Here is a 230,702-nt window from a genome sequence, read left to right as displayed (position 1 = left end):
ATAATAAATTTATGAAAGGATGGAGGATCAGATACAAAGAGTGGGGATAAATGGCGACTAGCGTGGCTAAAGAAAGCCCAGGATGATTTTGATCTGGAAATTGCAATATTTTGACTTCACAATCATGAAGTTCTACTCAGTCTTCGAAACCTTTAATCTTTCTGAGGGAACTTCGTATTGCGAAGGTCATTGTTGGCAGGTGTTACCTTGTGCTTCTAATTTATTATGTATTTTCTCAGTCAGCTGATAAATAATTCTGTGTTGGGAAATTAAGTGCAGGTGTCGGGGAGAGTGGCTTTTCAGATGCAATGAGAAGTCAAACAAAAGACATTAGATTTTTCTGTCACTTATCTACTTCATTCATTCATTCATTCATTCATTCATTCATTCGAGAAATCTTACTGAAGACTCGGGTTCTAGGGTCTGAATGTGGGCCCTAGGAACATTGGAGGCATGTTCTGCATCCTCTAGGAACGCTGGAGGCGTGTCCTGCATCCTCTAGGAACGCTGGAGGCGTGTCCTGCATCTAGGAATGCTGGAGGCGTGTCCCTGCATCCTCTAGGAACACTGGAGGCGTGTCCTGCATCATCTAGGAACGCTGGAGGCGTGTCCTGCATCCTCTAGAAACACTGGAGTCCTGTCCTGCATCCTCTGTCTCACCCTTCAAAGCTCACCTGTAGGCCTGTCTCCTAGAAGTCTTTACTCCAGGGATCCGGTATTACAGAATCACGTGGCTGGGCACGTTGGCTCAAGCCTGTATTCCAGGAAGCTGAGGTTGAGTGGGATGTTTGCCATGAATTTAGAGGCCAGCAGGGGTTACCAGCAAGAGCAAAAGAGAAAGTAGAAGTGTCAAGTGCTGTAAAGCCCTGCCTGGCTCAAGAATGCGGACCCCACACAATAATCATTGTTTTACTTTGTTGCATTATTCTAGTAATTTCCATTGAACTATATTCTTTTCGCCTCTTATCTAAAGAAGACACAGGGGTGACTATGGAATTTATTTTTTGTTTTGTCTTCTTTAGTTTGGGGGGGTTGTTTTGTTTTTTGTTTGTTTTCTTTTGGTTTTGTTTTGGTTTGGTTTTTGGATCTTTTCAAAACAGGGTTTCTCTGTAGTTTTGGAGCCTGTCCTGGAACTCACTCTGTAGACCAGGTTGGCCTCAAACTCCTTCCTCTGCCTCCTGGGGATTAAAGACAAGGGCCACCACCACCTGGTTAATGATCTTTATTTTAAGGTCATCAGGTTTGGTGTAATATTCCAGATTTACTAGATTTTTATCTGGCATCAAACTCTTTTTCCAGATGTTTGTACTCATTTATTTCATTTTATATTTTGCAAATTTATACATTTCTGATCACAAATTATCTATTCTCTGGCCAACAGACCTTCTAAGTGCGACCGGGAACAGAGCTATAGCCCAAGGGCTGCCTAGGCATTTTCTTTCAGAGACCTCAACTTAGTGGAAAGCTCAGATTTTTAGAACACAGAAAAGAATTTGGGGATAAATCAGTGCAAAACAGAGTTGGAGTTTATTTATAATTTTTAGAGTAAAGTTCTTTGTCATATAAGGGTCAGCACCTGAGCCAAAGCACAGTGGCTTGTGCTTGTAATCTTATAGCAGTGAAACTATTATTATTGCTGGGAAGCTGAAGCAGGCAGATCCCTGGTGAGTCAGCCTGGTCTGTGTGGCTGGTTCCCAGTCAAGTGAGGGACGGTCTCAAAAAACAAAGAAGGGTGGATCCTAAAGCACAGCACCCAAACTTGACCTCTGACCTCTGCAGGCCCCTGTACACACATGTACACGTGAATACAAATGCACACACATACACACAGGAAAAAGGCTTTAACATAGGTAAGCACAGGCATTGAGAGAAGAGAGACATATAATAGAAATTCAGCAATATATACTCCAAAGCACCTGTCCAGAGGGGGTTGTATTTAAGTGTCTTAACCATCAACACACAGGATTTTGGCAGCTTTAAAATTTCCATTGTTCAAAATGTTTAAAATATTAGGCAGTTATATTAGTAATTTTGGAATACTTATTTTGAACTATAGAGGTTTTTTAAGCTGTTGTTTTCGGTTATTTCAGGTTTTGAAATTTTATTTTTATGTGTATAAATGTTTTGCCTGCATACATCACATGCATACCTGATGCCCCAAGAGGTCGAAAGAAAGCATTGGATGAAGGCATTGGATCTCCCTGGAACTGGAGTTTGAGACAGTTGTGAGCTGTTGTGAGCTGTGAACCCCAACAGCTGTGATCCCGAATTTCTGGTAAACAACTTGTAATGCTTTCTGCTCTGAGCACGAGACACTCAGGACTTCCTGATGGCAGGGGAGTGGTTTCTGGTGCGTTTGGCTGGGGCATGGCTATCAGTTAAGGATCCCTATGTAAGTTGCCCCTGGACACAATAAAGGGAGCATTCTGGTATGAAGGATGGCCCATGCCTCTGTCTATGTGTCTTTGTGTGTTTCAATCTCCAGCCCCTTGCCCGGTTCACGAACTGTGTGGTAGCTCATAGAGTGCGGGTGAGCATGATGTGCTACAGTGCTCTAAACACTCCGGCCCCTGTTGTCATTGGTTTGGTGGTGGTGGTGGTGGTTTAGATAAGTTCTCATGTAGCCCAGGCAAGCCTCAAAATTGCTGTGAAGCCGAAGATCAACTCCTGACCCCCCTGCTCCTTCTCCACACCACATACTGGGATTGCAGGCAGGCCACCACCATGTTGCCAGAATTCAAATCTTAATCGGCTAAAATTGAAAAGAACGTGGAGATAACTAACCGAAAGGAAGCTTTAAAACTTCAAATGTGGGGTTAGTGAGGTAACTCAGCCACTAAAGAGCCTGGCTGCCAACCCTGACAACTGATTTTGATCCCCTTTCTGCCCCCATAAAACCCATGTGGTAGAAGGAGAGAAGCAACTGCTGTTAAGTTGTCCTCTGACCTCCATACACACCGGCATCGTGACTCGGGTGCACCCACACACATATACACACTAAACAAATACATTAAAGTCCCATGTAAAACAATTCCACAAGGTGCACGGCGCGACTATTTCCTGCTGCATCAGACTCTGAGGAGTTTTACGGCCTCTTAGAAAAGCAATAAAGTAATTAACATGTGTACAGTTGCCGAGTAGTCTATCCTACAGCTATAGTCTCTGGACACTTGGGGGAATTTGTCTTGATTACAAAGAAGTTGCTTGTACTGAATACACCTTCGTTGAGACATCATTCTTCCTGGGGTGGCCTCCGAGTCTGGAGGTGTTGGAGATTCATGCCGAGGTGACGTAAGCCACACTGCTGCCAGGGCTTCTGTTCATGCAAGCTTTGCTTTCTGTGGTCAGAAAGTGGAAGCGCAGGCTGCTGCTTGCTGGGAGCGTCTGACCACGCAGCCAGCAAAATAAGGACTCGCTCGGGAAAGAACTTGGCTAAATCGTCTCCCTTTTTTTTTCCTTCCAGAACTTGACAACTTTTTTTCCTTTGCCTTTCATACTGTGTGACTCTCTCTGTGTATTTCATGCCCTATGTCCTTTGCTTCCTTGGGTTAAATATTAAACCCATTTCTGGAACTCTGCCATGCTTGGGTCCACAAAGACCAGTTCCTAACAAAGGCTTCGCGAAGGTGGAGAGGGACACCTTGCGGTCCAGTCAGAAGGGGCAGAGCCTCTGACGGCCAGGGCTCTGTCTGGATTGCTGTTACTGTAACACTGGCGGTGTCTGGGTAGGGCTGGCGAGACAGAGCAAGGGCAGATTATATAAGATCGGTATGTTTCTGCGGCTGTGCAGGCTGAAGAATCAGACAAGTGGTCCTTAAGCCCAACCCCGCTAGTCCAGGACCGGGTCTGACACAGGAACATCAAGGCTAGTTAAATAGTAAGCAGGGAAACTCCCAGATGGGAGAGGTAACAGCACAGAGAGAAGAAAACAACGAGCAGAGCAGGCTCTAAGGGACGTGGCAGCCCAGGATGCCTGTCAGCTGCGGAATACAAAGAAGACTTGTTTTTGCAGATTTTTCTTTCACGGCCGGCATGAGCCACATCTGCTAAGAAAACGCTAGTGCTTTCTATGTTCCACGTGGCAGAAGGTTCTTGAAGCAGGGCCCATCCTACTTCATTAATGTTTGGTTTCTTCTTATCATAGTATAGAATAATACATTTCCCATTCCCCTACTCACTGAGTGGCTTCTTGCCTGTTTCTTGTCTGGCACACTTTTCTAACTGAATCTGAAAGGGAAAACAGCATAACATAATAGAATATTTAAAAAAAAAAACAAATAGACTAACTTCTGAGATACCTTATAAATTTCTTGGTTCAAGTAGGCATTTTGAGGACGAGACACGTTCTTTTTTTTTTTTAACTTTATTTTATGTGAATTGGTATGAAGGTACCAGATCCCTAGAAACTGGAGTTACAGACAGTTGTTAGCTGTCATGTGGGTGCTGGGAACTGGACCAGGGTCCTCTGGAAGAACAGCAAGTGCTCTGAACCACTGAGCCATCTCTCTAGCCCCCAAAACATTCTTACAAATAGCCAAGAGAAACCAATTATGGTCATACCTCTAGGAAGTTGAGGCAGGAGAATCAGGAACTTAAGAGCAGCAGGGGATACATAGCCAGACTTTTGTCAATAAAATGAAAGAGAGAAAAAATGAGCAGTAATAGGTAACTGCATTAGCATCAGGATGAACCTGGCTCCGCCCTTGAGGACCCGACAGAGTGCATCACACCCTGCATCCCAGGCAGGCAGTATCCTGTCTCTTTAAAAGGCAAAACTCAGCCTACTTCTCTCTTTTCTTCCTCTTCCCCTGTCTCTCTCTCTCTCTGCATATCTCTCTCCCTCCCTCCTTTTCTTCCCCCATTCCCTTTATCTCATTAACACTCCCCACTTAAATTCTGCATGTATGGCTTATTTGTCTCTCGCCCACCGCCAGGGTCCCTCCTGCACAGAATTGTTACAGTTAGGGCAGCGGACGTAGTTTAGTGGTAGGAAACTCGTTCATCTTGCAGAAGGCCTCAAGGTTAACCTCCAGCACCACACTGGCACATAAACCAAGAGTTGACATTTATTGCATTCTAAATATATGCCCCCTGCTTTGCTAGATGTGGAAGATTTATAACAATTTCCTGATAGGTACTCATAAAAATCCCCATTTTATTGTCAAGGACCAAGAGCACAAGGTCATGGCACGCACTTAATGGGGAAGAAAAATTTAGAACAAAAATGTTCCTTTGAGAACAAACCACTTCTTAAACTTTTAAACTTACTTTTTAGAGATAGTCTTACTCTGTACCCTACACTGACCTTGAAGTCTAATCCTCCTGCCTCAGCCTCCCAAGTGCTGGTGTAGCAAGAGGTGCCTCTTTACCTCCTGACTCTGTTCTCTGATTTGTGTTCCCGTTTCTGCTCCCCTTCCCCATCTCTTCCTCCTGCTGATTGCACGCTAGGCAGATGCTCAACTACTTAGCTACATCCCAACACTTTCTGTTCTTTTACAGTTGAGGACCACACCCATTCCCCTCCCTTGAGGTGAGTAGCTGGGGCTGGGTTCTCTAACCTGGTAGATGCTCTTTATAGCCATGCTTTATGCTGCACAAAGCCATGATTCCTTCTATTTCTCTCTTTTTCCTCTATACTGAGCTCATTCTGTTCATTTCTAGGATTTCCTTTGCCCCTAAACTAGAAATATATTACCTTTGATAAGCTTCCTTTGTAGTTCCTGTTCTGAGAGCGCCCAATCCACTTATTTCTCGTCCATGCATTTCATCTGATCCTACATAAAAACTGACACTCTTGCTAGCTGGGTACCGTGCCTCTGTTGACTATTAAATGCTTATCACGATGGGTGGGAAGCGAAAAAGCAATCTGGTGAGTCCTGGCCTCTGACATCAGACTTGGAGTCACAGCCTCTTCAGCCATGGTCCTCAATAAGCCAACTGAAAGAGCCAAGTCCATAGAAAGCAGAAAAGTTTTCTACAAAAAGATTCATTCAATGTGTCCTCATGGGAAAGTCAAGGCGATCTAGCGAACCTCCCAAGTCTTCAGGCCCTGAAGAGAGATAAGATTGGAGTTTAGATAGAGAGCCAAGGTTATGCACCGTCTAGAAGTCACAGTCTAGGCAAGGTCCTGCCCACCACAGACCCACTATTATCCGGGCTTCAATGCTATCCTATGAAGTGTCTGAGGAAATCATTTTGAGAGACAAGTTCCCCGTCTGGCTGGGCATTTTCCCTTTCCCAGCGTGAAATTTCCTGGGGAAATTTCCATTTCTTTGGGGTCTATTGTTTCAACAGGCTAACAGACACCCTGGGAGACCTAAGTGTCTCTTTAGAATATATTTATTTTTTGCTAGTCTCACTGCCAAACTCCGAAGTTTAGGAACTGAATTAATGAAATTCTTATATTCCACCTCACAGTGGCTATGTGGTGGATGTTTATAAAGAAATTCTCCAAACTTGTAGTGGTCCCTAGCCTTTCCAGAAACGGAAGTCATGCTGATGCTGTTTCCAGTTCCCCTCTTTGGGACTCCACTCCCCTCTTGTTCATTTCTTGAGGCAGGCTTGTGTGTCTTTAATTTCCCTAGAGCCTCCTGAAGGCGCCAGCAAGGTCAGGCTGACATCTGGTGGCACAACAGGGACCTTGGTGGGCAGAGAAAATCAAGTGAGCTCACAGCAAAAAACGCAGAGCTAAAGGGCACAGTGATTTGCTGAAACAGACCCTTAATCCTCACATCGAAATAGGAGCCGAGGCAAATGCTTGGGCTGCTGGGTTCTTAGAGCTTTTTCCTGGAAAAGGGCAGCAGCCACACTTGCTGCGGGCTTGATGAATGTCAGTGCTGTTTGGCCCAAAATGACCATCTTCTTTTTGTTTGTTTCTTTTTGTTTCTCGAGACAAGGTTTCTCTGTTGCTTTGGAGCCTGTCCTGGAACTTGCTCTGTGGACCAGGAGACCAGGCTGGCCTTAGACTCACAGAGATCCGTCTGTCTCTGCCTCCGGAGTGCTGGGATTAAAGACATGCGCCCCCGCTGCCTGGCTCAAAGTGACCACTTCTAAAGTCTCTCTCGGTGCGTCTTCGACTCAACCTTGCCTCAGCCTTTCACCTACCTGCTTTCTGGCTTCCAACCGGTACACTTATTCTAGTAAAAAACAAATGTCTGAGGTAAGAGCAATGTTCAAACATGACAAAGTGGTTGGCAACATTAAGTAAAGTGAACTAAAGGGCTCGTAGCTGGGCAGGAGTTAGTCAAGGTGACTGGTGAAGAGAAAGGATAGGGCCGATCAAAGTGATACTATAATTCAAGCTGTTTTGACCCTGAACGGTAGACCTTGATCCTGTTGTGTGTGGCAGAGCTGAGGGCCAGACTTCCACCCAGAGTTCTTTACTTGGGGTCTAAAGATTCTGGATGCTTTTAACATTCACCTCATAAATATTCATAAAAATTATTTAAAATCTACCATGCAGAGTCCATGAGTCTGCTTCCTACTTAGGGACAGCCCAATTCAATCCATCTTTGGAGTGTTCTGCTTAGCTTTGTTTTTTGTTTGTTTGTTTGTTTGTTTTGTTTTGAGGCAGGGTCCCTCTACATAGCCCTGGTTTTGCTGAACTCACTTTGTAGACCAGGCTGGCCTCGAACTCAAAGAGAGCCACTGGTTTCTGACAAGTGCTGGGATTAAAGGCGTATGCTACCTTAGCTCTGCTTAGCTTTACTAATTAAACTAATTAAACTGCTGCTTTGTTAATAAACAGCTGGTTAAAAGGTCTGTCTCTTAGCTGAATTCATCTGTTCAAGACAAAAACCGAGGAGGAGAGGCAGATGGATTTTTGTGAATTCAAGACCAGCTTGGTCTACATAGGACAGCCAGGGCTACATAGAGAGATTCTGTCTTAACATAGGACAGCCAGGGCTACATAGAGAGAGACTGTCTTAGAAAGAGAGAGAGGGAGAGAGCGGAGGCCGGAGGGAGAAAAGAAAAGAAAGAAATTGGCTATAAAAGAAGCCTTTGATTGTTAAAAAAATCTCAATGTCTCTGTACACTTATGAGCTCAAGAGAAAGCACCCAGTTGGTAGAGGACTCCCCGACCCCAGCCCTGACTACATGACAGGGTCACAGAATGTACACATTGTCTGTCAGTTTCAACCACAAGCTAAGTGTTCTTCCCCTTCTTTGGAAATGTCTCTGTTCACACCAACTCCACCATGAGTGACTTGCAATGACGTAAACGTCTTAAAATGAAAGCAAGCTAGTCCAGAAACAAAGGCCGCATTGGTTTGTCCAGCAAGCCTTCTGGGGTCAGACAATGGGAGGGCTCTGTGAGGGACCCATACCACAGCGTGCAGGAACAGAGCCAGTCTCTCATATGCCTGCTGGAGTCTTTTCTCCTGACCCCAAAGCCCAGAGGACTTTTTCATCAACTGCAAGATGACAAGAGTCTCCTGTAGCCTCTCCTTCAAAAAGCACCCTTTTGGTGGGACATTTCTTTCTATTCTTTTCTGTAAAGGTTTTTGTGTTTTGATTGAACCGGATGAAAAGCAGAACCAGATTCCAAATTCCCATGCCTTACTGCACAGACAGGGTCAACCTCCCCAGCCCGTTAAGGTGGACCCATTGCCCATGAATGAAAACCATCATGTCACGGTGTGGGAATCTTACATGGTTTCTCCTAAGGTACCTTCCCTTGAAGTCTCATTTGTTTACACCCAAACCCTCCAGGGAATAAGGATCATTGTTCCATTTCTTGGTCAGGAGTCACTAGATACTGAAAGTCTTGCAGAAGACACGGTGACAAGCTGGTGACAAGCTGGATCAAGCATCCCTACCACAATGGTGGAGAAAACTTGGTGGGGACATTTCTCTCCACGAGAGTGTCTACTCAAGATCAGTTCAAGTCAAGCATGTGGTTTTAAAAAAAAAAATAGATAGATAGATAATGCAGGCTGGAAATTAAAATGCAAGGCTATTTCCTTTCCAGTCCCCTTGCCTTCTGCTGCCCTTGACCACCAACTGACTCTACCCCTTTCTTACCCTTTCCTTCCCCATTTTCAGTCAAAATCTGTTAGGCTTCCTTATCAGCTTCTAGCAGTATCTTCAGCATTCATCCTCTGGGTGGCTGGGAGGAACCGACGAGCATAAATATGGGGGTAGGACTGAAAATGTGTATTGGAAGCTTCGCAGCGGAGTCCCTGTACAGAGGCTGTTTGAGCCCCTGGAGGAAGGCAGACAGGAAATAGAGCAAAGGTCAGCCAGCACCTAGACAACAGAAGCTGTGCAGAGGCAAGCCCCCCACCCCCACCCCACATGCTGGTGATCAACCAGAACTTGACGTGGAGCTGAACTCTGCAGTCCAGACCAGTGGAAAATGCTAAGCCTGTAGGAAAGAAAAGATAGAAAAGAGCACAACACCAAAAAACAAAAACCGAGAGAGAGAGAGAGAGAGAAAGAGAGAGAGAGAGAGAATGCACCCAAATTTTCTTTCTATTGCATATTAGGTAAATGATATCAAACTGGTAAGTCACGGATGTTAAGTAACACCTCTAGTTACACTTTCCAATAGGCTGTTGCCTGGTTGTTTGGTCTTATAATTAATTAAAGAGCCCGGCAAACTCATCTTGATGTGCTGTTATGGTATGGTTCTTTTTTTAAAAAAAAAAAAAAAACATAATTTCTAAAATGCCTCCAAGAACGTTAAAGAATGGTTTGCTGGTTGCCAGAACTTTATGGAATTGATTAGATCCTAAGGACTCTGATGCCATCAATAGTTAAACTGTCTGATGGAATGATAATGTAATGGCATTATTGGTAGGTGGGAGACAGGAGGTAGAGTCTGGTTACAGAAAGCTGACCATTTTGTGTCTTTGAAGGATATATCTTGCCCCACCCTGTTCTTGTCTGCTTTTATTACTGTCTTGTTATGAGGCAGGGTTTCATGTTGCCCAAAGTGGCCTCAAATTTTCAGGCAATCTTGAACTCCTGATCCACCCGCCTCTGTCTCTCACCCGCTAAGGTCACAGGAGTACACCACCACTCAGGACTGTTTTTCTTTGCTTTCTGTTGAAACAGGGTCTTGGTAGAGAGGAGGCTGACCTTGAACTTACTGTGTGGTGCAAGCTGGCCTCAAACTTGTGATCCTTCTGTTTCAGCCTCCCTAGGGCTGGGACTGTAGGCATGAGCTACCTCTGGCTCTCTCTCCTTCCTGGCCACATTAGCTAAATAACTGCTCTGTGAAATCCTCTACCTGGTGCAGCACCTTACCATAGGTCCAGAGTCAGTGGAGCCTGAGGGCCATGAACTGTAAAGTCTGAAACCATGAACCAAAATACATCCTTCCTTCTCTTTTCTTCAGCTATTTGACACTGTGATGGAGAAAAAAAAATACGCATATATACTATAATCTCTAGCATATAACTCCGCAACAAGTTATTCATCTTGTATGAGTTAAATATGAATTAAAGGCAGCATCCAAATGCTCTTTTTGTTGTTTTTTTTTTGTGTTTGCTGTTGTTGTTTTACTTTGCTTTTGTTGTTGTTGTTTTTCAAGAAAGAGTTTCTCTGAAGCTTTTGAGCCCGTAGTAGAACAAGCTCTTGTAGACCAGGCTGGCCTTGAGCTCACAGAGATCTGCCTGCCTCTGCCTATTGAGTGCTGGGATTAAAGGATTGCATCACCACTGCCCGGCCCAAATGCTCTTTTAATATCCTAACTTTGGCAATTTCTCCATGGACTATGAAATATAGAAAAAAGTAATGGAATGAGTTATTGGTACCAGCCACTTTCAGATTTTGCCTTGCTTAATCCTTACCAAATTTCACAGAACTGTTGTAAAATTAAATCAGATGAGGTGATCCATGCAAGAGACTTAGAGCACGTTTGGCATATACATCTTACTGGTTCAGGTAAGTTTAAAGACTGGACAGAGCGGCAGATGTTTGTAATTCTGACACAGGAAGTAGATAGAGGCAGACCCTGAGTTTTAGACCAAAATTGGCTACATAGTAGAAACCTATATTTTTTATAAAAATGAAATAGAGGAAAAGCATTGCGCAGTTTCATTCTCAGTGCCCACTGACTGTGAAACTGTGTCAACTGTGATTGACGGGCCAGACATCTGCTCATCAATACCGTTTCCTCTTTCTGGCGGCGTAGGAAGCATCCATTGCTCTGCTTTCTTTCCATATAGGCGAGACAAGTGAGATCAGTTCTGGAGAATGGTGTATGTGTACAAATTGCATATGCAAAGTCAGTTCTAAGAATATTCTGTAAAGGCTTAGATGGCTCAGTTGGTTGAGTTCTTGCCACACAAGCCTGAGGACCTGAGTTTGACTCCAACTGTTATCCCACCCAGTGCTGGGGAGATAGAGACAGAAGGACCCCAGGAAGGGCTCCTGGCCAGACAGATTAGCCTAATCGATGGGACCCAGACTCCAGTGAGAAACACCAGATAGATAGACAGTTCCTGAGGAGTGACATCAGAGGTTGATCTTTGACCCCCACACAGACCTGCATACATGTGCATTTGGACACACATAAACCTGCAAGCATATGAACACACACACGTGCACACATATACACACACTATTCTGTGAGATCTCGTCCTCCCCTTCTCTGCTTCCGTGGGGCTGGGCAAGTGGAAGGATTCTGTGCAGAAGAGCCACATGGTGGGTGGAGTTTGAGTCCCTGCTTGAGTCATCAGTGGAAGAGAGTACCTGACTTACACTAGGCTATGCTGTGGGCAGACGACAAGTTTTTATGTATCAAGGCACTGAGAGTTGGGAAATTATTTGTTATTGAAGCGAACATTAGCATATCCTGATTAACACAATGGCGCTCTCTCTCTCTTTCTTTCTCTCTCTCTTTCTTTCTCTCTCTCTCTCTCTCTCTCTCTCTCTATATATATATATATATATATATATATGTACACACACATACACACATATATTTGGTAAATCTCTACATATATATATATATATATATATATATATATATATACACACACACACTATGTACTAGTATATATATATGTACTAGAATTTGCTTCTAGCACTTTCTACCACTGAGCCACAACCCCAGTGTGGCAGAAGACTCACACGAGAAACCAATATCTGCAGAGCTGTGTGGAATTGAAATTTTTGGAACTCTCTAGAGTATCCTGCTGAGAGGTGAAGCCAGGCTTACACAGTGACCATCGCAGAGCTGACACACAGATCAGGAGTGCCCCACTGCAGGCACTGTGTTTTCCATCAGTTCTGCTAAGTCACAAGGTCCCAGGGGCCAAGGCAGGCTGAATCATATTAACTGAGGATGTTTGGGGGAAGGACGATCCAGTGCTCGGAGGCGCCGAGAGAGCCATGGTGAACTACACAGAACTACAAAACAAATCACGCACTCAGAAACCAAAACAGGGAAACAAAGTGGATTATAGAGCCATGAAATCCACACCAAGACAGGGGTCTCAAAGGTGGCATCGAGGTTAGGAAATGACCTGAAAGTGGATGCAGGCTGCTTGGGAAGTGGTGGGGATTGGTGGGAGGGAGAGGGAAAAAAGAGAAGGCAATGGGGGTGAAGATGACCTACGTAAGGTCATGTACACACATGTAAGAGAATGTTAAGAGAGGATTCATTCCTTTGGAGCCAGGGAGATGACATAGTCAGTGAAAGTGCTCATCATGAAATGGGAAGGCCTGAGTTCAGATCTCCAGTACACATGTAATTAAAAAAAAAAAAAAAAACAAGATCTGGGCACAGCGACACTCAATGTAACCCCAGTAGTGGTAAGGCAGAAACAGACAGATCCTTAATACTCACTGACCAAAACCTTAGGTAAACCAGTGAGCCCCAGGTTCAGTGGGGGATTGTGGCAAAAAGTAAGGTGGAAGGTAACAGGATAATTCCCAGTGACAACCTCTGGTTTCCACATGGACACACACACACACACGGACGCACACACATGCACACATATACACATGCACAGAGAGAGCAACCATTATTTTGAATAATTAATATACATTCATTTTGAAAGGAAATGGGGAAAAAAAAGGATCCAAGCTGGAGAATGAGTCACCAAGCTAGATACTGAGTCATGGAAGGATTTTGGAATCTGATTTTACTGTGACATTGCTAAGAAGCAACACTGATGGATAGAAGCCAGGCAAGAGTAAAAGCATCTTAAAACCCCAGAGTATTCTAGCTCTACCCTCACAGGTTGTATTACTCAGTACAAGTACTCGATCTATAAAGACTAACCCTATTATCACTCTAAGAGGTTGGATGGGGAGACCACTGATCTCTCTCTAGGGAGATCAGTTACTTCACCTTCAGTCCTGAGCGTTCAGTTCATACGTGTGCTCATAGATGCTAAGAGCTTGTTTTGCCTTCCTTGGTAGACATGTGAGTAGCTAGTTACATAACTGCTTTAGGAAATGTACTTCATTGAATATGATTTTAGTCTCCTATCCTGAACATGGCACACACATACAAAACTTTAAACATAAATTAAAAAAAAAACTAAAAAAAAAAACCAATAAATACAAAAGAAAATAAAATAATGAAAAAACAGACAGGATTTTATTGTCTTTTATTAGTCACATGGCAATACAAGCAATCAAGAAATAACATCAACTGTTGGGGGCTGTGGACCCTGAATTTCTTGTAACAACTTGTTATGCTTACAGCTGCTCTGAGCAAAACAACAACTTGTTTTCTTGTGTTTGCAGCTGCTTTGAGCACGAGACACTCATGAGTTCCTGATGGTAGGGGAGTAAATTCTGGTGGGTTTTACAGCTGGGAATCCCAAGAGCTGGGGCGTGGCTATCAGTTAAGGATCCCTACATAAGCGGCCCTGGAACACAATAAAGGGGGCACTCTTGTATCAAGGATGACCCTTGTCCCCGTGTCTTTCTCTGTGTTTTTAAATCTCCAGCCTAGTTCCCGGCTCACTTACCGTCTCCTAGTGCAGGCGCTGAAATCATTCACCTGGGATATTTCTGAGAACGGAAGAGGCAACTGTTACTGATTAGGCTGGGGCTGCCTCTGCAAGCTGGGAGGTCTGTTCATCGTGTGTTAGGGAACAAGGGTGGCCCCATAGGAAAGCATCCAGTGGGGCTGAAGCTTAGTAAAGCATAACCCCAGAACCATGGATCTCGAACCACGGATCTCATCACTGGCATTGCAAAGTAAGTAAATAGTCACTTTTAACACTTAGTCAAAGAGAAAAGTCAAGAAACAAAAACTGAGACTCAGGTGATTCTCTCTGAAAGTGCTTGCCATTCCAGCAAGAAGACCCACATGCGTAAAGAGCTGGGTGTGGCTGTGACTTGTACCAAGCTCCGGTGCAGTGAGGACCAGGGACAGACAAGCTGACCCTTAGAGTTTGCTAGTCTAGCTGACTCAGTGGGAGTCAGTCCCACTCAGTTCCACGTTCAGTGGGAGACCCTGTCTTGGGGAAAAAAAAAGATGCTGGACAACTGAGAGAAGAACCTGATGTCAACCCCCGGCATCCACACTCATATGCATGCGCTACACACACAAACATGTATGTACACCTACACCTGAAACACACAAAATAGATTTATATATCTTTTATGAATGTTTGTTTCCATATGTGTCTGTATACCATGTGCATGCCTGGTACCTGTAGAGGTCAATAGAGCGAGCAGACCAGATTCCCAGGAGCTACAGTTGTAGTGAGGGGATGTGAACCCAGGTCCTTCCGAAAGAGCAGTGCTCTTATCTCCGCAGCTCCCACAATACCCTCTAAAAAAAATCTTTTTTTTCCTCTCTCTCTCCTCTCCCTATATGTATCTTGAGGAGGTTTTACTTAGATAAGGTATAACAACCCATCTACCAAAAGGTTTAGGTTCTTCCAGCTTACTCATTATAAAGGAAAAATACTGTTCCGTTAGCTTTGACGGGAAATACCTTGTCCGCGAATGTCTAGTAGTCTGGCCGACACCACCGAGCATTGCTGGAACCATATCTGTGATGACAGGGTGGATTCCTACCACTGGCTCATCTTAGGCCATTCATATGTTCTTCCTGTGATGAAGGAGCGTGAATAGTGCGAATCGTTAGTGCCAATAGTTCGAAACGGTGTTTCCCCAAAGAGAAAGAGTTCTGGGAAGCCAAACCACAGTTGTCCACTGCAACAAGCTGTTTTTAGAGCATGCTTGCAGCCAAATCCACAGGCAGCGTGGGAACTGGGAACTGTTCCACGGAACACGGTGGGACTATGCGGGAAAGGGGCAAATCCATGCTGTGGGTCTGGGTGCCTTTTGCAATCCTCTTGTCTTTGGATGGGGAGCTACTAGGTATGGAACCTAGGGCCTCACTCATGTGGCCTTCCCTCGAGTGACACCACAGTCCTTGAGCAGATTCCCCAGGCTTCTGTATCCTTTCATCACCTAGATGAATGCTCTTCTGGGGACCCTCAAGGCCCCAAGACTGCTTCTGTAAGCGACAAGCACCTCTCAGAGGAATGCATGACAGTGATAACGTCAGGGCCAGCAGATCCAGTTCTACCGTTCTTGCCTCACTTAGCTTAGTCCTTATCTACCCCTAGGGCTGTGAAGACACGGGACACCTTCTCTGCTTTAAACGGAGGTTGGGGAACAGGGAGGAGAGAGAGGAATCCACAGAAAAGTATTTGAGAGAGCGGGTTGCCAGAAGCAATCTGGTCACTTCTGCCCCGATTGGCCAAGGTCCTGATTCTGCCTTTGCTGCCTCTTATTCCAGCATCACTGTTGGAATGCACAAGAATTTACCACGGAACCTGAACCGGAAAGAGATGGTACCCTCCTCCCTGAGCCACCTTCTTCTTTCTGAGCAGTTTCTTTTCTCCTGAACAGCCCCCCCTTCCGAGACAAAAGGAAAGAATAAGAAAAACTGAGAACTGAGTGAGGGTGAAACCTCTGCCTTTCCAAGAGGCAGTTCATCCCAGGGACACAGGGGAAAGGAAGATCTGAGGACTGTGTTGGGAGCTGTGAACCCCCAGATCCTGAATTTCTTGTAAACAATGTGTTACGCACACAGCTGCTCTGAGCATGAGACCCTCAGGTGTTCCTGATGGCAGGTTTCTGGTGGCTTTGGCTGGGGCGTGGCTATCAGTTAAGGATCCATATATAAGCTGCCCCTGGACACAATAAGGGGGCATTCCTGTTTCAAGAATGACCCGTGTCTCTGTGTGTCTTTGTGTGTTTAAATCTCCAGGCCCTTGCCCGGCTCGCGAACGGTCCTGTAGTGCAGGCACCGCAATACAGGAGTAGTACCGTACCATCACGTAGTACAGTGGGCGGTACAGGCTTGTGATATTTGTAATAGACCCCTTGCTGCTACTGACCGTGCTGTTTGCCACAGAGAGCCGCTCAACCTCCTTACAGCTGTGCATCCCAGAAAACGGCAGCCTTAACTCCAATAAACAACTAACTGCCTCCGCCCAAGCCTTGTTGGAGAAGATACGCCATATCCCTCCACAGTGCTGAGCAAGAAAACTGTCCATGGCAGGCCCCACTGTTTGGAAATATCAAAACTAAAAGCATTAACCATTCTTTGAGTTTCCAGAGTGTGTGTGAGAGATTCCATAATGGGCTTCTAATAGGTAAAGTTTATCAGCTTGGGCTGAGCCAACCGCAGAAGTGTTTCCAGGAACTAAGAATGAACACAAGTTCACGTTTGATTTGGGCTAAGCTGTTAACAGAATGCAGCAATGGGCTTCAGCCTAGCATTAGGAAAACAAGAGAGGCTCCTAGCAGTAGAGAGGCTCACGCCGTGGCAGAGTGTGGCGGCGTGCATACTGCACACCCTCTATCTTGTCCCTTGGTTCTTTCTCATGCTTCTTCCTTCTTTCAAGGGGATCTTTGATTCAAGTCAGAATCTTTGTTCTTATACTTCCCGTTGAAGCAGAGATCCTTTTTCTGTGGTACCTGTGGCTCCAGGCTGGGTCCCTTTCTGGTACACGTACTATGCTGAAGAGAAACACCACATCCAAGTCAGATTTCCTCCCCCCACAGCAACCCACACTTAAAACAATGGACTGATGGATTTGACAGAAATTGCAAAGAATCAGACTGTCTTGCTTAAAAGAGAATATGAAGTCAGGCACACACCTTTAATCCGAGCACTCCAGAGGCAGAAGCAGACAGATCTCTGAAAGTTTGAGCCCAGTCTGGTCTACAGAGAGTTCCAGGACAGCCAGGGCTACATAGAGAATCCCTGTCTCGAAAAACCAGAGAGAAAAAGGGAGGTAGAACAGAGAGACAGAAAGACAGAGAATATGCAAATCCCAAATTTAGGGTGACCCTATAGAGCCACCCTACTTGAAGTCCTCCCGGGGCGATGGTCTGGGGCTTTGTCATATAGCTCTCTTGCCTTCTCTACTCAAGGCTTCCTTCCTCCTCTCTGGAGAGAACGCTCAAGAGCACCTGTTCCCATAAACATGCTCACAGATGGCCATCTTAGGCTGCTTCCAGGCAACCTGACCGCTGAGCCACAGAACACAAACACTGAAAAGTGCATTGTTTGTAATTGCACAACTTAGTGAGTTTTTTACAAAATGAACCCACTTGCATAGCAACCAGAACCCACATCAAGAACCCACATCATCATCACCAAGGAGAACCAGTATTCTTCTAACGTGGCTTAGCATTTTATTTGTGAGATTTGCTCATGCTGTTACCAGAGGTTCCGTACAACCCACTCCCACTGAGATGGGGTTCCCCCCTGAGAATCTAAGTCAATTTGTTTTGTTTGAGACAGGGTCTCTCTATGTAGCTCTAGCTGTCCTGGAACTCTCTGTATAAACCAGGCCAGTCTCAAACTCAAAGAGATCAGCCTGCTTCTGCCTCCTAAGTGCTGGGATTAAAGGAACGTGCCACTATGGCCAGTTCAGTTTCTTGTTTTATGTTTTTGCTGACAAATATTTGAGTAAGTGCTGTTTGAAGCAATGATAAATGACACCACAATGAATATTCTAGGAAATATCCTTGGATGGTCAATAGCTTCCCTTGCTACATGGCACACATATATTTTAGTTCTATTAGGTACAGCACTACTAGTTTTCGCAAAGTGATTGTGTTCATTTGTATTGTAGTATGAGCATTAAGACTGCCATTTGGGTTTTATCCATTTTCTTTTCATCTCAGCCACTGTGGCAAATGTGTAGTAGTTCTATATTGTGGCTTTAATTTGCATTTTCCTGGCATCCTTGACACAAAGCACATTTTTGTATGTTTACTGGACATGTGGAGAGTTTGAATCTTTGTTCTTTGTCTTTGTTTGTTTTACATAGGGTCTCTCTGTGCCTTCTTGGAACTCACCACATGAGCCAGGCCGACTTTACACCTGCCATGATCCTCTTGCCTCTGGGTCCTGAGCGCTGGAGTGATAGACACGAGCTGCTGTCAGGAACTCTTACAAAGACCACCTTCAGTTAAGAGGAGAAAAGGGGCAAAGAAATGGACTTGCTTATAATAAAGAACTTTCAGGGGAGCACGCAGATGACGGACACATGCATCAAGGTTGCTGGACAAGCGACATAAAATGAGACTTGTTGCAAGCAACATAGCCATGGACTCATGAGTCCCAGGTTTTTCTCTTAGGTCTCTAACCAGCTCCCAATCATGACACCAAGACAAATTATTAGTTTTGAATGCTCGGCCTAGCTCAGGCTCATTTCTGGCTCTTTTGACTTAAATTGACTGTTTCGCTTTATTATCCTTTAGCCCCAGGGATTTTTTTTTACTTTTCTTTCCTTCTGTATATCTTTCTTTCACTGTTTCTCGTGTCTGCTGACTGGCTGCTGCCTGGCTTCCAGCCCTGGGTGTCTCCCTTCTTCTCTCCTCTTCCTTCATTTTTTGGTTTTTTTTCTCTTCTCTCTCGCCTAGATTTCTCCTATTTTCTCTCTCTGCCAGCCTTGCCCTTCTTTTCTCCTGCCTAGTTATCGCCTTTCAGCTTTTTAATTAGACCTATCAGGTACCTTAAGCAGGCAAGGGGAAACAGATGCAACACATCCTCCGTAGTTAAACAAAGACAGCATAAACAAAAGTAACACACCTTCCCACAGTGAAAGTAAGAGTCTGCAGCATAAACAAATGTAACACATCTTTACTCAGTTCAAATATTATTCCACAGCGCTCAGGTGGAGGAAGGGAAGCTGGGGCAGGGATGAGAAAGCGAAGAGGACAGATAGGGTTCAGCTGTTGCACTGAGAAGCGGCAAGTGGTGGTTCTGGGTGGGTGCCAGCACGAATCCCAAGAGTCCACTCAGCTGATGACACGCCATGTACAGAAGATGTTTTCCTGATTGCCGGCACTGTTAGAAAAGGTCATGTTTCCTGGCTAGCGTCCAAAACAGAGACGAAAAGGAAACAGAACAGAGGCTGCTGGTACGCAGGCCTGGGTCGCTCGCTGAGAAAACGAACAACACCGGGTACAGACTTTCCTCACACCCGTGGAATCCACAGCCCATTTGAGAAATGGCAAGGGCAAAGTGACCTGGGACACAAAGACATCCTTATCCAGGCAGCTGTGTTCCTGAGGAGCAGCCCACAAGCCTGAGCCACAGGAGGGGCCCAAGTTCCCCTGCACAGGCTCGGCTGTCTGGCCACCTGTCTATGTACTGCCTCCCCACATCCCCAGCTCCAGCGCTGGACCTGTCCTTAGCTGTCCCAATGAATCGTGAAGCTATCGAGGTCTGCTTTTCCACCAGTTTGATCTCAAAGGGGTCTTCACGTTGGCTCTCAGGCCGCCATGGCTGACCTGAGAAGTGGGGACCTCACATTATTCTTTCACACCTCCCTCTGAGGACTCGCCCAGAGGTGACACCCTCCTTGCTTTGCAGCAACAGGGCCACTGAGAGAACATTTTTATCTTAGAGATGGAGTGAAAAGGATATGCCTATTAGTTGGAGACAGAGACTGTAGGAAATTATTAGCGCAATGGCTAACCTACCTACACTGTCAGTTTAGCGGTATTTAGACTTGCCTAAAAGACAAATCTCCTGATGCATCTGTTTGTTTCCACAATAGATTAAACGAGGAAGGAAGGCTCAGTCTAAACGGGGTGACACTATTTTGTGGGTTGGTATTCAAGCCCGAATAAAAAGAAAACCGTAAGCAGAGTACAACATTCATCTCTCAGCTTCCTTGACCACGGACATAACATGAATGGCCACTTTGTGCTCTCCTTGCCGTGTCTTCCCTGCTGTGACGGACTAGATTCCCTCAAACCAGAAACAAAAGCAAGCCCTCCAGTAAGGTATGTATTGGCTGGGCGCTGGTGGTGCATGCCTTTAAAATCCTAGCACTTGGGAGGCAGAGGCAGGTGGATCTCTGAGTTCAAGGCTAGCCTGGTCTACCGAGTGAGTTCCAAGTCAGCTGTCCTGAAAAATATATAAACATGTGTGTGTGTGTGTGTGTGCGTGTGTGTGTGTGTGCGTGTGTGCGTGTGCGTGTGCGTGAGGGTGAGGCAGAGGCAGAGGCAGGTGGATCTCTGTGAGTTCAAGGCCAGCCTGGTCTACAGAGTGAGTTCCAAGTCAGCTGTCCTGAAAAATATATAAATATATATGTGTGTGTGTGTGTGTGTGTGTGTGTGTGTGTGTTTCTCCCAAGCCTGCGGAACTTTGTCAAGTGAATGAGAAGACACCTTAAGAGCTTAATGCCATGTGCCGCCACACAGTTTATTTAGGACAAGTCTAATCCCATTTCAGAACTTTGAAAAAAGCAAGTAATTTATCACACTGTTTGATGACTGGCAAGCAAGGAAAAGGCAAAGATTAATGGAACCACAACCCATGGCTGGGTTCAACCTGCACACTCCCTGGGGTGCAGAAAGTGAACCGGGCAGGTTTGGGAAACAGTCAGTCTGTTCCCTGTGACTTCTATGTGCAAGAGAACAAGTGTCTGTAGAGGACAGTGATTTAAGAAATTCCAGTGACCTCAGGCACGTCATGCTTAGAAGACTGGAAAATTCAAGAGTTGAAGGGGGCAGGGACTCAGCCATAGTGAGGGTTGAGGCCGGGGTTAGCCGAGTGTGCCGCTATACACTAAATATTTCTTTAAAATGCAACAATTTCACTGCCCTTGTGAAACAGAACACTTCTGCAGGCCCCGCCCTCCCCTCAGTTCACTTGCTAATCCCTGATTGACAGACTGGCGAAACCTGCCTTTCCACCTCTGAAGGTCAGGGATCGCCCTTCCCTTGCCTGGCTGTCCTGGGTGATGCTTACCAAAGCTTGCTGTGACAAGTCTTTCTGCAGAAGGCAGGGATGAACTGCACTAAGGCCAGCTATGCCACAGAACAGACACCAGTAAACATACAGTATCATGTATGTTTTCTCATCAATTCTATCAAGTATGAAAACACATTTACTTCTAGAGATACTCAAGGAGAACACATGTTTAGCACAGGAATTTAAACTTTCCTCTTTAAGGAAGCTAACATCATGAAGCCAGTGATAACGGTTAGCACTTACTATTCCTTGCCAGGTACCCTATACCCGGAGCATCTCTTTCTGTTTCGTTTAATCCTTGTGGCAGCCCTTGGAGGCCGGTGATGTTCTTATCTTCAGATGTAGCAGGGTTCAGAGAATCTCCCACGTGGCTCAGTGAGTAGCAGAGATGAAGTCAGGGAATATGGCCAAGTTGCCATCTTTAAGTCTAAGTAGCTAGCTGACTCTATTTCCTTTTTAATTGCTGTGATGAGCGACTTGGCCCAAAGCAACTTATAGGAGGAAGGGTTTACTTTGGTTCCCAGCTGCAGGAGGCAGACTAGCTTGCTGGGAGAGCATGGCAGAGGGTTCAATCCATATCAGCAATGGTGCCTGGGGAGCTGCTGGCTGCATGGTACTGACCCAGAAGTAGAGAACTCCAGCTTCAAGAAGGGCAAGGCTATAAGGCACAGGGCCCACTCACGCTCCTCAGTTACCCATTTTTGTTGGCTGGAGTCTACATTCTAAAAATACCCAAACCTCCAGAAATGGCCATAAGTTTAGGACCAAGTGTTCAAACACACGAGACTGTGGGGGAGATTTCACATTCAAAACATCCCCAACATCAAATTTCTCATTCTTCCCCATGAGACTGCACTCCTGAGTTCTTTCCCAGGCCAATGGAGGGAGTTACCAGAGCCTGAGACCTTTAGGTATTCCTAGTCCCACTGTGTGGCGGCAGGAAGAGGGCAGGGATGGGAGTCTCGGTTATCTCATGGACGCTCTTTTGTGCGCTTTCCTCCTTTACTTTTCCCCAGCAGGCGGATGGAAGGGACAATGTTAAGACCCCAGTCTCATCAGGTAGCCAGGATGGACCTCAAACTTAAGTCTGCCTGACTCTGCCTCCCAGGTATTGAGGTTTGTAGCTCCAAATATTCTTCATCCTTTGGTCCCCCTGGACTGACTTTTTTCTGTCAGCCTGTTCCCAAAACCGCTTATAAAATAACCACCCTGAGGCTTAATGTTAATTACATACTCTTTGGCCTATTAATTCAAACTTTTTAATTAACTAACTCTTACATCTTAAATTAACCCATTTCTATTATTTTTTTATTTTACCATGAGGCTCTTGCTTCTTGGGTGGCTACATGGCGGCTCCCTGACTCCGCCTTCTTTCTCCCTGCATTCAGTTTAGTTTTCCCACCTCTCTTTATTCTGCCCTGCCATAGGCCAAAGCAGCTTCTTTATTTGCCAATGGTAATAAAACATATCCATAATGTACAGAGGGGCCTCCCCCATCAGTTACACGTTAATTATTGGCATCATTACTATCAACATCATTGTTTTCCCTGAAGTTCTGTAGAACAAAACAGTTGGAGGTTCAGAGTCAAGGTCTAACTGCCTGTTACGGACTCAGTCTCACTGGACATGTGGAGCAAGGCTGGGGTAATGCGTGGGTAGCAGACATGAGCGAGTCCTGTTACCGCACCAGGGCCTATGAGTGAAGATCTCTGACTCCGTCCTGTGGCTGAGTTCCCAAATGGTGTGTGGACTAGTGGCTTCCTTTTGACTGTCCAGGAGGCATGACAGATGTCCGGTGCGTGTTGAAGAATGAAGATATTCGTGGGTGCAAAAATTTGGGATACCATCTGGCAGGTAACCAAGGAAAGGTTTTAGTGTGTGGCTATTCCTAGTATGTTGTTTTCTTTTGCCAAGGGGGGCTTGATATCAAGTCCCGTTTCTCTAGGGAAACAGACAGAAGGAGAGTTGTAGTGAATTCGGCAGGAAAGAGACGATAGACTAATAGGCACCCTTGGGAAGGGGAGGCAGCAACGCTGTCCAGCCTGTGATTTTAATGAAAGAGTTTTGGTCCAAGTGGGAGGACGTTTCTACATCTTCAGCCTTTAAATAGGCTATCGTGATTATTGGCTGTGATCTGTATTCGCTTTGCCTGGCCAGGGCCCGGATGCCTCCTCGGCTGTCTTCTTGTCACGCTGGCTATTTCCAGCCACATAAGTCCCCTGATTTCCCCTCCATCTTCCACCTCACCTCCTGGCTCTGTCTTCCATGCACAGGGTCTGTCCTGGAGCAACCATGCCTTGCTGAAACGGCGTGTGGAATGTCTGAAGGAGTTTCCTGTCCATCACCTGCAGCCTCAGGAATGACTGGGTCCCCAATGGAAACCCCAATGGCTGAGGACCTCAATGTCAGTTACTCACTATTCAATGGAACGGACTTCTAGGTTTCTGTTGTTCTGTCCATTGCCAAGGTGGGCAGACTGAGGGGTGACTATCGCTTTCAGAGCCCTACCTGGGTGGGAAATACTTTCCTGCCATTGGCCTCTTTTCTAGGTTGCAAGATTTACCCCAGGGAGAGAAGAATTTCCCTGGCCATATGTCCATCCACTTAACACAATCCTTTTTGGACAGTAGTAATTAGGCAGACAACTTTAAGGAAAAAAGCCCTCTAATTAATGCTTTAAAGGTATCCCTTCTCTCTCAAAAAAAAGTTCTTATTGGGTGTGTGTGAGTTAACATTTCCTTGCTGTGATAAAACACAATGTCAAAGGCGCTATGTAAAAGGAAGGGTTTATTGGCTTTACAATTGCAGAGGGTTAGAGGCTATAATACTGGTAGCATGGAGGCCTAGTGGGTGGCTGGAACAAAAAGATGATGCTCACAACTTGAACAAGCATGGAGCAGAGTGGACTAGAAATGGTGCGAGTCTTTAAACTCTCAAATTCCACCTCCAGGGACATCCTCCAACAAGGTCACACCTCTGAAGACTTCCCAAACAGTGCCACCAATGGGAACAAAGCTTTCCAATTCCCCAGGATTCTGAGTGTTGTTAAACGGTGTGAGTGGGATCCTAGCTGGTCCAGTGGCAGGCGAGGGCCGCAGGAGGCAAATACACCAAGCAGACAGAGCTTGAGTGTGGAGTTTATTTGAGATAAAGGCAAAGGGAAGGGAAGAGAGAACAGGAGAGAGAGACGGAGGGGAGAGAGTGACAAAAAATCTGCCTCCTCAGAGAAAATGGCAGAAAGAAAGGAAGAGAGAAGGGAGCGGACAGAATTTGTCTCTTTTTTTTTCTTTTTTTTTTAAAAATATTTTTTATGGTCTATTTAACTTTATTTTATGTGTGAAGGTGTCAGATCCCCTGCAACTGGATCTTCAGACAGTTGTGAGCTGCCATGTGGGTGTTGGGAATTGAACCCGGGTCCTCTGGAGGAGCAGTCAGTGCTCTTAACCACTGAGCCATTTCTCCAGCCCCCAGAATTTGTCTCTTAAAGGGACCTTTGCACCTGCATACAGACTAGGACCCTGGGCTGGCCAGGTACATCCTGAGTACATCCTGCCAGATGACTGGACAGGCCTGCATAATGCCTGAATCCTAACAATGGGGGCATCTCATTCAGTGTATGTGTATGTATGTGTGTGTGTTTGAGTCCATGGCGTGTCATGGCTGATGTGTGGAGGTCAGAGAATAACTTTACAAAGGCTGTTATTCTTTTATTCTACCGTGATGTGGGTCCCAGGAATCAAACTTGTGCCACCAGGCATGTGCTTTCCCCCACAGAGCCAGCCCCGGTGCGCTCTTATTTGGAGAATATTACTTTGGAAGTAAATCCCGTGCTCTACTCACCACAGGCGATTCATCTTTCTTCCCTCTTATTTCTTAACTGTGCTTGTTTCCGATCTTTACTCACCAAGACATGAACTCATTGCATCTCCGTGCGATTTTAAAAAGATTTTATTCTTTAAATATTGTTATCTATGAATTTATTGGTGTGTGTGTGTGTGTGTGTGTGTGTGTGTGAGAGAGAGAGAGAGAGAGAGAGAGAGAGAGAGAGAGAGAGAGAGAGAGAGAGAGAGAGAGAGAGAGAATGAATTCAGGAGCAGACACGCTTCTTGTGCGGAGGTCAGAGGACAACTTTCAGGAGTTGGGTTCTCTCCTTCTACCTGGCTGAGGCAGGGTCTGGCTGGTTCTTTCCTGCTATGTGGTATACTCCAAGCTGACTTGTCCAAGACATTCTGGTCAATGACTTACCTCCACTTTCCATCTCTTTGTAGGAGTGCTGGGATTACAGATGCCCCCCCCTCACCAGCCTTTTACATAGGCTAAGAATTAAACTTGTCTCTTCAGGCTTGCACAGCAAATAGGCTTACCTGTTGAACCTTCTTGCTGGTCCTCGCTTAGTATTTTTGTTTATTCCTCCAACTTCAATACAGCCTTGAAGCATGGAGCAGCAAGCCTTGCTGAGTGGATTTCACGGATGAAAGGGAAGTTCCCACAAGGAACTCTGCCAGCCAGTCCATCAGGCCTACCTTTGATGTCACAACAGGCTCGGGAGATGAAACACTGTAACGAATCCTCCCTTTTTCTTCCCAGAGGGTCTAGTTTTACTGTCTTCCTAGGGAGAGTAAGCCCACCATGTCTAACACACCAGACCTACGGAATGGATCTTCTTCAAAGCGATGATTAATAAAATCACAATAAAATGTGATTCAGAGGGAAAAATTAAAACATGCAGCTTTAACGTTTGCAGACATGGTTAGAGCTGGCATAGCCTGCCTGTTCTTCCAATCCTTTGGTATGTGGGGGACTGGCACATAGCTGCACTAAATCACCCTTGGTTCTGCTCTGGAGGTCACGTCATATTTTACTCTAACTGAGCAATTCACCTCCAAGAGCAAGATGGCAGGCGCTTCTGCCTGGAATCTGTGTCTACAGGTAATGGAGCCCTTCCCATCGAGTTTTCCGTGAGAAGTCAATTATTTTCTGTACGTAGCATGCAACTCAGGAAGACTTTATGAGCAAACACAGGGTTCAAAGAAAATCAACAGCCGTGTGTGTGTGTGTGTGAGACTAGCTATGCCTGGCTGTTCTCGAGCCTTAGGACTTAAGGTTACTCAGGATGACTCACAGAGACTCTCCTCTCAGACTGAAGTGTCTTTTTTTAGGTAAAATACTCTCTGTAAAAATCTCTTCTCAATAGATTCACTTTACAAAAGGAAATTATGCTTGCTCAGCGCTCATCTGTAATGTTGTGAAATGCTGCCCCCTGGTGGTTTGCTAGGGTTGGTTTTGCTTTACAGTTAACAGGAATTTTAAATTTTGAATGTATTGGCAGCCAAAACATTTATAATTTGTTTTATTGCTTGTTATTTTGTTTTGTTTTGTTTTTTGTTAAAATCAGGATCTCTCTACTATGTAGTTATGGCTGTTCTAGAACTTGCTATATAGACCAGACTGGCCTGAAACTCACAGGAGATCTTCCTGCCCCAGAGTGCTGGCATTAATGGTGTGAGCTACCATTAATCCAAATTGTGATGGTTTTTTTGAGGCAGGGTCTTCTGTAGCTCACGCTGGTCTTGAATGCCAGCTGCATTGGGTGACCTTGAACTACTGATATTTCTGCCTGCACCTTCCTAGTGCTAGGATTTACAAGTATGTCCCCCTGATGAACTAAAACACTGCTCTGATAATTTTTAGCAGCATTACTTATAGATACTACTGTTCATGACTCTGAAAGATCTTTGTTAAAAATAACATCCCCTGGAAAAAACGCAACGGTTTCCTGTGTAATGACAAAGGCGACAGTCCCAATGGACACTCCTGAGGGAAAGCCCTCTGTCCCTCCAATATGGGCTTGAACAAGATCAGCTCCCATTGTTTAGAAAAGAACAATATGGACGTGAGGAAGGTAGCAAGGAAAATGCAGTGTCAAAGAGACAACTTGAGCTGGTTTTACTAGTTACTGTATGCTAGGCCCTTTATAAATGCCCTGCCATTGAACCCTCCTAGCTACTCTACATGGCAAAATACTTTATTTAATCTGCTGAGAAATGAGCAACCTGGGGGAGGCTAAACAATTTAAGGTAGCCAGCTAAGTGTCATTTGCCTATGATTATACAGACTTTACATTACATATGCACTATGCCTCTGTGTTCCTCCAACATAAGGAGAGTAACAACATAACAAAAATAAGAGATAACTGGTGTGTGAACTGTGTCGTTACTGTAAATAACCGTGGAACTCAGTTTATGTACGCTGTCTTAACAGCCCTATATTTAGGCTTCTTTTTTACTTTACTAATTTTTCTTTTCTTGAAAATAGATTTTTTCCCATATGTTCTGATTAGGGGTCTCCTCCCCCAATTCATTCCAGATCCTCCCTACCTCACCTCCTAACTAAATTCATATCCTATCTCTCTTTAGAAAACAAACAGGCATCTAAGGAATAATAGTAAAATAAAATGTGATAAAACAATAACAAATTGAAATGGGGCAAAACAAACTGAAGAAAAAACGGAAGAAGCACAAACAGATTCAGAGACACACGTGTTCGCTAACACAGGAATCCCATGTAAACACAAAACTTGGAAGCCATAACATATACAAAAGGACCTGCAAGGCAAAATAAGTAATGAAAAACAAGACAGAAATTAGAAATAAATAATTAAGTAAATGCCCTGACGAAATGTTATGCAACAAAGGACCGCCAGAAGATGCTATTGGAGGAACCTAGTTTTTCCATTGTGAGTGGCTATCCATTGGAGATAACCTCTGGGCTAGGGTGGGGGCTTGTGTCCACTTCTCTGAGTGCTGGGACCCCATCTGGCGCAGACCTGTGTAGGTCCTGTGCAAGCTGCAACAGTCTTTGTGAGCTCATCTTTGTGTAGGTCTTGCTACTTTTAGAGGCCTTGTTTCCTTGGTGTCCTCCATCCCTTCTGGCTCTTACAATCTTTCTGTCTCCTATCCCACAAGGCATTCTGAGCCCTGAGGGGAGGGATTTGATGGAGATATCCCATTTAGGACCTATTTGATCATGGGGGATGATCTTTCTGATGTGTCCTTGGATTCATTGTTTAAAGTATTTTATTGAGAACTTTTGCATCTGTGTTCATCAGTGAAATTGGTCTGTAATTCTCTTTTCTTTTGTTGGGTTGTTATTTGGTTTGGATATCAGGGTAACTCTGGTCTGATGAAATTAATCAGACAATGTTCCTTCTGCTTTTATTTTGTGTAATAATTTGGGAAGTATTGGTGTTTGCCTTGGTCAGTGTTCCATTGCTGTGAAGAAACACCATGGGCTCAATAACTCTTACAAGGAAGACATTTAACTGGGGCGTGACTATAGTTTCAGAGGTTTAGTCTATCAGCTTCATCATGGGGAACTTGGTAGCAGGCAGGCAAACATGGTAACTGAGAATTTTACATCTGGATCTGAAGGCAGCAGAAAGAGAGAGACACTGGGCCTGCTTTGAGCATTTGAAATCATAAAGCCTACCTCCAGTGATACACTTACTCCAATAAGGCCACAACTCTTTGTATGTGTTCTTTTTCTCTAGTTGGTTTTTTTAAAATTTATTTTATTGAGCTATACATGTTTCTCTGCTCCACTTCCTGCCTCCCCCTTCCTCTTCAGCCCTCTCACATGGTCCCCATGCTCCCAATTTACTCAGGAGATCTTGTCTTTTTCTGCTTCCCTTGTAGATTAGATCCATGTAGGTCTCTCTTAGGGTCCTCATTGTTGTCTAAGTTCTCTGGGATTGTGAATTGTAGGCTGGCTTCCTTTGCTTTATGTCTAAGAGCCATTTATGAGTGAGTACATATGATATTTGTCTTTCTGGGTCTGGGTTGCCTCACTCAATATGATATTTTCTAGCTCCATCCATTTGCCTGCAAATTTCAAGATGTCATTTTTTTTCTGCTGTGTAGTACTCCATTGTGTAAATGTACCACATTTTCCTTACCCATTCTTCCGTCGAGGGGCATTTAGGTTGTTTCTAGGTTCTGGCTACGACAAACAATGCTGCTATGAACATAGCTGAGCACATGTCCTTGTGGCACGATTGAGCATTCTTTGGATATATACCCAAAAGTAGTATTACTGGGTCTTGAGGAAGGTTGTTTCCTAATTTTTTGAGACAATACCATACTGATATCCAAAGGGGCTGTACCAGATTGCATTCCCACCAGCAATGTAGGAGTGGTCCCTTTACCCCACAACCTCCCCAGCATAAATTGTCATCAGTAATTTTGATCTTGGCCATTCTTACAGGTGTAAGATGGAATCTCAGAGTTGTTTTAATTTGCATTTCTCTGATGACTAAGGATTTTGAGCATTTTCTTAAGTGTCTTTTAGCCATTTTAGTTTCCTCTGTTGAGAATTCTCTATTTAGGTCTGTACTGCATTTTTTTAAATTGGATTATTTGTTCTCTTGATGACCAATTTCTTGAGTTCTTTGTATATTCTGGAGATCAGTCTTCTGTCTGATGTGCAGTTGGTGATGATCTCTTCCCATTCTGTAGGCTGTTGTCTTGTTGACCATGTCCTTTGCTCTACAGAAGCAAAGTTTCAGGAAGTCCCATTTATTAATTGTTTCTCTCAGTGTCTGCGCTACTGGCTTATATTTAGCAAGTGGTCTCCTGTGCCCTAATTTGTCATAAATCCTCTGAAGGCTTAGGTCCTACAAGGCCAGATGCCTGCAATTTCATAAGCAAAATCTATGAAAGTTCTGTTTGTAATCTGTCCAGAGGACGCATATCTGACCAACTTGCTCTGTCAGTAAGGCTGACGATAGAGAACAGGCTTGTAAGTTTCTTACTGTAATGTGGAGAACATAATATAGAGAGAAGTCATCTTCCTAAGCATCCACAAATATGTGTGTGCGCCTATAAGATTGAGATGTGATCATGAATGTACACATTACATGAAAATGCACGGTAATGGGGAGACATCATAGCTGTTACTGCACAAGTGAAATTACAGATGAAAGCAGCAGTTATGAGAGTCAGTGGCCCTGCTGGCCTTGGTGGATAGGGTTCCTTCATCTGAGAATAATTTCCAAGGTAGGTTGACATCTGTATTATCAAATGCTATAAGTTGCAATTGCATCATGGCCCACAGTTGCTCATGATAAATCCATCACCATAAAAAGATTAACTCTAGAAGTATGCTGAGCAGAGGGACGCGTAGGCTCCAGCCAATGGATTTAGTAGCCACTAAAATACTCTTAAATAAGTCTCATTGTTATACCTGTTCTAATCAAAATTTCCACGCTTTAAAGGCCCTTCTGGTTGCTGACAATCATACTGCATATTGCATGGGCAGACAATGAGTATCATCTTAGGTGAATCTTTGGTCTGATCTTGAGCTGTGTTTTTTTTTTCTTCAGAATAAAACCACTTTAATTTTCATCAACTCACAAAACACAATACAATTGGTCCAAGAAGGCCAAACACTTGCCCAGACCCCAACCCTAGAACTCTCGGTAAACATCAGTTCAGTTAGAATTCTATTCCATGGTCATTCTGAAGAAATGGAGCTAATAAGAGGTTTACTCGGGGACCACACTAGCACTGGGTTATGTAGAGCTGACTTCCATTTCTTCAGTTTGAATTTCTTGACCAAACCATTCTCAATTTGGCACTGCCACAGCACCTCGTTAAAGTCGTTGTAAGGTTTCATGTCTCTTTGGTTCTGTGCACACTCCAAAACAGCTTGCTCTCAAGAGAGCAAGGCCCACAAGACTGCTGGTCCAGCAGCTGGGCTCCCTGAGGCTTCCGGTAAGTGATGCCAGGCTTTGTGGACTCACCATTACCACCTCCACTGGAGCCCCAGTGATGGTGTGACTCAGGGTGTGCCCACTATAGAGCCCACAGCCACACTGGATACAGCGGTTGCCATCTGAGCCATCAGGCCTGGCTGCTTGGGTGCAGCAACAGATGGTGCAGTTGTTGCTGAGGCTGAGTAGGGAGCCTGACTGGAGGGGCCACCCAGGAAGAGCAGCTTCTGTTTCCACGCAGCGTCCTAGGTACTCCTACACTCAGAGTCCAGGGACGACAAACTGCATAACTCGAGGGATTTGTTTTAATGACTTAGAAACCACTCATAATGCACCGGCATTTTGGTTTTGTTATTATACTAAAAGCTAAGCTAAAGTAAACAAGTACATTACCAAATAGCCTGCACCCCCAGTCTGAGCTGAATATTCCTGAACTGTACAATATTGACTACTGTAGTCTTGACACTACTATTTCCTAGAGAAAATTAACAACAATTAAAACTTACTGATCGTAAATACATTTCAGTCTTACATTTGAATGCTTATATGTCAAGGAAAATCAGAATACAACATGTGTAGATCTGAGTGAATTCTTACATGATTAAATTTAAAATTCATAATAACTGAAACTAAATGTATGAGGTGTATGATTACATAAGCATCCATGTTCATAGATACATATTCAAAATTTATTAACATTGACTTTGTTATAGAGATTTGCATTGGTATAAATCTTGGTTTATTGGTACAAATTTAAGGTATGTGTAATTTTACTATGTTAAAGTTAAAACCTTTTCATTAAAACAGAAAAGGGGAAATGATGTGGGGTTCCCCTCTGTATGCTGTGAATGCCACTGGTTAATAAAGAATTTATCTCGGGCCTGACAGGGCATAATAGAGGTAGGCAGGGAAAACTAAACTGAATGCTGGAAGGAAGAAGGTAGAGTCAGAGAGAAGCCACATAGCCCTAACGGTGACAGACTCCAGAACTTTACTGGGTAAGCCACAACCTTGTGGCAATACACAGATTAGTAGAAATGGGTTAAACTAAGATGTAAGAGCTAGCCAGTAAGAAGCTAGAGCTAATAGGCCAAACAGTGATTTAATTAATATAGTTTCTATGTGGTTATTTTGGGTCTGGGAAGCCAGGAACAAATGGCCTCCTACAACATGACATAATTACCCTTCTAGTGCTATGAGGAGACACCATGACCAAGAAAGCATTTAATTGGGACCTGGCTTACAGGTGTAGAGGGTTAGTCCATGATCATCATGGTGGGAAGCAGACAGGCACGCTACTGGAGTAGGAGCGGAGAGTTTTATATACAGATGGGCAGACAACAGGCAGGGAGAGACGTGAATCCTTTCAAGCACAGTCCCAGTGACACATTCCTTCAATAAGACCACAATTACTCCAACAAGGCCACATCTCATTAATTAAGGCATGGAGATACTCTCCCACAGGTATGTCCACAGGCCAACTTAATCTTGGCACTCTCTAACGGAGGCTCTTTCCCAGGTGATTCTACCTTGTGTCAAGCTGACAAGGAAATAAGCCATCACAAATGTCATTTTATTTCATCATACTAAAGACATGGGCATGTATAGGATAATGATGGTGTGGCATGAACTAAGAGTTAAGAGGAAAGCAGTAAGATTACTTCAGGCATGGTGAGCACCAGGCCTTCCATGCCTTCTCATATATCACGGCTCATTGCCTCTGCTTTCCTGTCTACCTCACCTGAGTCAGCTGGTCTTTCATTTGGCTCAGATATCAAGACACTAACAAATGACGAAAGTCCTGACTTCCTCACTGGCTGCCAAGGCTTAGATAACCACAGTCAGGAAGCTTGGAGCAATTAGCCTGTTACTGACCTCAATTCTTCCCGGAGCGACAGATGCTAATGACTTAGATGTAATAGCTGTAATGAGCTTAGATGTAATGAGCATTCTATATAAGCAGTGAAAGACCAAATTTCATTATAAAACATTGAAAAGGGCTTGCTGTAGACCCCAGGGGGCCAACCAGTCTTAAACCGGGATTAATGCAGCTTTCAGACCCCATCAGGGAAATTTCTTCATACAGTGGATGGTTAACAGAAACTCACAGCTGGTTTTGATGATGACTATCTGTTGATTGCTTAACCACAAATGGGGCATCTATGACAAACCACTTTCCCAAGGCTCAGGGACCATTGAGGAATATGGGAGTGGAATATTCTAAGAGTCAGAGGTTCAGGACAACTGGAGCAAAGCAGTGTCTTCTGGATGTTACTGCTGCACACATGAACTCCTAGTCTCTGTGGTTGCCTGCACAAGAGCTGTATACGATAAAGCCGGTCAATAATTTAGCATGGAGTGAGAAGGTATTCATGAGCCCCTAACTAAGTAGCTGTGAACACTTGATGCCTTCTGGGGCAGGAAGAGCCAGTTTTCTTTAAGGGTGTGACTCCTGCTGGGTCGACCAGGCTCCAACAGATGGTTCCATGCCCAGTAGAAAAACTGGAGTTGATGGAATATTGAACATAAACACAGCAAAACAAAGACATGAAGTTGGGAGGAGTAAGGATGTGGGAGTGGTTCTGACAGAAGCTAGGGACTAACACGGGGGTAAATATGATCAAAATACCCTGTAAGAAATTCATGAAAAATAAAAGAATAAAAAAGTTTAAATAATTAAATTCAGTCTTTAAAAAACTTAAGTAGGTTTTGTGTGAATGAAGCACTTATTAACTATGCACATAAATAGAGAAAACCCTCTGGCCTTTTTTCCTGTGATAAGAAATTAGTAAAAATAAATAAATAGATAGATAGATAGATAAAATAACTGTGTAACGACACATTCGTGGAGAATTCAAACTTAATTGCAGAAAAAAATTGCCTGAAGCCTCTTATGCAAATGGCAGTAGGTTTTGATCTATTATTGGGTTGTGAAAACACAGAGGGCTCAAAACAGCATGATAAAAAGCAGAAGGAGATTAGGTTAGCAAGCATCTGTGTGCACAGAAGATGTCTTAGGGTTTGTATTACTGTGATAAAACACCATGGCCAAGGCAGTCCCTAAAATCAGGAGTTTAATTTGGCTTCTCACTCCAGAGGTTTTGAGTCTAGGTCAACAGAGCTTTAACACATAAAGCTTGCCTGAAGATCACAGTGCAGAGCTAAGCCACTAGAGGATTTGGGAGACAGAGGCAGAGGGATTTCTGTTAGTTCAAGGCTACCCTGGGCTGTGCAAGATTGAATCTGTCTAAATGAGCAACATAGCTCACACAAAGGTGATCCCAGCACTTGCAATCCCATGCCTTTATCCCAGCACTAGGAAGGTGCAGGCAGGAAGGGATATGGCTGGACAGAGAGAGAAATATAAGGCGAGAGGAGACAAAGAGTTCAGTGCAGTCTGAGGCTCACCCCTGCCATCTGAGAACGCAGTCTGAGGATGCAGTCTGAGGACAGGATCACCCCTTCAGTCTGAGCATCAGTAGAGGTAAAAGGTCTCATTAATGGCTGGCTGCACTGCTTCTTTGATCTCTCAGCTTTCATCCCCCTGATTTCTGACCCTTGGTTTCATTTATTAGAACCAATTAGATTTCATGTTACAGGCAGGCAACTGGAACAGAAGTTTGCAGTTCACATTTTGACCCACCAGCAAAGAGACACGGAGCACACTAGGAATGGCATATGACTTTCGAAACCTCATGCCCACTCCCAGTGACACACCTCCTCCAACAAGGCCACACCTCTTCATCCTTGCCAAACAGTTCCAACAACCAAGGACCAAGTTTTCAAATATATGAAGCCATGGGGGGCTATTCTCTTTCAAATCACCAAGAGGAAAAGTGTGACTTGTTTGGGGAAGGTTTTCTTAAATGTGTCTTAGGGTTTATGTGAGAGTTGATGAAGTAATGCCATAAATTGTGTGTGTGTGTGTGTTTATGTGTGTGTGGGTGTTTTACAAAAGCTGTAAAGCTCTGATACATTTGGTGACAATAGCACATTTTTTAAACATAAGCAAAGAAAGACACTATTTTTGGAGACGGAGACAGCTAAGTTACTTGCCAAACTGAGATTCTTATGTGAGTTCCGAACATGTTGGCTTGCTCATCCGCTGCTCTCTAGTGGGAAGGAAGACCTGAGGAAGTTTTCTGTCTTGGCTAACCCTTAGAAATGTGCATCTTCCACATGCTCCAGGGGGAGTGGGCTTGGCTGACCTGCTCAGCCAGTTCTCACACACCACCATCTTTGGTGCCTTTCTGATCTTTCTGTACCTGGGGAATGGGAGAACTGTTCTGGAAGTAGACCTGACGCTTGACTTGGAGCATGCAGAAGATGCCATTTCTTTTTAGATGGTTCATACTTGACATGTGACAAGGGTCCCAAGTGTCAGGGAGGCTCTCGTGAAGTAGACAAAGGTGTCATCTTGTCACTGTGAAATGGAAAAAGTTTAAACCCCCAAAAGAAGATTAATTCTTTTCTGGCAAGAACCTACCATTTTTCCAGGCTTGTTGCCCGAACATAGAAGGAGCCTGCCTCTTTCAGGTGTCTGTGGAGCACAGAGGGAGTCATCTCATGGCAGGGGAACAAGCTGATGCAGTGTCAGAACAGAGAGCGGGAGGATGGGTTGTTTCTCCAACCCTCTCTTTTGGAACTAGAGGCTTTGTTTCCTGGAACTTAAACTTCTGCTTGTGGAGCAGAGAAAATTTGAAACTGCTTTCAAAGTCAGAAACGACACAAATATAAATGAGAAGTTGTAAAAACAGTTTGGCTGATGGGATGGCCCAGTGGGTAAAGGCAAGAGCGGCGAAGCCTGAATAACTGAGTTCAATTCCTAGAACCACATGGTGAGAACATGTCGGCACAGGCTTTGCAGCCAGGGACTCTCCACAACGGTTCCAAGTAGTCCAGCTTCCAGTAGTCTGGCAGAGAGGATGTGTGTGTGTGTGTGTGTGTTTATGTGTGTGTGTGTTTATGTGTGTGTGTGTTTGTGTGTGTGTGTGTGTGGTTAGATTCTACCATCATTTTGCCTTGCTTTAGTAATTTTTTGTTTGTTTGGTATGGGGTAGTACTATACATGTCTGTTCATAAATAGTTCATTAATGTGTATTTTTAAAGAGTTATAAAGGTCCTTGCTGTCCTGGAGCTCACTAGTAGACCAGGCTGAGTTTGAACTCAGAGACTGGCCTGCCTCTGCCTCCAGAGTAGTGGGATTAAAGGTTACTACCACCCAGCTTTATATGATTTTTATTATTGTCTTATTTTAAGGTGGAAATTAGGTGAGGATGTGCCAAGCAGTGTTTAAATGAATATAGTTTGTGTGTAATTATTTCGGGTAAAGCTAGCCGTGGGGGCGGCCGGGTGCCGGGGACGCAGCCCCGCCGCTCCTATTACTACAACGATGAACTGACATCCTTCTGTGCAGCAAGGATGTCAGTTTAAGTCCACAAGTTAAATTCTCTAGGATTATTTTTAATATTTCCTTCATGCAAGTTTAAGAGTTTCATGTGGTTTATTTCTAAGAATCGGATCTTTTTGTTTGTTTCTACAGTGAAATGACACTTTCTCTTCCATAAATGTGTGCACATGAAGGATATTGATTTTTATATGCTAATTTGCTCTCCTACTATATTTTTGTATTGAACAACTTTATACTATTGTGACAAGATACCCAAGATACATTACATATAAAGAGGAAAAAGCTGATTTAGTTAAGGTTTCGGAGGTTCGAGTTTGGGGAAATACAGCCTCCTGGATTTTGGCCTCTGGTGACAACAGCCTATCATGATGGGAGTGTGTTTGCAATGAACACTCACACCCGTGCCAAGGTAGTGGCGGGGTGTGGGGCCAGAGAGAGACCCAGAGAGCCAGAGACCCAGGTTGGGTGTTACAGTTCCCTTTGAGCCACACCCACAAAACCCTGTGGCTTTCCCAGGAGTCCTCACTTCTGAAAGGTCGATGGCAATTTCTAGTACCCCCATCTGAGTCCAAGCCTTTTCATATGGACCCTCGAGGGCCATTCATCCAAGCTATACCATTTTATAACTATAAAGATAGTCTATATATGCATTATAATTCATTTTGTTTCTTCTAGAAGTCCATTTTTTAAAAAGCAGGCTGAGGAAATTTTATTTAAAGTAAAGCAATATGAAAGATCAGAAGACACTGCAAGGGAGCAGAGGGTCACAGGAGTGAAGATACTCAAGGGCTCTCAGTCTTTGCCTCGGGCTTTTTAAATTAAAATGGTTTTTATTGAGCTATATATTTTTCTACACTCTTCTCCCTTCCACCCCACTACCCTTCAACCCTCTCCCATGATCCCCATGCTCCCAATTTACTCAGGAGATCTTGTCTTTTTCTATGTCCCATGTACATTAGATCCATGTATATCTCTCTTAGGGGCCTCATTGTTGTGTAGGTTCTCTAGGGTTGTGAATTATAGGCTGGTTTTTCTTTGCTTTATGTTTAAAAGCCACTTATGCGAGAGTACATATTATATTTGTCTTTCTCTGTCTGGGTTACCTCACTCAATATAATGTTTCTTAGATTCATTCATAAAAATCCATTTCTAATGAAGAATTTTTTTCTCATTTCTTTAAAGGAAAGAAATGAATCTGTTTTATGAATATGGGTGTTCCGTCTAAGTGTGTGCACCACTGGCCTGGTGCCTCTGGAGGTCAGAATGGAGCATCAGATTCTCCAGAACTGGCATTATAAATGGTTGTGAACCACCTGAGGATGCTGGGAATTGAACTAGGTCTTCTTTGAGAGCAGCCATCTCCCCAGCCTCCTTGCATCAAGGTTTTTCTCCATAGCCCAGGTTGGGTATAAACGCCAGCCTTCCCGCTGCCAACTTCCCAGTGCTGGGCTGCAGGTCTGTAGTACTACACTGGGAAGGTTAACTTTAAAAACAATAATTAATTAATTTATCTTTTATTTTATATGCCTGCATGTATGTCTGTGTGAGGGTTTCAGATCTTGGAGTTACAGACAGTTGTTAGCTCCTGTGTGGGTTCCGGGAATTGAACCCAGCTCCTCTGGAAGAGTAGTCAGTGCTCTTTTCTGAACCATCTCTCCAGCCCCCAAAGATTAACTTTTTCAAAGCATCAGGTTTTTCTTTTCTGGAAGCTCCATTTTTTTTCTTCCAAAGTTACTTCTATATTTTTATTATTGCTTGTACTTGCTCACGTTTTATTACATTTTATTTCTGTTTGTCTGCTCATTAATCTTACTATGCAAAGTCTTTGCAGTTGGAATGCTATTGTCACCTTGCTTTATTTCTGCTGGCTTCCTCTCCTTCTTTTTTCCATATGGAGACTGAACTCAGACTTGAGCATGCCAGACAAGCTTGCTACTATTGAGCTGCAGCCCCAGCCCTCTGCTGGCTATAGTTCATGTTCTCTTGTCTCCTTATATGGCCCCAGGCGTCGTCCTATCTTCCTCTGTTCAGTGTTGAGACTGCAGACACCCTTATGGGGCTGGGGCCAGCTTCTTCTTCATGTGGACCTAAAGACTCAACTCAGGCCTCATGCTTGCCCTTTATTGACTGAGCCGTCCCAACAACCTCTAATGGTTGTACATTTCATGGGAGAAATCTCTCATCACCCTTTCAGTCCTTGTGTGCTCAGAGCAGCCCTGTGAGGATCTCTTTTATCGGTGGAGCCTCTCAGGTCATCAGTACTCTGCCACAGTCTCCTAGAATTCTTTTATGCGGGTCCCTAGGTCTCCTAGAATTCTTTTGTGGGGGTCCCTAGCCTTGAACTTGAATGGCTGTCAAACAAAGACCAATCTCCAGGGTCTGGTAGGTGGCTTGAGATCAAAGTGTGCTTAAATATTGATGTCTCTTTTATGATTCCTGATTTTTATTAACTTTTACTCCTAAGGAATTTTTTCTTACCAGCTAAAAAAATGTTGAGGTCTTTTTTGTAGACTCTATTTGTAGATTTTGGTTATTTTCAATGGGCAAGTTGCTAACACTAATGCTGTCCTACCTTGGTTACTTCAAAGCTTAACATTTAAAAACTGGGTTTGGTAGCACATGCCCAGGACAAGACTTGTAGATCAGGAGTTCAAGGCCAGCCTCAGTTATGTAGTCAGATTAACAAGGCCAGCCAGGTCTAAACAAGAATCTCTCATTTCTTCATTTCATCTCCATTCCTTTTTTCTCTCCTTCTTTCCTTCCTTCCTTCCTTCCTTCCTTCCTTCCTTCCTTCCTTCCTCCCTCCCTCCCTCCCTCCCTCCCTTCCTTCCTCCCTCCCTCTCTCTTCCTCCCTCCCTCCTTTCTTCCTCTTCTACTCCTTCTTTCCCCCTCTTTTTCTTTTTAATTTTTTTTTGTGTTGGTATTAAATCCAGAACCATGTGCTGGCTAGGCAAGTGTTCTGCCATCATATTCCCAGACTCTGATGACCTGTTTCAAAAAACAAAACAGCAAAATTAGTTAAATTATATTATAAATTATTTATTTTTATTTCATGTGCATTGATGTTTTTGCTGTGGGTGTTGCATCCCTGGACCTGAAATTACAGACAATTGTGAGCCACCATGTGGGAGCTGGGAACTGAACTCAGGTCCTCTGGAAGATCAGTCAGCGCTCTTAACCACTGAGTCATCTCTCCATCCCCTAAAATATAAAATATATTTTAGGCTAGAAAAAAAATAGAAAGTATGAAGATGTCATAATGAAACCGTTATTTTGTACAATTAATATATGTTCAACTTAAATTATTATATAGACATTTATTAAACAGATAAAACTATGTGATAATAGTCACTGGTAATAAAGTCATAAAACGAAGTGTGAGCTCAGCACTATAAAATATTTCGAGTTCCTTAGATGCAGAGGAAATAGCTTTATGTCAGTCTACGAGTGTCTGCTTAGGGAGTTGAATTCTGTGTGATTCTTTTATTCCTCCTTTTACAATTTCCCATAATCAACATATATTATTGGCTAAAACGTTAATATCTATTGAAATGTGCATTTGAAATGAAGCGTTTTAATACTTCACAGAAATGCTGAGTCTCAATACTGTTTTTTTCTTTTTTTTTTATGATTTACCAGCTTTGACATAAAACCCACCTTGTGTGCGTAGAAAAGCATTAGCTTGTTTGTATGTTTGTTTTGGTCTTTGAGAAAATTCAGTTCGGTAGAGACTTAGTGTTCTGTGGAGCTATTTGATTTCTGGAAATGAAAAGTTCTCACCAGTAAGGAGGCTGCGAGTGTGAAGAAAAGCTGTGCTGGCTCTCCAGGGATCCTTTAGTCTGAGGAGTTAAAATGGTTTAGGTGAGGCAAGAAACAGAGCGGATAATCTCCCCAGGGCTTTGCAGAGAATGGACCCCCATCCTGTGGATGTGTCCCTTGGCTGAACTACCTGTCGGCTCGCTTGCTTCCTTATAGGAAATTTAATTCCAGATGAAAAATAATTTGACAGCTTTTTCAAAATTTATCTTGTCAATGGATGTTTTGGGAATCGTTCAGGAAACTAAAATTCAGTGTGGAAGTATAAACAAATGATGACATTGATCGTTTTGACTCCCGAAAGTCCGGTTCCCAGTGCGGAGTCATGACCTTGCCTGAGCTGACAGAAGAAGAAGAGGACATTTATGAAGTCCTACATATAGATCTGAGGACACACAGATGCTTCGCTGTGTAGATATGGGGACGGGGGTGGGGAATATTCTAGACAGATCGACTGTGTGTAAAAACAGCTGCTGTAGGACAACCAAGTTTGAAAAAGCAGAACACGACTGAGACTCCAGGGAAATTCCATTTGTACACCTCATCAATTTGTATTTAGAAAGCAAAAAGTTGAAAGAATGTGTAAGGTCATCCAAGACAATCACTTTTGTTCAGATAACCTACAGTGGTGATACTGGCAGTCGTTTTAATTGTGCAGTTCAATCCTGTGGAGAGGCAAACCATCTTTCTTCAGATTAAGGTTTGGTAAAATTCACAACCATGGCAACAGAATTATTTACTTTTTTCTCAGATTTGGGTGGGGCTTGATTCTGAATAAAACAGTTCCTGCGATGTTACTAGTGGATGTTAATTGCACCCAGTAGCTGCAGGGCTCTGCTGCGTGTGCCCCTTTCAATCACAGACTTGAACTCTCTTGGTTAAAAATGTATTTTTTTTTTGATCTGTGTAGAAGGAAAAGATTTTCCAGTCTTGTTCAATTCCATCACGACAGGCTGCCATAAATTACTTCATTATCTCAAGCGCTGATGGACCAGACTTGGCACGGTGCTTCCTGGGAGGTTTGGAATGTGCTAGATGTTTGTAAGCATTTCTTCCTTAGTTTAGGGCTGGGTCCCTGGACAAGATGCTTCTGGGCAAGGAATGTATCTAACCCTTAAAGGACTAGGGTCCTCCTCTGAGTTCTAAATGAAGTGTTTGTCTTGTTTGAGGACTCAATCAGATCAATTATCTTAAATATACTCACACAAAGGACCTGGTGCAGACCCACGAAAGCCCTGTACATGCTGCTTCAGCTTCTGAGTTCAAATGAGCTTTGCTCATGTTGGTTTTGAGGGCCTTGCGTTCTTGGTGTCTTCTATCTATTCTGACTCTTTCATTCTTTCCACCTTCTTTTGTGCAGTGTTCCCTGAGCTCTGAGGAGAGGAGTTTGATGGAGACCTCCCATTTAGGGCTCCAAGATCACTCCAAGATATCTCTCTCTCTCTCTCTCTCTCTCTCTCTCTCTCTCTCTCTCTCTCTCTCTGCATAGTGTCTGGCTGTGGGTCTCTGAATTTGTTCCCATTTCCTGCAGGAGGGCACTTCTCTGATGATGACTGAACCGATCATACTTGTCTTTCAAGGTCTGAGATGCCTCACTCAGGATGACTTTTTTCTAGTTCCATCCATTTGCTTGCAGGAGCCGTTACTTGTCTTGTTGATCTTACCCATTCTGACAGGTGTAAGATGAAATCTCAAAGTAGTTTTGACTTGCATTTCTTAGATGCTAAGGATGCTGAACATTTCGTTAAGTGTTTCTTAGCCATTTGAGTTTCTTCTATTGAGAATTCACTGTTTAAATCTGCACTGCATTTTTAAATTGTGTTGTATGTTTTCTTGATATCTACTTTCCTGAGTTCTTTCTGTACTATGGATAGTAACCCTCTATTGGATGTGTACGTGCTAAAAATCTTTTCCCATTCTCTAATTAATCTGCTTTCTTACCCAACACTAGACCACCAGCCATGGGTGGAACTGCCTCCTGTGGAATGGGGCCACCCACACCAATCATTAATCAAGAACATGCCCCATATGCTTGCCCATAGGCCAGTCTGGTGGGGACATTTCTCAGTGTCCTCTCAAAGAGGTCCCCTCTTCCAAGATGACCAGGGCTTGTGTCAAGTTGGCAAAAAACTAGTCAGCACAAGCATGTTATTTAGAAATACAGAGATCCAAAAATGTCAGATGAAATGGAGGAGTAAAAGATGTTATTTCAGAAGAGCAAGATAATATTATTTATATTTTACACATTGTCAGTGTTACTGACTTTACAATTTGAACACATGGATTGAACACTTGGAGACAGGGTCACTTGCTATGTAGCCAAGTGTAGTATTAGGAGCATCTGGGCTGCATCCCTGGCACCCCGGCCGCCTGCTAGCTTATGCCCGAAATAACAACACACAAACTGTATTCATTTAAACACTGCTTGGCCCATTTCTTTCTTTTTATTTATTTATTTATTTATTTATTTATTTATTTGTTATGTATACAATATTCTATCTGTGTATATGCCTGCAGGCCAGAAGTGGGCACCAGATCTCATTACAGATGGTTGTGAGCCACCATGTGGTTGCTGGGAATTGAACTCAGGACCTTTGGAAGAGTAAGCAACGCTCTCAACCTCTGAGCCATCTCTCCAGCCCCCTGCTTGGCCCATTTCTAATCATCTGTGTTGCACCCCAAGGTGCGCTTACCGGGAAGATTCTAGCCTACGTCCATCCTGGGTCGGAGCTTCATCGCTTGTCTCTGCCCAGGAGCCGGGAGCATGGTGTCTCTTCTGAGGCGTCTGCTCCCGAGAGGAGAGCTGTTGAGTCTGAGCTCACTTCCTCTTCCTCCCAGCATTCTGTTCTGTTTACTCCACCCACCTATGTTCTAAGCTATGAGCCCAAGCAGTTTGTTTATTACTTAACCAATGAAATCAACAGATTGATATATGACACTCCCACATCAGCCAAGCATGGTTTTGAACCGATCTTCTTATTTCTTTCTCCCAAAGGCTGGAATTGCAGATGTGTGCTTGCCCAAGTTATTTGATGTTAAGGAATGGACCCAGGTCTGTGGACATGCTATGGAAGTAATCTACCAACTGAATGACATGCCCAGACCTGAATTATTTTAATAAAATAATGACAAAATAAGCAAAAGTAAGCCACATGAGTTCTTCTAGCATGACTAAAGTTAAAGGCTCTAAGTAGGGCTCCTTCTTATAATATTATTACAATTGCAAAGAGCCTTGCTTTTTGTTATATGGCATTGATCTAGCAATATCTGCTGCTGGCTTTTTGGGAAATTTGGACAGGGTCACCAATCCACTGTAAAGTGGAGTGGGTGGGGGTTGGCCTACACATAATTGCAGGCCTGGTCTAGCACAGTTGTGCTATGAATAGAACCTTTTATGTAACATGCACACCCTGACAGCTTGCTGTCACACATGAAAAGCTTGGCAGCTATTAACGTCATGACTTTGATCTGGGCCACGGGGTTGAAAAGATGAGGAATGTCTAAGTCACGTGCTCAAGAGTATGAATGGCGATTGTAAGCCGAGGACTGTAGTACCACAGGGCAGAATGAGTCAGCATCAGTTGACCCTCTGGAGTGACTTTAATCTTGCCATGTTAATGTATTCAACTTGGCTAATGAACTTGAACTTGAATGCACGGTGTAAAGCAAAAGCCAGTGAAAACACAAAGGGATTCACTCGTTATTTGGAAGGGGTCAGCACATCACAATAATACAAGCTCAGCCTTAGGAGTTTAGACAGTTAAAATCTGGTGTTGACCTTCCGTTGACACTCCAGGTGAATCTGGGCAAGCTTTCTTATACCCTTAGTGCTTCTCAGGACTGCTTAACTACAAGCAGCCTTTTTTGAAGTTCTTCTATTAGCAGGGAAAGAAACCCAATCTGGCACACTGAAGGTTGTTCCTAGCAGAGACAGAATCTCCAGGAAGGGAGGGACAGGCGCATGGGAGAGCTGGGCAAGGCTGCTACGCAAGACATTGAACAACCAGCATGCCACAGAGGCAATTTAATCAGAACGAATGCCAGAAGCTCAACTTGAGTAGGGATCTGGAGGATCCCAGCACAGTTGCTGGGTCAAGGGGAGGTCATGATCATGATTCCAGGAAGATGGTAGAGAGAGCCATTGCAGGCTGTGGAGCAGCAGTTAGTACTTGGCCACCACATGGAAACATTATACTTTCTCAACACGCAGGAAGCTGCATTGGCAAACTCCTGATGGAAGTTGGAGGTCCATCTGGGTACAAATTTATTGTTCCTTCAGGCCGCAACGTTTGGATTCAATGAGACAAAAACCGAACAAACAGTATAGCACTCACCAACAGGCACATGGATAAGGAACATGTGGTACATGCACACGGTAGAAGTCTATTCAGCTGTAAAGGAAAGTAACATTGCCAGGAAAAGAGATAGAACTGGAGGTCATAGTGTTAAGTGAAATAAGCCTGGCTCAGTGGAAATAGAGCAGGTTTTCTCTCCTATGAAGAATGTAGATTTACACACACACACACACACACACACGTAAAAAGGGCAATGTAAGAAGGGGGAGAAGAGTTCCAAAGGGAAGGCCACTAGTGATGGACTATGGAGGAAGATTATGAAAGCAGAAGGAGGAGCTATTTGAGGAGGGGGGGCAAGAGAGGGCATTGTGCGAATAGAAACAAAGTACAATTAATGATAAACACACACGAAAATGTCACATTTCTTTCTATGCTACTCAAATAATTAATATAAAATATGGGCATTTTCTTTTCGTTTTTGGACCCCATCATAAATGTTTTTATGTAGCATGCAGGAGATGTCGAGGTATTATTGGCCTTCATAATGACTGGGAGATGTAGCAGTTCTCTCTTTGTACTGTGTTGCTGTGAAATACTGACATGGAGACCTCTTATTATGAAAGCTTAGTTTGTCCCCAGCTAGCGCTTATAACTTAACCTGTCTATATTAATCTGCATTCTGCCATGTGACTCGTTACCTCTCCTCAGTACTAAGCATCCCACTTCCTCTGTGTCTGCCTAGTGAATTCCCTGCCTCTTCTATCCACCCCCGCCCCCCAGTTCCACTCTGTTCCTAGAAGTCAGGCCTGTGCTCTCCTGCCTAGCTTTTGGCTGGTCAGCTCTTTATTAAACCAGTCAGCATGTGCCTTGGCTGAGATACATCTTCACAGTGCACAAAAAGATTAACCTACAACAAGGAAATGGGGTGGTTGATGCTGGAATTTTTGGCTTATAACAGTCTGTCCTGCCCCAAATGCCAATAACATCTCCATGGAGTGGCCCTAAAATGACAATCCCTGGGGCTGGAGAAATGGCTCAGCAGTTAAGAGCACTGGCTGCTTTCCCAGAGGACTAGGGTTTGATTCCCAGCACCCATGTAGTGGCTTGCAAGGGTCTATCACTCAGTTCCAGGGGATCTGGTGCTCTTTCCTGGCCTCCATAGGCACAGACATACTCTAAGCAAAGTACCAATACTCAGAAGAACAAAAGTAAATCTTAAAAAAGAAAATGACAATCCCAGTGTAAAATATAACTTCCATACGTGATAGGTTAGATCCATAGGCACCTGTCACTTAGTTTACACAATATCCTAAAACATATTTAATTCACACGACAATATTCTAAAACATATAAAGACTCTTTTCTTACACAGGAGTAAAAAAAAAAAAAACAGCTCAGAAGTAAAAGAGATTTTCCAAGGCAGTAGGGACAAAACTTTTAAATTCAGGTTTAAAATCAAAGCTTTTTTGCAAAGTGCAAGGCTTCAGGAGGCTTTAGCAGGAGGGTCACTCTGTGTGTGTTGGGACCATTTGGGGTCCTGGCCTCCAGCTGCTCTTCCCTGCTAGAGATCTTTACTTTTCTTCTGATTTGAGTTACTAAAGGCTGTGTCAAAGTTGTTTACCAGCTCTGCTTCACGAGCACGTGTTGCCTTGGCCTTGAGGATCAGAGGATGAGGTTTTCACCTGTTGGCCCACCTGACTGTTGGGTACACAAGCCTCCATGGTGCTATTGAATAGAGGGCTTCTTACCAGTGATTAGAGGTCCATGTCTCTGTCTCTCTGTCTGTGTGTCTTTGTGTGTTTCAACCTCCAGCCCCTTGCCCGAAGCTTGGGAACTGTATGCGCATAGAGCACAGACAGGCATTGTGTGCTGCAGTGTTTGCGTGTGTGTCCCAAATATTCCTATATAGTATTTTCTAGAGTGAAGGAGAAGACTTGAAATGGGGTCTTCTTGACTTATTCCCATGATTCAGCTCTCTGATTGCTTAAGATACACATTGAGTGAATTCTCTCGAAAGAGCTGGAAATTCACTCCCAAGTGTAACACAGATTGACCCCAGCCTTTCTGTTTCAGCATTAACTGACGTTTATCTCAATTGAAAGTAATATGCAATAATTCAAGTGCTAAAGCCCGGCCTATTGAAACGATTCCATAATTCCAGCCCTCAGAGGCCAAAGGATTGTAGCAGGTTTGTTGCCAGCACGGGCTGCTGAGTGAGGTCCTGTCTCAAAAAGTAGAAAATGACAAAAACCCCAATGAACAAACAGAACTCAAAAGTTAAAGAGATGAAGGAAAGTTCAGTTGGAATTAAAAAAATAGAACATTTCACATGGGATGTTAAATGATTACAAACCACGTAAGTGTGTATGTGTGTGCCAGTGTCTGTGTTCTCTGTGTGTGCGTGTGTGTGTGACTGTGTCTGTTCTCTCCCTCTGTCTCTGTGTGTGTCTGTGTTCTTTCTGTCTCTGTGTGTGTGTGTGTGTGTCACTGTGTCTGTGTTCTTTCTCTGTCTCTCTGTGTGTGTGTGTCACTGTCTGTTTTTTCTTTCTCTGTCTCTCTCTGTGTGTGCGTGTGTGTGTGACTGTGTCTGTTCTCTCCCTCTGTCTCTGTGTGTGTCTGTGTTCTTTCTGTCTCTCTGTGTGTGTGTGTGTTCTTTCTCTGTCTCTCTCTGTGTGTGTGTCACTGTGTCTGTGTTCTTTCTCTGTCTCTCTCTGTGTGTGTGTATTTTATCACGGTGTCTGTGTTCTTTCTGTCTCTGTGTGTGTGTGTGTGTCACTGTGTCTGTGTTCTTTCTCTGTCTCTCTCTGTGTGTGTGTATTGTATCACGGTGTCTGTGTTCTTTCTGTCTCTGTGTGTGTGTGTGTGTCACTGTGTCTGTGTTCTTTCTCTGTCTCTCTCTGTGTGTGTGTATTGTATCACGGTGTCTGTGTTCTTTCTGTCTCTGTGTGTGTATGTGTGTCACTGTGTCTGTGTTCTTTCTCTGTCTCTCTGTGTGTGTAGGCCAGAGATTAATGTCTGCTGTCTTCCTTACTCAGTTCTCCTCCTTATTTATTGAGACAGTCTCACTGAACCTGGAGCTCATGATTAGGCCAGACTGGCTGGTCAGGAACCCTCCCAGAGGTCAACTTGTTCTTAACAGCTCACCTCTTTACTAATGGGATTCTATGTCTGAACTAACCACTTTGCTTGGTTTATGTGGACTCCGGAGATCCTAATGATCAGTATGACCTCCCTGGCTGCTCATATTAAAGTTTAGTAAAAAACTGTTGTGTACGCTTCTTTTGTATTGATATTTATACACATGTTTTATCTCTTATGACCTTCAGAGAGTCTTCCACCCTCAATGGTTCATAGTTATATAACCCATAACCTCTCTGGTCTCTTACCTATAAGCCCGTGCCAGCACTCAGCTACCTCCCCCAAGGGTACAGAGGTCAGGTTTACAGCGGCCATCGGCACCCTGATACATTATTAAAATGGGACCATAATGGACATTTGGGGAGTAAGGCTGAAGAAAGGAGATATAACCAAGGAACAAATCTTGAATTCAGGCACCTACTTTTCAGTCTAAGGTCTGTTTCCAGGTCTTAAACCCGTGGCAGACACCAGGTGGCGCTCTCACCCCAGTAGTCCCGCGTGCAGGTCCATAGCGTTGGCACCGGTATACTGAAAGCTGTGGCCACCTGAAGACCCAGGAGAAATAAGCTCCTCAGTGAAAAGCACTAGCAACTTCACGCAGCCGCCGCCTAGCTCTGAGGCCAAGGCTGATCCCGACTCAGGGTCTCAGGGAGGAGGCTATAGCCGCCCTTAGTACCCCAAGGTGAAGTTCAGAAACTAGGCAGAGAGGCCAAGAGCACGCGAGTTTGAAGGAAGCATAGGTGCAGGCTGGAATGTCTCAGAAACTACCTTGAAAGGTGTCAAGCATCCCCGCGTGTGCTCCCAGCACGGCAAGTTGGAAGCAGTCCGGGAACTTGAGTGCTTCTTACTTTTCTCTACCCCCTGCGCTGGGAACTGATGAAATCATAGTCATTTTGGTCTTTTCTCGCAAAGTAAAACCTTGCTAAATAGTCGGCGTGTATGCAGCTCCTCCCAGGCAGGGACCTCCTCCCCCCGTTTAGGCCAACAACAACTTCTAGTATGATGGTGAATGTTTGGGCTTTTTCTAGCCTGACATAAAAATGGAAAGACGGTTTTTCAAAGAGCACCCAGAAGGCGAGAACTCAGGCCTAGTTCTCTAGACACCCAGGGCTCTAGAGTGCCTCTTCTTGTTGTCCCGGGGCAGGACTTCTCAAAGGGCGTGGCCTGCACGGACCAGGGCCCCAGGGTTTTGATAGACGCTGAGTCCCTGGGATCCCAACTCTACTGACTATAATCTCTATGCATGGGGGAAAGGGAAATCTATCTGAAAGTCCAACCGCACGAAATAAACTGTTCATATGTAGTTTTTACGACGAAGAAAACCCTCCTATTTAACATTCCTGCAGTAGATTCCCCTGCACATCAAAGTCTACTCGTGGGGGCCTTGCTGTGCTGGTCCCTTGGACTTGAGGGGAAAGGGAGAGATCCCTGCAGGACGACCAGGCTCATCTTTGGGGATGGGATCTTTTGGAGTCTGGACTGAAATCAGGAGTGCCGGAGCTCTCTCAAAGTGGCCTGGGGCTCTGGTTTAGGATCTGGGGACACAGGTCACTTGCAGGCTAATCATTTCTGCTCTGCACCAGGCTGCCACGCGCACCTGGGTCGGCTGCCAGGCACGGGGGGGGGGGGGGGCTTAGTAGGCGTGGGGGCGGGCTCCTCTGCAACTCCAGCGGGGCGGAGATGCTGGAGAGAAGGAGGAGGAGAGAAGGTGGGGGGTCTGTCTCCCCCCACCTCCCGCCCCTGAGGCCACCTTCGGCTTTATAATTGGCTCGCGCTGCTGTTCCATTCCTCTTATCTGATCCCGGGCAAGCGAGGAGGGGATAGCTCTGTAGGGGAGGAGGCGGCGGGGAGAGGGACAAGGAGAGGACAGAGTGAGCGACAGGAAAGAGAAGCTAATTAAGAAAGGGTACTCCGAGGGAAGCGAGACAGGGCAGTGGTCCGCTAAGAACCAACCGGCGGCAAACCCTCCCTAGGCGCCAAGAGGTCCCCAACTTGGGCTGGAAAGTTGCCCTGCACAGGTCAGTCCGCCTTTCTCTACTGTTCTGTGTTTCGGCTTTGCAAAGTCTATAGGTGAAGAAAGAAAGTCAGAGAAAGTGAGCCACCTGTAAACGAATGCGGTTTCCAGAACCGCCCGCCGCAGGTGTGCCCATGGGACGGCCTGGGAATCTTAGGGGTGAGATAGGAGAATGCACACAGATAGATGATGCCTCTCTGGGACCACGGGGCAAAGAGATTGCAAGGCGTTGAGTGACTGGTGTGCGGCGAGCAAAGGAATCTTCTGTTTCTCTCTGGGGATTTCCCCATGAAGTCTGGGTGCGGTGGGCGCTGGGCAGGAACTAGCTGCATTTGGCTGCTCCATTACAGCGGAGGCTCCGGAGTGATCTTTTGACAGGGGTTTAGGGATTTGGTTGGAAGCCCTGTGTGTGTAAAGCGCACTTCGCTGTTTAGGAGACTTGTCAGTGGAGACAACTTACCCAGGTATTCCTTGTACTATTGCACATGATAGCAGCTTTGGGCCAGGCGCTGAACGGAAAAAGGAACAGCCAGGCAGAGCTCATAGAGGGTACAGGGCTACCACGCTCCTTGGGTTGCTGCTAAGATGCTTCGCGAACCTTCTTCACTTAATTTTCCTTTTATTTTTGCGAACTCCTCTCTACGTCTCCTTGCGCTCAGCCTCTGGGCATCCGAGGCATCTGCAGAAGCTGGGCTTTGCCATCCAGTGTGCACAGGCAGGGGGGCAGGGCGAGGTTATGTCATTTGGGTAGCCTTAGTGACTGGCCAAAGTTTGGAGTTATGCAGACTTGGTGCTGAGATCCTGTGGGCTCGGAGGGAAGCTAGTCTTGTTGCTGGAGAGCTCATGGTTGCTTAGTTTAGGTCCAGGAGAGCTTTCAGCTCGCCACGAAGAGCGCCCCTGAAGAAGCTTGCATGCAGTTCCCACAGGACTCTGCATCCCCACCCTCATCGCCCTCCATCCCCCACCCCTACCCTGCCTCCGCCCAAAAATGACTTCTAGAACTGTCTCTAGTCCTAAGAAAGATGTATTTATTTTTAGGTGGTGTCATATGTAGTTCAGGCTGGTCTAAAATTTTCTCCCTAACTGAGAAAGGCCTTGAGCTCCCATTTCTTCTGTCTCCACCTCTCAAGAGCTAGGATCACAGGTGTGAGCCAACACCTGGCTTTAGACTGGGCTGCAGATTTGGAGAGTTCCTGACTGGTAGCAGCAGTAGAGATGGGGTGGGGACAGGAGGGAGGGACATACAAGTCAGCCTTCTGTTACCTGATAGTAAAGAGAGATGAAAATGGAGTTTTCTCCACCCTCATTTGTTGGAGGCCCTGGAATGCAGCTTCCATCAAGGGCCAAGAGGGCCCTTCTTTATAGGATGAAGGAGCAAGCAGACTCGGGGTGGCTGTAATGAAGAGCCTGGGTGTTCTGTTGCTGATGAGGGATTCCAATTCTGCATGTAGCCTTACTGTTACATTAGTGACAGGTAGGTGGGTGGATGGGTGGATGGGTGGATGGATGGATGGATGGATGGATGGGTGGATGGATGGATGGGTGGATGGATGGATGGATGGATGGATGGATGGATGGACGGACGGACGGACGGACGGATGGGTGGATGGATGGATGGATGGATGGGTGATGGATGGGATTTAGATTTGAGGTTAAGACAATAACTCAGATGGGCTTTAGTTGAACCCGGGCTCAATGCCTCAATGCCATTTTCTGGAGTAACTTTCTCTGGTGGGTTTTTGTTTGTTTTGTTATTTGTTTTCTTGGAACAGGTTGTTACTCTGTAGCTTTGGCTGGCCTGAAACTCATCATGTACCCCAGATTGGTTAGGACCATCTTGCATTAGTCCCCTCAGTGCTGGTATTACAGGCTTATACCACCCTGTCTGTTTCTTTGTGTTTTAAACAGTTTTCTCGACGATCATTCCACACAGGATACAGCCCACACATTCAGAATGTATAATGCAAAGGCTTTTAGTATATTTAGAGAGGGCAGTCAACATCTCAAATTAAGAATGATTTTAGGTGCCTGGAGACATGGCTTAGTGGCTAAGAACACCCGTTGCTCTTATAGAAGGTCTGAGTTTGCCTCCCAGCAAGGATATCTGGTGCCTTACAGCCACCTGTAACTCCAACTCCGGGGATCTGATAGTCTCTTCTGGTCTCTATGGGCACTTCACACTCACCCCCCCACACACACAACACACACCCCACATACACACTCATACCCACACCCATTCGCACACACATATACATCCCCAACACATCACATTTACACTCACACATATGCACACATACACATTCCCTACAAACTCACACACCAATACACACCCACACCCATCACCCCATATCCACACACACACATTCCCAGCACACCACATACACACATATGCACACACACAACATATCCCCCTACATATCCACACCTCCACACACCTTCCTACACATCCCATCCCCGCACACTGTGTCCCCCCATGCACACATGTATCTCCAAACACTATATACACATATTTTAAAAAATTCTCAAAAGAGGTGGAATGTTTTTAGAATTTCCAAAAGAAAACTTATACCTTTGGTCAGTAACTCCCAAATCTTTCTGGCCTGTCACCGCACCTCTGGGCATTTCATATAAATGGAGCTTTTATATGGTCCTTTGTGATTGATTTTTTTCACCCACTGAGATATCTTTAGGTTTTATCCATGGTGCATAGGGTATCTCCTTAGCCTTTTAATAGACACTGGGCACACTCTCCTGCTTGAGGAATTCTGAACCAGAACAACCCTGAACCTCCACTGCAGCCCTGACCTCCTCCAGGTCCCTGGAAAGGACAGGAGCCACCCTTGTGAGGCCTCTGAATAATTAATTCTCTGGGCAGGGTTCCTTGGAACCTGTCAGTGTTCCTGGAGTAGTTTGGATGGCTCCCAGGCTTCAGGATGGATGGGAGGAGCTCTTTGGCCCGGATCCTGGTGCTCTAACAGTCCAGCTGAAGTTTGCAGAGAAGTCTCTGGTCTTCCATGATTTCCAGAACCATTGGGGGCTGCACAAATGAGAGGATTAGCATGCAAGTCTGGGAAGCCCCTAACTCACTAGAAAGACCCCACAGGGCACCCTCCCTTCAGATCTTACTTCCCACTGTCCCCTACTAAGGCGCACAGAGATCGCCTCTCTTTGTTTTGCCTTCTTTTCCTTTCTTCTGGCCTGGTTGCAGTGGACATCTCTGCAGAGATGTGACTTCAGCTCCTTTGGAGCCACTTTCAGTCAAATTCAGCCAAATGACCTCTGCTTCCCCGGAACGCAGAGCAAAAGCGACTGTTTCTTTAAGTCTGCTTGAATCCTGCGCACTGGGGCTGTGCTCTGAGCACCACTGAGCTAACACACTGCCATTACAGCATCAGCGCAGGACACTCTAGATGATCACCCAAGGGACAGGCGGCTGGGGCGGGGATGTCAGGAAGCAAGTTTAAAGGGAAGCGATAAAAGTTTACGTTTGCTGTAGAAAATGTGCGCCCGATAGTTCTGGATGTCAAGGAAGCAATCATTCTCTTTTACTCCATATAAGTAAATAAACAGCGGCAGGGGGCCAGTCACTGTTTTATACATTGAACTCCCACTGTAGGCTGCTGCTTGTTCTCACGGGGATAATGATCTGTGTGCGTTGTTTATCTGTCTGTTTTAGAAGCTGTGCTACTCAGCTTTTAGTCACCAAAACAAAATAATTGAGATAATTATAATGAGGAAAGATGTGCTTTGGCTCATGGCTGAGGAGGTCTTGTCCATGATGAGTTGCCTCTGATGCTCTGGGCCCGCGGCCCGCAGTACTTTAAGTTGTAGCACACAGCAGAGCAAGATCATTTCCATTGTGAACCAGGGAGTGAAAGGAGAGAAGGGGAAAGGGGCTTTCTGAGAAGCCTTTCTGTTGACTCCTCTTATAATTTCTATGGCCTCCCAAAGGGTCAAGCCCTTAATACATTGGTCCTTTGGGTGACATTTATAACCCAGACTATAGCAGAGATATTGGCACATTCCGGTATCTCTTCCTTTCTCTGTAAAAAGGACACTATCTTCTCATTATATTGGGACATAAATGCGATTTCCCTTTTTGGGACAAAGCCCCTGAGCTCCAGGGAAATATGGCCTCCTCTGGGGTCACAAGTCTAGCAAGTGACAGGGAAACAATTAGAGAAAAGGCCAGAGGAGTCTGCAGTGTCCGTATCACTCTGGGTACTTTTTCTTCCAGTTTCTCTGCTGGGGGAGGCACTAGGATGTGTGTCTGGAACTGGGGTGGATGGTGTAAGCTGAGGTCACGTGCTCTGGCGCTGAAGCAGACAGAGGACGAGGGACAGAGGGATCTAGGGGCCGCTTAGGACCGAGCTTACTTCAAAGAGTCTGGTTGACAAAAGTGGTTTCTTTCTTTTCCTACTTCATTCTCTTCTCTTATTTTCCTCTTGAAAAGGTCTACAGTTTTATTTTTTTTTGGGGGGGGGCTCCTTTTTTGTGGGAATCGTGACGAGGAAGGCATGTCTGTGGGGTGTAATGAGAGCCAAGAGTACAAGCTGGAGTACGGAGCTTAGAGACCCAAATTCCACCAAGGTTGGAAGCACCCTGCAACCCTTCCCCTCTTTCCTTCCCATCTTCCCCTTATGTGTTGTGTATGAACGTGTATGTTCAGGTGTGTGCGTGTACATCTGCCATGCACCCATGTGGAGGTCAGAAGACAACTTTCTGGAGTTAGTCCCCTCCTTTTACTGTCGGACTTAGGGCTTGAACTCAGGTCACCAGGTTTACATGACACATACATTCACCTGTTGAGCAATCTTGCTTCCACTCTCCTGCCTCCACAGAATCTCACTGTGTAACTCAGCTGCTACTGCCTATGTAGTTATTGCTGGCCTCAAACTCACAGCAGCCCTCTTGTCTCAGCCTCCTGTGTGCTGGGAACACAGGCATCAGCCACCACGCCTGGCTCTGGACCAGTTCTCTCTCATCTTGCATTTTTCTGTTAGTGGCTGCTCAAAACATTTAGGGAGCTGTATTCAGATTCTTCTCCCAGATTTTCCTTGAGCGGCTTGTAAAAATTATTGCAGAAGGAGGCTAGCCTTTGCTAAGTCCATCAGAATGAGTTAGGCAGGTCTGGGTGGGCAGTCAGGAGACACAGTTGTGGAAAGATATGCTTCTGGGTGGCTTTCTGCCTCTGCTTTTGTGGCGAGGAGCACACTGAACTGAGGTTAAAAAAAAAAATAGCCTGGCGGTGGTGGCACACACCTTAAATCCCAGCACTCGGGAGACAGAGGCAGGTGAATCTCTGTGAGTTTGAGGCCAGCCTGGTCTACAAGAGCTAGTTTCAGGACAGCTAGTACTGTTACACAGGGAAACCCTGTCTCGAAAAACCAAAAAAAAAAAATTGTTTTTATCTCCAGCCCAGCATCCTGTGCTAAATATTCAAAGTGCGGTATTGCAAATGCATTTCTGAAAGCAGAAATGCAGTTAATAACTACAGTCCAGTGATGAGCATATAGAGTGGAGAACAGAGGTTAGCATCGGATGCGCCAGGGGAAAGCCTTGTGGCTCTCAGTGGGGAGACCAGGGAAGCCTCCTGAATGGAAGGTGAGAAGTGGAGCTGGCCCCCTACTGAGGATGGCCATAGGCTGTGAGGAAGGTAAACTCCCATCTCTTTGGTGGAGAAGCTCTGCAGTTCTTAAAAAGCAAGCTGAGAGGGAAGACGGAAGCCAGATGACGGGACAGTCTTGTGTCAAGTAGCTGTCACTAACTTGCTGTGCTTCGGGAATGGCTCTGGCTTCTATCTCACAATTTACATGTCTAGTTTAAGAGTGTCAAGGCACCCCCACCGTATATGTGTGTATACACATGCTTGTATGAGTCAGGATGTGCTCAGGAGTGAATGAGCATGGAGGTCAGAGGTCAACCTTAGAAGGCATTCCTCAAGAGCAGTCTACATTTATTTTTATTTGGGATGAGGTCTCTCATTGGCCCAGAGCACACCAATCACATCAGTTTGGCTGGCTAGACATCCTCCAGTCTCTGCCTCCCCAGAACTGAGATTACAAGCACATGCTATCGTGTTTGAGTTTCGTATGTGGGTTCCGGAGGTGGAACTGAGACCCTTCTGCTTGTGTGGCAAGTACATTGGCTACATGACTATTTCTCCAACTCATAGAATGGCTGGGCTTCTGAGACTGGTTTGTACCGGCTCTTGTGCAGCTGACTGACTCACAAGGCTGCTGCTAACCTCAGAGGATGAATTAGTGAAAAGTGAACCCCTCTGGGAAACCCTCTGCTACGGGAGAAGAAAACTGCACTTTCCTCTGGGTCATCTGGCCCTGCGGCTCACAACCGGCAGGTGACCGCTAATTTCAAGCCCTGGTTACCTGAAGCCAACTGTAATCCATATTCACCTTCAAACTGCACATCATTATCCCTAGACACTCAATGATAATTAATCGGTATTTATCGATTGCTTATTAAGCGTATTGAATTTGCTAAGCTATGCTTTTAAATGTCATCCAGATGTCCTCTGGTGCCAATATCCAGAAAGGCAAAGAATTCTGAAGGCCACTGATCTAGCTGAGGAGCTGCTGTTCCTCGGAGGCCTGGTTGATGGTGCCACCCATAAAACTGTTCTCAGCCCCAGGTGAGACTAATGTTTTTTTCAGTAAAGCATCCCTCATGAAGGAATCAGGGCAGTTCTTTTGACATTTTAGAAGCAGCACTGTGAAGGTTAGTTTCACAGGTCCACTCAACACAGGCTAGAGTCAGAGGAACTTACTGAGGGATTCCTAGATCAGGTTGGCCTGTACGTATGCGAGGATTTGTCTTTTCTTGAGGTGTATAATTGTATAATATACATGTTTATGTGTGTATCCATGTTTGCATGTATGTGGGAACCTGTGTGTGTGTGTGTGTGTGTATTCACATGCATGTATGCATATGCGTATATAGGTCTAAAGTAGACTGTAGGCATTTTCTTTGATCATTCTCTAGCTTGGATATTGAAGTAGGATCTCTAACTTGAACACAGATCTTGTGGCCTTAGCTTACTCCGAGGTTCCACTGTCTCTCCTTCTCCCCAAGATGGGATTAAAGGCCACTGTCATACCCTCTTACCCCGTTTGGGGGTGCTGGAACTCTTGTCCTTAAAGTCGCCAACTGCTTTACCCCACAAGCTTGAAGTCCATGTCTTAAACAAACAAGCAAACAAACAAGGAACTGCTACAACAAATAAACAAAGAACCATGAACAAACAATATTGCAAAGATAGACCTGAGGCGGACATCCTAAAAACCATTTTATCCTGATCCCCCAAGTTGGAAAACTCACTCGGATTGTGATCCCACTCTTTACAGAGGAAGGTGAACTATTCTCAATGTTGGACTTTTAAATTTGCATCAGTTCAAACCTTCTCTTTTCAGAAGGTGCGCCAAAGGACCCAGTTTTAGCTTCTGCATGAAGGCTCTTTAAATATAACACAGAAAGACATCTGTTACACACACCTCTTATTCTTCGTTCTCTTGGGTCTAAAACATACTCAGATATCCCCAATCTTTCAAAGCTGCTCTCTACAGACTTGTCCACAACTGCAAAGCCTTCCCGCCCCCCTCAAAAGCCTGTGAATGGTTCTCGAGTCAGGTGGCCACATCAACAGAGAGCTGATCATTTCAACCTGCACGGAGTTCTTTCTCAGATTAAAAACTGGATAGGGATGTGTTCGGAACTGTCTCCAGTAGTTCACACAAGCGAGTCCCGGCCGCCTTTTAATTATCTGGACCTTCAGTGTTGGCTTCAACCTTTCTGCCAAGTTGGCCGTACACCCTTCATATGGGGGAGACAGAAGGTTCTTTGTTTGCCTTCTTCCTTTAGCATCTGCCCACGTAGCAGAATCACTGCTTATCACCGTTTCCGTTTCCTCTCCATTAACCTGGTGCCCATGGGCCCAAATCAGAACTCTCTGAGTCTATCTGTGTATTATGGTGATCATCTTTCTTTTTACATTAGTTTTTTAAAAAGTAGTGTAAAAGGCAATGGTTTTCAGCCTGGCATCTCCATATTGTTTTGTAATGCCATCCCCATACTCTTGCTGGTCCCCTTCCTTCCCCCCACCCTCCTGCCTTCATGTCGCATATATTCTATTACCCTCTCTTCTCTCCTACTTATTCTCTTTAGTTTAGAGTTATTTTATTCATATGAGTGTTTTGCCTCCATCTATGTCTTTTGGGTGCTGGGAATCGAATTTAATCCTTCACAAGAACAATTGAGCTAACTCTCCAGCCTGAAAGTTCGTTTCTTTTTCTTTTTTCCTTTCCTTTCCTTTCCTTTCCTTTCCTTTCCTTTCCTTTCCTTACTTTTCTTACTTTTCTTACTTTTCTTTTCTTTTCTTTTCTTTTCTTTTCTTTTCTTTTCTTTTCTTTTCTGAGACAGGGTGTCTCTATGTAGCCTTTGTTATTGTGGAACTCACTTTGTTGACCAGACTGACTCCAAACTCAAAGATCCACCTGCCTCTTCCTCCTGAGTGCTGGGATTAAAGGCGTGAGCCCCTACTTCCCAGCTCTTACTTACCATTCTTAAGACATCATTTCCCACTTCATGGTTGCCTCTCTGGGTTTATGATCCATACTCCATCCTCCACACACATATATGAAAATTAAAATTTAGTCTTTGTATATAATTATGCAGCATCTGTCTTTCGGGGTCTAAGGTGCTTGTTTAATGGAGTATTTTCTAGCTCCTTTGATTTTTCTGCAAATGTCATGACTTCATTTTTCAAAGACAGACATTACCGTACATATATCATTGATGAAGAATGTAGAATGTCTGGCATGCCACCCGGCTTGTGCTAATGTTCCATGCCACTTCATACTTCTGTTAGCTTTGCATTTAGCTTGCAATCTTGCTCTATAATGGAATTGTAAGGGAGCTCCCTAAGGGGAACACACAGTGTGATGTTGTCTACCTTCTTTAGCGCCAAGGACTCCACTTTGGTTATATAGCAAGGACTCTCAATGAGTGTTAGAATGATAGTTCCAGTGCCATAAATAGCTATCTCTCTCATCCCCTGGGTCACCAGCATCTGTATACCAAGTTGCTAAGAACAATTCTGTGTAAGTTTGTAAGGTTTATAAACAATGATTGGTGGGAATACTCTTCAAGATTTGGTTGTGTATATGTGTAAGTTTTGGCAAGAGATATAACTGTTGAATAAACATTTGAAGGCCTTTTGATAAAACCAGCTGTGTGCCGAGCTGAGAATTCTTTGAATAACTGTAAGCATTGGTTAATGGCTTCCCTTGAGTTTTTGCTCTTTATTAAACCTAACTGCACAAATGAAATTTGATAAAAAAAAATACACAAGCTAGAAGCAGGCTGAATTAGCACTGATAGGACTGGTTTAAAGCTATTTGTCAGGTTATGTTTGTCAGGACAGTGCTTTGACCACACTTATGCAATGCAATATCATCTCTCCTCAGATTTGATTTGTGCCTTCTGCTTTCAGAATTAAGTAGCCATCTCTGCCATGGCATATTTGAGAAGAAGGAAAAGAAGAAAAGAAATATCAAAGCAGAGTTATTTGTTTATTCAGACTCTCAGGCAAAGTTTCAACAAAAGAAACTTTGACATTTTTGGGGTAAATGTTAAAATATTTCATGGCACTTAAATAGAAATTGAGACTTTTCTTGTCTCCACTTCTCTGTCCAGAAGTTTGGTGACTTGGCAGAAAAGCGTGGGAAAATTAAGATCCTACTTCTCCCGACATGCTGCTGCTAATCCTAATTTAAAGCAAACAACAAAAAGAATTTAAAGACAGGCTCTGTATACTGCTTTATCTCCAGTCTAGTAACTTAGACTGTTTATGCCCAGACTGACGAAGGGGTGCAGTAGGTACTTAATTAGTTACAGCGTTGGAAATATATTCACTCCCAATGCCACATGCTAGTTGTTGTCATGCAACACCAGGGCACAGGAATTGCACTGCAATTGCAATTGGTAAAAAATATACAAAAAGGCTCTTGCCCTGATATGACTGGGGAAGGGATCTTTTCTTCCTGTGTTACAATAGACTCACACGATCCGATGCACACAGTCTGGTATTAAAGAGCCTATGGGACAGATGTGGTCTGTTTCCTTGACTTGTTTCCTTGAAGCCTAGGTTTAGCATGTTTGGGAAGGAATTCTTAGAATGAGTATTTCATTTGGGAAAGATTTTGTTGCTATATTTTTCTTTGTGTGTGATGGGCAGATCCATGGATGATTAGCTGATTGAGGGATATATTAATCTGAAGAGAATGAGGCTGTCTCTTGGAATCTTCTCAAACCCTTGTACACAAAAACTGCTCAATCCCTTTGGATTCTTTAACTAACCTGTAATCAATTAATTCAACTTCAATTGCTATGCAGATAATACCACTGAACATTCTGCCTCTCCTATGATTTCTTTACGAGTCAATTACACGAAGAAAAGAGTTATATGTTATTATATATTCTTCCAGATATACTTTATCATTCTGCTATAAAATCAGAATAGTGAGGTTGAAGTGTGGATGAGTTATATTACTTTAACAGCGTATAGCATTATGGCTTATTATTAAGTCTGAAGACAAAGCTGCCTATAGCTCAGACTACTCTCAAACAGTAGCAGTGCTCAGCCTTGAACACCTGATTCTCCAGCCTGTGTGTCCCAAGTGCTGGCATCACAGGCTGGCACTGCCACACCAAGGAAGATTCGTTTTACTGCCTTCACTGTAGTAACTTAGGCTAAAAGGGAAACGAAAGCTTATGTGATGCCGTCAAAACGTGTTCAGTGGCAAAGAAAGGATGACGTTGTACTGATGAAGGATTAGACAAAACAACGGTGAACAACAAAGAAAGACGTTTGCTATCCAACGACAGTTAAAACAGAAAGCAGCCACTAATGACAAACATAGAAATAAGATGGGAAAAAAGCAACAGAATTGACAATTTTTTCAAAACTTCAAATTGGGCAAATCCTCAGCCTGTGTATTTTGTGTTGGAAACACAAAATTTAGCTCTTATAAATGGAAAAGAAACAGGTTGGAACTGAGATAATGTGACAGAGTGCGAGTAAAATAAAAATATACGAAAATCCAGATATGCGGAGAAAAAATTATAGGGAGATATCCCAGCCAGAGCCAAGAGGTATAAAATTCAACTAGATCTAAAGCAAGCGAAAAGGAGAGCAGGGAAAAGTGCGTGAATCGGCATCAAGGAGGGAAAGATCACTGGACAGGACAAAGGTGACAAAGGGCACTTTCTAGTTTTCTTTAACAAGCTAGAAAAATCTTGACACCAAGATTTCTCAAGCAAACCCTAAGTCAACCTTGGTTGTTGACGTAGCTTGAAAATTTATCTGCGTACATTGGAATTAGTGTAAAAACAACACCAAACTAGTGCAAGAAGATACACGAGCCTGGATGGAAGCTCCTCAGAGGAGACTTTGCACTGGGGGTGCCTGATTGGCAGCCGTTGAAAGAGGTTCTGTGGTAAGCCAGTGCACCAATGGGAGGCACGAATTCAGTCCAGGATGAGATTCTGGCACCAGAACTCTGCAGGAGGCTCACACAGATGGACAGAATCTTGGGATCCTTGAGATGAAGCATTGCCCAAGTCTTGCATCATGGGGACCTGGTTTAGTCTTCAAAACCTTGGATGCAAAGTCACTGTTATAGGAATTTGGATAAAGCAATTAGTAGCAAAGGGCTAGTTCCCCAGGGGCGGTGCAAGCTGAGACTGTCTCCTGGATCTCCTTTTGTGTGTTGTGCAATCCTAGGAGAAGCCACTCTGGCAGCACGCGACACTGCTTCAGGAGAGCAGAGGGCACTCGGGATGCAACCAAATGATCCCGTTTGTGTGATCACCAAAGTATTAATTCATCGTGGGAAGCATGCGAGAAGCAGTTACCCCCTGTCCCCTACAGTATTTTCAGTGAGGGTAAGGGCCCCAATATTAGCATCGCATCCCATCTCTCCCCTGGAACTGGAGGAGCTGACGTCCACTCTAAAGCTCTTCTGAGACAGTGATGCAAGCAGAAAGATTCCTCCTTTATCTTCAGGCCCCTGATGAAAAGGCCTCCATCTGTAAGGCTCCAGAATAGATCACAAAGAAGAACGACCCTGGAGGGTCTGGAAGAAGCCAGAAAAGCAAGATGAGATCTATGCCTCTGAGATGGGAAGAAAATCCCTAGGTTAGTCCTGACTCAGATCCAAGTGAGCCTGATGTTCCTCATCCAGCAAAACTTAGCAGACCATTTGTGGCTGCCACTAACAAGGCCGTGTCCCAGGTGTTCCCATGAATGAGGCTAGAGTCTATCCTTAGGAAGCTCCTTTAAGGATGTCATGGGGCCTTAGTGTCATAGTCACTAACTAATGACTGTCCTGATCGCTTACCTATCTATGGTATTCATAGACTTGGAGGGGACTAAGTCTCCTAGGGACCTTATCTCTCACTCAATGAAGTTTTTCCAGTGCTGATGAAAAATGATCTCTCATCCCTGCCTCTAGCCTAAAGCTTGGTTGTTATGTGTTTTGATAGATTAGATCTGTTCCAAAGACTGAGCTAGCATCATGGAGAAGCAGAGTATTCAGGCCTGGAAGAAGGTTCAAGAGATCAATTTAAGACATTTGGGATTGAGTAAGCAGCCTGTGTTCTATTAAACACTTACGAGCCAGAGTCTCTGGCCCAGCTTTGTAAACCAGGGGACATAAAGGGTAACTCCTAGTGTATTCCTGCTACACCAGGGATTTGATCCAGATGTCCCGCTATCAAAGGCCTCTAAGTAGAAATGGTGGAGACATTTATATAAACCTGGCATGGTGGCTCGCACCTGTATCACTGGCACTTGGGAGGATTAGGAAAGAGAATCAAAGTCAGCCTGGGCTTCACGGGGAGAATCTAGAAAAGAATTTAAAATCTTTTATGTTAATAAAAACAAAAACTAGCTGAACTTTTGCTCTGCATTTGAAGACAAACGACACAAGGTGGGCTAGAGATTTGGGTCAGAGGTTAAGTATGCTTACTGTTCTTGGGGACGTTGGACCCCCGCCCCAAACCCACTGGCAGCCTCTCCCAAGAACCTGTAACTTCAGCTCTGGGGAATCCAATCTTCTAGCCTTCGAGGGCAACGGCCAATGACACATGTTGTTTGTCCCTACGTGTGCGCGCATACACACACACACACACACACACACACACACACACACACACACACACACATAAAGTTAAAGTCTTAGACAATAGCAGTTTTGCTCTTCAAGAAAAGTTATGGCAACTGTTATTAATGAGTCATCTAATCTATATGTTGCAATCAGGTGACTTTGATGTTATTTTGCCTTTTTAAGAAATCTACAATAGAGAATATGCAAGCATTTTAAAGCTTAAGACATTTAGCAGTTTGTTGGCAGGTGATTACATTTAACTAGTCTCCTAGGAGATGTAAGAATGGAAATTTTAGCTGCTCTTGTTTTCAAGGACAGAAATTACTAAGAGATTAAATGTAGAGTCACTAAGTATAAGTTAGTGAAGTCTTTTTTAACGATGTGGCAGGATCTGTCATTTCTACTTCAAAATGGCCTGATCTGGTGTGGGACATCCTTCTGTATATGTGTTGTTTTTATTGGTTAATGAATAAAGCTGTTTCAGTCAGTGGCTTAGTAGAATAGAGCTAGGCGGAAAAACTAAACTGAATGCTGGGAGAAAAAAGGCGGAGTCAGTGAGACGACTTGTAGCCTCTAGAGCAGACAGAGGCCAGGACTTTTCCCAGTAAGCCACAACCTTGTGGTGATATACAGATTAATGAAAATGGGTTAGTTTAGGATATAAGAGCCAGCTAGAAATACACTTAAACTATTGACCAAACAGTATTTCAAGTAATAAAGTTTCTGAGTGATTATTTTGGGTCTAAGTGGCAAGAAATGAACAAACAAGCCCCCAATAATACTGATCCAAAAGTCGGGGCTACTACAGTTATGTAGATATTTAAATAACAATAATTGCCTTTTGTAAGTCTCTACTGCAGTGATAAACTAGTACCTGGGGGAAGTAAAGACCTACCAGGTTAAAAGGCACTCAGGAAACACCACTTGGTCACTCCTTATTGGCCAGGCATGGTCAGAACCTCTGATAGCACCAGACAGACTCCAGGTTGGCTCCTTTTGGCTTGGTAGCTTTAACTTTCTACAAGTAATGTCAAAAGAATTCATTACAGTGAAAGACCAAGAAGAAAAGTATAATGAAATGCCATAAAGGGGTTTAGCACTGATCTCTTTTTAAACTATATTAAGGCATAATTTGCATACAACATTATTGATTTATTTTAATTGTAGAATATGTCTAATTTTAGTAGGGCCATGTAGTTATGAAGTCATCACCACAAATGCATTTTAAAATAGTGTTCATTTTTTTAACTAAGATTTTTAGTTAGTATATAGAATTATTGGCTTTCTTGTATACTTTCATTCATAAATATCACGCACCCTGCTCACATTTGTACCCCTACTCCCATGTTTTTATCACCTTTTCATGATGATCTTCCCTGCTCCCACACCCTGGGTTGGTTTGTTTTTGATGGAGGATCTCACATAACCTCTCCTCCTGATCTCTCTCTATTTCCACTCCCTACATGCTAGGATCACAGCCCCGTGCCCGCCCTACTGTCTAAGAACTTCAACAACAGCACGTGAAAGCGAACTGTACCTTACCCCAACTAGTTACCAGAGATATATATAAGGTGAAATTTTGAAGTTTTGCTGGTAAAAATACAAATTTAGTCTATGCAATGTGAAAAAAAAGAAGCATTAATTACAAGTGTATTAAACACATGAAATGAGGTTGGAAAAGATGTAAAGGTGTAGTATTAATCTAGACTGTTGGATCATTATACAGCAATGTAGTGTGTGTGTGTGTGTTATGAGTTGCAAATTAGCAAAACAGTCCCTTCTTATCTAAAACTAAAAAGTTAACTAGAAATAAAATTTGGATTGAGAGAGGTCATTTTCCCTGCGACATTGGACAGCATGATGAAAAACATTTGGTCAGATGATTTAACTGAACCATCAAACAAACCCTAAACCCTGTAAATAAAATTTAAAGGTAAAAAAATAACCTAGAAAAATGGTGCAAGTGATATCAGTTAAAATAAATAGTAAGTAAAAGTTTCTCACAATTCAGAAAAAAGTGTAAGACATGGATTTTGTTTAAAAAAATTAAATAGCAAAAGAATGCCAAATACTACATTAAAATGATTGTCAAGCTTTAAACTTTTTTTGGATTTCCTTATTTTGTTTTATGGGTATGAGTGTTTGCCTGCATGCATACACGTGCACCATGTGCCCCAAGAGGTCAGAAGAGGGTATCCAAAGCCTTGGAACTGGAGTGACTTATAGACGTTTGTGAGCCACTGTGTGGGTTCTGGGATTGCACCCAGATCCTCTACAAGATCAACAAGGTCTCTAAACCACTGAATCATCTCCCCTGCCCCTAAGATCTTAATTGTTAGATGTTAATCTGAACTGTATTGAGACAATATCCTGGAGACAATAAAACAACCTGTGGGTGTGTCTGTATGTTTCCAGACATAATTAGGTCATGTGGACCCTGAGTTAATCAGCGGTTTAATACATTGGAGCATTTAAAACTTAAACAGATGGCTGGGTGATGGTGGGAGTTCCTGCTTGGTGGGAGGAAGTGGGTCCCTGGGGTGTGTGTTTAGGTGCTGTGTCTTTCTCTCCGATTTTCCATTCCTTATTGGGGCTTTGTTGTTGTGATCAAGCTCCTCTGATTCGTCCTCCTCTCTCCGTACTGGTTGACCGACACCTCTGAAACTCAGCAGAAATAATTTCTTTCTCTAAGTTATTCTGTCTCATGTTTTGTTTATAGCTGTGCAAGAGTGACTAAGCCACTGGCTATGGAAATCACATGAGAACAAGACTCGTAATCACACTTACTCTCAAATCAGATGATACACAGCCCCTGGGATGGAAGAGCGAAACAGCATAGTCCTTTGGTGCCGGTGGGAGTGGGAAATCAGCGTAACTGTCCTCACAACATTGTGTAATTAGCTTTAAAATCCCTTATCTTAGGGCGGGGTGGTGGCACAGGCCTTCAGTCCCACCCTTTTGGAGCCTGAAGCAGGAAGATTATTAGTTCAAAGCCAACCTGGACTGAAGATTATTAATTCAAAACCAGCCTATTGGGACCCTGTCTCAAAAGACAAAATAACACTTATATCTTGTCTTAACAAGCAGTTCCATATTCTGTGTCCAGCTGAAGCACACCAATTTCAGAAAGGATGTGGAGTGGAGTATTTATATATGTTTGAGAATTTTGGAAATAACCTAAAATTTTCAAATATTGACAAATAAATTGTGATTCTGTCACAAATGTATTAAAGAAGGACTTTTATTATCACCAGTAAATGTTTATACATCACTAAAGAAAGAAGAGCAAAAGTTTATAGTCTTATGTTTTCTTACAGTAAAAACATTATTTTTGGTATCTGTGATGCCTATTTTTATTTTTTTGCACTTAAAATCCTGATTTTTATTTACTGACTTTTTACTGAAAACATATTTTCATTTAATAACTTTTGATGTTTTCTCCTACCCCAGTTCCTCCCAGACCATCTCCATTTCCCTTCCTGCCAGAGTCTATGTTCTTCTTTTCTCTCTTTTAAAACAAACAAAAATGAAAGAAATACATGTACACTCCCTTCCTCAAGAGGAAAATGCAAACAAAAGACCAATAAGATAAAAAAAATATGCCCCCAGCAAAATGAGACAAGAAGTCCAGAAAAATAACAATGAGTTTGTTCTGCGTTGGCCTATTACTCTCGGACTTGAGGGCCTGTCCTAAAAGTGTGATCCATATACCCAGGGAGACCCCATTGGAGAAAACAGATTTTCCTTTGCCAATGGTATCATATCAGTTGCAGATAGCTTCTTCGCTGGGGCAGGGGAAGTCTGTGTCTACACCCTAAAGAGCTGAGAAGAGAGCTTCAGTGGAGGAATTAGCTAGGTCAGGACCATCTGCTGGGAAATGTCTTGAGATTGTGAATGAATATTATTGAAAGATTAGCCTGTTGTGGGCACTGGTGCTCTCTAGGCCGAGGGCCTGAACTAGACAGGGGATAGTGATATTTCATTTGTATTTTAATAAAAAAAGGCTGCCTGAAGATCAGAGAGTAAAACAGCTGCCCTGGTCAGCCTTACAGACCAGGCAGTGGTGACACACACCTTTAATCCCAGCACAAGAGAGGAATATAAGATGAGAGGAGACAACTCTCAGACACAGTCTCATTCTGAGAATTCCTGGAGGCAGGATCGCCATTTCAGGCTGAGGTAGCGGTAAGAGCCAGTGGCTGGCTGTTTTGTTTTGACCTTGAGGTTGAACCCCAGTATCTGTGAGTTTTTATTCATTGTGCTACAACAGGGCAGGTAAAGTTGGATGAGAGTCAGCAGGCAGGCAGGCTCTTGGGTGAGGAAATGGTGTGATGTAACTGTTTGGGTTCCTGATGAGACCTTCCTCCCAGTGATGGACTGTAACCCGGAACTGTAAACTTATACACCCTTTCTTCCTAAGCCGCCTTTGGTCAGGATATATTATCACCAAATCAGAAATGACATGTACTGAGTTGAGTTTTGATGTAACTGCCTTTCCTTGTTTACCGGGCATTGTATTACACCAGAACGCTTTTTTTCCAAATTATATTGTGTTTAAATATACTAGCAATACACTGCCTGGCGTCAGACTCCCTGAAGCTTGATCAAGATTGAGAAAGTGAATCTAAACTAGGTTTTCTAAAACTCTCTATGGTTCCTTTCCCTTCTTACACCTTCAGGTGCCCCTCAGTATGTCAAAAATATTTCACAGAGCATACTCACACCACAAATTACTTACTATTTATCTGAAATTGAAGTGGAACCAGAGCCCTGTGTTTTGTGCCTGTGTGGTTTAAACCTTATACACTGTATTTATATGTATCTTTTTTGGAGGGAGTGGTGGTTTCAAGATAAGCAGAAATCCTTAATAAATAAATAAATTTAAAAAAAATAGCATACTTGACATACTCGTTGACATAGAAACACAATGTGATGTTAAAATAAAGGTGTACTGTGCTACTAAAAAAAAAAAAAAGATAAGGTTTCTCTATGTGGCTTTGGAGCCTGTCCTGTTGACTAGGCTGGCCTCGAACTCACAGAGATCCACCTGCCACTGCCTCCCAAGTGCTGGGATTAAAGGCATGCACCACCACTGCCTGTATTTATATTTATCTTATACTCTTTGCATTGTTAAGTTGCCTTTGCTCTCCTGAGGAGCAATTTTATATAATAAATGGAGGAGGGAGTAAGTGAATGGATAGATGATTGAAGATGCCCTAGTAAAAGAAGGCTTTTGAGACATCTTTTTACAGTTTTTAAAAGCACATTTAAATTGTATATAAAGAGATTTTTATTGTGATGTTTTCATAACCATACCCATTTCAATCACATTTATATCCCATTACACACCCCACTCCACTCCACACACACCCCTTCCCACTCCATTACACACCCCTTCCCCACTCCAACTGATCTCCTTCTACTCAATTAGTCCCCTTTTGCAATTATGTCTTGTGAATAATTAACCAATTATTTTAATTATGACTACTTACAAGAGCACACGTGGGGGGGTTATTTATAGGCGCACAGACACCTTGCCAGGGGCTACACGAATGTTGCCTTAATCTCTAAGAATTTCCCCAGTGTAATAATTCAAAAATAGAATTGTGGTCAATAGACTGGTCTTTTACATTAATACCAAGTAGAGTTCCTTTCTCCCCTCCCTCCATCTTTTCTCTCCATCTTTCTGCCCCCCTTTTCCTCTGCCTTCTTCCCTTTTCTACATTCCTCCTTCTCACTCTATTTTTGTACCTTGTCTTTCACTAATATTAAAAAAAAAAGGAGATCTGGAAGAGTTTCAGATTCGTATATATTAGAAAATGAAATGCTGCGAGAAAAGATCAAAGGGCTGGAGAATATTCAACCCACGAAGGGAAAATGGAGCCGTGATTTCATATTAGCAAGCTCTCTTTGATCACCGGTAGAAAGGTAGAACTCATTTGTGCTCTGTAGGTGATGGAAGGCGACAGGCGAGGTTTGCTCTTAGTGTGAGAGGTACAGGAGGGACACGCGATTGGAAAAGACCCTGTTTCAGGCAGACGAGCCAATTCACATAATACTTACTGAAGAGACCCGCAGTACAGCCACGCAGCTCACCCCATTCTAATGCCCCACCTCTCTTTCTTTTTCTTTAAGTTTTCCTTTAGTGAAAAAAACGCTTTTTGTTCATAAAATATATTTTAATCATGTTTTTTCCCTCTCCCAATTCATCCTACATACTCCCCACCTCTTTCTCCACCAAAATGTATGTTCTTTTCCTCTTTCTCTGCAAAAGCCAACACATACACGCACACAAACACACACCTCCATAAAAACAAATCAAAATAAACAAGCAAAAGACTGATAAAAGAAAAGTACCCAAAGCAATATGAAGCAAGAAAGTCTACAAAATTAACAGTTTGAGGTCTTTCTTGTGTTGGCCAACCACTCCTGGGCAGGCAAGCGATCTGCCCTGAAACTCCATCAGAGAAAATTGATTTTTCTTTGTCAGCAGGTATTGATTACAGATAGCTTCTTGGTTATGGGTAGAACTCTGTGACCATTGGCTGCTCCCTCCCACCCCTCCTCCTCCTTCTTCCTCTTCCTCCTCTTCCTCCTCCTTTTTTTCTGAGGCAGGGTCTCATTTTGTAGCCCTGCCTGGTCTGAAACTCGCTATGTAGACAGGCAATCCTTGAGCCTGTAGAGATATGCCTGCCTTTGCCTCTTGAGTCCTGGAATTAAAGGTATACACCACCACACCCTGCTCTTCCTATTACCTACAATATAGAATTTTCCAGAGGAAAAGAGCATTCTTCTGTCAGTTTGTATTTGAGAATGAGATACTCAGCATTGTAGGGAATTAATTACTTCCTGACGGTTCTAAGCCACAGTGGTCCTCTTGCCTCTTCTGGGTGACAACACAGACTTATTTTCCATCCTCTCTCTGTTTCCAGGCAGCTGCTTCACCTCATGTAAAAGGCAGAAAATACGATGAAGATTTTTCAGCGTGAGATGCGGTACTGGCTGCTTCTGGCTTTTTTGGCAGTTGGTTATTTCTGCACCATCGTCCGGAGTCAAGGTAATTGAAAGACCCAGGAACCAGTCTCTTGGGTTCTCCATCCTCACCATCTTTTTGTTTGTTCACCTGTCTTCCCAGGCAGGACATCTGTCGGCTTTTATTCTTTTTTACCAACTAGTTACAATGTAGCAATGGAACACACCACTTACAGGGTTACCATATCACCGGAAACTGGACATAGCCATTATGGAGAAGTTGATTAAAGAGAGGGTGCTGAAAAGCCATCAGAGTTGAATCTGTGAAAATCAAATCTGCATGTTGCCAGATCAGCTAGGTTAATAAATGGCAATAGATTATATATATATATATATATATATATATATATATATATATATATGTATATATATATATACACATATGTATGTATTTCCCATATAGTCTATAATATATTTTATTTTTTGGAGACCTAGACTCCTGTGTAGCCTTGGCTTGCCTGGAACTCTCTATATATACCATACTGGCATATAATTTACAGAGACTCAGCCCCCTCTGTCTCCTGAGTTCTGGGCTTAAATCTGTATGTTGTCATACCTGGGACCTATAGTATATTTATATCACTTTAAATATGATTCTTTTTTTTAGTTCTTTCCTTAAAACTGAGTATAGTTTAAGATTGTTAAGGGTCTAGTAGAGGTTTCCACTAATATGTGACTTTATTTTGGCCTTTTGGAAAAAAGAGTTTGTGAAATCCACTCTTTATATTAGCAAGATATGTACTGTTGCAAAGCCCCTTTCTTCTAAGTCAGTAGTTGACAAACTGCCATCCATGGGCTCAATCTGGCCCACTGTCTGTTTAGATAAACTTGTATCATATGCACACTTGTTTACATATTGCGTATGGCTGCTTTTACATTAGGGTGGCAGAAGATACTACTGTCTGGCCTTTTACACAGAATTGTGCTATTCATGAAGCCAGTGCACATCACACACAGTTTGAATGCCTCTTTAACTAGACAAACACACACTTCTGCAGAAACTTAACTGCCACCTCTGAAATATCCATCACTAGAGCAAAACACATGAATGCAATGAGGTAGTTTTAGGAATGTTAATGTCTCATATCTGGAATTGGCTGCAAAAATCAAATGCATGAACCACCACACCCCGCTTCTTCAAAGCAAGGCACACCTGTTTGAAAAGGAATGGAACTCGACCCTCGGCAAGTTCACATAGCTGTCATGCACCTGGGACTGACGGCTGTATTTTCATCTACTTCATTGAACACATAGTGAGCAGCTAGGGAGACAGATTCTGCTTGTCCTATGTACACCGGGAAAAGAAGGTTTTTGGAGGCAATTTACTCCCTGAACTCCACGATGCAAGACCCAGGTCCGTAGGAATGAAGCAAGTCGCAAAAATGTTCAGCCATGCAATCCCAATCTTGGTTTATTTAGAACCTTCATTTGTGGATTGTGGATTACATCTCTATGCAATCTCTTCAAGGATGAACTGCCAGATCCACCTTGTCAGCCAGATTCTGCTTCAGATGAATGGTTAAGGGGCACATTTTGTGTGCCTGTGATTCACGAGCTCTGCTGAGGAAGAGAAGTTTTTTCCTCATCAAGACGTTTCCTGGCCGCCAGATGGAAGTACTAGCGGATAATCAACAGTGCATGTCCCACGGGACTGTGACGAAAAGCAAAGGCTGGAAACCAAATGGACATTTAACTGCTGCTAATTTCCAAACAATTTTATTTTGTACAGATAATATTGGTAACAACACTACCTGTGCTTGTGACTCATATGAATTTCAGGCATAGGCATAATTAAGATCGTCTAGCTGCTAAAATATCCAGTTGTTCCTAAACTTGGCATTGATGTCTGAAGCAGACGATGTGGCGGAAGGGAAACGTGTGGATATAGGAACCAGTGGTAGAGAGGGTTTGCTGAGTAAGTGAGCAGGCGGGCAGAAGAGAGGGAATGCACGAGGTGACGCGGAAACTCCTTGGCTGAGACCTGAGTGGATGGGACATTTGGCTCTGTTCCTTGTGTTGCTACTGCTTCTGTATGTTTGGTTACAAGAGAAGGTTTGAATTTTAGAAGGCATTTATGTTAAATAGATTAATAGACAAAGGGGGAATTTTAAGTTCAAGATACTGAGTTCAGCCTTAGACAAATATGTGGGGTTTTAGGTTTTGGGGAGACATACAGGTGGGCCTGGTAGGTGTGCAGTTGATGGAGTTTATAGGAAAAGTTTTAAGACCAGGAGAGTTTTTACTTGAGTTGTATTGTATTTTATGGTTAGGTCTAGAGACCTTTCAGACCCTTGTGGTGTTACTAGAGCGGGGTAGCTCCACGGAAACATGGCGATGAAGCCTGCAGAACACTCTCAGTCAAGAGTTCAGTGGGAGAAAAATGGCTGATCAAAAGTATCCAATGAAGAAGAAAGAAGAGGAAGAGGAGGAAGAGGAGGAAATCAAGGAAACTGTAAGAAGAGTCCGGGAACTACAGTATCTGGAAGTGAAGGATGGAAGATTGTGGCTGCGTGCTAAGACAGCCAAGCTAGAAAAAACTTCAGATGTCACGTGGACTCTGGTGTCTGAAAATCCATGAGAACTTCCAGAAAGTTTATCTTATTTCTACCATGACCACTCAGTTACATGTTTTGAGCAAGGAAAAGACATGCAAATTGATTTACTGTATTGATTTTATATTCTATGAGCTCCTATGAGTTGGCCACTTTTTTTTTTTTTTTTTTGGTTTTTCGAGACAGGGTTTCTCTGTGGCTTTGGTGCCTGTCCTGGAACTAGCTCTTGTAGACCAGGGTGGTCTCGAACTCACAGAGATCCACCTGCCTCTGCCTCCTGAGTGCTGGGATTAAAGGCATTCGCCACCACCGCCCAGCAAGTTGGCCACTTTTGACATGACCCTTAAAAGTCATAAAGACACTGTGAACCTAGCTTTGAACAAAATTGAAAATATACAGACAAATAGATAGATGATAGACAGACATACAGAAAGATGATAGATAGATAGATAGATCGCTAGATAGATAGATAGATAGATGATAGACAGACATACAGAAAGATGATAGATAGATAGATAGATAGATAGATAGATAGATAGGTAGGTAGATAGATAGATAGATAGATAGATAGATAGATAGAAGAGTCCTGAGAAGGGAGAGAGGAAACAGCAGAAAATTATTCATTGGATAAGCAGGTAGATTATAGAATAACATAAAATTGCCTTTCCTCCCATGGATTCCTATGGAAAGTTTGCCAAACTGTGTTCAAACAAAGCACAGTGCAACACAGTAAGACAAAGCCCTCTGAGCTTTTGGTAACAAGTCTCAGTAAGAAGAAGATATAAGTGGATAGCCTTGTTCATTCCCCTTTGGGGTGAAATTCATGTATACACAAGTATTTTCTGTTGAGCCTAATCTCATGTCACTATGGAAGAGCTTGTTGACTTCCTCTGGGCTCCCTGTGTGTGTGCTCCAAACAAAACTTTACACTTGAGTTTGTCTATTTGAAAAGATTAGTATTTGAGCTGACACAGATTAACTTTTTAATGAAGCTCACTCAAGCATTTGCGGGAAGTTAAGAACAGCGTATATGAAACAGAAAGCACGCCCTTTGTGCCTGTAGAGGGAAAAAAGACCCACATAGATTCTTGTTGTGTGAGATAAGAGCAATTATTTTCCTGTGACTCTTTACAGTGTTTCTGTCAATTCCACTTGCCCTTGCTTTGGCTCAAGTCCCAGTGCCTTCCGAAGGCGGGGCGTGGGGAGAGGAGGGAGCTGACTTTGAAATCTAGAACTGTCTCTTAAGTCGTATTTATTCTTTGCACTGTATTTCTCCCCAAAGGCAAAACTGTGTGCTTCATGTCTATCCAAGGATTTCTTATTTTCGTGATTGTCAGAATATTTTATGCTTTTGTTGGCGCTAGATGTGATCTGACTTCTGACTGTCACGATGGGATGGGTGTCGTGTGATCTATTTGTAAATTAAATTCAAGAGCTGACCTTTGCTGGACTTCGTTGTGCCATTTGCCTCTCATTTTGTTTCCTTGAGAAGGTCAATGGAAGCCATGTCACTTTGGGTTCTAGATGACCATCTGCGTTTCATAAACAGCACAGCCCATGCTCTCCCCACTGTTTTCCCCTGGCAGCTTAGAAAGTTCGCTGTTGTCTAAAGAGATGCTGAGGACTAGATGCTCACACAGTATTCAAAGGATAGCGGCCTAGGCAGGAAATCTACAGATGTCTACTGTCTAGTCTAGCAATCCCGAATGCTGTTAGCTTCTTTGCTCTCCTTGAGACGTCAGCACACCTGACATGCTATCAGAGTCCACGGAACCGCCTAGGGATTGGCTTAGATCAAAGCCCCCAGCTGCTTGCTGTCCTTTCGCCCTTCCTGGGTCCCAGGTAGCTTTTCTCACCGGTGCAGTCATGTGAAAGCTTTTGAGTGATAAATGAAACCCACTGACTTGACTGAACTCAGGAATGCTATTTCAAACTTTTAATTCATATTTGTAAGGTTTCCCACAGGTGATAAGAATGCAGCTACACATAGATTTTTGCTTCTGAGTTGAAGACTTAGAAAAAGACTTTCTTTGTACCTTAAAATGCTGGGCACCAAGAGAGCCGTTCTTGTGGTAAAATCGTGTTTTCCCATTAGCCAGGAAACTTTTTTCCATTGTCTCAAGTTGAAACTGTGAAACCAATGCTTTTGTTGCACTGTAAATGGTGCTCTCTACTTATAGGTGGTTAAGGATAAGTAAAGATGTTTTATTCTTGAGACGTGTCCTTCAGGGCTCACTGATTCCACCTGCCTGGATAGTTGTAGGATGGTTCCTCAGCTTGGGTTTCTATTTCTGTGATAAACACCACAGACAAAAGCAACATTTCAGTTTGGATCTCTCAGGTCATTCCCCCATCACCGAAGGAAGGCAGGGCAGGTACCCAGGGCAGGAGCCTGGAGGGAGGAGCTGATGCAGAAGTCTTGGAGGTGTGCTGCTTACTGGTTTGCTCCTCATGACTTGCTCAGTTTCTTTATTATAGAACTCAGGACCACCAGCCCAAAGGTGGTACCACCCACTGTAAGTTGGGCCCTCTCACATCAATCATTGATCAAAAAAAATGCCTGATAGACCTTCCCATAGGCCAGTCTTATGGAGGCATGTTCTCAAAAAGTCCACCTTTCCCAAGTGACTGTCATTTGTGTCAAGTTGACAAAAAAGTAACCAGAATGCGAATTAAATTTTTTGTTCATCAAGCTCAGTAAAGGGTGATTTGTTAATGTGTGTGTGTGTGTGTGTGTGTTTGTGTGTGTATGAAGCAGTGCATAGATTTCACTGGGGCTGTCCTTTCCCCAGTGTGTGAACTTGAACAAGGTTTTCAGCAGCTATTCCTTGGTTCCTTTATTCTAAAGTCAGATTGGTGACAAATGTTTGTGAGGATTTAAATGAGTTTTTAAACTCTATCATTAGCTAAAGGAAAAGGAAGGGGAAGACATTTTTTTGACCATCATAATGAATCAATTAATCTGTTTGAAGTTATGGTCCAGGCTTTGTAGAAAGTATCACGTTTTCTAAAAGTAAGGAAACTGGCTTTGTAGGAACTGATCACCTAATTCAGGCTGCTTAACTGATCAATGACAGAACTGGGAATCAAATTTATGTCTGAGCTCCTGTTATGCCTCATGCTTGCCTTCTTCCCCAACCCTGGGTCCCAAAGAAAGGAAAAAGGAAAAAAGGCTGGGCACAAGGCGGATGATGAGTCCTGACATTCTACTATGAAAAACTTTATTTGGATATTATACAGTACATATCCCCATGCCAAAAGACTTCTTTCGGAACCCTGGGGCATTTACAGAGGATTCTGAAAGCTATTATGAAGTTTTAATGATTTACAGGAAAGTAAAGAGATCTAAACACCTCTGTGAGGCCACTAAAGATCAAATATTGTCACCTGAATCATCGTATGCAACCTACCTGATCTGCATAAATCAGCTTGTCCAGAAGAGTAGATCAGAGCTTACAAAACACGGATCTTGCATTTGAACCATTTCCTTATGATCACTACCTCTAATGTTTTATTTATTATATTAAAATAAATTAATAAATTAACTAGGTGTGTGTGTGTGCGTGTGCGTGTGTATAAAGACAAGTTCAAGTTCCTGTCAAAGTCAGACAATGCCTTCAGATCCCATGGGGTTGGAGTTACAGGTGGTTGTGAGCCGCCTGACACAGGTGCTGGGAACTGACCTTGGGTGGCGTGCGTGGTTTTACGTTGAATATTTTATTACCATAACATGCCTGAAATAGTTTCTTCAAATATTGCATCATTAAAACCATTTGATGCCCATAGCAGAAAACATAAAGTCATACTTTCAATGGTCCCAGTAAGGCAGAGAAGTTTTCATGTTCCAAGTAGGGAAATACATCCTTGAAACAAAATGAAATCAGTTTGGAGCACTGGCTTTTTTTTTGTTTGTTTGTTTGTTTGTATTTTTTCGAGACAGGGTTTCTCCGTAGCTTTTTGGTTCCTGTCCTGGAACTAGCTCTTTTAGACCAGGCTGGCCTCGAACTCACAGAGATCCGCCTGCCTCTGCCTCCCGAGTGCTGGGATTAAAGGCGTTCTTTTGATTTTAAAGGAGACGAGATATTCAGTTCTAACCCTATGTCTCAGGTCGGTGCTGTCTGACAAACGGGTGTCCCTTGGGAGAAAGCACACACTCTCCCCGCTGTCTTATTTCCCATGCTGAGTGATTCATTGCTGGGGTTGTAGAAAGAACGCCTTTGGAGGCTGATGAACTCTTAGGTCCTTTGCTCATGCTGCTTTGAGTTTTCAATTTAAACTTAAATGTTTCCACCTCTAAGCCATTTTGTTTTTCCTTTTCAGTGGCTCCTCCCACGAGGTTAAGATACAATGTAATATCGCAGGACAGCATACAGATTTCATGGAAAGCTCCCAGGGGGAAATTTGGTGGCTACAAACTGCTGGTGGCTCCGGCTTCAGGTAAAAAAATCCACTATGTTATCTGGGGCTTGTTGCGCTTTTTATACATGGATGGTTAAAAATGTGTAGTGCTGAATGTTGCTTTTGGAGTGTGTGAAAGACTTGGTTTAATTTAGTTTTTGAACTAGGCAAATTCTCCTCTCATCAAGGAAATAATATAAGGGCTGTCTCTTGGACTCGGCTGTGATTGAGTCTCCTTAGGTCAGAATTTCCAGAACATCAAAAATCCTCCTACCCATATTTCAACATATAATAAATACTTTTGATTCACGGATGCTGTAAAGATACAATACAACTGAGTGTACAATTGTTGAACCTGTTTGAATAGGTTATAACTAATGAACTTTTTTGAATGATACTCAGCAATTACACATCAAAATTATAAAGGTCAACTAGACATTGTGAAAACATACTGCAACAGGAGAAGCACAAACTGAATAGATTTATTGGTCATTTCATAAAGGTGTGCTATAAAATTGTGATTAAATTATGGGTAAAGCTTTCATTTTCATGTTTTATAGTTCTATTATAAAGATAAAGTCAGTCAAGGCAGGGCATGTAGGGGAACTGAATGGGTGTCACGGAGACTCAGAGAATTCACATTGGCTTTCTTGAGCTCTAATTATACTTCTGTTAGAAATAGGGAGGTCTGGGCAGGTTATTTAGGCCCGAGAGCCTCAGTTTCTTTTTCTGTAGGATGTATGAAACAACATTGGAGCTTCGTGGGCGTGCACACAGCATCTTTCAGAAGCTTATTTCAAATACAAAATATGAGGTCCTAGCCCCAAACTTCTGACTCAATCTGAACTGTAAAAACATCCCCTAAAGGATTCCTATAAAATTGGAGTTTGGGGAGTCCTGATTGTGAAGGCCAAAGGAACTAAACAGCACATGTACTGAAGTACTGCCATAGAGTGATTGCTCAGGGACCGTCACTGCAGGGGTGCTCCTCAGGAAGTCCCTCAGCTGTCATCCTTACATACAAGTACACGAGAACTCTCCAGAAACCTCATGACCTCCACGCATCGGTTACTTGCTGCTGTGGTAGAATGTCCCGCACAAGCGATTCAAGGGAGAAAAGGTTTATTTTGTCTTCTGGTTTCAGAGGGTGAGTCCCTGGTTACTCCGCCCATCATGGCAGTTGGCATGGGCTGCCGAGAGAAACAGCTTGATTCCCAGCTGCCCTAGTGGCAGAGTGGGAGAGAGAGAGGCATTGTTGCACTTAGCTGCTTTCTCTTTTTTCTCCTTTTTCTTCTGACCTGGATCCCCAGCTCGTAGAATGCTCCTGCCCATATTTAAAGTCCTCCCCGCCCCCTCAGTTAGTTGTCTACAGATACATCTGCACATGCATATTGTTCCCATGAATGCCAGAAGGGACTCTGGTTCCTCCTGGACTGGAGTTCCAGCCAGGTGTGAGCTGCTATGTGGGTGCTGGGAATCAAACTCTGGTTCTCTGGAAGAACGGCCAGTTCTTTCAACCATTGAACTACTTCACTAGCCCCAACAGATAAGTTCCAAATGATGAGGGTTTATGAGACAAAACTTAACACCTTGAACACTTAAGGAAATGGGCTTTAATAAGAGAAAACTCAGTTTTGTTCTTTGGCAGCAGGACGCATGAATAACAGCAAGAAACATTTCTGATCTAGATATAGATTTGATTGGAATTTAATTAAAATTTATGATAATATATGCTACATTTGATTAATTTATACCTCTCCAAGGGCTGTTAGAGGGACAGGAATTTTGGATTAACTTTCCCTTTATTTCGAGTTGTTAATTACTGCCAGAAATTCTAGGGGGGAAAAAGGTGTTTTTGAAGTTTTGCTTAGAAATTCAGGATTTAACCAAAAGCATTTTCAAGAAAGCCTTAGTTGTCAGTATAGTTTGATGGGGATTTTTGCAGTTTTTTTTTTTTAAGGAAGCAAGCTGTCTTTTAAGAAGCCAGTCAATGAGTACTTCCTTCTGCATCTTGAAGCAGATCAGACCAGATTTCAGATAACTAAGTTTATGATTATGATTGGTGATTCAAGGATGCTTTGTATCTCTCCGGGGAGCAGAGGAAAACAACACCAGCATGACTAATTACATTCAGTCAGCTCCTGTGTGTCCCCCCCACACACACACACTTTCAAGGGGCACTCACTCCTCTTCCCTTTGAAGACTATCTGGTGTTGAGAATCTGCTTTCCAATCCTGTGCTACCTTTTCCCTTAGATAGTCAATGGGATAGAGTGCTATGATGAACGTCTTTTGTGACCGGGTTTTATCTAGCGTGGGCAACCATTTGTTATCTAAAGCAGACAGGATATGCTGGACACAAGGATGAAAACTATATTGCTCTGTGCACACATGCATTAGGTATGTGTGTTTCAAGCGGTGTTACCGTCTGATATCTATCAAAGCGTACTGTGCCTGGTAAATACATACAACCGAAATTAAAAATATTAATGTCTTTGCCTTTCAACAGTCTCGCATTGTGGTTAATAAAAGCTCTCAGAGCATGTAGTTACTTGCGGCCTCAAACGAACTCACCTTTCTGTTTCCTTCCAGGGGGGAAAACCAACCAATTGAATCTGCAGAACGCTGCAACAAAAGCGATTATCCAAGGCCTTCTGCCAGAGCAGAATTACACGGTTCAGCTTATCGCCTACAATAAAGACAAAGAAAGCAAACCGGCTCAAGGCCAGTTCAGAAGTGGGTATTGACTTTCTTTCTTTCTTTCTTTCTTTCTTTCTTTCTTTCTTTCTTTCTTTCTTTCTTTCTTTCTTTCTTTCTTAAAAATTTCCACCTCTCCCCTCCTTCCATTTCCCTTCCCCTCCCCTCTGCCCCTCCCCTCCTTCTCCAGTCCTAAGAGAAGTCAGGGTACCCTGCCCTGTGGAAAGTCCAAGGTCCTCCCCCATCCATCCAGGTCTAGGAAGGTGAGCATCCAAATAGACTAGGCTCCCAAAAAGCCAGTACATGTAGTAGAATCAAAACCCAGTGCCATTATCATTTGCTTCTCGGTCAGCCCTCATTGTCAGCCACATTCAGAGATTCTGGTCTGATCACATGCTAAGATCGCCAGGCAAAAGCTGACAGTCTTTAAGTAGCTCCAGAGGCTCTGGGCTTAAAATACTGGATGCATGAGGGAGGCTTTTGAGATAGTTTGCTTTTTTGACTTCTGAATGAAGATATTCAGTGAGTCTACCTGTCCTCAGGTCCAGATGATATGTTATACTGTTTGAGATTTCCCCCATCATCGAAAAAGTTTCTAGGTTTTTAGGTTTTCGGTTTAAAGTCAGTCCCTCCACCCCTCCACCCCTTGTTGGTACTCCAGACACCAGCATCCTAAATTGTTCCTGAAGTACCGGAAATGATATCTCTTAAGGCCGATGAGAAACAGGAAATGGGAGAAAGAGAAGCAGCACATTTCTTTTGGAAAAAACAACAAACAAACAACTAGAGACTCATAAGTTCCAGGACAGCCTAGGCTACATAGTGAGTTCCAGGGTAGCCTAGTCTACAAAGCAAAAACCTGTCTCAAAAAAAGAAAAAAAACAGAGGGAAGGAATAAGAGGGAGATGGAGGAGAGAGAAGGAGTGAGGGAAAGGTGGATGCAGCGGAGATAATCTCATGACATCATTTCAGATACTTCTGTAACAGTTTAGGAGGCAGGAGACTGGAGCACTACACCTGACAGAACAATTTGTTTCTGATTCTCTTCCTACTTGAAGGTAGCAACATTCATTACACTTTCTATGTGACCTTGTGGCTCAACCTCCACAGAGACCTAATTTTCAAAATTCAAATATAAGTTGGCACTGTGGTCTGTTTGGAGCGCTTCCAAGCCCCAACTTTTCTCCTTGGAGCTCCAAGGAGAAAAATTGGCCTCTGCTCGAATCAGCCCACCCATCTAAACAGTGGCACGGTAGTGTTCCCCTTCCAGGAACAGAGCTGCAGATCCCCATGTTTGGAATTAGTCTCGCTCTTTCCCGGATTCCTGTACACCCTCTAGCCTTTCTTAATGCAGTTTTCCCTCACATTAAACCGACAGATGCATCTTATTTCAAAAAATGTAAGTGGCCTGGGTCATAGCCCAAGTGTGGGTGGGGTGAAAGATGTAGATTTGGAAATAGCCTGGAAAAGATGAGATTTTAAGTTGTTGAACAATAAATTATAGGCAGAGATGCAAAGCCACTTTAGTATAAGGTCATGTTTTAGGAATGAAAGGAGAAAAAGCATCCAAAGACGAGAATATAAAAGATAGGGTAGTGAAATAGGAAAAAAAATGCAATTATGTCTTTGCAAAAACTGAGAACAAAGATTTTTTAAAGAGGCAGTACACTTGATTAAGAATCCAGAGAATGGGGTCTAAAGATGGGTATAAAATTCTATTAATGCACCCAGTAAGATTAAAGTATCTTAAAATTTGAATTATTGTTCCTAGGTTGAAATTAAATTTCTTGGTGTCAGGAAGACAAGGAGGGTTTTAAAGACAGGATTACTAGGACTGAGGCGGTAAGCCCAGAGCAGATGAAAGAGGGACCCTTTCAGCAAAGGCAAAGAAGCCAGGGGAAAGGCAGGGGAGGGGTGTTACAGAGTGAGGACCAGTGGGACCATCTCCTGGGGAGATTGACAAGGATGGTTGGTGAAATTATATCCCCCATGCACCTGACCCTGCCAACACATCTGCTCACTTCCTTCAAGCAGATGAAACAACTAAATGACAGATCTTGTCGTTGTCATTGCTTCTCGTGCAGAAATTTGACGTTTGGTGGTGGTCTTGGAATCTTTGGAAGAGCAAAGAACCAAGGAATGGCAAGCAGGTTGCTGCGGAGTGTCCAGCATAGAGAGCAGTGGGGAATTAAACTAACGTTGAAGGTGGCCAGGAATGGGGGCCATTTCAGCCCCTGGATACTGCCTCCTTAAAGTGACAAGCTCACCATCTAACTATCAAGACTATTTTTTTGTCATTATCAGTAAAGATTAATTATAAAAACTGATTTCATTATGACATTTTCATACATGTTCATAATTTTTATCATATCAGCATTTCATTACCTTTTAATGTCCCACCCCACTGCCACTGATTCCTTTACTCATCCCTACCAGACTCCTTCTGCTTTGACGTTTTATTTTTCTTCTTAATTTGACAACCCAGTGGGTTTCATTAGGCTTACTCACGTTATCATGGGTGAGAGGCTGCTTACAGGAGCATGGACACCTGGCCAGTGGGTTACAGCTATGAAGAAAATGCTAGAGAAACTTTTTTTTTTAAGCTTCGGAGGAAGATATCAGTTGTACAGCTGTTTGAAGTGTTAAAGTGATAAACTGATACATTTATCTATGGTACACCCTTGGCCTAAGCCCTAAGGACTTTTCATACCATGTGACTAGGCTGAAGAATATATCAGGCCCGACATTTGGAAAGGACTTTGTGCCATGGTACTAGTGTCTAACCATACCTTTTGGTTTCGCAGGGTTTCAGTTAAACACGTTGGATATTTTATTTATTTATTTATTTGTTTTTGCATTCTCAACCAAAGTTTTCCCTCCCTCCTCTCTTCCCAGTTCCCCCTCAAGTCCCCCCTCCCCCCATTCACTCCTCCTTTTCTGTTTCTCTTCAGGAAAGGGCAGGCCTCCCATGGATATCAAGGGCTAGCCATGGTATATCAAGTCGCGGTGAGATGAGGTCCCTTCTTCTGTTAAGGCTGGGTGAGGCAATCTAGTTGGAGGAAAGGGTCCTGAAGGCAGGCAACAGAGTTAGAGATAGCTCCTTCTCTCACTGTTTGGAGTCTCACAAGAGGACCAAGTTACACAATTGTGACAGTAATGCATAGGTCCTAGGCCAGTGCCCTGCAGGCTCTCTGGTTTTCAGTTCAGTCTCTGGGAGCCCTTATGACCCTAGATTAGTTGATTCTATGGGTTTTCTTGTGGTGGCCATGACCCCACTGGCTCCTACAATATCTTCCTCACCCTCTTCTGCAGTATTTCCCAAGCTCTGTCAAATGTTTGACTATGGGTCTCTGCTTCTGTTTCCATCAGTTGCTGGATGAAGCCTCTCTAATGACTGTTGGGCTAGGCACCAATATATGGGTACAGCAGAATGTCATTAGGAATTATTTCATTTGACATTTTATTTAATTTTTTCCAGTCGTGTTTGGTTCTATCCTAGGGCTCTGGGGTATCCCACATCTGGGTCCTGGTCCTCAAGGGTGAGCTCCTTCTCATGGTATGGGTCTGGGCCAGTCATTGATTGGTCATGCCCATGATTTCTTTCCCGTCTTTTACCCCAAGTACATCCTTATAGTCAGGACAAATTGTAGATCTAAGGGGTTGTGTCTAGGTTGGTGGCCCAATCCCTCGAGTGGAAATCCTGCCTGAGTACAAAAGATTCAGGCTTTGTATCCCCCATCACTAGGAGTCTTAGGTAGGCTCACTTATACAGATTCCTGGGAGTTACCTTTGCTCCAGGCTTCTAGCTTATTCCAAAGATGCCCCCAGGTTCCAGTTGAGTCTCTGAGTACTCTCCCTCTGCCTTTCCCCCACCTGATCCCCCCATTCATCCACTCCCATCCACACCCCTCCTCCAGTCCAACTGGGATGCCTATTCTGTCTCCCTTATTTCCCCTTCCCTGGTAGATCCATGTGTTACCCCTTGAGCCCTCCTTGTTATTTGGCTCCTCCGGGTCTGTGGGTTGTAGTATGGTTATCCTTTCTTTACGGCTAATATTCACCTATGAGCGAGTATATTTGTCGTTCTGGGTCTGGGTCACCTCACTCAGGATGATCTTTTCTAGTTCCATCCATTTGCCAGCAAATTTCATGGTCTCATTGTTTTTGACAGCTGAGTAATACTCCATTGTCTAAATGTACCACATTAAAAAAAACATTAATACCACACGTTCCTATATTTCTTTTTTCTTTCAGTTAAAGATTTAGAGAAAAGAAAAGATCTGACAAAGCCCAGAGTCAAGGTTGTGGACAAAGGAAATGGAAGTAAACCAACTTCACCAGAAGGTTGGACATTTATGTATTTAATTAATTTGATAATCAGCGTGGTTGACTTAATTGTGCAGATGAAACATCCATAGTTGTTTTGTGAAATCTGTTACAAAGTTTGACACTGGCTCTTTTCTCTCCACCTTCCCAATGGCTGTCAGCATTTGGTTGGGGGTTCTTCCATTCACCTGTCTACGACTAAACAAGCATCCACATGGAAGCTCTCCTGACATATTCCTTGTGTCTGCTGCTCCTTCACTTTCGGGATTTCCCTTGTGGATACTTCCGGGGGGCAGGAGTCCGTGGTAAACTGTCTCTTCCGCTCTGTTCTCATTTGTGCCCCTCCTCCATCATGCTATGTATTTTTAAAACTAACCAAATTCTGCTGACATCCTATCCCATGTTTTGACATATAGCATTAATATTTTATAATTTCTACTAGCTCATCTTCTTTAATTCATGACTTAATTCAAATAAGTTATTAACTTCAAACATGTGGTGATCTTAAACATATTCATCTGTTATTAGTGTCCGACTCTATTGCACTATGCTCAGAGAATGTGGTATGCAGAGATATTTTTAAGTTTGTTGAGGTATTTTATTACTTAAAAATGGCCAGTGGTTAGATTCAATCCACATGTCCTTGAGAAAAATGTATTTTAATTTCCCTCACTAATGTTGGTCCACTTCTATTTGAAACTGGCTATTGTAAATACTTGTAATGCTGGTGACATATAATGAGAGTTTTCTTTTCTAGGGAAAATTCACTTTTGTTATTTCAAATGATCCCTTTTGTTACTAGTCATTCAATATTTGTCTCAAAGCTGCAGTGTCTAAAATAAGTGTCGTCATGCCCTCATTTACTGGGTGTAGTCACAAAACAATCCATTGTTTTTAACTGTCACTATATTTGTGTTCCCAGGTTTATCCTGGGGAATCTTATGGAGAGATTGCATGGCATTTGAATATTCTATTTCACAATCATTATGTTTATTATAACTGTGCTGCTTAAATTTGCTGAAATTACTGATAATTTTGGATGTATAATTTATTTCTTTTCTTTATATATGTTACATTATATATGTATATATTTATATTATGCTATATAACATATATCCACAGTTTTCATGTTATTATTCCTTTATGATTTCTGTTCTCTTTATATGTGTTTTACCCTCCTACCAACCTGGGGAATGTTCATTCTTTTGAATTTCTTTGATATGATTATATTAAGATTTAAGAGGCATATGAAACTGAACAAAGTCTACAAGTCACTGATAGCTGTAGCACATGCCAACAATCCTTCCAATGCTTTCAGGGTATCACACTGTTTTCTGTCTACCAGTTATGTCTCCTACTTTATTTTGTGACATCTTGTATTTTATCTCATGCCCATTTCACACAGTTCATTTAAGCCTGCTTTTTTAAATGTTTAGAACCTCAAAGTGAGAAACATGAGTCTCAGTATCCTAAATTTTTCCATTTATATGTGCAACCATAGAAACCATTTTAGAGTTGTTCATCTGTACGTATTACAAAATAGGCAAAGTAGACAGACACACAATCCGCTAATTACAGTTTGATATTTGCTTGTAGCATATGCTATAGAAATGAGATTCAAAAAGATCTGGGAACCAGGCCTGATTTCACAGATTGGTAATTCCAGATCCTTTGGAAGCTGAGGCAGGAGGATTGCAAACTCAAGACTTGTCTGGGTTGCATCATGAGTAAAAGGCAAACCTGGGCAATGTAGTAAGACACTGTCTCAAAATAAAAAGCTGTAACACGAAGGAGCGGGGTTGGGATGTAGCTCAGGGAGAGAGAGCATGCTTGGGATGAGGAAAGCTGTGTTAGTGCTTGTATTCACTATTCAGTGTGTTTTGTCATTCATTTTAACATAGGTTAACTTGAGAATGCAAAATATTAGCGTGCTTCAATATGAAATGAGAAATAAAGGGCGTTGAAAAAGTACCCTTCCTTCCAACATTAGTTGGCCAAAGGAACCAAAGGGTTTTTTTTTTTTTTTGAGCCTGTCCTAGAACTAGCTCTTGTAGACCAGGCTGTTCTCTAACTCACAGAGATCCGCCTCCCAAGTGCTGGGATTAAAGGCATGCACCACCACCACCCAGTTCATTTTTTTTTTTTTTTTGCGGTGGGTTGGGGACAGTGGGAATTGAACCTACCCAGGACCTTGACCGTGCCTGGCATATATTTTACTACTAAGTGACATTCTGTACTCCCAATCTATAAGTTTTTGACTTGCATGTTTCTGTTTCTTTTTGTTAAAGTACATCCATTAATATTTTAATGTGGTGGTTTTTTTTTTTAAGTTCCCAGGTAAGATTTGGATTAGCATTCTTTGCCTGCTTATGCTTAGAGAGTATTTGAGATAAAAATCTGTGCATTCATTTAGCTTCAGAATTTATTAACTTTAGCTGCACATTACTAAATAGTCCTACTTTTTCTATTCTCTGCCTTAAGCACCTTCCTCTTGTCCTTTCAAAGCCCAGGACTGAGCAACATGAATGAAAGACAAGAAGACAAGAATGAAAGACTGAGGGTGATCTGGGCACATGTTCTGAGAAATAGAGCATTTGAGGATTGTACAGTCCACAGTCCTTGTATCTCTTGGAGATACATTCATGAGTGACTTTCCTGAACCCATAGTCAGGCAGGTGTATGGTAGCAATCAGGACCCATGTAGGGGCCAGAACTCTTAGGAGACTTGGGAGGAAGACAGGTGGGATTATTCTCAAGTGAGGTGTGCAGGCCTATGAGAACTCTAGGAAGGCTCAGACTGTGGGAGAGAATTGTCTTATGGTCTCCGGCTCGGTGTGGAATGGAGGCCAGAAACCCTCGAAGTCCCAGTGCTTCAGGGAGGTGGAGGCAGAAGGAGCCGAAAGTCTGAGACCACCTTGGGTTACATAATGAGTTCCCGGTCAGCGTGAGCTATGGGGTGAGAAAAATAAAAGTGGGGCTCAGGAAGAAGGAAAGAAAGTAGGTTATTAACAATACAGGCCAGCTTTAGGGTTCCTAGGGGGAGAAATGGGAGCGGGGGCCACTAACCACTCATGGTTCCTCTCAAAACTGAGCATATGACCCTCTCAGGATGAGATAGTCCCATGACTCACATTGAACTATGTCATTCCTTGTTTTCCCATCAATCTATACTCTTCCCACGTGAGCATTTATGCTGAGAGCAGCTCAGAAGCAGTTCTCTCTCGTATATTTCAAAATTTTAGATTAAATGCAAGGAGCTCGGATGTTTAGCTGAAACTTCTGTGCTATGAAGTAGTCACTTAATTTTAATACACTGCACACATCTCCTTAATGCTCCAAAGCCAGCTTGCAAACAGAGTGGTATTTGCCTTTGAGCACAGCGCTGGCTCGTTGACATGAATGGTTCTTTCCCCATGGCTGTCCAGCTTTCTCTAGTTATTTTTGGCATTTTGCATAAGAAAGCAGAACCAGATTGGAAAAGATTATGGGCCAGATAGAAAAAGAAACTTAAGGTTTCTTTCTTTTCTGTTCATTTTTTTTTTCAATTAAGCCCATCTAGCCTCTGTTCTCCTACCCTTGTACTGAAGGACAGGATCTGCTTAGCTTCTGGAATCACATGAGATCAGGTGCTTTACCACACTACTGCCTTAGACAGTAAGGCTTAGGAAAAGCCCTCCTTTTTCTCCTTATGTCCTCTGCTCTCACGAGAGAACTGGAGACTAGAGGCTAGAATTCTCATTTTCTTTTCTTCTCTATTTTTTATTAATTTTCCTCCATACATTAGAGCTCTGATTTTCTAAGGAAAAAGCCTGAATAGCATGAGATGGGTTTGTTCTTCTTTCCACAATAACAATACTTGGTGGGCCAGCCCAGTTGTCTACTAGTTTTTAAATAATGTTTTATCGGGGCACAGTTTTGTTCATTCCTGATTATTGTCTATGGCTGCTCTCCCATAATGTCAGCACTGAAGTGTTCCAAGAAGAGATCACATGGCCGGCAAAGACTCAAGTATTCCCTATCTTGACCTCTTCAGAACATGGCTGTTGATTCTTGCCTTAGAGTGTTTAAAGCTTTCAGATGTGTTGGGACTGAATCCCTCACTAAATTTGGTTTTTTTCCTGAGGACATTTGATCTGTTCTGCGATTCCCAATCAGAACCGCTTAGGATGTAATCTCTTTATGAATCTGCAAAAGATTCCATTTCTTCTATGTCCACATTTGTCTTTTTTTTTAGAACTGGAAACATGAGAATTTCTGAGTTAGTTGTGAAGGTTGAGTGAATTAGTGTAAGTCAGCTAAATACTTAGAACACAGTGAGTACTATTATATTATTATTAATATTAGAATGCTTGAAACTGAGCATAGTAGTGCAAACCTGTAATCCCAACACACAGGAAGGATGAGTTTGAGGCCATGTGGTCTACATAGTGAGCTCCAGGGCAACCCTGACTGCATGTTGAGTATCTGGGTTTTTAAAAACAAACAAACACAATAATAAAATAAACAAGACCCTCCAAATACTAGGAAGTATACTTATAGGTCTATCTATCTATCTATCTATCTATCTATCTATCTATCTATCTATCTATCTATCTATCTATCTATCTATCTACTTACCTACCTACCTACCTACCTACCTACCTATCTACCTACCTATCTATCACTGGAGGCTAGTCTCAAACTTGCTGAGGCTGTTCTTGAACTCCTGACCTTCCTACTTCTGACTCCCAGTGCTGGGTTTATAAGTGTTTTATACTTGACTAAGAGTCCTGTCTTTTATATTCATTTGACAGCGACCGCACAGATGAGATTTGTTATTCATCCCCTAGTGGGGGAAGCACTGAGTTACCTACTGGGATTAAATGATGAACGTGGTTGGTAGATGTCTACACTCATGAAGCCTGTGTAGTTTGGTGCAGCTCGAGACAGGTATCAAATGGTTTCCCCCAATGAGGAGTCAGCTCTGAATTGTGTATATTAATTATGTTTGCATGTAGCTAGGTCTTATGATGGTGCTCAGAGCATATTTTCTCTTCTTCTTTGTCTTCCTCCTCCTTCTTCATTTATTTTTTTTTCCTGAGACAAGGTTTCCATGTGGTCCTGGCTGTCTTGGAACTTGCTTTGTAGACCAGGCTGGCCCGGAAGTCTTCCGAGTGCTAGGATTTAAGGCATGCACCACTAACATCCTGCCATATTTCCACTTCTTAACATCACTTTGACACCTTCATGGTTCTTAACTCATAGCTAAGAGGCTGATTTAAAATATTATCACCTCCCCCACTAGTTTTCTAGGACTTACACACGCCAAATTCAAGATTGTGGATTCATCTTGGAAATAGTGGGTCTATTTGGGATTTAAACTTCAGTTAGATAGGGGTCATAAGATCAGTTAAAACACAGGGATATAGGTGTGTTTCTAGGCAAATTCTGGCTAACTCCTGACTCCATACCTATAAACGAGGGGAAAAGTTTGGCGTTGTCAGAAGTGTGGTATTGGGGTTTAAATATGGACTAGACCATCACACCCAGAAGCAGCAAACAGCCTCAGAAATTCGTCAGTGGGCAATTTCATTGCTTTTGGAACATCCTAAAGTATACTCACCCAGGTCTTAAATATCTTTGGATGGGTATATATTTGTATGGTATGTGTGTGATGTATGTGTGTATATGGTGTGATGTATGTGTGTATGTGTGTGTATGCACATATATGTGTGAACATCTCCACAGCTCTCATGTGGAGGTTAGAGGACAGCCCGTGTGCCACTTTTCACCTTGTTTGGGACAGGATTTCTTGTTCATGTCTGTGCATGCCAGGTTAGGTGGCCGGTGAGCATCCGTGGATTATTCTGTCTCTGTCTCTTATCTTGGTATACGAGAACTGGGATAACAGATGCATGCTGTCTACCATGGTGGTTTTACCTGGGTTCTAGGGATTCCAACTCAGGTTCTCTTGCTTGGGTGGCAATGCTTGACCCCTTGGGCTGTTTCCCCACTGCTACTTGTACAAATATTGGAGGCGTAGGTCTGTTACTCACCCTGGTTCCTGATGGGTACAGTTAGCAAGAGACCCAGAAGGCTGGGCTAGCAAGACACTGCAAACTGTTTTATGGTCAACGTATGTGACCAGGAAGAATACACTGTTAGTTACTGATAAACTTCATAGCAAACACAAACCACTAACCTCGTCATTTTCAAATAGCATGATCAGTACTTAATGTATGTGCTGTATTTTGTAAGACTGGGCACACAGTCGGTTTGTATCTGCCAGCATTGTCATAAACAGATGGTCAATGCATCACACTCACATTCCGATGGCTGTGCTCTCACCAGGGGGCCAGAGCATTTCGGCACCATTGTAGATATGGGGCCATTGTTGCATATATGGCCAGCTATAGACTAAAGTGTCACTGTTCATTGCAGGCCTTGTCACACCTAGGGTCTCAGTTGCTCTCTCTTGCTTGCTGACTTTGTTTTTTTTTTTTCTGGGATGGCTTTATTCACAAGCAAACTTCCCCATACAATAACAAAGGGCCTGGGGGTGCTTGTCAAAGAGTTATACGGTAGCAAGGCATTCCAGTATGATATGGGAGAAGGCCTGCATAATGTGTCATTAATTAACTAATTAATTAATTCATTCATTTTATCACTGAGGATCAGATCCAGGGACTCATGCACACTAGACAAGCACTCTGTTACTGAACTGCATCTTTAGCCCTGGTTACTTCAGAAGCTTCCTGGAGAGCAGTTGTAATGGTCTATACGATTGCTTCTGAATCTAGCGCCATGAGCAGGGAGATGCAAGAATCTGACTGGCCCCATCAGGACCGACTCACAAAGACTGACTTAGGATGAACTGAAAAGGAGATGCAGATGTAGCTTATGGGTAGACTGCTTGCCTAGAAGGCAGAAAGCTCTGGGTTCAGTCCTTAGCACCTCATAAAACTAGGTATGAGAATTATGTCTGTAATCCCGGTACTCCAAAATGAGGGTGACTAGATATTCAAGGCTATCCTTATCTATATAAGGAGTTCAAGGCCAGGCAGTGTTACACAAGACTCTAGCTAAGCAAATAAAAACCAAACCAACTAACTGAAACAAATGGACTTGGGAACACACACACACACACACACACACACGCACGCATGCACGCACGCACACACACACACACACACACACACACACGTTCACTACAGAAAGTTGCATTCGCCTGGATTTTCTCATAAATGTGCCTTCTTACAGAAATCGCTTCTTTCACTGTGTGTTAGTTACTTTTCCTGGCTGTGACTAAATACTCGACAAGAAGAAACTTGAGGGAGAAGGACTTTGTTGTGACTCATTGTCTGAGGGGATCCAGGCCGTCACCATGGGGATGACATGGTGGCAAGCGGCTTTATGGCGGTGGGAATGTGCAATGGTCTGTTTCTCACACTGTAGCGAATCTGGAAACCGAGAGAGGTCAGGAATCAAGACCCAGCTATAATCCTCCAAACTCACTCCCAGCGACTCACTTTCTCCATTGCAACTCTGCCTCCTAATGTTCCTGAAACTTTCCCAAACTGCCTAGTCAGCTGGGGACCAAGTCAAAGTCAAACGAGCCTTTGGCAGGCAATTCCCATGCAAATCTTAACAGTCACCTCATGAAAGAGTTGAAGGTTAAAACAACAACAATAACAACAACAACAACAACAAAAACAACAAAGTAAACTCCTACAAGGTGTAAGTTGCCCACTAGAGCTGCTTCTGCCTTCGATGCTCTTGACTTCAGGAGAGTGATGTGTTCTTTGCAAAACAGTGGTTTAATGCATCCTCAGTGGGAGCGTGGCAATCTTCAAAGGGGCAAAATTGGTTCTTGGGGTAGAGGTGGAAAACATTTTTCATTCCTTTTATGTTCATAGTTTAGATATACATAAGCACATAGGCAGATACCCAGCACATGACATCCACACTTCGTGAGGGGGCAATCAGACCAAAGTGTGTCTGGAGGGTCTTCTTATGGGAAGAAAGATTTAAAAGGCTAGGGGATGACATGGGGATTGTACTTCTAGTGTTAGACCTCCAATTTTCTCTTCCTCCTTTGTGGCCCTTGATAATTTAACAAATTGTGGACACCTGTTTTTCCTTCTTGGCCTCCACTAAAAGTTATCATCTTCAGCCTGTGACTTCTATAGTAGTAAGAATTCTTAATGCATTCAAAGTAAAGTTTCAAATTTTCACATTTGAAAAATGACTTGCAATATTTAAATAAATCAGCTACTTCTCTCTCTTTTATTTTTTTTTTTTGCATTTTCCAGACAGGGTTTCTCCATAGCTTTTGGTTCCTGTCCTGGAACTAGCTCTGTAGACCAGGCTGGCCTCGAACTCGCAGAGATCCGCCTGCCTCTGCCTCCCGAGTGCTGGGATTAAAGGCGTGTGCCACCACCGCCCGGCTAATTAGCTACTTCTTAAATCAATGCATACTGTAGTGACTTGGCAGAGTCCATCTCTTTCCAGAATGGTGAAGCCCTTCTGGTCAGTTCTTAAGTTCTTGCCAAAGAATATTCTAGAATTCCTTGTCTCTGTCCCTGCAGAGCTAACTGTTGGTATCAAAAGGAACAGGTGTTTGGGACTTAAAGTTGCTGGGGACTACTTGTCATTAGTCACTGAGATGGCTGAGCTGTTGAGTTCATAGACATTTACCTAGGACAACTAAAGTAAGCACACAGCCAGATATTCAGCAAAAACATCTGTACAATTGCATACTTCAGGAAGAGCTGACAGCAAATAGGGCTGTTCCGCACTGGCTTTAGAGTTTGCAAAACTTTTATCTGAAAGCAGAACTGATTAGACTTCTTTGAGTCGCTGTTGAGAAAACTGGGAAGTAACCAGGCATCTATTCAAACAAATTTTAAAACTGGCTTCATACAAATGTTATTAGGCAGCACCATGTGTTTTCAAAGAAATTCCAATCGATTTTCGATATCTTTATTATGGCGGATAAGGGGTGTGTGTGTGTGTGTGTGTGTGTGAAAAGTGAATGGGTAAAATGGGAGTCATGTGGGCAAGAATAATAACTGTGTTGGCATGAAGTGAGGTCTACATATGGACGAGTCAAGAGCAGTAGAGTTAATAAAGCTTTGAAAAGCAAAATGAACGGTTTAGCTTTGTTTTGTGGGCCGGGGAAAGAGCAGTAATCTTGGGATTTCAGCTGACGGGAAGACTCCTGCCTCAATTTCTCAGGTTCTGTGGTTGTGGGTGTGCACCACCACCGCTAGCCCGTCTACGTCTGTTAAACAGAGATGCCGCGGCTCCCCTGAGCAGACATCCTGTCTATGATTGAGTTGAAGTCTGTCAGCCATAGACTCCTGTGGGCATACAGAAGCTTCTGATCCCCCTTCCAAGTTGACAGCCCTTTAACTATGGAAGCAGCTGCCTTCTCCCAGGCCCTCGGAGCGGGGAGACATGTGATGACTGTGCTGTTTCTAGGACTGTCGGTTTTTGTTATGATCCGAGCTCTGAGTGCAGCTGCAGTGTTCTCCTGGCTGTGGCGCAGCGCCGGGGCTGCACATTCTGCCAAGTTGTGCTGTGTGCACTGCAGGTCGACTACAGGACAAATGCTGATAGATTTGATTTCATGCTCTGCGTAACTCCACAGCTTGTCGGCTTTGCCTCTTTCCCTCTCTCCATCTCTCTCGTCTCTTTCTGTTTATTTCTTTTGTGATAGTATTTGAAGTGTATTTGGCTAAGGAGTCCAGTCTTTATAGTCAGGCCTATCTTTGAATTTAGACCTTCCATTTTCTCAGTGTATGGGGGAGTGGGCAGAGCTCCTACCTTCTCTAGTACTTAATCTCTTTTCTATGAAGTGGAAGAACACTTATCATGTAGGATGGATATTGTTTTTTAATTGAAAAGACATTTGTAAGGAAGGAGATTTATAAAGAATGGGCTTACACAATCATGGAGGCAGTCAGCAAGCTGGGGACTCAGGAGACAAGAACGATGTAGATTTAGTTCAATTTGGAAGGTTGGAGCTTGTGGCACCAATTCCAGACCAACACCCAGCAATCTCAAGGCAAGAAACACAGCTGTCCCAGGGTGTCTAGTCAGCTGGCAGGAATTCCCTCTTCCATTGTCTTTGGCTCTATTTGGGTACTGATGTTCAGTTGATTAAGTGAGGCTCAAGCTCAGTAGACAAAGCAATCTGCTTTTCTGTCTCACCAAGAAACATGTCCATAAACACATCTAGATTAACGTTTGGTCAAATGTATAGGTACACATAATATAGCTCAGTCAGAATTAATGACATAAAACACAATAGACATTAAACAATCACTGCTCATTTCAGCACAGTTTTTCTAAGAAGTAAGACATTCCAGAAAGAGCTAAGAGCAGGCTAGGAAGAGGATATTGGGGAGTGTTGTGCTAGATCACCTATCAAGGATGCTGTGGCGGCTGACTGAATTTTGTATTGATTAGACGGAGAAGCACCCAAGAGCTTACTGTAGCACTCTATTGGGAATGTCCACTATGGTGATTTCAGAGGTGATCAAATAAGGAGAGGACTCTGACCTAATCAATAGATAACTTCCATGATGGGTTCACAATATGATGGCACGGTTGGGAGGAGCCCAAACGTAGACAGTAGAGACAGGGCTGCCTTAAAGGAGGTAGGTCACTGGGGCAGTCTTGTTCTGGGCTCTATCATGTTGATTCTTTCCTGGATGCCTATCCTGACCTGCACGACATGAATTGCTCTGCCCTGCTATTCTTTTCCCACAAAGACAACAAAGTCAACTTGGCATACCTGGGAAGAGGGAATCTCAACAGAGAAATTGCTTTGATAGGATTGGTATACAGGCTTTTTTTTTTTGTGGGCCATTTTTGCCTTTGGTTTGCTTTCTTGATTGCTGATTGATGTGGGAGGGGCAACTTCACTGTTGGCAGGTGGACCTGGGTTATAGAAAAGAGTTAGTTCAGCAAGCCAAGGTAGAGAGTGAGTAAACAGTGTTTTCCCATGGTCTCCGCTTCAGGTTTCTGCCCTGAATTCATGCCTTGTCTTCCCTCAATGATGGGTTGGAACCAGTATTCTGGAATAAATCCTTTTCCCCCCAAATTGGTTCTGGTCAGTGTTTTATCATGAAAAGCAAACCAGAGTGTGTATTAATGGGATTTTCCTGGGAATAAAATTAAATCTGCAGATCAATTCAGAAGAATTGAATCATTATTATGTTGACTCTTCCAATTTATGAACACAGGGAGTCTCTACATGTATGTAAGTGGCAGCTTTCCTTTGCTGTTTTCTAACTTCACCAGTGTTTGCATGCATGTTTTGGCAAATACATATGTCAGTATATTTTCATCTTTAGGGCAATCGTAAGTGGCAATACATCTATTGATTTTTGCCAGTTGAATGAACACATTATATTTCGCTATGATCTTGTTTGGACCACTAAGATAATTAAACATTTATTGTTTACTCATTGGTCATTATTTCCTGTCCTCTAAAGAGTCTGTTCCTGATTCTTTACTCTTGAAAGTAATGTTTTTCCATTTCCCCAATGTATAATGTTTCTTCTTGGTTGTAATCTATCATTTATCTTCTCTTTCTGTTTGTTTGAGATAGTCTCCCCTTATAGCTCCTGGTGATCCTCTGCCTCAGACTTCCTAATGATGTGGTTTTAAGTGTCAACCACCACGCATGGCTTTTGAATTTCTCTTTAAAGTGGTTTTGTTTATGTGAGCAACTATTCAAGATTTAGTATCATTAAAGTTATCAATATTTTGACTTACAGTCAATCAATTTTATATTATTCTTTGGGCTTAGGTTTAACTTATTTATGGTTGAGCTTAATCGAGAGGATTTTTTTATTGGAAATAATTTTGAAATATAAAAGTTAAGCTTCCCCACTCTTTGGGATAAGAAGGGATTTTCAGCCTATAATCTTTTCTGAGCCTGGGAAGATAGCTCAGTGAGAGAGTGCTTGCTTCAGATGGGTGTGGCCCCTGGGCCACCCTCTAGCACTAAAAAAGAAAGCAGCCAGGAAACCTAAGAAAATGTAAGTAAGAGGAAAAATTCTAGAAAAATCTTTTGTACATTTTGTACATCCTCAATTATTGAACAATATTTCTAGAAGTTTCGAAAGAAACAAAACCACATCATTTGGGAGCTAGGGGTTCTTCATTTAACAGCTAATAAAAATGAGTTCTCAAAGCATAATAAGATAACGATTTCCCCAGATTATGACCAAAACTTAAGGAATTTCTGTCCCATGGATTGTGGTAGTATCTAGTTTAGATATTTTAAAGTTCCAGTAAGGCATGAGTCTTAAGTGCAGAGCTGGTATCTTTCTTCTATTAAATGAGGGGAATTTAGGGCCAACAATGTAAAAGATAGCTCTGGATTGAGTTGTCCTATTGAGCTTCCACAATGAAGGCTGGAGTATTCCCTTGGCAAGCACATTTTCCCCCATCTGGTAAAAGAATCTCAGTCTTTCATGCATATTTATGTCTGGAAAAAAAATCCAGCTCCTTTAAGCAAATGTGGTGTGGTAGATGCAAAGACAAATTTATTCAACTGCCTGTCTCTTTTGTCATCCACAGTAGTTCAGCTGTCTTGATGATAAAAGCATTTTGTTTCCTCCGGTTTTGAAAATTTCGTACCCATGTATAATGGTGTATCTTGGTCATATCCCCCTTCCCTCCCTCTTCAGCCACCACCTTCCTCAATACGTCTCTCTCCCGAATTCATTTCTTTTGTCACAACCCACTGAATCCAATTAGTGCTGCCTCTCTGCACGTGGGAGTAGTGCCAACCACTGGGGTATGGGCAACCTACCAGTGGCCACCCACCCAAAGTGACCCTTCCTTCCTCAGCAGCCATTAACCAGCTGTCAGGAATTCCTCAGCGAGGAGTGGAACATGGGAGCCCCTCCCCACTTAACGCTGGAATTTGTACTGGCTTTATCATGTGCAGGCGATCGTAACTGCTATTAGATCCATGATATTCCGTGAGCCTTGGAGAGGGTGGTTGATAGAGATGCTCCATCTGTGGCTGAGCACGCATCCTCAGTTATTACCTGTACTTTGAACTGGTAAGAGTTTCTGCATTAGCCATTCCCCAACCAAGGATGAGAGAGCAGAAATCTATGGCCAGAAACATGAATATTTAGAAGGCAGTTTGATACCATGACTGCGCAGTAAAACAACACCAATAGGTTCTCCCCCAGGGCTGATGACTTTCCTAACCATGGGTTTTGACCATGCTTACAGTATTACATGTGAATTCCCTCCTATGCGGCAGACCTAAAATTCAATCAAGATAGCATTCTCCCCTCCGCCTGCACCATAGTCTTGCCAGTGTTGTGCCAGTGAGCACATCTTACCCATGGCTCATGTTCTTTCTGATTGTGATTTTCTGTATTTTTGGTTTTCAATATGCAAATTATATTTAAAATATTGTTATGTTGGCATTTTAATGTTAAAACATAAACCAAGTTGGTATTTTTCTGGTCTGACAAAAATTAAAATTAGTAAGAATGTCCATATGTGCATGTGTGTGTGCGCGTGCGTGCGCCCACACACGCAGATACACACACACACACACACACACACACACACACACACACACACAATTACTTCTATTTTAGTATGAAGATCCTATTCTATTTAGTATGAAGGGTAAACTGTAGTAAGAAGCAAAACCAGTTAAGACCCTAAAAATGCCATAATATTTTTTCAAGGATTTATAAACCACTTTAAGATTACCCCACCATTTTGGCTCTGTGTCAGCGGAGGGGCTTTCACGTGATCACCCACAGACCTGTGCTTCATCAGGCAACCATCAGTGATTGTGAAGACAGGTTTCTCTTTTTTCTCAGCATTTCTGCAGCAGGTGGGCACCATCCCTGATGGTCAGGCACTGGTGGGACCATGCCAAAAACCTGGTTCCCTTTTGGATCACTATGTGCAGTACTAACTGAACTGCTGAGAACGCCAGTTACCTAGCTCCTCTTTAGGAGTGAAATCTTTTTGTCACATAGAAGCAATATGAGAATCAACAACACTAACAACAAAGCACAAAACAGACTTGGGGAAGCCCTTGAACCCTTCCTCAATTTTCTTTTTCCAAATGAACACTATACTTAATCAAAGGTCTCTGCGCCATTTTTATATACCTAGCCTTGGCTTATCCAGCAAAGGGCAAGAAAGTAGGCTTTGCACTTCCTGGCCATCCGCCCATCCTGGGAGGATGGCCCTAACTGACACTGTTGAGACCTTTGCTGGAAAGACTCTGCAGGCCAAAGCCCAAGGCTGGAAGATTCTGTACAGACACCTCCTTCTAAAGCACACAGCAGCTGAGTTGCCAGGTTGGCCTGAACCTGACAGCCCTTTGCTAACTATTTCCAGAGCCCTCGGGTCTGCCGCCAAACATTACTACATTTTTTTTCCTTGGAAGAATGCATTTAAGGCAAGAGTTATAAAAAAGATAGCAGCTCTGATGGGAACTTTATTGTATTCTTAGCACTAAATTGTCTGAACGGCGCTGAAACCGACTCGTGCTTTGAAAGGTTCTGACAGTAACGTGTGTGCTTTTGTGGTTTGCGCTTTTTGCAGAGATAAAATTCTTCTGTGAGACTCCAGCCATTGCTGACATTGTCATCCTGGTGGATGGGTCGTGGAGTATCGGGAGATTCAACTTCAGGCTGGTGCGGAATTTCTTGGAAAACCTGGTCACAGCGTTCAACGTGGGCTCAGAGAAGACCCGGATTGGTATACCTTATGGGCCATAGAAGCTAGTTGCTACTGCAAAATGTCTGGGAAGATTCTTTCGAAATTCAGAAACCCTTTACAAAGCTGCTTTCAAAGTTATCGAAGGATCAACTACACCATTGTTCCTGAAAGCACATGTTCACATCAATAAATATTTTTCCCTAGCAATTTTATATTATCCCTACTAAATTTTCCCATTCATGATGCCGTTCACTTGACTATTGAATACACTAATTCTCTTTTTAGCCTCCCTTTTACTATTGATATTAATGAAGCTTTAGAATATCACTTGCATAAGAATTCATCAACAGCCACCTGTGTTTAAAAGAAGCAGCCAAGTCCAGGGAAATGTTGAATTAAAAAGCTGGAAATAATATTTTGACATTATAATCCTTGTCAAATTAATTCTAGTTATAATTAAAAGAGAAAAAACCTCCTGTAAATCTTTGTGTCATAGTCTAAGCAATAAAATAGTATATTTTCTATAAAAAGTACTAACTTTTAAGTAATCATTAAGAACATTCCTTTGAGAATAAAATGACAGCAAATAAATTTAGACCTTTTATCTATACACAACCGGCCTTTTTGCTTTTAAATACTAAATACCTTGGTATTCGATAACGTCCAAAGAACTAGAAAATATGTAAACTCCCTCCACTCCTAGACACATCCAACTAGACTCCTTTCTCTGACGTCAGGGCTTTTCTTTGGAAGCACAGCACCAGGCAAAGAGAAGAATGTTAGGCAGATTACACCATCGGTCATCCTGCTTTCTCCAGTGGTCATGTGATCCTGCATAGCAAGTAACTTCCGGTTCTCTCTTCCTTCTTTCCAGGCTTGGCACAATACAGTGGGGACCCCAGAATAGAGTGGCACTTGAACGCCTTTAACACAAAAGATGAAGTGATCGATGCGGTCCGAAGCCTTCCCTACAAAGGAGGAAACACCCTAACAGGTCTGTTTTCTTCAATGCGCATTCTTAGCGAACTATTTTACTGAAGAACAATTATCATATTACCTTATTTTGCTCCTTTTTAAGAGGTGGCATAGTGGTTCTTTTTCTTTTTACCATGTAACATCAAAAGTTCTTAGATGACTTATTTTTTTAATCAAGCAGCATTAAGACTTACTCCACTTCAATTCAAAGGCATACTGATTTTATACTTAGATTCTGAGGATGATGATAGAAAAGCATGAAAAAACTCTTTGTTTCCCACAGTTACACAGCTACATTTTCTATACAAGTAGAGAGCTTGCTATGTTTAGTAAAACAGTGCAGTTCCTAGCACACGATAGGCCTGAATCTGAACGCAGGTGTTGGCAACATTCATGGGCATTGTGGGGCATGGTGGTACATGCAGCGCAGTGTGCATTTTATGCATCCAAAAGTAAGGCTGCAGTGATGCCCTGCATGATGCAGCATGGGCGAGTGCCAGCAGCATGTCGGATTCCTTACATATTATTTATTTATTCATCTACTTATGCATCTATTTATTTATATTTACTTGAGACAGTATCTCACTGTGTGGCCCTGGCTGGCCGGGGACTCTTTGTATAGACCAGGCTGGCCTCAACCTCACAGAGATCATCCTGCCTCTGCCTCCCCAGGGCTGGGATTTAAGGTGTGTGCCATTGTTCCCTCCATATTTCACATTTGATTTTGAATTAATTTGTGGTCCACTTTATTTAGTAACCTTTAACTGTGGATAGATTTTTTTTTGCCAACCTCCTGACCCCAGATATACTGGGATTATGTGGCTCACAGTTTAATAAACTTAGAAGGAAATGAAGCCATCATGGAAGCCAATGGCTATCAGCCACTGCAGAGGGTTTGCAATCTCTGTAGCCTTCTTTTCCCTTTTCTGAGACAGTTTAGCTATGGAGAATAGGCAGGGTTGGAGCTCAGCAGTCCCCTGCCTCCACCTCCTGAGTGCTGGGATTCTGAGTGTGAGTTATCACACTCAGTGTTATTGTCTTTTTAATTAATGGTTTGTAGTCTTCACCCTATTTGAAACTTCAATTACTAGTTGTTGACTTTTGAAGACTTTTGACCCACTAGTATTATAAGTGGTTATTATAACAATATTTACATTAAAAATATCTGTGGCACGAACATGCATGGGTTTATGTAGATGTGGTTCATTTTGTATTATTTTATTTTCAGTGCACTAATGAGTTCAATGGATAAAGTAGACAATATGCAGTAACAAAGTGGCCATACAAGGGGGAAGATGGAAATTCAATTAAAGAATCCAAAAGAAATACTAGCCGTAGGAGGGGAACAAAAACCAAATAAACACTCACTATAAAACAAATGAAGAACATGTTTGATGGGCTTAGTAGACTGGCCATGACTCATGAAGAATCTCTAAGCCTGATGAACTCTGTAACAGAAAAAAGGGGGAAAAAACCTTCCAAACTAGAAATTCAAGTACTATAGAATTGCTGTGTAGACACACACGATAACAGGAATTCCAAAAGACAAGCAAGAAGGAGGGAGACATAATGCTTGAAATAATAATAATAATAATAATGAGAATTTTCTCCAAATTAATGTAAGCACCTAATTCTAGATTCAAGGTCTTTTTTTTTTTTGATCCTGGGGATTGAACCCAGGACCTTCTACAGGTTAGACAAGGCCTCTACCATTGAGCCACATCTCCAGCACTATTTGAACAGATTTTAAACTTAGAGCGGCCATTGCCTTCCTCTAGCATATGGCTTGGATGCTCAGCTTTAGCCATGAAGATCTTATTATGGATTTCTAGGGAAACTGTTGGCAACTTGATAATTAATTACCTTGCCAATTGGAAGCATGCTCTAGTGGAATTGTTAACACTTGTGAAAAATTATTAAACACAGATGCAATATTGCACGTTTTCTTACTCCTTTCCAGGTAAAATCCCCCTCAAAAGCCAAGAGCATGAGTTTAGACCTCAGTTGAGCATGTGGATTTGTGGTTAGTTCAGGGAAGCATGGATGGGGCTCTAGAGTCAATCTTTAGTCCTGGCCCCCAAATAAAGACAATGAATGAATAAGATGAATGAGAGAGAGAAAGGGAGAGTTTTTATCATCTAACCTAATTCTTGATGCTTAACGAGATGACAGTAAATATTTGTTGAATGATTTGGCGGTCTCAATGTTTTCTTGTAATAAAGAAGGTTGTTGTTTTGTATATTAATTTTAAAAGAAAAAAGATTTCTTAAGTAGTGTTGTGAGAGACAAAATTGCTTATTAAAGATTCATCCAAGAGCAGTGTATTTATTATTAAGATGAATGATATGCACTATCCTGTAGTAATTCTGCTATTAATGCTGTGTTTCCCATTCTCTGAAGAAAAGAAGTCTAAGGAAGAATCTAGAATGTGTTACCATCTACATTATATTCCCTGATGCAACAGCGGGTTCTTTTGTTTTATGACCTCTATTCTAGTGGACTTGGGTCTTTCATCAGCTGCTATCAGGTTGTTGTGAGAATGAAGGCCTAGACCTAATAAAAACCCTCTTAACTCTACTCGTCATAGGGATATGATCTCCAAACTGAAGATTTTAATTAGAAATGTTTGGTTTGTGTTTCTTTCCCCCAGGCCTTGCTCTGAACTTCATTTTTGAGAACAGCTTTAAGCCTGAAGCAGGATCAAGGAGTGGAGTTCCCAAGATCGGCATTTTAATCACAGATGGCAAATCCCAAGATGACATTATCCCGCCATCCAGAAACCTCCGGGAGTCTGGTGTAGAGCTATTTGCCATAGGTATGCTGTCTTCTTAAATTTTTGCTTATTTATTTATTGTTTATATATTTAATGTGTGTGTTTATAGAAGTGTGTATGTGTGTGTGTTCAGAGGATAGCTCGTGAGGGTCAGTTCTCTGCTTCCTCCATGTGAGTCCCAAGAATGGAATGCACTGGGCGTGGCAGGAAGTGCCCTTCTTCCTTCAGCCATCTAACCAATCCTGTTTGTTTTTAAGACAGGTCTGGCTACTAGCGGACACTGGTCTTGAACTTGTGATCCTGTCTCAGTTTGAGTGCTGGGCTTACAGGTGCCAACGTACGGCAGCACGTGTCTCTAATGGTTCCGCTTCCATTGTGGACGTGGGTACCCACCACTACATGCAACACATACAGCTTTGGAAGCCAGAGGCCAGAGCACTCTCTCTACCAGGCTTGCCAGCTGAGTCCGGCTCTCTTGCACTGAAAATAAGAGTGATTTTCTGACGTACACCACAGTGTTTGGAACTTTGACACAGATACTGAGCGCAAAACTTTTTGAAAAGGCATAGTGACGTGCTAAAGTTAGGGTCACATTTGCTTCCATTTCATCAGTCGTGGGTTGCTCTTCAGGGTCAGTTTGTAGCTGTCTCCTTGCTAGTTGTACGAGAAGAAATCACGCCCCACATATTCAGGGAATTAAGGGCCCTGCAGCTATTAAAGACGTGTGGTGTCGCTGACTTGAATCAAGCGCTCTGAAAGCTATCATTTATGAAAAAGGATATATACAACAGATCCAGCATAATTACAAAATATTTACACAATAAGCTTTGCCTTCAATTAAAATGTTTACAGTTTCCCTGGCAAGAGGAAGGTCTTCTGCTTAGTAGAGACCAATAAACTTTGGCAGAAAGCAAAACAACAGCCTGATTCCCAAGACACAGAAACATTAGTCAAAATGGGGTAGCAAATCTCTCAACAGGGCTCTGAAGACACTTAAAGTCTCTTGTTATGAGTGACCCACTTAGTTACAGTTTACATGGTGAATTATTCCATTGTCCATCTTTAGTCTCATATAGATATGCTTATCAAGAACATACTTGAGTCTTTTTATGACCTTTCTGTAGTCTTCATCAGAAGAGAGTACTTTCAGGTTCTACAGAGGTCAGAACAGATAACGGTGGACCCAGTACTGAAATGGACTCCCAGCTTCTGTTTTCATCCTATTGACTTAGGGTTTCTGTTGCTGTGAAGAGAAACAGTGACCAAGCAACTCTGATAGAGGAAAACATTTAGTTGTAGCTGGCTTGCAGTTAAGAGGTTTAGTCTCTTAGTCATGGTAGGAAGCATGGCAGCGTGCAGACAGACATAGTGCTGGAGAGGTTGCTGAGAGTTCTGCTTCTGGATCCTCAGGCAGCAGGAAGGAAGAGTGATCCACTGGGCCTCAGCTGAAATTCTGAAACCTCAAAGTCCATCTCTAGTGAGACATTTCCTCCAGCAATGCCACACCTACTCCTACAAGGCTACTCCTAATAGCGCTACTCCCTATGGGCATATGGCTGCCATTTTATCCAAACTACAGTACCTACTAAATCAAAATAGCTAGGGTGAAGGTGTCTAACAATGTATACTTTAGAAACTTGCTCAAATATAGCGATGTATGCCCTTGACTGCGGCACTTGAGGAGTAAAGACAGGCAGATCACTGTATGTTCCATGCCAGCCTAGTCCATATTGAGAGTTCTACACCAGCCAGGGCTACCTGTACAAAGTACCTCTGAACTTTGAAAACGTTCTTCAGTGTTGGGAACTACTGACAGACCCATTATGGACAGAACCTCTTTTTGAGTGCTGATACATTTTTTTTTCCTTAGAGAAAGACCTCAAAAGATTTCTGTTTACACCTTTTTATTCTTATTTTATATAGTAGAGTAGGTTGCTGATTGATCATTTTTTTAAAAGAACTTCTTTCCTTAGAAAGAAAACCATTTAATACAGACTAGATTACAGGTTTAGAGGTTTAGTCCATTTTCATCATGACGGGGAGCATGGCAGCGTGCAGGCAGACATGATGCTGGAGAAGGAGCTGAGTGTTCAACATCTGAGTCCGCAGGAGGAGAGTTTTTTTTTTTTTTTTTTTTTTTTTTGAGACAGGGCTTCTCTGTGTCCATCTGGAACTCATTCCGTAGACCAGGCTGTCCTTGAACTCAGAGATCTGCCTGCCTCTAAAAAGACTGGGGTTATAGGTGTGAGCCACCACTGCCAGCTTAGAACTGATTGCTTGTTAGCATTTGATGCCTCTGACATTAGCCGCAGAAACTGCTGACTGTCTTCTTCTCTTCTTTCCTTACTCCCTGCAACCTCTCTAAACAGTGAGTCACTGGAGGGTGAGACTGTACCATCACCTCTCCTTCCCACAGCCCTGCCCAGTGTTGACATTTGCCAAGTCCTCTGTCAACGACCTGGGGATCTAAACCATTTCAAAGATGGCGCTATCAGCCTTAGCATGGAAAGCCAAGATGCTCATAAATGGTGCATCTAGGAGAAGTAGATTTTGTTCAGGTCCCCAGGGGATATTGTTTTTGAGCCATACAACTGTTATGCTCAAAACATAACTGCATTTTTCCATCCGTAGAAGAGAGGATAAAAGAGGCTCTAGGGAAAAATTAAGAACGCATCATATTCAAACTTTGCTTTAGTATTTTTATAGTCTTGTTATTTTGTATGTCTGTGAGTATTGTATTATAGTGGCTTGAAGGAAGCATCTCATACCAGTTTTCAAGAGCCATCTGTACACATTGCATCCCTCATCTGAATCTTTGGACCTCACATAGGTGTTTCCCACAAGTCATAGGTACCCATACAGTAGGAAATGGTAAATATTGGAATTGAGAGCAGAAGTATGACTGTTAAGTATTATACTCCTGGATCATAGAAGGGCAATAAGCTATGTGATCATTTTGATCCTAGGAACTGATTCAGTTGCTTGTGCTAGGCATTAACATTTATTACGCTGAAGTTGAACAGTGCATTTTCAGAGCGGCCAATGAGAGGGAAAATGCCGATAATCCATTCTTAGACGAACTGCTGAGATTGTGGGCTATAGAATGCGTTATTCAGGACTGACTCACTTCACTGTGTGCCAGGCATTGTGGTGAACTCTGGGACGCAAAGCAGACTGGAACAGAACCCCTGACTGCACAAATTCCTTCCAAGTCATTGCCGCCACGGCCTTTATTTTCCATGCATTTTAAACAGTCCAACTATTTTATTCATGAAGACGGGGAAGCAAAGATATGGGAGGGGAGAGACAGAATCTTTGCTTGCATATTTTATCAAGTGTAGACTTGCATGGCATGAGAAAGCAGTCTCTCCACGAAGCTCTTGCTTCAGCACGCAATCAATGTGATACTGACACGGTTGTTTGTTCTAGAAGTCCTTTGGGCAAGAAACTTCAGATACACAATTCTTTAAGTCTCTCATCCAGTAAAGAGAGTCTATGCAGAAGAATTAAGCTAGTGGAGGATTATCTAGGGTATCACCTTCCAGACACTCAGCATTCTGCTTGACCTGTGGTGATGGAATAGAGACAGTGGAAGGAACAGAACTTCCTTATTTGATCCATTAAAATCTGCAGAGTCACTGGGCAGTAAATTGTGTTTGAGTCCATTAGAAAATCTCTTCACCCATGTTTCCCTCTGGTTTAGCTCTGTATTAAGTGGTTATGTAGATAAAGTTTGAATTCTAGCAGTATTTTCTCAATTTTATTTTTTTGAGGTATGGTATCTCACATTCTAGATCAGGCTAGCCTAGAACTCACTATGTAGCCCAAGATAGCCTTGAACTCATGATAGTTCTCCTGCCTCCTGAGTGCTGAGATCAGAAGCATGATTCTGAATGTAAATAAACTTACTTTGTAGAAGTTTAAACCTAAAGATTGATAGTTTTTGTTTTTGTTTGGGTTTTTCAAGACAGGGTTTTCTGTAGCTTTGGAGTCTGTCCTGGAACTAGCTGTTGTAGGCCAGGCTGGCCTCAAACTCACAGAGATCCTCCTGCCTCTGCCTCCTGAGTCCTGTGATTAAAGGCATGTGCCACCACTGCCCGGCTTTTTTTTTAAATTTCAGTACTAGTTTAGTTATTCTTGATTCTGTAATATTTGTGCAATACGGAAGTTATATCCAGTTTATCCAGTTCCCTTCCTGTTGGAGTGCTCAGGAAACAACTCTCACACTCTTCTTTGGGGTTTGAGATGGAGTCCCACCATGTAGCACTATTTGGTCTAGAACTTACTCTGTAGATGATGCTGGCCTTGGATTCACAGAGATCTGCCTGCCTTTGCCTCCCAAGTACGGGGATTAAAGGTGTGTGCCATCATACTCCACCATGGTTTTTCTTTTTTGATTAAAACAAGAACACTCAAATGAATAAATACCGTGCATTCTGTATAACCCCTAATCCTACTGCTCTGCCTTTTCCATCCCCTTCTCCTTTTATGAGTCTCCTTTCTTCCCTTAAAAAGTTTGGTTTGTGCTTTCATGTCATGTTTATGAATAAGATTTTATATATGTTCCTAAAAGCTGGGACAATAAATGAGAAAAAACTACAGCATTTGCCTTTCAGAGACTGACTTAACTAATATGATTATCTGCATTTACATCAACTTTCTTGTAAATGACATAATTCTCCTCCGTGGCTGAAAACCTATTCTGTTGTGTACCTATGCCCCATTTTCTTGATTCATTTCAATGCTATTGGACACACAATGCAGGCCAGCCATCTGAGTGGAGGATGTTCTGGCTGTGGTGAAGACTGATCAACTCCACTAGAGTGGCTCTTCCTAGTGTGGCATCAAGATCACCATCCTCCCTGTTACTCTCAATGGCAGGGGTTAAAAATGCTGACCTGAATGAGCTGCAGGAGATCGCCTCTGAGCCAGACAGCACGCACGTCTACAATGTTGCTGAATTCGACCTGATGCACACAGTAGTGGAGAGTCTGACCAGGACTGTGTGCTCCAGAGTGGAAGAGCAGGACAGGGAGATTAAAGGTGAGTGAGGACAGGGAGGGCCGGTGGGTGTGGGCGGAGATTAAAGGTGAGGAGCACAGGAAGGGTCAGTGGATGTGTGCAGCACAATATGCCCAGGTCTGTCATCATCTTCACATGTCTCTAACCACACACACACACACACACACACACACACACAGTGCTATCACTGTGGACACTGAACCGTAAATGAGAGAAAGCATGTTCACAGGTTCATCACGCTCACAGGTCTGTTACCATGCACATAGGTCTATCACCACGCTCACACGTCAGTCAAGGTGGGTACATAAACTATAAAAATCTCTATATTTTTTTTCAAGTTGACTTTCTTAATACTTCGTTTTCTTTCTGGTGCCCAAGTCTCCAGTCAAACAGAGACAAACACATTGGCAGCCTCATGAGGGTAAGGGACATCTTCTTTGACCAGTAGGGGATTTTCTCTGAAGTGTTAACATTTAAAACATCGTTTTTCCAAACAAATGCTCAGTTTCAAGATAATTATGCAATCACATAAGTTGTAAGGCACAGTACACGCAGAGCTAGCTTCTTCTTTTCCAGCTCTGCCCTAATGGCAGCACCTTGTAGAGCCAGCCTTAACACCAGTATGCGATGAGCGATGATTGAATGGATATAAAAGACATTTCTATCTCAGGAATGCTCCTGCCGCTGTTCACAGTCTTCCATCCTTTCATCGCCCTCTTGCTAATCCTGACAGCCACTAGAGTGGTCTCCATTTCCATTCTTTTTCATTTCAAGACTATTATACAAATAAAATGATCAAATATTCAGCCTTTGGGGATTGGAATTTTTCATGCAGAATAATTTCCTGTAGATTTATCCATATTATATGTGTATCAACAGCTCTTCTGGGTTATCTTATGTGGTTTGGATGGCCCAGTGTTTGTTTAAGCATTTTCAGATTCTGGATTCTTTCCAGCTTGAGGATACTATGATAAGCTGCTGTGAATATTTGTTTATTGATTTTTTTGTGTGTAAATATATGCTTTAATTTCTCTGGAATAATGCCCAGGAATGCAACGACTGCACAGTATCTCGAGTGCATGTTTAGTTCAGCTTGGTTTTCATTAAGAAACTGCCAGACTGTTTCTCGAGTCTAGAATTTTATGTTCTGAGTGGCAACATGTGACTGTACCAGTGTCTTTGCATTTGGCTCCAATATTGATGTGCTTTTTCATTTTGTTTTCATTTAAGCCATTCTGAAAGGTTTATAGTCATTACATGTTGTGGGTTTTGGTTTTCATTTCTGTGCTGTGAATGGTAATGTTGAGCCTTTTTTTCTGTTTGCTCTCTAAAGACACATCTATTACAAAGACGTGAGGCATTTTCTAGTTGAACATTGTGTGCCACCATCTCTTAGGTATAATTCTGTAGTTTTATTTCAGGCTCTTTGGCCTATTCCCTTAGGTCACCTTGTCTAATTTTCTTCCAATAATAACTTTTAACTTGCTCTAGCTATATAGTAAGTCTTTAAATTGTGTAAACTTGAGTTCTATCATCATCATCATCACTATTATTGCAAATTCATGACTTCTATCTAGACATCAGACTACAGCCTTTGGGAGTTGATCCTCTCCTCTTCTTCCACTTTATTGAGACCATGTTTCTCTTGTCTCTGCTGCTGTGCTATTTGAAGCTGGCTAAGCAAGACCTTCCAGTCCCTGCTGCTGTCTCCACCTCTATCCTCTTGCAGGAATGCTGGGGTTGCAGGCGCATACTGCCCCATCCTTGGATTCTGGGGCTCCAACCTAGCATGTGGCTTGGGAGGCCATTGCTTTATCCATTGCACCTTCTTCACAGCCCTTGCTTATTCTTTTTAAGTTTTTAAAAACTCTTTCCATTTTTTATTACCCCATTAAATATTAGGGTATCTTTATTCCATAAAGGTGTTACTTGGATTTTGATAGGAAGTGCATCATATAAAAATTATCAGTAATCAAATATCCATTTGGTGAAAGAATTATTTTTGCTTTGTTGGGGTATCCAGTCCATGAATATAGTATACCTGTCCATGTAATTAGATATGATTTCATTTCTTTCATTAGCATTTTATAGTTTTCAGGAATTATGTCTTCTGTCTGTTCATTTACTATAAAGGCTTTGTTAGAATTGTACAAATTATTCAACTTTGTATGAATGAACTCAATTGAATTTTTTAATTTCAGTGTCCACATGTTTATTTCTTGCAAATAGAAATACATTTGACTTTTGCATATTTACCATATATACCATAACATGACTTGAAATTACTAATTAGTCTAGGGGTTTACTTCTGAATTTAAATTTTTATATAGAAAATAATATAATTTACAAATAGAAATAATTTGTTTCTTTTTTTTATTTCTGTGACTTCTATTTCATTTTCTTGCCTTACTGAATTTGCTATACTTTTCCATACCAAAATGCTTGTAACTATTGCATAGGTATATTGCTATCTTATTCCATACTTCAAAAAGAGCACTTTAATTTTCAAGGAATCAGTCCATTTCGTAAATGTTGGAGAATTGTGTAGAGTTCTTCCCACTCTGCCATTATTCTTTTGATGTCTGTAGGGTCTATAATAATGGCTTCAATTTCCTTCCTGATAATGGTCAGTAACATGTACAAAATTCTCTTGCCTTTGGCCATTTTCCTTCCTAATGACTGTGTATCATAAAGTGCGTTATTTCCTATTCTCTGTGTAGGATAGAGTCACATTAGAGATTTCATAAGTCTCGTTTCAGTTATCTAACAGTTTCCTGAGACAATTATCTCCTATAGCTTGAGGTGCTTTTTGTACTCGTTACGTGTCTGAGAATGACCTTGGGCTTCTGACCCTTCTGCTTCCACATTCCCAGTGTGCAAATACTGGTGTGTGCCAGAATACCCAGGTTATGTGGTTCTGGAGATTAGACCCAGGGTCTCATGCATGATAGACAGCGTTCTTGTCAGCTGAGCTGCATCCCCAGCTCCCCCCCACTCCCCAAACCTTTATAAAACTGTTTTCTTCAACATGCATAAGACACATGTCTGACACAGAGTGGGTGTTCAGAATATGGCAGTTTCTTTTCCACTTTTATGTTTAGATATTGATCCCTGTTGACTGGTCATCTTCGATGTAGATGCTATGTCTTTATATCCGTGAGAAGGGCTCAGCCCTGAGAGCTACTACTTGTCTTTTTGATACTTTCCCTGTGCCTTGATTTTCTCGTCTGCAGCACATGGGCAGTAGTAGCAACAGCTGAGAATTAAACGGCACCTCTAAATGCCTCAGAGGAGCATCTTTGGATATGGGCACATTCACTTACATGTTTGCTTTCAGTGTTTATTAACAGTTCTCATCAAAGTTTCTGAGAACTGAAAGCTATGCTCAATTTCAGTCTGTGTCCTAAGAATCTGCCCCAGTGGACAGTTTCTAATGAACACTAAATGCTTGATTGAATGAATGCAAGACTCAGCCATGGCACCTGCTTACCCACTGAGGAGACTCTGAAGGGCACCGTGACTGGTGGCATTTCTTAGGGTCCTAGGAACGGCTTGGGTTTATCTGGTGTATTTCTTTCTTTTAGCCTCAGCCCTTGCCACCATTGGGCCACCTACAGAGCTGATGACTTCTGAAGTCACCGCCAGGAGCTTTATGGTTAACTGGACTCACACCCCAGGAAAAGTGGAAAAGTACAGAGTGGTGTATTATCCCACCCGAGGTGGGAAACCGGAAGAGGTAATGTCACAGCCTGTATGACTTCTCCATCCCTGAAGTCCTCATAGTGGGCACAAAACGCAAATGTGTGTATAGGACATTACCTGCTTCAAGACTGTAAGTGATTTGAAATGGATCTCTACATGACTGTGTTGTTCCCCCATCTCCCCAAATTGTGGTACCCACACCTCTCATCCCATTGTACAGTCATCCTCAGAATGGATCAACTCTGCACTTACAACCTAGTCTACTTTTCTTCTCGAAATTAGCAAGTTCTAAATTGACTAAGGTTTAAATCCATCTGTTTCTATTTGGGAGTGGCCAGGTATTTCTACCATAGTGAAGACCGTATGTTCCAAATTTTGTGGTAATATGAGGAGCTAGTCTTCTGGTACTCGGAATTTCCTGAGCGTTTCTAGAGGTCAGGACAAGGGAAAGCCACCACTCTGGCAGCTGTGGCCAGCAGTTTCCATCATGGCGAAGACAGAAGAGAACATCTATTACCAGCGACTGTGCTCTTTGCCTTTAATGCTTGGATGCAGAGAGTCACTGAGTTCAGACCTGATGAAACCTCCATTTCCTTTTGTTCTTCTAACCTCTGGTTGACATCAGAATGTTTCACAATGTTTGTCTGTACCAAGGCAGGGTTGGTAGGCTCCTTTTTACTTTCGAGTGTTATAGAAATTGATCATGGATTTTCAAATCCTTTGGTCCAAAGAGAAAACTAAACCCAAGTCCTTCCAGTGGCTCCATTTTCTCTCGTGACTAACAAGCCCTTTAAATACTTTCTGAAGCTCCACGGGGGAAATTATATCCATTGTTAGCATGTGGATGCAACCGGGACAATAATTAGCCCAGGGATGAAATAAGAAATGACTTTGGACACATGCCATAAAAGTGCATTCATTTATGTGCAAAGACAAGGGGAATTGGTCTCTACAGTGGAAATAAAGACACAGCACAAATAATAAAATATTTAATGAGATGTTCTTTCTGGAAATATTTTTTTGCTGTTTGGTCTCAATTCTGCACATGAGCTAGTTCATCTTTTTTTTTTCTCACGTGATTCTTTCAACAGGTGGTGGTGGACGGAAGTGTGTCTTCTGTAGTGTTGAAAAACTTGATGTCATCGACCGAGTACCAGATAGCAGTGTTTGCAGTATCTGCCCACACAGCCAGTGAAGGCCTGCGGGGAACGGAAACCACACGTGTGTATTTGATTCCCCTCTATCAACACGCACAGCCATGCTTAGGGGGCTTATCCCTAAACTGGGCTGCTGCTCAGGATAGACGCCCTGACTAAAGTTCACAGGAAGGGGCTGTCATGATGTCTATGGGAAAGGAAGGTGCTGTGGCTTTCACTTTGCAGCTGTGCGTACGGAATGGATTTGACAAATCTCTTGCATATTTTAGGGAGGACAGCCGGGTGGAGGAGGCAGACCCAGTCATTCATTCACCAAACATCTTTTTAGCAAATGTCTACTGTGAGCCAAGAGCTGGGCCACAGTCTGTTTGTTGGAAACGAGAAGAAGTTCAGGACTTGCTTTCTTCAGGGCAGTATTGAGGGAATGACAGCCTATATCCTTCTTCATTCATCTCGTCATGGTTAAAAGGATCTTTTGGGTAGCGATAGTCCCTTCATTGGGCACGATCGCAATGACACATACGCCTACTACATGCACACACATACATGCATACATACAGGCACATACTCAGAGAATCACAAAAAGATAATCTTAAAACAATCATCTTTTAGTCATTTTAAAGATTGTGTTCTTAATACCGGCTGGGCACTGTCCCAAGCTGGCCTAAATGATTTGCATTTTATAGAAGAATAGCTATCTAAACAACACTAAATGTATAACGTCCCAGGACAATGGTGCTATCCCCCTGTGCAGGGATGGCTTTTGAATGACAGTGATCCGCAAGGCCAGTATTGATGCTTCTGCTTCGCGGAAATGGGTTTTCTCTTCTTTAACTTAGCTTTCAGTTAGCATGCGAAGCAGTGGTTTCCACTGCAGCATCTCCTGACATCTGCATCACTTTTTGTCCCAAATCACCCCCTTCTCCCATGACTTTCCTTACCCCGCCTTTCCCAGCTGCTTCCCTTCCACATCCCCGAGTTGTCCCTCGAGTTGTCTGCCTTTGCAGAGGTAGTCTAATGGCCGTCTTTCCTCTCGGAGATGCTTCGGTCTGGGACAAGCTGAGTCTGCAAACCAGGGACTTTGAACATGTTCAAGTCATGAAGTGCTGGAGGGACTGCAAACGACACATATGCAAAGAGTTAAACGCGCAAGAAAAGCCCTGGAGTGGACAGCATAATTAGAGAAGCATGAGACTTCATCATACAGCAGGGAGGGAACCTGCCAGAACACTTGAAAGAACAGCCATGCTTTCACCAGTGTTGTTCAAGCCGTGAACTAGAGGCTTATCCTAGTTCCTTTCTCCCAAGTCTGGAAACATGGCTGGAATTATTGTTTTGCTTTCTTTTTTCTTGAGAAAATGTGTCACTCAGTAGCCCAAGGCTGGTCTTGAACCTGAAGCGGTTTTCTGTCCTTCTTCAGAGTGCAGGGACTAAGAACTAGGCCCAGCAGGCCTGGCCTCTTCTTTCTTATTACTCCATTTTTAGTTTTGGTTGTGAGCCTAGCCTTTAAAGGCGGAGCCATCTTTCCACCCTTGTGACTCCATCTTTTTTTCTCAAGGACAGTTGTAAATGGATGTGACAAAGAGCCTTTTCTTGCAGTGGCCTTACCCATGGCTTCTGACCTGGAGCTGTACGATGTGACCGAGAGCAGCATGCGTGTCAAGTGGGATGCGGTGCCTGGTGCCACGGGCTATCTGATCCTCTATGCTCCTCTCACAGAAGGGCTGGCGGGGGATGAGAAAGAGGTAACTCTCTTCTTCCAATTACAGCCCTAGAATCTTTGACTTCTGGATAAAATTGTTACTATAAAAATTGACGGGAGAAAATTCAGAAAATCCAAGCTGTCAACATGGAAACATAGGTGGAAATCTTGCTACCTCTACATAGCCATATTCTTCCAAGCAGCTATTCATTGTTGTCTAGTGCTAAGGTCGAAACTCAGGATCTCACACATCTTAGCCAAGTTTCTCTGCTGAGACACAGCCTCATCCCTTTTGATGAAAATTTATCTATAATCTTTTTAATGTATTCTGTTTTCTTTGATTTCACATCCATTCTCTTTGCCTCCCTTTCCTTCCTTCTTTTATAAGTCTGGGAATCAAACCCAGAACTTTACACATAAGTGCCTTACCACTGAGCTACATCCCCATCCTTTAGTATATTTTTTAAAGATTGTTTTAGACAATCTTTATATATATATATATATATATATATATATATATATATATATATATATAATTATGTTCTGGAACTAACTTTTGTAGACCAGGCTGCTTTTAAACTCACAGAGATCTGCCTGCGTCTGCTTCCCGAGTGCTGGGATTAAAGGTGTGCCACTACCGCCTGGCTGTTTTATGTTTGTAATTATGTATTTGTATGTGTATATGTATGTATGTACATGTGTGTGTGTGTGTGTATGACCAAGGAGGCCAGAAGAGGGCATCAGATCCCCTGGAGCTGGAGTTCGAGGTAGTTGTGAATCACTCTATGCGGCACTGGGAACCAACCAGGTCCTCTGTAAGAACAGGATATACTAGTGACCTCTGAGTCATCTCTCCAGACTCCCTTCCATGCATTTTGATGTGTGCTCAGATGGCTCAGCATTTAGCCACTCAACTTGGGTTGTGTGACTGGAGGTTATAGAGATGTTTTTTTTTCCTTTCTTCTAAAATTTAAAACTGCCTTGTCATAAATTTGATGTCTATTTGTCATCCATGCGAGCCACTTGTCATACGACTAGTCTGACAAACTCCAAAAGTCAGAAAAGTTACCCCGAATTGAGAGAGAAGTTGACAAGTTGGAAGAAGAGATAGAGAAGTCTATCTCTTCTGGGTACCTGAAGGGACTTGGCAATTCTTCCAAATGGCCTCCTTGTTAAATGGGGTGACAAAGCTGGCCCAGTATAGTCGAGCTTGGAGCAGAACCCAGGCATCCGGCCAGAGGGCTGGGTAGAATTAGCAAGCAGTGACAAGTGCCCACTTGGGCTTGCCTCCAGCACGCTGCTCTGAGGCACACATCTAGAGAATACATCTAATTCATTTCCAACCCCACTTTCCCGGGGACCAGACATCATCGTTGTTCTGGCTGCCGTTGCCATTTGCCCAGCTGAAAAGCATTATCCCAACACAGCATGTGGGGGGACGCTCAATTTTATGTGGGTCTATGTTATCAGCTTCTAACACAAAACAACTTGAGGCAAACCCACAGTTCCAGCTGAGGCCTGTTAGATGTAGGTGCCGTGCGAGGTCACACAGCCTCATTCCGGGCAATATCACCTTGGTTCGGTTCCACTCTGCTGAGCAGAGATACCACCCGTTGGAGAGCTGTCTTAATCGCATGTGTTCTTTTCAGATGAAAATCGGAGAGACCCACACAGACATTGAGCTGAGCGGCTTGTTCCCCAACACAGAATATACAGTCACTGTGTACGCCATGTTTGGAGAAGAGGCCAGCGACCCTGCTACAGGGCAAGCGACAACCCGTGAGTGGACAGAGCATACATATGAAATACTATCACAAAAGCCCAGATACATGTTTGAGATTCTGAACCCAGAATACCAGTTTTGGTTAAAACCTCTCAAGAGGCCATCGGGGCTTAGGAAAAATGTATATTTTACTTGGGGAGAGAATTGTATTCCTTTGATCTTTCAAAAGTTTGAATTTTAGCTCTGAACTTTAGCATCCTTCCCGTAAGTCCACCCGTGCCTCTCTCTGAATCTAAATGTGCCTGGTACCAGATCAGATTAGAAAGGGAGGAGCTCCAGAAAGTTCCGGAATTATAGCAGCTGAGGCAGGGAGCTCACCTCAGGTGACCCGGATGATAATGGCAATGTTGTCAGTTCTGTCCATAAAGGAAGGAACAGTTTCTTGTCTGTCATGTGGTTGCTATAAGATTAAATCCATGTGAAAATATATAATTACTCAATATATGTTTTATGTTAATTAAAATAATGTTTTTCTAAAAGTGTTTTCTGTCCTTCTTACATGAGCCCTCAATTATTGGGTTTTTATTAAAAATAAAATAGTAATGAAAATTTTAATAAGAAGACTAATTTTGCCTTTTCTGGGGTACTGTCTCACATCTGCTAAACAGGTTACCACTGAGAGACACCCCTAACTATGAGGCTAATTTTGATAGAATTACTCCTAATGTTTTAAGAAAATGTATAAATTTAACTGTTTTGAAAATACATAATAGATTAATGTAGCATGATTAATAAAAACCCAGAGACAGAAAACGGGGTTCAACCTGAAGGTCAGTAAAGCAAAACAGCCAGCCTCTGGCTCTTACCTCTACCTCAGTCTGAAATGGCGATCCTGCCTCCTGGAATCTCAGAATGAGACTGACTGTGAGCTGTCTCCTCCTGTTTTATATTCCTCTCTAGCGTTAGAATTAAAAGCATACACCACCACCACCCGATTTCTATGGCAAAGTAACATGGCTACTGGGATTAAAGGCACGTGTCACCACTGCCTCGTCTGTAAGGCTCATCAGTGTGGCTGTTTTACTCTCTGAACTTCAGACCAGCTATGTTTATTAAAACACAAATGAAATATCACTACAGAGTCTGATGTGTGCTAACAGGGTTTGCCACAGGCCATCATAAACATGGCTGTGCTCATGACCCTTTGAAGCTCATGGAAGTGCAGGAAGCCTCACTCTGCTCCTTGGAGAGAGATGAGTAGCACAGTACAAATGGTTCTTTGTCTTTATGATTCGACTTGAGATGAAAACATAATAGAAGTTTAATGATAAAGATGTTTTTCCCACATCCATTCTTAGTTCAGGCCGTACTGTTCCTGTTCTGCAGAGTAGTTAATTAAAACATCAAACCTGGAGAAGAAGGAAAAACTAAATCCCTTCAGAAAGTATCTCTATACCACTAGAGGGGTTTGAGGAAACTATCTGTAAAGAAAAAGAAAACAAACCCAACTGTCGGCCATGAAGAATGTCCGTCATGAAGAATGCTCGTTTATCGATGTGCTTAAAGTAGATCTAGCTCCTTCCTGAGACTGGTAGCTGCAGGATGGAAGGAAGGAGATAGGACCCATTCAAAAATGTTCCTAAGTGGTGTTTCAATGTCCTAAGGAAAATAGATGCTTTCCTGCCATGTCACCAAAATACAATTGGATTCTGGAATGGTGTCAACTCAAGCATGCATAAAGCCTGCTTATATATCACTTTATTTTACTTCTCACACTTGGTTTTTAGCCCCTAAAGTATCAAAATGATCACTATCTCCTGGAGCTCTGTAATGTCAAATATCAGTATGCACAGAGGTAATGAAAACCTTACCTTTGAAAGCATTATCCCTTGTGGCCGAGGAAAGTGGCATACTTTATCCCCAAGGCTTTTATTCTGTTGATTCCCACAGAGCCATAACTGAGACTGTGTGTGTGTACGCGCACACGCACACATGTGGGCGCACATAAGTTGAATCCTGGTTAATGCTGCTGTTTCTGCCGTCAGTTGATCGTCTTGAGTTACACTCCCAGAGCTCTTCTGTCGCACTGTGCCAGTGTAACAGTGACTTTGGCTAAGTTACTTCAGTTTTGTCACCAGTACTATAAGGATCACTGCCGCTAATGCAGTCTAACATCGCGGTTTAATGAGATAATATGGTACTTGTTAAGCTCATACAGGTCACCTAATCAAAGGCAGTTATTACTTCTATGTGTTGGTGGACACTCGAGAAAGTCTCAAAGTCTATGGCCACATGCAGATAGATGAGAGCACCTTCCTCCTTTTACACCCGGGGACTTCCAGAGTCACATGACAGCTGATGGACTGGCTCAGAGTTGGTGTTAGGTGTCCTGTTTATACGTCACCATTTTCTAGTGTACAAAAAAGCACAGGGAGTTATCCCAATCCCTCTTCTTTCTGAGCATGTGTAACTTTCTGCCTCTATTCGGTCTCGCCAAGGAAGAGAGTTTCATTGTTAGTTAGGCAACTTTATTGATCTTTATGAGACAATTTACTATTTCAGGATTATCTAAATGACTTTTTTTTCCCCAATAAGAAGTCTTTGAAAGTCAAGGGTGCTGTTTAAGTTTTTATTTTATTTTAAGCAATTTTAGTTCTTTAAAATTTTAATTACGCTCTCTTTTCTTAGTGCCCTTAACCCCACCAAGAAATCTGAGAATCTCCAACGTTGGCTCTAATAGTGCCCGGTTAACCTGGGACCCCACATCGGCAAAGATCAATGGTTACAGGATTGTGTATACCAGTGCAGATGGGACAGAAATCAACGAGGTGAGTAGTGGGACCTGGTATTTTTCGGGTTGTTGTGTAGTTGTTGATCAGGGCATCGGCATCAAAGCCTTGTGGATTGAGACCATGTAATGTTCCTTTCTCTAGTGCGGTCCTCACAAGCTGAGCAGTCTCGAGGGGCAGCTAGGTCTTCCTCTTTTCTGACTCTGGAAGGCCTTTTCCTTGACCTTCTCTGTCTCTTCTTTTGGATAATGGCCAGGATGTATGCTTTTGTCTGCTCTGGTGGGTTCTCTCACTCTTTCTCTAACACTCCACTCCCTGCCTGTTATCCTGTGGTTGACTTCCATGGTGGTAGCCCAGATGGTGTGGCTTGTTGTTTTGTTTTTAAATCTCCTCTCCTCCCCTCTCTTCCTCCGAACAGATGCTGAGAGGTACAGCTTGTCTGCCTTGGAGGTTTTTCTTCTGAACTAATAAAACTGTCCTTGAACTTCAGCAAAGAGACAAACCATATATATATACATATATATACATATATTTATATAATATCATTCATAGTTCCTTTCATAGTTCGTGGGGCTCAGGAGGTGGGGATTGTATATACTTCTGTCCTGACAGGTAAATGGCCTGAGATGGCATGACCTAGGTGACTTTTTCCGTGTCCCAGTGCATGGTCTAGGGAGGTTGGTGCAGTTGACAGCTAACACTGACATCTCCATCTCCGAGTTTACCCTTCATGTGAAGTTTCCAGCACACAGCTTCAGAGTGTTGGCTCAACACATTCTCCACAGAAGCCAGAATGTACTAAATGGAATTGTATCACCTTAGTGGTCTAGACTCAGAAGTCATTTAAAGTCAGGCATGGTCACACACGTGTAACCACTGCATCAGGAAATGGAGGCAGGAGATAGAGTGTGGACTCCATATCTTAACATTTTTTAGAAAAGACGTTTGATACCATTGCTGACATATTTCATTAATAGAAACTTCAGAATTTCCTGCCTAAATTCAGTTCATTAAACACCATGGGAAGCTTGGTGGTCATCCTAGAGGAGCCTGTGGATGGGAGATATACCGCAGTGTGGCTATTTCTGAAGAACACCATACGCCCAGGTGACTGGGAGGGTGTGTCTTCATGTGTTAACAAACTGACCCAAAGTCTGGCTTATTTCTCTGTTCTGGAACAGGTGGGCACTGCAAAGACTCCAGGAAGGTGATTTCATAATTGTAGAAAGATACTCAGAAAGGATGGAACTTGCTAAAACTCAAGAAAATGTAGTGTCTTGTGTGTGGTGACTAATATATTTAGGAATTCTTTTCTTAGAAACATGATAGCAAGGTTATTTTTGCTTGATTTTCCCTTATCTTGGTCCAGGAAGCAAAGAAAGAGAGAGAAATATGTTGGATTACATCATTTCTATTTTCTGAGAAAATATAATAAGTATTTTCATATGTTGGGACAAACTTTTTCCTACAATTGAACTCAATATTTTGCAGCGTGTGCTCTCAGAGTTACTGTCTAATGGAATGTCAACAAGGGCACATTTCCTAGCCTGGATAAAATTGTTCAGTCCCTCTCATCAACATTCATAGATCTGAAGAGTAAATAATTCCAATGAGGCTGGGGTCATTGGGTAAAAGTTGCTTTGGTTTTGAAGATAATAACCCCGAGGAGTTAAGCAATCAAAATAAAAATCCCTGAGCTATAGGTGTTTTGTTATTGTTAGCAATAAGTGTTATTCTGACAAGAGTGCTCCACCACTGAGATTTCTTTTTTCTTTCATTATTTTCCCTTTCTTCTTCTTTTCCCTTCTCTACTCTACCTACCCTTCCCTTCATTTCCTCCTCCCTCTCCTTTTCTTCCTCCTCTTCCTCTCTCTCTCTCCACTGAAATGTATTATGTTTTGTATCTATGTTTGATGGTTATTGGGAGGCATGGAGTAATGTATTTCTTTGTCTGGAGTGGGGTACATCTGCAGCTCGTTGCAGGTGTGAACGTCTGAGGTTCCTAGGTACATTGTTAGAAGAGGGCTGTGTGGACAGCTCAAGCCAAGCAGAGTTCCAGGTTGCTATTCCCTACAATTCCCTACCTCAGAGTACACTTCCATTATTCAACTGAGCCATCAGGTTACTCAGACATTCAGAACAAGAGTAAAACATGACCATTGTTTTCCTTTCTTTGGATTTGTGTGTGGATGTAAAACTCATGATGGAAGAAAGGCATGAAGCACATGTGGTGGTTTCATGAAAAAGGAGATCGTACGTCTCCTCTCTGGTCCTGAGACTTGAGTACTCAACTATATTGTGAGAGCTTTGCTAGAATACAGAGCAAGATGGTTGAGTTTATGTTTCGGCTGCTTTATCTCCAGGATTGAGTCTTCGTCCTAGCCCTCTATGGGCCTTAACGATTGTGGAAGATGGTGATGGTGCTAAGGGAGCAAATGCCCTACTGCAAGCCAGGCACCATTCTGAGTTTTCTCCAGAGAAAGTTTCATACAGTTTTCACACCACCAAATGCTAGCAAAGCATGGGTTGTCAATCCAAGGACGGGCGCCATCTCAGCATCTACTGTGAAAGCAGTTAATGCGAGGACGATTAAATTCTGGAAATTCTGCCCTTGAGTTTTATAGAAGTAAAGCCACCATTTTTAGACTGAGATGTCAGTTTCCAACAGCCACGATTCAGCGGCACAGCCCACACCTGTCAGTCCTCAGTAGTGTTCTTTCTTCTTAACCCCCAAATAAGGTGGAAGGGAGATGATTGGCGAGACTGTTCATAAAGTTCTTCTCAAAATAGTTGCAAAAACAATGGTCATTGTTGTCATTTCCTAAGTCTTATATCCTATGGTGCTACTGGTAGAATCAGTTTTGAAGTTAATACTTAAAAAATGTATGACTGTACAGGCTGGTGTGGGAGGTAGTTCAGTTGGCAAAGTGCTTACGTAGCGTGCAGGCAACCTTTCAGTCCAGTTCCAGCACAGCATAAACCACGCGTGACGGCACATACCTGTAATCCAAGAGGCAGAAAGATCTCCAGGTGATCCTCAGCTACATAACCACACCCAACGAAAGCAACACAAGAAAAGAAGCTAATGAAAAATGACAACGCAGCTTTTTGTTTGTTGGAAATAGTTAATCAACTCATCAGTTACATAAAGTTTCGTCTGTTAAACTGAAAAATAAAACACTTTAGCAATGAGCAGGGTCGTTTTTAACGAACACATATACTACACATACAATAGGTGGCTCTATGCTCTTATTCTTTTTTTTCCCCTTTAGACTCTCAGTGAACCTAACAAATTGGATTTTGTTTTTGTGTAGGTTTGATATCCATACCAGATTCTCATTTGTCACAGATCTGAGATTTAAAAACAAAGTCAAGGTGACAATGCCAACCTAACATTTGAAAGTTTTATGGCTCAGAACACATTAGTTACACTCCTCAGCCTCAGGCTGGTCTTGGGACAGCCATTTTTATAAGTTCCTAGAGTGTGGTGAGGGAAGTCAGGGAAGGGGCTCTGAATGAAACGGATTGATAGCCAGATTTGCTTACAACAGTTCACAACACCAGGAAGCCATTCATAGACACCGCCTTGGGAAATTTGTATTGAATTAATATTTTAAATATGAATTTGTGGGTTAAATAACAAAACATATGGTAAAATGCATATAAGACAAGGGTTTAGATCCTGCACATCTGGGTCTAAGTCATAGGTCCTAGTTTGTATGCTCTTGGGTATGATTTTTTCATCTTCAAATTGAGCATAGAAATTCACATCCCTAGGGATTTGGGGAGGATCAAGTGATTACTTAATACAGTAGATGTAGTCAAGGCCCAGGCAACATTAAATGCTAAGTTCTAAGAACCATCTAGAATATTTCTGACCCTTTGGCAGGGGATAGTTCTTATTTCCAGTGACTCTTGCCATGCAACAAAGCAGCCCGTGGTTTTCAGTGCGGCTGGTCCTCTGCCACGTGGTGTCAGCACACAGGACTTGCATGCCTCCAGGAGCTTGGCTCGGCTAGAGCTGCCAAAATGACCTCACTGCTTCTGGGTATCTTACTTAGCAGCTGTAAGACTCCAGTTGGCTGTCCCCCTCCTGCAGAGTGTCTCAGGGTTGCAGGATGGTGAAATAGAAGCCTCCAGTCTGGCTCTTTCTCTTGGTCCACAGTTGATTCCTCGGAGAAAGATCTGGTTTCTGAACTGGTTTGGAGGAGTCCTCCTTTGAAAGAGTTTCTGAGGTGCTTCCATCTTATTTTCCGCCTACTCAGCTCATTTAATTTAATAAAAGGAAAAAGGGAACCAAGTCCCAGGCCATCTCACAATTAGACAGAGTGGTGAGGGGACCAAAGTGAAGGTTCTGCCCCCAGGGGCTCACACCGAATGCAGGAGACAGACAGAATAATACACATAGAGTAAGTTCAGGTGTGGCTAATGCCAGGAAGGACACGGAAAAAGCAGTGTTAGAGAACAAGTCTACTGAGAAATGCGGAAAGGGAAAAACTGTCGTGGAGGCACAGTTAGCATTTTTGAAAGAGATACAGGAGGCTGAATTTTGAAAAGAAGTGAGTAGTAAAAACATAGACAAAATGGGTCACATGTGCAAAGACCCTAGGTAGAAAAGATGAGAGCGTGACTAAGGCTAGAGACCAAGGGACTATTGCCGAGTACAGAGTAGAGTCCCAGAATACACCAAGTCAGGGTGATGTCTTGGACATCTGGTTTTGGTCTGAAGGCCAGCTGACAGCTCATGAACAGGCAAGTGGTGAAGGGGCAGGTTCTACTTTGGTAAAGGCCACATTGGCTATCGTGAGCAGATATGGAGTTATTAACCTTTGCTTAACATTAGACATCACAATTACTTATTGACAATACTTAAAATAAGAGATTGTGTTGTATTGCTTTAAAATACCTTTTGAGGCTTTAAGTGGCCTGTAATTTGAAAATGCCTGCTCTCAGGTAACTATGGTTATTTCTTCAGTTTCCTGGAATACCAGAACTAAGGCATCTTACTTTATGACACTCTGCATTGTCATGAGGATGACTTAAGACATATGTTAAGCTCACGACAAGTGGGAACCATAGCCAAGATCTACAATTTGATCTCCAGACTTTTTAGCTTGGCAGCACCAACCTCTCAATGCTAAAGCCATGTCCATTCTTTCTCTTATCTTCAGGGTGATCTGGGTGGAGATTTGTGATCAAGATCCTGGCCTCATCCCCTCTTTGTATTTTCTTTCTTCAAAGCCTTTAATATAGTATGCCCTTGTTCTCTTTCTTCAGGACTTAATCATATTAACACATATATGTATATATACATAATACATACATGTATATGCACACACACATGTATATTTTCCCACAATTATGTCTTTCTGTGAAATATAAAGGAACATTTGAATGCTTACTGTTTCCTTTGGTGTTACTATTTCTCTGCACGATGGTTACTGTGCAATTATAATAGAGTTGTTATGTGTGACCCAGCTCTGGAGTTAGTCAGAAGAGCCCAGGCAATGAAGTCAAAGCTGTCTGCTCCTAGTGGACTTAGCTACAAACCTGGTATAGTGTTTCCTCAGCCTCATAAGTGGCACACACTTCACATTCCTCCTGAGAATCATCCTGAGAACGAGCTGATAAGTCATCCAAGTACAGCTAGCCTGTATGCACTCCGATACTCTCTGGTTCCATGATTCAGTGTTGTGCTTTGTAGCAGTGATGGTCCTTCAGCCAGCCAAACAGTAGGCAATGACAAGATGATTTGTGTAGTTTGAGAGTATTGGGTACTCTGTTTTGCAGGTTGAAGTTGATCCCATCACTACGTTCCCCCTGAAAGGCTTGACCCCCCTCACGGAGTACTCTGTTGCCATTTTCTCCATCTATGAAGAGGGGCAGTCCCTGCCTCTGGTTGGAGACTTTACGACAGGTAAGCCTTGCTCTGGATCGAAAGGGTTTCAGATGCAACTAGTTAGCCAACCTGCAGCCACCTCCACAACCGTGATTGTTTTTTAAAAGATATTACTAACAGACAACCAATGAAATAGCAAACATGCACGCTAATTCGTTTCTATCAGAATAAGGAAAAGAGAGAAAAATGCCATCTCATTTTAACAGGTTAAGTTCCCTCCACCTGAGCCCATACCAGAAGCACTAATCAGACTCAATGGGTTAAAAGAAGACATCTTTTAGAAGGATATAGTGGTGGAGTCCAGAAGGAGTTGGGGTGAGGAATGGATATGATAAAATAGAATTATGTTCATAGATAAAAGTTTCAAAAATTACAAAACTGCACAAAACACAGAAAAGGGCACATTGTTTTTTTTCTTAACCCTCAGCCCCATTTTTCTTATTTCTCAAACCAAAGGTTTTTATGTTTTTCCTCCATTCATGTGTCTGTGGGTGATTTGGCTGAACTCCAAAATTACTAGCATCAGACAGTTTTCTGCCAATGAAGATGACATTTTAATACAGTTTCCACTCAGCGTGTTGTGATGTAGCTGGATTGTAATGGAGCCTAGAACTCTTAACACAGCAAGGAATGATTGAAATACTGAAATAGAAGAGAAGACACAGATACAGTATTTTCCAGTGCAGTCTGTAGTTCCTCTGCAGACAGAGAACCTTTCTCTGCCTTATAGAAGCAACAATTTGGTCGTTATATTTCTGAATTTGTTGATCACACTTGGAAAGAAATATAGTTCGTTCTAAACTGAGGAAATAAGGTAAAGGAGAGAAAAATGAAAATTAGCCAAAATCCCCTTATGGGGACTCTGCTTGGATTTCTCGTGGTGTCCTAACAGAGTTCTAAAACCACTGATTTCAAAAAAACCTTGATAACTTGAGTCATTATTTTGGCAACCTTTGGATAACATACTTTCTGAGGTAAGTCCCAAAAGTGTGTATGGTGTGAGGTGGTGGAATAAATAGTAAATGCTATTGTCTCTGGTGCTGCCCACACCTTCATATTATAAAGGTGAAGGTCCTTCCTCTAGGACTTAATTCATTACTGTGGAGTGATTTGATACAAAACTGTAGAGATCGTCTCTCTAGGCTTCAAGGTGCTCTTTCCTCAAAATACTTGGAGTATAATGCCTTTCCAAAATAATAAGACATTTTTACTTTAAAATTGTGTTTATGTGTGTCCATGTGTGTGCACATCCCGAGAGAGAGAGAGAGAGAGAGAGAGAGAGAGAGAGAGAGAGAGAGAGAGAGAGAGTATATAGACCAGAGGACAGTCCTGCATGCCATCCTCAAGAGGATCATCCACTTTCTTTGAGACCGTGGCTCTCAATGGCTGGAGCTCACCTACTAGGTAGACCAGCGGACTGACAAGCTTCAGGCCCTTCCGTTTCTGCCTCTGCAGAGCTGCTGTTAACAATCTCCCACCGCTGCACACAGCGTTTTTACAAGGGTTCTGGGTGGGGGTGGGGTGCGAACTCAGATCCCCCTGCTTTCTGAGGCAAGCACTTTATGAGTAAGCTATCTTCAAATTCCATTTTTATTTTATATTTTAATACTTTATGAAAAAGGCCCAATATAAACAGTGTAAGAGTTCTGGAGTTACTGGAAACATTTTAAGGAACGTTATTTCTGTGGTTACCCTAATGTATGCTATTGGAAGGTGCTAGAAACAGACATTAAAGACACACCGGATGGATGGAGGCTTCCAATGGCTTTCCAAAACTAAAAACTTCCTCAGTGGTTCCATCCTCTGGTCCCTGGGAGCTGCTTGAGTTTTTGTTTCTTGCCTCCTCATTTCTCGAACTCAATCTCCTCCATGGCTCACAGAGGAAGTTCCCGCCCAGCAATACTTGGAAATTGACGAGGTGAAGACAGACAGTTTCCGGGTGACCTGGCATCCACTCTCGGCTGAGGAAGGGCAACACAAACTCATGTGGATTCCAGTCTATGGCGGGAAGACTCAGGAGGTGAGTTGACTGAAACACAGCAAAAACTGATCCCAAACATGTTCCCTGGAAGTGGGGTGCCTTACTGCTCCACCCAGTTTGAACTCCATTTTAAAATGGACTTGAGAACTTTTGTCCTGTAGGACGTGGCATGGTATTTGGCATTTCATAAGCATCAAATATTACCGTAGTTCAAAGATTAAATTTATATCATTACCAGGGCTTTAATTATGTATCTTAGATTCCTCGACCCTCACAAATACCATCTAATAAAACTTTGCAATGCTCCTTTTGCAGTATTGATCATATATTTGTTGAGGGAGGTGAAGGCAATAAGGTCTGGGGTTTGCTTTTGAAAATTATTTCAGCATTTCAGTATTTTATTTAGCTAGTTAGATCTTGCACACATAAGGATTTTTCCTTTATATTTTTCTTTTAACTTTCATTCTCTCTTTTCTTTTTAAAAATTCTTTTGTCTATTTTTGAGTTCATAATGTAATGATATAATTTCCCCTTCTTTTTTCCCTTTCCAAACCCTCACAAACCCCTCATTGCTATCTTTCAAACTCATGGCCTCTCTTTATTAATTATTGTTACATAAATGTATGCATGTATGCATATATGTTGTACCTAAGGCTCAGGGATCATTGCAGGAGATGAAATGAAAAGATCTTAGGAAGCAGGACCAGGGAGTTTGCTGTAAGATCGTGTCTCCTAGTGATGTTAGAAGCTACACCCATAAAGCCGGGCGGTGGTGGCGCACGCCTTTAATCCCAGCACTCGGGAGGCAGAGGCAGGCGGATCTCTGTGAGTTCGAGACCAGCCTGGTCTACAAGAGCTAGTTCCAGGACAGGAACCAAAAAGCTACGGAGAAACCCTGTCTCGAAAAATCAAAAAAAAAAAAAAAAAAAGCTACACCCATAAGGTCTCACCAGCGTGATTGCCTAAACATGAGCTGAACGAGGAAGACAATAGTAGGCATTCAAAAGTGGACAGGGGAAGATCTGTGAGTCGTCAACCCTATGCAAGGAACTACAGGCAACTAAGGATTGCTGGGTTTGGGAGAGATAGTCTTCCCCAGGGAAGCAGACACCCGTTTGTTCAGCATCAAGTGGTCAATCTCCCCTTTTCTTTTAGTAACCCAGTTACTAAGCATCAAGTGCTTTGCAGGTTGCCCTCAAGGAAGAGCAGGACTCCTATGTTATTGAAGGTCTGGACCCTGGAACTGAGTATGAAGTCTCACTGTTAGCTGTGCTCGATGATGGCAGCGAGAGCGAGGTGGTGACTGCTGTTGGGACGACACGTAAGTCCACGCCGAGCTTCAGTGTCCAGCATCCACACGAACAGTCTGTCTTCCCCCATTGGGCTTCAACTGTTCTTGATCCTCCAGAATGGGTCTTGTGTCTTAGAGTCAATGATGACACCCATGTGTGAATCATGATTTCTCAGACACATCACACAGTGAAACATCATCACAATGAAGGCACAAAGCATTTCTGTCTTGTCCATTATTTTATTTTCCAGCACTGAATGCCATCTTTGGCATATCTTAATTGTACCATAAGCAATTGTACTTAATTGTAGTGAATGGAATGGAAAAATAGATGAATAGATGGATATAATCATAAATGATCAAATTGGAAAATAAGCCAGATAGTAATGTAGCCAAGAGTTTCTGAAATTTCCAAGTTGGTCTTGGTTACAGGAACCTTTTGTGGAATTTGCTCACTGATTAACATTCCCTTTTTTCTTTTTGAAATCATATATTAACCACATCCGACTTTTTAAAAAATGAGGTATAACTATGCATTACATTTTCTTACATGGCATTCAGAAGATGTATTGGCGAGTGCATTTGGGAGACCCTGATGTTATAAACTGAAGAGAGCATGGTTCTGCACAGGGGGGATTGAGCCCTGTTAGTCCAACAGAGCTATACCAGTCTTCTGAATTGTATCAAAGTGAGACAAAGAGGCTAGGCCCAGTACCCCTCTATCTTCAGTTGCTGAGGAAAGACTGTCCATAACAAGCTGTACCTCAGAGGAGGCGATTCCCAGAGCTAGTATTTGATGACCTCTTAGATGGATGTGTTGATGGGCAAGTGAATACAGCACAGCACACAGCCCCTCCATTCCAGCATTTACTCATGGTAGATTCAGGGCCCCGAAGGTAGCTACACAGCCAGCCTGAGCAAGTTGCCCTCTTGGGTGGTCTTTTTCTTGGGTAGCTCTGTTTTACAACTTGGTCTGCAACTTAATTGTCTTTAATTATTATGGGTATGCCCCTATTTTAAAATAATTGCAAGGTTTCATAATTTTGTAGATGCAATTCAAGCACTTATCTGAAGTCTCTCATGAGACACTAATGATGTTCCAGTTCCTTGTCCTTGTCTGTTGAAACAGCAGGTATGATTGCTGTACGGGTCACCTTTTCTTCCTTGCAAGTCACAGGTTTGTCGTGGGAAGAAATTGGATAACATTGGTGCAACTTCCTTCGAAAGTTCTACAGCAGTTTATACAAACATATAGAACATGGTCTTTACATAATTTTTAAGTAATGGATTTTCTTTCAGTTGATGACTTTTGGACACAAGCACCCACAACTGTAGAACCTACCAGCCCTGTGACTTCAGGTGAGGACACATAGGGGTGGGTTTATCCTCAATAACCATGATTTAAACAGAAGTTGTATTTCCTAGTTGTATTTAGGTTTTGTTATTAATTAGAAGAGAGATGTTCATGCCTCGTTTTCTTGCAAACAACTCACCAAGCTTTGAGCTTTATATCTTCCCTTCCACTGAGCACCATTCAGTCTCCTGCTCACCATCATGAAATCACTCTGCCTTTTCTACCTTCATCCTCAATTCTCATTCACTTTTCTGAGGCTTCTAACAAAGCATTCCCCTCAGGGGTCTTTTCCTCCTGTGCTTCTGTTGCTCTCTTTAGAGAATTAATTATTCAAAAGAAACTCACAGAGGTCTACATGAATTATAAACTGGTTGACCTATTAGCTCAGGCTTCTTATTTACTAACTCTTTCATCTTACATTAATTCTTGTCTGTGTTAGCCATGTGAATTGGTACCTTTTATCAGTGAAATATTTTCATCTTATTTCCTCTGTGTCTGGGTGGTGACTGCAGACTGAGCCTTTCCTCTTCCCAGAATTCTTCTGTTCTGGTCACCCTACCTATCCTTCATGCCTGGCTACTGGCCAATCAGCATTTTATTAAACTACTATAAGTAACAAATCTTTACAGGGTAGAAGACCAGTGTCTCACAGCACTTCCCACCCTTTTTTTTCAAAACAAGAACTCTAAATGTAATCTCTTTTGTTTAGCTTTTTTCTTGGCCACTATCCATAACAACTTGTAACCAACACTCTAAACAAAGACAAACATCCATAATCAAATTTGGGGGAATATGGATGTAATTTTCTAGGCTACTTCCTGCTGATTGGGGGTGCTGATAATCTTATGGGGACCTAAAGAAAATTTAGGATTATGGTCAAGTCCTGACTCGAGTATTCTGTGAATCTTGATCATCTCAGCCAGCAGTCTTGAGGCTGTTCTGGATGTAGAACCGAGAGGAAACTCCAATAGAGGTCCTCTGAAATGTTGGATCATTTGGGCCATCTGCTCCTAATGGAGATTTTTCAGGGGTCTTTCTTGATCAAACTTGATTTTTCTTAACCCAGAATGAATCCACAGCCTCTCCTTTCCTGTAGAAACAAAAGCAAAGCCTCTTATCCAAAGTAACATTTTTTTGACTTCAATTTTGAAGTCAAGGCATTTTCAAAATAATATAGATTGGATTGCTCCAGCAGCACTTATAATCAAATGTCTTTTGTTTATACAGCTGCTGTTCCTTTCTCAACCATCAAACAATTCAAAGACAACACAATAACATACAGTATCCCAGTGTCTCTGTGTATTTTCCATCTTTACGTGGCTTTATTTTACACTCTATTTCTTTTCTTTTTATTTTTTGATTATTTTGAGACAGGGTTTTTCTGTGTACCTTTGGACATCCTGGAACCCATTCTGTAGACCAGGCTGTCCTTGAACTCGCAGAGATCCACCTGCCTCTGCCTTCCAAGTACTGGGATTAAGGGTGTGTGTCAACATACCCAACTACTCTCTTTAAAGGACTTTTATCCTTTTTCTTTTCTTTCCCAAGCCTACATATAGTCTTAAACACACTATAATCCATTTAGAGGTTTTTTTCTTCCTTCATCTAAATCTATCTTCACTGTTTATCTCTCTTTTTCAGACCATATGAGTCTTTAATTTGATAAGCCATGGCTTTGATGGCTGGATTTATTCTATTTCTTAGCTTGGTGGGAGCCATGTTTATTGCTACAACTTTATGGAGTTTAAGGGCCCACCACCAAGAATCATGTTGTTGGCTATTCATAAACACCATTTAAGTGTTTGGTAGCAGGACCCCTTAAAAGAGCTGCAAGGTTTTTGCAGCTAACATCAGGAAGCCTCTCTTAAATAAGATGCACTTGCCTCTAGCAAACAGAGCTCACCTGAGAAAATGCTGCTACTAAGAAGCCCTGCTTAACTCTGTTCTTTTGAGTCCAGAATTACTTCCCAAGCTCTCTCAGGTTTTATGTGAATGTAGCTGTCCACATTGGTGCCATTTGTGGGGACCTGAGACTTGACTTTTATTCTGTATCAGCTAAGCTTTTCTCTCTACTGCAGTGACCTCCCAACTATCTGTCTGAGTTAAATAAGTGAGACACTCCTTTATCTCTACATCTGAAACACTTCAGGAGATCTTCATTTCCCATTCACCCACTCTTTCTTTATTTATTCTCCAGCTAATCTTTATTTGGGCCTTAAGCTCTCTCTATTGGAACATACAAGTTCTCTCTTGGTAGTTCCTGTTTTCCTTCTTGGCACCCAAGTTCTGGAACTCTGCCTTGATCTGAGGATTTCCCACAATTCCCCTGTCAGGTAGTATACCATAGGTATACCAATTAAGTCTCCTGGCAACTCTGTGTCATTTTTATCTTTTTTTCTCAAGACTTAATCATGCATGTGTCAAAGATCTACATGATATGATTGAAGACAGGTTCTGTGAGTGTTTTTATGAGTGAATGAAAGAGGGGATGGACAGGAGGAGGAGAGGAAGTCAGTGTAGAAGGGAAAACTTTGAAAAAAAGGAGCATATGAGGGAAGGGACACCTTGGTACATGAAGATGCATGTTCCAGTGGACATAGGTGAAGAAATTTGGGCAAATATCCCAGGAAAAAATGTGTATGGGAAAAGATAACTTGTGTGGGCTGAAAAGATAAAGACAGTCTGTGTTGAGGAACTATGCTTGCATGGGTACAGTTAAAATAGGCATGGGGTGGTGAGTGGATGTGCGTTGGATGCTGCACCCCACCCTAGAGAGGTGAGATCTGGTACCCCAAAGCCACTTCTCCAAGAAGTAACTAGGATGAGGCCCTCAGGACCGTGCCCCGTCTTGAGTTTAGTCTAGTGGCTCTCCTTCGGTTCTGTCAGAGACGAACATGGAGCTCTTGGTTCACATGGGTATCCCTCATAAGGCTGCCCTGAATGATGCTTGGTGCTACCCCACAGATGGTATCCGTGTCTCATTTTGGGTTATGACGGGCTACAAGGTCTTTAATCCCTGGTTGTATTTATTCCAGTTCTCCAGACGGGAATCAGAAATCTGGTTGTAGATGATGAAACTGCTACTAGCCTGCGGGTCACATGGGACATTTCTGACAGCAATGTGGAGCAGTTTCGGGTGACCTACCTGACAGCTCAAGGGGACCCCATGGAAGAAGTGGTAGGAACGGTCTGTATAACCACAGCTGACCGGGAGTCCTACAGCCATTGTTGGTGGAGCTGCTTTCTTGCTCATTGCTTGCTGACTCCATGTCTGCAGAAACTGATGCTCTTGCTCAGTCCAAACTTCTCTCTTGGTTTCATCTTGTCTTGTCTAATTCTAAAACCCGCCCCATGCAGTCTGCTTCAAGCTAATCAAGCCTCTGCTGCTTTCTTCTGATATTGCACTTACTGCCTTGTCCATTTATAACCTAAATTGGGTTATAAAATAGCCATTAGGTCAGACATAGAGGCATGGGTCTGTAGTTCCTAGGGAGGCTGATGCAAGAGGATCACCCAAACCCAGGAGTTGAAGACCAGCCGGCAACACAGCTAGACCCTCTCTATTTCAAAAGCAAACTAAATCAAGATTAGACCAAGGACCATTGCACACTTGTGTTTGTATACATATAAATAGATGCCTGTGTAAAATGTTCAAGGCAGGGATTAAACTTTCTGTTGCTGTTCTTGGGAGTTTACTGCAAAGCCTTTAAGCAAAGCACTGAAGGGCATTCTAACAGTTTACCAATTTGTCGCTGACATCAACTCATTTTGAGCATATTTTTAACTATTTTCTATTTATTCTCAACCATGGGCATCTCCTCTAGGGATTTGTGATGCCTTTCCTTTAAATTGCTGGGTGGCAAACCTGGTATACTCTCAATGATGGCCCCCCAGGTTTTCTTAGTTTATATCACATTGTCCCCTTAGAGATTATTTCTTATACACGTATCCAGACACAGGAGAGGGCTCCGGTTTTTAGCAGAAAGTGTTTGACTTCTTACAGCACATGCTCTGTTTATCACTGTATCGTTACTAGCGCTTTTTTCTTTTGCTGTGTCATTTTCAATGCTCCAGGGAGGAGTCTCCAAAACTCATCGTTGCTCAAGAATTGCCCTGTCCCTTTTTAACTTATGAAGACTTTGATGGGAAAAAAAATTGTCTGAGCCCAATGTTATTTATTTCCAGGTGATGGAAGAATCATTACAGGGCAGAGTGAGGGCCTGCAGGGCCTTGTGCATGGTGGATAGCCTGCAGGCTCATGCTATTGGTCTGAGGGCTTTCTCCGAGCACAGCAGGTTCATGCCATGGGTCTCAGAGTGCTTCTGGAAAGTTACTGGACACTTAATTCAGATGGCACTGTAATTTCACTCTGACAATAATTGCATTCCACATGATTCATGATTGGCAAAGTGAAAAGCTTACGTGTGCCAATTAAATATAATATTTGGGCATTTTATTTTCCCTGTTATTATCCCACTACTATAATTCCATTCCTAAAAATAAAGACCCACAGAGACCTCTCAGCATGAGATGCTTTCCTTTTAGTTTTCAAGAAGCACATTTAGCTTCTTGGTGCTAATTCCTGCTGATTTGGAAAAGGTAGAAATTTAATCTCACACGTGCCCTTGCAAACTCTGCAAACTGAAATAATAATAATAATAACAACATTGACGTTGGGTGACTTCTAGACTGTGGTCCCTTCGAGATTTTCTTTTATTTAGCCTTATTTATATTTGAAACACTTGGACACCCAAGTGAAGGGAAAAAGATAAAGAGTCCTAGTCTGTCCCAGTTAAACAAAGCTGTAAAGAAAGTGAAAAGATATTGACAAGTTTACTGCGCAGCAGAGTGTTTGTTTTATACCATGGAAGAGGAGTTCCGCAAATTCCAAGCTCCTTTAGTGAATTCTAATTAATTAGACGAGCGCATGTAACTTATAGGCACTTTAGGAATTAATAGACTGACCAGAGCATTGAGAATTTATAGATGTATTTTACCAAATGCTACTGCTACACAAATGTGATGATGTGTTCTTTTAATTATCCAGCTAATTAGATAATTATGGGGGTGGGGGAGGGAGAGACAGAGAGAGCGGCCCAGGCACTTTTCCTGTGGAGGCCAGGGGCTAACTCTGGTTGTCATTCACCCTGTTTTTGGGACAGGGTCTCTCGTTGAATCTGCTGCTTGACATTTTACTGGACCGGATAACATGCAAACCTCCAGGATCTGCCAGTCCCCACTCCCCTAGAGCTGGGATTACAGATATGTGCTGCCACGCCCAGATGTTTGTAGGGTTCTGAAGTCATACCCTCATGTTTGGGTGGTGTGTGCTTTCCCCACCAAGACCCCACCCCATCCTGCATCATTAGTGTGTAACACGATTAATAAAACCCAGAGACAGAAATTGGGGTTCAATCTGAAGGTCAGAAAAGCAAAACAGCCAGCCACTGGCTCTTACCTCGACCTCGGTCTGAAATGGCGATCCTGCCTTCAGGAATCTCAGAAGGAGACTGTGTGTGAGAGCTGTCTCCTCCCATTTTATATTCCTCTCTAGGACTGGGATTAAAGGCATGCACTGCCCTTTTTCTATGGCAAATTTGTGTGGCTACTGGGATTAAAGGTGTGTGTCAACACTGCCTGGTCTGTAAAACTGACCAGTGGGGCTCTTTTACTCTCTGATCTTCAGGCAGGCTTTATTTATTAAAATGCAAATGGAATATCACTACATTAGTGAGGTAAGAAGTCAGATGCATCTGAGTTTAGGATATGAAAGTAAAGTAGGAGAGGGAGATGCAGGCCAAGGACAAAGTCCAAAGGCCATGATGAATTCATGTGGACCAAACGATATCTTACAATAATGATGTCTGGACTGAAGAGATAGTTTAGGCATAAAAGCACTTGCCTTGTAAGGATGAGGAATGAGTTGCATTTCCCAAAGCCATGTTTGAAAGATCAACCCTGGGTGTGGTGATGCTCCTGTCATTCCAGCCTTGGGGAGGCAGAGATAGGTGGATATCTGGGCTTGCGACTGGCTACCCTAATCTACTCCATAAGTAACAGGCTAATGAGAGACCCTGACTCAAAAACAAAACAGTGGATTTCCTGAGGAATGATACTCAGGTACTCTGGTCTCAACATACACACATACATACAATGTGCATCCATGCATATATATATCTACACATGTATGATCTTGCATAAAACCATACACCACACACACACACACACTCTCTCTCTCACACACACACACACGGTGCTTGCTCAGGAAAGATGGATTACTAAGATATACTATGAAATCAAAGAAGAAGAAAATGTGCCCTGGTAACAGACATATTTTTCTCTTACCATCTTTCTAAGTTTTCCTTGACTGTTAAAGTTGATTGTACTTGCACGGGCAAAGGATGAGACAATCTTCAGGATGGAGAACTGTAAACACATAGAGTATTGTAAACCAAATGAAAACCAGAGGAGCTAAATTTACCAGTTAGGGTAGGTGTGACCTCAGTTTTGTTGTCAGAGTAGAGGTGCCTCTCCTGTAAACGGCTGGTTGGGATTCCAGCATCCTACGGCCTGTGTGTCATGTTAACCACAAACTGAATTCTGATTGGTGGACAGTGTCTAAAGAGGGGCTACTTAGGGCTGGAGAGATGGCTCAGTGTACTTCCAGAGGTCCTGAGTTCAATTCCCAGCAACCAAATGGTGGCTCACAACCACCTGCAATAAGATCTGATGCCCTCTTCTGGCCTGCAAGGTCACATGTAGGCAGAATACTGTATACATAATTAATAAATAAATCTTAAAAAAGGGGGGGGGGCTACTTAAAGTGTGTCTTACAGGCTGAGTCCAGATATTAAGATTAAGGTTTTCTGGACCTTGACAGCCATTTAACATTGCTGCAACAATCCAAGAGTGTCATTACGTATCTATTAACTCAGCTTTATTGTGTTTGATACACACATCCAGCAGCGGAGTGGAATCACAGCAATGCCATCAACGCATCCTTCATTACCATATGAAGACCGTGATCTAAAATAGAGTTTTGTAAGCAGGAAACACAACAAAATGCAGGGACTCTAGTTTCTTCTGCAGGTCACAGCTTGTTGCATGTGATCCAGACATCTCTGGTAGAACCAGACAAAAGAGTTCCATGCCAGAAAAAATTAAGAACATGAAGCTAACTCCCTAGTGGTGGTTGCGTCCCATTTAATCACGAACATCTTTCATAGATTTGTCTTAAAAATAAAAAGAGCCATCTGCTATGACTGAAGCTTTTGTTGTTTAGTAGGAGCTTCTGTTAATATACATAATCTTACTCTCCTTTACTTAAACAAGCAGAGCTTGAACAGAATGAAATTTGCATACCCTAGAGGGAATTTCCGTTTTACTTTTGGGAATGAATAGCAGGGTGAAAGGGGTTTGTTCTTTGTACTTGTATGGCATAAGCCCCAAGCGTTAAGCAAGACCTAGATCAGATCTCTGAGGTTTCAATATAGCCCCTTTGCTGGGCCATGCGGGTCTGTTTCCACAATGAGTGTGATGTCTCTATTTTAAAAAGTTACTGCCATGATGAAATAACGTAATGGGTTCAGATTCTTCTAGTAGCACCTGGCACAAAATATTTGGTGCTTAATGAGGGCTGCTGTTATAAACTACAGCAGCTACTTCCTGGCAAGCAGTGGGGAATCCTCCAGAGGGATTGCGCTGCTTTATAGTATTCTACAGGCTGCATTTGACCGGCAACAATGCCATACACTTCTCAGTGTGAGACCTGACCTTATTTAAAGAGGCTCTACATGGGTGGTTTGCTAGACAGCTTGGAATGAAAGTCTGGGCTCTGCTCCAGCACTGTGTTGAAGAGAGGCACCCCTCCGGAAGCCACCCTGATGGGGCAATACATGTCAGGGCACCCACGGCTGTCTTTCAGCTCCTTCATGCCAGGGTCGACTAAGTCATTCTGGGTTAAAACAGGGCTGCTATTTTTATAACTGCTTCCCAAGATCCCACACGATGCAACCTGTGCACTCGAGTGTCTTACTCTAGATGAGCAGAACCATGGTCACCAAAGGCCGACTTCCTTTCTCATACACAACACTGTGGTATGCCGAAACTTAGCCGTATCATAGCAATAGGTGCTTCTGGACTCACCACAAGGTTTTCTCGGACTTACTTCAAGATGGATGGGTTCCTTCCTTCAACTCAGAAGGAGGCAGTATGGCCTCAGCTTGTTGGCATCTCACCCAGCCGTGGAATGGAAAACCTCTCTGGCTGTCCTGGTCTTGTGACTCTTTTAAGCCCCCTTGGGTCAGTTCCTACATCCTCACATTTTTTCCCAGTGATTATTAAGTTCCCAACAGTCCATAGAAGTGCCAGAATTTGACTGCTGGAACACAAGCACAGGATTTTGTAGTGAGGACGTGGTCCAGAGCAGTTTCTTAGAAACAGCAAAATTATACTAGGTGCCACGTGGACCAACTGGGTGCTGGGTCCCCCTTGCCTTTGGGTTTCTTTTTCTGGCATCTTTAGTGACAGAAGGTTAGTGGATCCAGATGGAGGAAGGACATTGCCTTTCAGATGTAAGAAAGCTACAGCAGTTTTTAGTGTTGGGTTAAATATGTTTCAACTCAACAAAACTTGGCCCCCAGTGCTTGGCTCTGTTGCTCTTGGCTGCCATCCATCCCTTCTAATTGAAAGAATAAAATGTTGGGGTCAGGTTATCACTGAGGAAGGAAAATAGGGGAGGCTGGTTTCACCAGAGGCTGCTCAAGTCATTTCAGAGCCGATAAGCACCAGTCTGTGTTGCAGAGTGAACGTTTTAACCATAAGCACCTGCTGACTATGCAGATGGTCATTCCGTCTTCCCCACGAATGTTGAGAAGACATTGAGCAGAGTTAATCCTCCTGTAGTAGAGATTACAGGCTGATGTTTTGTGAGGGACATGGCAGGGGGGAATGCTTTTGCATGGAGGCCTTTCATTTTCTTATCACTTTCAAAGCTTGTCTCACTCCTAATGCTTTCAAAATGTCTACCGTAACACTTCCTTAGTAGGGCAGTGGGAATAGGAGGTCTTACAAGGTCATGGTACTTTACTTCCTGCTCAGGTTCTGGTGCCTGGAATGCAGAACAATATCCTTCTGAAGACTCTAACTCCAGACACCGAATACAAAGTCACGGTGACTCCCATTTATACAACCGGAGAAGGCGTCAGCGTCTCCGCCCCTGGGAGAACTTGTAAGTGAATGTTTGGCTCCTTGGACACCGTATTGCCTATCACTTGTGATGGGTAACGTATAGGGCAATAGAAGTTCCAAAGATTAGGGGTCAGAAAATCTGTCAGAATCCTGACGCCACACCCATGAACAGTGCGATTCGAGCAAGCCGTTTAGCGCCAGTGGGCTGCAGCTTTGTTTTCTATGAAAGCTGACTTGACATGCACTACAGAAGTGATCTTTCAGCTTTGCTCACGGCTCATCACAAGTCCTGATGATTCACCAAGGCAGAGTCCTCAGGCCCTTGAACTTTGTCCTCCTTTCGTGGGACCACGACAACCCCAGTCTCTCCGTGGCGCCCTTCTGTTCTTTTCCCCACTCTTTTCCTTTTATTGGAATAATTTTATTTTTTTAAATAAGCACATGGCAAATGTGCCTTCTTTTTACTACAGTTCTGAGTTTTAATACATGCATGGGTTAGTGTAACCATCACCACTACAGTAGAAAATAGAAAGCAGTTATTTCTCTCCTTGGTTTCTTATGCTGTGATACCCGTTGTAGTACTGGCTTGCTCATATACCCACCCCATAGCAACCTCTGTTGTTTCAAATTAGTCAGACTTTTGTTGTTGTAACCCACTACTGAGAAACCAACTAAAAAGAGAGAAGGTTTAGTTCCTTCCACAGTTTCAGAGGTTCCAGTGTTGGGGAGCCAATCTATACAGTTCACTTTTGTATGCCAACTTCCAGCAGTACCACATGGTCCCAAGGAGGTGTTCTAAAGATGCATTGACCAAAGTTAAATGAGGAGCCAGCATACCTAACTCTTATCTGCCTTTTTTGCTATTATTAACGTCTGTTCTTACATAAAGACCACCCCAGAATTTAGTGGCTTTAAACGGTAGCTGTGCTTATTATATTTTCTGACGCTGTGGGTCAAGGAGTCAGGGCTTGCTAGGAAATTCTTTTGCACCATATAATGATATAAATTATATACATATATAATGATATAAATTATATATACATATATAATGATAGAAATTATCATTACCCACTGGTATTCACATTGTGGCTCAGTCAACCTGAAAGGTCTAAGGCAATTTTGCTACATGTCCTCTTGGTGAGGACAGCTACAGGGTCAGCCGTCTCTACCCATTCACGTCAGAGGCTCTCCATGGTGACCCTGCACTGTAAGGGGAAGATTTCCAAGGAGTGTCACTGCCACATAGTCTGTGGCTAGCATAGTAGTAGTCAGAGAATCCACCTAAATTCAGACAGAGACTGATGGCTTCCGGTTCTTAACGGAAAAAGGGTCTAAAAACTTGGTGACCATTTGAACCCATCATCATTGGCAAAGAGTCACATGGTGTCGAGGGCAGAGCCATGTCAATGATTAAGTTCTGTGCCTTACTCCTGCATGTGGGTTTTATTCAGCATAAAGAAGGAAGCAGAAATTTCCCCACCTCTCACCACCAGGGATAATTACCAGTCACACTGTATGGGTAGCATCCTGAACACGGACTGACATGTGCATTTGGTATATGTGGACCACATTGGTGCAAAGGTAGAGGTTCTTAATAAGCATTATTCGATTTTATTTTTGATTAAGGTTAATTGAAAAGAGAACTTTGAATGAACCTCTGGATCTCAGCTAGAACTCATCCACCCCCAAAGCAATTTTCCACATATATATTTTTTAAAAACACCCACAGACCCCCAACTGTGAGCTTTATTGCTTTATCACTTGCGAACATGTTTAGCTCTGTAGGGAAACAACTTCCATTTCACTAACAACAAGAGAAGGTCACCAAGAAGGGAGCTATATTGAACCTCTTTCTTTCCCTCCTCTGTCTGCACAGTGCCGTCTTCTGGACCTCAAAACTTACGGGTCTCGGAAGAATGGTACAACCGGTTGCGCATCACATGGGACCCACCATCTGCCCCTGTGAAGGGCTATAGGATTGTCTACAAACCTGTGAGCGGTAAGGTCCTCTTAGAACCACGAGTAGACAGCTCAAGAAAAAAATTTTTAAAAATTTAATTACATTAAAAAAATTGTGTGTGTGTGTCTGTGGTTTCCTTTGCCAGAGCAAGTGGAGGTCAGAGGACAGCTTGGAGGAGTCAGGTCTCTCCATCCATCGAGTGGCTTCTAGGTGTCAAACACAAATGGCCAGGCTTGACAGCAAATCACTGACACCAAGTATAATTTAAGAACATTTGGTCACTGTTTCTATCAGGTGTTTGATCTTATATATTAAACAGCTGAGAATTGCTTCCTGTCTATTTTGAGGAGAATGTTTTTGCATAATGTCCCCACCTGATGGTCAGACATCATTAGAAGGATGGATTGATGACCTCAGGTAGAAATCTAGCAGCAGACCAGTGAACAGAGTAGAATGTCTACTCGATGTGCATTTCCCTGACCTAACCTTAGCCTAGGTAGAGAATAAGTCTAAGGAAAGCTGGGCTTGGCTCAACAGATGTGTAAGCTCTGTTAAAATCTGTACTTTGGAATTTTTCTTTTGTTTCTTCTTGGATCAGCTGGGTAAATTCCATCAACAAACTTTTCTTTGTCTTCAATTAAAAAAAGCATGTTGTGGGGTAAAACCCATCAAAGTGAAAAATGACTTCATGAGAGACTCTTTCTTTTCTACTTCCAGATCACTCTATATATACTCTTATGTGTCGTTATTCCCTGATAATATTATATATGTATGCAATGGATCTTGATCATATCTGCCCCCATTTCCCTCTTCCAACTACGTTTTGCCCCTCCAATGTGTGTCCCCTACATCATTATATTTTAAAGGCAGATGAACAATTCAAACAGGGAATGCTTTGATTCTGGTCTATAGACAGTGAAGGGGAACTTGGGTAGCAGCACCCACTAAAATTCTGCCTAACCTTCATATTCTCATGGGAGTTTAAACAGGAAAATATATGTATTATAAATATCTTTTCAATTTTCTAGACCTGACCTTCAGAACTCTGGCTGTTCAGCAGAAATCTGAAATCCAGTTATTCTTAATTGGCAGGAAAAATAAAACAGTTAAAAGCTCTTTGAGGGCCATGGAAAACTGCTTTTTCTCTCAAAAACGTCAGTGGTCCCAGTCTGTCAATTTAGGCATTGCTACTGCCCTTATTTCAATCTTCATTTTTCCTCTTCTGATAATTATCCAGCTCATGTGACTGTGGTAGTCCCATTTCCAATTTCTCTTGGAAAAATATCTTTATGAACCAAGAAAATAAGAGTGGCTATAGACAGTGGCCTGCTCTGCCCTGACTCTTTCCAGACCCCTCGCTGATTTTATTTCCTTTGTCTCTTTGTTAGAGGTCTAAGGTGTATGCTAGTTTGTAGAAATCCTTATGTATGCTTTCTGAGTCCTTTGAAAAATACATATCATACTTTCTGAGTACAAATATCTTTCAGTTCACAGCACTCTCCTGCCTCAGCATAATCGTCCTGCTGTGTCCAGCATGTCAGTAGTCTTGGGGTTTTCCTGGAGAGGCAGCTACATGTGATCTTTATAGCATAGGAATTATGACCGCCACAACACATGCCCCAGAAACACAAACAGGCTGCTAGAAGTGGGTATCTAGGGGAAAGTGAAGAGTGTTTAGAAATTACCACTAACTCAAAGCTCTTTAAAGAGTAGACACATAAAAGGAAAGACAGCCAGGTGAACAATTAGAATAGGACGCAGCACAGAATGTTCTTAATACGTGAGACACCAGAGAGTTGAATCCAGTCAAAGGCACAAAGGCCTCAAAATCTGGCGATGGTATAGGAGGAGATGGAACTATAGTGGCAATCTCTGCACAGATCTTCCTATGACAAGGTGTGGTCTGGTGTCCAGGATAGGGCTTTCTGTCCTTGACATGTGCTGGGAGCAAAGCAGCTAACTAAGTGAAGGCAGTCGGGAATTACTTCACCTGAGCAAGTGCTGACCGCTTCTTGCAATGTAGAAGGCAGAATAAGGTAGGAGATGAGGGATCAGTGAGGTACACCAACTTTGGGACTACAAAGGATTAAACACTGCCGGAAAAGGACTAAGATGTGACTTTCGAGACAGATGATACTAGACTCCAGCCTCAGCCTCATTGCTGGCTTGCTGGGCCATCCTGGGCAACTGTCAAGAGTTGGCTGAGTAGTCCTCTCTGAGGACGCGTGTGTGTCGTGACTGGAGTGTATCCTCTGTCTCTTTCAGTTCCTGGTCAAACTCTGGAGACGTTCGTGGGCCCCGACATTAACACCATTGTTATCACCAATCTCTTCAGTGGGATGGACTATAACGTGAAGATATTTGCTTCCCAGGCCGCAGGCTTCAGCGATGCTCTGACTGGCCTCGTGAAAACCCGTAAGCCTGATTTAATGTCTGCTCGCTTCAGCCCCCCAGTGGCTCTGTGCTTGGTTTCACCTGTGTCTCGTCTCTCAGCTCCATTTTCAGTGCAACCATTGGCTTTTCTTTCCTCCTCGTTACCCTCTTTGGATGGCATTTTGTGGAAAGAAGGGTGTGGCAGTTTCTCAGGGCTGTCCAGAGTCCTAGTTGGCAGGCAGATGCCAGCAGCTGCTTTTTCCAATCGGCTTGATGGTTGCAGATAGGGATTTTCCTCTGGAAAAGTCTGTTGGCCCTTTTCAAATTAGGTGAATTTTTCCAAGCAGCCTGTAGTTTGGCATGGCCAGTGTCAGTTAAAGCTGGGCCAAGGAGAAATTTGCCTTTTCTCAAAGTATTGCCACCCACCATTGACACATGTGATCTCGGTCTCTGTCTATCTCTCTCACACACACCACCACCACTATTTTCTGAAAGTGCATGTAACAGCACGCTAAGGACTTCTTATATTCTTATGTGGACTTTCAGTTTGGAATTTCTCATTGATACCAGAACCCCTAGACACACACGGAATTGTGTAGGGCTTTCCAGGTTTCAACAGATGTGTTGTATTGTTCTGGCATTTGTTATATACGTCCACATCACCTGCTGGACTCATTTCTTTAGATCAACTTACATTTTTTTAGGTACAAATACATTGTTAAAAACCCATATACCTGTGATAAACACAAGATGGTACTTTTTATATTTAGGGATTACACACCTTAATCCCAGTACTCAGGAGGCAGAGGCAGGCAGGTCTCTGGGAGTTCCAGGACAGCCACAGCCACATCATACAGGGACCCTGTCACAAAAGCAAGCAGAATGAAAGAAGATAATGTACAGATGAAGATGATGTGACCCAGCACTCAGGAAAATAAGCCCGTGTGCTAGCAGTAGCATGCACCTTGCTCTTAGACTTACAGTCAGAGAATAATTGATGGGAGACTTTACTGTGCTTTATATTAGTGATCGCCCTGGACAAAGTAGTTACCTTCTCAGAGCCAAAGCTTCTCAATTCTAAGATGAAGACAGTAACTGTCCTATAGCAGCCATGGCGTAGATGAAGGAGCTAATGTGTGCAAATTATTCACTGCATTTTACCTTTTCCCTAAGAATATATGTGTCCTTTTCATTTAGGAATAGCAGACAGTCTGCTTCATGGGTCTTGTTTTGTATACATTTAAGTGATAAAATAATTTTCTTCTGTTCTTCCATTTTATGTGGGTTGATAAGTTTCCTGCTTCTGAGTCTAGTGCCCTGGCTGAGAATTTTCCCATCAGTTACTTCCAGAACCAGGTATAATCTGTGTGCTGTCTGCAGTGTGACATAGCTTTCTTTCTGTTTCATTACAGTGTTCTTAGGTGTGACGGATCTCCAAGCCCATCAGGTTGAAACAACAAGCTTGTGTGTTCGGTGGCAAATACACCGCCATGCTACAGCCTATAGAATAGTTCTAGAATCCCTTCAAGGTAAGTACAGTTCTGTGAAGTGCTTACATGCTTGGTTCTGTGCAAACCATGGAGGACAAACCACATCACAGCAGAGTCCTGTTCTGGGAGCTGCAGGTTCAGGGCTCAGAGATGCAGAATGAGACAGCAGACCAGCTGACCTTAACTCTTGAAGTTTTCTCATCTGTAACAAATATTACCATAGCATTGTTTTTTCCCTCATGGGGGGTTGTGAGAAGTTATAGCCTTGGTTATGATTAGTTTCAAAATTAGTTTTAAAATAGAGAAATACCACATTTGACTCAATCCATAAAATAGAAATATGGCTTAATAAACTAGTGTGACCATTTGAAAGCAGGTCTCCTATAGATTATGAGCAGTAGAAGGAACATTCTAGAACATTTTTTTTGTCAGATCCATAGACTTATGCCACCATGTCCTTGGTTCCCTTAGTGTAATAGAAGCCTGACATTGCCTACTTCCATAGGAGTTAATTTAAAATAGAATAAACAGTGACGACAAGAAAAGGTTTAAAAAACTATAAATTTTGTGCTTGTATGAAATATGAATTATGGATGTTTATGCCAAAGGAAATGAAAGATATACCACGAGTGGAAAAACAACTGCAGAATTTGAGCTCTATTTCATATCCCTTTATAATCACACTTAATATAGCAAGGTTAATATTTGTTGGCATTTGTTAGGTTTTTTTTTTCTTTGGTTTTTTCAAGACAGGGTTTCTCTGTAGCTTTGTTGCCTATCCCGGAACTAATTCTTGTAGACCAGGCTGGCCTCGAACTCCCAGAGATCCGCCTGCCTCTGCCTCCCGAGTGCTGGGATTACAGGCGTGCGCCACCACCGCCCGGCTGGCATTTGTTAGGTTTAAAGATACTAAGCTATATAGCCACCCTGCCAGACTGAACCTCAATAATGTGTCCTTTTGTGTGGCTTAAGAACTTACAAAGAAAACCTAAGTTCTTGTAGATAGTCATATTTTATAAAAAATAATTTACCACTTGAGTTGATAAAGATATGTAGGAAAATTAGCTCAATGAATGGAATTAATACCATTTAGAGGTATTTTTTGCTCAAGATTTTAGGATAATATATTTGCAGAGAAGCACTGAGATTCTTTATCAGAAGATAGGATTAGTGGATATAACTTTTGATCTGGTAAACCCAAACCAGAGTGTTCTCTCTGAAGCCAAGGCCTTTGGTGGCCACAAAACGGGTCAGAATGCCTAAGTCTTACACACTTCCTCAGAATTATTTTCAGTCTGCCGGAAACCTTTCAAACTGAATCACTCTAGTCATAGACTATACAGAAGTGCTGTTTCTTTTACTTGCCGTGAGCATTTGTCGCTGAGGGATTTAGATGCCAAGCTAGCTGAGTTGCCTCTCATCTGATGACATTTATCAGCTACAGATTCTAATCAAGAGCTATCAAAAAGAAGATTTGGTGAGGTGAAGGTGAGGGTAACTGAGGGGAGTTCAGGTCTGATATTTCAGCTGATGGAATTCAGTTCAAAGGATTGGGTTTCTTCTTTGGAGGGGGGAGGGTTGGGGTGGAGCACCTTCATCTTACTGGGATATGTGATTGCTGCTCTGGCCCTCTGCCTACCCTTACTTGTGGTAAGATGCCTGTCATTCCAGTGGGCAGATGAGTCCCGGGTTTTGACCATGCGACATATTTTATTGGCTAAATATATTGCCTCTGCAGGACCTTCTCTCCCTCTGACCCAGCCAGAGGAGCTAACAGGGAGAAATGGGGCCTGGTTGCTCCTGTGTTGGAGAAAGTTCTATGGTGGGTGGGTCCACTGACTGCTGAAAGCCTCAGTCCTGTTTCTAGCCTTGAATGAGTATTTATTCTTTTTCCCTCATATATTCCCCGGGGCCTTATCATGTACACCTTTATTCTGGCGTGACATCAGTAGAGATGTTTCAGCTTCCTGTCAGCTAACTCTAAGCTTCGATTTCTCCAGAATGCCCTTATTTGAAATCATTAACAGTGACAATTACCCACCCATTTCCAAGTATAAGCAAACCCTCCAGGTGGCACCATTCAAACTAGTTTATTATACTTACAGACACCTAAAGAAAGGGAGATAAACAAAGGGTCAGTTTATTGACTAATCAGTAGAGGGGCTGGGAGAGTCTGGCTTCAGGGCACATCTGGATCCGGTGTTTGAAAAGAGTCCTTGAGATGGAGCCTTGCTCTAGTCTGCTTTTGAATTCTCTGCCCTGCTCTGTGAGTGGGCTCCAGTCGCACCCAGAGTGACATCCTTCCAGCTCCTAGCTTCACAGGCGTGGTGAAAAGGGAATTTTCTTTCCCAATATTTCCAACACAAGTCCAGAAACTGAGTCATCCTGGTCTGGTTTGATCACATGCCCCTAAATCTGTCATTGAGTGCACAGGGATGAAATAAACAGACTGGTTGGACCTGGTCGCTTTCACTAACTGTGTCTGGTGGCAATGGCCAGGAATATCAGGGTGGTATTTAATGCTGTCCAGATTATAATTACGAAGAGGGGAGGGGAGGGATCAAAAGAAAGAAGGATGCCATTCAAGGCTGGCAGGCAAAAGACATGTGCTTGTGTGAACGTTTTGACATTTTTATGGCTAGGAGGGGGGAGATCACCAGCAGGACAAGGCCCCTCTGGGGAAGAGACTGAAATGAAACTTGTCAGTTATCCATTTGCCAAATTCAGGCATGGGCTTTGGCTAATTCTGACATAGATCAAAGTGAGGGACTTTGAATTGGCAACTCAGTCACCTGTGAGCGCCCACATGACATCCCAGTTGCCCTTCTTCCCCATCTGTTTTCAGGCTGACGTGGCAGCCAAGGTGGGATGCAGCATTTCTGTGTTCCTGCCAAAGGCCCAATGCTGTGTGTTCTCCCTAATATGTAGAACATTCCTGTAGACCATCTAGGAAAGAGTTCAGAGGGTGCACCTCCCCCCTTCTCTCCTTTTAGGCATTCAGATGCCAACTTTGTGGTAGTGTCTTTATTTGGGAGAGAGGATTGCAGTGTATCGGAGTAGCTATCTACCTCACCAAAGACCTACGTTCAAAAGAAATGTACACAGAACCCACTGCAAAATCAAACTGTCGGACGCAGAAGCACGGTATTGGAGGTCAGGTATTTGAGAAACCCAGGAAAAGAAAGTATGCCATAAAATTTTATGTCATAATATTCTCACATGATCCTTGTCCTGGTCCCTCATAGTCTCTCTACATATGGTTATCAGCAGCCTCTCAAGGCATTTTGGGGGATTGGATGGGGGAGTCAAGATGGTGACGTCATTACCAACATGATAACAATCCAGAGAATTTAGATTATCTTGCTTCTTAGAAATAAATACGCAAAGACGGAACATTTTATCCTGTTCCAGAAAATCAAACTAAATTAACTTTCTCCTGTGGGCAGAGGGATTGAAAGAATTAGTCACCATGCAATCACTCTTATCTTGTTTTTCTTTAAGGCAAAGCCATTAGACTTGAATGGCACATGCCAAAAGCAACATGCGTACATCCCGACTCACGGAGCCCCTCTTCGTTAGTGTTGGGAGTCAAACTAATACTATTTGCCATTAATTTTAATGTGCCCACTCCAATTTTCCACTTTTATGGATTTATTATTTTTTCAGTAAAGCTTATTAATATTCCATTTTCAAGGGTCTTTAAAGTACACAGATATCCATGATAAATGGGAAATGGCAGAGACAGAGCATTTCTAGAGACCATTCCCTGGAGAGTCCACGGAGAGCTCTTGTGATCATAGACCTTTCTACTCCATGTGTCGGATCAGGAAATGCTTCTGTATGGGCAACTTACCGAGGCCTCCAGGCGGTTGCAAAGGGTGCTTACAGAGAGAAACAGTTATTGAGGGTTTCTGAGCCTTGGAACCCCAGAGTGAACTTGACTAGCAAAGCCAAGCACTGGGTTTCCAAAGTCTGTTTCTTTCACAGTAAAGTATAATCTCATAAAATGGTCACAGCTTTTAAATTTAGTGTTATTGTCACAGGGGCAGGCCATGTGGAGGTCAGAGGACAGCTTTGTGGAGTTTTCAGTGAGTTCTAGGGATCAAAGTCAGGTCAGCAGGTGCGCTGGGCAAGGCATCTTATCCAGCGGTGCCATCTTGCTGGCCCAGTAACAATGCTTTTCACTTCAGCAGCACATATGATGTGTGAGAAATAACTAAGATAGGGCGTATTTAATTGTGAGCAAATATACTTGACTTTCTTTTTTGTAATGCTGGTCAACCCTTGGCCTCACTCAAGCTGGAGAAGCCCTAGGTTATATCTCAGCCCAGTGCAGATATATTAACAAATATTACTTTGTAAAGTTCACTTCTGAAATTCTTTGATATTTACAGAATTGAAAAATGAATTTCAAGCCGGGCGATGGTGGCGCACGCCTTTAATCCCAGCACTCGGGAGGCAGAGGCAGGTGGATCTCTGTGAGTTCGAGACCAGCCTGGTCTACAGAGCTAGTTCCAGGACAGGCTCCAAAGCCACAGAGAAACCCTGTCTCGAAAAAGCAAAAAAAAAAAAAAAAGAAAAAATGAATTTCAAATAACTTTAATTTAAAAGCCAAGATTTTTCCATAGCTAAAATTCAAAATGTTTATATGATACATAAATATTGATACAGATTGAAATATAAAGTCAAAGCTAATATCTAGATGTCATGTTTTTCAAGAGACAAAAATTCCCTGATGTTTTCACTTAATAATTAATTCATCTATTTTTCTATTTTGTATATGTTGTTTTTTAAACTAGACTTCTGAAGTGATGTATTTGGAGAAGTAGATGGTTTCTATTAACCATTAAACAAAATGTGTAATGTGTCAATTGAATCCATGAAGCCTTTGACAGCAGTTTCTGAATTTCTAACAATGAGCAGCTGTAAGACTTTTTTGAAGCATATGCAATTTGAGTTGGAGGGATGGCTCAGCCATTAAGAGCGCTTGCTGCTCTTGCAGAGGGCCCGAGCTAGTTTTCAGGACACTTGTTGGGTAGCTAATGGCTTCTTATAACTCCAGCTCTTAGGGATCCAATACCTTCTTCAGGCCTCTTCCAGTACCCACACAAAAATGAGATATGCCCTTTCATAGACATACTCACAAATTAAAAAAAAAATCTTCAGGAAAAACAAAGGACATGATTTATGGAAACGAATCTAGAATTAATCCCAAGGCAAGTTTTGAAAGTTACATTTTATTTGGGTATTTGGTGATGGGGGAGGGGGGAGTGCGTGCATGCCACAGCAAGTGTGGAGGACCGTTTGTGGCAGCTGGGTTCGTTCTTCTACCATGTAGGCTCCAAGGCTCTAACTCAAGTCCTTGGACTTGGTGGTAAACACCTTTACCCACTGAATCATCTTGCTGGCCCCTAGAGGGAAATTTTAATAGTTGTCCTTTTTGTAGTAATGCTAATTCTTCATTCCAGCCTGATATCCTTTACGGCAAAAAATAAATGATATTCCTAATTCTGAAACTTCTCAGTAATTTAAAACCAACAAAAGCCAGCATGTACTTACGAGGACCCCTCACCTGGTCTCTAGCTAATGAGCATACACCACGTTCAGACTGCTCATTTTGAAGTCCTGAGTCTTTAGTTTGCATTGTTTTATGATGTAGTAATGGACAGTTCTATGATCTGAATTTAGAGTAGCTAGGGACTGTAGTAACTTGTTAATGTTTCTGGCCTCCAGTTTCTTGTCTTCAGATTGGGAATAACGACAAATGGTGTAAGATTAGAGTGGATTAATAGACATAAAATCTTTATGCTAGTTCTTGGCACATGGTAAACATTCATTCAGTGTTTTGGCAGCTGTCATTTGTGGTGGGGCTTATCGCTGAAGAGCAATCAAGGAACCTGGAATAAAACAGGCTGTCAATAAATGATGCAGATGGTGAATCCACCTCCTCTCGTTCCAGACCCTAGGGCCAGCACTAATTCTTCCAGAGAAGTGTAGCGATTTTATTCTGAATTCGCGGGGAAAGAGAAGGGGACCAATAATTACTCTTCCACCCTTCTTTGTGTCTTCAACGCAGTGAAGACAGAAGATGCGATGATGTGCAGTTGATGTAGGCCACACAGACCCTTGGACCAAAAGGGCCTGAGAACCAGTGACTGGGAGACAGTACTCCTGTCTCTGTGGCCTTAAACCACTTAAACATCATGCCCACACTGAAAGAATAGAAAGGGGTTTCATTGTGCCGTTAGGGAGTTTAGAAATGGCCTTCTAAGCTTGCTGAGTCTCCTTCATGGTAGATAAGACAGGAGAGATGTGACATGACATGATTGACATGAGATGACAGACATGACACAGGTGTCAGCTAAACATCAAGACTGGAGGAATGTTGTCTGCACAAGGCCCAGGGTTCAATCCTTAGCACCCCATAAAATGGCATGGTTGCTCACATCTGTCACCCCAGCACTCAGAAGGTGGAGGTAGAGGATCAGAAATTCAAGGTTGCTTTCAGCTACATAATGAGCTGGGGGTCTGGGTGAGGGGTACTAAGGGAGGAGGAAGAGGTCTTCCGCGGGAACAAGGGGGAGAAAGGGGAGGATGGAACACATGTGCCGTGGAAGCAAAGTGGGGTCTATCTGAGGAGACAAAGGGGACCACAAGGAGGAGGACAGGGAAGGACAATAGAGAAGGGGAATTACTTAAAATAAATTTAATGAAACATGCATGGAAATGCTGTGATGAAACCCACCATTAAAATATTAATAAAAACAAACAAACAAACAAATAAACAAAAAACCAAGGGTGACAGAGAAGAGAGCGGGCTCTCTGGAACTCATACATTGTCCTACATTGTTCTGATAGTTCCCTAAGCCTTTGTGCATGTTTCTTTGAGAACAGATTCCAATTACAGTGTCTTAGATGATACTAAGTTGCAAGGGGTTAAAGATCTGTCCTTCTGTGTCATTTTGTGGCCATGTGACTATGTTATGGTGAATAAAGTCGAATAAAAGAGAATTTAGTGCCACAGATGAGTTAAGATGCATGCATATAATTCTTCTTCTAATAAAGGCTTGAACTTGGCGATTTTTAAAATGATAAGCCTTATTTTTGTCCATATTAAATGTAATGTTTAACAGGAAAAAATTAAGTAGATTTATAAAACCTTTATCTGGAGAGACAGTACTGCAAATGAATGTAAATGCTGGGGTTACTTGACGGAGACTATTCCTATTATGCATTTTGGAAGCCAATAATTAAAATAATGACTGTGTGTTTTTCCTGTCATATATGTGTGTTCTGTTTCTCTTTGATTGTAGATACACAAGCACAAGAATCTACCTTGGGGGGAGGTGTAAACAGGCATTGCTTCTATGGACTTCAGCCAGATTCAGACTATAAAATCAGTGTTTACACGAAGCTCCAGGAGATCGAGGGACCAAGTGTGAGCATCATGCAAAGAACACGTAAGTCAAATGTCTTCTGATTATGTGCTATTTGCCCCTCACTATGAGCAAATAGCACATTGATATGGCTCTGCCTCTTCCCTCTATTTAAGAAAGCAGTAGCTATTGCTGCCCAGGGGTATGGGGAATGCACTTTTTCTTCTTTAATCCACCCCAAATTCTTTGCAGTGTCCCTATACTTTTCCATTCTCTATATGTTGCACAAGAGACCACAAGGCCATCTGACGGCAAAAGACTCGAAACAATGATTTACATTATGACCCAAATGCATAAGAAGCATTCATGGAATGTGGTGTGTGAAACTGAGTTTGAGGACAATGCTATTTTACCACAGCAATGAGGGCAGGCTCAGAGCCAACATGTTCCAACCAGCTGACCCTCGAGTTATGGCCTCCTTAACTGGAGGTCCTTGTGCTGTTTTTCAAGTTGAAGCCCAGCTCTGATGCATGGAATGGAAGAGCAAAGTATAAAGTTAAAACAAAGTACATTTTACATGTTCCAAGGAATGGACGGTATCAGCTTCTTGGGTTGGCTTTTAATCCGAAGTTCCTGACCTGAAGGCCACAGCCATTAAAATGGATAAAGTAGATTTAATAGTAGCAGGTTGAGGGCAGTGGTGTTTATGTGCCTAGCTCAATATCTCTAATTTAAATTTAAGTTCCTGAGGATGAACTTCTGAATAGGTGGTGGGTGGTGGGATTTCCTTCTGGTTCTGCATGGCATTTACGGAGAACTAAAAACTTGTATAGATCTTCTAGCTTCCAGAACCATGGAGAAAGAAATCATAATTAACATATTCCGTTAAAACACACCTGATAAGCAGATAGAAAATAATTCATGCCTTTAATTGCAGCACTAAGGAGGCAGAGGCAGGGGGATCTCTGTGAGTTAGAGGCTGGCCATTACTACGCAATGAGATGCTTTGTTACAAAATTGGTTAAAATATAATAAGGAAAATCATCTAAAGTTTTAATATAGAAAATGTATTTCACAATAAATATATTTAACATATGTATATATGTTCTGACATATAATTTATATATCATAAACTCTAAGAGCCATTTCATGTAGAAACTCAGTTATTTTGAGTACATTTGAAGAATCATTTAGACATCACTACTTTCCCATCTTAATGCATTTCCATCAACTCAAAAACATATTATCCATAACCTCTTTCCTTTCCACCCATATGGAACCCCATGTAATGCCCTTTATTTTGTATTTCCCTTTCCTGGACACTTCATATGAATAAAAATATACAACAATCTTCTGTATCTGCTGCATGTCTTTGAAATTTACCAAGGACTTCAAGTGTATCCAGTGTTTGATTTTCTTATTGTTGATTAGCATTCTGTTTTGTACACTGATGACAACTAATGCTGGAGAGGCTGTGGGGAAAAAGGAACACTTCTGCATTGCTGGTGGGAGTGCAAACTGGTACAGTCTCTTTGGATATCAGTATGGCGATTTTTCAAAAAATTAGAAAGCAACCTACCTCTAGACCCAGCAATACCACTTTTTGGTATATACACAAGATATTTATCATAACACAAGGACATGTGCTCAACCTATGTTTATAGCAGCATTATTTGAAATAACCAGAACCTGGAAACAACTTAAATGCCCCTTGACTGATGAATAGACAAGAAAAACATGGTATATTTACACAATGGAGTACTACACAGAAGAAAAAAAAGAGTAAAACCATGGAAAAGGGTAGAAGGGGAGGGGAAAGGAAGGGATGAGAGCAAAGAAAATTAAAAACAATTAAAAAAGAGAAAAGAATTCTGCTTTATGGATATGCATCATCTATTTTTTGACATTAACAGGTCTTTGGTATACATGACTTGGATGTATTTTTAGATCTCTGTGAGATCACTTTCTACTATCATTGTCTTGGGTGGTTAACACATCTGAGGCTCTTTTTACTCTTCAGTAAAATTAAATATCTATTTTCCTATCACCAATATCGGCAGGAGAGATTTAATACCTTTGAGCTTTCAACTTGTGTTTTATTGGACACAAACTTCTATCTTCACGATTGTCTTCTAGGGAGTCACAATTTAGAGCCAAAGAGGAGCTGGATCTCACTATCATGTGCTTTCTCTGGACCTTTACTTTAATTTTTTTAAAAAAATACATTTTGAAAACTTTGGACATCTTTCAGATATAGTCCATGCACTTTCCTGGTGCCAACCTGCTCAAAGCTGTTGATTGCTGTGTTCCCAGGCTCATAGGCTGAGTTCTTTGTTCAAATTCAGTGATTGTCTGACTGTTAAAAATGGTTGAGTTTGTGACCTCTGGTCTACTTTAGCAATCCCTAACCTTAATTTCAACAACTGTTAGCTACCAACCCAGGGTTAATCCCAATTGGGATCTCTTAGTTTGATGTAAATACTTCCCTGATGTGGAAAACATCTGTCTTCTTGTAGCTTCCATCCCCTGGCTCTAGTTCAACTTTCTGAGGCAATGCAGATCAGGACAGTTTGTTGGCTCTGTGGCAGCCCCTCGTATGGCTGAAGACAGGGACCATCTGTGTGCCACGTAAAGAGGATACACACATGGCACCCGGGTGTGTGCTCTTCATACCCAAGAGATTCTTTGGCCAGAAGTTCTGTCCAAACAAACTGCCTCTTGATTTGATTCTGAGTTTACTTATGACACTGGGGATATGACTCAACCTTCTATATGAGAGAAAATGCTTAGTAGTAAAGAAGACCCGTGGTTCTCAAGTTATTTAGAGTCCTAAGCCAGGCTTCCGAAGCCTGGCTTATATAGTGATCTAATGAAAGTTTTGCAATCATAGTTTAGTATTAAAAACCCTCCCTCTCTCTTCTCTCTCTCCTTTTTAATTTTAGAATTCTCAAAGAATTCGAAACAACAGTGATTCATGTATCCACAACAAAACAGCAGCAACACGCAAAGTGTCTTCCTTCATTCTGTCTTCTAGAAAGATATGTTTCTACCACTGTCGTTTCTTCCACAAAACGCTTTGGTCTTTGCCCACAAATGGGCTCCTGTCCTATGACTTGCTTTGTTTCACATAAACATTAGTTCATGGATTTTTTTTCTTTATTAGTAATGTACAGTTACCTCATACTCTCGCGTTGACTCATGCCTCTTAGATAATTTAATTTTACTGAGCCCCAGATTAGAAGAGACTACAAAACTCATCGCTTCTAATGACAGAATTCTCTTTGTAACATCTGTCAGAGCTCGAACTCTTCCAGCTGTTGGCCGCTTGAAGTTGAACTTCCCCTTTGTGAATGGCCATTATTAGTAGAGGGACTTCCCACATATTAAACTGGGAGAGTAAGGTGTTTCTGTTTATTTCCCCCTAAATCTTCAGTGTCAGGTCTTAATGAAAATGAAAAATAAAATATTACTTTATCTTTGCCTAATGGTCCTACAACTCCGTGGTCCTTTGCCACTCTTCTTCCTAAGTTTCCTCAGGTCATCTTCACGGTGTAGGTTGAAACTATCTGAACACATGAAGTATTTATTCTTGGGCCTCAGAACTGAAAGACTTTTTTTTTTCAGATGCACACTGAACAGAATAGAGTGAATCACATTTCATTCGTAGCTGGTCTCCTTGGGGACACAGGATGGGAAGGGTTAGAAGTGTCAGGGATCAAGGATTGATGGTCAGTGGTTAGGGAGACAGAATGGAAATGAAGTTCACTGTGTATGTGAAAACAGCCAGAACCTACATCTCAAATGAAGGCTAGGATTTCTGCCTTAAATCAGCATCAGAACCACTTTATAGTTGGCAGTTTGATTACATCGACTCCTGCTGGGCAGACTGAATGGGGGCGGAATGGCACTTCAAGCCTTTGGTGTGTAAAGAAAGGATGGATAAAGCCACTTTTCACAGGCTGTGACTAGTTTATAGCAGTCATAAAATTCTTCAAGAAGCCAGTTATCAACATCATTGATAACCTTGAATAAAAGATTTTCTATATTACTTTCCTCTCTTCTCTGTGATGAGGTCACTAATGGGCGCTCTTTGTCCTTTTCCTACACAGAATCACTTCCCACAGAGCCGCCAACGTTTGCTCCAACCATTCCACCAGCAAAGGAAGGTAAGAGAACAGTAGGGGCAGTGTGATTCTCCATCCTAGATGTCTGCTGCTTTTAGTCATTCATTCAGGGGAAAAACCAAAGCGGGTGCTGGAGAGACGGCTCAGCAGTAAAGAACACACATTGCTTTTGCAGAGGACTCGAGTTTGGTTCCCAGCACCTCCATGAAGCAGCTCTCAACCCTATAACTCCAGCTCCAGGGTGCTCCAAAGCCCCTGGCTTCCTGGGATATCTCACTCACATGTACAAATAAACACACACCATTAAAAAATAATATTAATTTTAGAAAAAACCAAAGTATTTATACACAATATTTGTTGTCTTACCTACTCTTTTTCTTAACATACATTCATGTGTTTCAAACCCTCGACAATGAAAACAAACCCACTTAATAATAAATTATATACACAAAATGGATTTTTCTTCCAGAATTGATTAATGTTGATTTCATTGAAAAATCTCAGAATAAAGACTGTTCAGCAAGGAAGAATAGTTACATACTTACATAGTGCAAGTGAAAAGCTAGTGTATAATTGTGAATTCAAGGGGAATGGTCTCCAATTTACCCCCCAAGTGCCTCTCCAGGTTCTTTTCTCATCTCAACAGCTGGAGTTGCCATGGTAACTATTTAAGCCTCTAAACAACGTAGTGCTCAATAACTTTTTATCCCATTAGCAAGCATTTATTACCTCTACTATTTATTTTCAAAGTGCTCATGTTGGGCATGAGGAATACCATCATAGCACATGGCTGTTGCTTTCTCTTTACTTTCAGTATTATAAGAGAAATGTACACTAAGGCAGCTAGCTAATGCTGTCAATGGCATGAGTTCTAAAGGAGACACTGGATTCTGATAGCCAGAGAGTGAATTAATGATCCGTTGGTTGGTTGGGAGGAATTTCATCTATCTCTGAACAAGCTTCAGTGAAGCATGATTACTAAAAACTCAGAGAGATATTGGGTTCAACATGAAAACCAGAAAAGCAAAGGACTCAGCCACTGCCTCTTACCTCGACCTCAGTCCAAAAAGGCGATCCTGCCTCCAAGAATCTCAGAATGAAACTGAAACTGTGAGCTGTCTCCTCCTGTTTTACAATCCTTTCTAAGGCTGGGATTAAAGGCGTGCACCACTGGGATAAAATGAATGCACCTCCCGGTTTCTATAGCAACTAGTATGGCTACTGGGAGTAAAGGTGTATGTTACAACTGCTTGGTCTGTAAGGCTGACCAGTGGGGCTGTTTTACACTCTGATCTTCAGGCAAGCTTTATTTATTAAAATGCAAGTGAAATGCCACTACACTTGAGAGATAAATAACAGAATAAATAGTGCTCAGTGTCATAGAGTGATCTGGTCCATGTTGTGTTTAAAACCACAGTGTTGTGTTTAGAGAACCATCAATGTTTAATGAGAAACACAGACGAGAGTAAAGATAGAGTTACAAAGAGAATCGTGTCACAACATAAAGGATTTATCCTTCAAAAGTATGGTGCACAGGAAGATCCCTTAAGGGAAGGATGATCTAATAAAATTGTTGCTTAGGAAAGATAACTTTGGACAGGGAGGTGGCTCAGTTTGAAGGCGTAAGTCATAAACAATGCCACACCAGTTTGGAATTATGGTTAATAGGGTGGTATTTATTTAAAGGGGAAAATACTTACAGATAACCGTCCCAGACAACAGCCCTCTGCGCAATCAGGAAGGAGTCTAGTCGCCAGAACCGGAGCAGGAAGCAAAAAGAGCGAGAAGGGAAGTAGCCGCTTTTTTAAAGGGAGAGAGACCATGCCCCAATGGGCTGGTATCTCAGCGGCTATTGGCTGGAGGAGTGGAAGGACCTCCCGCAACACCTCCCCCTTTTGTTTAAGTAAGAGAGTTCTAAACCTACTATGAAATTATATACAATAAGTACAAATATCCTATTCTAACTAGCTTAGGTCTTGTATAATAAATAACTTGGCCAAGTCATGAGAAAAAAGTAACTACATTTATATAGTCTTCAACCCTATCGAAGATCTGAGAAGGGAAATAATGTTACCTGGGTAATTAGGAAGTTCAGTAAAACAACTTCCAAAACATGCAACAAATCACAGAGACAACTGGGCAATCACCCAAAGTCACGTTAGCAACGTTGAAGCAACCAACTTTGGCTAAGGCCTAACATAATTGACATACCATTTTCAAAGACAAGCAACTTTTCAAAACTATGTTACCCTGTCTTGGCAGGATATGACAGTCCTGTTTTATCCATTGATGCATGCTCTGTATCTCTGTCAGTAGTTGAGGTATGGGCATTTCTTTGCCCAAAGGCCAGTTCTGCCAAAAAGAAAGGCTCCAGGTGGAGTGTCTTTGGTGCTCAATATTCTCTCGGGAATAGAGCGGTGTTGCCAGGAGCAATTGTGTCTCACTACCACAAAACTCTGAGTTAGATTAAAGGCCATTTTCTACAGCTCTTTGAAGAGGTTGAAGACTATCTATCTATACTGAGTATAATCTCTATATATCTAAAGAACCTGATTAGTCTAATTATAAATGACAAACTTAGATGACTATTAATCTATATAATTCTCAATATCTATCTAACTTAAAGACTAAGACAATAAATGACTATGAAACAAATGAGGACAATGACCTCCAAATATAAACAATGTACAAATATACATTGCAGTATGGTAAATATATATCAATACACAAACAATATATAAGTATCTTAATCAGAGGTAGAAATGTACACTGCAATATGGTAAATATATACAATATATATCAATACAATATATGTCAATACATAAAAAATATTTTAAACAGAGGTAGAAACATGCATGCATACAATAGTCAATATAATTTAACTTTGTATCAATATACAAGAATCGATACCAATATATTTGTCTAGAAACAGTAACTCACAATTACAAATCTATTATCCCATCATCCCTCTTTTTTTTTTTTCAAAATGATCCCTGAGCTTATAAAATTCCTCCCCCAACCCTCAGGACCTCCCGCAACATCAGTTGGTAAAGATCTCACTGCTTTACCATGGAAGGCTTGAGTTTGAGTTTGGACCTTGATAAGATGTCTGGAACCTAGGGCAGATTGTTCGAGCTTGTAGTTCAGCAAGTCTAACAAAAAGGTCAAGTTCCAGCTCCAGGTGCTACCCTGTAGGCGGAGAGCCATTGAAGAAAACACCTGCATCCACCTCAGGCCTCCAAATGCCTGCATGCACAGACACACGGATGAGCTCATGCATACACATATGTTATGGTACATAGTATTCCCAGCTGGGTAAAAATGTTGACGACCTTTCTCTAATGCAGGCCCACATAGCACCTTCTGGTACTGTGAATGCTAACCAACAGGGCGGAAGCTTCCTGGCAGTACAAATATGATTTCTCCGTGTCCTGTGGCCAAAGGGTGTGGTGTCTTCAGCAATAGGGTCTTACTGTCATGTTCTGGTGGGCAGCCAAGAGCAACAGGAATAGCCTGTGTTGTTTTGGAGATTTCTAGGACACCCTTGGCCAACAACATGAGAAGAGGTATCCCACGTCTAGCCCTGGGCTTTTTATTTGAAAACCTAGAGTATAGGTTTTTTTAATTATCAAAGTTATACTGGATACTTATTAGGTAAGTCTTTAAAATTAGAAAAAAAGGATTAAAGAAGAAAATTAAAAACACAGTTGTATATCCTAAATATAATTTCTTCATGCATGTTGATGAATTTTCTTTTAATCTAAGCAAATGTTTCACTAGTAAAATTTAAAATGAATTTTGCTTTTATTTTGAAGATGAAACAATGTTTATTTCATCTTTCCTTGGAAACATAGGATGTTGTTTACTTTCCTTATTATAATTAGAAGACTTATAAGTCTTTTCAACTTTAAAGCCAGATTATGAATCTATAAAATTGTGTAAGTCACAGAGATCATGAGAGCAAGCTTGCCAGATCCTCACTGTCTTCGAGTGTGACCTCACTGAAGATAATTTATCTTCACCCAGCAGACAGGGGTGAAGTTGCTACAGTCGTATCCAGGCTGTTGATTCTAAGAAGGGAGAAAGGTGAATTATCTCATAGAATATTTGTATGCAACTGAACTAAGATGAAAATATTTTACTGAAGAGCAAATTGTGTACTTCATTATAAAACATAGTTAATCATGGTGATCCACACTTACGGAGAGAAAGAGGACTGGATCATGAGAAACAGCTCAGAGAGGACTTTGAAAGGTGGCTTTCAATGGAGAAGAGCTTTGATATAGTACTGTATGGCCTTTTATGGTATCCATAGTAACTGCTGATGATGGCGTCAATCTACTAGTATTATTGCACCTTTTTTGGCACGTGGCAGTGGATGGTAAAAGAACATAGGAAGAATTTTTGAGTAATGCAGTAATTAAAATTTGCTTGGGCTTATTGCCAATGAACTACAGATTTTTAAAAAGACAGTGTCTCATGTAGCTTAGGCTGACATCAAACTTGTCATTAGTCAAGAGTGACCACGACCTTGTAAACCTCCTGCCTCTACTTTTTCAATGCCAGGTATATAGGCATGGGCCACCATGCTCAGTTTTGTGCAGTGGGATCAAACTGAAGGTTTGGGGCATCCTGGGTGGGCACTCTAGCTATGGCGGCACCACATCCCCAGCCCAAATTGTAGTTTCTCTGATTGCATCATATCGCATGGCTTCCTCCCCAACTCTACTCCTCTGGTATTGATTCAGACTCCACATGCAGATGACAGAGTATACAGTACAATAGCATAGACTTCTTTCCCGTCTGCGGCCATTGGCCAGTGCTTGCTGCTTGCTTCTGTCTCTGCGTCCCTTTCACCTCCATGTCTCCCATTCCTCATTTTCATTCCTTGCCATGATGGCTGGTTTGATTCTCCTCCCTGTTCCCACATGCTCAGCAGAAGCTTTTCAGTCTCAAATGGCATCAAAGGGCATTAAATGGCGATAAAGTTTTAGGAGCCTGGATGGGGAATCTTAATAGCTTAAGCTTTTCCTTTTGGAAAGCGCTTTAGTGACTGGAAGGTATCTGCTACTTGTCTTCTGGCTTGATAAAGATGTTATTTTCCTCTTCCCTCTGACTCAAAACATATTCTTGGTCTTCAGTATGTAAAGCAGCCAAGGCAGACCTAGTGTTCATGGTGGATGGATCCTGGAGTATTGGCGATGACAATTTCAATAAGATCATCAATTTTCTGTACAGCACCGTGGGAGCCCTGGACAAGATTGGTGCAGATGGAACTCAGGTGAGGTTAACCAGCCAATCATTACATTATCCCATCAGCTAAGGTTACCCAGACAAACATTACATTATCCTATGCATCCAGGAGTTATTTCTTAGTCTCTTACTGTGGCTACTTGTCAGGGGATGTAGTCAAAATACTGTGATGAGGGGATGCTAATCTTTATAGGTGTGTCCAACTTGTTGCCCATGGATACCTGTATCCAAGATTGCTATGGTGCAACATCCAAAAGTTAGATGTCCCTGCAAGAGCTGTTGAGAGTAGCAAATTAAAGATGGTAGGAAGGCTATTAGGTAGCATTTATTTTATATTAAGGCAGAGAATTTCCTTTACACATCCTATTCTCCCTGCACTGAAGGGCACGGAAGTCTTGAAAGTCAGACCAGGCCATGGTCACACGTTTCTAAGGATCATGGAGAATATGAAACTATTTCATTCATCCAGCAGCTATTCATAGCTCATTGTCTCCCCTACCCCAAAAAAGGGAAGCAATCAACTCAAAACTGTCCCATAGTGCCTCAGGAATAGAAGTAAACTGTAGGAAATTAAGGTATGAAAAATATATGCAGCAATGAGGGAGAGCCCAGATTTTGAAATAGAATATACTTGGCTTTAGCTGTTGGCTTTTGATCTTCACCCTGTTACTTGATTTCATGTGTCTCCAGGTGGCAATGGTTCAGTTCACTGATGACCCCAGAACAGAATTCAAACTCGATGCTTACAAAACCAAAGAGACACTTCTTGACGCAATCAGACACATTTCCTACAAAGGAGGAAATACTAAAACAGGTAAGACCCAAGCAGACAAACATTTATGTAATAATAGCCAGCGAAAGCTCACGGTAAGACCCAAAGAGACAAACACCGGCCAAACAAAGCTCACTGTAATCATTAGAAATGACTTTTGTTACGAGGCATGTTTGTTTCTTTTGGTGAAGAGTATGGAATCCAGGGCCTTACACATACCTCACAGGTTCTTTCCCCTTGCGTGACAGCCTCCGTTCCCAAGACACAAGGATTTTTCACCGATGTAACATCTCTGTCCCGCCCTTTTCTGTCCATGAAAGCACATGAGGAGTGAAACGGAACTGTTGGTTCTTTGTTTCAGGAAAAGCTATCAAGTACGTTCGCGATACCTTGTTCACTGCGGAGTCAGGTACGAGGAGAGGCATTCCGAAGGTTATCGTGGTTATCACTGATGGAAGATCACAAGATGATGTCAACAAAATCTCCAGGGAGATGCAGGCCGATGGTAATTTCCTATATGCACCCTCATGGCTATTGAGAACAATGTTGGCACCAAGCACACATTCCTATCGGCTTAATTAAATATCCCCCAGTGGGTTATATGTTTTTATTTTAGAAATTGCGTACATTCACAGTTCTGTGATTACATGTTTTTATTGGAGAGCAATGTATGATTCGTTATGGCAGGGCTCCCTGTCTAAGGAACTCCAGTATTGATTCACGCTACTATTCATACTATTGGAAGGACCCCTCCCTCTGAAGGGCCAAGGAGAGGAAGGGGCTCATTATAGAAAGTCCCCTGTCTCCTGATCTGCAAAATAAGGATTCTTGCAGGATGGCTGCGGAGAGTCAGTTATATGAAATATGTATGATGATTTATGTTTACTGTGAATTTGACATATTCTAGATTCAATCTGGAAATTGTGACCCAATTTAGGCTGCTAGAACTCCAGTTGTACTTCTGAAGGGAAAAAAAATCCCAACAACAACGGCAAACCAAAACCAAACCATGACTGTTTAAATAGCATCTCATGCCTCAGATGTCAGAATAACTAATAAAAATATGCAACTCTAAATATGTTGCTCAAATGGGAACCTTTCTGACTTATGCACCAGTTAAGGCTCTTGGTTTGTTGAGTTTATTTATTTTTTTTAAATGGAAAAGTTTCTTCAGCGGACGATGGAGTAATTCTCAGATAATGAAATACACACATGAAGAATTCTGCTGAATGGTATGAAATGAATTAGCCACTCCTAATGAGCTTCTTAAAGGAGCACATTTTGGAAATCTGGGCATCCAGCATCTTGCCTTGTTGGTGTTTTGTGAAGCTTAAAGTAATCAAAAGGCTGCTCGCTGTCGCTCCTAGGTTACAACATCTTTGCCATTGGTGTGGCCGATGCTGATTACTCAGAGTTGGTTCGGATTGGCAGCAAACCCAGCACACGCCATGTCTTCTTCGTGGATGATTTCGATGCCTTCAAGAAAATTGAAGATGAATTAATTACTTTTGTCTGTGAAACCGCATCAGCAAGTTAGTTCTTTAGAGCTTGTATTCCTGGGTGTTATTTAGAATCTGAATTAGCTAATGCTGGTTCAATAAGGAGTCCCAGAGCTGAGGAAGCGCTATTGGCTCCCAGGGCTATTTATCATGCAGGTGTCAAGTCCTATAATTTTGAGCATATGAGGTAAATGTCTTTTCACCTCCCTTTAGAGGTTTATGTTGATAAAGATCTTCCCAAATTGATGACAATTTGTATTAAACACAGGGGTGTGGGACAGGGTGATGGCCCCAAGTCTGAGGCCAATTTGGAATACTTAGTATCAGATAAGGTTATATAGTGAGACCCTGTCTTAAAACAAACAAAAGGTAGGAAATCATTTTCAAAGATGTCTTAATCAAAACATCTCTCTACTTGTGTTTTCAAGTGACAATCCTTGATTTAATGGAGAGTGGTTTGGAAGGTGTGGCCCTTGAGTCTGAGTGGAATATTAGGTAACCACAGCCACAGCGTATTAGATTCAGCTGTGGGACGCTTAGGGAAGGTCGTGTTAATTTCGCAGTGAAACCATATGCTTGAGAGATACATGAGCCAGGCTTTCACCCACCTTGCCTTGTTTTCCAGCCTGCCCAATGGTGCACAAGGACGGAATTGACCTCGCAGGTATGCACTGTCACAATGTTTCCTATTTTCCTTTATTGAAAGTAAACTTTTTCATATACTGAATATTATCATATTCTGATAATAGCTTCCCCTTCTCCAACTTCTCCGAGATCCTCCCTCCTCCCCTTTCATCGGAAACCCACACTGTGTCTGTCTCTTGTTAGGGAACAAATAGGTATCTAAAGAACAATACTAAAATAAAATAAGATATAACAACAACAAACAAATAAGAACAAATAGGACAAAACAAACATGAGAAAAAGAGGCACATATAGGCGCAGACAGAGACACACACGTTTGTATACACAGGAATCCCACAAAAACAGAAGTCTTAATATAGCTTAATATAAATGCAAAGGACTTGTAAGATTTTTTTTGTTGTTATTATTGTTTTTTTTGGGGGGGGGGGAGGAAATCCCTGACAAGACATATGATTTGGCATCTGCTATTGAACATGGGGACTGGCCTTAAGAGTGTCTCCAGTGACTAAAATTCAATGAAAATGACCACACAACATACCCAAACTTATGGGAAACAATAAAAGCAATATTAAGAGGGAAGTTCGTAGCCTAAATGACTACATAAAGAAGTTGGAAAAAGGCCACCCTAGTGAGTTAACAGAACACCTGGAAGCTATAGAACAAAATGAAGCAAACTCACACAAAAGGATAGGAAATAATCAAATTGAGAGCTGAAATCAACAAAATAGAAACAAAGAAAACAATACAAAGAATCAATGAGACAAAGAGTTGGTTCTCTGAGAAAATCAACAAAATAGACAAACCTTTATCCAAACTAACCAAATGACAGAGTATGCAAATTAACAAAACCAAGGGTGTCTCCAGTGAGATTCCATTGGCTACTGACCAATCAGTGTTTATTTAACATATAATTGAAAGAATACAGACAATTGTCCCACCCCCCACACAAGAAGCTTCTACTGCTTGACGTTTCCATATGACTCCTCCAGTGATCCTCACTGGTAGCTGTTCCTCTCTGTATCCAACTCCTCTGCTCCCTTCTTCCCTCTGCTTCCCCGTTCAGTCCTCCCACTTCTGTCCTCCTCATCCATCCAACTATCTTATTCTCCCTTCCTAGGGAGATCTGTTTCTTTAGTCCCTTGCTCTACACCTAACCTCTGTTGTTACAAGGATTATAGCTTGCTTATGGAACACTTACGGAGATAAAAGGGATGCAAATAGGAAGGGAAGAAGTCAAAGTATCTTTATTTGTAAACAATATTATTACATATATCAGTAACCCAAAAGTTACACCAGGAGACTTCTGTAGCTGATAAACACTTTTTATCAAAGTAGTTGGATACAAAATAACTTAAAAAAAATAAGTAACCTTTGTACAGACAAATGACAAACATACTAAGAAAGAAATGAGGGGAATAACATTTTTCACAATAGCCTATAAAAAATATCACGGGTTAACTGATCAAAAAAGTGAATACTTGTAGGGCAAAAACCTTAAGATATTGCAAAATGAAACTGAAGAGGATATCAGAAGGTGGAATGATCTCCCATTCTCAAGGATGAGTAGGATTAGTGTAGTAAAAATGCCATTCTACCAAAAGCAATCTATAGATTCAGCAAATCCTCATCATTGTCACATTTTAAATACCAATATTGATTAATATTTGTTTGGGTAAATCTGTCTGTGTTTAATTATTTAGTAGAAAATTTAAAATAATTTAAGTTCCTGTTTGTTCTTCTATCCTCTCTCACCACCTTAGGATTTAAGATGATGGAAATGTTTGGTTTAGTTGAAAAGGATTTTTCTGCAGTAGAAGGAGTTTCTATGGAACCTGGCACCTTCAATTTGTTCCCATGCTATCAAATCCACAAAGATGCTCTGGTTTCCCAGCCAACCAAGTATGTTTTCCTGGCAAGATGCTAAAGTTAATTATATGTTTATTATATCTCAATGTAAAAATGATGTCAATTTGTAATTTACTGTAATAGTTTCTGGTAAGATTTTCTATGATGTTTAGAGAAAATGACGTTTATAGTTCTTTATCTAAAAACAGTCCTGGGACTGAAAATGTAGCTCAGCCAGCAATTAAGAGCGCTAGTAACTGCTCTTCCAGAGGACCTGGGTTCAATTCCCAGCACCTACTTCACAGATCACAGCTGTCTGTAACTCCGCTTCCAGGGAATCGGTAACTTCTTCTGACTCCTCTGGGCAATAGGCACACACATGTGTGCTCACAGACCTACAAAGCATCTATACACAGAAAATAAATTGTTGAAAATTTAACATAAACCATCAGACCCATCCTATAATTCTGGGTGAAGCTTAGCATGGTTTCATCTGTGAAAACATACAAAAAATAATGGATGCATACATGGTAATAGGGTGGACCATATGTTTTTTGAATCCTGATTTATACTAAGTCTCAGGCCTCTAAACAGCTCTGAAACTCTGAAATGAAAGTTTAGAGACACCCATGACTTGAGATGAAATTCACAGTTAGGGCAGGGAGATGATTCAGCTGATAAATGTGTTTGCTATGCAAACTGGATGAGCTGAGTTTACATACCTGGAGCCATGGAAAAACGCAGATGCCATGGTGTACAACTCTAATACAGGCACTCCAGAAGTGAATTGGGAGAAGGAAGCTGGGCAAAACTCCCCAAATCTGGAGAGCCAGGCAACCTAAACAGTGATCTGGTGGGGATTTGTGGCGGTCTCCTTTTGTCTTTCAAAGCTTCTGTGGTGAAAATATGTGACTCTTTGGGCACAGGATGACTTTTTTAAGTTACAAGAGGGCATTATTTTTATTCCGTCTTCAGGTATCTGCATCCGGAAGGGCTGCCTTCTGACTACACAATGAGTTTCCTGTTCCGGATTCTTCCTGACACTCCACAGGAGCCATTTGCACTTTGGGAGATCTTAAATAAAAATTCTGACCCACTGGTTGGGATAATTTTAGACAGTAAGTATATTTCTGTGTGTCACATTTGCTACATACACGATCACGCATGGGGCATGCCATCTTGCCCTCTCATGTTGTAACATAACTTATGCAATGTATAAACAACATACAGTGAACTATGAAATCATTGATTCATTCCTCTTATTAACCTATTCTTTCAAGAAATGCTCATTGTTGAGTCCCTGCTTTGTGCCAACCTGAGGCTCAGATGAATAGGAAGGGGAAGCACTGTTAATATAAAAATCTGTAGTTTTAATAAGGAAAATTTCTTATAAGACAAAGGACGGAAGTTGAGGACACTTGCCTCTGTGTGTTTGTAATAAAGCAAACATCAGTGTGGTAATGTGTCACGTCCTGGGAAAGCAACTGTCTGTAGTGGGCTAGTAAAACAAAGTGCCCAGTTTTTCTTTCATAATATTTATTGATAATGTCCTCTCTCATTATCTTCTTTTACTCTGAGCTTTGATGACCTCACTCCAGAGATGACGTGTATAAGAGTTTAGGCAGAGAGGTGTAAGGGGAGGGAACATGTGGGTTCCTGGTCTCACTACCGTCACGTCATGGAGTCAGGTACTTTAGCCACCTGAAAGCCTGTAACCACCTGAGGACTGTTCAGTGTCTAATTTCCCCCATTTTGTTTTAGATGTGATTTCTAAATGATGAATTCATTATTTTCTGTCAAGTTAAATTTTATGAAAAAGTTAATCACCTATTTAAGCATTTCTGAAATATTTTGACTTCTCTTTATTTGACTAGATGGAGGGAAAACTCTGACTTATTTCAACTATGACTACACTGGAGATTTTCAGACTGTTACTTTTGAAGGACCTGACATCAGGAAAATGTTCTATGGAAGCTTTCATAAGGTTAGTGAGGATCTTCTATGCTTTTGTTGTTGTTGTTTTGGTATCTTTACTGCATACTGTATAATTAATAAGGATTACATGTGAAAACTTACTGTTTCTTGTTTGATAGGCTTGCATACCTATCTGAAAAGTGTGTGTGTGAGCAGGCAGAGGGTACAAGTGAAGGTTTACTAATTAAAAGTTCCATTAGGAGAAACCAGTTTCTCCTAAAACCCACTGGAGAAAGTAGCATCAGAAGCTGGGTCACTCTCAAGCACGGTCAGCTTAAGTTTGTAAACTTTCAGACAGATGCTGTGCAATTATTGCTGGGTGTCTACCAAATTTCACTTTCCATTTCCTACGGAGTGCTCTTAGATAGACAAAATTCCAGTAGGCATCAGCCTTCAGTGCTTCTAGCAGTTTGTTGTGTTGTCTTATAGACAACTATCCATGCTAGAGGAGCATTTTCATTTCTCAAAGTGATACAGTAGAAAGAGATGCATCAAGAATACTATGTTAAGAGAGGCCGCTATAAGGAGCAGATGAAACATTTAGGGACTTTTAAGTGATGAATTCTAAAATGCTAAGTGAATTGAATCAAAGAACAACATGACATAAAATATAGGTTTGCTTTTCAAACACCAATTTAAGACACAAATAAATATCTTTTAAAAACTTAAAAAAAAATAAAAGTTCCATTAGCAGGTTTTTGAAATTTGTTAGAATCCTGGTGTGATGCTTTTCTTAGTTGTGTGGAGAGCATTGCAAAGCAGCCAGGGAAAAGAGTAGAGGAGATGAAAAGCATTTACCGCATCCATCTGTGCCAAAAGAGTCATTGTCACCCCCACCTGTGGCTTAGGCGTGAGCAAATGTTCTCACTTCAAGGAATTCTTTATGTGTCTTAGGCAGTGTGAGACTTTATTTCCTTGACCGGAATTCAAGGAGCCACAAGTGAGGTTTGTTACTGATTGACTTTAAATGTATGAACCTTTAAATTTTTAAAAGCTGCATAAGGAAATACTTCCCTCTGGTTTATGCGTTAGTAAAACTAAACAAGAAGCAAAATAAAAGGAGAGGCCAACTCTGTGATAAACTGAGACAGTATGCAATTATTAATCGAAGATGTCAATAAAGTCCAGTTCTCACAGATCAGATTTTATTTGTTCAAAGCATTACAATTAAATAAGCAGCTTCATTCTTTATTGATTATTAGTTGGCTATGTCTATTACACTTTGGATATAAAATGTTGTCCAAAATCTGCTTTGAAGTGTTAGTAATGATATAAATGGAATAACCACTTATATGTGTAACCAAAGACGCAAAATAGTTTTGAAAATGGTTCAATGTCCTTTGTAAAGCAATATGCTCTTTATATATGAGATTTAATATGAGATCTCCCTAGGACACACAGAAGTAATTTTCCACTCTTGTAAATGACAATGTTAGCAAGGAGCAAGCGATGTGGCAGCTTTTCCCCGGGAATGGTCTCTGTTTGACTAATGAATAGTTGCTTTTTGAGAGGAAAAATTTCTAATGAACTGCTCTGCTAACTGGAATCGCTTTTACATGGCTGTATCTTAAAACATTAAATAAATATAGGTAGGATCCCATGCGCTTTCATCCTTTCTTTAACCTTTAAACAACATTGAACAAAATCTGAAAAGATAAACTGTCTTAATATAAAAGATGTCACCTCATTGGCAGGCTGAGTCTGCTTATGATTTTAGCACAGTGTTAGCTGATTGAGCTTTTAGAACCTCGATTCACATCACCCAATCCTCTTCATGGAGTTGCCATGGTTACCTATCCCTGGGAGGAAAATTATTATTGGAGTATGGATTTTACTTTCCTTTCATTCATCTGCCAAAAGTAACTAGTAGCCATGAAGCAATCTCAGTCCAAATTAAAATGTGTAGTGGGCCCAGACATTTTTACGTGAGAACTTGGATACAGTGTGGTTACCTGGTTTATCTACAATATGCTTACCCTTGCTGGTTACGTAGAGGTTTGAAAGATCTGCCTTTTCCAAATCCTCACAAAGAACCCGTGACTGCTGAAACTGTGTCCTGCATGTCTTTGAGATTGTAGTTTGAGAAAACTGCATCAGACACTAAGCTGAAGGGCTTCCTCTCACTTGTATTCCAATGCTTCCCTTCCTCTCCCTGAAAAAAGTGTCCTTCATTCTTGTGTCTCCTTCCAGCTGCAAGGAGTTGGGGTGAACAGGAGAAGACAATGGGGGAAGGAAACAGATTAGAACTAACTATAAAGACACATATAAAATTCCGTGATAACACACAATACTTTGCATGCTAACTTAAACACCAGTAAAAGTAAGCGCACATCTCTATTAAATAGTGACTATTTTCAAGTCACAACAGAGAGAAGTATTTTAAAGAATTGATTCTTGAATGTTGAGCCATCACAGTAAAGGTCTAGCGAAGGATGTAGAGGCAGAATTCCCTCTCTCTAATTTTTAACAATGAGTTAAACAATTACACTAATTGCTTGATCCTTCTCCCTGCATAGGACTTTCTAAATATCTTTTCTTTTACCTAGCTCCATGTTGTTATCAGCAAGACTTTGGCCAAAGTGGTCGTTGACTGTAAGGAAGTGGGCCAGAAGGCAATCAACGCATCCGCCAATATCACGTCGGATGGTGTGGAAGTATTGGGGAGAATGGTCAGATCCAGAGGACCCAACGGGAACTCTGCACCAGTAAGTAGATAAGGAAGTGAAACTGTGTGTCTGTTATGGGGAAGATTCCTTTGATACACATTCAGCTGGTTTCAAGGGAGGGAATGTAGCAATGATATGGATGGGTTGATAGATGGAAGGACAGACAGACATATAGATAGATGGTGATTCTTTAAGCAAACATGGATGTTCAAGGCAGTATGTTTCTGGTATAATATAAAGAGAATGCTTCAGGCACCAGGCTAGTTAATTATCTAAATACGTTTTAGGATTTGAATATTGTAATATTCAGTACCTTATTTGTGATTTTAAGTGGTTTGTTGTTGGAATTCAAAACTGCATGTGTACAAATTAATGCAAGAAAATGCAAATTCTTACAAAGTTTCTCAACATTATGCCTGGGAAAGTAGCTAATGTCTATGATTTGGGTTAGATTTGTATATTTTAAAACTATTTTCACTATCAGTAATGTGGTTTTCCCCTTAATTATTAGTCATTATTTACGTAACAATCCTAAAATAATTTTTACATTACTAAAATGGAATTTAAGTCTGGGAGACTTTTAATTAGCACAGAAATCCCATTCCTTTCAATCACTACCCACAAAAAAGAACAGTGTCTACAGGGTTTCGTTTTAACAGCAGGCGTTCACAGCTAATTAGTGGCTCTCTTTCATTTTAGTCATTGTAGAGCTAGTAACATTTTTAAAAAGAACTCTGACCATTCTTACCTATATCCTCCATCTCGACCATCATTCCGAAACTGTTCTTCAGAGAGTGTAAAAATATAGAATTAGCAAAATAAGGATATGCTGGATCAACAGAAGCAGGGATGAGTAGATGGACTCATTTAAGTGTGGGGTGGAGTGGGACTCAGGGCCCAATCCCTGAGCACTATTGTGATTTTCTTCATTCTAGCATGGTGCATCTAAAAAGTCCCTGACAGTAGTGCACAAAAGTGATCAGCCATATTACTGGAGAAGTGAAATTTTTCGCAACAATGAATTTCCTATCTTCTACCCAGTCTTTTACAGACAACTAAATGCTCATTTACAGCTTGGTTGTTGACAGTCACATCTGTTTACCTTTTTGTTGATTCTTGCCTCTCTAGACAGCATAAATTCCCTAAGATAACACAATAGTATGGGCGTCCTTTCAAAACTACGTCAGTGTCTAACAGTCCAACAAGCAGAATGAGTGTCCAAGGAACTCTTGCCAGAACGTGAACAGAAACGGACTGTTTCTCACACACAGGGTTTTGTTTGCGGTCCAGAGACTTGAACCTAGGACCTTGTGACTATCAGACCAAGACCTCTGACTGAACAACATCCCTAGAGACAGACTATTTGATTGGCATAATTTCTCTTCATAAAAGGTGTTGTCTGTAGTAGACCCCATATGTGGCACTGACTGCAATCTCTTATACATAGTCTATTGTCCCCTATTTGTATTTTATAATTATAACTTAATAGTAATTGTGTTTTAAATTACACCATGTGTAATAATATACTCTATGTGCATAACTAATTAAATATTAAAAAATTGATGTCTAAACCTAAACGTGCCTGTACGTCTCAGGAGCACTGATGGTGATTTTTCACTTTGGGACACCAGAGAAATGCAGTTAAACAGGGGGCTCTTTGTGGCAGCTTGTAGCCAGTAGTAGACAAAGGAGGGATTTATAGACGTCAATAACTAAAGAGCTCTTTGTAAGGTTACTAGGACAAAAGCTATAGCTTCCCTGATAATCTAGAAGTCTATGAAGGGCTACTAAATAGATTTTTAGTTTTCCCACTTACTAAAGAATTTGCTTATGCTGAATTGGATAATATTAGGTTAGATCGTAAAAATGCAATTGAGTAGCCAGTCTTCCTTTGGGAGGGGTTGCTTGATGGTGTCAGTGCCACACGCGAGAAGTCCTGGCCTTGGGATTTCGGCTTCAAAAAAATACCCATCTCAATGTTGGCCTTCCTCTGATAACCAGCAAAAAGAAATGTATAAGGGACACAGTTCGAATAATCCCAGGAGAGGGCATGTGTAAGAGGGTACAATTCAGATAATTCCAGGAGGGGAGATGTGTGGGGTGCAGCTCAGATAGTTCCAGGCACTGTGTGTGTGTGTGTGTGTGTGTGTGTGTGTGTATGTAAGGGGCACACTTCAGATAATTCACGAGGAATAATATTAGCTCACAGGTCAGTGTCACCTACCAAACTTGCAATAATTCAAAATGTTAGAAGACTCCAGATTCTGCCTCTCTAGAAAATGTATCCTCTCAAACCATAGTTGAGTGAAGGAGAAAGTATTCAGGGACACAGTAACTCCTGTATGGAAATTCCTCACAGTCTTAACAAAAACAACGTATGCTCAGAAATGCTGGATTCTATAGCACTGGCCGTCCCCAGGGAACCTAACTAAATAAACAGGCTTAGCTTAGCTGTCAGAACACATGTGGAAAGAGAAGTAACTGCCGCTCCCTCCCAGGCTTTCCTCTAAGAGGTTTGCTAGTTACTTTTTTTTTTTTGGATGATTCTAGAAATAGTTTAAGCTTCTGGCATGTAGCTACGTTTCTTAAAGTCTCTCTTCTACTTTTTTTTTTTAAATCTAACACTTAGGCAGTTATTCAATTGGCATTTATTCAGCCTCCTGCAATTGAAATAAAAGAGAAATATGTAAGGAGCCACCTATAATTTTATTCACTGAGTAGAAGTTTTTGGTGTCAAGTTCAACAGTAGACTGGTTGATGATTCTTCAATAGCCAACTGTTAAATTTTTTTCTGTATTGAAAACAGGCTTACCTTCAGACATATATTCTGGTCATGGTTTCCCCTTTTCCAACTCCCCCCAGGTCCTCCCCACTTTTCCACCCACCCATATCCACACCCTTTCTCTCTCTTACCCATTAGAATACAAAGAGCTTCCCAGAACATCAATAATAAGACAAAAATAAAACAAACAAATCATGATAGGACAAACCAAAAAACAAACAAAAAGACTCAAGAATGACATACAAATGTACACACACACATACAGAGAGAGAACCCATAAAAACAAAATAAAGAACCATAATTTATAAGCAAACCATCATTTGAAAAAAAGATAAGCTAAAGAATAGGAAAAGATTTTTTTCTAACCAACTGCACATTCAATAGAGGACTAATATCTAAAATATACAAGTAACTAAAATATAAAGCAGGACATTAAGAAAGTAAGTGCTGCGCTGGGTGGTGGCAGCGGCACATGTCTTTAATTCCAGCACTTGGAGGAAGAGACAGGTGAATCTTTGTGAGTTTGAGACCAGCCTGGTCTACAGAGTGAGTTCTGGGACAGGTTCCAAAAGCTACAGAGAAACGCTATCTCAAAAAGACAAAACAAAACAGAAACAAACAAACAAACAAACAACAAGTGCCAAATTTTTAAAAGGAGCTTTTCCATATGTTGCTTTTTTTTAAAAAAATCCTCAAGTTATAACAGTAGCTGATAGGTATGTCTGCTGTGGTCTGGGGAATGTGTGCTACCCTGAAATATCAATTTAATCTTCTAAAATGTAAAAAAAAAAAGATACTCAAACTGTCTTCCCTCTATTGATGCTAAAACTGAGGCTTGAAGTCAATTAGATCTCCTGTTTCAAAAAATGAAACTGAGATATGAGACTCTATCTGCCCTCCCCAGGGTTGTCTGCCTTTTATTCCGATGTTATCTTCCACTAGAGCAGACTCTAACTCTATAGATCTTCAGGCAGAGAAGCGAGTCTAGTCTGATCCAGGGACCACGTGCCTGATCTATTCTTTCACAGTGTCAAAGACTCACGATTAGCGTTACAAGCTTGCAAATAATTATGGTCAAATCTTACCCTCAAAATGTTCCTTACCTCAATGTTCAAATTTCTAGCAACAGATATAGAAGTAGTTAATTTTCATCTCAGAATTTAATTAGAATGAATGCTCATGGTTTTCCAAATTTGAATGAATTCAAAGTAAGTCAACGTTCTAAACTGTACCCATGGCAGATGCTAAATATGTCTTGCGTTGTTAATGAGGTCAATGAGAAGTTGGACACCTAATGAGAAATGAAAGATGGCTTAGGTCTCTGCAGCTCTACCTATGTACTTTATACACAGAACGCTTTCTGTTTGTACAAATACATAAATGCCCTTGCATTATTCAAGAAAAAGTCAGAGGAGAAAGTTTGGTACTGAGTGGAGAGTGAAGCCAAGAGAACTTTGAAATTCTCATTCATGGATCAAAATGACTCAACTGGCAAGAAATATTTTAATCTTATTTTCTTCCTAACATTTGACCCCAAATGACTTGCCTTTGTAACTACACCCAGACAAAATGTCCAGTGATGGAAAATGAGCATTTGTAATTGGCTAAGTTATTCCCTTTAGAGAAATTATGAAGTATAAATGTAGAAGGTTACATGTCCTTCCTTGTGTCTTTAAAAATCTCTATCTTTTATGTTTTGGGGGGTTCGTTAAGTAAAAGGGAGCGGTCTCTTGGATTAACTTCCTGAGCTATGACTTCTTTTGAGTCATGTTGTTTTGCTTCCCAAGGCCCTCACATATGAGATGTTTTGACACAGCGTTGCTGTGTTGTGTTGTCTCCTGTGTAAGTTGTACAGCTATGCATGCCATTGCTTTTGGAATAAAAGCCAGGCGCCTATTTAATTTTGCTGGTGCTGTTTAATCTGTTTGCAGAAATCTGCTTTGGGAAAGAAGGCCCAAGTCCAGGCTAGGGAATCTAAGCTATCACAAATGCAAAACGACTATGAATAAATGTGTTGTACTCGGCGATAAAGCTGCTGATTCCATCTAGCTTGCGAAAGAAAAGGCAGCCCACGTAGTGGCATTCCTCAAATGATAGCAGTGGCTTCATTAAGTACTTAGTGGATGTTTGATCCCTCCCGTAGATAAACTGAGCGCATACAAATCCTCATCACTCTGCAGTATAGAGAGCTAGGCAAAGGTTTATAGGTTGACATTATTCAGTAATAGTGGCTGAGTGTTGAGTGTTTATTGGAAAAACTTCAAGAAAGCCTAATTCATACTAGGGATGGTGAAGGGCTTTTGCTTTATGTAAATCTTTCCATTGCCTGAAATATTTTGACAGGAAGAGTTTACCCAGGAATGTTAAATTTCTTAATGCACAAATGATTTCCAGACATAGCTGACTTTAGCTGATGCTGCCGTAATGAGACCCCTGAATAATGTTCTCAAGTGCAATGACATTCAAAATTCATTTGAAGCATTTATCCAAAGATCCATTCATTACAAAATAAACCACACTTGTTAGACCACACATTGGTTGTGCTGTTCAAATCTCAACTGGGATGGAACTTTCATGATCTACTTCAATTACTTAGACCTTCTCATTCTGGGACCTACTGACCTGGGCTACAGAGTGGACATTACCAGCGCTGTGCTCCGTGGTGATGGTCTGAGGAGAAATGTTAGACAAAGAGGGCCTGGAACGGGACCTGGCACAGAGCAAAGTTTCAAAGCCTATTGGTTGATATTGTTTGTTGCTAAGATTATTTTTTCCAAACAAAATGTTAAAAGTAAATAATAATTTAGAAGAAAACTCTTCTCTCTCGACCCTTGCTACTATCCTTTTTATATTGATTCTGCACTTTTGTCTTTTATACTTTAAGTCATTCATGAGAGAGTCACGTATAGAATTTTAAAATGATATTTATTATTTATTGTAGTTGTGTTCCAGGCACTGTTCTAAATATTATCTTCTTATTAACTCTTTTGGTCTTCCCAAGAAACATATGAATAGCTAATAAAATTTATCATCCCTTATCTGAAATACTTGGAATCAAAGAATTTGGAATTTTGGAATATTTGAATATACACAATGAGCTATTTTGAGGACGGAATCCAAGTCTACACACTAGATCTATTTATGCTTTGTGTATGTCCTTTACAGACTCAGCAGGAGCCTTAGACATTTTATATGTGACCCAGCCAGCCAGGCCAGGTGTAGAACTTCCCGTCCATGGCATCATTTCAACCGTCAGAAAGCTTCACACATTCAGACTAGGGGTGTGCAACCCATGTCAGCTCGAACACTTTTACAAATGAGAAAAATGAGAGTTCAGGACAGAGGCTAATTTCTTCAAAATAACTCAGCTCAACTAGGGCTGAAGTCAGGATCTTCACCCCAGCAGTCTGGCTTCATAGACTCCAATCCTGGTACTTGCTGAACTATTTCTTGCTATTATATCTGTATTAACCAAAGTCTGCTGTAGCATGCTTTTGGAAATATTTTCATTTTTAAGTTTTTTTTAGTTGCTCATTATTTGTTGTATGGCTTACCTGTTCTGGTTCATATGTTTGGTTCATATGTTCTGGTTATATGTTTGGAGCCTGGGATGTTACAATATCTAGGGGAAACCCAAGCTATGTGCTCTGCTGGTATTTTGACAAATAATACCCTGCTATGTGTAAGTTCAAAAGAGTAAGATGTTTTGAATAATGAGCCTGTTTTCAAACCCCAAGGTTATCTTGTTGATTTGTTAGGATAAACGGTCCAATCATGCACACAGTTAGGAGGACAGAAAGCCTGCTTCCATTTCCTGCCTGTTAGAAGTGGCTCTTAGGTGAGACTTTCCATGCTTTCCGTAGCCTGCTTCAACAGTGCTAGCTCCTTGACACCGTCATTCCCACCCGGAGGACTCCGGGCCAAGGATAAGTTGCATTCTTTTTTTAAAAAATATTTATTTATTTATTATGTATACAACATTCTGTCTGTGTGTATGCCTGCAGTCCAGAAGAGGGCACCAGACCCCATTACAGATGGCTGTGAGCCACCATGTGGTTGCTGGGAATTGAACTCAGGACCTTTGGAAGAGCAGGCAATGCTCTTAACTTCTGAGCCATCTCTCCAGCCCGAGTTGCATTCTTTGGACAACATATTTATAGCCCTTATTGAATGCATTGCTTGCTGAAGGAAGGTTGAATGAAATGAAAATATTATCATTTTCCCAGTTCTGTTAAGTATTTCAAAATAATGCAGAAAGAAATAAGTAGAAATAATTAGGTAATTAAGTTAGTGTTAGTCCTCACTATTGTTATAGAGATATTTATGTATATTTCACCTTGTACCCTGTATTATACCAATATATGTGAGTGAAACAAAAATAAATATTTACAGAGTGACAAGTGGCTTAAATAAAATACACTAAGTCCATGCACCAATGGTACTCACTGTGAATTTCTCACAACACCTCTTTGAGTGCAATATTTATATAGAATATTAATATTTAACATAATATATAGATTTATCATACATTCATATAACTAAATTAATAAATCAAAATTAAGTATACCTAAAATTAATATAATATCTTAACTAAATAATGTAACAATAATATGTATAATTTTATATGACTATCATGTTATATTCATATTAATATTCCCTATAAGTTTTTCCAACACAGGACTGTTTTGTTTTCTGATTTTGCTATTACCTCAGAAAAGGCTATAGAATACCTTGATTACAGTAAGAACAACTGCACAAAGGAATGAGCTAAGGGTTAATTCTTCAGACTTTCCGCGTGTTTATTATGTGGTAGAAACTATGCTAAGTGACTCAGAGAAACTGTGAGCGTTTCTCCTTACCTTGAGGAGTTTAAGGAAATGCTAATACCAATCACTGAATTGTGGATGAGACGTGATCTATGAAGTCATCTAGAGTGTCTGTGATTTCAGGTCATTTGTGAGGCATGAGGGGCTTCCAAGGAAGGCTTTGCCCACGGAACTAAGTTTTTTGTAGCTGATCCGAGAAGGGGAAGTTATGATAGGGAGGAGGATTTAGATAGTAGATGTAGCAGCTGTAGATAGAAAGTTAGAACATTGTGTCTCAGGGACAAGATTAAACTTAAAATTAAGTTTAATTAAAAATTGACTTACTTTTAAATTTACTTTCTGGAATAGTACATTACAAATATTTTTGTATTTTATCTCTGATGAAGCAGCTATAACTACGAACACATTTTCTCCATGTTTACCTTGTTGAGTGACAACTGTCTTTCTGAATCAGTTCCAGTTACAGATGTTTGATATCGTTTGCTCTACAACGTGGGCCAATAAAGACAGATGCTGTGAACTTCCCGGCCTGGTAAGAATTCTTTCGCTTCTCCAAAAGTTAAATCTGTGATTGCTTTGGAAAGGAGGGGCTGTTTCTCAGTATTCACACTATTAGCAACTCCTTTTGTGATGCTAATTAAAGTCAGGAAGTTTTAATAGAGAGACAAGAAGAAATCAATGAGGCCGTCACATATGACCATGTGGTTTGAGCTGTGTCAGACAGACAAGAAGAAATCAATGAGGCCATCACATATGACCACATGGTTTGAGCTGTGTCTCACAGATGTTATTGATACATACTCCAGGTGCTTCCAAACGCCCTGCTTCCCAAAGCTTCCCACGCCAGAGGAAATACTTCAAAGTTCCACCTATGAAAGGTTTAGTTGTCAGCCACGGAAACATAATATGCAGAAATTGAATGGGAAATAGGACACTTTTGTTTGATTCTTGATTAATGATGATTACATATTAATGAGACCTGTATGTCTACTGTACATGGCAGTGTTTCCATATCCGGAGGTCAGCGTGTGCCTGTTCCTCACTTCCTTCTACACACTTATTTGCTGTACTGAAACTAACTAGATAGCCTATTTAGGTTTGATTGTCACCTGGACACAGCCCACAGTCACCTGAGAGAGAAGTCATCTAGTTCATACTATCCTGAGGGCATATACATCTTGACTGTTAATTTTGGGAGAACCAAGGCAGTCCTATCTCTGCAAACTCGGTTACTTCCTCTCAGGGTAGGCATGGGGCTGCCAACGAACCAAAGAGCAGACTTGCTGCCTGGTCTCTTGAAGTCTGCTGACGTAGACCCTCTCCTCCCCTAAGTTGGTTTGTTCAGAGTGTTTTATCACGACAGCAGAGGTGAAGCTAGAACACAGATGACCTTGAACTCTGACCCTCCTGCCTTTACCTCCCTAGTCCTGGGTTTACAACGTAGCATCACCATGCCCAGAATGAAGCTCCGAGCTGTCTTGAGCTAGTTGCTCACTTGAAGTCCAGTGGATGCCAAATGATGCTTTATTGTCATTGAATATTTAAAACATTCGGTGTTGATATGAATTTAATAGACTGCCCCCAGGCTATCCTGTCACACAGATTTGGAACTGTAGTCATAATCTATATAACCTAATTGACATTATTAGATGTAGTCATAATCTATATAATCTATTTGACACTACTAGAAAACTAATCATTTCCCATTATTCTCTCATAAAGTTGTATCTATATGTCTACAAATGGACAGAGAAGGAGATCCATCTCTTAGGATCCTCATAGAAAGCAAGCTGGCATAGGAGATTGCTATAACTGGACAGTTAGCATGTCTTATAATTAAACTCATGTAATGAACACAGTCAAGTCTTCACGAAATCCAGAGGATTTGATTTTAGATTCAGATTAAAACATTTATTGCAGGCAGTAAATTCCTGGGGGCCAGTTTGGGGGAAGCAAGTAACCCATTGTTTCTTCATCAAAGAAGGTCTCTAAACTAGTAGTGAACTGAACAAGACATCTTAGTGTTAGACATAAAAAAAGATAGGTTGGGAAATGGAAGAGGAAACAGAATCTCATGTTGTATCAAGCAAAAATGTCCTCACCAGTTCTCCTAGGAAGGACCAAGCCCTTTTTGTTACTTTTCTTCTTGCTTTAGTCACTGCAGGCTTATAAATTCCATGACTGGAATGCAAATCCTCAACAGTAGCAAGAACACCCCTGAGTCTTGGGACAGGAAGCCTGGTGCCAAATTCATTTGGGAGATCTTTTGGAATACTTAGATTTACATTGTAATCTAACCAACCAAATATTAGAGCAGATGAGATATGCCAGCAGGAGATTTAAATGGAAATCTGTCCTTATTGTCCACCATTTAAAGAAAAGGATGCGAAGGGTATTTAGGTCACTTGTTTAACTGTGTGTAAGGTTTTGTTTAGAATATATCAGTGACCTACTTTCATCTTGGTAATTTATTGTCTGTGCTCTGTTGCTCCTCACCTCACTGTCCTGGGAGGTCTTAAATAATGAACCCATTCCCCATCTCCTCAAGGGAACCGGTGGGCTCTAAGTCCTGGAGCTTCTTACTGCAGTGCTGCGGTCGCGTTGGCAGCTGCTCCAAACGGGATATTGAAAAATTGTACGAGGCTGCTACCAGGCACTCCGCCTCGCTCCGCCTGCATTCGGGCAGTTCACTTAGATTTATTCAGCCTGACATTGCCAGTCATTTTCTACTGTCACGTGTCAGTAACGATCCCAAGAGAGGAGAAAAAATGACCCCTACCCTGAAGCTCTAGGTCCACAGTGTTTCCTTAGTGTCAGCTACAAACCCTCATGGGATTGTCACAGGACACAGGTGTGCTTAAGCAGACTTAGTTCTTTGTTTTAATTCACATGCAGTAGTTTCGACTGAGCTTTTCAACAAGGTTTCTTTTATTCTCTAAAACAGAAAAGCAATGTAACATAATGAAAGGGTTTAAGGCCTTTAGCTCAAAGGGCATTGCTATTCTAAATTAATAAGATAGAAACCGAAAATGCCCTCTCCTCTCTTCTGACTTCATTTCTTCATTTGGATTTCTAAGTCACTTCCAGCAAACCTCTCTGTAGGTGGGATAATCAACGATCCATAGTGCCCATGCTGTCTCTGTACAGAAGAGATGGTGTAGTTGGTGGCTTTTTAGCATAACGTTCATTTAAAATTTTAAGACATCTCCTAAAGTATCTTCTGAGAGTTAGTTAAGCAATTTATGTATACTGTCTTGTTCATAATTACCCTTTATTTTCCTACTCAGAGGGATGAAGAGGCATGCCCAGACCTCCCACGTTCCTGCTCTTGCTCAGAAACTAACGAAGTGGCTCTAGGACCAGCTGGCCCCCCTGTAAGTCTTGCTAGCTCAGCCTGGAATGCTCTTGAGTAGCGTTAACACCGTCACCTTGGGGTCTCCCTCTCGCTGCCTACTGAACTCGGGCTGTGACCCACTTAATCTTAGGTAAACTTAGACACATCTACAAGATGATCGTCTTCCGACCTTTCCATCCATTTTTTCCATTGCTTTATATACAAAATCCTCCCTTTAAGCCCCTGTGGTTTATCATCAGTGTGAGTTTCAGCCATTGGCCCTCAGCTTAGCGGGTTAGTGTATCCTCTTGGTGCCCACTTTTTTTTTTAATTTTTTTTATTGATAAAAGGAGAATAAAGAAAAGAAAAAAAAACAAATTTCCACCTCCTCCCAGCCTCCCACTCTTCTCCCCCTCCTCCCACTCTTCTCCCCCTCCTCCCACCCCTCTCCCCTTCCCCCCACTCCTCTCCCCCTCCCTTTCCAGTCCAAAGAGCTGTCAGGGTTCCCTGCCCTGTGGTAAGTCCTAGGTCCTCCCCCCTCCATCCATATCCAGGAAGGTGAACATCCAGACTGGCTAGGCTCCCACCAAGCCAGCACATTGCGTAGGATCAAAACCGCGTGCCATTGTCCTTGGCGTCTCATCAGCCCTCATTGTTCGCCATGTTCCGAGAGTCCAGTTTTATCCCATGCTTTTTTTGGTAACAGTCCAGCTGGCCTTGGTGAGCTCCCAGTAGATCATCTCCACTGTCTCAGTGGGTGGGTGCACTCCTCGTGGTCCCGACATCTTTGCTCATGTTCTCACTCTGCTCCTCATTGGGACCTTGGGAGCTCAGTCCAGTGCCCACTTTTTAAATTTTTGTGTGTGTGTGTTTTGTTGACGCTGTCCAGCCATTTTCAAGTAAAGCTGCTCACCTCTTGAAATAAATTGGAGGTACACAGGGAGAACGTTAAGTCAGCTTCTGTCATCTTCAGTCCTTCTGTTAACTGAAGGAGAAGTTATCTGATGTCACCCTTACTAACACTGTCCATGTCTCTATTATAGAGAAAGTTTTTCTGGACAGACTTTAGTAAGAGCAAAGCCTAAGTAAATTGAAAGACATCATCTGCACTGTATTCATTTTAAGTGATCTATCATTTTTAGTAATACTCGTTTCTATTTATTGTAATTCTATATTTGCTTTTGCAAATATATTTATTTAAATGTGTTAGCCAATTAAAATATTCAGAGGATACATGCACTGTCTTTAGATGTGCGTTTACAAACATGAACAAATATATCAAAAATATATTCACATATTTACTGTGTAAATAGATATGTCTAATAAATGAAATTGCCCCTAAAATAGGATAGTTGGTACATCAATATGTCAGAACATCTTGGGAAGAAAAACAAATGATTGTGATTTCAGAAACACTAAGGTATTTTTATTTCTGTATAAATGGATGGAGCTGAATTATTGATTTTTCATTGATTTTTTTATGAAGTTATGGTATATAATACACATAATTCCGTGCCAACTAAGCATTTTATTCTTTTATATGTGAGCAAGAGTAGCATTATATAAAGCTCTAAATAAACAAGTCATATAGAAATTTTTAAGGTTTAAAAGGATGTGGCAGCCAAGGTTTGTGGAGGCTCTGAAATGATCTGCAGGAAGGAGCAGAACTGGGTGGGGAGTTTCCAGTTGACAATCGTGATGAACATTTACTGGTACACAATGTGTGGGCTTCATATAAAATAGCAATGACCTAATCCCATGTTATGAAGAAAGATGAATAAAGTATGCTGTTTTGAGATTTGTTCTTGAGCTAATACTTAACATCTGTTTGCCAGGGTGGTCCAGGACTCCGAGGACCAAAAGGCCAACAAGGTGAACAGGGTCCGAAGGTAACGCATTTGTCTCCACTAGCCATCACTTTGGAGTTAGATGTGACTTCGTTTACCCTTGTGACTGACAGCATCTTAATGCGTTTGTGACACTCGTGTCTAACAATTTTGACGTAGAGGGCAGATGCGTGTTTTTAAACCCAAACAAGTATTTAACAACTCAGCCAAACGGAAGATTGTTGGGACAGACAAGAATGCCAGTGTTCTGGTTGGCATGGTCTGCAAGGTTGCCTTCTCAGGTTCATGCTTCGCTTTCTGCACTAGTAACAGAAATGCATCTTAAGCAGAATCACATAGTCCCAATTCTGCCTCCGTCCCTTTCAAAATTTCCCACATTTTGAATTCCTCCTCCAGTTTTGCATTATGTCTAATCAAACAGCGAGCTTTGCATTCTATCCTGAGTACCCAAGGCCACGTGTATGATGTTCCAGGTCTTGCATTGCAGAGGCATCGGCCAGCTAAAATGACCAGGTCATTCCAGCCCACATCAAAACACATTTTTCTCCCTTGCACAAAGGCATCCTAAGGACTGGCAGGAGCCCAGTTACTAATTGAGTTCAGGCTTCATCCTCTTTCCTTTGGATTCTGGAAAATCTTTAACTGATCTCCTATGTCCAGTGCCTTGACTTTCTGATTCATTCTACACATCTGTTCTGAGATTCATTTCCTGAGAGTCTATGCTGGATTTATGCTTATTTAAAACGTAATTCATGGACCATGGTTTGGCCATTGTTGGCATCATAGTCATGGCCTCTCCTTCCTAAAAGATTTATTTTATGTGTACGGGTGTTTTGCATGTATGTCTGTGCACCACTTGTGTGCAGTCACTGTGAAGTCCAGAATAAGACATCGGATCCCTTGGAACTGGAGTTACAGGCGGTTGTGAGCCACCATGTCAGTACTGGGAATCAAACCCAGGTCCTCTGCAAGAGCAACCAGTGTTGTTAATCACTGACCCATCTCTCCAGCCCCTCCAGGCCCTTTCTAACTCAGTTCTCCTTCTCATTCTTGTGACATTGCTTCTCACGATTTCTACATCATCTGTCTTCCTGATTTAGTGCTTTAAATATATTATTAGATTTACATCCTGTTTATTCATATAGAAGAGACCATTACACTAAAAAAGAGTTTCACTTTAAAATTGGAAACAGATGATGCAAGGTCAGACAAGAAATGAGCATGAAAAAGAGATAAATGAAGGAAACCTGGAGCCAATCAATCAAGTATTATCCAATTCAAAGACCATGGGATGTATCCTTTGTGGTTTATCTGTTTCATTTTTTGAGACAGGCTCTCTGGCCCTCACTTGACTCCATCTCTAACCATACTGTAAGAAAGGCCAGAGCCGAATGCCTCCTCTCAACAGGCTTTCTCTGGCTCTTTCTCTGGGTCACCAATGGCGGAAGCCAGGAGCTCCTATGCTTGCGGGTTTCTGTCTCTCAAGACCCTCTTCAGCAAGACCTCCCAAAAATTTTCCAACATTATCAGTGGACAATGGTTCTAATGATGACTACAAATTAATCTGATATTTGGTAACCCATTTTCTCTAATAATTATCCACTCACAGGATTGTTGCTAGTATGGTTATTTCTGTGTGGCAGTTTTGACAAAAAAAAAACAAAACAAAACCCAATACTGCGATGCAGTGGATTTTGGACCACAGAGAACCACATAGCCACCCTTGTGGGCAGTATGAGGACAGATAAACTATACCTTGTACATATATTCATTTAGGGAAAGTCCCAACATGTAATCTTTTTTCATTTCCAGCACCAAATGGATAAGAATTTGGGGCGGAAAGCAATGATCACAGGTCTCTTCTAGTCTCTTTGTTTTCTATTTTAAAGAACAAAATGAGCCACCTACTTTCTTCCCTGCTCTTCGACAATACATAATGATATAGCACTAGACGGTTACTGTTAAACTTTCTGAATAAGTTGCCCTTTCTCAAGCACATCACATTTTTTAACGCTCTCGCCCTCTTCCTCATAAACCTTGCAAGCTCCTTATAAGGATAGTTATAATCTGGATGTTCTACAGTCTCATTTCCTGCACAGTTCTCAAATCACATGTGATCTCTGATCTCCTTTGAGCCCCGTGAAGCTGTTCTCACTAAAGTCACCACATGTGACTAGGTCCATAGGCTTTTGTTTAATGTTTATCTCCCTTGAGATTGCGGCAATAGTTGACTCATTTGGCCAGCTCTCTATTGGAATTTGTTTCTGATTTGCCATTCTAGCTTTGCTTTGGTACTAACTTCCTGACTTTTTCATATTCCATCCCAGGCTTTCTTCCTCTTCATCCTAATTGTCATGTAATTTTAATCAGTTTCTACTTTCAATCTGTAGCTTAAAAAATATTTAATTTTAATTTGACTGTATTTGCCTGTGTATGGGTGTTTTGCCTCCATACACATCTCTGTACTATGTACATCTCTGATGCCTGTGGGCACCAGAAGAAGCCATTAGATCCCCTGGAATTAGAGTTGCAGACAGTTGGGAGCTACGATGTGGGTAGTGGGAACCAAGCTTGAATTCTCTGAAAGAGCAAACAGCACTCTTAAACACCGAACCATCTTTCCAGCCTCTCTCAATACACTTTTTGCAACCTTATCTATAAACAGCCATGTTATCAGAACTCTGTAGTCTGTACGGGTCTGACTTTGCCCGATTCCTCTACTTCTTCTGGACCTTTCCATGTGATTTTTGCCCATACACTAAATCTTAAGGAAACTTAGTCTGTCGTGATGACTTAACTACAGTTTACCCCACTAGGATTTTCTTTTCCATATTCTTGGACTCAAGTAATACATTGAGTAATTTCACATTTGAGGCAATTTACAAATTACACACAAAAAATTATATATACGGAAAAAAATCAGTATGTTGAAGAAATAGCTATACTGTTGTGTTTATTGCAAAAGAAATCACTATAAATAAAAAGTGGAAACAACCCAACTGATCAACAGAAGACAAGTGGGTAAGAAAAGGTGATGGTTGTATTATTTAACCTAAAAAGAAGGTCAAATCTGGTCATTTGTGAAAAACATGGATGGACCCAGAGATAATTATGTTAAATGAAATAAGCCAGGCAGAGAAAATCATAAATGAGTTTATGCATGTATGGGATCTAAACATTTAGCAAAAAATTAAGAGTGAGGTAATGGGTACCCAAGGCTTAGGGGTGGGGATGAAGAATGAGGCACAATTGGCCAATATGGAAGTTATAGGGAAAATAATTTCTAATATTCCACTGTGTAAAAAGGTCTGTAGGTAACAGTAGCATATGTTCTATTTCCAAAAGCTAGAAGAAAGGATTTTGAATGTTTTCAACACACACACACACACACACACACATCTGAAGAGCTAGATGTTTTTACAATCGATTCCTATATTGCACATACATGTGCGGTATCCTGTGAGAAGGGGTACCATGTGGGATTGCATTAATATGCACAATTGTAGCATGTCCACCAGAATATGTTACCCAGACATAGGAGATCGTAATTTAATCAAGGAATGGCCTTTACTGTGCTCAAAACAGAGAAGAAGAAATTGAGCATAAATAGATATTCTGAGACTAAGGTTACTCGTTGAGTTGTTTAAAGTCCAGTAGGAACTGGACGAAGTGGGAGCTCCTGATGTGGAAGGGATGTCTGACCCTGGATGAAAGGCAGGATGGTTTGGAGCTAGAGGTGCTTGGCGCTGCAGGAGAACTGCAATGGGGTATTGCAGGGAGGTGGGGGAGGAAACGGGCCTGACATAAAGTTCTCAAGAGAGAGGCTGAGGCTCACTGGGGCAGGAACTGAGAGCAGGGAGGATGTCTACGGAGCCTGTTCCTCCAGATTCCTTCCCGAACCAGGAGGGTGGTCCCTCAGTGCTTTCTCTTTGGGGAAGTGTTAGGCATTTGTGGGGGACTACTTGCTTACATAACTGGCACAGCATTCTTAATTGCAGAAACAAAATAAATATAGCTGATGAAATCCTGCTGTGTTTATTCCTATAGCTTACTGATGACAGTTTACCCGGGAGGTAAATCTTTTGAAGCTTGCTGTCTTGCTAACCCTCTGAGTGTTTCATATCTTAGGAGTTGTAATAAGAAATACGTGTTGTACGCAGAGATGTATTTCAGGTATTAGAGAATCTAACTTCTAGAATAACTTTTTTCACTTGCTTCTAGGGACCAGAGGGCCCTCGAGGGGAAACAGGTCCTGCAGGACCCCAAGGTCCCCCTGGACCCCAAGGACCCAGTGGTCTGTCCATTCAAGGCATGCCTGTGAGTTGTGTGCACATATTCAGAAGGGTTTTATAGTTATCTGGTTTGCATGTAGAACGAGCTTTTATATTCTGTGCCGTGCCAATGCGTCCCAGGCCCTGAGAAAATCATGACCGACTGACCATGCATTAACTCAGGCCACAATCCATTGTTTGCTCAGTGATGGGGGTCTTTCAACAAACAGGTACATGGCTAGGGAGTAGGCATAGTCTCACCTAACGAGGATGGCAGGGTCAGCATGGACAGCCTTTGCTTGTCCATCGAGATTCCTTTGTGCAGTTGCTATTGTGTGTGTGTGTGTGCGCGCGCACACATCTGAGTGTGCATGCACTGTGCACATGGGATGCAGGTGCTAGTGTGCATGTATGCAAGAAGAGGCAAGAGCAGCCTTGGTGCCACCCTCAGGAGTCAGCTACAAAGCATTGCCTTCATTGGCCTAAAACATGATGACTAGGCTAGGCTACCTGTCCAGGAAGCCCCAGGGACCCACCTGTCTCCATTGCCCCACCCTAGTGTTGGGATTACAAGCGTAGGATACCATGCTCAGATTTTTATTCTTAATATGGGCCCCGAAGATCAAAGTCCTCATGAACTTTACCCACAGATTCACCTCCCCACCCTTTGAACTTTTAACGTCTAGAAGGTAACAGCTGTTATACCAATTTATTATTGATGTGCAGCCATTGTGCACATAGAATAATCAAAGCCACCGTATACTTTCTTGTTTCTACTGCCATGAGAATCTAGTTCACTGAGTGAATTTTAGTGTTTTAGTTGTAGGCATTAAATAGCTATTCTAAAGTATTTGGTGTCTTTGAAAAGAAATTTAACTCACTGAAATACATGTGGTCGTTAAATCGTAAACTACATATAACATTTAAATATTGAAGAACTCTCTCCCCCGCATGTGTTAGCATTATCAGCTTGGCCATCTGGGGCTGCACATGGTGGGTTGGAATTGTTCTTGGACGTGAACATTCAGTTCTGTAGGTATGTTTACATGAATGGCTTAGCATATGTGAGAAGTGAAATATGACATGTGGGTGTTAGTGCCGAGGCAGTTTACTGTTGAGAATAATGGGGGTTGGGGTGGGCGGAGGGACTGAGGACTTATGTCTGTGAATCTAACTTTGAACTTTTGGACACTCAGGGTATGCCCGGTGACAAAGGAGATAAAGGAGATGCTGGCCTTCCTGGTCCACAGGTATTATTTTTGCTGCTAGTCTTTTGCCAAGGACAGAAGCCTTCAGCTTCTTACATCAGCTGTGACCTTGACACATTGATATCTGCCCTTGTTCATTGACCTGTCTGGAAGTCAAAATGATTGGGACTGGGGACATTGATTTCTCAGTACGAACTTCTGGGTCTCAGTTTTGTGTCACAAGGGGGTCCCCACTGGGCCAATGGCTTTGTGTGGAGGCCATGGTCTGTCCCAGGGAAGCAAGCAGCTGTTTCTACAACTCTGACTCTTTTCTGCTCTTGTTCTCCCTAGGGTGTCCCTGGAGGTGTAGGTTCACCAGGACGTGATGGCTCACCAGGCCAGAGGGTAAGAAGTTGTGAAATATTGGTTGTGACAAGGCAGATTTCTTGCCTGGTCACTTGGCTGCAGACGCTGAGTCAGGGTCTGTGCATTTCCTTTCGTCAGTCTACTTTCTGTCTATTTTGTGTCTATTTCCGTTCGGCCACATCTTCTATGTCCACTTCTTTCATCAAACTTACCCCAGTTGGCAGTGTCCCATTCTGAATGTTCCCAAGTCTGATTCTTATTTGCACTAAATTGGATCTATTGACTTAGTAGATTTTTCTAGGGTTTTTTTTTGTTGTTGTTGTTGTTGTTGTTTTATTTTTTTAAATCCTTGAAGTACAGACCAAAAAGGAAAGTAGTATGGCTTATAAAGGACTTTCCATTGGCTTAGTATATATATTTCAGTTATCTGTTCTTTTCACCAGTTCAGAGAGCAGCAAAATAAAGTACAAAAACCACCAAGCGAGGCATAAGCTGAAGTGTGACATTTGTTTCACTGACAAGTTTTCACCAAGGCAGGGTTGGAGGGTTATAATTTATTGGGGGAAATTCAAATTTAAAACTTTGTCACGTGGTATAATGGGCCCTGGGACCTGTTAGAATAGAAGGTTGGAAAATCAAACCAGGCTTGAAGGGTCTGAGGACTCTCTGAGGAGGTGCTCTTTAGGCTGCTGCCTGATTGAAAGGCAGAGGTGGCCAGGTGGATGAGGAGAAGAAAACCATTGCAAACAGGGAGAACTGTTTATATAAAGGAGGAATGTGGAAACAGTGGGGTGTTTTTAATATGGTATGTTTGGCTAGAGATCATAAATCCGTGTGTGCGACTATCTGCATGTATGTACATGCCTACAATGCACAGGTATGCACGTTTATTGTGGAATGTAGTCTGAATTATTTAAAACATCAATTTTATTTTTACCTAAAACTTTGAACTTTAACATGAAGGAAATAAAAATCCACTACATTTCCAAAGGAAAGAAAAGCTATCTGATTTAAAAAAAAATGTCTGGGCCAGGTGGTGGTGGAGCATGCCTTTAATCCCAGCACTCGGGAAGCAGAGGCAGGTGGATCTCTGTGAGTTCGAGACCAGCCTGGTCTACAAGAGCTAGTTCCAGGACAGGCTCCAAAACCACAGAGAAACCCTGTCTCGAAAAAAAAAAAAAAAGGAAAAAAATGTCTTTATTTATTCTTTGGTAATTTCATAGATGTAGACAATATATTTTGGTGATATAATTTTCCCACTTCACCCCTTCAACTCTTCCCGATATCCAACAGCAATTCTCATAGTCTCTTGTTTTAATCTACTGAGTTCAATTAGTGTGGCTTGTATATGCGTGGGTATGGGACCCTTCCCTGGGTCATGGGCAGCCTAACAGAGACCTCATCCCTAACAATACCCTCTCTTCTCCAGCACCCATCAACTCCCAATAGCCCCTCAGCTAGGAGTGGGGCTCTGTAAGCCCCTCCATGAAATGCGTTGGAATTCTGACTGGCTTGATAATGTGTAAGTCTTATGCACTACAGCTGCTGTGAGTTTATGTGGCCCACAGGCCTGGTACATTCCAGAAAACATTATTTATAACAGTCTTCCCGGATGTCGGGCTACCCCAATCTTTCGTTCTCCCCTTCTATGATGTTCCTGAGCCTGTGAGGAAGGAGTATAACAAAGATACTCAGTTTAGATCTGAACACCACAATCGTTACCCTCTGCATTTTGGACACTTGTGCATCCGTCTTCACTGCGAAATGAAACTTCTTGATGATCGTTCCATGTCAAACTAATCTATGGGCATAGAGATAAATATTTATAAAACACTTTGATACTGAGTCCACTTAGCAAAATAATAGAAGTGGGTTCTCCCCTAGGGTCTATGGTCTATCCAGCCATGGGTTCTTGGTCTGGTGTACAATAGCAGGCCTGAGTTCCATCCTATCGCGTGGGCTTAGATCCAAACAGGAAATAGTTGGTTACCCTAGTAACATTGCATGCATGGGTGGTGTATTTTGCCAGGCCAGCCTTTATTGTAGCTTGCAGAGTTCACAGCTGGATTGCAGAGTTCACAGCTGGATTGGAGTGTTGATGACTTTTCTTCCCTACAACCCACCCGGCACCTGCTAGCACCATGAAAGCTAGACAGTAGGGAGGGAGTGCCCAAGTCTGTGCCGACTTGGTTTCTTCATGTCTTATAACCTGAGCTCGTGTCTTTTTGGGGTCTGTCTTCCTAAATGATCACTGGTTTGGACTTGTGAGGAACCTTCCATTTCTCTAATCTCCGAATTAGAGGGAGCCCCAAGCACTTGTGTCTTCTCCAATGAAGATCAACACGCATGGCATCCCCTGGGAGCCGAAATACTTTAGGAGGCTAACACTTATTAGAATGTTGACTTCTCTACTCTGTCAAGCCTGACTGTAGCTTCCTCTCACCCATCTGTTCAAGTATATGAAAATGGGGAAGCAGGCCTGCAATCCTAGGAGGCTGAGACAGGAGGATTGCAAGTCAAAGGCCATCTTGGGTTATGCCACAGTGTGAGCTCAAGGCCAGTCTGGACAACTTAATGACTCCTTCTCTCAAAATGGAGAATAAAAATACATTTCAGTGGTTGAGTCATTGACTAGTATGCATGGAGCCCTAGTTTCAATTTCCAATACTGAAAAAAAAAAAGAAGAAATTCATCTTTTCTATGGGTGCACAGATATGGGATTTGAAATCTCTTCTTAACCCCCCTTTAACAAAATACTGACACTTATTTGGAATCTCAGTGTAGTCTCTGTTTACCAAATGGACCAGGCATTAGAGCATGTTTAGGCTAGCGCATCTGAGGAAGGCCTTCTCTGAGAGTTAGATTTATGTTGGGTTCCTGTGCATGTGGGAGGAGTGGCCAGAAGTATTTATATGTTTTGGCCGGGCACATAGGCTAAGATCCTGTGTGGTTATACAGCTAGATTCCTTCATGATTCCTGAGGTCCTGGAAACAGCAAGTCTGAAGATTTGGTTGAGCGAGTTTATTTGATTTATCTGTGCGTAGAGCCCAGTCTTGGCGAAGAGCTCGGAACCAAACCTGCTAGGTTAGTGTTTGAGGGCTTTGGTTTTAGTCCTTTGGTTTATTTCTCTTAAAGTCCATATCTAAAATCAGACTTTTAAAATTTTTGTATTTTCATGTGTTCCACTTGAGTAGTCAAAGTTTAGAGCTATCATAAAGTGATAAGCTATTTACGTTTGGCTTTTGTTTCCCCCTCTTCCTCTATTTGGAAATAAAGTTTTGAGGCTGTGTCTGATGCTGATTATGAAACCCTCTTGGATGGGAATGGAGTTCTTTTTAAAGTCTGATTGTGAGGGAAACTCATTCAGTATGGAACCGCACGTCTTCTAAAGAAGGTTGTGTGATCAGCGACTATTACCTTAGGAAAGTTGTTTGAAGACTGTGCCACCTGGCATAAAATGAAGGAGACACTATTCACATGAAATAAAATTGCGGTGCCGTGGAACTATGATGTAACTGCTCTGCAAGAAGGAAGAACAAGACACATTTTCTCCCTCAGCCGTGTCTTACCTGAGTGCCTGCACCATGCCAACCCCACTCCCTGGAGCTTGAAGAGTTTCCCATCACCCTCTGCAGAAGATTATGAAAGCAGGAATACTACTAGTCGCTAAAGAGAGCAATCTGCAGACCACCCATAGAAGGGAAAGGCATGGGCTCTCGTGCGTCCTCTCCTGGACACAGAAAGCAATGAGTCTTTCAGAGGCAGCAGAGGAGGCAGGAAGAAAGGTTGGTTAAAGCGGAGTCACTTAGTGGACCCTGATCAGGTGATCTGAAGGCTCGAGGGTGCTAAAGGTCTAAGGAACGACTACGCTGGTACCAGTTTGGAAAGAAGCAGACAGACATAGGTTGAGAATGCTCTCAGGATACATGGAGTACCAGGTCTGGCTGGCTGAGCAGTGGTAGATATGGGGCTACTTAAAGAATACTGAGCACAGACACTTCCTGATTCTCCCTGTTCTGCTGTAGGTTGCTATCAACAATAGCTGTTATCACGGCACTCTGCTGAGAGCCAACAGAAAGTTGGGATTCACAGCCAAAGTCACTGCAAAGTTCCGTTTAGAAGTTCTTATCTTATGGCCCACGCCTCACACCATCACCTGGTGGTTAGCTTAGGAAAAGAGAGGCCTTTTTCATGACTCTGGTGTTAACATTGCCTCTGAATTTACTGAGAGGGTAGAAGGTTTTGAGAAAGAATAAAAAAGAGAAAATATAACCTCTTCTTCTCTTTCCAGCTTATTCTGGCTTTTCCCAAGAGTAATCTTGGACTCTTGGAGACAAGTCTTATTCAACTCTGGGCCTGAGGCCATAAGCAAGTCTAGCTAGACTTCCCAGAGTAAGTTTCCGCCTGGGCTGTGGAAGCCAACAGACTAGCTTGTTGAAAGTGATGGTTCAAACTTATATTTGCAGCTAATGCAGTCAGGCATCCAGGTTTTACTCTGAGCCATTCCAATTAAAACATTCTGGACCTTTCCTTCTTTTTCCTATAAATCTTGTACCCCCATCCATACTCTGTCCCTCTGACTGCTTCTTTTCTTGGTATCTGAGTGCAGGGCCTTTCAAGTGATCTTCAAACTCTTCTTGGTGTGTGGTAGATTTCTCAGTCTCCACCCTACACATTCAGATGGTCCTTAGGGAAATCAGATAGAAGAGGGATGTAAGCTATCTAGGTAGGTAAATAGATAGAGAATAGGGTCAGATAAATACGGGAATAGAAAGAGGCAGAGAGATCAATTATAGAGAGAAAATATAAAATATTAGAGAGAATTATACAAATATAGAAAGATAGTTGATAGAGAATAAAGATAGACATATGATAAAGATAGAAATATTGAGAGAGATAGATTATCAATAAATGAGAGATAGATAAGTAGATGACAGATTGGATAGCTAGGTGGTGAAGAATTAAAAATAGCACAGAGAAAAGAAAAATGAAAGACAGCCTCTTTCTTACTTCTGAGTTCTAGTTCCTCCAAGTTCAATTTTCTGGCCAGAGTGTGTTCTGCCCCTGGACCCTGTTGAACTTGCGTGTGGATGAAAACGTCTGCGCAGACGGGTACACACCTTCAATGCTAACCAGGTTTAAATCCAGGCTGCATGGTGTGGGCCCAGTTACTTCGTGTTGCCAAGACTCAGCTTCAGCATATATCAGTCAAAGCACAATCTTGCACTATAGGAGTCTTGGAAATTCATTCATATGAAGCATTTCTGATGATATGATCTTTTTTTTTTTTTTCGAGACAGGGTTTCTCTGTGGCTTTGGAGCCTGTCCTGGAACTGGCTCTGTAGACCAGGCTGGTCTCGAACTCACAGAGATCCACCTTCCTCTGCCTTCCGAGTGCTGGGATTAAAGGCGTGTACCACCATCGCCCGGCTTAATGTTATCATCTTAAGACAATATTATTAGCATCCACTGTTATTGAGGTCAGCCTAATGGGTCAGAACTTTTTGTAATGCCCATGTAAATTAAAACGTCTTGGAAGACGGTGAAGAAATACAAAAAGTCAAGAAAGTGTTTTTGAAATATTTGCATTCTGCCTGGAAAGGACCCTTGAAGCATGCTTCTTCATTTTGTGGCTTTGAGATACACAAAGACCATATTGTGTGGAATGTTCTGTTTCATCAAAAATAAGTTGGACTTAAAATGCACTTGAGTCAACTCTTTGGATGAATTTCATTCCTGTCATGAATAGTAGGCAGTGATGAGGGAGTCATCTAAAAAATAGTTTTGAAATACTAGGTTCATGATAATGAGCCCCCTGGGCATCTTCCTCCTTCAGAAAAGGCAGAGTAAGCTATTACCACAAAACTGGTAGCCAGAAGGATTGGATTGTCTTCTTTGTGGGTCCAGCTCTAGAAAGACTTTTATAAAATCTCAGGAAAATATTTGCACAGTCAACTACGGTGAGGGTAGTTTATGCAATTGGGACTTGGCTGTTGATTTTTGTTAAAATGTCAGTAAACCACACCACCAAGAATAGGATCTATGCAGATGTCTGGTGTTTCCTTCCTTAATTCCCAGGAGATCTATGAACGCTAGGCAATGGTGCCCCCATTGTTCTAGACAGAGAACCAGAAGGTCTGAAAGTGGGAGGAACTACACAATGGTCAGAAGTAGGCAGTGCGGGAGCCAGCATTGTGCCTTCTCATTCCATAAAATTCTGAAAGTAAGGTTTACTATGACGTTTTGTGGCTGAGAAGATCTTCCAACAAACTTAAGTAACATAACTCTATAGCAAAGATGTTACACCTGTACTTCGGAATCCAATTCGGCTTAGTAAAGTAGGAATTGATCATTCATAAAGCTGTGGTTCTGGCCTCTTAGCCTTTTACTTGGATAATGGTTCATCTGTGCACATTTGAGAGGGAGGAGCTTTGAAGGTCTTTAGTTTCCTGCTTTTAGGGGCTCTGATGAAACCCATTCTTGACTATCAACTTTGCCTTCCTCTTGGAATGTTGTCATTCAGGGTAGGGCCAGATGTTAAATTTTTGTAAACCAACAGATTTGTCACCTCAGTCATCAGGTGGTCTTTGTTTGTTTCTTTTGTTTAATGCACAGATCTAGCAGGTTAACCTCAGGTATTCAAATGCAGAAAGCCCTTTAGGCAAAACTTAGGAATGTTTATATTTAGACAGTTTAATGATTCTATACCTATCTAAGCTTTAGAATCACTGAATAGTCTCTTATACAAGGTCTATTTTATGCCCAGTTCAGTTCTTTAACACAATATTGCTGCTCTGTTATTTTTTTAACTATCTGAAGTTAAAAGCATGAGATATTAAAAATCTATACAATTATATTCATCTAAACTGCATTAAATATCATATTAACTAGTACATATGTGCATATTTATCAATGTGCACACATATACTATGCATTACACAGATAGTTTTAATGTGTGTGTGTGTGTGTGTGTGTGTGTGTGTGTGACTTAACATTTCCCAATGAGACCTAGCATGGTACCGTGCATAAAGATTGGTCTTTAATCTCTGTCCCAGGCCAGTATTTGCATAGCCTGTAGCTTTGGGCTGCTTGGCCTTTTTGTCTGGTAGTTACTAGCAATCCTTTGCAACAAGTAGCAGCCTTGTTTCTAGTGGCCAACTGCCATACTAGTCTTGGCAGTCCAGAACCAGACCACAGGGTTGAAATCATGCATCATAGGATGGTCTAGCCCTCGCTTCTTGACAACTTACTCATTAAATCCAGGTGGCCCACAGACCCTACTCCTGCAATCAAGAGAGCTTCACAATCACCCCTATTTTAGAATCTTACAGCTTATGTCCATGATCTGCCATTGCAGGCTTCGGAAATGGTCTGCAAGCCTCACTAGTGAGTCAGTAGTTATGCACGATGTTGCTGAGCGGTTCGTAAGTACACACACCCTGGCTTCTGACTTTAACATCGGTTTCAAGTGTGGCTGCGGGTAGCTGGGTTTCATCCTACAGCTTCTGCAGGCTCTGGCCTATAAACTACAACTATATTAGACATTTACATTTGCTCTAATGTATGAAAAGAAAAGTATAAATGGAAATTTGTAACTATCCAATGATGCTGCCTGCAGTTTTTATGTAGAAGCACATTTAATGTTCATTAGAATATTAGTGATGATGAAAGCAAATTGTAAATTAGATTTTTTTGTTACTGGTAAATTAAAGCCAATCATAACTTAGTAATTTGTTCATAGCTAAATATTTCCAAAGCAAATTATAATAATCCTTTTCAGTTTTTAATAGTAAGAATTATTTTAATGTGGGTCATGGGGGTATATTAGTATTTTGAGGTAGGAATATCAAAAAGGCAAAAATGTTTGAAGCCATGTCAACAAACATGTCTGTTTATGGATGGCTGACTTTATGCACTTAAAAAAATGCATCTTATAAAGTATACACATTTTCCAAAAATTTCATATCACCACAGGTTTGTTGCTTTCCTGAAATAGAAAGGAAAGAAAGGGGGCCTGAGCACTGCCCCAATGAGAAAGAGGTAATAGATTTTCTCAGAGTGGGCTGTGTCAGGGAATACAGGGTACCTGGAGAACAAAACTGATAACTGCGTGTATCTGTTGATTTTGAAGGAACTGTAGCAGAACATTTAAAGCTAGATGATTTATAAAAGTAGATTTATTGGGTTGTGGATCTCAAGGCTTGGAAGTCCAAGATCTAGGCCACATTTCGTGAGGCCACATTGCCTGAGGCATAACATGTCAGAAGCCATTGAACAGTGAACAAGAGTGAGTGAGAAAGAGTGACTCATTGTTCTAACAAGACCATTTCCATCATGACCGTGTTTATCATCCGTGGGGTCAGAACCCCATGACCTAATTACCCCTTATAGGGCCTATCTCTCAATAGAGGTGCAAAGGGAATTTTCTAAGGCATGCATTTTGGGGACACATTCAAACCACAGCAAGGTCCAACTATTTGGAGTTTGTTGGTCTAGATGTTTGCTCTTCAGTAAATGCTGTGTCCTGCCCCCCCCCCACCGCAGTCAGTGTCAGCTGCTTGTCCTTCATGTCCCCTCATGTCCCCTTGGAACTCCCTTGTATATGAGCAGCGATGCTGCTGCTAACATTCCATTGTCTGACACTTCACAAAACTTTGTACTTATTCTTTCTGTTGCCAATCTAAAGCTGACAGAAAGCCTAGCACATTACAACCATGCAAGTATTTCTAAACATGTGGTAAGTCAGAAGCTTACAAAGACAAAACTATTGTAGAGATAAATTGACTGGTGATGATTCTAATTTTTTTTTAAATGTGAAGTTAAAGTTGTGAATACCTTTTATTTTCTATCTAGGACTAAGAAGACAGGTGAGGACACTGTCTTTGACTTTGTTTCTAATATGATCTTAAGGCTAACATTCTTTCACTTTATATGTAAAATTGAATGGGGGTGATAGAAATAGGAAACTCACAGCAGCCTTAAAAATGAATATTCAGTTGTTCATTTGTTCAAATGTTTTAGTGCATGAAAGAAAATGTCAGACTAAAAATCCACTGTAATCACCTCTCGGCCTTATGGCTAAGATCAGATTTACTGTATTGGGTACTGTGGGTACCCAGATCCACTTCCCCTGGCAAATGTGCTGCATCCCACAGCTGCCAAAAACTCTTCCTTTCCCTGGAAAGTTATCCTTGGAAATGACATGTCAGCCCCTGGGCCATAGCTAACTATATGGGTATGTAAAATTTTAGCCTGAGCTGACTCCTATGTGTAATTCCAACACCAGAGTCCCCCATGGGCTCGGACAGATCAGACTTAAGATGGCTACTTTTATACCTGGCTTCCTTATCCTCCATCCCTCCTTGTCCTGCCTTTCAGATTTTTCTCCAAGATCAATTCAGGAAGAAATCAGTCATCCAGAGCTGTAGGTCTGCTTCTAAGAAACTGCCCCCAAGAGCTTAGTGCCATGGAATTTCGGCTTCCAAAGTTAGATGAGTCCGTATCTGAGAATAGTAAGAAGGGCTGGGTATGCGGCTCAGCCACGGAGTGCTTGCTTGGCACGTGCAAAGCCCTGGGTTGACCCCCAGCCCCGTGAGAACCATGAAAAGGGCCGTGAAGGAACGTCACCAGCATTTCCTTCTCTCCTATAGCCAGACTCAGTGTAACTCCAACCTACACTTCCTTGTTGGACGTGAGTGGAAGCTTTTATCAATGGCTGTTGTGTGCAGCAGGCAGGAATTAGGAATATCACACTGCGTAGCACATACATTCTGCCTTCAACGCAGGAATCAGCTCTGTCGGCACCTGAACACGTTGCCTAGGCTAAGAACGCGGAACTAACAAACATCTTTCTCACTGTGAACCTGATTAAGCGCTCAAGTAAGAACCGCATTTCCCTGGGCTCGCTCCCAGACGAGCCTGTTGTGACTATAAATCAGGCGAATGCTAGCTTGTGTCAGCCAAGGGCAGAGCCCAGACAGACGGCTGCCTTTTCACACTCTTCCCCCTGTGGTGGGGAGCAGGGTGTAAATGCATTATTTCCTGCCAGTCTTCTGGGGAATAATGCAGTTTTATGCTATTCTTCTCTTAGAAAATATGTCATAGCTCAACTCTCCTTTTGAATAAGCCCGTCTCTGTTTGAATTAGAGATCTTCTTCTGGGCACTGTGAGAGCTGAGGCAGGGAAGGCACTTGCTGCAAGGGGGCCATTCTGACTCAGGCTGCTTCTCCTGTCGAAGGCAGGAACCAAGAGGAATCCTTTCAAAAATGCTTTCATATGTGCCGAGAGTCCACCTTGGTTATATGAAAATGTTAAACTTTCTTTAACATTTTATTTTGATTGAGAATTTCATACATCCATACAATGTGTTTTGGTCAAATCTCTCCTCTTCACCCCCTCCAGTTCTGCTGTATCTTCTGTGGTTTTTCTCTTCCACCTTCCTGTGCACCCTCTATTTTCCGCTCCTTCCCACACTGGGCAACTTGCTGTTGCTTTTTGTGAATGGTGTGGGACCACCTGCAGGAGTATGGATAGCCTCTCTGGGTTACATTCCTGAGGAAATGTATTCTCCCTTCCCATCTCAGGCAGCCATGTCAGGGAGGGGTGGGACTTCATAAGTCCTTTCCCCCATCCATGCTGGAACTCCTGCTCCAGGAGGTCTGGTGTCCTCCTCTTTCCCTCTAAGGGCTCCCCCACACAGGCAGCACTCGTGCACGCGCACGTGCACACAAGCATTCACATAAATAAAAACTTTTTAAAAATTAAAACATTTTTACATGAAGATTTTTTTTATCCTTTCTTACATTCAAGTTTCCTACTTATGAAATGAGGTTGTTGGGCTGTGAGGTCCTGCCTGTCGCAGATTCTGGTTTATGTATGTCCTTTCTCCAGGAAATGCTGTGTTTAAATTTAAATGGAATTATCCATTTATGATAATTCATTCGCCACAAAACCTCATTGGGCTTTCTTGATCTTACTCTGCGTCCAAGATTGGTTTCAAACTTTCCTACAGTCTTCCTGCCTCAGTCTCCTGAACCGTCGTCACATGCTGCTAAAATAAGTTATTTGTTACCCTTATATCAAAGTGAGTCTTTATTGTTTAATTAACAGATCCAAGGAAGGTGTGCACGCATGTGCATGTGTGTGTGTGTGTGTGTGTGTGTGTGTGTGTACGTGTGTAACAGTCTGTGTCAGGACTAATCCTTAGAGCTCTCTCAGCACTTTCACCCCAAGACAAAGCCTCACCATACAGCTCAGGCTAGCTTCAAACTGTCATGTCCCAGACCCTGCCCTAAGTGTTGAGATTATAGCTGCATACTGCCATGCCCGGCTCTAACTCTATTAATCCTGACTAAAGTGAAAACCCAGAAATATATTATAAAATGACAACAGCAATACCATATGTATCAGTCTCGGATAATGGCCATAATGACCCTAACATATAAGCGGCTTTATGTACTGCAGCGCAATAAAATCAAGTCAAATAATGGCTATTTCTTGTCCACAACTCAGAGCAACCAGCAAGGGTGGGTGGAGTAGCAGAAGGAGCCTTTGTCTCCTGTAATCATTGCCCTGTCTTTATGCCTTGGAGTACTCTTCAGCCTCTAACGTTGCTACAGGAGGGGACGAGAAAGTGGAGGATCCTTCACAGGAACTGTCCATGAGCCAGGGCTGGAACGGGCCCTCTTTCCTGGCCAGTACTCAGACATGGGCTCCAACTGGATTGAGGAGGCTGCAAAATGAAGCCAAGCAATGTGCCAGGCAGAAAAGGGAAACCTGAAATAGAGGTGAGGTTCAACCTCCCTGGCCAACTTTTGTGCTAAGCCTCGTTGGCATCGTGAGGGCTGAGAACAGGATGAAAGGGCCTAGCTTGCCTATGGTTCTCCTACACACTGAGCCTGTACTGTCTCTCTGTGGCCGTCCGGACTCCCTCCTCATACCCGTCCACAGACTTCTTGGTACTTTGTGGCTGAAGAGATGCTGCCGATGGAGATTCCTTATGCAGATCAGATTGCTTCCTGTGAGCTAGGAGGGGGAAGAACAGCCTGCAGAAGTGGGGGGAATCATCAGAAATGGGGTGGCGAGATGCAGCAAGGACACGCGCTAGTCAAGATGGCTTGGGCTGGGACAGAGGCTTCCGGCATGAAATCTCATGGTGAGAAGTTTATTTGTCCCTGAAGTAGGAGGTGGTATTTTGAAAACTTTTATGAACTTATAAAATTTAGTTTGAAGATTCCCTCTCATGCCAGCTGCATCAGAAAGGCCGGCATTCACAACTGTGCTAAGAGTAATACAATGTTAATTGTATATATATATTTATTTTTGGTTTTTCGAGACAGGATTTCTCTGTGCAGCTTTGGAGCCTGTCCTGGAACCAGCTCTTGTAAACCAGGCTGGCGTTGAACTCACAGAGGTCTGCCTGCCTCTGCCTCCCGAGTGCTGGGATTAAAGGCGTGCGCCACCAACACAAATAGCACATATACACTTATCCAATGTCTTGGAGAGAGGAGTTTCTAAGGGACATCATTTGGTTTTTTTTGTGTGTGGGGAGGACTGTTTTAAGTTTTTGTTTGTTTATACACTTAAGAAATGGAACGGGAAGCAAGTATGTACCCAGTGGTGACCCACTACGGTAGACACTCAGTGAAACTTTCCCAGATCAAACCTGTCACCACAGCTGGTCACCCCACCCACATTCTCCTCCAATCTGCATCTCAAGAGCTAAGTATTGCAGATAATCACACTTCCCTTATTGCAATATAGACTTCCTAGAGGGCATACTCTTTGTAGGTCTTGAAAGACTACAATCCACTTTTTTTTCTGGTCTGGATATTAATTAAAAAGAATTGAACTTATTTATTTGTAATGTTTAGTTTAATAAACTTTCTGAAAACAAGGTCCCATTTAAGTTTGAGTGGCATTTCTCACACCTACAATCCTCGCACTTGGGACACTTATTGGAGCCAACAGACACAAACCACTTTCCAAGAACAAGTCCCACAGGAACTGAACAGCAGCGCATCCGTGGTGGTCCAGAGCAGGTGGCAGGACTGGTCCCTCAGATGTTGAAAGGAACTTGATCAGTCTCTTCTGAAAGCCATCTAGCAACCAGTTGGGTGAAGCACTGTTTCTTTTCCTCAGGGATTTCCTGGAAAGGATGGTTCTTCGGGTCCTCCAGGGCCACCCGGGCCAATTGTGAGTATTTCTAGAAACTTCTGGAATGCATTCTGCTTTAAGGCGTCTGGTTTGGTTTTTTTTTTTTTTTGGTAGAAATTTTCTTCCACTTCCGCTATATTTTCTTGCTGCCTTTTTTTTTTTGCTATTTTGTAACAATAGTTTGTCTGTTGCTACAGACCTATAGTCCCTTCAAAAGTGACCAATCCAGAGAGTTTGATTATTCACTGAGCCAATTTTCTGTCAGATCATCTGCATTCATGCTGTTGTTACTGCCTGTAAATAAGACTCGGAATCGATAGAACCACACCTGACCAGTTCTATAGAGACTTAAAACCTATATTTGGTCATTGGGCACAGGAATGAGCAATGACTCCTGAAACATTGGTGGGGAGGGAAGCTGTTGGGGCATGCGTTGTTATCCCTCTTTGAAAGTTGGCTATGATCTGTCTTATATACGAATCTTCACTTTTGACCCATTTCTTACTTCTATTTTAGGGCATTCCTGGAGCTCCTGGTGTCCCAGGGATCACGGGAAGCATGGGACCACAAGGAGCCTCGGGGCCGCCTGTGAGTACTCTATGGTAGCCGGTCAGGATATATGTCCTGTCATCGTTTATATGCAAAAAATTATATAAAGAATGTTTATTCAGAATTCCATGACTAAGAGTGGTTAGAGTTTTAAGATTGGGTTGTCTATATGCCATGGCTAAGGTTAAATGGTCCTACCAGAACAGTCAACCATGCTGGTGCTAAAACGTGTCACCATGGCTTGTTTTGGGTTTGCATAAATGAAATCAGTACCAGCCATAAAGGTTGGATGTAACAGCTAAATGTCAATCAGGCTTGTCTCCAGGGAAGGAAATATAAAAAAATTGGAGAAATCAAGGTTTTAATGAAAATAGGAATATATTTTTATACCTTACATTCAGTCAGAAAGCACAGTAAAAGCACATGCACACATAAGCCAAGAGCGCAAACAGAAGTGCAAAGAGTAGACCTGTTTCCCCCTTTTTCACAAGCCCAGTCTCTTCCCAGGCATTTAAATGTGACCAGTGGGAAAGTGTCAGGAACCAAGGGATATAATGTCGCCCTCACCAGAGCCATACTTCACTGCTGTGACTTGCAAGATGCTCATTGTAGGCTTAGCCATCAGCATTCTGGCAGCATCTGTGCCGAACCGAGTGGCCAGGAAAACTCAAACAGCTGTACTGTTGAAAACTCTGTCCTGCTGCAAACCTGCTGGGTGTGACTTGTGACGGAAAGGTGCAGAGGAGGGTAGGAATTAGAGTTCTATTGCTGCCTAACAAGTTCCCGCTACCACAGTGGCTCAGAGTGGGACAATGCTATCATCCTACAGTTTTGCAGAATGGAAGTTTGCTGCTGATCTCACTGGGTTAAGAGCAAGGTGCTGGAATTTCCTTTCTGAAGGCTCTTGGGAAGAATCTAGTTGCCTGACTTTTCCTAGCTTCTTCTAAATGTTGGCCACATGCCTTGGTTTGTGGCCACTTCCATCTCCAATTCCAGTAACGTGTCATCTTTCAGTCCCGTTTTCCACAGTCCTGTCTCTTCCATAGGTGGGAAAGGTCTTTGCCTTTAAGGACTGGTCTATAAAATCTCCCTAGATAATTCCTAAGTCCTTAATTAAGTTCTCCTTGTAAAGTCCCTCTGACTTCATAGAGTGACACGCTCACAAGTTCTTGGTTTAGATTTGGACATGTGGGGTAGGTGGGGAACCTTTCCCACTTGTCATAGGGGAAAAGGCACAACAGTATACTGGGGTGGATTAGAAAGGACACTATGGCGCACATGACACATACCCTAGACATATTTGGGACACGTCCTGAAAGTCTGACTACATCGTGGTTTGCTTATCCTCAGAAACTATCTTTAGTCACTTTACAGAGCTGTGTTAGCCGCCTTCTCATTGTCCGAAACACTCCTGACTCTCTGTCTTTAAATCAAGCGAGTACTGGGCCACAGAAGAAAGTTGAATAAGCTCATCTTCAGATATCTTCTTGATTCAAAAAGACATTGCCACATTTTATCCTGTGTGGGGAAACACACACACACGCACACACACACACAACACACACATGCACACACACGCGCGTGCACACACACACATGCATACACACACACACGCACACACACACACACACACACACTATTACTATTACAAGTAAGCACACAGACTGCTTCTCTGTTTCTCTTTATTTTCTCTCTTTCCTTCCTTCCCCCTCTCTCATCTTTCCTTCTATGTCAGTCTTCTCTGCTCATCTACTCATCCATTCCACACCAGAAAGCCTCCCTCAAGATACGGTTTAGGAAACCAGAAATTCAGAATTTATCATTAGGACTTAGGGAGCTTAAGTCCTTCCGTCAAAGCAGTTTCAGAGATAGTACGTGCTCCATGCAGCAGAACCATGGCAGCACTTAGTGCATCAAAGATGTTGAAGCATCCCAAATGCAGTAGGAAACCAGGAAGAAGTTGCTTTACCATGGTTACATACAGGAGGAGAAGGGGGCCTTTTTTCTTACATCTTCCAGAATTAAGGTTTCTTGCCCAGACTATGAGAATACAAGTTATGGTTGGTTCTGAACCAAGGGGTTGGGATGAAAAGGGACAGAAGGAGGATCAGGCACCAAGGTCTTGGGAGAATTCAAACAGGGTAGGGAGGCCGCTTGGCCTAGTATGTATCTGAGACATACTAAATATCAATGCATTCCCCACTAATAAATCACTTCGTATTAGTTTTATCACCCCTCAGCAAAGGATGGCGATTGGTGGCAGCAAGAGAGGCCTCATACCATGGTCACTTTTATCAGAAGCCGGAACTGGTCTGTAGCTGCTTGGCAGGGATGCCACAGTCAGTTCCTGTATTTCCCCATCCGAAGCAAGTTCTTCTCCGCACTAGAGTCCAAGATTTTCTCTGTGTCCAGGCTGCCAGCTCCCACACGCCTGCCGGCTGGTATGATTATTAAAACAGGCTCCATGTTGCGCTGTTAAGGCCTTGATTGATTTCCCATAGATATCTGTCTAGGAAAATGAGGGAAAGGAACCAAAAAGGACAGACTGTGCTGCAGAAAATGGCAGGGTGTTTCCTACAGTTGCTGCCAGTGATGCTTGCTCTCCCGCTCTCTAGCTTCTTCCACCAGCTCCTCCAGGCAAATGAACACGGCCATTGCCAAGCTTCTAATTTTTCCCTGGATACTGGCTTCAATGTAGTGCCTCCCTGCCATGGGTCACATGCATGATGAGGCTTGTGAAGGCCCTTCTTACTGCTGAGGCCACGTGTTTTGGTCAGTAAGACCATCATTTAAAGAGTCCTGTATAAAATGTCCAAATACCCAGTGTCCAGGTAGGACTTTGGCACAGATCTACCTGTCAACAGGAGCCACAAACTGAACCAAATTGTCTAGCCTACTACATCTTCAGTAAATCATCCGGTCCCAGGCAGTCAGCTGCATCTTCTGGTTCCCACCGTCTGTCTCATAACTATAAAATAGCTTCTGGAAGTCAGAGATTTTATTGTTGTGATGATATATTTCTTTGTCATCTGAGATATAGAATGCTTTCTACATATTTGTGATGAGAAGAGGAGGAAGGAAGAGAAGGGAAGAGAAAAGGGTAGGGGGACAGGGGTAGGGAAAAGAGGAAAAAAGAGGACCCAGCATTTGTGTTCTTTTTAGGCTGCTTTCAAGAAGGCTAAGTTACTGTTACTGGTTCGAGGTCAGGTCACTGAAGATCTCTGAGGCCTGCTGAGGTTGGATTTTGTATAACAGACTTCTTCAGCATGTGGGACTTGGACCATGAGATGGGTCTCTCCCTTTCAGCCCCAACCTTCTGTGAATATATGAATGTAGCTACTGTATTTCTTTACATTTCAAGTGTTCCTAAAGTTGAAGGGAAAATACGCCACCTTTTCCTGCCTCCATCTACAGGGACTATGTGTTTCCCTTCAAAGCATACTTTGGTGGAGTTATGGGCCTTCATGTGCTCAGGAATTTTTATTTTGTTTTTTTTGTTTTACTTTGCAAAAATCAAAGGAAATATGTCAAAGAAGTTGGAATCAAAAATAATTACTTGCTGTGTTAATATTTCACTAAAAAGATCTTTCATTGAGACTGCATAGCTATGCCTTTTAACTACTTAATAACAGGCATCATGAGCCCGAATTTCGGGAATTTCAGGCCTAATTAAACACATCCATCTCTTTATACCAGAAACTGCCAGTAGCTAATACTGTCTGTTTTCCTCAACAACCAAGTTTGCTCTCTAATTTCTTTCTTTAAATATGAAATATTTTCAAACATGCTAAGATAATAAATGACACCAAAGGAAATGTGGAAAGACATGCTGGCATTGAAATCGAAGTGTTGAAGACAAAATACTTTTTTTTTTTAAACACAAGATCTCACTGTGTAGTCAGATTGGGCTTGAACTCAGGGCAATGCTGCTGCTTCAGTACTATGGTTGCAAATATGTGAGCCAACTTGCATGGCTCAAAATCAATTTTTTAAATAGCTCAAGTTAGAACTTCACTCTGAATTCCTAGTGTTAAGTGTGTGCGGAGGGTAGTGGTGTGCCTGCTTGTTTTTGTTTGTATTGGGAATTTTTTTTAAAAAAAATTGGAATAGAAGATTCTGGCACATGGCTCTTATGAACAGCATCCTCTTCCAGCCAAGCAATAGAGAGGACCGGGTCCAGAAGTCTACAAATTGGCCTCAGGTTCCAACTCGTCTACGTCCCTTATTGTGTGATCTTGGGCAAATGATTTGAACTCTCTGTGCATGATTTTCTTAATTTGTAACTGGGTGTGTCTCTTGCAGTTGTTACAAGGACTGCATGAATTAATCTCACAGGAGTATTATAAAGATAAAAAGAACTACCTTCCAAAGCTATTGGAAGGGCTAACTAAGTGAAATACATAAGAAGTACCCAGAACAGTGGCTGGCAAAAGCAACCAAAATATACATTATTAACATTTATAAATATACATTATTAACATTTATAATCTCTAAATAGATTAAAATGTCAGTTTTCTTTTATTGCTGGTTTTTGGCTTGTATCTAATGTCCCTAGAATTGTTTCTCTCCCCCCCCCCCATGGTGTCATAAGTACGCCTTGTCTCCATTAGGACCTGTAAGTAGGCACTGCCTTCTCTGGGGTTTTGTTCTTGTGAGAGCAGGGGTGACAGGTGCCAAGGGAAGAAGGCATAGCTTGTGAATTTATTTACAAAATGAATTTAGGCTGTCGTGGGATAGGGGGTTGGAGAGGAAGATGGAAGGGAAGAAGAGAGAGAGAGAAAGAGAGAGAGATGCATAAACATTAATTTTAAAAACAAGTTTTTCTTGTGGAAGTTGAGTATTATTCAACAGAACTAACACTTTCTTCGAGCCCTCTAACAATGCACTGTAGTGTATTCTCACTATTTTTCTTCAGTCTCTTTTCTATCCAGGCTGTTGAAGCAAAGCGCAGGTTGCTTAGAATGCAGACCCAGTCTTGTGGAGCTCAGGAGCTACTTTCTTCCTAGAATCTGGAATTTTTTTATAAGCCCTTTGTCCACCTGTCCAAACCATCAAGGTGTCATGACCTTCCACTCGAGAGATTCTCTTCCTTGAACAGCCCTGCCTTGTGAGGAAACACAAGGCTTTAAATGGATCGATGAGCCAAAGACTTACACTTTCCCCCCAATATTTGTTCTTCTTAAAACTTTTTATTTATTTTATTTTTATTAGTCTTTCAAGAATTTTCTATGTTTGATCATATTCACCTTCTCCTCCAACTCTTGCCAGATCCACTCTCGCTTTCTATGGAAGAACAGTATGCTCTCTTAACCACCGAGCAATCTCTCCGGCTCCCAAGTTTTTCAAACACACCCAGTATTGAAAGACTTTTCAAGTGAGTGCCTATATAGCAATACCAAGATTCTGGGATGATCCACGTGGGACACACATGTATTTTAAAGGAAAGTTCTCTTGTGCTTAGCTGATGCTGGACCCAGTTTGCAATCTTGGAATGTTATCTGGTGGCAGACTAAAGAATAAATTTCCCGTTATAGTTGAAAAATGAAGTGAATATTTTATCTTTGTTGCCTTAGCAAGATAAAAGAAAATGCAAGGTCAGTCCAAGATTTCAATTTAATATTGGATGTAGGCAATGACAGCTTTATGCAAGGATTTGCATAATCAAGCTCAGCGATTTCAGAAAATAAAGTCTATGGTAGTTTTTAGAAACCTCTAATCATGAGACCCATGCATTAACTCATTAAACATATACAGTGATAAAGATTTAGTGTTGGAGCGTTGATTCTCAAACTAATCACTATTTTGAAATATCCTTGCAGATGACACTTAATCTACAAGATCTACAATAGTACTTTTCTCCCATATCAAGTTTTCATATCTATACTAGACCACACCTGTGAGAAGGAGCAGGTGGAGTTTTCAAGAGCAAGATATAATGAGCTTGGAGTAATTGTGTGCTTGGTAGAGTGGAAGGGAGGCCTGAATGCTGCAAATGCCCTGGGATGAGATGAGATGCTAAACACAAGAAGGATAACTATGAGAAGAAATATAGGTGTGTGTGTGTGTGTGTGTGTGTGCGCGCGCGCGCGTAATAGAATAGGAAGGGCACAGATGGAAAAGAGACAAGAGAATTAGTGGGCTGCTGCCACCTGCTCAGGAGAGGTCACTACTGGTCCCTTCCCCTGCCCACCCCAACTATGACTGTGTGAAATCAATTGGGGAAGAAGTCTTTCTGCTGCCCATCTGTGCACACGCTACAACTCATGGCATTCCTGGGGCCCTATGAAGAGAACCAAGAACTTTGAGCGTGGGTGACTTATCACAGCAGAGTTCGGATTCCACACTGTGCTTTGAGACCCAGTGAGATTGAAGTAGCGAGAGGAAACCGTCTGACAATGTGGCATATTCCATTTGTGGATTCTGTCCACGCTCCCAGGAGCAATGACGGAAATGCTGCTGCATCCATATTGCCCGTGAGTCTACACAGAAATACGACAGCCTTCTGAAGACACCTGATTCCCATTATAGCAAAATTTTATTGCAGAAACACTGAAAACACTGGGTTTTTTTTCAGTCACTATGTTACGGTAATAGTAAATTTCTTACTGTCAAAAGTAGTAAAACTGAGGACTCAGGCACGCTTGAGCTCAGATGTTGCAGAGACTTATGCCGTCACTGGAGAGGAAGCAGATTGAAGCCGTGGACTTTCACAGATCTCATCAGTTCCTCTAACTGCTAGGTTGAGAGGAATTCTTTGCCTTCTTATAGATATGCCTTTCTTTTTCTTTTTCCACAAGAAGGGGCTTGTGGAATCATGATGCACTTTATAAAGGTCAACACCCTGCATGGTGTTTGGAGTGGGAAGCTGGGACGGTTTCATTGGTGAAGACATAGTTGTACCATTCTACTTTCGTGGCTCCAAACTACCGCATCTCTCCATGAAAGATCCAGACACTTAATGTGTACAAATAAGCCGTTCTGCTTGGTGGGGCTACAGGTTGCTCCCCGTTCCCTTCCTGATGCCCATTTTCACCCAAGTTTGGGAAAAATGCCTTTGTCCACTACAGAAAGGTGCGTTCTCATGACTCAGTTCAGCACAGCAGCTTAAGTAACTTGAAATTTCCTCTTCACTTTTACAGGGTGTCCCTGGACCAAAGGGAGAGCGAGGTGAACGAGTAAGTCTTCGGAGGATGCTTCTGGTTATAGGGTGGTTGCACGCAGCTCTTGCCCCCGCCTACTGAGTAACAGTCACTGCCAACTGCAGTATTCATTGCTGCCCCAGCAGTCTTTCATTTAGAAGCACATTTCCCAGGGAAAACATCTGGCTGGGGTGGGGGCCAGGAGAGGATTTCCAGCCCTGTACCTGCTGTACTTGGGCTCCACTCCTTAAGGGTAAACACAAGAAGAATCACACTCAGCCTAACCTACAAAGTGGACCTGGGATGGAAATAATATAATAGATGTGGAAGGGTGTCCTAATGGAAATGGATGGTTTAGACTAGTACCAGCCAGTGGCACAGGACTCGTGTTTTCATGATGGCATAGTTTGGGTACAAAGCAAGACAGTGGTTGGATAGACTCAAAGAACAGATCCTATCATTCAAATTGCTTTAATTTCACTATTCACTTCCTGTAGAAATTCAGCGCTCATGACTGGTAGAGGCAGCACCTGTCTCAGGTTCAATAGTTTTTTTCCCCTGCAAAAACCTAGGCAGTGAATTTAATACTAGTTAGCTATAACATGGGCTTAATAATTTTTCTATGAGTTGTTATTAGTATTAAGTGAGCCATCACCTGAGAAGGCATTAATTATATATGAGTATATTTAAATATTGTTAATATATGTTTTTAGAATCCTGGACCCCAAATGTTTATTTGAGCTTATAAATCGAATATGCAAAGACTTTTGAGAAACCTTGAATTCAGGGTACAAATTGTCTCTTCTGCATTAACAACAGAAGTTAGCCCTCCCTGCCACCAGGAGCCTAGAGTCGTGGGAGCCATGGGTCAGGTCAGCTATGCCCCAGCCGTATAGCTGCACATATGGCTGTGTTTGAGGAATGTACTTTCTTCCCATCCAGGGAGACCTGCAATCTCAGGCCATGGTGAGGGCAGTGGCACGCCAAGTGTGTGAGCAGCTCATCCAGAGTAAGTACACATGCTGGTTCCTGCCCAAAGGAAGCCCCCATTCCCAGGACTAGAGAAACCCAGGAAGTCCCCTCGGAAGCTTTGCTGAATACACATAGCTTTACAAGCCCCCTCTCTGAACCACCTACCAGCCCAATAGATTATTCCAGAGCTCTTCAATCATGGCACAGGAGCCAGACTCCCATGCCCTTCATCCAAGAGCCCTTGGTTTGCAAAAGAACATTTAACTTGACTGCTCTGATCAGATCTCCCATTCCTCCTTCTCCCATCAAGTGGATGGCTCTTTCTCAAGCGTTAAACACTTGAAGACTACCAGACTGTATCAGAATTGAGATGACCACAGTGCTGGTTTCTACTGGTTCACATATTTTAATCACTTCCCCTTTCTTATCCGGTGTATATCCATTACCTTTGGTGAGCCCAAGGCCCCTCCTTTGATTCCTTAGGTATGCCAAAGTATACACGTACACGTAGGGTTGATGGGACATCGGATATGACAGCTGGGCACCATTCCTAAAATCATAGCCGAGCATACTCATTACAGCATTTATTCCACCTATTTATTTCCAGACCTGAACGTTTCAACAGCTTTTATTTCAACAACAGATTCCTTTACTCACCCGTTTTATACACATGCCTGCTTATTTTATATATTTTGTCTCAAACATCTAACCACAAGGTTACTTAGGGTGGGTCCTTCTGTTTGCCATGAATGTGTTTCGTTCCAGAACATCTGAAGCCAAGTAAAAACAGAAATTCCTCTCAGAGCCACCCAACTCTCGCCAAGCTCTCCTGCCCAGCACTCCCCAAGCTGATAGCAACCTCCTCCTCCTCCAGCAAAGACATTTTCACAGTGGTTGCCTTATCTGTCTCATGCTTGTATTTACTTTAACCTAGAGGAGTTTGGGAGTCAGGCCAGTGGAACCCAGTAAGTGCCGAGGTCCGTTGGCAAGACCCAAAATTCCACCTGTTCCTTTGGGATGAACCCAGGTCCTACTCTGGGGAGGTGTGGATGGAGAGATGGGGGTTTTCAGGCAGGCAAAATGATCAGTAGCAGAAGGAGGGCAACACCACCATCATCAAGCACAGTTGTTTTCTCCGTATGCTGTATTCAATCCAAATTCAATTCGATTCAATTCTGTAGTGCCCACAGCCGGTGTGTGTGGAAGAGAAAATTTATCAACGAAACTAAACAGTTCCAATTAGTGACAAGATGAGGTCTTTAAAAACAATAAAGGCTACAAGGAAACCTGGACATTAGTCTATTTTGGAGTGGGATGCACCCAGAGCTCATATAAGCTCTGCGTTATTTCATAGGTTTCTTACTCTCAAACAGACATTGTAAACGAGTAAAAGATCGAGTTTGTAAGAAGATGCACTGTGGCTTCCTACACACAACGGGAAGAATGAGTCACAATACCTGCTAGAGGATAAAAATCTTGGCTTTGTGTCGGTTTAAAACCTGCTCTCAAAGTCGAGTTTTCTCCCTTAGAAATTCTCAAGACTTTGATGAGTGGCTTCTAGGAGTGGAGTCAGAAATAATGAGCCAAGAGCTGGAAGGAATCTGTGCCGTGGTGGTGGTGGGTGTGTGAGGGTGCATCTACCACAGCAGCTATGCTCGGAGGAAATGGCAGCATCTGCCACCCCTTGGCTGCTCCCTGAACACAGCTCTGCTTTTGTCTGTGCTGCTTAACCTCTCACCCAGAACCCCGTTTATGGGCTGGCATATGCTTCCACACAAGCTTGGTCATCTGGGGTTTAGCTCTTAGTAGATGGCAAGAATGGTGTCAAAAGAGTTACGTGGGAAATGGAGAGAGGGCAGAGTGACAGCAGCTGCAGACGTGATCAATGACAGCTCCCGTCGGTATGGGAAGTGGGAAAGATGGATGCCTCACCTGCCCAAACAGCAGCAGACATGCCTGCTGGTTGAATCAGGAGAGCGCCCTGGATCACAGGCATGGTTAATGTTAAGGAAAGAATGTATATGGCTGTATTTATATGTACCTCCCAAGATACGATTGCTGCTTTTATTTAGATTTAAGTGTTTAAAGGGAAGTAAATATGTCTGAGGATATAGCTCAGTTGAAAGAGTGCTGGCCTTCCATGTGTGAGGTTTCAGGTTTGATCCCCAGCACTTTGTGAACGAGGCTTAGTGATGCCTGTAATCCTACCACTGTGGTTGTAGAGACAGGAAGATGAGAAGTTCAAGGCCACCCTCAGCGACAAGCTAGTGAGGGCCAGCATGAGATACATGAGATCTTGCCTCCCAGAAACAGGGAAACCAAAAAAAAAAAAAAAAGCCACAGAAAGAGTGGGTGACCGTATACACTGGAGTAATAAATAAACCACTCATTTCTTAAAAGGAGATGAATAATAGTGACCTATGTGGAGAAATCTCACTTTCAAAGATGCTGGAAAATGAAGTATTTATAGTACTAGGGCATTATGTGTAATTATTAAAATGAATTCTTCCCAATATCACTGAGTTAAGGGATTTCCAGAAAGAACAACAGGATTTGTTATCTATCTATCTATCTATCTATCTATCTATCTATCTATCTATCTATCTATCTATCTATCTATACTCAGGACAGGGGCAGTTTGCAGCTGGGACACAAGCAAAGATTCTTGAAAAAACCATCTTGGCAACCAGAGTTGAGCACAGACATAGGTCTTGTCTGGGGATTTGAGAGCAAGAGGGTGGAGCAGGCTTTGTGGGTTGGAACAAAGACAAGTAAATAATGTGGAGGGAAATTGCTGGGGAGAAAGGCAGCCTGGTGAGGGGTCAGGGGTCAGATAAGTGTTGGGGTGAGGATGAAATTTATGACTGCCGTTCAGTGATGTTTATGGCAATGCTGACGCGAAGTGTGGAATTCCAAACACATGAGATGCGACTTGAACAAGGCCAAGCCATTAATAACATCCAGGATAAGATGCAAGAAATTCTAAGTTACAAATCAAGAAGGGTGTGCCTTTTCCTCAGCGGACATTGGACAGAACTTTTCGGAGGTTTGAAGAGTGACACCCCAGCTTCCCCTTTCAATGTGTGACAGTTCATTTATCTGTTGTTGCTCAGGTCATATGGCCAGGTACACGGCCATCCTCAACCAGATTCCCAGCCATTCCTCATCCATCCGGACAATCCAGGGCCCTCCCGGGGAGCCTGGGAGACCAGGTTCACCTGGAACCCCTGGAGACCAAGGACCCCCAGGTGCCCCAGGCTTCCCGGGCAATGCAGGTGTGCCGGGGACCCCAGGAGAACGAGGTAAGCTGGGCCACTTCTCTCACAGGCTATCCCCAGAGGAGGGGGCCGGTGGATCAGAGTGTGACCATGGTGCTTATACAGTGACAGGGACTGAAATAACAGAGCCAGATTAAGTCTCCCTATATTACTAAATTTATTATATGTCCTGAGATTGAGGAAATGAAGGAACATGCCTGTTAATCAGAGTTCACCTGCTTGTGTGACGGAGGAGCACTAGAAGTCCCAACTCACCGCTAAGAGGCTTTGTTTAGTTATTTGAGAATTGTGTGAGTACCCTCTTTGTGTCTGTGTGCCTCTCAAATTCATGACCTTCTACATGAATTTTTTTTAAAATTTATTTATTTATTAAGGATTTCTGCCTCCTCCCTGCCACCGCCTCCCATTTCCCTCCCCCTCCCCCGATCAAGTCCCCCTCCCTCATCAGCTCGAAGAGCAATCAGGGTTCCCTGTCCTGTGGGAAGTCCAAAGACTGCCCACCTCCATCCAGGTCTAGTAAGGTGAGCATCCAAACTGCCTAGGCTCCCCCAAAGCCAGTACGTGCAGTAGGATCAAAAACCCATTGCCATTGTTCTTGAGTTCTCAGTAGTTTTCATTGTCCTCTATGTTCAGCAAGTCCAGTTTTATCCCATGCTTTTTCAGACCCAGGCCAGCTGGCCTTGGTGAGCTCCCGATAGAACATCCCCATTGTCTCAGTGTGTGGGTGTGCCCTTCGCGGTCCTGAGTTCCTTGCTCGTGCTCTCTCTCCTGCTCCTGATTTGGACCTTGAGATTTCTGTCCTGTGCTCCAATGTGGGTCTCTGTCTCTGTCTCCTTTCATCGCCTGATTAAGGTTAATATTCAGGAGGATGCCTATATGTTTGTCTTTGGACTCACCTTCTTATTTAGCTTCTCTAGATCGCAAATTATAACCTCAATGTCCTTTATTTATGGCTAGAAACCAAATATGAGTGAGTACATCCCATGTTCCTCTTTTTGGGTCTCTACATGAATTCTTTTACAACTACTCTTCTATCTGTATAAAGACACACAGATATATACAACTGACCGAGTCCAGTTAAGGTTGCCCATGGGGACACATGTTTAGGGCTGGCAACCTAGGATTGGGGCACCTACCACAGGGCTCACTAGGGACAAAAACTGGTTTTCCTTACCTTGGCAGCTGTTTAACTTCCTGATTTCATTTAGGAGTAGGGTCTTGTCAACTTTTCCCTCATTCAGATTGGCATGTCGGCTGGTGTGGTCTTGTGCAAGCGACAGTGTTGTTGAGAGTTCGTGGGTGCAGCATCCCTGGCACGTCCAGAGGAGACAGTCTTGCAACAGTTGTCTCAGTCCTCAGGCGTTTCTGTGGTCTTCCCTGAGCTTTACCTGTAGGGGTTATGGTATCACTATAACTATTCTAGAGGTAGAAAAATCCTTTTTCCATTGTGTTATGCATCTTATTCTTTTTTAATTAATTAATTTTTAAAAATGATCTTTTCTCATTTTACATACCTACGTCCTGCTCCCATGCATCTTATTCTGACTGCAAGGTTCAGGTTAATCCTGCTCTGTGCATGAAACTTGCCCTGATCACCCCAGACTAGAAATATTGTCACCCCTGGAGAGGTGGTACACTTACTGACTCTTACTCCCAGTTCTGTGTGCCTCTGGCGCTAGTTGACAGCTAGATTCCTGAGAGTGAGAGTCACCATGTTGTGACAATGTGTACAATGCTTTTAGCTCCGCTTCCTACAAGGCTGTCACATTGATTAGTATCTGGTTCTGATTGTCAAGCAGTACACAGAATCAGAAAGAAGGGCTAAGGTCTTCCAATGTCCCGAAGATCTGGACGCCTGGAGGGAATCTCTTTCTGGCAGGAGAGCACCCTTCAGTGGTGTTGAGGGTAGAGAAAGAGTGAATCACAGAATGTAGAGCCAGTGCCGGATCCACTCCCAGCAAGCGACAAGTTGCTTTGCTCTTTATGGAAACCCTTTCTCTGCTCTTGCCAAACTGAGTCTTTCCTATGCAGCAAGATAACTGAGTGATTTGATGAAAGAGAAATTACCCAGGAGTTCTAAAATGGTAGCTAGACAACTGTTGGGTATATGAATTTCCACAGTATCCTTCATGTTTGTGTGGTGTGTGTGTGTGTGTGTGTGTGTGTGTGTGTGTGTGTGTGTAGTTGAATTGAAACCGAAGTCCTCATCCATCTGTTCTCTGGCCCTCCTGTTTTATATAAAAGAAAGCATATGAGGACACTGAAGCCAAACAGGGCTCAAAGTCAGTCAGCATCAGGACTGATAATAAGAAACAGAGGAGGTATTATTTTTTTCACTGTTGCATCAATTATAACTATTGTGATGCTGGGTAAGACCGTCTTAAGACAACACTACTTCATAGTGAGGAAAAAATAAGTATTGTTAGTCAGAAATATAATAAACTATGAAAGCAGGATTAAAAGAAACACGGCTGATGAATAGTCTCTGGAATAGTACTCAAATGAAGTTCACTCTCCAGCGGAGACTGAAGACTTGCAGCTTTCTTCATCTGAATAGTTTTTCATCAGAAGTCTTCCATTTGGTTTCTCTGTCAAAGTTTTTCAAGCTTTTAAAACATGCTGTACAGTAAAATATATAGAAATATGTAACTGGATGTTTCTTTCCTGCCTGCCAGTTCCTGAATAACCACTCTAAGGCTTAGTATTAATTATAAACTCTTTGGTCTATTATCTCAGACTTACTGTTAATTAACTCTTGCAACCTAAATTAATCCATTTTTATTATTCTGTATTTTACCACAAGGCTTGTGGCTTGTTACCTCCTGTCTTGCTTCTCTGGTGGCTGTTGGCATCTCCAGACTCTACCTTCTTTTTCCCTTCATCTTTGCTTAGATTTCTTGCCTGGTATTTTTCTGCCTGGATATTGGCCAAATTCATTTCTTTATTAACCAATGATAATAAGACATAGTCACAGCATACAGAAGGGCATCCCACATCAGAGATATTTGTGAATGAGCAAGGTATGGTGGTACACACTTTTAATCCCAGCACTTAGAGGCAGAGGCAGGTGAATCTCTGCGCTCCAGACCAGCCTGATCTAGAGAGAGTTCCAGAACAGCCAGGGTGGGAGAGGGCTGACCTGGAATGCTGGTATAGTAGCCATGCAAGTATGTGAAGCTGGAGTAAGTGAAAAAGCAGTCTTACTCTGTTTTCTGTTTTAATTAAAAGCTCCTCCCCCAGGGGAATGGTTTAGTCTCTTTTCTGATGGTGTGATAAAATATTCTTCCACTGAGTAATTTAGCAGAGAAAGACTCCTTATTTTAGCTCACACTGTAGGGAAGTTGGAAGTTAAAACAGCTAGTCACCCCACTTCCATAGTCAGGAGCCGAGAGAAATGAATGCATGCATACAACCAGTTTTCTATACTGTTATATGGTCAAGAACCTAAACTAGGGGAACCCACTTTCAGGCTGAGTTTTCCCACATGAACTGAGGCAACCAAGATAGTCCCTCACAGACATGCCCATAGGCAGAGCTGATCTAGATGGTCCCTCATTGGTATTCTCTTCCCAGGTGATTCTAGGTTGTATCAAATTCACACATTAACCCTCGCAAGAGATCTTGGATTTGATTATCTCAGTTTGAAGAATACTATCTTAGAATGGTATCTCTGCTTAACTCCTTCCTTTGAGAAGTGGCCAAACATTCTTTGTGTTCAGAGAACAGAAGAAAATGACAGACGCTCCCTTGGTCTAAGCAATGCCGCATGCATGGCTCTCTGCTGCTCTCCTTATTAACTCAGAGATGATTTTTGCTCATTCTGGTTGCTGTCTCTCTCCTCCTTCTTGAAGCTTTGTCTCATTTCAGTCTAGAAAGTTGTACTCAAAACTTATGTAGCACAATATTCTGCCAGCTCTCTTCCCTCTTAGACTGTAACACGCAGAGACTCCTCAGAATGGGAGGAGTCAAAGAGACCATGCAGCTGAGGTTTCCTTCACACACTCCTTTACAAGTTTCCCCAGCTGCTGGCACTCAGAACTTCAGGGTCTCATTATGCACAACATCATGCTGTTGTTATATAGCCTGGTTTCCCCCTGCCTTTTCTTACCATATTACAGTAAGAGAAAACTGTTTTTCTTGTGGACTAACATTTCCTATGCTTGCTTAGTTCCTCTTCTTATGCCCTGTAATGCCCTGGGGATACAGGGCTCTTTATATCAGGATCAACCTTCATCTTCCTCCTTGATTCCCCGAATTGCCAGTCATGTGCTGACCCTTCTGACCCTCCAGGCCTCTTTGGTCATTGGCTTGGGTGATTCTACCTAGATCCCCTTGATCATCAATTCATCTGTTCATTTTCTTACTCCAGTTGTTGAAATGTTTGTATCCACACTGGTGTCTTGAATTGAAAACAGAATCTAACTTTGTGTGTGTATGTGTTCATGTATGTGTAAGCATGTGTTTGCAGGTACACATACATGTGTGTTCAGGTATAAGTGGAGGCCAGACAACAGCTGCATGTGTTAATCAGGGACCACCTCAACCACCTTTGAGACATCTCACTGACCTTGCCAAGTAAGCAAAGCTGGTTGATAAGCAAACTCCAGGGATCCTCTTGTGTCTGTCTCTCCAGTGTTGTGATTTCTAGTGTGTGCCACCACTTACTGCTGCTACCCTCTTCTTCCTCCTCCTCCTTCTCCTCTTCTTTCTTCTCTTCCTTCTTCTTCCCTGAGGTCTATAAATCCAACTCAGATCTTTGTGTTTACAGAGCAAGTACTCTACTGACTGAGCTGTTCCCCAGCCTATTTTATTTTGTTTTGAGACAGGATCTCATGTTGCCTCAGCTGGCTTTAACTTGCTATGTAGCTGAGGCGAGTTTTGAACTCCGGGTCTTCCTAACTGCTGAAATTACAGACAGAATTACATCATTACACCTGCCAAGCTCTTTCTTAGGTGATGAAACTGCACCAAGTATGAACTACTAATTGTGTCACTGAGAACAAGGGGACCAGAACCTGGGGTCTATATTGCACTGAAGTGATTTTTTCCTAGATGCACGAACACACTGCACTTGTATCATCTCACTAAACAGAAATTTCCCTACATCAGGACCATCTCCCAGGGATGGCATTACCAAGGCTCACTGCTTCAGGTAGCTGGTATATAATAATGATGAAGTAAGTGTATCCCAGATTGTACTTTTTAAAAAATGGACTAAAACATACATAAAGAAGGCATGTGCATTGGCCCTTCCAACTTTATTTGGCTTTAGATCTAATACTGGCATGAGATTACTAGGTAAATACAGCAAAAAGCTTGACTTTTCTGAAGTTCTCCAAAAACTGGAAAATATAATGAGCGTCCTCATATGCAAAGTGTGCTTTTTCAAAAAAGAGTCCTGTTGACTTTAAAAGCATTTTCATTTTAAATCCTGCAGACTTTGATCTTATCCCAACTCCCTTATATAGTTCTCTTTCATCCCCCGGGGGTAGGCACCATTGCATTGTTTTTGCAGTTTAATTCTACAAGGCATGGAGACCAAACTGTCATTTAAATGTCACTGATTGGTTGGCGATTCATGCTGAGCCTCAACTATTCATTTTGTAAGCTTTCCCACCAGTCATGAATAACGTGAGTTGTTGATGATTTGTGCTGCAGATGATGTAGCGTCATTGAAGGAAGGATGTTACTGTTTTGGAGATGAAAGTGACAGGGTGGCCTTTGCTCTGGCATTTGTATGTACCCGTGATGGTCATAGTGTGAGTATCCAAAACTCATGAGCAGAAAGCTGGGTTTCCTGGTGCCTGACATGGCATGTGTTCCTTTCTGCCATCCATGTACCTGTAGCTGTGAGCAGGTAATCTACAGCGCTCCAGTAGACTGGTGCCAGGTGACCACCCAGGACCTCCTCTGGCTGCATCTCTCCTCACATCATCTTTTTCTATTGTCCCTGCACTTTAATGATTAATAGTGACTTCTTGCTCTTGTTAATTTATAGGTCACATCTCCATGTAGCTTTTAAGACCCTCTAACACCATCTTATTTTTGAAATTCTGTCTCTGTGAAATTCACTTTCCCAAAGAGCCCTAGAGTGGTTTGTATTTCCCTGGAAGGGTCCTGAATTGTAACAGCATTGTAAATAGCCAGCTGCTAACATCAAAAAGACAACAGGAAATACTTTTGCTGGGCTTCTTTACACCTAAAACAATCCCATATTTTCTATACTTGACCACTTTCCCATAAAGTATAGAGCTCTGTATGATCTTAACTAGTCCTGTGATCCAAACATACAGAAGCATGAGAGCTTAGGAAAATGCATCGGACACTCATGGACCTGAATCAGTCACCCAGCCTTCTTCTAAGTGGCTACTAAGTACCTTGTACCTTCGAGGCATTGGAACCCACACCACATGAAGAACAGACCACACTTGGATCTCACTGCCAGCATTTCCCAGGCAACAGACAAATATAACACAGCTGAAGCCTTGCTTCATAGTCTCTGGCTTTTCATATAATGACATGGAAAGCATTCCCCAGGCCTTGCATATCTGCCCAGGCAGAAATCCCAGGAGCTTCTCCCAATGTCTCAGCTTAGGAGGAAGGGAATCTGCTCCTTAGAGTTGCCTGAGACCTCTGCCTGGAGTGCTTGTGGTGGCCAAGGGCACAGAACTGAATAAAATATTCCAAGTTGAAGGCCAATGGGCCAAAGAAAATAGGAAACAGACAACAAAGGGCCAGAAGCAGGACGTGTAGTCAGTGTAAGCTAAATCCTTTTGAATTCAGCCCTGCGTCTTGCTCAGAGCAGAGGGCAAAGTGAGCAAGAGGAAACTGGTACTAAACTCAAGGCTGATTGTTGAGTTGACAGAAGGGAGGATAGGCACACCCTTTGGCATTGAGAAAACACAACCAAAATGAGGGCAACCATAGGCTACAGGACTACCACTGGGTGGAGAGGCGCCAGTACATTGGTTTTCTGTTCTTTTGTCCTACTTAAGGACAGGTAACTTGGCCTCAGTTTTATAACCCTCTTTCAGGGATAGTATTAGCATCAGCCCTATTGGTTCTTGTGAAGACTGAAAATGAGCTTATAGATGCAAACCACCTGGTGTTTATGACCTAGAGAAATAGCTTATATGAATACCTGATGTACTGCCAGCCACATTTTCCTTATCAAAGCCTACAGTGGAACTTGACATGTCAATCATTCACCCACTACTTCAACCACCATTTAAAAATATTTTATGATGGATATGAATTACACAGAATAATTTTATTTCAGAGGCATTGTCTCATATAGCCCAGACTGTCTCATACTCTTCTTGTCACTGAGGCTGGTCTTGAACTTATGATCATTCTATCTGTAACCCAAGTGTTAGGATTACAGGGACATAGGGGACTAGATACTTTTCCAAGACATGGTTTCTCTGTGTAACATTCCTGGCTGTCCTGGAACTCACTATGTAGACCTGGCTGTCCTTGAACTCACAGATCTGCTTGCCTCTGCCTCCCAAGGGCTGGGATTAAAAGTGTGTGCCACTACCACCCAGTAGGGACTAGATTTTTAAAAACCAGTTTTACAGAATTTAAAAGTGGGAGGATTAGAGTTGAAGCCTCAGCCTAAGGAATTTTGACTATCCATCCTCCAGAGATCTTGCTTGCTTAGTACACATATTTGCATGCCGATCTAAACATATCTTCACTTAGGTGCCGTTCCCTATATACTGGGCAGCCTATTCATGGTGAGGCTTTCATTTGGTCTGATTCAAGAGAGCTCAATAAAGTATGATGCCAAAGTCAAAAGCCTTTAGTTTGGGGGCACGATGGAAATGCGAATAAACAATATGATGCATCAGAGATAGTAAAGGCCATGAGGAAGCCACAAGGGCAGAAAGTTCATCCATTCATCCGTTAGTTGATGCAACAAACATTTTTTAAATTTACATATCGTGTGGAAGACAACAAGAAAGTGTTGGAATGGAAGCACAGGTAAGATGGGTAACCCTTGATCTCTCGGACCCACTGTGGCTCTGCTTGTTACAATTCTGAAGGATTGAGTTGGGACTTTAAACATGAGGAATAGCTAGGCATGTTGATGCATGCACACCTTTAATCCCAGCACTTGGAAGTCGAGACATGTAGAACTCTGTGAGTTTGAGGCCAGTCTGGTCTACATAGTGAATTTTATGTCAGCCAGTTCTATGTAGCGAGACACTGTCTCAACAAAGGGAGAAACAGAGGTAGAGGCAAACAGGGAGGGGCAAGAGGGATTCAGGAGGGAATATTTCCAGTACTAAGGAATCTCAGCATCTCCTAGAATGGGGCGCTAGCACCTAACTTGGGTGGCCCCATCTCATTATCAAGTGGCCTGACCTTAGGTCCTTGCAAAAATCTCTTTTGTGGACTGTGACTGTGTTTTTTTCTGTAAAAAATTTCTTAATACCCAGCTCTGGGGGACTTAATCACCTGATGAGCAGCTGCAGAATCGTGTTTTAGGACACTTGATTCTCTTGCCTTTTAACAAGGTCTACAAGGCATACAAAGGCATCTCCAGGTCTCACCACATCTGTGTATAACTTGCCCTTTAATTTCAATCTTCATTAATTTTTACATGTGGGGGGAGAGAATGAGAGAGAGAGAGAGAGAGAGAGAGAGAGAGAGAGAGAGAGAGAGAGAGAGAATGAGACCTACAGTCAAGCTCAGGTGTGATTATGGGAATCATATATGTACACAGACAAATATTAACATATTAGCCTGTACTATGAGTATGGAATATAGAATAACTTCAAGGACAATAAAACCTAAATTTCCCTACCAGTATGGATTTGTATCTTTGCAGTCTTCATCTTTTCTGAGACATTTCAAGGGATTGAATATTTTTGCGAGGTTTTCTCTCAGTTGCTATTATTTGCATTGCAGAGAGGACCAAATTATACCTACTTTTCTCTATAGATTTAAAAAAAAAATCAAAGCAACCAGATTGGTTACTTTTAACACCACTTGCCTTTTCCTTTCTTATAAATAACTCAGGAAATTGGGGAGCTGTTCCTGAGGGTACCTTCCTGGAGGCCCCTTCACGCTAATATGTGTCTTCTGCTGTGAGCGAGTTCAGATGATCTGGTAGCATAAGGTCACAAGAGGTCGCTGAGTCACAGTAGAGAATAATGAGGAGCAGACCTAGCCTTAGTCATCAGAGGGTTTTATTATGTTCTAATTCCTTCACACTCAGAGGCTCCCTGCAGGGAAAGTCGTGTGATTTCTGACAGAAGAACAGGGATTGTCACTAAATACCAAGATACATTTTAGTACAAAAGCATTGACAAGTGGGGACCCCGATCAGATGAAAAGGACTAACTCTAGTTAGCTTCTAAATGGCTACGCAGTAGATAGTCTACAGCGGTTTGGATCTGCAGTGTCTCCCGAGACTCACTGTTTCTGTGCTCAGATGCTGCTTGCAGTGCAGTTTTGAAGACAGTAGAGACTTTAGGAGTTGGGTAGAGCTTCGGAGGTTATGTTTACCCCTGGTTCTGTCCACTCCACTTCACTTCCTGATTCACCAGTGTGAGCAGGCCCTGCTATATACCGCTGCCGCCATGAATTCTGCCATACCTTTCCACTGCGAAAGACCCAAATGTAAGGCACTACCTGCTCTATGTGCTATGGTGCGGTTCATGAGCTGGGCAAGGGGCTGTAGATTGAAACACACAGAGACAGAGACATGGGTCATCCTTGAATTCCCCAAGAATGTCAAGAATGCCAGCTTTATTGTGTTCCAGGGTAGCTTATGTAGAGCCTTCCCTGACCAATGGCCACGCCCTAGTTCTCGGGATCCTTCAGCTGCAAACCACCAGAAACCACACCCCTGCTAGCAGGGTCTCGTGCTCAGAGCAGCTGCAAGCACAGGAAAACAAGCTGCTTACAGGAAATCAAGGGTCTGGGGGTCCAAGGTCCCCAGCACCCAAACTCCCGAAACTGTGAGCCTCAACAAACCTTTCCTCCTTGAATGTGCTTCTGTCAGTATTTTGGTCACTGTGACACAAAAGTAACCAAGCACACTTGTGTAGGGTGGCTTTCGTCTGGCAGCTTGGTTGGCAGCTGAGCATGAAACGAAGGCTTCTGGAGTTATTTACATGCCGTTAAAGCTCAGAGAGGACAGGTTTACCTCAGAGAAATCTTTACCTCCCTGTGGGCTTCCGAATGGATAGTCAGATCTCAACAGGATGCATACAGAGAGGGTGTGGAGCCTTTGTCGGGGTTGGTGATAGAAGCCCTGACCTTTGTCGGGTTCACTTAGCACTACCAAGGCCGTGTGCAGCAGGCATGGGTGTTGGGAAATGCTGTTGTAGTTGGCTCATTGGTCAACGACTTCCCAGAAAGAAGAGATTTATATTTCAGAGGTGCCATGGTATTTTGACCCCAGGAGAGAATTACTAGGATTGCAGGATCTATCCAAGCTGCATAGTCATTCATTAATATTTGCATTATTTAAAGACTATGCATCTCTACCTACCTCCATCCTTCCTCATTATTTCCAGAACAAACACTGTACCTTTTCCTTTTAAAACTTGGAAGCTAGAATGTTAAAACATTATTCTCAGCTGTCAGAGTTCTTGATTATTATGATTTCAAATTTGTCTACAGTTGAATATGTATTGTATTTATGCTAAAGAAAAAGTTACTGTATTTTGAACTTGAGAATCCTTTATAGTACTTCTACCTATCAAGTTTGCCACTCTAATCTATAGACATTTTCTTCCAGTCTCAGCCAGTTCGACATAATTTCTCAGTAAACTTTGTTAAAGAGAGATGCTATTTTTCCCTCCAATCTTTCAAAGCATTGTTATAGCTGATACACTCGGTCCTCTTATTCTAATGTAATGCTCACCTATCTTGGTTTGAGGCAGGGACACCTAACGGTGCTGTCACACATCCGGTGGTCATGTAAAATATGATTGGATAATGATGTGTCAGCGTATGCGTCTCCTTGTTGTTTTTTTGACCTGTGTAAATGTGTCCTTTGTTAAGAATACTGAAAACGGAGCCAGGTGTTGTGGTATACATCTTGTACCCCAGCACTCAGGAGGTAGAAGCAAGCTGATCTCTATGAGTTCAAGGCCAGCCTGGTCTACAGGGTGAGTTCCAGGCCAGTCAGGGCTAGATAGTTAGAACACGTTTTAAAAAGAAACCTGTAAATTGTTTGGAATAAGAGGTCTACCCAGTGGAAAAGAAGCCCAAATTGATTTAGATTTTTTTTTTATGGGACTGAATCAGCCAAATCAAACCCAGGCTTCGCCAAAGCTTCCAACTTCTTAATGGAAAGTCATGGTCTTCAGAAGTTTGTTGTTTAATTATAACTCATGCCTTCTGCAGATGTATTATGAGGTGGACCAAAAGGAAAATGTTAGACATGTCCACTCTTGGTTTCTACGGTGCTGCTTGTGAATTGCCAGTTAGGTTCACCGAGTAGTCTGTCATGTGCAGTGACAGGTCGGTGCCTGGCCGGCTGAGCCACTTCAGCAGACAGGAGGAAGAGCAGAAGAGCACGTACAGATCACAGGGCTGAGCTTCTGGAATGCAATTTTGTAGAATCTTACTATGTCAGAATCTAACCTAAAATCCTATGATACCTGAACCCTAAACCAACTTCATCGTTCTCACTGGAAAAGAACTTTTGTAATAACGTCTGAAAATGGTACTTCCAAGATTTGATTCTGAAGAGAATTTCTGTCACCCTCCCTTTTTAAAAACAGGTCTAACCGGTCTCAAAGGAGAGAAAGGCAATCCAGGCATTGGAACTCAGGGCCCCAGAGGTCCCCCTGGACCAGCAGGTAAATCTTTCTATTTAACAGAAATGATAAGATAGAAATCTTTATGATCACTTCATAGGTGAAGAAAATAACTGTATTCTACCCTTGTGTCAACAGAAATAACTGCATTTCTCATTTATTTTATTGAAAGGCCAATGCGCTGGTTACAATCCACCCCTGATGTCAGCCTAAAACGCTACAGTACATGTGGGTTCATTTTGATCAGATGAGTTAGACGAGGCTACAGTAACATATGACTCGCAAGGGCTTGGTGATACAACGAAGCTTCACCTCACATTTGTACACTTTCCGGTGTTTGCGGTAAAGACTCTGCCATGTTAGACCTCGTGAAAAAAAAATGACGAAGGCCCACCAGTCTCAATTTCCTAAATATGGTGATGTCTAATATCCAGTCCCACTCCTCTGATGGGAACTAGTCACACAGCCTCAGCTGAACTGTAAGGGAAGCGTGAAATCTAGAGAAACACAAGGGAATTTGGAGAACATTGTTAGTTCTTGCTGTGGTTGTCCTGCCAAATGAGCTTTGTGGAAGTTTTGAGTTTTGAGTACAATATCATGTTTTTCAAATTATCTCCAGATGAGCTGAGTTGTCACCGGAAACATGAGCTTGTGTCCTGTTGTATTTACAACCCTTATTGGCCTTAGGGAGTCAAATGTGTACAGATTTTTTTTTCGGTGTAACGGTGGTTTTAGACCACGTCTTTAAGGGATAGCCCAAAATCAATAGGTCCGTCTTGATGATAGGCTCTTTTACTTCCTGTGTGAGGAACTGACATCATGTTTGACGTCATGTCTTTGGTGGTCTGTGAGAACTGATGGACGGAAACTGAATGCCCTTGTAGGTTCACATTATTCAAGCAGCAAGTGGTACTTGTGTCTGTATCCCATTTTAATTTTAGTTGAGTGGGATTGTGATTTTTATAGCTTTAATATTTCACACATACACTTAATTGATTATGATCAAATCCGTCTCTCAGATCCCTGCCCTACCTACCCCCTACACATTACTTTTCCCTTCCAACTTTATGTGCTCTTAAAAAAGAAACCCACCGAGTCCCCTGAGTGCTTCAGAAGCAGTGTGTACGGAAGCTGGAACATCCATGAGAGTGTGGATGGCCTCTCAGGGGCCACTTCCCTGAAGAAAGCTGACTTCTCTCACAGCAACCATTGATTTCCAATCGCTCCTCAGCTAGGGCTCGGACTTCCGGAGCCCTTTCCTCTCCCTGTGTAGATGAATGGTTTTATTTCTAGTTGAAAATGTCTTTTAAGAGGAAAGCCAGGCCTCCATTCAGTAGGCATGCAAACCAAAAAACCAAACCCAACAAATTTCTTGAATTCAAAAAAAATTTTTTTTAATCACCCCTTATTTCTATTCAAAGTTTTTAATTGATGTAAGATGGCCCAAAGCAATTTAGACTAACGCACTGGGTCCAATTTTAAACTACTTTCCATTTGTCTTTTCCAGGATAATGTTTTTAGACCTAGACTAATTTAATTAGCTGAAAACATAGGCCGGTACTAATTTACACACCAATTTTAGCTTTATGAGGTTATGGTTTGAACGTGTTCATGTGCGTGTACATATGGGTAGGCCTATGCATTGGATTCATGAGGAGCTGTTTTGGAAAACAAGAGCGCCATTGAGAATGGCCTCCTCCTCCTTTCCCTTCAATGCTCAAGAGGACTTGGAGAAGAATACGCTTTGCTCTCTGATGCTGGAGTTGATTACAAGTACTGTCTCTGAGGAGAACACGTGATTATGGCATGGTCCTTTACTCAGGGACTCTACTTTAGGGAAAAAATCACACAATGAGTAGAATGGATGAATCTCCGAATTGCTACGTCTTTTAAAGTCAGCTTACCTCACGGTGGTCTCCAAAGTCACTCTATTGTAGTAAATGACGGGCTCTTCATTGTTGGTCGCTTCACAGGACCCTCAGGGGAAAGTCGTCCTGGCAGTCCTGGGCCACCTGGCTCTCCTGGACCAAGGGGTCCCCCAGGCCACCTGGGAGTACCTGGACCACAGGGTCCGTCTGGCCAGCCTGGATATTGTGACCCATCGTCATGTTCTGCCTACGGTGTTGGAGGTAAGTACCAGCCGCTTGCGGGCTGTGCGGTTATACAGTGGTTCTTACTAACCTGTGGAGGGAGGGCTTGAAATTCAACGGTTAGCAGAGGACAGCAGAGCCTGGAGGCCTCAGCCCCTGTGTAGAGTGCGATTTACTGTCCACTCTACTTAAATCCCCCAGGGGAAGATTCGAATAACCACCACATCCAAGTTTCCTTTGCTTCTCAATACCGATTCCTGGGCAGGGGATGTAGCAGAGTGGTCGAATATTTGCCAAATGGTAATCCACATAGACTTGGCCTCCTACTGGGTCATTTGTCAAGTACGGTTGAACATTTTAGTGTTTCCATGCTGTTTCTGTCATGGTGTGGCCATGACATCCTGTGAAATTTCACTGTTAGTTTTAGATTGTCTCCATAATGAGCAAGGCCCCCCACAATCCTTTCAAAGGATGTCCTGCCCACGACATGACCGGGGAGATCTGAAGAATAAAAATAGACATGTCTTTGCTTCACCACTAGGGGTTAGACTGAGAATCCAACAGAAGACACCTCCCCCAAACAGCAGCAGTCTTCCAGCTAGGGCCTTGCTGAATCACGGAGAGAGAGGTTCATAGACAGCTTTAGGCCAGTGCCCAGCATCGTCAGTGCATGGAAATTCTTCTGCTTTAAGAGAAATTTAAGCTTAGTTGCCCGAGAAATTGGTCAAAGTTTTGTTGATGTATTTTTCTCTGTTCATCTTTTCCCTCCTTGCCCTCTCAAAACTGTCCCCCGTCTCTTTAGATCTCATCCCATACAATGATTACCAGCAGTGAAGGGCTGATCTGGCACTTTGGTTGCGTTGACCTGGGCATTTAGATATGGACACAGAACCGGTTCACCACCACTGCTAAGCTCCTGCCCTTAACCATGGTCACCCCTCTCTTGTCTCCACTGCTTCCCCACCTCACCATGTTCAGGTCCCCTGCCTATCATGCTCCAAACATGATTAGTGATCAAAACATAACAAAGAAATATAGGTCAGCTGTAATAGTTACTGACATCCCACATCATTCTGAATAGAGTTCTCTGACTCTGTGTCAAGACTTCATCCCAACCTCCTCTATTCTGAGGCTCTGTAACAGTAACTTAACTGTATGTCCCTCTTGCCAACCCCACCAAGATGATGAGCACCTGATCTCCTGGCTCTCTGTTTCACCTCCTTCTCTTGATCACCCTCTCCCCCCTCTCTCCTGGTGATGGGCTTGTAACACAAGATTGGGTTCGTAATTTTATATTCTCTTTTATGATTCTACTTCGTTGCAGGGTTTCTTTTGTAAATAAAATGTACAATATTTAAACAACTGGCCACGCTTCTAGTTTTCTAACATTTTTTTTCTAGTTTGTCTTTTCCTTTGCTCCTTGTACTAACTATGAAGCCTCTGGGGCAGTGGCATGGGGGCACGGCAGTGAGGGTTTTCTCCTCACGCAGGGCACCTCTGTGGTTTACCAACCAAATCTGTGTTGCTCTAAGGACTCAGATAGGGGAAACTATCCATTTCTGGTTCCTGGGTCCCATCAGGCCCCCCACCCCCACTTTTCCTCCTTAGTGTCCCATCCGGATCAGCCTGAGTTCACCCCGGTCCAGGACGAGCAGGAGGCCATGGATCTGTGGAGCTCGAGCATCTGACAGCCTCAGGAGATGTCTGAGGAACAGTGGCAGGCCCTCTTCCGGAGCTTTAACTTACAAGATGTTGTCACATGGATGTATGCTACTTTGCAGGGGGAGGCAGGGCTCGTGTCATCGGCTGATATTTCCTCTATGGGTAACGTTAATTGTTGCTTTAAAAAATTGTGGTTTGAAACCAGCCCCTTTTTGTGACACAGTTGCAGTCTTGTCCCTTTGCTGTTTTAATTGCATGCCAGTTAATTTGATGGTCTTCCAAAGAAGAGTGTGAGAGAGGAATCAGAAAGGATGAATTGAACCCTGGGATCTCTTCTGTATTAAATCATTTCAATTTATAAGATAAATAAGAGAGGTGTGGTTACATTGGAGGGAATTAGGGCCCCAGTTGCAGAAGAGAGTATTTGGAGGTCCGTGGTTCGCGCCACTTACCTGTACCCACGGCAACGACCTTGCTGATAATTAAAAATACCGCCATCATTGAGGAAACTACCTCGTTTTTGTTGAAATTGATCTGTCCAATTCTGAGATCACTTAGTAACTGGTTTCACGGGTATTCAGAAATCAGAATAGAATATTGTCTTTCTGGATTTGATAATTAAAGAAACAGATTCTGTTTTCCAGCAGTTTTTGATCCATGTAAAATAATCACTTCCTACCAGCTCCAATGCAAAAGAGACCCCCCTTTTTTTAAATGAATAATTGTCCAGCAGTGTGTTTCAGAGCTTGCCTCCCCTTGACTACAGGGATTACTTTGTAAATGCAAATATGTTTTTGAAGACTTGTTTTTATTCTTTTTTATAAGCAAATAAAAAAATCTTAAAACAATATGTGTGGATTCTTTTCAGTGTATTTCTGAATGTTACCGTCAACTTTTGTGGTCCTAGTTGCGTGTCCACTTGAAGAGAAACAGCCGTGGCCCTGTAGGTAAACATTCCAACTCCCACTCCTTCATCCCTTCCCTCACCTTCAGTGGAGGAAAAATCTTACTCAAACTAATGGGCGCAGAGCCTGGCATCATTTTAATATCACTTATAATTTACCAGGCAGTGAAAGCAGCACAAATATATTAATTCTGCTTGATAACACAGTGGTTGACCAAAGAACTCCTCTGTCTCTTAGTTTGAGGACATTCCTAAAAAATCTCTAGAGCAGTGGCACTTTAGCTTCCGAATGCTCTGATCCTTAACACAGTTCCTCATGTTGTGTTGACCCCCACCATAAAACTATTTTCATTGTTACTTCGTAACTGTAATTTTTGCTACTGTTATGAATTGTAATGTAAACATTCACATTTCCTGATGGCCTTAGGTGACCCCTCTGAAAGGTGTATTTGACTCCCCTATCCCCCCAAAAAGG

At 42.3% G+C, this 230,702-nt stretch overlaps 1 protein-coding gene across 4 annotated transcripts; it reads left to right on the top strand.

Annotated features, from left to right (window-relative positions):
* The first annotated feature begins 49,429 nt into the window (after positions 1-49,429).
* On the top strand, positions 49,430-230,171 carry Col14a1 (collagen type XIV alpha 1 chain). Of its 4 annotated transcripts, none has more exons than XM_075961004.1 (48): positions 49,430-49,660; positions 69,770-69,894; positions 76,742-76,858; positions 79,411-79,554; positions 83,770-83,859; positions 98,431-98,586; positions 99,422-99,541; positions 102,173-102,337; positions 107,177-107,338; positions 110,902-111,053; positions 112,111-112,240; positions 113,776-113,921; positions 115,528-115,657; positions 118,290-118,429; positions 124,181-124,307; positions 126,170-126,309; positions 127,459-127,591; positions 128,861-128,920; positions 131,951-132,102; positions 138,015-138,144; positions 139,981-140,103; positions 142,330-142,479; positions 143,850-143,966; positions 151,241-151,387; positions 155,413-155,469; positions 160,569-160,708; positions 161,371-161,494; positions 161,814-161,957; positions 162,820-162,984; positions 163,577-163,615; positions 165,357-165,495; positions 166,417-166,559; positions 167,316-167,425; positions 169,962-170,120; positions 178,144-178,221; positions 180,977-181,063; positions 182,859-182,912; positions 187,092-187,187; positions 188,338-188,391; positions 188,680-188,733; positions 201,836-201,889; positions 202,367-202,438; positions 209,539-209,574; positions 210,481-210,547; positions 213,624-213,812; positions 225,536-225,613; positions 227,545-227,700; positions 228,464-229,016. In XM_075961004.1, exons 2-48 carry the CDS (start codon positions 69,807-69,809, stop codon positions 228,493-228,495), a joined length of 5,346 nt encoding a protein of 1,781 aa, XP_075817119.1. In that variant the 5' UTR covers positions 49,430-49,660; positions 69,770-69,806; the 3' UTR covers positions 228,496-229,016. The 4 variants fall into 4 exon arrangements, with proteins under 4 accessions (XP_075817119.1, XP_075817116.1, XP_075817118.1 ...); XM_075961001.1 differs by lacking the exon at positions 228,464-229,016 and adding an exon at positions 229,270-230,171 and having other exon boundaries at positions 49,454-49,660; XM_075961003.1 differs by lacking the exon at positions 228,464-229,016 and adding an exon at positions 229,270-229,492 and having other exon boundaries at positions 49,538-49,660; positions 131,951-132,093.
* Positions 230,172-230,702: the final 531 nt, after the last annotated feature.

The sequence above is a fragment of the Microtus pennsylvanicus genome, chromosome 2, assembly GCF_037038515.1.
Source record: "Microtus pennsylvanicus isolate mMicPen1 chromosome 2, mMicPen1.hap1, whole genome shotgun sequence".
In the NCBI taxonomy this organism is placed as follows: Eukaryota; Metazoa; Chordata; class Mammalia; order Rodentia; family Cricetidae; genus Microtus; species Microtus pennsylvanicus.
Note: the sequence above shows the minus strand (reverse complement) of the source record. Positions and strands in the feature narration are given on the sequence as shown.

Coding starts and splice junctions, on each gene's coding strand:
- Col14a1 (XM_075961001.1), top strand. CDS start 69,807: ATGAAGATTTTTCAGCGTGAGATGCGGTACTGGCTGCTTCTGGCTTTT. Junction 107,339..110,901: donor GCAGGACAGGGAGATTAAAG/GTGAGTGAGGAC, acceptor TCTTTCTTTTAG/CCTCAGCCCTTGCCACCATT. Junction 178,222..180,976: donor GCTGTGAACTTCCCGGCCTG/GTAAGAATTCTT, acceptor TTTCCTACTCAG/AGGGATGAAGAGGCATGCCC.